The sequence below is a fragment of the Apus apus genome, chromosome Z (assembly GCF_020740795.1).
Source record: "Apus apus isolate bApuApu2 chromosome Z, bApuApu2.pri.cur, whole genome shotgun sequence".
Classification (NCBI taxonomy): domain Eukaryota; kingdom Metazoa; phylum Chordata; class Aves; order Apodiformes; family Apodidae; genus Apus; species Apus apus.
This window is the reverse complement of record NC_067312.1, coordinates 39276690-39513426: the sequence shown is the minus strand read 5'-3', so window position 1 is coordinate 39513426 and position 236737 is coordinate 39276690. Positions and strand designations below refer to the sequence as shown.

General features: G+C 40.2%; 3 protein-coding genes across 6 annotated transcripts; 2 read left to right on the top strand and 1 right to left on the bottom strand.

Annotated features, from left to right (window-relative positions):
- Nucleotides 1-17931: 17931 nt before the first annotated feature.
- Nucleotides 17932-56084, bottom strand: PTAR1 (protein prenyltransferase alpha subunit repeat containing 1). Of its 3 annotated transcripts, none has more exons than XM_051643139.1 (7): nucleotides 55902-56082; nucleotides 49279-49448; nucleotides 39546-39612; nucleotides 34241-34345; nucleotides 31055-31268; nucleotides 25073-25389; nucleotides 17932-24517 (listed from the first exon to the last, which is right to left on the bottom strand). In XM_051643139.1, exons 1-7 carry the CDS (start codon nucleotides 55985-55987, stop codon nucleotides 24172-24174), a joined length of 1305 nt encoding a protein of 434 aa, XP_051499099.1. In that variant the 5' UTR covers nucleotides 55988-56082; the 3' UTR covers nucleotides 17932-24171. The 3 variants fall into 3 exon arrangements, with proteins under 3 accessions (XP_051499099.1, XP_051499100.1, XP_051499101.1); XM_051643140.1 differs by lacking the exon at nucleotides 55902-56082 and adding an exon at nucleotides 55360-55741; XM_051643141.1 differs by lacking the exon at nucleotides 25073-25389 and having other exon boundaries at nucleotides 24338-24517; nucleotides 55902-56084.
- Nucleotides 56085-114621: 58537 nt separating this feature from the next.
- MAMDC2 (MAM domain containing 2) lies at nucleotides 114622-180574 on the top strand. 2 transcript variants are annotated; one of them, XM_051643136.1, is made up of 14 exons: nucleotides 114622-114931; nucleotides 115041-115154; nucleotides 149634-149899; nucleotides 150611-150695; nucleotides 151640-151777; nucleotides 154880-155136; nucleotides 158058-158151; nucleotides 160751-160897; nucleotides 161759-162024; nucleotides 172147-172240; nucleotides 173898-174050; nucleotides 177999-178258; nucleotides 179288-179372; nucleotides 179612-180574. In XM_051643136.1, the coding sequence occupies exons 1-14, from the start codon at nucleotides 114901-114903 to the stop codon at nucleotides 179668-179670; spliced, it is 2049 nt and encodes a 682-aa protein (XP_051499096.1). In that variant the 5' UTR covers nucleotides 114622-114900; the 3' UTR covers nucleotides 179671-180574. The 2 variants fall into 2 exon arrangements, with proteins under 2 accessions (XP_051499096.1, XP_051499095.1); XM_051643135.1 differs by having other exon boundaries at nucleotides 179609-180574.
- Nucleotides 180575-187754: 7180 nt separating this feature from the next.
- SMC5 (structural maintenance of chromosomes 5) lies at nucleotides 187755-235598 on the top strand. Its single transcript, XM_051642742.1, has 24 exons — nucleotides 187755-187891; nucleotides 189216-189357; nucleotides 190494-190546; nucleotides 194410-194572; nucleotides 196064-196198; nucleotides 197290-197430; nucleotides 200646-200807; nucleotides 205080-205151; nucleotides 205552-205807; nucleotides 206971-207125; nucleotides 208702-208815; nucleotides 210165-210259; nucleotides 210475-210607; nucleotides 212573-212746; nucleotides 212881-213050; nucleotides 216242-216365; nucleotides 218828-218950; nucleotides 225163-225288; nucleotides 225942-226037; nucleotides 226445-226549; nucleotides 226756-226875; nucleotides 230610-230789; nucleotides 230878-230973; nucleotides 233866-235598. Exons 1-24 carry the CDS (start codon nucleotides 187770-187772, stop codon nucleotides 234004-234006), a joined length of 3198 nt encoding a protein of 1065 aa, XP_051498702.1. The 5' UTR covers nucleotides 187755-187769; the 3' UTR covers nucleotides 234007-235598.
- Nucleotides 235599-236737: the final 1139 nt, after the last annotated feature.

Genomic DNA, 236737 nt, shown 5'->3' with positions numbered 1-236737 from the left:
CTAAGGTGAAGTCCTCAACAGAAGGAGGACATGAAGCTGTTGGAGAGAGTCCAGAGGAGGGCCATGAGGATGACCAGAGGACTGGAGCCTCAAGGGCACGTTGCTGGCTCATGGTCATCCTCCTGTCCACCAGCACCCCCAGGTCCCTTTCTCCTACACTGCTCTCCAGCAGGTCAGCCCCCAACCTGTACTGGTCCACGGGGTTGTTCTTCCCCAGATGCAAGACTCTACACTTGCCCTTGTTGAATTTCATCAAGTTTCTCCCTGCCCAACTCTCCAGCCTGTCTAGGTCTCTCTGAATGGCAGCACAGCTCTCTGGTGTGTCAGCCACTCCTCCCAGTTTAGTGTCATCAGCAAACTTGTTGAGGGCACACTCTGTTCCCTCATCCAGGTCGTTGATGAAAATATTGAACAGTACTGGTTCCAGTACCGACTCCTGAGGGACTCGACTAGTCACAGACCTCCAACTAGAGTGTGTCCCACTGACCACAACTCTCTGACTTCTTCCTTTCAACCAGTTCATGATCCACCTCACTACCTGACCATCAAGAGCACAATTCCTCAGTTTATCGACAAGGATGCTGTGGGACACAGTGTCAAATGCTTTACTGAAATCACGATAAACCACATCTACCATCCTACCATCATCTATGCACGTAGCTACTTCCTCATAGAAGGCTATAAGGTTGGTCAAACATGACTTTCCCTTGGTAAAACCATGTTGACTGCTCGTAATGACCCCCTCATCCTTGATTATGTCTAGAGATAGTGCCAAGAACAAGTTGTTCCACCACCTTTCCAGGGATGGAGGTGAGGCTGACTGGTCTATATTTACCCGGGTCCTCCTTGCCCTTCTTGTAGACTGGACTGACATTTGCTATCCTCCAGTCCTCAGGCTCCTCTCCTGTTGCCCACGACTTACCAAAGATGATGGAGAGTGGCCTAGCAATGACCTCCGCCAGTTCCCTTGGCACCCATGGGTGTATTCCATCCAGACCCATCGATTTATGGATGTCCAGATTGCTCAACTGATCCCTAACCCAATCCTCATCTACCAAAGCAAACTCCTCTTTCATCCTGACTCCTTCTGGGGCTTTAGGGATCTGGGGCCCCTGGGGAGGGGCAGTACTGTACACATGAAGACTTTGAAAATGAGAATATGATAAAAGTATTGTTGAAAAAGAAGGAAGAAGGTGGCTACCAAGAAATGGCTACGAAGAATATGGAGGCTCCCTTTATAACAAGAACTCACATGGAAAAGACAAAGGGTAATGGGTGCAAGTCACTCCTGGTGAGATTCTAATCGGAGATCAGAAGAAAATTTTTCACTACAAGAACAGCCAGACATTGGAAACATCTTCCCAGGAAAGCAGTGGATTCCCCAACATTGGACACTTTTAAGACTCAGCTTCACAAGGTGCTGGGCCATTGCATCTAAACCATGTTCCTACCTAGAAAAGTTGGACTGATGATCCTTGAGGTCCCTTCCAATTTGGCATTCTATGAAGATAATAAAACTTGAGTGACTTGTTGCTCAGACAACTGCTATACCAAAACCCTCTCCTCTATTTTTAATACAATTGTTTTTCCTACTTTGCTAGTAGTTTTTATTCATTGACATTCTTCTCTCCTTTCCTGAAGACATCTTCCAACCTGATCACTTTTGTAGTGAAAATAACAAAACCTGGAAGAGATCTCTTTTTCCTTCTCTCTATGACCTGGATATATGGCCCTGGTTCTGGCCCCAGGTTACCATAATTTAGGCTGTATAGAATGCATGTGATAAACTTACAAAGCTAATGATTCTTGAGTAGTTACATTAGGTAAGTTACATTAGATCAAATCCCTTCTTTCTGTCCTCCTTGTCAACTAAGCAGTTAGGCTGGAATGTGATCTAAATTTGCCCAGCTTGAAGAGATTTGACCAGATGACCTCTAGAGGTCCCTTCCAACCTACCTTAGTCTGTTACATTCTTAGAATTTCAGAAGCCTAATAATACCAGTCTTGTGACTGCTAAATTATATCCAAGAAAAGATCCATATCCTAAATGCATTTTTCTCCCAGAGTTCCATTTTACCCTCTTTGTTTCACAGCTCATCATGACAGGTCTTCCAGTGCACAAGTTGTCTGTGAACCTGAAGAGGTGCTGCTGCTAACTAACACAACAGTATTAGTGTGCTGCATTAGCATTGACCTTCAAGCTTTTACAAGTTTTCAATCTGATCATCAGTATTTAGTCAATTTTTCCTCTTTCAGTTTGTGCAATTAAAATGCTGGAAATCGCAGTCTGTTTGTTTTTGAGTTAAAGCTTTTATTTATGCAGCAGTTTTGTTCTAGTTCTTTCTGAAAATGTAGAAACAATTTTGAGATGTGTAAAGCCACGTGAAATTGACCTCTTGCACAAATTTAAGCTGCCCTTTCAAAACCGACCATTTCACATTTGAATACAACAAATAAAGCCTGACTGAAAAACTAGTATCAACAGCACCAGGACTAAGCTGTAAAATTTACAGGTGACATAAAGCTGTGGATGAATCTATACAATCTGCTGGACATGGAATTATAACCTTGTGAGGGTGACAGTTTCCTAAGTCATTGTAGTAACCTGTAACAAATGCAAATCAGCCAGCTTCTGGCATATTCAGACACTCTTGCTATGTGAGTAGTGCTATTTACACTGAATCAATTTTTCACTGTATATGGTGTGTGTGTGTTCCTACCCCATATTTCAGTTTAAAGAAGAGCATTTACATCATCATGTGTCAGTGTCTTTTAAGGCTTGGTACCCCCCAGTGACCAAGACATGCCTTAGGGGAAAATGGGTGTAAACAGGCTTTTCTTCCCAGAAGTCCTGCAGTAGCTGAGTCCAGCCTTGCTGCCCCAAGGACAGTTTGTGATTATGTTTGCTGCTTAGAGTGGCTGTGAGGGTAGAAAGGCAGACAAAAATTGTCAGATTTTAGGGAGCCCTCGTTCCCCTCCATTCCTGTGCACGCACAGAACTCCTCTGGGAGTGGTACAGAGTTTCTAGACAGAGTGGTACAGGGTTTCTGAACGTGTTCCACAACACCACACTCTGCCTTTATTCTTGTAATATTTTAGAGTAATTTGGCATAAGTTGTGTGAGTGTTGGCAAAGCCTCTGTCTCTCACAGGGAAGAGCCTGGCCCAGGTTTCATATGGCCATCTCATTAACTGGGCCTGGATATTTCAAAGGGGAAGAAGTTGCCCTGAAGGTTTCTCTTTTCAGGAAAAGAAAACAAAAACACAACAAAAACAAGAAAAACAAAAACAAAAAGAAAAACAAAACAAACTATGCTCTGTGAAGCTGGTTTCAGCATATCTACATTACACCTCTATTTACATGCCCATTAGCCCAGACAAATGCTTGACCATGGCAGTTCAGACACTGCTTACTACATTAGTATACTAATCTAGTCAGCTTGTATGTATTTTCAGGAACTGGACATTGCAATGATCTTAGCTCAGTGACTGGCTACCTTTCAGCCTTGGGCCAAAGGCAAAACAGCTTTCAAAGGCTGAAAAGACCAGTGCAAGCTTGACATAGCTTTAAGGTCAGATAGCTCAAGATCCATGAGGGACAGAAATGAGTGCTTTTTACTGTCTGAAAGCTTGGGTTTACAGCTTTCATATGTCAAAAAGCATTAATGTCTGACTAGCATTGTGTGAGTTATCTGCTGCTAGAAGGGTGCGGACTGTTTCAGAAGTGCTTGCTAGTACTAAAATAGGTGGCTTTCAGAAATGGAAATGTTCTCAAATTCTGATACTGGACCAATGTACTTAAGGAAGGCAGTTTTATGAATAAAATCCCTAATGTTCAACCACCTTATCTTGATTAGCATGGTCTAAAATAACTTAGTCAGGAGTCAGATCTCTGGTTTCAAACCTAGAAGTCATCAGTGTCGTCAACCATTGTGACTTCCCATATAACATACCTGTGTGATTTCAGCATGTGTGTCTGCATTCAATCTGTAACTCAGTAGCGGCACAACAAACACTAATGTTCCACAGGCATTTTCCTTCATAAAGTGTTAGAATAATGTTATAATATAATAAATATAAATATAAATATAAATATAAATATAAATATAAATATAAATATAAATATAAATATAAATATAAATATAAATATAAATATAAATATAAATATAAATATAAATATAATGTTACCTTAAATATCTTCTTCAAGCAATGCTGCACATTACACAAGTTCACAGGGAGGATGCCTGTGATTTTCTTTATCACTGGAGCAGATGTAGTCTTTAAGGTGGTACTGGAAGGTTGCAAAAGCTTTATTCTGTAAATGTTTCTTCTCCCTTTTCATTGATTATGTCTTATGTCACACCAGCAAGAGAGCCTCTGATTAATCAGGAGTCAACACACCTTGAATTCTCCTAGTACTGTGTTAAACAATGGTCATTGATCCCAAAAACTTCAATGCAAATTTATATAAATGTTATTTACTGATGATTCCCATCATCCCATTGTCCAAGCTTTGGAGCAGGCATCCCCTGTATTAGAAAATAAAACTTCACTTCTGTTGGGTTGCAACTATTATGGCCTGACCACTAAAAACAGGTTGTCCCTTTTCTAATGTTACAATGATCTGAGGGAACTAGTTATGCTGTGAAGTATTCACTTTGCCCGAGGGTCCACATACTAAATATTCAATTAATTAACATAATAAAGAATGCAGCCTTATCTAAGAAGAGGCCTTAAATAGACAGCTGGCAAGGAGAAAGCTCTTCAAGGTATGATAAAATAAAAATGCCATGTCCTCCTGAATACTATGCAATAGCCTTAACCACAAAATAAATAAAATCTTAAGGATATAAAAAAACAATCTAAAATGTTGAGATATATTAAAAGGGAACAAATAATCTGTCAGGATCCAGACGCATGGATAATAGCATGATATGTGGTGGTATTTGAGGAATTTAGCAACACCACATTAAAGCAGGAAATTTTGAAAGTCTGGAAATATGCTAGAGGAGTATAAGCTAACCAAAGATCACTCTTGATTTAGTGTTCCCGTTTTTACACACTGTAGAGAATTTTGCTTCACTGTTGCCCTTCACTAGTGAATCAGTCACTTTTTTATACTGTTCTTACAGGGTTTTGAGGCATAAGCATGGATAAGCAATAAAGCTGATACTGGTTCCTTGAATAGAACTGTTGAATAAACCAAAACTCTTTATTTTTCTAAAAGGCTGTAAGAGTTTAAAGACAATTCAAGAACACCTCCTTTATATTATAGATTATAATTTACATTCAGACTATGACAAGAACACCCTAGAATGTTAATGGCCACAAGGAAGGAAAATAAAATGTATTTTCCAGGTAGAGCAGTCAGAAGAAGCATTTGTGTAGTGAATATAAAGCACCTTACTTTATAATCAGATTGAAGAATTTAGGTATGTAAAACACCTGGCTTCATACTGCTTGGCTCTTTTTTTCTCAGAGCGGTCTTGAATAGAACATGAAATTTAGCAAAGCAAATTAATTCAGACAGAGTATCTTGCACTCGGTACAACAAACTGGGATTTTTAGTATTTTTCATGTAGGTTACAGGAGGCAGCATATGTAAACAGTGGGAAACAGCACAGGAGGGATGGAGAAAACTGACTTGATTTACCCGACCTTACACTCCTCATTTACCTTCAAAAGTGGCATTTTGACGGACTGGCCTGTTGGCAGCACCCTGATTGTTTGCATCTGCTGGAACCAGGAGCAGGGGAGATCTGGGACTCTGGTGGCAACCGTAGAGATTGCCACTGTGTGCTTGTGGCTGTGTGCTAGGAAGACAGTTTTCAGGCAAGAGAGAAGAAATAAGATCTGCTGAAAAATACTTCTCTTTCGCCTCATCAAGAATTCCTGTGACATAAGCATTTTCCTTCTGCATATTTGTTGTGTTAAGCTTATTAGCAAGGACATTTCAATGTGACTTGTGTTTCTTTGACTTCCCATTTTCCAGGCCTTTTTTTCAGACCTGAATTATTTTCCCCAGCAATCTCCATCAGCATCTCCCAAGGTGCACCAAATAGCTCCACTGCTGGTTTTAAGCTGTTCATTTACATGCTTATGAGATCTACGCAGTGGATGGGACAATTCAACACTACCTTGCTCTTCCTTATCTAAAACGTAGCAGCAGATGGAGATAAGGTATTGCCAGTCCACCCAAACAACCTTATTTAACAGCAGCTCCTCAGAGTCCTCACCTGCAGTTCAGGTTCATCTACACAGGGGGAAAATGTTGAGAGAGGTGTTCTGGATTGTGTGTCTCGTAGCAGTCTGATTTTGACAATAGCTTCACCTCCAGTCCATCTTTCCCTTAGAGTGCAGTTTCTGAGGTACCTCAAGGAGAGGACTGTGAGCAAGTTTAAAGCCTAATTCAGAGAAGGCAGCACCATCATGTGGTTTGCAAGCCTGAAAGAAGTGTAGGACTTGGCAGAGTTGGTGCCCGTTACATCTGTTAGGGAGACAGACGAAGCCCCAAGCCAAAACACTTGCTGGGAGCAGAGAGAGCTTGCTCTGCAGAACATGAGATATCTCAAATGACTGTATCATTAATCAGGCAACCTTTTTTTTCTCAATGGGGATGTTTTTGTCATTTCAGCAGCAAGACAAATGGTACCCTCACTGGTAGGCTACTTCCTTGAGTCAGGTACCTCTAGCTCTGCATGCAATGCCATAGAAGCCAGTCATGGCATCAGCCCTACTGCCTGGCAAAAACAGGCTAGAATTAGGCTCTGCTCTAGGTTTTAAATCCATAGCCTCCAGCCTGCAATTTCAGGTTTTAAATTAATGACTTGGCATCCATATCCTTTGTTTTGGAAAAAAAACCAAAAACCTTTGGCTTTGCTTTTTAGCAAGTGGGAAGTACTCCAGCTGAGGCACTTCCACTGGTAGCCTGAAGGAGCCAAGAGAGCGAAAGGAGATACTCCCAGTGCAGGATCCCTGGAGGCACAAACTCTCTGCTGCTAACCATCTACTGGATCCATCAGATTACTGGCACACAGGAACTTTTAGAACACACCACAAGTCTTATTTTTTCAAAGTGAAGCTTGCAACAGGTATCAGGTGTCATCAAGAAGTTGTTTGAGCAGCCAGGAATCAGGTTAGGAGACCTAAAGCCCAGGTGGAATAAAATATGGCCATAAGGACATAAAGGGTAACAAGAAAAGCTTCTACAGGTATGTTGGTGACAAAAGGAAAACTAGGGAAAATGCAGGCTCTCTCCAGAAGGAAACAGATTTGTTCACATGAGGTGTGGAAAAGGCTGAGGTAATCAGTGACTTTTTTGCCTCAGTCTTCACCAGCATGTGCTCTGGTCATGCCACCCAAGGTATGGGGTACCTTGCAGAAGGTAAAGGCAGGGACTGGGAGAAGGAAGATCACCCCCACTGTAGGAGGAGAGCAGGTCTGAGACCATCTGAAGAACTTGAAAGGCTGAGGAGACCTTTTAATGGCTTTCCAGTACCTGAAGGGGCCTACAGGAAAGCAGGGGAGGGACTTTTTACAAGGGCTTGTAGTGACAGGACAAGGGGGAATGGCTTTAAACTGGAAGAGGGTAGATTTAGGTTAGACATGAGGAAGAAATTCTTTGCTGTGATGGTGGTGAGACATTGGAACAGGTTGCCCAGGGAAACTGTGGATGCCCCTTACCTGGCAGTGTTCAAGGGCAGGTTGGATGGAGCTTTGAGCAACCTGATCCAGTGAGAGGTGTCCCTGCCCATGCAGGGGGGGTGGAACTAGATTATGTTTAATGTCCTTTCCACCCCAAACTGCTCTGTGATTCTGTAATTGTACCATTACTTCTTTGAAGCACATTAGTGTCACAGTGGTAGCTATCCCATGGAAAAATACTTCATGTGATATCAAACCTGCTGTTTGAGCACTTTGCAAGTCTTTACATCTTAGGCCTCACCATACTGATGAGCAGGACTGGAAGTGCTCATTCAAATGCTGTTTGAAAAAGAAGTACTAGTGAAACTGATATTTTTATTTTTAATTTTAATTTTTTTTTTAATGTGGTCTCTAATTGTGTGTTACACGTTTTCAAGTGTCAGCCTCAGGATAACCTGTGATACCTGGGCCTTCAATGAATACATAAACCCAAAACTAAAAATGCAGCTCTAGCCTAACTTACTCCAAATTATTATGGAAATCATCCAGGTGGGGGGCTGCATTCAGACAACGTGAACAAATATAAAAATAAAAAAGTCAACAGTTTTTACTGAAACATGAAGCAATTGAAATATACAAGATTCAGCAGACTCAACACAAGAGAAGCTGTCATAAAAGAAGTCACAGATATTTGTGAGGTTTTACTGATGAGCAGAGTTGGATAATAAAGCCTTGTGGAAAACAGAAACAGCCTTCATGTTCTCTAAGAACACAGAGGAACAGACTACCTGAAAAACAATGGCCTATCTAGACTTGTACTTATGCTAATACTTGTATTCATTCACCTTTTAAGAGCTATTAATGCATCTGAAGTCTGTTAAACCATATTTTTAAGTTGATGGTGAAGCACAGAGACAGTCAACTTCTAATGTTAAGTGTGTCACATTGTGTGCTGAAAATGGAGCATCCTCCTTGCCAGAGCAAATTAGCCCAGGAGGCCTGCTACTTCAGATCAAGTTTAGTTATGTCTGTTATGTTCAGTGAAGAAAGATCCTTTTAGTGTAAAAGCTTCACTTCATGGGGGACTATGCATAGACACCTGTCACCAAATGGTAAGATGGCAACAACAAATGAGATGTAAAGTCCAGTAGAATTGAAGGATGATACATTTAATTCACAGCTCTTCTCCACTGATGTGGTTTTTTCTCTTGCAAAATTAAGATTGCTGGGTCAGGTTTAAAGATGACTGCCATTTGGACAGGTGAAGAGAGTGGGTGTTACAAGTGAGTGAAAGGGGTCAGTGAATGGCTAGATGAGAAGTGTTCTGGCATCTGAAAGGCAGCCTTGTGGCTGCTGCTAAAGAAATGGGATCTTTGATTATTTTGTTGAGGAAATTTCATCCCTGCTCAAAACATGTAATAAATGATACATAAAGTATGTTCACATATAACCTTTTTTTTTTTTTTTCACCAAGAAGGATGACAGGAGCAAAAGAAGATCCTAGATCTACATTTTGGTCCCTCTTAGGAGAGTTACAGGAGAGACACATGCTTCCAAACCAATACAGACAAATTTAAAGTATTTGCAGCACATTTCCTTTACAAAAACGTTAATCTTGCTGTAAAGATGCAGCCAACTGTGTGACTGTGTTTACGTGCACTCTCTTTATCTTACTTGAGCCAAATTTTAGCTGAAGATAGTCTGATATTTTTCACTTCTTCTGATTTTTTTGTTGGTTTGGCTTTACAGTATGTCACCCTAAGAATAAATTGAAGTATGCTAACAGAGTGGAGAAGGAAGAAAGATTAACTTTTATTAAAATAAAGCCTTATTTATTTATCATATTATTACTTTACATTGAACTACATTGACAATAAGACTTCATAGATAACTAATGTATAGGAAGACCCCACTATTTGTAACCTGTTTGCATTTTAACTGTTACAATGTAGCTAATGACATTAAAAGGGAAATGGAGTTTGAAATCAGAACTTCTGGTAGTAGAGACCTTCCTGACTAGAGGTGGCTGTGAAAACGCTTTGTGCAGAAGTTATTTTCACTAGTTTTTGAAGAAAATTGTGGCAGGTTGAGTTTAAACAACCTATTAAAAGTTTTTTTCTATATGTAATATGTTAACACAAAAATTATCAATATTAAGACTGAACATTGCAGTTCACGTAGTATATCAAAAAAATGCCACGGATTCTTTGCTGCAGTTACAACATTCTGCAGACTTTAGTAAAAAAAAAAAGCCTGCTACTCATTAATCTAAGCACTTTCCATCTTTTCCTTTTTTGAGTAATTTAGAAACTGTAATCACAAAATGTATATATAAAGCATATTCTTTTATTATTGAAAAACATAGGAGTACAAAAATAAATCAAATTCAAATTAAAGTTTTCCTCACAGACTGAATTTATCTCCTTTGAGAGCATGGAGGCTGAGCCAGACCAGAGAGCTGTGGCCCAAACACCTCCTCCACAGGATTCTTATGTGACAGTTCATGAACCAATTTGCATTTTGTTTTGTTAAACATATGCACATTGAGCATTCCTTGCTTTTTTGGGTCCCTAGTAGGAGCTGTGATGTGCTAAGCAATGCAGAGCACTGCCACTGAATAAGAATTTCATGCTGAAGACTAGAGAGGTTATGTGAAACGTGATGTGTAGCATTAAGTGCTTCGTGTACAAAGGCCTTGGGTTTTTTTGTTTCTCAAAGGAGGACCAAAATTTATAGTTATTTTCCTCAGCTTTAGTCTTTACCTTTACTGTCTTTATAACCTATGCATAAAGCATGGGCAGTATTGCTTTACCTCATAGGAAAACTGAGAAAACTACAAAATACGGAATTAAAGCACCAATAACTAGGTTCATTTTCCTTAAAATATCAAATCCTATATATCAAATATCAGTGTAAAAATCCTGTTAATTCCAATATGAAGTAAACTGCTTGTAGACTCTTTGAGGAATAGAGATGCCAGCCATAACATGCTGACAATCAAAACACTGCTGGCACTCTGAGGATCAAACCAGTAAGACTGAAGAGCTTTGTTTCCTTTCTCCCTTTCTAGCACCTTTGGTCATTAATAATCTGCTTTATTGTAACAAACCAGCTCTTCTGTAACATGTGACATGATTTTAACTCTTCAAAACAGAGTCACAGGAGTCAGATGCTAAACAGGAAAGTACAGATAAAATTCTCTCCTTCTCCTACAGACTCACCAAAAGGCAAACAACTGCAATAACAAATCACTCCTGTTTTGTGCCACAGCATACTGCTTAGCACATCTCAACACCACGTGTCACAGTGAAACACCTTATTTGGCTTAGTGGGGACATAACCCTTACTCCTCATACTGAACTTCTGCCAGTACGACAATTCATTTACCGGTCCAGAAAATAACACAGGGAGAGGAAAAGAAGCACAAGACAATATCTTGCAAAGTAGTTGCCACACCATACAGGGAGGTGTAAGGAAGGCCCAGCTTCACTGACATAGTCACGCTCAGAAACACTCAGCATGAAGTAGCTTTTATTTTTCACAAAAGGGACAGATCAGGCTTAAGGTCTTCTGACAAGCAGGTCCCTTGGCCCACTCCCTGCAGCAGTAAAGCAGGTTTCTCAAGCTGTGTGATTACTTTCCCTTGGGGTAGCAAGCCCATCTTACATTCAGTGAGCCAAAAAGACCTAAATAATTCAGTAGGCTTCTCCTCATCCCCTCCTTTGCCCTCCAGGTTTAAGGAGAAATACACCCTTATGGTAAACCTCTGATTAGAGAGGAATGGAGACATGTACCTTCCCTTCTCTCTTCAATGTCCAGAGTCACCAACAGTAGTTCCGCTGCTACTTTCTCATAGCTCCCATAAGGGATCCGACAGTTTCAACCATGTGAACTGTCAGCAGAGATAGCAAAGAATAGACATTTTCCCAGTTAATCTTCCAGTTCTAAACATGACTCAGCAGCCAGTGTTTCTCTACTGTGTACCAATGGGCATTTTAAGTCTGCATCCCTATTTTTAACTGGGTGGCATCCACTTCACTAATGCCAAGTATGTTCTTTTTCTCACACAAGATTTAGGCTGTTGTAATTGAAGACGTACTGCTGACTGAGAAAACCTGAAGTCTTGTAAGACAGAAATGGAATTAATCTATTTATATTTCATGTTGTTCCTTTTATCTCTCCATTCTAGCCCCTAAGAAACCACTTCTCACCTCTGCCACACATCCCTCTCTCCCATTTCTCAGAGCAGTAGTTGCAGTTTTCCCTGTAAGATGGTGCAATCACAGATGGAGGAACTGGAAACATTTTAAGTTTCAAGTCCAGTGCTACTAAACTGATTAGGCTGTGTTTGTTTGGGCTGTAGTAACCAATAAATCCATTCCTTTTGAAGGGTCTTTTAAAGCTTTTGCATTTCCAGTCAAACCCAAAAAGGGTTCAGAAAGTTAAGACTAAAGCTGTCTCAGGTATGATACGCTACACTGAAGCAAGGTTTTAAACTTCACTGAAAACCAGCAAACCTGTTTGTGCAAGGGTACGTAGGAGAGAGCCTCTGCTCCCTCAAGAGCATCTGGTAAATACTTTTCAAAACCAAAGAGGGAAGCCATAAACAAGGACACAGAGGCACAAGCCCAACAAATGAACAGAGGCAAAGGCAAAAAACAGACCTCATGTATCACACTAATTGATAGGTTATTAAGAAACCACAGGCAATTTGGGAAGTTGCAACTGATGAGCATGCAAACCCTAGGGTCTGGGATGTCCAAGGGGACCAGTGGAGCAGTGCAGCCTGATGAAGGAATGTGCAGGATTGGGAATCGGGAGACACCGTGGTGTCGTAAACAGCAGAGGTACAAAATGGACCAGTCAGCTGCAGAATCGGGCTAGACAATATATTGTAAGGACAGCAGCTATGCACAGAGAGAAATGCTCCTTTCCTTTTTCCTCAGAAGAAGCCCTCTTGCCCTTCAGTAGTGATGCCACTCGAACAAGGAGAGAAATTAAGGTCAGGAAATTATCAGTGGCTACTAGATTTTCATGACTTCATTGATCTGTTTGTATCTCTGAGAAATCTTCCTAGCTGAAAATGCAGTAATTTCACACACAGCCAACAATGCACACCCAGATGTGCTAAGCAGAAATGACACCATATAACTGGGGTGCCTCAGTTTTACTTTGCTTCATGTCTGTCCCTATTTAATTAAAGACCTATGCTTTTAGCTTTAAGGTGGGTAATGAAAACTAATGGTTGGACTGATCTTTCTCTTCCTGCCTTCTACTTGACACCACTTGGTAATCACTGATTGCCATAGAAATCACCAAGCAATGCCTTCAGAGACATCACTTTTTCCAGTCTGTTGGAGGTGCCAGGCAGATTAATACTTCTGTTTAAACAAAAAGGCTTACATAAAGGAAGACTGTTGAAATCCCACAGGTGCTACAGCTAAAAATCTTTGTTATCCACCTTGTTTTTTGAGCTGAAAGCCACTAGGTAAGATCACTTCAGCAACAAAAGTTGCTGAAGGGCATTATAGAGCATGTCAGAGTTAAGATACCGTATATGCAAGAGAAACAAAACAGCAGTCCCACCATAAAATACAAAACTCCTCCCCCTGCGAGCATTTCACTTCAAATGTCAAAATGTGCTTGCCCTCAGAGGGCTGTCTTCTTCCCTTAGACACTGCTTTCCTTGCTTGTCAACATGTCTGCATGTCAGATACAACTCACGTAGGTAGTGGTAAGAATTAGCCAAATGACCAAGCTGCTTCTGTCATACCTCTTTTTTTTTTTTTTTTTTTTTCCTTTTCCATGCTGTGCCTCACCAACTTACCCTTCTCTACTGAGTTATTTCTTAATATAACATTTCCATTTCTTTCTATATTTAGTTCTCCATCAGATACTGCAGAAGAGTAGTACACAAAGGTGCTTCAAAGGGGTTTGGTTACAAAGGAAGTGGTGAATCCACAGCTTGCTCTTCAAATGTGTAGTAACCCCAGACTGTAAGGGAACAGCCAGGTGCTCCATACTTCTGAGAAACCAATCCACCACTGCCTTCTGGCACCCAGCAAGGGCATTCTAGAGATCTTCATATGCTTATCAGTATTTGGAGAAAATGTGTACTTACCACAAGAGGAAAACAGTGGAAGATCTGAAGCCCTTTAGATAAAAAAAAAAAATTACAAAGTACAAAAGCAGAAGAGAATGACTACACAGGTGCACCACATTTTAGTTTACTTTCATGTGTCTAAGCTCATTACTACGCACATGTATCTGCTGATCAAGATAGCAGGATGACAAGACAATGCCACAAACATTTAAATAAACTGCAGAAATATTGAACCTATGATTCCAGTCATGCACTGTGAACTATCTAAAATACATAGCTAACTTCATCTGAAGAATCTTTTATATATGCTGTTACACCAAAATATCCTCATGTAGTCTTTGCTTAGATTAAAACAAACAAACAAACAAACAAGCCCAACCACACATTCTGTAAATAATTAAATTTTCTTTTTTAATAATATTTTAAAATGTACTAATTTGTTAAACATTTATTTAAATTACATGAACCTCAGAACTACTTGGAATAAAAGCTCTTTAGACAGCTATTGATTGCTCTGACATACAAGGACTGGAAGCAAATTTACTGTAGTATTATCTCAAGTCTATGAAAGATATCTCAACATTTAAGTCAGTTTTGATAAACAACAATTTTTTATAAATGAAAGCACAAAACTATACATGAAGTAGAATGCTATCTGAGGAGCAACACTGCAGATCAAAACCTGTGGATTCAGATATTAATGTATTTGTGTAATTAGAAAGTTTACAAAACCAGTAAGCATACCTCAAGCATCTTTTAATCCAGTTCAGATTAGGGGTCATCTGAGGACTCTTCTTCAGGTGGTCTCAAAGTTTATACAGCAAAATTTATTTTTTAACACAATCAACTGCGATCAAAGTACTATGCTTCTATATTTTATCTATCTTTAATTTGAATCAAACGACGTATATTTTTTGAAAATAAGAGAGCAGTTACCTGCTCTTAAGATCCATGAAATGTTTTCCCTTCAATTACGACAGCACAGAAATTGTGTGGACTCTGGAAAGACCGGCCTAAGATACTCAGTTTATTACAGATTTTTTTAAAACAGGCAAGCACATCACAGAACACCACCCTGAAACCTAAAGAACTTAAACAAAGTGAGCATCATTCAACTGTCCAAGTCCTGCTACTCTAGACAGCTGTCTGTTGCCAGAAAGAAGTCTCTTGTACAGAAGAGCTGCTGTTCATCTCCATTCTTTCATAAACTGCTCGAACAAAAGATGAACAAAGCATCTGAAAAGTTTTTAACGTGGATGTTTAAACAGACTACAACTCTGTACTGCCACCACCTAAATTCACAAGAGAACATGCATTTCTCATTAAAATAAACTTATTACTGAAAAAGAGATTAGCCATAAATGGGAAGGGTGTCTGTTGGTTAACAATGAAATTGAGTCCAGGGTATACATGTTGTCAGAGAAAACAAAGGAGTTTTTTTTAAGGAGATGAAAACTTTATTTAAAAACTGCCAACATTTAACAAAAACTGTTTTACACTGTTTTCCATTTTCTACAGAAATACAATAACTTACAGCTGTGGTTAGTCCATTTTGCCAGTAATACATATAAAAAACAAGTCTGTGATAAATAAGTGAAAAAACTATTAACCAACCACCACCACTAAAATTGTACGTGTAAATTCTGGAAGACATCTGCATAGAATTTAGGACTTTTGGGGTGCTCAGTTTATTTATTTATTTTTGTTGAATACTTTTTGTACCAATAGGATATGTAAAAAATAAATTATCATGCAAAACAAAATATTTGAGATAAACAAGATAAAACTCTGTGTGCACAACTGAAAAGTAGTGCTAGGATGCCCTCCCATGTTTCTAACCAGACATTAGAAAACTGAACAGTTTATATGGTGCAATTTCAAATTTCCCTTCACAGCAAAGCTAGATTTATAACCATGAAAATAATCTATACCTGCGTAGCATCCACTGAAGATGGAATAAAGGTGTGGAGAAAATTATCTAGTACTAGGTAAGAACAAGTAACTGTAAAACATCTCAAATCAACATTAAGAAGATGCATTTTAAAAAACAAAATAGCTGTTACCTAAGCATTTGTGAGATGACAGGGTGACAAATGTAGTTTATTGTTGCACCATAAGTGTATACACCACGCTTAGAGAAGAGTAAAACATCAGTCATTTACTATATAATAAGCCTTTCTCCCTTCAACATTGCCTGAATTATCACATACCATGTAAAAACTTATCATCAATCTGCAACCTTGTAAAAAACTCTGGCATCAGCCTCTATGCTACTGATAAGCAATACTTTGAAAACTAATGTGTTACCTTAGTTTGCATACAGGTATATTGTATGAAACGTTTTTCCACTGAAAAAAAAAAAAAAAAAGGCGGAGCAAAAAAAAAGAGGAAGAAAAGGAAAGAGAAATAAAAAGAGAAATACAAAGCAGGGGGGGAGAGGAAAAAAGAGAAAGAAAAGAAGACAACAAAGAGGGGGCAAACAAGGAAAAATGAGAGGAAAAAAAAATAGAAGAAAAAATAATGAGACGAAAAAAATAAGGAGAAAATAAAAAGAGAAAACCAAGCTTTCTTAGTTATTGGTACCTTGTAGTACCCATCTTTCTCTCCAGCTGCCCTTTTAAACCTGTAATATTCACAAACATTAACAGCTTCTCCTCAGCCACAGGGCTAATGAATATACACCACCCTAACTGCTTTTTTCCTTGAAGCCATATATATGATCATTGCAATAGACAAAGAAGTCACAATCCACACTAGAAGTGTCAAAACTACCATTCAGAAGCTGATACCCTCCCTGCAGAGTGGCCTGATCCTGTGTCAGTGAAGTCAGTGGGAATTTTGTAACTCATTTTAGCAGATATAAAAATCAAGCACTCAGATCAAAAACAAACTAACGACCAGATCCTGCAAGTTATTTCTGCACAAGGACCCTGGAGGGTTTATTACTTGCTCATACTAAGCTTTCTGATGTAATGAACCCCCCAATTAGGTAAACCAAGATTGTACATACTGACTCAGGGCTTACCTACAATTTTTTTCTCTGTTCTGTCCTAACAGCTGCTAAGGCAAAATGAAAAAAATCCTGTATGAGCAAAACATGTCCTTGCTTTTTAAAATTTATTATTTAAGATTATGAGTAATATTTTCAGTAATCCACTGTGACTTCAGGTGCTCATTTTAGAACATTTGGAATTAATCACATTGTCTGGGAGGAGAGAGGAAAGGTGTAGCTCTTCCCAATAAAATTAAGGCCTTTAGGGAGAGCCCTCAAATCCAGTTATTCAAAATCAAAAGCTACTCAAAATCATAAGTAATTTTGGAAATATTTTTTTTAAAATATTTTTTGTATTGAAAATAAAATACCAAAAAAGGCTGCTTATTCTTTGTACCCAAATACCCATTTCAGTTGGTAGTTTGCGTCTGATGTACTTTTCCCAGTCTTCTCTGGTGCTATGGCGCTTCATCCCAAACACGCCTGTCTCTTTCTTCCCGGAGGACTCCTGAAAGGCATCTCCCAGGTAGGACACTGGTTAAGCACCTCTCAGTTTCCAGCCTGCAAGACCTTACAAACACTTTCACCATCTCAACACTCCTTACAAGCACCTGGAATGAATACCGCCAGTATTAATTCGGTTTGTGTATGCATACATGCAAGTAAGGCAGACTAAGCCAGAGAGGGGAAGCAAGAGGTCCCACTGACTCCAGCAGCAATGACCCTGCTAGGTCCAGACTTAGGACAGGTCTTCTACAGGAGTTCTGTTCACAAGTTATCAGTGTTATACAAAAATAGTCGTATGTGGGAGATTTTGCCTTTTTCATAGGAAAAAGTTCTGCTATCCATCCATCCATGCGTACATGCACACTTTTCGTGGGGGAATAAATACATATAATTTATTCACACATAAACCCTCTGTTGATGACAAAAAAAAGAAAACGATCCCCTTTTGAAAGGAATTAATCCTATCACAAAGTAAAACCAGTGAAAAACAAACGTAATGTTTTACATTCACTATCCTGTAGAATACTGGTAATGTGTGAGATTACTTTCCAGTGTCTTACTGTCCTATCATCATTTTATTCCTTCTGCTACAAAACTTTGCATCTATCTTATTTATCTGCATCGGAAATTTACGTAAAACTGACACAGATCACAAGTGTGTATCTGAGAATTTTTCATACAAAAAATATTGCAAAATATTATATTTAAACCCAACTGCATTTCTCCCAGTGACAGGGAGAGCTGTGACAAATATTTTTTCACATATCTTGACAAAATACACAATTTTCCCTAAAAAGAATAGTACTTTGATGGACAAGACAGTGTCACAATATTAGTGTTTAATTGCTCACTTAAATACTGTCACTACCTTGGATCTTAATGATACTTAAAACCATTTAAGAGATCTACATTTTGTATTACATGAAATTAAAGACTACATTTCATGGCACACTTTTTAACATGACTACCAAGCTTTAAATGTAGCCACTTAAGAAAGGAACACCTGGAACAAAAGGGAATGAACACAGTAAGTATAAATATATTTTGTCTTATGAAAAACAGTTATGGTATCTTCTATCATTTATGTGAATTTTTAATAACAGGGAATACTCTGTTACAAAAAACCCAACAACCCAACATTTATCTACTCATTCTACACAGCCATTCCAGAAATCTTACTGTATTAATGACGTACCAATTTAATAACTTAATGTACAATGAACATACAGAATATTTCATCCAACAAAAGCTCTTTGTTTCACCATAATTATATTCTGTTCAGTAAGTGTCCCATGAAGAAAACATGCCCCTTGCTGTGCATTCTCCTTCTCCAGCTATACAGTAGGTTTAGCAGCACGTTCCATATGGTTCAGATAATGATACTTAATAAACCAGAATTCAGTTAAGAATTCTGCTCTTCAGAATAGCTGTATTGTACATAAGCATCTGCCAGCTATCAACAACTAAAAGCTTCTGCAATTCTTGTATTCAGACTCATAGCCAAAGTTGTTTGGTTTAGTTTGGTGATTTTTTTTAATTTATTTTTTAAAAAATAAATCTAAGATACTTAGTGCATCAACAGATAGTGTAAAAAGCTTCCCCATTGTTACAACATTTGTCTTTGTGAGATACTGTATATCCTAGTGAATAGTACTAAGGAACACAGAGAAGAAACTCAGCAACTGTCAGAAGCTTCCTGCAAAACATCAATTTAAGATATAGAATAACCCTATGATGCAGATGAAATGGCAAGATCTAGTGTAAATCAGTAGTTACAGTATTATCTTAGGGGAAGATATAAAAGACTATGCTAGAAAAAAAAATTTTAAAGCCAGTTATTATATGTTCAGCATTTATGTTTGGTTCTTTAAATCAATAATTATAAACTGTAAAAATGTACCCTAATTCACTATAATAGACTATGCCCTGAGAAGTTATATTACACACTAAGTAAAAGCCCCTAGAAAGTGTCAGGTCTGTAACTCAAAAGCGTAAACTGTTTCGAAGGAATTTCTTGGAAGCACAAATTTCCTCCATTTTATAGCAAGATATTGCTTCTTCAGAGACAAAAGTCTAATGAAAGTTTATGGTAACACTAGTTTTCCCACCTTTAACTACAAGATTATTTTTTTTCTTTTCTCCTTCAAAATCTCCTGGGGAAACTAGATGGCTTCATAGATAAAGCTCTTGCTTTTCACCTCTGTAAGAGGATGTAGGTCTAGCATGAGGTTCCAAAAAACCTGAGCCTGATGAACTCCACTTAAGGACATCTATCAGAGCACTTTTAGGGAGGTAGTCAGAGTTATACAAGCATGCAACGAGGCCACCTCACCAATGTTTTGCTACATTCTTCTTTGCTGGTTGGAAGAACAGAGAAAAGGTTGGAAAGGAAGGACACCTCTGCATACACAGGAAAAAAATAAGGAAAATTATCTTAGACAGGGACACTGAACTTCTTTTGAAACTAACTTGAATGTTAAGTGCATTTAAGAATAGATGAGTTACCTGCTTTCCTTTATATCTGACACTAATAAAACAGTAAGATCTAATTGTAAAGACATCTTATCACCAAACGAATACAGCACAAAACATGCATTTTTAAGTCACATCTACATTTCACTTCACTGCTTCTTTTTCCAAAATTGCTCTAGAAGATAAAGTCCAGGAGTGGTGGGGTTTTATTCCCCATGCTCTTATGTGCAACAGTTCACTTCCTACTAAATTGAAAAAAACCCTAAGGAATGTTCTTCCCTCACAGAAGGCAAAACAAACTAAGCAAACAACATTGTCCAAAAATGCAATCATCAGGTGTCAGGAGACTCACCACTTAAAACTATTATCTAGTAGTCACATTTTGTCTGTTGCACTATATGTTATTCTGAAAAAGTATGCTTGTTGAGTCTGGCTAGGCAGACAAGCCTTTTCAAAACCCTTGGCTTCTGTTCATCAATATTATTCAGTACTGTATTGAAAAATTCACAGATTTTCTATTCAGGAAGAGACTCACCCCTGTCCACAAAGACTAGCTGCATATTCTAATTAAGCAGCACTAAAAGAAAACTGGAAATGCCAGAATTTTTAACAAAAGACAGAATCTAAGGTGTCTTACCACTTTGCACTTTTATCTTAAAAGAAGTTCTATTCAATATAATTAATCAAACAGTATAAATGGACAATTTACTTCCCCCCTCCATTTAAATGACACAAAGATTTGATTGTATAAAGAATATGTAAGAAGTCAAAAAACCCCCACCACATTACCATGCAGACATGAGTAGATTAGCAAATACTAAACACAGCAGCTACAGCAATATGTTCCAATAATAACTTTATACAAGTTTGTTATTGTAGCTATCTTTAATGCTGCATGTGTTGCTCCAGTGACTGTAACACACAAGATAAACCAAATGCCAATGAAATAACAATTAATGTATTTAGCAGCAGATAATCCAACCCTTTAAAAGTGTGATTCCTTCTATTCTAATATCCGCAGTTTCAGATCACATTTGTTCCTCAAAACCCTTGGTTTCTAGCACAAAGAAATTTCTACAAAGCCTAATCCAGTGAACAAAAAGAATTTGCATCGATTCAAATGACACATACTACAGCATAAGATAAAATCAGTACAGATGCTCAACTTCATATGAAGATGTTTACAGATGTACAATGTTTGATTTTATATTTGAAGGAACTTCAGAGAGTGAGAGCCTTGTATAGTGCAACTTCTATTGGACATTGCCTCCACAAGAATATTCACTGACTACACTACAATCCTCTGACTTCTGAAACAACAACTAAACTACATTAAAGTAGCTGTACTCAGTAGCCTCTATGTATGCTAACTACCAATGGCCTGAAGCCACTTTTTTTTTTTTCCAACTGGTGCCCAAATGGGACTCTGCAGTAATACTGAATGGTTAAGCAGGTGTGTTCCAAAGATCATAGTTTCTAGAACATCACACATTTGTGAGCTTAATGCACCTTATTGCAAGCATCTCTTCAGGACATTGACAGCTTGAAGTAATTCAGTTACATATGTTCTTCTTTCATACAATTCATATTATTATAATAAAAAAATTAAAGCTCAATTTTGACATCTTCTTGTTTGCACTTCTTTCAATGGGGAAGGTATTACTTGTTTCAATTTTACTTTTGTTGTTTATTTTTCTGTGTGGCAGAGTCTGGTTTGCAAATATTTCTATTTGTAATTATTCTCACTGGATTTGGGAAAAAAAGGTGGGAGAGCATTTCCATCAGGACTAGGCTTAAAAATCCCACAGTTAAAGAGTCATACTACAACCACCAGTGTTTTGTAAAAGTAATAGAAATATCAGCACCATTTCTAATCAGAGCTCTTAGAACATCTTCCAAGTATGTAAATAAAATGCAACGCCATTCAGTTACATAGGACCAAATCTTGTCTTCCTACAAGTGTTCAGAATTCATGCTGATATGAATAGGAAATACACACATACACATGAGAGCAGCTGCTTGATCCTCTGTGTTTATGATGCAAAGACTGCCAGAGTCAATAGCACAGTACTGACACAATCCAAGAAACCCAACTAGGACTCCAGATTGTAGTCTGGGAGAAATATATAATGGGTTTCAAGCCACATTCTAATATAAACCTCTTCCTTTGAAAACCTCAGTCACTCCAGTGCAAGAGGAAAGCATCTCTTCCCTTCCACAGCTTAAGAAGTATTTCAATCTGCTCCTGCCACTAATATTTTTCTTATGAACAGATAATTTTTGCCAAGGTAAACAAGACACACAACTATGTCACTAACTGTTTAAGTAATCTAGGACCAAGAATGTAACCCTTCATACACTGCCAGCCAAATTCACACTTTCCAGGTTCATACTAGTCATTAGTTATTCATTATACTGATTATTAGTTACTCATTGTTAATGAAGCTGACCCAGCACATGCTTTGATGTATCTTGCTTACTCAAAAGACATCATGGGTTATAGTTCTTGCTCAAGTGTGAAAGTCCAGAATCTGGTTTGTGCCTGAACCTACCCACTTGACAGTGATCACAGAGACAACACTATGTCAAAATGACAAAATTATCCTCTCAAGCCACTCCCACACCTCCTTCACACATCAGTGATGTTCTTCTGCAAATAAAACCATCAAGCAAGACAGCATCCCAGAACACCTCAAAACAAAGGGCCATGTAATACATCCCATCTATACAGAGGCAGGTGTGGAGGCCCATTTAGACATGGCTTTGCCATGGGGATGCTCAAGCCCAGGTTAGTCTTCTCTAAGTACTGTAAACAGAAGAGTATATACAGAAATGTCTCTCTTAGCTACTCTGTGCCTGAAATGAGTTACAAACATACTCTCTAAGACTAAGGGTGTGCTCTGTTTTCATTTTAAAACGCAAGAGTAATCCCCATCTATAAAATTATTTAGAACTTCTGGAATTCCATGTTTTGAGTGCCTTTTTTCTTTCCAAATGACACCTAATAAGCCAGTTACCTGTTTATTTCTCCCTCATTGTTGCTCTCTGCCCAACAGAAACAGCAGCTTCAAACTTATCACAGTCAGGAGGCACTTTGGGCAGAAGAAATATACAGCAATTTTGGCGAAGACTCTAGCTTGAAAATCTAATCCCCTCTGTGAATAGTCTATTTGGAACAGAGGCAATGTTGCTATTGTACAAACTTTTGCAGTTGTACAATGTTTATCCCCTGCGCCTTTGTACCAGTGCAATTCCATTAGTGTAAAAAATCCCTTATATAGACAAGTTCTATGGAAATGACATAATAAATCATTAATGTTTAATTTCACCGGAATAGAAACATGTTTCAAATTCCCTTAAAATTACAGTTATGTAAACAGAGATGTATGGTGGGAGAAGTGCTCTTAAGGAAGAGTCAAAAGAAAAAAAACAACAAATGAAGACTGAAGCTCTGCAAAAGTGAAGAGATAATTCCCTCCTGCTATTTTTTTTTTAAATGTGTAAGCCCTAATGACCAAGTGGAAGAATTACTTTTTACTCCCATCATCTATTGGACTTGCATGGTCTTGGTTGAGTACAAGTTACCATTGTGTGATTTAGCAGGCTGAGATTCTTTAGTGTACACAATACATTCAGAAATGTGTATCAAGTGTCATTAATTCTGGATTGTTGAGATAAAATAAATAAATAAATACCAAGTAGGAAATTAAGGTAAAGGAGTCTGTCCTAAGAAAAGCATTTCCAACTATAGCTCTGACTGTAAGTGTGAGTGTGAATGTGTGTCTTTGAACTATTTTCTGTCACATTTTCCTGCATCTGCTTCTCGGGATTTCAACTTCATACTTTCCTATCAAACTCATGTGACAACTAATATGCCAACAAAAACCCAGTTACAACAGTAAAAGGCATGGCTCCAATACCATTACTGGAGCCTTCAGAAAGAAACACTGCAGTCTGGTGTTCTACCAAAGGTTGCTAATACAAAAGTAATAGCTCTCACTGAATATATACCCTGAATCCAATAAGGTATTAGCAAGATGCCACTTACAGTAAAGAAGCACAACCTCTACACTGGTTTAGCTGATATCGACAGATCCTCCTATTCTTTTTCCAGACACTGTTTTGAAAGCATTTCAGACTTTTTTTTTTTTTGAAAGCCGAACAACTTAAAGTCCACCTTAATGGAGAAGTTAAAAAATAAGAAAACGGCATACTAGGAAGCTGACACAAGGTGATTTCTTAAAAAGATTACAGAACAAACTGCATTTGCTTAATAAAGAGGTACACCAGTTCTTTAATAAATAAAGTGACAGACTTCTACTCTGAATATGAACTTCAGAACTGACCATTAGAAGAGTGAGAAACACATGGTTAGCTAACACTTGCACTAATTAGAGATAAATAAAGAGAATATTGCACTAAAAGAAGAATCCTGAAGGCTTTAAACTCTTCCTTCACTGACTTAAAAAAGTAACTAACCATTTCCTGTAAGCAGTAGCAAACCTAGCTTGGTCTGGATCCCTACAAGTTGATATTACTTTATCAATGAACCGGTATTCCACTTCTGGACCAAGGGAGTCCTGCATAGGAGCACGCTTCAGGCGTTTTGTTTCTTGAGTATAACCTTGTTTGCTGCTGGATTCGTTCAAACCATCAACATCCATAGCTTGTGTCATGTGCCCTGTCGCAGGACTGTGGTGAGAATTCAGAGTTTCATCACTGCTGTCCACAGATGGTATCACCGCACTCAGAAGAGGAAGTTTGTTGCTTAGGTGGTGCTGAAGGTAGAACACACGCCTTCTTCAGAGGAAAAGGAAGGAAGAAAAAAGAAAAAACAAAAAAAAGTCATGAACTGAAACGAATGTGCTGTTGCTGCTAAACTACTTCAGTTCACTTGCCATCCCACCAGATTCCCCTATAGCAGACACAAAATCTGTTGTCACTACTCACACTCTACAAAAAAAGGTTCAGGATCACTTAGACAAATCTGCTGTTACCTAGTCAGGCACATAAACCCAGCTGGCAAAGCAGAGGTCTCCTGCAGCTGATCCATCTTCTGCCTATCTTTTGCTTATCTTTTTTGCCCTTTACACATTCAAAATATGAGAAGGCTCATCAACAGTGTCTGGTGCCTCTTGCACAAACTATAGGGACAAGAGGAGTTAATATCAGTAAGACACTTAAGACCAATGAAATTTTCCATTCAATAGCTCTGATAATGCTCTTAAATGTTTTCTAAAGGCTTAAGATATGGTAGCTTAAAAACCTTTTACTGAATGCTACCTTTTAAAATCAGAACAATAATTTGTCTGGAAACATCAGCCAAAGAACAATCTTTTGACCAAGTCCTCTTACCTATGACACCACAAGGTTTCATGCCCTGGGTAAGTATCAATCAGTTCAGTGCAGAGCTCCAACTCTTCCTCTAAATGGCGGGGGAGATCCACACTCTGCTCCTCTGCACAGGCAGCTTCTGCCCCTGCACTCTCCTCCTCCTTTTGATGGCTAGGGTTTTGCTCATTTATCATTTGATTTTGTACCAATACATTATTGTCAGTCACAGTTCTGCCTATCAAGGACTTGAGTAAGAACTGGCGGTAATGAAATCCACTATGGTCTGAGACATGCATGGATACCCAATATTTAGTGGATGAAAGTTCATCGAGGAGAACCTGAAACAAAAAGCAGCAACAGCTATCAACCAGTATAAAGGAGGAATTTACCACCACAGTTTCTGTATCAAGGTGACCTCTTCCCTGCAGATTTCAGCCACTGTGGTGATGGCTTAAGAACACACACAGAAGAACTAAATAATCTATGAGCCTTCTCTATTGCATGCTGACAAGTTTCTTGGCATGCCTGCACACAAGAAATTGTATTTCTTCCAAACTTTGAAAAGGTAGATAGATGTCCCAGCAACCTTCCCACAGGCTGAGGGAAAAAAAATAACCAAAATCACTTCTGATGAGAAATAAGCAGTGTTTTGACAATCTCAAAATGGTTATGAATGAAGACAATTTAGAGAAGGCAGAGGGTACACCAAACTACACATGTATACTAGTTAGAAGTATTTTAACTTTTGACTAGTGCATTATGGGTGCCAGAGGGTGGGCGAGTTGCTCAGAAAAAGAAAACATTGAAAGTAATTTACATATTGATTCTTTCATTTTCCAAGAAAGAATGTCAACCACTAACATAATGTTCCAAGTCCTAGAGCCTGTGGATAGCAAAACTGTCTGTCCATAATTAACTGTCCATAATTAAATTGCATGGCTTGGTAACTGGAGAACTCCCAGAAAGGCTTTCACTATAACTGTGGTAAACATACTGGTGACTACAACTGTATTTGTAACACTGCTGGTACCTATGAATTTTCCTCTTAATTCTGAATGTTTTTAGAACTTCAAAATTTATTTCTGGGAAGACAGGTGAGTTTGGCTACTGGGCAAAACTTCTTTTACTTTACTTTCTCTATGAGAAATAATGGTTGTGTTTCTTTAAAGACTTTAACCTCCTTCTTCACATTGCTTCTCCTCTCAACTTTGAACTCTCCAGAGAGATCAAAACTACCTTTTTCAATTTCTTCTAAAAACTTTGGATATAACCTTACTGGTATATTCTTAAATCTCTTTTTCTAAGCTACCTACATCACTTAACAGGACTGGCTTATGCTGAACAACTTTTACAGGCGCAAGTCATTCCTTTTTCTCCTCCAGCACTAGAGGCACAGCCTCCCACAAAGAAAGTCCTAGAACTAAGCACAGCTAATTAAACACCTTTTTTTTGTGGTGCACCTGTGGTGTTCTAAAAGTTACTAGAGCCAATACAAATGACAGGAATAGCATCTTCTACCCGAGATACTCAACACACTTTTTTAGGTCTTGATAAGAAATACCAGCTTCATCTTTCTTTAACAGATCAATACACTGAAGGACACTGTTAATTAACAGCCCCAACACAGGATTCTTAAGGGGGCTAAAACTCCCAATATCCAGTTCTGCACTTTAAACCACAAGATCAACTTATCTGTTCTCAGCAGAATTGAGCTTACTATTTTACATTTCTGAATATTAAAATTTAAAAGCCTATTAAAACCAACATAAGGCTAAAGAGCTACATCAGAAAAATCAGGCTAGTCTTTATTCAGTTGAACTGATTATGTCCAGCTTAGAACTCAGAATGATCTGATTCCTTTATTTGACATGTTTATAAGCTACAAAGTTATAGGCGAACATATAGTAACTATGCACAATGCAAACAGAATGATTCCCAGCATCACTTCTTACCTGAACTAGAAAACCTGTTCTAGAAAAACAAGACAGAGATTGCCATTAAACCTCTTGGGATATAAAAAAACCAAAGCCTTTCCTCAAGGAACATCACAGGAACAGCAGAAGAAGCTTCCAAAAACTTGAGATAAAACAAAGAGTCTGCTAACATCTGAATTCCAACAGAGGTTTTTTTTCTTACCAAGCCAGTTTTCTCCTTTCCACACTGAACAGGACAAACCCTTTACTATTATTCTCTGAAGCAAAGAGGAAATTATATGAAAACACCTCTTCCCCCACTCCTGACAGCCTCTCATAAAGGGCTTTCTTCTATCTTTAAGAGTGAGCTGAATACCACGGAACTGGCATCCTGCTCCAGAACAGGACATACGGGCTCAGTGACAGTTGCTTCAACCTCTGGGTCTCCACTGCCTCTTACATCTTCCCTGCCCCCGTGCTTGCTCCTTCAAGGTACTTATCCACCATAAACTGCAGCCCAAAACTTACTTGCTGGTCTGGGACACTGGGGAAATGAAAAAGAATGGTGTCCAGGGAAAAAACTTTTAAGGATAATTCAATAAATATTGTAACATCCACTCACATAAGAGACAGGTACCTTTAGCAGTCCGGTCATCTAAGAAAAACCCAAGGCCTTACTCAGGATGTTTACAGGAAAAATTACTTTATGTCTTATGAACATCCTTCTGTCTTCTGGACATCCCACGAGAGAGGTGCTTCCTCGTGACAATCACCCCATCGCTTGTCTCTTTGCTTGTTTGTGGTTTTTTGTTTTTGTTTTTGTTTTTTGTTGAAAGGCCTGAGTAGTAGCTATATATCCTGTAATTATGACAATGAATATTCCTACCTAAAGAAAACAAAAGTTTGCCCAACCTTGTTGAACTACACTCTATTTTTTTATCTGTACGATTTCTATGAAGCATCATGACATGTATGAATTTTAACTGACTCTGGTTCTCCACCTCACTTGGAGTATTGTGTCCAGATGTGGGCTCCCCAGTTCAAGAGGAACAGAGATCTACTTGAGAGTCCAGTGAGGGGCTAACAGGATGACTAAGGGACTGAAACACCTGACTTATGAGGAAAGGCTGAGAGATCTGGGGCTTTTCAGTCTAGAAAGAAGACTGAGGGGGGATCGAATTTATGTCTATAAATATATGAGGGCTGGACATCAAGAAGGCAGGGACGCCCTATTTTCATCTGTGCCTTGTGAGAGGATACGGGGCAATGGATAAAAGCTCAAGCACAGGAAGCTCTACCTCAACAGCGGAAGAACTTCTTTACTCTGAGGGTTACAGAACACTGGAACAGGCTCCCCAGAGAGGTTGTGGAGTCTCCTCTGTCAAGACCTGTCTAGATGCCTTTCTGAGTGATCTGCCCTAGTTTTGATCCTGCTCTGGCAGGGGGGTTGAACTCAATTATCTCTGGAGGTCCCTTCCAACCCCTAACATTCTGTGATCGTGTCTAGAGACCATGTTTTTCCCACATTAGCTAACTGTCGAGCTTTCTCACCCTTTCCCAAGGCAAGTACTCCAGTACCAGAAAGATTAGACTGGTTTGGAATAATCTATTTTTGACAAATCCTTAACTGATATTAACGAACACTTTTCAAACACTAGGTAAACTCATTCATTTGCTTCAAATACTGCAGGAAAAACAACCTGAGATTTCTATATTCAAATAATACAATGTTTTTTACTGTCTAGTGTAAGAAAGAAGAAACACCTTTTTTCTGTGAGGAAAATTTTCCTGCAGGGCCAAAACTTTCTCCTCTAGTATGCTCCATCTTTGTCCCATAGTCTGAAATGAGATTCAATCTGCAAAAGTACTAGGATTACTGAAGCAAAGAAAAATCCCACTCAAACCCTACCCAACAACCTACCCCTCAATTTCTCCAAAGCAGGCCAACAGTTTAATATATGATAAACCTGTTTTGAGGAGTCTTATTTCAATGGTAAGACACCATATACATAATGTTTCTGGGCCTTTGTGTCCTTGTACTAAACTACCTCAAACTACAGGTAAAGTTTGTATTATAGCAGAAATGTGGCCCTAAAAAATACTGGGCACTCTAATTTGAGGCAACCTTGCAAGAACAAACTGACCATAGAAGCACAGTGACAGTTTTATCTGCTAATTTTTTCAGCACAATTCCAGTCTCACATCTTGATTAAATGTACCATCCTTTTCAGATATTCAAACACACAAAAGGCTGGAGGTACAAAATGAGACACCGAGTAAGAAAACAACCTGTATATTTTTGTGAAAATCTGTAGCATCTGCTTTTCCTTGTCCTCCTGTGTATTTGCTTTCTTCCTCACATCACACAAATAATCACTTTCTAATTCTTCCTTTTGAAGTTATCAATTTTTAATGGAAGAGATATGTTGGTGGTGTCATGAAAAAAAATCTAGAGTAAACACAGAGATTTCCCAATGGGTTAAACACACTGCTCAAGGAACAGCAGCACGACTGAAATTTCACCAGAGGTAATGAAAGAAAGTTGGACAGAACCAGAGAAAACTAACACTTCCTTAGTACTCAGCCTAAACCAAAGAGCAGTAGGGGAACTGGGATGGTGGCCAAGGCAAATGGACTTGGGAGTGACTGAACAAATTTAAAACACTATGTCTGTACGCATGCTTGTGACTTGTCACACAAAACATTGACAACTGCCGATGAGTAAACCCACCGAAAAAATTCCAGCCCCAAGAAGAGTTATTTTTGTCACAATGCCATTCTTAGTGTTTACTTAAATCAGTAAAGAACAGCAAGTGCAGAAAGCAATCAGAGCGTTATCCTGATCTCCAAACTACTTTTAGGGAAAGTACAAAATATCTTCAGTTTTACTTAACAGTACTAATTATTTCCCCCCCCTCTTTATAATAAAGCTGTTAAAGACTTATGTCCAAGTCCCTGTTTCCTATTAATACAGACCTATAATCCTAACTTCTAACCTCCAACCCATCCCAACCCTGTAATTTTTCTGAGTTTTCCATAACTATCATTTCATACAAACTTGCTAGGCAGATGTGTTAAAATTCTGGGATGTCTCCCTCATGAAGTCTAGAACATGCTTGCTATTTACTACCACTTTGATACAGCTACTTCTAAAGTTTCTCATATGACAATTAACAGCAAATGTCAGAAAAACAACATCCACTGCTAACAGCTGGCTCATTATACATAAAACTCATGGCTATACTGACTCAACAACCTTCACTAAATTCCTCCCTCACTCCCCTGTGTATTTACAGGATGGAAAAATGTAGTAGCTGCCTTTAAAAGCAAGTGATGTGCCACTGTATGAACCTAATATTTACAAGGAATTCACGTAACAGCTTAGAAAGCACAGCATTACAAAACTGCCTATATCATTTTAGACCATGTCACTTTAACTAATTAAATTTGATGCAGTTTCAACGTTTTAGATGCTACAATGGGATGGGAAATACACACCGCTGCATAAAATCAGATAATTATGTCCCTCCTGAAGCAAAAATCAGCCCTCATATTAAATGCTGTCAAACAATACTGTTGGAGCTGAAGAAACTAGTTACAAGCACTATTACACTTCCTCTGAAACTCCTGCCTTCTTTACTTAAACCTTCAACATTCTGAAACCACAGTTAAGCTCAATAAGAGTACCAAAAGACAGCACATTACATTATCAAAATAATATCTGTCATGCATTACCTTTTTTTTCACTAGGAATTTCAAGATTAGTACTAGAAGGATTATTTTCATTTCCCCCTTCCTTATTTCAGCCCACACAGTCTCATTTTTCCACCTGCCACAAATTCATTAGAACTTCACACATGGATAAGAGAAATCTGTTTTTTCTGCTGAGCAGAATCTGCCTACACTGGCAAGAGAAATGCAAAACACACTCATTGCAATGTTTTGCCTGTTTTTTAAAAACATTTTTAGCTACCTGTGCTAACTTAATATGACACTCTCCATTCATGTAATAGGATTTGCCTGGCAAACCAGCATTTAATTTATTTTTTAGACAAGGAAATTTAAGATGTTATTCACGATTGTATTATACCTTGACAGTCAGGTTTCCCAAATGCTGTAAAACCCAGATGCGATGGGACCAGGCATTGTAGTTACTCGGATACCTCCCAGCAGCTTCAGAGCAGACATCAATTTCCTCCTGCACTAGTCGGTGAATTCTCTCCACAGGTGCTGCTCCCAAGTTTCCTTTAGTCACAAGACCGGGTAACGACTTTTCCTGAATTAGTTGTTGGAGCACCCATCGTCTGGTTAAACAATGTAAAGTGTTAATGGTGAGAGAGCAATTTTAAGAGAAAAAAAATTGTTTTTTTTTCATTTATACAGATCAATCAAACCTTTCTGATATTTCAGCTGTCTGAACTACACTGTAACTAGATGATGAGTAAGTAGTAAACATAACCATCTGAACTCTTATCATACTGAAAACCATGACTTTACGAACACACTCCAAAATAAGTTATCTCCAGCTGTATTTGTTTGTTTGCTCATTGTAAGTGGTCATGACTATATTTACAGCATATTAAAAGAAAACAGAAGGAAACAGCAAATTTACAAAAAAAAAAAAAAATTTGCAAGAACTGTCTGCTTGAGATTCCTAATGGGCTCCTCTTTCATTTTTCTAAAATGAAGTATCCAAAATGAGCCAAAACCAAACAATTAAATCATTTTTAAAAACAACCTTGTGCCTTGTGAGTACATTTAAACTCTGTCAGTACTGCATGCAGCAATCTAGATTAGTCTCTGTACATCACCAGCAGAAAGAAAGTGCAAAAGACTCAGGTCTCCAGGGTTAAGGTATAACCAAAAAAATGGTTTTATTGCTGAATTATACATATTTGACTTTAAGTGACTGAGATAAGCAGAAATACCTATATGGATTTTTAATTTCGCCTTGGACTGACATTTTGTAGTATTTTAGCAGTATTTTTAGGTAAGTATTTTGAGACATTCTCAATGCTGCAGAAAATGTGCCTGTTAGACCCTACACAAAAAGGGTCCTACAAAAAGGGATCACAGATGTGTAGACTTCCACACTGCAGCACATGTCAAGAAAACCGCAATGGGCCCATGTGGAATGCTTTGGAAAGCTGGACATCCTTCAGTCTGTGACAAAGAGATTTTTCTCTTTTGTACTTGTTCACGTTGGTTTCAAAACTAATTAATTGTTACTTTCAGAAAGGTGTCACTCCTAGTTAAAGGAAATCAAGCAATAAAACAAAAATAATGAACACTTTTTCTTTAAAAATGTAATTATATGATGGAATTCATATATAAAATTGAAAAATATATATATATATATAAAAGAAATACATAAACCAACAACTGTTTAAAGATATTTGGCAATCCATCTGCTTTTTCTCTCATTTAAAAACATTTGTCATATACTTGTTTATTGGTATTTTTTATTTACACTGTCTTTTTATCTTATTTTTTAAAGACAGACTTAAACACTCAAAAGACAATATTAAAGATTATTTATGAGAATGGAATTTTTAAACTTATTGCATTTCTCAGCAGAACTCACAAGCAGTGGATTGAAGCCAGTGTTAACACACTGGCTTCCTATATACAATTTATTTTAACTAATGATATTCAGCCAAAGAAACCATGCTCTTTGACTGCTGTGTCACTTTATTTTGTGAAATGTAGTAATTTTGAGGACTTAAGTTTTTATTTTTCTTTTTAAATATATTTGATTTAAACAACAGCACCTAGTATTTTTTCACTTCAATCAGCAGAGTTGCAAGAAATGGGAAATTCTAAATATGTCCAGGCACAAAAGCTAAATAAATAGACTAATTCCTTTAAGAGAAAAAAAATATTATTTCATTAACATTAGCTTCTAGGTAAAACCATAAAAGACTAATCATTTTGATCCTAAAATTACTTGAGTTTCTTTAAATAATGATTTTTAATAAAATAAGGAATTCAGATAAATGATATATACAGGAACACATGAAAAAATACTACAGTCTTTGGCTGAGAAAAACCAAAACAAACTACAAAATTAAATCTGAGCTTTTTTCTAGACTTTTTGCATGGGAGGAAAGAAAAACAAGCACAACCTTGCAGATATAAAACAAATGTTTGGTGCCTGTTGAATATCATTGTATTATTTTGGAGCTTTTAAAGAGAAAATTTTCTCCAATACATTTCAAGCAAAGACATCCCATTTTTTCTGTCTCTTTATCCATGTTTCTATTACTAGCATAGTTCCTAGAATTACTGCAAAAAACATGCAGGATTATTAAGTAATGACTGTGCAGTCAATAGTTATACTGACTATATATGCACAAGATATATCTGAAACCCCACCAAAATGTACAGCAAAAGGCAATATGGCAAAACATATGACAGATATTTTGATATCTTTAGTAAGTGCATCTGCCGCTTGTAAGAAAAAAAATGTGGAAATACTTTACCAAATTTTATAAATTAGGTATATATATATGGTATATATAGGTTTGTATATAGGTATACACAAGGATGTCTGTAAAAGGGTAAGTTATCCTGTGAAAATCATGTAATGAAAAAACACACATACCAAGAAATTTTCGTTGTTTTTTTTTAAAGAAAATTGAACAATGGATCTATACTTCACCTGGGTGTGCTACAGGCATTCCATCTACCCTCAGTCACAACTGAGAGGGTCAGCTTCATGCATTTGAGAGTTATCTTTTAAAAAAATGTGCTCAGCTATTTTGAGTAGTGGTGACTTAACATTGATTAAGTTAGAAATTATAAAAGTAAATTCAAAAAAACAAAAAGATCAGTATTAGAATGGAAAATAATCCAACTTTGGTTATAAAGATTAGCTTTTACAGATTCTTGTCTTTCTGAAATGCCTGTAGACAAGCAATATAGTAGTAAGTTGGAGGACAAAAAGCAGTAAAAATCCACAATACCCAGGTGCTTACTATTGATGGAATCAGAACCCTCTGGCTGAGCATTTTAGGTTCTACAAGACACAATAAACCTTTAGGAAAATTTAGCCCACCTCCAAAGTTTACTAAAAAAATATGCAACTATTAGGTGCATGATTCTAATTCTAAGTGTAAAATATAGGCAGGTATCTTCAAAAGCCAAAGCACAGTATTTTACAATTACTGACTCAAAGACTCTGCTGTATTGCCAGATGTCCTCCTGAGCACAATCACAGGAGAAAAATACCAAGGAAAATTGTTTGGGGAAGCAATAGAATCCAAGGGAAACAAACCTATGAATCCATGTTTCTGGACTCTTTGGAAACTTTGTTAATGCCAGTTTTCCAAGATGCAAATCTTTAAGCGGATTTAAACTGCCAGACAGTATTAATTCTTTCCTACAAAAGACAAAACAGATTTGTATGAATAAACACAGTAAACTGAAAACACAAGACAAGCCCCAATAACAAATAGGGTGGCATTTCCTTGGTAGCTGTGGGGAACGGTCCATCTTCTCTCCCCCCACATAAAACTAAACAAAACGCCTTTCAAGCCAGCAGAACAAGAGTGATGTCTTTTTGCTGATATAGCCAAGGACAGACTAGAACAGGCCCCTTGCTCTACCAGGTAAGTCCACAGCAAGAAATGAGCATAAGGGTTATGAGAACTGGCAGAAAAAACGGACAATAGGTAAAAGATGCCTCTGACAGAGTATGGTACCAGGCCAGTGCTAACTGGCTAATTTGAACAGTGGTACTTCACTCGAACAGTGATTTCTGGTCTATAAAAGAGGGCAAGTTCTGCAGGCCTGTGGCTCTCTGCCTGCCTGGGAGGAGACCCTGCAGCAGCACCAGAAGCCGCCTGGAACCCCAGCACTGCTGCCTGGAGGAGCCGAGGGGGGCACCTGTACCCGCTCCGCAGGGAGCCGGCCTGCTCCCGAGGGATCGTTGCCCAGCTGGAGCTGCCCGAGCCTAACACCGCAGCCAAGCCGACCGGAACCGCAGCTGCCCGCCGGCAGCAGGTCCATAGGGGGCCGGCTTCCTGGTACCTGCCTGGAGTTTGAAAAGCCTTTGGTGGATCGATTTACTCACTCCACCCTGCTATACATATGATTACACATACACTGTATCTATTCAACCAGGCCAAACAACATAAATACAGGTCAAAGAACTTTACCTTCATCAGAACACATACAACCCTTTGGTTCCCAAAATTACCAAGAAATTACTGAGTCAACTGTACTTCTGTGTGGTTCTCCATCATATTTTCTGTTATTAATCAGAAAGCCAGGGAGTTTGAGCTATACATAATGCCTGTTGACAATAATGTTGCTTCAATCTCCACACTATAAAAGCATCTCAGTAACACTAACAGCTTTTTTTTTCTTTGCCACAAGGGCTGCCAATAGGGTTACATATATAACTAAACATTCCTTGAAATTAAGCTTTTTGATCATTGTGTACTTCTGAAAATACAGTTACTCTTACACACAGCTTCCCTCTACAGCACACATTTACTTTTAGTTTTTAAATATGGCTCAAGATACAGTACCAGGATCCCTATATTTAAAAGGGAGTGGGAAATACTTACGTGTTCAGAATATTTTTCAAACTTGACAAAAACACAGAAATCACTAAATTCACTTACTTATAAAACAACTTTGGTTTAAAAAATAAGAGCATTTGCCCTAACAAATCTTAATTCAATGTAACCATTTCAAAAGTACGTCCAATACAGACAGAGCAAAGTCAAAGTCCCTGCTTATCTTTCTTGCTCTCTTTTCACAGAATTTCTTGCCCCACAACCTATTCTTCTTTCTAGCTTTTATAACTCTTATTGACTGTCCCAAAGATGTTTGTAGACGTCACCCCATCATTGGTTACTCCCAGGACATTAGTCTGCATATCCTTTTCTCCAACCTAGCAGAGAGTGGCTTTGAAGTAAAGATTCCTGTGTGCACTTACTGTCATTTTCTGTCTGTTTTTAAAGTCTTCAATAGGAAACTGACTCCACCTGGTAGCTGGCTTGCTTTGCTTTAACTGAAGCTAATGGCAGAAACACTAGCAGCCAAAAACGTATTATTTCAAATTCAAGAAAAACAGTGAAATGTGTACATACAGACATCAGCCTGCACCCTTTTTTTGCTGCCTTACCAACCGCTGAATAAACCCTTAAGGAAGTTTTGCTCCTGATATCTAGTGGAAGTCATTAGAGAACTGTTTGCAGAGATCAGAATCTGGGACATTAGTTTTTATCTGAATCAAGTTCCAGCATGCTTCAGATGGGATGCTTTTAGCAGGTGCTCAACAGCAAATCCAGGTACACCAGCAAGGAGCAGCAGACTGACCAGACTGTTCAAAGGCAGCACCTTGACTTTTGCAAAGCAACAAGAGAAAGATTCAGGGAATGTCGACGCTGGAGGCAGGTGGAATAACTGCCCTCTTACTGCAATGCAAAAGGTGACATTTTGGGAAGAATAATTTACACCATGGACAATGAAAAAGCAACCTAGATCAGTCTAGCACTCGAAACAAATTCATGCATGTATTTAACAAAGACTAAGATTACCAGACGAGCTACCTCCCAAAACATAAACTCTTGGTGAAGGAATTGTTCTTTCTCTACTAAGGCATTAACTATAAATAAGTAGGCTCACAGATGTAAAGTAGATTTACTCTTTAGTAAAGTTAAGGAACATTACAGACAAGATGAATTTTACTGCTGTGGTAGTAAAGCAGTTTTTAGCTTCACAGACTTTCAAATGAGAGATCTTTCTATTCACAAGTAAGGAATTTCAATCACAAGTGTGACTAAAGTATCACACAGTCCCAAATACAACTCCTTCAAGCTCTTTCAGCAAACAGCCAACTTGGAACATAAAATTTTTAGCTCATTTTTTGCCAGGTGGACCACAAAATTTTTTAGCCCTTAAGATTCTAGCTCCCATAGAAGACGACCTGAAATTATTTTGACTTGCCTTAAGTTTTTGCTGACATCTGTCCTGGTTTGAATTTCCAGAGTGTCTTGTAACCCCAGGTCTTTTGACTTGCCATCAACTGTGTAAGTCAGGCAAGTGTATAAGCAAGAACAAAAACATCTATGACAAGTCCTTTACAAATCTTTCTTTATAAGATTTTGGTCATTTTAACTTGGAAGATTTTTCAACTTCTATAAACACAGGATAACTGAAATTATGGTTAACAACTGTAGATATCTTGTTGCCCATTCAGCACAACAGGGATTTCTCTCTGAGTCCTAAGAAGTGACATGTCCCCTTTTACATGCCTTCCTACACCACACAATTAACTCTTGCTCAGTTCTCATGGTTAGTCCCTGTCCTTCTGTGACTTCCCAATCACTTCTAATTAAAATACTGACAAACACAGGCAAGCATGTTACAGTTGTCTAGAATGGTTCCAAGGTCAAGATAGGCTGTCTCTTCCTAGTAGGTAGTTTTATGTTGTCCCGTTCTTAATTAACCAGATACAACCTTTTGTGATTGTCACCTGTGGAAAGTTCATTAGCCTTCCACATCTGTACTCCAGTATTCTTGCTCTGCCAAGTACCGTCTCCTTTCCAAGGAAGAGACTTAAGAGACTTCCTTTTTCCACTCTCAAACATTGCTCTTCCTGTATCTTCAGTGCTATTGAGTTAACCACTCTCTCTGAAGCTCTCAGCAGAGAATTTGACATAGGAAAAAGAGGGATTATTCCAACCTAAAATGAAAGAGTAATTAAATTCTACAGGAAACCCTCTCTATGTGCAGGACTGTTATTCAGTAAATATCTATTACACTTTTTATTTGTTAGGCTAAGATTCAATGATTTTTTCACTTAAAGTAACATTATGAATTTGTGTGTGGAGACTGTAAAACAAATCTGGTGAGACAAGCATTCTCTGAGCAAGATAAAAACAATCATCCCATGGCAGATCCACTATGTTCTGCAAGAGAGTTTAAGTCCCACACAACTATTTCCCAGGTTATACTAGTTCAAAATAAGGATATGTCTCCAGCATGTGTGCAGGACAAAGTCTGTCCTCTAGGACTGTGTAAGCCACACAGTCTGGCCACCTTGACCTATAATTTACCGAAGCAGGAAATTCACAGAATAGAATAGAAGCTGAAATACTGTTCCAGTTGAGTGTCTACACTTCAAAAGAGCAAACTCCCAATAGCAGCCTAAAGCAATGCAAAGTCAGATTTAGCAATGCAGTCTTAGAGCAGGCTCAGCAGCAACCTCCACGGCTGCTGACTGGTTGGTGTAACAACAGCTTTGACCTGAATGCTAAACAGGACTTCAAAGACAGACTGCAGACCAGACCACAGGCCAAGAACTTGGAGAGCAAGGCCACCTTCTGTAGCAATTTGTGTACTTCGTAAACCAGAAACAATGTAAGAGAAGCAATCCTCATCTGTATTCCTTAACATTTTTATTCCATTTACAACTTTCCATTTACTTCTCTCATGTACGTAAGAACAATTTTTTTCAGCTGTCAGGCAGAAAAAGAAGCCAGACTGAAAAGGGTGGATGCATTTGCATTAAATACAAATGATTCCACAAAGCCTAAGACAAAAATCCAAAATCACTCTTAAGAACCACAAGATTACATTACTGCAGTAGCTCTAGTATTTATACATGCTCCTAATTCCATTCTATCACTTGAAAGCTACTCCAGCCATACATTTTCATGACAGCAAGCCCTTTGGTATCACTTTTATCCACTTTCCTTAGACCTGAGATGCTAGAAAGCTACAGAGCACAGCAGAATCCTTCAGAACTACACCAACAGTGAAAGGAAAAAAAAAACAAACAAGCAAAGCTGAATTGGCCATATCTATGGCAGAGAGCCTTACACAGCCATTGTCTTTCTCTTGTTGATTTTTCTTACTGCAATAATGCCTCTTAACTACAAAAGTCCTATTTATAATGAAAGCTCTTCTAGACACTTTCATAATTTTCTGTCAGCCCTCCAGCCCCTTCTACAACTACTCCTTTAAGGCTGTCTCCAGTCTTACCTAGGCAGCAGAAAGAGAATATTCCCTCACCTTTGAGGTTTACAGAAAAATTATCAGATTACAGGGTTGTAAAGAACTGTTGCTCCTGTGCTCCATTTAGAGTAGGGAGTCAAATTCCTGATCCTCCTCCATAATGACTCCTGGACAGGTCCTTCCTCCCCTTCCTTTGCAATGTATCCATTGAGGGCTCTTCAGCTTTGATGAGATGCACGGATAATGGCAGCTGTTTTCTCAAAAGGACTCAGGTATAATATTCATATATATTATAATATAAGAGAGAAGAGAAGTGGCAGTTCAATGGGATTTATATCCCACCAAAACGTGGGCCAAACACATGCCTTTACATGCAGCAGTGTAATCTTTAGCCTGCATTAAAAAAAAAAAAAAAGGGTGGGGCAAAAAAAAGGCAGTCTGAAGCTATCTGCAAGGCACACCGGACAGAAGAGCTTTTTAACATTCCTTCAGTAGTGTTTAGCTGAAAAGATCTTGCTGTGTCACTAACTGCCACTTAAACAAAGCTTACAGTTGACTTCAACAGAAGGTCCAGGTCTTTCTGATGTCATTTGCTGAATGCAACATACCTCACATTCCAAGCAGTGGTGAAGTCAGGGTTCAGCAGCAGCAGGGTACATGTGATATCTATCAGCTCTAAAATGATTGAACAAAGACACAAAGATTAGTAATGATTTGAACACAGCAGAGTTCTCTCTGCTCTCCTTTATCCCCTGTCCTTCCCCAAAGTTTCTCCTCCTCGGGCTACTGCATCCACAGATGCCTAACTCTGCAGAACACTGCTGTTTCATTTCATAATAAATGCTAGCTTAGTTTAAGAGGGAGGAAAATCTGCCACGTCCTCCCTTTTCATTATTTAAAATAATGGGTTTCTGTCTTGCTAAGCACTCACATCTAAGTTTGGAGCTGGAAATTTCTGACCTCTCCCTGTACTGCTACAATCAAACATACAGTATGCTATTGGCAAGGGATGGCCATTGCATAAAATCCTGGAGCATTCTGTGATTTAAATTACAGACATGCTGTATGTCATAAACAGATAATTCTTCAAAGAAAATCCAACAATTTTAAAATAAGGTAGTACCATTAAAAATATACCATGCTATTCCAGTACACGTCTGAGCTGCAGATGGCTGCCATGTACTATAGTGGTACAAAAAATACACATACTATAAAAAAAACCTCTAGCTAGGAAAATGAAACACCATAGCCATGAATTAAGATCACAAAATAACTGCTACCTAACTGCACAGGAAACACTTCAAAATACATTCTGAAGTGTCAGCTTTGCTTCAGAGTGAGGTTTTAAGGAAAATTCATTAAAAAAAGAACAAACAGAACATTCGTTTCCATCCCTGCATTTAAGGACTGCACAGACTGCAGAGTTACTGCAGAGATTTATACATATTGCACTTATTTTTAATGATGTCGTAAAAACCAGACTGAAGTATATGGTTGCAGAGAACAGAAGAGTAATTTCATTGTAACATAGTCCTTCCCTTTGCACTGCACTGCACCATTTGAGCAGTTTTGAGTCCCATCAGGGTAACAGTGGGGGCATCTCCACTTAAGCTCAATCTACTAAGGACTGTCACTGCATTACTGAGCACCAGTTCAGTCAGCCTCTCCTGCAATCACAATTCTTACATTTACATGCTAATTTTGCAACTGAGAAAGAAGAACCTTGCTTCAAAACTGAACATGGTTATCCAGGTTTTACTGCCAATAAAGTCTGGCTGCGTTCATTTAACATACTAAATAGTTTGTACTCCAGGTGATTTTGGGCAGATAAAAGGCCCTTTGTTGCCTTTTAAGGATAAAAAAGGAAAAGGAGTGTATCTCATGGAACTAGATCTCTAGTTAATACAGTTAATATGATTGTAACATGAAAGTTTTAAAAGTCAGTGATTAAATTCAATAACGGAGTAAACTAATTCAAAATGCAAAGGGGCCATGGCTTCATGTATGTCTTTGAAGAAAAACTGTGAGAGAAGTTAATATTTAAGTTGGTTAAAAAGCTTTGTATTATTACTGTATGACTGCTTGTTCATTGATGTCCAACAAAGTAACTTTGTGTTTCCCATAATTTTCCCATTTAAGAGGAACACGTTATGTCATCATTAAATACAGGGGGAAAAAGAAAATAAAATTATTCAGTGTACTCTGTTGATTTCGCACTAAGCTGTTCCGGTGATATTTTAAACATTACCTCAAGGACCTACCTTAACTTTCTATTTTCATTAGTTTTACTTGAGAATTTTTTTTCCATTATGAAATATTTCCTTTTAAACTCCCCTTCTTTGCCAGGGAATAAATATTTCTCATATGTGCAAAGCTTCTTCCTAATTTGTTTAAATTTGCAAAGCTTTTTCTTTGACATACCTAACCCCTGCAACAATAAACTAACAATTACTTCATCTCTGATAGATGAATTGCCCAATTGAAATATCCAGGATTACTCACATATGTAAAATTATACATCCACTAAGTGTTTGCTGGCTACTACTTCATTGACAACATTTAACAAAACACCAGTTTAAAACTGTTAGCTGCCATTGTTTCATGTTGATTTTAAGTTTCACCTCCTCGAAATATTAGTAGTTACTATGTATTTTTTAAATCTCTCAATTTTACATAGCATGAATATTCATGATGAAAGGCTCTGACTATTCTGTTATTATTATCTTGTGTCATAAACAACCCACACAAATTGCCTTTCAAAATGCAATAGGCCAAGAGCCAACAATAACTCCTTCAAGTTAACATAAATCTTTACATCAAACTCACAGTACCTACTATGTGGTAACTGAGTTTCTTCAAGAAAAAAAAAAAAAAGGCAGCAGGAATTACAAGCTTTGTTGCTCACACAAAGCAAGGCTAAAATCCTTTATTCAGTCAATTGCATTTTTACCCCATCCAGCCAACTTTCTCTCCAACTGGTGATTATTTACAGAAACAAGCAAAAAAGAGAAATCTCCACCAAACACAAACACTTCAACACCAGCTTCTCCCCTGAACAAGACAGTCACACATTTTAAATTTGCTTTAACTTATATTTAATCTAGGCTGTCAGCAAATTGCTAGCTTAGTATAATTTTTGAAACCTATTAAGAAGAGTTCAGTGCACCAAATCGAGGTTGAGTGATGCTTCCCATGGTGAACTTTATTTTCAGCTGCCTGTTACTTCGCCAAGAGCTCAGTGGGCTACATCTGAAGGGTCCAATGCTCAATCATGGGAAATATCAATGCAACATGACTCTGCAACAAAGGACATGTCTGCAGGACTTTTTCATTTGCAACAGGAGGAAAACTTGCTTGCTATAGGACGGAAAGGTAAATGAAACTGCAGCACAAGGTAAGAAAAGCAGGCATAGCAAAATGCTGCAACACAGAACAGGATTAGAGACAATTCTGAATTAAGTAAAAAAAAATCTGAACTTTGGAGTGTCAGATTTTCCAAAAACAATACTGGTTTTAGTAATTTTTAGGTACTACCACTGTATATGCTATGGTTTACAACACACATTAAACAAAAGCTTATCAGAGCTTTTGAATTAGAAATGGTTTTCATGGTCTTCAAGACTCCACTGAGAATAATACAGTTTGTTTATCCTACTAAGTCTATTCTGGTAATGTTTGTCTGAAACAGTACCAAATAGAGTCCAAATTCAACAAGAAGCCTGACTACCATTTTGTCCATTTTCCCACTACAGAGGTTCACTGTACCCTGAACATAATCAAAGGAAAGAAGCCAAGAAAAGGAAAATCTCAAATCCAGTTCTTTATGTCAATGTTATCTGATTCTCTCTGTGTCACAAGTAACAGATACAGATTTCGTGAAGCATGGATTCTGAGCTAGCTAGAGACGTCACATGACACAAATTTAGTAACCTCTAAGCCATTTTTTAATAGAGGGTCTTATGACAGATCTGGCACACAATTAATAGTAGTTGCCAGTTAGTTCTCTTTGTGTTAGTAACAAAACCAAACATATTTTATTTCAAATTTAATCGTATTTTCTGCTGGATACGTTTTAAGCAAACTACAGCATCACAGAAGCTCACAAGGTATGCATCCTTCCGAACATGAAAGTCTGCCCAGCTGCAAAAGGACAAATATAACAATATGTTTTTAACTAATTTTTATTTTTAATATTGCTTTACCAGACTTTTAATTTTTTCTTATGTGTATCACATTAAGATGTACTTTTCAGAAGAGTGTTGTAAAAGTGGGAGCACAGATTTATGGGAAGGATATTCAGGGAGTTTGCACAACAATACTTTGCATAAAAAAAGTATTTTTTAGCAATTTGAGAAAACTGTCTTGCACTAATACAAATAATATACATGCAAAGATTTAAAAAAAATTCAGATAAAGGAAAAAAACATTGTAGAATTATGATTTCTAAACTGGAACAACAGCAAGAAGAGGAGTAGTCAAGATTCTGGATTCGAAGTATCCAAGAGAAACCATAATTAAATGAAACATCTGTCATGGTAAGCTCTCAATTACTTGACCTCCTTCTTCCAGGATCCTGCCAGAAAAATATCAGACATCACATCTGAAAGCAGATGGATCAGCACCCTGTTGTTCTTCTCTGTTCTATTTAAAATGGCTTACAGTAATTCAAACAACACAAAAAAAGTAACGAGACTACATTTGCAGTCATTGTTTATTACAAGCATCAATAGAATATGCAACTGAGTTTTGCAGCAGTAATAAATCTATCCCTCTGCTACACTCAGAAGAAAACTACTACCTTGACAAACTACAAGTATGCACTTCTGTCTGCAAAAAGGAATTTGGAAAAAAACCCTTCAGGATATTTCAAATATACAGAAAGCGTTAACTCTTGATAAGAGTATGCCTACTTATGCCACATTAGAGGTAATTCTGTAAGTCCACAGGGGAAAAGACTTCTACTTTCATTCACTCCACCAGTGAAGTACAATTTATTCTAAAACGTCCTATCAGATGTGAAACTCAATTCTGGTAAAACATGTAAACTCCATAAACTGTATCTTGCTTTACATACAAGTTACTAACATGAAGGTCCTGATTGTGTTCTACAGTAGTGACACAATCTCAACAGACATGAAGATGCTGTAGATGATCTGTTCTTACAAATATTTAACTCACTTTGGTAACTGAAAACACTAAGGAGAATAGAGCTTGGTTTTCAAAAGATAAAAACCAAACCGGTCTCTACAAATAGGTAGTAACCTAACTTCATACCACTTCAGTGTTTACCAACCAGTCTCTACAAATAGGTAGTAACCTAACTTCATATTACTTCAGTATTTACCATTGTGATCTGCAAATGGAAGGAAGGGAAGGAGGGAAGCAGAGAAACTCTTCAAGCAGTGGGTACAGTACACCATCCTGGCAAAATTGGCACATTCCACAATGTGCCTGGAACTGTGTGAATGGAGAAGGGTGCCAGCACATTAGCACCCAGCTGCCCTCTAGCTAACAGCTATCAGTACTCTCCAGCCTCCCACAAATCTCAGTGGTTTGTATTTTGCCCTAAAACAAGTTTTTGTCTGCATGGCAGTTTTTAAGGGAAGACTCTTCTGTAACACTTTAGACTGAAAAGTCTCCCAGCAGAAGTTTGTTTCTGGCTACATGCTACAGTCAATGCTCTTTACATTCCTTATATTAAAGCTATTTTAATTGAATTTTATAATTGTCTGCATTATAAATTTTGAATTTGTAATCAGATCATGATCACTGGTTTCTATCAGAACTGAATGCATCAGCAGTAGCTTGGTGGCAGCTATCAAACAGATCCAGGTCTTCCTAGGTCCAACCATAAACCACAGAGACCAAGTAAGAAATGGAAGTTAGTTATGGTAGAAATGTACACTCCCTAGGAATAAAAGTCTTCTAAAGATGTCTTTAATATTAAAGAATATTCTAGGAAATAAATGATGTAGAAATAAAAAAATAAGGGACAAGGTCAATTTTACAAAGTCCACAGAAACTTCTAGATAATCACATGACGTGACATGAACCCTCTGTGGCAGGGATACATACACACACAAAAAAACCTGTTAGACAACAATAAAATGCAGACAATCAACGGGTTAGTCATACCCAAAACCACATGAACACACTTCAACTTTCTGAAGTTACTCTTTTGAATGGAGAATTAACTGCAAGTATCAAGCCAGTGCTTTGCTACTGTAACATCTCACAAGGTAGGTACACAGCACACTCTGGAAGACTGTACCTTGCCAGTGGAATAGGTTCCTCTTCATCATTATCTAGTTTGCAAAGCGCTAAAGTTACTTTGTGTGGCCTCTCCCCACCCAGTAGAAGGCAAGCACATTCATGCTCTCATCATGAACCTTCTCTGCCTCTACCACTTAATGGTACTCTTGTCAAAATGGTTGTGTTATATATCCATGTGTTTGTAGTAACTCAAGACCTCGCCTTCAGGCAAATAAAAGAATGCAACATTCATTGCCCTAAGAATGCTCTCTTGCCAAGATTCAATAAAGACTTCAACCTTCTTCCTCAATATTGCTCCTGAATGCAAAAGAAGTTCAAGAGCACATTTATAGACTCAATTAACATCATCTGACTGTCCCTATGCTTTAATGAGGATAAGTGCACAGCTAGCTTCATCCACTTAAAGTGAAACAGACTACAGTAATATAAAATTAAAGAAGATAAAGGCAAATGGCACTTGTACCAAGAAACAGATGCTGTTAACCAGACCTCTTTTATTGATCTACCGAGAATACTCTCAAAACACATCTGGTTTGCTGGTTCTGCATGTTAGCTACACAACGATGACCATATGTTAAGAGTCTGCCTCAGCTGTCTGTTAGCAGCCCACTATTTAAAACATGATTATTTAACTCACCAGTTCATCAAGCAACCACGGAGACTGCCTTTGCAATCAACACAACCTACTGGATGGTTGCTGTTGGCTATGTTCCAGGAAGCGAAGATAGTCCAAGGTAGTAATTGTAAAGCACCATGAACAGAGCTTTGTGGATTACGTTAGATTCATGAAAACATAAAAAAAATTAGTCATAGAATCATAGGGGTTGGAAGGCACCACTGAAGATCATCAAGTCCATCCCCCTGCTGCAGAAGGAACACTTAGGACAGATCACACAGGAATGCCTCCAGATGGGTCTTGAAAGTCTCCAGAGGAGACTCCACAACCTCTCTGGGCAGCCTGTTCCAGTGCTCTGTCACCTTCACAGTGACAGTGAAGAAGTTTTTCCTCATGTTGAGGTGGAACTTCCTGTGCTGTAGCTTGGCGCCATTTCCCCTCATCCTATCACCGGGCACTACTGAAAAAGAGACTGGCCCGTTCTTGATATCCACCCTTCAGATATTTGTAGACCTTAATAAGGTCCCTTCTAAGTTTTCTCTTCTCAAGACTAAACAGCCCCAGGTCTCTCAGCCTTTCCTCATATGACAGATGTTTTAGTCCCTTAATCATCCCCAAAGCTCTCCGTTGGACTCTTTCCAGTATATCCTTATCCCTCTTGAACTGGGGAGCCCAGAACTGGAGACACCACTCCAGATGTGGTCTTAAAAGGGCAGAGTAGAGGAGGAAGAAAACCTCCTTTGACCTGCTGGCCACACTATTCTTAATACATCCCAAGATACTATTGGCTCTCTTGGCCACAAGGACACATTGCTGTCCCATGTATAACTTGTTGTCCACCAGGACCCCAAGGTCCTTCTCCATGGGGCTGCCTTCTAGCAGGTCAACCCCTAATCTATATTGGTGCATGGTGTTTTTTCTCCCCAGGTGCAGGACTCCACACTTAGTCTTGTTGAACCTCATGAGGTTCCTCTTTGCCCAGCTCTCCGGTCTGTCTAGATCTTGCTGGATGGCTGCACAGCCTTCAGGTGTATCAGCCAATGCTCCCAGCTACATGTCATCAGCAACCTTGAAGAGGATACACTCTGTCCCCTCACCCAGGTCATTGATGAAGATGTTGAATAAGACTGGGCCCAGTAATGACTCCTGGGGAACACCACTAGTCACAAGTCTTCAACTGGACTCTGCACCATTGGTCACATGGATTTGTAGATGTTCAGTTTCCCTAACTGTCCTTTAACCCAGTCTTCTTCAATCAAGGTGAAGTCTTCCTCACTCCTGACTTCTTCTATGGTCTGGAAGGTTTGGAAATCCTGAGGGTTGGCCTCAAAGACCGAGGCAAGGAAGGCATTAAATAACTCTGCCTTCCCCATGTCCTCCATCACCAGGGCACCTGCTTCATTCAGCAGTGGGCCCACATTTCGTCTGATCTTCCTTTTACCTCCACTGTACTTGAAGAAGCCTTTCTTGGTTGTCCTTGACTTCCCTTGCCAGTTTTAATTCTAAGAAGGCCTTAGCTTTCCTTGTTGCATCCCTACACTCTCTGACCACATTCGTGTATTCTTCCGAAGTGGTCAACCCCTTCTTCTATGATCTATAAAATTCTTTCTTCCACTTATGTTTATTCAGAAGTTCCCTGCTCAACCATGCAGGTCTCCTGGCTCTCTTACTTGATTTCTTACTCTTCTGGACACTTTGATCTTGAGCTTGGATGAGGTGGTGTTTGAATATTAACCAACTCTCTTGGGCCCCCTTTCCTTCCAGTAACCTATCCCATTGGATTTCTCCAAGCAGTTCCTTGAAAAGGCCAAAATTAGCTCTTCTGAAATCTTTTGACCCTATGGTAACAGCCCCAAACCGAAACCCAGGTGCACGTGAAATACTAAAGATCTGAACTCTGAGAGTGGTCACAGGGTGTTCTTCAATAGAAAAAATACCGCTCTTTCTGGGACACAAAAATGTGAAAAATGCCATAGTAGAAAGAAGATACTAGAAAGAAGCCTGAAAAATAATAGGTATAAACACCTGAAATAAGACACTGAGATAAGCCTAGAGTAAGAAAAGTTTTTATGGCAAACTGCTATTTAGAAGAGACCTGAAATGATGAACAAAAAAAATTAGTTTATTAAAATAGTTCACTTTTTTCATTCTTACTGTGAACAGGACACTTTTAAAGCAGTCAGATAACTCCCAAGTCACACCCATTTATAATTCTTTTTATAAACTAAAAATATACAACACACATTAAAGTATTTTCCATGCAGGTAAAACAAATTAAAAACCAAACTAAAACAAGAAGATGAAAATGAAAATAAAACTTTGCAATTACCAAACTAATGATTTCTAGTACCCACACATATGAAAAAACCTGCTGTTTTTTCTTACTTTAGATCCACACATCACCATGGTTTCATTTCTGACTCAGGAAAGCAGGACAAAATTCCTTCTATACAGGTTAGTATCACTTCCCTAAATCACTCACTAAAATAGGTCATCTCCCTCTAACCCTACCAAAAAGGTAAATCAGCTGGATGAGGGGATCAAGTGCACCCTCAATATGTTTGCAGATTACACCAAGTTGGATGGAAGTGTTGATCTGCTCTAGGATAGGAAGGCTCTACAGGACTTGGACAGATTGCAATTGTATGAGGTTCAACAAGGCCAAGTGTCAGGTCAAAACAAGCCCAGGCAACTCTACAGGCCTGCAGAAGAGTGGCTGGAAAGCTGCCCAGAGGAAAAGGACCTGGGGGTGTTGATCAAAAGCTGGCTATATATGAGCCAACAGTCTGCCCAGGTGGCCAAGGCAGCAAACAGCATCCTGGCCTGCATCAGAAATAGCATGGTGAATAGGAGTAGGGAAGCGACTGTCCTCCTGTACTTGGCACTGGTGAGGCCACACCTCAAGTACTGCATTCCGTTCTGGGCCCCTCACTACAAGGACATTAAGGTGCTGGAGCAGAGAAGGGGAACAAAGCTGGCGAAGCACCTGAAGAACAAGTTTTATAATGAGTGGCTAAAGGAATTGGGGTTGTTTGGCCCTGAGAAGAGAAGGCTGAGGGGAGACCTTATTGTTCTCTACAACTGCCTGAAAGGAGGTTGTAGTGAGGTGGGGGTCGGACTTGTCTCCCAAGTAACAAGTAACAGGACAAGAGGAAATGGCCTCAAGTGGTGCCAGGGGAAGTTCAGGCTGGATATTAGAAAAAATTTCTCTACTGAAGGCTTGTCAAGTACTGGAACAGACTGCCCAGTGAAGTGGTTGATCAAATACCATCCCTGAAGGTATTTGAAAGATGTGTAGATGTGGTGTTTAGCAATATAGTTCAGTGGTGGACTTGCTGTGTCAGGTTTATGGTTGGATTCAAGGGTCTTTTCCAACCTAAATGACTCTAAGACAAATAAAAAAAGCACTTTAAGAATCTCATAAGATACTGTTCTCCAAATGCGTAACTTACCATCTTTGTTCAGCCATTGCTTTCTTTGTCTGTAGAGGAGAAGTTTACTGTGAACATATGGCAAAAGAAACTTGACACACCAGCTCTCCACACCAAGCTTGTTTTCTACCAGGACGATAGGGCTCCGGTTATACCTGGCTTCAGGGCAAGGTATTAATCCAATCTCATCTCTTAAAAAACAGAAAGAAATATTATTAACCTTATTTCCAGTAGATGGCAACTATTTTTCCCAATAGAACAGGCCGGCAAAGCTCCCCACCCAGTCGGTCCACCATCTTTTCCCCTGTTATTACCAAAATCCATGCTCATTATCCTCAACTCACTTTCTCGACAGATGGCAGGTAAGACAAAATGCACTTTCAGAAAGCCATCCTCTGCAAAACTCATGCAGTATATTAATTTGGCAAAGAAATTATTTAAACACCTTCTAAGGCATGAATAAAGATTTAAGTTTAGAAAAAAGTAGATGTATTTTTCCTCTGTCAAATTTATTCAGACACAATATAAAAGCCAGTTGTGGTTTTGAGTTAAGAGCCACTACAAAAATTCCCTTGTGCTGAGCAACAGAAAACCAGAAATATTTTAAGACTTGCTGGAGACGCTGGAAGTAATAGTCATGATTAGATGAGCCAAAATGAATTTAAAACTCCTTAAGTTTTTGCCAGGAAAATTTCTTACAGTGATTCTGGCTCTTCCCATCTTGAGATAAAAAGAAAAGTTTAATTACATTTTCCCTGCAGCAGTGTGACAAGGTGCTCTGAAACAAAAGATAGCAAAAAACCCCACAACAAACCACACAGACAGCAATGTGCACACTTCCACATGTATATTTCCACGTCTCATTTTTCCTTTTCCTATGCAAGGCAGACTGCTGAAGAGGGTGAAGATCAGAGACACAGAGGCCAGTCTGATTAAATGGCAACTCTGAATGAAAAGGTTTAATCAAGCCATTAACAGTGATGGCCAAAGAAATTGGTATCAGCAAACAAAGCAAAAGAGACTCAGCTGTTCAAAGGGTAGTATTACATTTTACCTTTTTACTCAGTTTTCTCTAGCATGTAGGAATGCTGGAAGAAGCAGCTTTAGCAGCTTCTTAAAAACAAACACAGGTTGTCAAGCATTCACACTCATCTGGACAGAAAGCTACATTATTTTATACTTTCCATCATGCCTGCTTTCTCCAACAACTCAAATTTAGTGGAAAATTTTGTTGCTAATGAGAGAGACTCTCAGATCTCAGGCAGGAAAAAAAAATATCTCTTGTGATCACAGGTAAAAAGCAAACTCTCCATCTTAAATTTTCCCAACACAAGTTCTACAGATCCATTCCAAGTGTCAACTCGACAACCTCAACTCAGTTATCTTAAACTAATTTTGTTCGTGGACAATCTGAGTGTAGCCATTTAGCTCTGTTTCCTCACTGGATTAATCAAAAGCGACCCTGTGTGCTTGTTTAAGAATATAATTGCTTATTCAGAAAACGGATGTAATTTTCCATACATCACAAGTCATAAAGAGCACAAGTAGCTTGAGTTAAGATACTTGAAAATTACTTGGCTTTGTCTCCAAAGATACACCCAGGTCCCTTATCCATCCCTGGTCATCTGAGAACAGAGGGAAGAAAACCAGTATTTTCCTACCCTTCCAATTGCAAACACTGAGTAGCAAAGCAAGACCCTCATCTCCACTGCTCCACTCAATACAAGTTAAGCTCTTCAGGAAGATAGTCAGATTAGACCTAAAATGACATTCCAACTTGCTTCTTTTAACATAGTACTTTACAGCCTGAAGCTTGTACTTACTGCTGCTTTCTTTCTTTTATGAGTGTTAAACCCAGTCTTTTGGCAAACTTTATCTGGCCTTGCATACAGGGACATACAAATCCCCATCTGCAATGCATTTCCAGTCACCCACAGCTTTGTTAATTAACTCTGTGAATTAGTAACAAAAATACTACCAGCTGTTTTTTATAAACAGTACACCAAGGGTAAACAGCAAGGAGAGGGGGGAAAAAAAAAAATCAAATACATCCATCCACCTTTACTTCTTAAAAAAGCAAGAAATCTGACTGAGGTGAGCTAAGTTTCAAAACACTGGTTTAACCATGCCAAAATGGCAGAGAGGTAGGGCTTGCACAGTGCTGGCAAGTCAGACTGAAACACCTCAACTCCAGAAGATGCTCAGCTAGCCAAAATCACCACAGGACTAGACCACTGCATCATGAAATCCACAAAGATCACCAAAGCAACACAAAACATGTTTTACGTGGTAATAATTCAGTTTTTGCTAAGATGAAAACCAGGGCTTGTAATTTGGTAGAAATGTTGCCTCCCAACACCCTGGTATTGTTTCAGATGATCTGTTGGTTCAGAATGTTGCATTCAGTTCCTGAGAAGCAACAGAACTTATGATGCAAAATGTCAGAAGGGTGAGGTGCTTATCTCACAGCCAGAACTCTTCATTTAAACCACAATCTATTTCTGCTCCTGAAGGCTGCTCTGGAAGCTCCTCAGATCTACAAAAGGAGCAAGCAACAGGGCAGGTTTTTCAGCCCAGGAGCCACTGCTTGAGAACTTCTGCAGCCTCTGTTCAGTTGCATACCTGAAGAAAACTTCTAGCTCAGGACTCTCATGCAGGCTCCACTGAAACAGTGCTTGTAAAATGAAGCAACTGAAGGGTCATCTTACGCTCACTGTGACAGAAGATGTGCCTGTTCATGTGACAGGACTGCCTAAACTCATTGCAGAAAGGAGGATGCCTACATTTAGATCAAGTGACAGGTGCAAGCTGCTCACAATATTAAAGGAAACATCAATTCAGAGCTGCTGTTTGTTGGTATTTTGTACTGTTAGAAGCCACATTTCTTATGGAAGTAAGATTTAATTTATCTCCCTAGATTTCCCAGTTTTCTGACATTGCCTCCTGAATTTTAGGAGATAACTAGTGCTTTTTATTTACTTTTGTCAAAGCAAGCACCACAGTCACATTTGAAAAGATGCATGAATTATCTCTGTATTTACCATTCTAGTTCACATTGCTAAAACACAATGAGGAAACAGCCAGAATTTTGTGGAAGATTTTAGCTGCATTGTCATGAAATCTGCAGCCATTACAGTGCTGCTTCAACCTGAGCTGAGACTGGAGAAGACATGCAAGATGAGACCCAGGAGATCTGGTCTATAGTGCAAACATTAGCCACGGCGGTACAATACCGACAATCTGTTGCAGGATCTGCTTCAAGAGCCCACGTCTGTTGACTCAGCTATTCAATGGCTCTCCCCAGAATAAACCCTAGTCAACTCACTTCCAATTTTTAAAACCATGATGATACAAAAAATTTCCCTCTTTCACAAAACCACAATATCACAGCATTGCTAGGGAAGGAGACATATATTGTGAAGCTACCATGATGGGTCTTCAGCTTTAGGCACCCCATGTGAAGGTATTTATCTGGATTTCTTCTGGAAGATCATCTTAAAAACAACCCAACCTCTCCCCACAGAATTAGACAGAAGATACTAAATAATGGCTGAGAGATCTGAGTGAGGGACAATAAGTGGACATGATGCAACTACAGTTCTACTGACTGTAAAGAGTGGACCTAAGCAGCTGAATGTTTCTGCAGCTATAGAAAGTTCCTAATACTGGAAGACAATCCAGAGCATGAATAATGGAACAGTGCATATTTTTACATTAAAATAAGTCTCATGAAATAACTGCCTGGCTACTGAACTGAAAACATTTCGAACTTAGGGAATCCAAGAGTTGAAATCTTTGTTTTCTTATTCTGCAGTGCAGTATATACACTTGATTCCCCTTTAGAATTCCAACTAATAAATTAATTTGCATGTTATGATTAGTCATTATCTTAGTGGTACAACCAAAATCTTTAATGAATTGCAGAGAAATTTGCAATCACACCAGAAGAAACCTTGACTCAGAGTTTCAAATCTAACAAAATGAAGTGTGGTATTTTTATTACATTAAGAATGTTATTAATTAAGACCGAAAAAACTACCAGAGCTACAGTGACATGATTCTTAACAAGCCATAAATAGTAACCTCAGATTTTGCACTCAAATGCTGGGCTATCATCTAAGAGTTAATCTTTTCAACTACATGCATCAAGTTAAGGTACTGTTTTTACACAGAAGTCTATTTCTGTTTGACTTCACGAGCAAAAGAACTGCAAAGTTAAAAAAGAAACTAATGTGCTCACTGCTAGTGGTCCATTCAGTTCCAGTGGGATAGCTCACATATATGACCTTATCAGCATCTATGCCTGTAACAATAGGTAAAAGTATCTTCCAGAAAATTTCATAACCTTACCAAATAGAAAACTAGTATGCTGACACAGTTATTCAAGAGAAGAAAATGGAACTATCAGAGAGATGAAGCAAGAAATTTTGTGTGTTATACATTTAGTTAGAAGTAAGCTCGGCTTAAAAACATGCAGTCTTGCTGCAAATTTAATTTAAAACAAAAAAAGAGCATCAACAACCCAAAATTCTGTTGAGTTTAAAACTGTATTTTTATATTACTTTTACTGTTGACCAGTGACAACACCATCTTTAAAAACTGAGAAAACCATGAACCTGCCAGTACAAAACATCCATTCTGACAGATGCAAAGAGGGCAAGCAAACAGTCAAAGCCTAGGGACAGTGAGTAGGGGATAACAGCATGAGATGTGAATAGGAACATCATGCATATGCAGACCCCTTATTTTGAGTGGAGCCAGGTGGATGTCACACAAAAGAATCCAAACCTGGATCTGTGAGACGAACGGGCCACTCAATTCAAGAGGATAACATCTGTCAGGGACTGTGGTTGTTACAACTGTCTTGGTCACCAGCAAGAAGACGAGATGTCTCCAAGATCTATGAGAACATCTGGCCAGCATGGCTGCAACATGGTGTTCTAAGGGCAGAGAGGCATTGCAGCAAAGGGCTGCAGTCTACAATGGCCATACAAAGCTCCATTTCAAGTACTGCAGTTCAGAAATCTAGCAGACAGAATTCCCACTTTTTCTCCTTTGGTGGGTAAGCCAGCAAGTAGCTTGTGCTTCCTCACTCAGAGCATGACAAAGTGCATCAATCTGAGAGCACACAACTCTTGCAGCCTACTTTAATCTCTCAGATTGCATCTATGGAAGAAAAAGGCAAAAGCAGCAGATTCTTCAAAAATACAAGCTTGAAATTTGCTACCAATAAACAATTCTGGTGAAGGAGGAGAAACTAAGAACCACCAGAACTTTCATTCACAAATACTGGCTGTTCAGATCACATTATGCCTCACAACCTAAAAACGAAACTTCATGGCAAAATGCAGTTCTTTTTTTAGACAGCATCCATATGCTGTATCTTAAAACCTAGCCACCCACCCAACCGGCTTAATACATTTTTAGAAACATGAGGTATTTGCTTTAGTTCTGTCTTTTAAGCAAAGGGACAAATAAAGAACCCTTAAAATTTTCCTGCATAGTTGCTTAAGCACACCATTTTCTGGAACAGATTAATAGGCCACCACCTCAGAGACTGCAGTGCTTCTGACCGACAAAAATACACCACCCTTACATTGTCAAGTTCTCATCTATCATGGGCTACTTCATTTGCCATAACCAATATGCAGTTTACCTAAATAGACAGAATGATGCTTCCCTAAACAGTCTGTGTCTTAAAACAACAAAGGATAGGGAAGGAAAGAGGAACACAGGAGGTACCTAAACAAGAACCCTGAAATGAGGGTCTCAGAGCTTGTCAGCTGAAAAGAAAATGCAGACCACCTGATCCCCGATTGTTAAGCCTAACCTGATTCTCTCAGGACAGCAGTAACTGCAGGTTGTATTTTCACAGTCGTCTTGTTGGTCTCCTTCAAAACAACACACAAGGAAAACCACTGGCATCTCTATTAACAGACAGAGATTAGAAGGTGGCATTCATCAAGCCGCCCCGTTTGCAGGAGGGTGGAATCAGCAAGCTTCCATCGGAGACGTGCTTCCCCCAGCTCTGCCCCAGAGCCCGCCGGGCCCTGCCCCCCGCGGGGCCCAGCACCCACCGCCCACCCGCGGGCCAAGACCAACCTCGACCCTGCGGCGAGTTTCAACACCGCCAGACCTCCAGGCCAAGTTCGGCTCATTTAAGAACTTGTCTGTAGAAAGAGGTGACTCGCTTCCAGATCCGAGTCCTCGCCGGTGTCCGCAGCCAAGCACATCACGCTGCCGGGGCTGCTTGTGCGGGCGGGCAGGGGGCGGCCGCAGCAGGGCTCCGCGGGGTCCTGCCGCAGCCCGGCCGGACGCACGGGCGCCCGGGAGCCGCTCGAACCCCCGGAGCAGGTATCCAAGGGGAGGCGGGGCAGCAGGAAAGCACGGGAGACCTGCGGCATCGCGGCCTGCCCACGGGCCGCAGGGGCCAGGGAAGCGCTCTGGCGCCGGCCCTGCCGCCGGCAGCCCGGCCGGCACGCCTGGGCCGCACAGCCCGGACGGCGTGACCCCAGGCCGGCAGCCGGCTCTGCGCGGCACCGCGGCGGGCAGGGCCGCCCGCCGGCGAGGGAGCGGGGCCGCCACCGGCGGAGGGGCGAACAGGGGCTGAGGGCGGGCAGCGCTCCCGCCCCGGCCCGACTCACATGTGGGGGTTCCGCTGGAAGGCGTTGCGAATGTCCTTCACCACCCGCTGCACCAGCACCGCCACCTCCTCCGGCGACTCGGCCATCTTCCCCCTCCCCCGCCGGCAGCGCCGCGCCGAGCCGAGCGGCGCCGGCAGAGCTTCCGGGTCAGCGGCCCGCGGGGAGCCGCGGCCCCGGGGGGCGGTCCCGGCCGCCCGCCCGCCTCGGCCCCGCCCGGGGAGCGGTGCGGGGCGGCTGCGGGGCCGGGCCCGGCTGTTGCTGGGGCGGGGGGGGGGGGGGGGGGGGTGTCCCCGCTGCGGCGGCTCCTCCCGGCGGGAGGGCGGGGCGGGACCCGGGGGCCGGCGGGGGCCTGGCGGGGGAGCGCGGCCGAGCCCTCCTGCGGGGGCCTGGCGGGTCCCGGGCGTGCGGGCCGCAGGGGCCGGGCAGCGCCTGGAGGGGCTGCGTCCCGGCTGGGGCCCGCCCGGGGACCCTGCCAGAGCCGAACTGCTCTCGCCTCCCCTCTGCCCGTCTCTTTTTTTGCAGTTAGACAAGCCAAAGCGGCAGCAGCGGTTACTTCGCGTGTGAAATGGGCAGCTTGTAACTTTATTATTTTGATAGTCACGTTAGGTGTTCGGCCAGGTGGCTTTAGAGGGACTTTTTGCGAGGATATGGAGTGATAGGATGCGGGGCGACAGTTTTAAACAGAAAGAGGACAGATTTAGAGTAGGTATTAGGAATATATTCTTGAGTGTGAGGGTGGTGAGACACTGGCACAGGTTGCCCAGGGACGTTGTGGATGCCCCTCCCTGGAAGTGCTCAAGGCCGAACTGGATGAGTCTTGGAGAAACCCTGTCCCGTGGGAGGTGGCCCTGCCCGTGCAGGGCTGGTGGGACCGGAGTATGTCCCTTCCAACCCACACCGGCTGTGCTTTAAAAGATAAAGTATGCATGTGTAGCTGCCCCTGACTTCGAAGGTGCTCTGATGGATAGACTGAATGTGATTATAATTTTGAACCATAACTGCATTATTTGGTTTATCATTTGGAAATGAATACATTATTCCAAACCAAGTTGTTTTGCAAAGCACTAATTACACATGGTCTAGTTGTCTTTCATTTGAAAGCTTCCAATGGCATCATCATCATCTGCTTCGTTGTTACTTTCCCTGCCAACAGACTGGCCCGATGCATTCTTCAGAAAAATAAAAAAAAAAAGAGGAAAAAGAGTGTGGGGGGAAGGTCTGTCAAGGATATGTATCAGATAACAAATAGAAATGCAGATTTTCCTTAGAGAGACACTGAATGTACTCTCTCATGCTGAAGTTGCCAATACTTTGCTGGATTTGTAAGTAAGCTAACCTTAAAGCAGAAATGTGTTTCTTGTTGGATCTTGCCATTTTGGTCGTGTCCTGGCTTCACTGGAACAGGATCATAGGCCAGCCGTGGAGGGCAGACCAGGAGGATCCCCAAGTCAGGTGAGAGTTTAAGTCAGTGCAGCTGATCGAAGCTGAGTGAGAGGTGTATCCCATGCCATTTACCTCCTGATGTTTATAAAGGGAGAGCATTTGCTGAGGATGCAGAGTTCTGTTTCCTGGGACTTCTCCCACTTGGCCTGCTGCTCCCTCTGCTATTCCCTAGGGCTCCCTTACATTGAGCAAAAAATTATGTGCTTTATGTTGCTGTTTGTATTAGTTTAGCTATGTAATTAAATCTCTTTATATTTCAACCCACAGGTCTCTCTTCTTCCTTATTTTCTTTCTTGGCTGAGAAGGGGCCATGGAGTGAGAGCAAACTGCTTCAGTTTTGCCCTTGATACAGGCTAAATGAAGGCAGGTAGTTAAATTTTGTCCTATTTGTTTTGATGTGACAAATATAAACACAAAGGTGAAACAGGGCAGTGCTGGAAGCTCAGTGTTAAACAATGAAGATGTGCCAGAAATCTCTTCAGCAGTGACTGCTGAAAGGTAACTTCCTGCTTTTTTTCACATTACTTTTTATATATTCCTTTAAATATTTTTTTGTGTGTGTTTATTAATGTCTCTTTACCCTTGCTCTTATATTTTTTACTTCATTTTTGTTTCACTTCCTGTGAATTTCAAGGCCAGGTTGGATGGGGCTTTGAGAAACCTGGTCTAGTGAGAGGTGTCCCTGCCCATGCAGGGGTGTTGAAACAAGATCATCTTTAAGGTCCCTTCCAAACTAAACCATTCTATGATTCTGTAATTCTGTGATTCTATGAATGCAAGTTTAGGCTCCTATTCCTCTGATTGGAGTTTACATAGCACATGTACACTGAACTAGAATCCAGGATTTTATGCATTTACCAGTTCCTGTGACTTTCTTTTTTTCGCCATTATAATATTACCTTCTGGACTGTTGACTGGCTACTTAGACATATCTTAAGACTAATTTACATAGGTAGCCTACTCTTGGCCATATGCTTAGCCATACTCTTGGTGCTGTCAGATGGCAAGCCACCATAACTGCAGAATTCTGAACAATGCATTTGTAAGCAAAAGATGCAGCACATGTTGTGTTAGCAGCACCAGTGCAGCATACTTGCCAAAACTTTTTTAGGATTCTGAGAAAGTAGTTTATTACAGTAATTATGTGAACATTGCATTAATAGCGGTTTGTTTTGTTGTGTTGTTTTTTTCCCCATTTCGGTCATTCTTTTATGCTTCAGTGCATGTCTAGAAACAAAACAAAAAAGAGGATGTAATAGCATGAGGTAGGTCTAAAATACCATATTTGAAGTACTGAAGAAATGGTCTGCTCTGTTGTATTTATTTAAAAATGAATGATGCTTTAATTCTGGTTTGGCCTTCAACTCACTGTGTTTGTGCTTTTTGGTATCAATAAGGAGAAGACAGAACCTGCAAAGGCATATGGCACTTGAAATGTGTACTCTTTCACAAATTTGGGCCTCCACAGATTGATTTGAAGTTTAGTGTGTTAAACTCCAAATTGGAAGACTAATTAGATATGGAAGATTTTCGGGGCCTTCTTAATAGCTTGTATATTTAGTGGAAAAAGTTGTATTAGATAATACTGGTTTCAGGAAACTAATTTATATAAGACACCTTATAAACATTATAAGAAAAAAATGCAAATATAGGTATATGTATTACAACTCTTTGTGGGCACTTCTAGCTGAAGAATCAAAATTGTTTTTTCAAAATACCTTTGAGTGTTCAGTGCAGCCCAGAATTTTTAATTGATACCCAGTTTGCCTTGATCAGAAGGAATAAGCTATGTAGTCGACAGCATACCTTTCTGGGCTCACTGCCTTCTCACTTTGTCCCATGCAATTTTTTCAGCATAGAGGTTTGTTTCAAATTTCCTAAAAGCAGCAAATTTACCTCCAGTCAGATATCACAGTGAATGAAATATTTCCGGCTATATATGAAGTTTGAAATCTGTAAAGAGATTTTGGTGAATTAGGCCTTTAAAATGTCAATAATCATATGCAAAGTTCTGTTCTGAAAGTACTTAAAATTGTTACAAAGCTACCTAAATGTACTTGTAAGTTACAAACCCAGTTGTTTAGAATAGTGAATTAACTGACAACACTCTGTGTATGACTCAATGAATGCCTTTTGAGGATGACTGAATATTAAATCATTATTTAAACAGCAGAATAAAATGTATTTGAATTGTATACTTTAGGTACTTACACACATTGTCAAAACTTATAAGGCAGGGATTGGCCTTAATACTGCAGATAATAGTGTACAGGAGCTTTTGGAAGTGATTATTGAGTTGTCAGCCAAGCATACTTACTTGCTGTAATTTTGGGATAATTATAATAAATTATTTCAGAAGATACAATTTTGTTAAATTTCACATAGGAAATAAGAAGGAACTGTAGAAAATACACAATCATTAAATAATCTAATAATTATGTCTCTATTTTCCACATGAAGATTTCCGTGGATAATCTATTCCTATGACATCTGGGAAGGTGTCAAAATGTTGGAAATAGCTTGATTGAGGTGGTTCTTCTGTGATGAGTACAGAAAAATAAGTCCTTGTGGCTATCTAAAGTGATATAATAAGCTTATATTACATTAAGCTTGCTTTAATAAATAACTAGAAGGTCAGAATCTTTCAATTTCAATTGTTTTAATAAGCTTACTAATATATTTTTAATGTTATATTTGTGTAGTATATTTGTATCTACACCGGGTGTGTTACCATTGGATTTTCAGGGCTGAGTTGTTGAAAGTTTGAAACTATCTTATGATGAAAGTGATATGCGTATTCTTTGCATGATGTTATTTTTCTTATGTGTTCTAAGTCAAAGGTATAATCTTGTGTGTATTTAAAAGATGCAGCTAATGAAAAGATTTTTCTGAGGTCTGCGTTAATTTTTTTAATTTTCTGTTTCGTTCTAGGTTTCTGCAATGTACTTTATTAATGTAAGTCTACTATTATTATAAACTTTGGTACAAAAACTTCTATATGTGAAAGGTTTGTGATATTGTAATTATTATAATAAATAATGTAATTATTGTATTATGGTTTAAAGTCAATACCAATAGATTGGTAAATGCCTGTATCTTATAGGCCTGGTGTTGTGATAATAGCACTCATCAGCTTGCAAGTCTATATGTGCATGACTGAATTAAGTGCAGTCCATAGTAGCTCTGAAAGTACATCTCCTGATGAATTTTTAGACTGCATCAGAAATTCTGCATAAGCTTACATTCATTTACAAATCATAAAAGTAAATTTAAAACCTTTTAGTGGAAAAACTATGTGCATTTTCATTTAGTAAAGACTTAGCCTTATCCCTTGGTCTAGCATATAATATTTCCTAAGGTACTTTTTCTGTATTTCACATTAAAGTGAATATGAAGAATGGGTTAACCCTTCATATATTAGCATATATTATGCTGACGTAGCATATAGCATCTTAGTGGTGTTTAATTATAAAGCTAGACTTTTTTTTTTTTTTTTTTTAGGAAAAAAACACTTACTTATATAGACTTCATGACTGACATAATATCTTTTTTGCTGTATTGATAAGGCAAAAGTTGGTATCATTGCTAAGATTGCAGATTCTTCGGTTCTATCCAAACAAACAATTTGGGGAAAAAAGAAGCTAACAAAAGTTAGAAAATGTGTTGGTATGTAATTTGTTATTTTCTCTGTAAATGTTAACTGTTTTTTTTTACTAAAAGCTCTAGAGTTAGAAGACATCAGCATCCATTTGGGGCTTCACTGTAATCACAAAGACGTGTAATTGGGCAGCTGAATTCAGCCATTCGTAAAGGCTGATGATGTGCTGAAACCACATAACAGCTTAAAACTGTCCTCTTGGTGGTTGTAAGTGGGGCAAACTCTATACTAACACAGTTAAAACATTTCCATGTATTTTTAAAGCAGCATTCAGTTCTGAGAAGTGATGATTCAATAATAAATGGTAGCATTTTGCCGTAGAGATCTTATAATGGAGTGTATTTATAGCCTTAGCCTTCCCACATTTTAAGGGGAAGGTAAGTTTTTGGTACTTCTAATGCCAATGGTCACTGCAGTGGGTGGTGTGTGGCATGCTGATAAGTGTAGCCCAGGCAGGAGCCTTCTTGGGTCCTGCAGGAAGAATACCTTGCTGGCAGATTTTTTTTTGCTTTGCTCTTATCCCTCACTTGTTTTACAACTGGAACTGAAAACAGGCTTCCTTAAGCACAGCCTATAATTCAGACTAGAACTGTCCTTTCTCTGGGCTCCTCGTATAAACCCAAGCAGTAGTCTTAACCTTTAAATGCTGCCACTGATCTCAAGTTGTGAGGCAAGCTGACAGCAGTGCTCACAGAATCACAGAATCACCAAGGTTGGAAAAGACCTTTAAGATCATCAAGTCCAGCCTATGACCAACACCACCACATCAGCCAGACTATGGCACTAAGTGCCACATCCATCCTTTCCTTGAACACATCCAGGGACAGTGCCTCCACCACTTCCCTGGGAAGTCCATTCCAATGTCTGATCACCCTTTCCCAGAGGAAGTGCTTCCTAATATCCAACTTAAACCTCCCCTGGAACAGCTTGAGGCCATACCCTCTTGTCTTGTTGCTAGTTGCCTGGAAAAAGAGCTCAGCCCCCACCTGACTACAAACTCCCTTCAGGTAATTAGAGAGAGTGATACGGTCTCCCCTGAGTCTCCTCTTCTCCAGGCTAAACAACTCCAGCTCCCTCAGCCTATCCCTATAAGACTTTCCCTCTAGTCCCTTCACCAGCCTCGTTGCTCTCCTCTGGACCTGCTCCAGCACCTCAGTATCCTTCTTGAAGTCAATAGCCCAGAACTGCACACAGAACTTGAAGTGAGGCCTCACCAGTGCTGTGTACAGGGGGAGAATTACATCCCTGCTCCTGCTGGCCACACTATTCCTGATACAAGCCAGGATGCCATCGGCCTTCTGGGCCACCTGGGCACACTGCTGGCTCATGTTCAGCCTGCTGTCAACCAGTACTCCCAGGTCCCTCTCTGCTGGGCTGCTCTCCAGCCACTCTTCCCCCATCCTGTAGAGCTGCCTGGTGTTGTTGTGGCCAAAGTGCTGGACCCTGCACTTGGTCTTGTTGAATTTCATGCCACTGGCCTGGGCCCATCAACCCAGCCTGTTCAGGTCCTCCTGCAGCTTCTTCCTACCCTCCAGCAGATCGACACTACCCCTACTTGGTGTCATCTGGGAACTTACAGAGGGTGGACTTGATTCCCTCATCCAGGTCATCAATAAAGTGTTTGTAATGTCCTGGTGTTTCAAGTTGGTTGCAACTGTCAGTTTACTTAATCAGCTTTTTACCATTCCTTGTCTTCTTGTGATGATTTTGTCTTAAATCTCTTGATTGAACCATACATTTCATCTCCTCGTGAATGATGGTAACAGCAACAATTGGCTTAGCTGGTCATCTTCTCCTGCATTTGTTCTAAGTATTTTTAGTCTGAATCCCTGCCTTGCTCACAAAGCCTAATGCTAGCCTATCAGTGCTATTGAATGTGTTTTTTTAGTCCAAACTGGTACTAGCAGTCCACCTACTTTCTCAATTTCTCCCTCACCCTAAGTTACTTTTTCCAGTCGCAACCTGTGTAATAATAGCTAGATAGTAGGAAGTAAGCATTCAGAGAACTGGGTTGATAAGGAGTCTCACTCCTACATTTCAAAGGAAACACCTTTTTTTCCTTCCATCTCCCAAACTCATTTATTTTGCCCTGCTTAATCTAACTTTTAAACCTCGTCTCTTAAGTACTTTCTTGGCTCATACTAGTAATTTCTTGCTGTTCTTGTGTTGAGAGAATTCTGTATTCAAAACTTTCTAGATAATGGGAATCGTATTTAGCATCCACTGAATTTTATATGCCTGTGGAGGTAAGCAATGCTTGCTTCTTAGTTAAAAGTATGAGCAATCTCTATTCTCATGAAACACAGTTCAAAGTGCAAATCCAAGGTTAAGTGTGTGCTTGAAGAATGTAAGATTTTGTTTTCTCTAACTCTTCACTAGTAGTGCTTGTAATGGTAGGCTCTAACAAAAAGAAAATACAGGAAATTTGCTGGCAAAACTTCTGTAAATGTATACAAAACCAAACTGCCACTTCCGATATAAATCTTACAGTTTGTTTTGCATGCATGTAAGATGAGGAAAAGGAATATGGTATGTAAAATGTACATTCTGTTGCTAGCTCTGCATATTTCGAAACTTTTCAACCTGAAGAAAATGTGTATCAAGAAAACAGTCTGGTTTCCAGTTCGTTCACACTGTATATGAAGTACTTTCCAAGTTCTCCTTTAGTTGTTAGCACGGAGGATTCCTAGCATGTCATTTTTTTTGTGCAAAGTATAACAACCTTGTTAGCTCATCACTTGCTAAGCAGATAACGGATTAAGCCTGGCTCATCAGGTTAAACTGTGACTCTAAAAATAATGTTATTCAGTTTGGGGTTTTAATTTATTTTTTTTTCAGATGAAAAGCATGTCTGTTTGTACTTCTTTTACCTAGTGTTTAAAACAGTCATGTACTTGGAGTTCAAATTTTCAAGAAGTCAAAGATAGGTATGATTAATTTATTTAGTACACAGTTGAAATGTTGCAGAAACAAAAATAAGTGAAAAGCCCTGGTGTGGTAAGGGCACTTCTGTCAGTTCTCATGTATACAAAAATTATTTGTGTATTGCTCAATGGCCTAGTGTATTATCCTCAAATATTATGGAAGAGAAGTATGAAGTATATAGGATAGCTTTCATCTTGTTGTATATTAGTATTATCAGGCATTGCCTTCTGGCCTTGTATCTTTGTTTGAACAACAGTATGTCATGTCAGAGGCAGTTATCCTGGCAAGGACAAATGTCTGTCTCTAACTATCAGTTGTTAATGCTTTCTTACGACAATTTGGGAAAATAGTAGGTAGCCAACTTCTTTTACTGTCTTATAATTTCATAGTTTCACAGAATGACCAGGAACCTTGCTTGTTAAAACCTTTCTGAAGTATTAGATATTATGAGTGAGGACTTCTTTGCTTTTCTGAACATAATGATCTGCTTCATTGTCTCCCAGTGGTATTCTGTTCCTATCCTTATTTTAATGTCTGAATGGTCTTACAGTGAACTAGGGAGTCCTGCTGCTAACAAGAAGGCAGGTTCTGTGTTTCTTGATTGAAATACTTCTTGTGGATGAGTTCTGTTCAATTAATGTTGACAGAGACCAGAACAGTTTTCTAGAAGCCCTTGCTCATACCCAAGCCCTTATTTTCTGGCTTCAGTAGTGTGAAAACTCTGAAAATATTCCTAGTAATTTGATTGCATATATAAAGAATGGAGATGTGGAAAAGCTGAGAACAGTAACACAAAACTTAATGCAAGATCATGCTTTAGAGATCCAGATTGTGATTAAAGACTAGAGTTGTAAAATAGGATACTCTGAATATACCTGGTCAGTTTCTCTTCCCCCCCCCATGTTGTACTTAAAAAAGAAAGCACACGTGCCACCGCCCTGTCCCTGAAACATGACAAGGTGGTTGCATTGGCTGTGTTCACCAAGGTCATGCTGCTGATTAAGTTGGGATTCTGTAGGTGATTAATGTCTCTGGAGCGTGTGCTGGCAAGCTGTGGTGCTATTTTTATCTTAGAAATACTGTTAATGATCCAGTACCCTCCTCTGCAGCTAAAGTATAGCCATGATGAGATCAACTCTTTTCTGAAATGGTTTAACAGTTCTACCTCTTCCATGGAGCTGGATTTGTTGCTATGGGTAGTAAGCACAAAGCTAAGTTACTTCAGTCTTCTAAAGGGTGAGACAGTCAGGTTTTTGCCTACATAGCTAAAAATTAAGACACAGGAGTAACTCTACCAGTTCAGACCAAGCAACTGGCTTCAAGAGTCTGTCACTGATCAAAGGCCAGAGGTTGTATACCCAGGGAGGACTAAAAGGAGCTTGTGCATGTGATACTCTCCTCTGTCTTCTTTGCAAGTTAGACTATTCTTTTAGCTTCTGACTGTTCCTGAGCTCCAGGGAAGATAAAAGACTGTAGCTCATTTTGTTGGTAACCTTCAGAAGATCTTATTTAAAAACCCTCAAGTCTTGCCTTGAACACTTCCTAAATTCTTTGTCATGTCTGCCTGGATGAGGTGTAGTCTCTCATTTATCTTTTCCAGGAAGTTCAGTAGTTTGGTATTGGATAGGAGAAATGTAGGTCAAGACAATGCCAAGTACAAATACAGGCTGGGTTAAGAATGGATCGAGGGCAGCTCTAGGGAAAAGGATTTGGGGGTGTTGGTTGATGAGAGGCTCAACATGAGCCGGCAATGTTGTGCTTGCAGCCCAGAAAGCCAATCATGCCCTGGGCTGCATCAAAAGAACATGGCCAGCAGGTCAAGGGAGGTGATTCTTCCCCTCTGCTCTGTCTCGTGAGACCCCACCTGGAGTATTGTGTTCAGAGAAGGGCCATGAAAATGATCCCAGGGCTGGAGCACCTCTCTTACGAGGACAGGCTGAGGGAGCTGGGGTTGTTCAGCCTGAAGGAGAGAAGGCTCCAGGGGGACCTCACAGTGGCCTTCCAGTACCTGAAGGGGGCCTACAGGAAAGCTGGGGAGGGACTTTTCACAGGGGCTTGCAGTGAGAGGATGAGAGGTAATGGTTTTAAGCTGATAGAAGAGAGGTTTAGGTTAGAGATCAGGCATAAATTCTTCAGTGTAAGGGTGGTGAGACACTGGAACAGGCTGCCCAGAGATGTTGTGGGGGCTCCATCCCTGGAGATGTTCAAGCGCAGGTTGGATGGGGCTCTGAGCAGCCTGTTCTAGGGGAAGGTGTCCCTGCCCATGCAGGGGAGTCGGAACTCGATGATCTTTAAGGTCCCTTCCAACTCCAAAAATGCTGTGATTCTGTAAATCGGCAGTAGGTGCAACAGCTTTCTAGAGTGTCAGAGTCCACGTTGCACTGGATATGTGTAACATGAACATAAAACAGTCACTGCTACTTTAAAAAAAAAAGCGGTAAGTGGCTGCTTAAAATAAAAGACAATATGAGCTTAAAACCGCTCTTTACTGCTCTAGCAGCTCTATAATTCTTTACTGAAGACTGGAATTATGTTATTAAGTTTATTAATCTGGAATATCTGCTAACACTTACAGTGGTGTTCTTCATGGCAAAACTTCTTATCACACACCTTACTGCTCCTAAGTGCTAGGAAAATATCCTTGAATATATGAGTGGTGGTAAAAGGCAATGGAGGAGTTCTTTTGTTTTATTGTTAATTGAGATGTGGATACAGAAGTTCTGACTTCACTTCTCAGGTAGGGCTAACATAGCCCATTTCACATTGAATCATCTGACTGGTAGAAGCAGCATTTAACACTCATGGCAGGTGGAAAGATTAAAAGTTTCTCAAGTTCAGGGCAAACAGAGATAGCCCTGAGATAAAAATTTCTAATGTGTAACATTTCTAGTACTGTGTGGGGGTCTGAAGCTCCCAGCACAAGAAAGACATGGAGCTGTTGGAGGGAGTCCAGAGAAGGCCATGAAGATGATCAGAGAGCTGGAGTACCTCTCTTACGAATACAGGCTTTTCAGCCTAGAGGAGAGAAGGCTCTGGGGAGACCTTATAGCAGCTTTCCAGTACCTGAAGGGGCTACAGAAAAGCTGGTGGGGGGGACTGTTCACAAGGGCTTGTAGAGATAGGACAAGGGGGAATGACTTTAAACTGAAAGAGGGGAGATTTAGGTTAGATACTAGGAAGAAAATCTTTGCTGGGAGGGTGGTGAGACACTGAAACAGGTTGCCCAGGGATGCTGTGGATGCCCCTTACCTGGCAGTGTTCAAGGCCAGGCTGGATGGGGCTTTGAGTACCCTGATCCAGTGGGAGGTGTCCCTGCCCGTGCAGGGTGTTGCACCTAGGTGGTGCATAAGTTCCTTTCCAACCCCAGCCATTCTATGATTCTATGATTTCCTGCATTCTCTTTTTGTTAAATCCGAGTGGTATGCTGCCATTTCTAAATGTGAAAAAGAAGAAACCAGGTGGCTATGTTCTGCTGAAACAGCAATTCTTACTGCAGTTGTAAATAACTGATTTATGTTAGACCTTAACCTCATTTTTCAAACCTTACTGGATTTGGGCTTAACAGTATTGTGAGACTGTGCCTTTTGGAGTAACTCGTCAGCCCTTATTTTCAGAAGTCACTCAAGGCTTTGACCTTGCAGTGAAAGTAGTAAATGCTATTTTAATGCACTCTGAATTAATGCATTCTGAATAAAAAAGTGAAAAATGAAAAAACTTCTATGGTAAAAAGCATTTTCTCTTCTCATCTTTTATTATAATGTCTGGACTTGGGCTGTGGCTGCTGGAAAATGAAGACAAGAATGATTAGAAGATGATAACTTCTAAGCCTACAGAAGCCTGTCCGTAGGCACTAGGGGGTGCAATAAAACCTCATTGCTGATGCCTTCAGAGGCTTAACCTACTTTGGCTTGAAGGCCTGTAGATAGGTAGATAGATATCCTGTATGTACTTGTGCTGAACGCTATGGTAGAAATACACTCCTTGCAATGTGAATGTTCTCTACAATACTACTTGTTGATTTCTAACACAAAACGTTGTTTGAATCCTAGTCTTAAAACAGACTGGAAAATGCACAATATTTTGCATGTTGTCCAAGGCCTCCCGTGTATTGAAATAATTTATTGCATATTTTACTGCACCAAATAGCTTTAATAGTAGGTTTATTTACTAATGGATAAAGTGGTGATGAAGATGGTATTTCACATACTGCTTTCCCCATGTGTCAAGGAGCTATATGTTTGTTGGAAATACCTGTGTCTGAAACACAGGTGAATTTTGAGTCTACAGTGATGGATTCCATTCTGAGTGGGCCTGCATCTGCAGCTGTTCCCTGCTCATCTTCACTTGAAAAAACAACTGAATTTGGTGCATAATATTGAGCTAAGTCTTCAGGAAGGAGAAGCTCTGTGGGTAAAAAGCCACACATAGTTGTGGTGAAGTGGCCAAGAAACAGTGAGCTCACAGCAGTCACACTAGTGTGAGAAGGGTGCAATGACTGAGAAAGGGATGGGCTATAGCATGTTAAGGGTTGTTGTGGTACTGCTGCACATTCTAGGACCTTCTGCTGGAAAATTTAGTTTGCACCATCGCCAAAAGTAGCATAGTTACCATCACACAAAAGCTAAAATAAAATCCCTGTGATTTCTTGACTACTGTTATGGTTTGAGTGGGCCCAGCTAATTTGTTGGTACCAACAGGATGAACTAGAGAGAGGGGGGTCCTTAGGACCCTGAAGGACCTAGAAGCATCTGAACAGAGAAAGGTCAGTATTCCCTCCCACTTCCTGCTATACTCTATAAAAGCCAGGAGGACTGGAAGCTGAGCCCCTTTTTCCTGCACCCTTTGCACTTGGAGACTCCTGCTTTTATAGGGTCTGGTCCCCAAGACCTCCACATCCTTTTCTGTGAAACTGCTTGCTAGCTTGGCAGCCCCCAGCAGTTATTGGTGTGTGTGCAGGCATTGTACTTCTCCTTGTTGAACTTCATGAGATACCTGTCAGCCTGTTTGCATTGTTTGCAAAGAATGGAGATCTTTTTCTTTTTTTTCTTTTTTTTTTTTTTTTTTTCAGGAAAGGTGATAAAATTACAAAAATAGTTCTAAAGGCAAATAATAAACATTTTCCATAACAACTTCATCAGACTTTGGCTTACTTCACCAGAAGAGAACTGTGTGATTTTTCTTCTGCTTTCTTGCCCACTTGGATCATCACATCAAGGTCATCTTTCTCAGCCCTTTATCATTATGGAATAAAAGGAGGTTGTATTGAAGGGTTCTAGAAGTCCATGCTAAATGATAGAAAACTTCCAGTGTGGTGTTTCTGCTGGCATAATTAGCATTTATCTCTGTATATTTTATAGAACTCTGAACTGGTTCTCTGAAATTGTAATTTGTAGCTTGATGAACTTAAACAGCATCTTCAATCCTATATTTTAAGAACTTCATGTTTAGAATTTCGCCTGATCAGTTTGACCTTTAACCACTGACATAAAGTCATGCTGATGGAGAGAACCTGATATGGATGAGAAAGATATATGGCCTGAAAATATGCAGAGCATTATGTGATACAAATTAAAATCTGTTCTGTGTGTTTTAAGGTGAAAGGTTTATATATATATCAGTTGGGAAGAGGAATTGTTGAAAAACAAAGAACTACTTACATAATAAATGAGATAATGCATGCTGAAGATGATACTTATTAATTTGTTTTGCTGATTTTTGTACCATTTTTAGCTGTGGCACAAGGAGCAACGTTTTGTGACAGATACATACTATTAAGTCTTCCCTAACAACTTTCCCTAAATGCAGGAAATAATGTGCACCTCTAACAAATTCCTGTAAATCTGATTCAGCTCAGTTTTCTATCAGTAGTTGTTTATTATTTAAACATTCTTTCATACCAGATAGAATGCAGTCAGTCTGGAAATTCAAACTAATTGTGATTGATTTTCAGGAAAGTGACAGAGTGTCTTTTAGGCTCTTTTCTCAGGATGTCAACCTGATCACTTTAAAATATTAAAGTATTTATTTTTTATTATTTCAGGTAAGGAATACTACAGATCTGTATGATGGAAGACATCCAGCACAGAAAAAAAGTTTGGAAAGATTTGACACAGTGTAGTTCAGTACTGCTTTTTAATCTGCTCTTGATTGTCAGTGTGTGTAAATTACCACTCCAAGACTGGAAAAAAGCAGTAAAAGGATGTTGACTTAGGCTAGAAAAGCATAGGAGAAATAAAGGCAGTTTAAATGAAAAATTAGATGGTAGAGCACAAGATGTAGCTTGAAGGAAGAGGTCCTGTGGATGTGTTTGACTCATTTGTTTTGTTCTCCTTTGATATTCTGGTGCAGATACAGTTTGAGGATACCCAAACTACATAACGGGGTGTCAGCTACCAAATATTCTAGTGCAACTCTTGCCAGAGATGACTTAGTACCTTATGTTGCATTTTATAAATAGAACTGTTTTTTTATTTTTCTTTGTCTTGAAACCATTACCATTTAGGTAAAGAGCTGTGTGCTATTTACAAATCTACAGGTGGCACAATATATTACTCAAGTGTGACTATATACCCATACTGGCAAAAACTTCTGATAGTCTAAATGTAAAAGACCTGCTACTACATACTGTGACAGTATAAAAATATAGCTATATTAAAAATAAAATATAGCCATACTAAAAATAATGTTACTGTCTGTGAGTCCCAAAGTGCTGTAATGACTTTGAAATAAAGACATGAATGGTGTTGACTGATTAACTCTTGTAGGACATGTAGAATTTCTAATTTATTTGGGGCATTTACACACTGGATCTTTCAAATTTCTAATGGAAGATGTGCATGCGTCTGAACTCCTAGGAAGTAATGTGTTATACTTCAGGATTATTTTTAAACATTTTATTCTATTCCCCAGATCCAGAAATGTCATTCTAAACATTTTACCCTGGTGAGGTATAGCCTACCCTGCAGAGCAGAAGCTTTACCCTCGTAAGACCATTTTTATGAAGGGCTGTAGCTTTGTGGTATCACTGATGAAGGTAATGTAAGCCTCTTTAAGGTACTACTAACCTGTTATTTAAAATATAGAATCATAGAATAGAATCATTCTGGTTGGAAGGGGCCTTGAAGATCATCAAGTCTAATCATAACCTAAATCCCTCTACCTGATTTACCTATTCAGTGCTTAAATCATGTTGCTAAGCACTTATATCTGTATTTCTTTTAAACACTTCCAGGGATGGTGACTCCACCAACTCCCTGGGCAGCCTGTTCTGTGGTGCAACCACTCTTTCGGTAAAGAAATTATTTCTGCTATCCAGTCTACACCTCCCCTGGTGAAGCTTCAGGCCATTTCCTCTCATGCTGTCTTAATTCACCTCAGAGAAGAGGCCAACACCCACCTCCCTACAACATCCTTTCAGGTAGCTGTAGAGAGCAATGAAATCTCCCCTCAGCCTCCTTCTCTTCAAGCTAAACAATCCCAGTTCCCTCAGCCTCTCCTTGTAGGACTTATTCTCCAGACCTTTAACCAGCTTGGTAGCCCTCCTCTGGACACACTACAGCAACTCATCATCCTTCTTGTAGTGAGGGGCCTAGACACAGGACTTGAGGTGTGGCCTCACCAGTGCCAAGTACAGGGGCATGATCAATTCCCTACTCCTGCTGGCCACACTATTCCTGATGCAGACCAGGATGCTGTTGGCCTTCTTGGCTACCTGGGCACACTGCTGGCCCATGTTAAGTCAGCTGTCAACCAGCACCCTCAGCTCCTTCTCCACCATGCAGCTTTCCAACCACTCATCCCCAAGCCTGTAGCTTTGCATGGGGTTGTTGTGACCCAAGTGCAGGACCCAGCACTTGGCCTTGTTGAACCTCATACAATTGGCCTCAGCCTATTGATCCAGCCTGTCCAGGTCTCTCTGCAGAGCCTGCCTACCCTCAAGCAAATTGACACTTCCTCCCAGCTTAGTGTCATCTGCACACTTTCATAGGAAGCACTCAATTCCCTCACCTAGGTCATTAATAAAGAGACTGAACAAGACTTGACACAAAACTGAGCCCTGGGGGACACCACTGGTGACCAGCTGCCAGCTGGATCCAACCCCATTCACTACAACTCTCTGGGCTCAACCAGCCAGCCAGTTTTTTACCCAGCAGAGAGTGCACCTGTCTGTGCCATGTGCCCCCACTTCTCCAGGAGAATGATGTGGTAGATGGCTTCCAAGGCTTTACCAAAGTCTATAGAGACACCATTCTCAGCTATTCCCTCATTCACCAGCTGGGTCACCTGATCATAGAAAGAGATCAGGTTGGTCAAGCAGGACCTGCCTTTCCTGGACCCATGCTGGCTGAGCCTGATCCTGTGTCTGTCCTGCACTTGCCATGTGAGCACACTCAAGATGAGCCTCTCAATTATTTTTATATATGTATCTCACCAGAACGAGTAATTTAGGGGGTTCTCAGTCTGAAACTTATGGGTCAGCTTACTCAATTTTGAATGGATTTTGTCTTGAACCCCTTTTTGCATAGATCAGGTGACTTCACTGAACAATTCTTACCTCCCTCTTTACGGTGGCTAATGCTATATTGGTGACTTTCCTCTAGCACTTTACTTTTTTTCCTTGCTCACTCTTACCTTTCCCACCTCTAGGTCACCTCCAGATCCAGACAAAAAAACATTTAGTTACTAGCATTGCTTAAGTTCATCTTGGCTTTGCATCTGAGTATGATCTCTCTTCCAAAGAATACTACAGTTGGTTTATAATAATGCATGTTACCCTCTGAGAAATCATCCTGCTATTTTGCCTCTCATAAATGAGGATATACAGACAACTCTCTCAAAAACTCAGTATATCATCACCCTAATATAAATGGTGACACAATTAGTTAGAAATAAAGGGGACTTTGGCAAAAACCTCTTTATTAGGTTACTTTGTATTAAAAATGAATATAAGTCCCAAAAGTCTGCAGTTAATTAAACAGACTCATGACCACCTGCTTTCCTACAAGCACAGAAAATTTAGTCAGCTTGATTTTATTGAATAAGTTTTGTGTAGTGATTGGTTTTCAGTTAAGTAGCAGTGGATAATAAATACTCAGCTGAAGACATGATGCAATGAAAAATCTGCAGTCCGTTAGGTCCTTAACTGAGTGTTTGTGGAATATCTTATATAGGCAACCTGTTTCCACAGAGTAAATCAACTGTATTGTCTCTCTGGCTGGAAAAAAGGAATGAAAATCAGCCTTAGAAATTAAAATTATTGTTCAGAGTTTTTTAAAATAATGAAATAGATGCTGTAATAAGTGTGATCACATTGTTTCCTGTGTGTATAAAGACATGAGTGACCAGTGGTTCCCTATGCAATTGAAACCCTGGGGGACAGTTTTCAGGCACCTCTGTAAGTTCACTTAAAATATGTAACATACAGGCTGTTGCGCACCCTTGAAGAAAGCAGTTCCCTCTGATAAAACAGATGGTGGTAAATATGCAATAGTGCCACCAGAAGTAGAGTTTGACACTAATTAAGTGCGTCAGATACTAACCTTGTCCTTAGCAATATCCCAGAGGAAATTTCCATCTAACTACACTTTTTTGTCTGACCCATTGCAGTTACTCAGTTACTGTTTATTACAGTTACAGTTATTAGTTATTTAGATTTTCTCATGTTGTGGTAAGCTCCCTGTCAATTTACAACTGGAAAAGCAAAACTAAATCCATGTGCAGTTATGCTGGGACAAAATCAGGGTTTCTAGAACTCATTAGAGAATGTGCTGGAATGAATCCAGCAAACTACTTTGAGAGCTTTGTCTGATTTTTGTGAGGGAAAGGAGGAAGATTTCCCCTGTGCTGGATTCTTATTTTATACAAACATATACAATATGTTTATCTCTACATGACTGCACTCCAGGTAATGACCTGAGTCTACTAAATAGCTTTTTGGTAACCACTTGAAAGTCTAAGCAGCAGATATTTTGGACTGTCTTGACCTATTTGTTCAAGCGTAGTAATCGTTACTTTAGATTTCAAAGTATAAGTAAAAGCTGTATTTTATCTCTGTGTGCTGCCTTATTAAAAAAAGATGTATACATATTTTCAAAAAGCAGTAATGGAAAGCACAAGTCTCTTTCTGATTGAATTGATACAGGTGGCCTTTAGGGGATTCATAGATGTAAAATAAAGCTTTCTGTCTTGATTGTCAGTAACTGTTAGAATGGCAGAAAGGAAAAGTGTCATGATCTCCGAGGATCATTTTATCATCTGAATTTGAGGTATATTACATTTTATATGATGTCTCCTCTAGAGTCTGTGAGACAAGGGCATTCAGTTTTGAGCCCCCAGCACAACAAAGCTGTTGATGATCCTGAAAATAGCAAGGGCCACCAAGTCAGTCAGAGGCTGGAGGACAGACTCTCAGAGTAGGAGATGATGGAGATGGTCTTGTTCATGTCACTCTGAGGTGAATGGCAGGCTTCCAATGCTGTGGAGGAGGTTACTGAGAAGACAGAGCCACATTCTTTGCTGAGCTGCACAAGCAGGAGATAAGAGTCCCTAAACTAAAATAGAGAAGGTTGTAACAGGATATAAGGGAGAAAAGTCACTACGGAGGGTAATGAAGTAACGGAACAGATTTCCCAGAGTTTCTAGTATCGCCATTTCAGGAAGTTTTAAAAACCTAAATAAATAATGCCCAGAGCAGTCTGACCTGAATTCAGTATTGACTCTGCTCTGAGCAGGAGACTGGACTTCCAACATCCCTTCAACCTTGAGTGATTTTATGTTTTGTGTGGTGAGAGAAGATTTATACAGACAGAAATATGTAACATTCTTATACTCTTCTCCCTGTAAGCAAAATCTGGAATGGTCAAAAAAGGTGTTATGAAAGTTTTAAAAGACTTCAAAAGTTTGATATCTAGGTCCTTTATAACGGATTTGTCAGAAATTGACTTTGATGCCTGCTATATCTGGCATAGCCTTACTTTTTTACTTTTATTAGTACTCTGTGTTTGTTTCCACTACAATGGTAGTAGAAATTAATTTTCAGCCTTTCTTTTAAATGTCCTTTCAGCATTTTGAGGGTAGGAGCTGAACTGAGGAGCTGAATCAGTTCATATCACAGTTAAAGGTTAGACGTTAGGAAGAAATTCTTGGTGTGAGGGTGGTGAGACCCTGGAACAAATTGCCCAGGGAAGTTGTGGAAGCCCCATCCCTGGAAGTGTCATATACCAGGTGCTTCTCACAAAGAAATTACCATCTTAGAGAACCAAAGAATGTTAACTTTCGTGCATTTGCTATGGGCACAACTGGACAAGAAACTCTTACTACAGCGTACTCTTGTATATTCTTTTTTACATTTATTTAGAGTTGGATCCAGAAAGGGGAGAAAACATGAGGAAGCAAAAATTCTGCTGGGCTTGGAAGCAAACCTACATCTGGATTCAGATTTTAGGTTTCTCTGAGTCTGTTCTGAGGCAGGCCTTATGTTACAGGCCTTTCTTATTTTCATAGATGCCTCTTGTTGGGTTACATTTGCGTTAGACTCAGGAGGTTGTACCTTCCTTCTTTATACCCACCCTTCAGATACTTGTATACATTAATAAGATCCCCTCTCAGTCTTCTGTTCTCTAGACTGAAAAGCCCCAGGTAAGGCAGGTGTTCCAGTCCCTTAATCATCCTCTTAGCCCTCTGTTGGACTCTTTCAAATAAATCCCTGTCCCTCCTGAACTGGGGAGCCCAGAACTGGACCCAGTACTCTTAAGTGAGGTCTCACTAGGGGAGGGATGACCTCCCTTGATCTGTTGGGCACACTCCTCCTAAAGCACCCCAGGATACCATTGGTCTTCCTGCCTGCAAGGGCACATTGCTGTCTAGTAGATAACTTCTTGTCCACCAGGACTGCAAGGTCCTTCTCCATGGAGCTGCTTTCTAGCAGATCAGCTCCTGGCCAGTACTGGTGCATGTTGTTATTCCTCCCCAGGTGCAGGACTCTACACTTGTTCTTGTTGAACCTCATTAGGTTCCTCTGTGCCCAGCTCGCCAGTCTGTCCAAATCCTCCCAGCTTCATGTCATCAGAAAACTTGCTGAGAAGACACTCTGTCCCGTCATCAAGGTCGTTGAGGAAGATGTTGAGTAAGACTGGAACCAGCACTGACCACTGGGGGACTCCACTAGTTGCACATCTGAAATCTGTTGCTGAAGGTATTGCAGTTGCATATTTTCTTCCATTTCATAGAATTCCATTCTTCATAGATTTACTTTTTTTTTTTTTCTTCCATGTATTTAGAGCTTAATCACATCAGAATATTCTTACCAGAATATCAATTTATTATCTTTCAGTTGCTGTTTCATTAATAACAATTAAATCATTAATTGTACAAGCTGGTATGATAAATGAGCATGTAATAGGTATAAAAATTAAGCAATTATTACAGTGACTACTATTCAGAGATTCATTGCTACAGAATTTAATGAAATATTTCATATTTTAATCTAGTGCAAACAGTAAATTATTAAATTTCTTAATTCTGTTCTGGTCAACTGTGCTGCTATAAGGGTAATTTACTATTGTCATGAGAATAAATTTATTGCTTGTAGTCACAGTATGTGATACTTGTGATCATACTCAATTTGGTGAATGAGAGTTTTCATTATACCAAAGAAGACAGATAACCCATGTCTCAGTTTCTTTAGTGTTTGATGACCTACAGAAGCCTAGCCTAGAAGGGGCAGAGCCAAAGGGAGACTGAAGAGCAGAGCTCAAAGGGTTGTAGTGAATGGGGTACATCTGGCTGACAGCTAGTTGCCAGCAGTGTTCCTAGGGCTCAATTCTTGGGCCAATTCTATTCAATATACTTATCGGTGATGTGGATGCAGAAGTTGAATGCACCATTAGCAAGTTTGCTGGTGACACCAAACTGGGAGGTGCTGCTGACTCTCTTGAGGGACAAGAGGCCTTGCAGATGGCTCTAGATAGATTTGGAGCATTGGACTATGACTAATGGGATGAAATGCAACAAGTTTAAAATGCTGGCTTCTGCACCGCTGAGTAACACCAGGCACAAGTACAAACTAGAAGATGAATGGCTGGAGAGCAGCCCAGCAGAAAGGGCCCTGGGGGTGCTGGTCACAGCAGGCTCAATGTGAGTCAGGCCTGTGCCCTGGCAGCCACCAGGGCAACCTGCATCCTGGGGTGCATCACACACAGTGTGACCGGCTGGACAGGAGAGGGTTTATCCCGCTGTATCCAGCGCTGGTGCAGCCTCACCTCCAGCACTGCCTGCAGCTCTGCCCACAATCTAAAAAGGAGGTGAAGGTCCTTGAATGCATCCAGAGGAGGGAAACAAATCTGGTAAAAGGGCTGGAAGGAAAGGCCTGTGAGGAACAGCTAAGAACTTTGGGCTGGTCTGGTTTGGCGAACAGGAGGCTGAAGGGCAACCTCATTGCTCTCCATAGCTCGCTGAGGAGGGGACCTGGAGAAGAAGGTGCTGAGCTCTCCTCCCTGGGATCCATAGGATATGTGGGAATGGTTCAAAGCTGCACCAGGGGAGGTTTAAACTGGACATTAGAAAGTGTTTCTTTACCAAGAGGGTCATCAAACCCTGGAACAAGCTTCCTAGATAGAAGTGGCCAGTGCCTCAAGTCTGTCAGTCTTTAAGAGGCATTTGAATAATGCCCTAAATAACATGCTTTAACTTTTGGTCAGCCTTGAAGTGGTCAGGCAGTTGGACCAGATGATCATTGTAGGTCCCTTCCAACTGAAATACTCCTATTCTATTCTGTTCTGTTCTATTCTAAAAGACCATTCAGCTGTCACTGACTTAGCTTAATAGCCACAAAATTATAAAAATTCCTAAGGCAATCAAGACAAATATTTTAGGGAATGCATTGTTTTTCATGGTGCTCTTCAGGACCTTGCCATCTGTTCAGAAAATCTGTGACAGTGTCCTTTGCCCTGCAGGCATCTGAAATAAAGCTTATAGTATCTAAAGGTCTAATGAACTTGAGCAGACAAATGGAAAATGTTACCCTGCCCACCTGGGGTAATCTTGAAAGGTTTGTTTTGCTGGTTAGCACAAAACTCAGCCACCAGGTTGTGTTGTATTTTTAGTTCCTACTTTTTAGGTAGTAATTTTGCTCCTACCTCATTGTATGTCCTAGCTTGTAGTCTGGGATCTCTCACTTCATCCTTTATATGTATTTGCTTCATCAAAGCATCTGTAATGTCAGGCTTTGTTGATACCTTTGCTTGACTCTGAACACAAGGACCTCCAGTTTTCTGTGCCTCAGTTTCAGATCTGAAATTTGAGGGCTGAAGTGTGATATTTTTCATGGAGACAGTAACTGCTATCACTTCAACAAATGTTTGAAACTGCTGTACTTAAACTTGCAGCAATTAAAGACAATCCCAACCTGGAAAATAAATAAATAGAAATAATTGTACTGGTAAATTCCAAGGAACAGGACTTTGTCAGGACAGCAAGAGAATAATATTAGAATAATTTCAACTTCCTGTTCTAATTCTGATCAGTAACCAAGTGACATTGATCTTGTAGTTGCTGGAGAAAGGCTTGTATTCTCCTTGCAGTTTCAGTGGTTTGGGTGTGTTCATTGGCCAACTGGTGGAAGTTATGTTTAGTCCATAATGGTAGTGTCCTGACTCTACCCAACAAATACTAACACAGCTTTAGGAAGAGTATGTAATTCCCAGTCCACATGCTTCTAAAAGTACATCTTAGTGTATCTTTTTTCTAATAGCAGCCTTGGGAGAACATTAATTTCCCCAACTTTAAATTTAAATTCAACTTTATACCATTACTACTTGACAACCACATTAAAACAGTAATCCAGCCTTCTATTAGTTAGGTTTTCCAAAGTTTCCTTTTGTGAGTGACCTAACAGGAGTATCCTCCTGGCATCTACAGGAAGGTGGTTAAAGAGCCAGGCTTTTCACAGCTATCTGTGGTGGGAGGATGAGAGGCAGTAGGCACAAGTTGAAACAAAAAGACTCATGCTGGATATGAGGAGAAACTTATTCCTGGTGAGCACAGTACAGCAGAGGAGCCAGGACACAGGCTGTGCCATCTCCATCACTGAAGGATTTCAAGCCCCAACTGGATAAAACCCTGGGCTGAACTAAGAAGTGGCCTTGCTCTGGGCAGGAGGTTGGACTAGAGACCTCCTGTGGCTACTTCCAAACTGAATTTCCAATGACCTTGTAATGGCTAGGAAATCCCTGTGGTAGCAGAGCATCTTTCTGATATGCCTGAGGCTGCATTCAGTAGCAAAATCTTAGACCATCTGCATCAGGTCCTATTTGAACCCATAGCTACCTTTATCTCTCTACTCCTAGGTGAGAAAATCTCACATTTTAGTTGGGAAGAGGGACAGAATAGGATGGAAAAGAAGACTGAAGGCATGCTAGGCTTCCCATCGTTCCCATTTTGTTGTGATTAGGGGAATTTTAGCTGCAACATTTTCTTTTAAAACTTTGGGATAATTGATTCACTTGTGGCTACATTGCCAAAAAGCCTTAAGCCGGTCTTTCTGCTCCTTCTTTCTTACAGAGAACTTTCATCAAGTAGGTTTACTCAGTGCTGTGAATTCAGGGCTGGCTGAAATGGAATCTTCTGGTCTACAGCACTTTGTCTTGGGGCTTTTTGTGGGTTGTTTTGTTTTGTTTTGTTTTCCCTGTCCTGGAATGGGGATGAAGGCCCAACTTGATCTTTTAACTTTTCTGGAGCCCAAATGGGGGTTTGAGGATTTGTATGAACTATTGCCCCACTATAAGCTGTTCCTCCACTGATTGGATAGAAGGAAGTAATGGAAATACAGACTGGTGCCAGGGAATAGACAATCAGAGGCCTTTTTGTCTTTTCCTCATTTCCTAGGAAAATTTGTGATATTTGGCTCTTACTCTGATCATTACGAAGTCTGATGTTATTTGCAACAGCCACCAATTTTACAGGTAATGCTTTGCTCTAGTTCCAGTCCCAGAGAGCAATATGTGGCATTATAATTTATATTTAAGCTAGGAGAATGCTAAGTGAAAGGCTAAAATGCACAAGTAACACAACGCTTTTGTCCAAACTGGAGTATTACAATCACAAAACCATATTGAAAACATAACTTCACTGACTCTTTTTATTTTTCTCCTCTTTCTTTTTTTTTTTTTTTTTTTCCCACCAGAAAAACTTGCAGAAGTTTAAAAGGAAGAACGTGGGAGAAAGCTTACAGTTGTCTGGAAACTTTCAGTTGCTTCAGAACGAAATTTTTAAAAAAATTGTATTTCAGCTCAGAAAAAGTCAAAAGAGCATAGTTCTTCAAACTGGAGGAGTTGGGAAGCAGAAATTTTAAATGGGGCCAATAAAGTACAAGAAGGAAGTGTATTGCTGAAATTATATGCTTTAGCTAAAATTTAGCTCTTTCTCTTCCTGTACACAAGTGATGACAAGACTTTTAAGTAATTGTTGTTTTATCCAAGCTATTTTCATTTGGAGGACAGGTTTCACATTTGGATAAAGAAGCAATGCCAAATTATAATTTTAAATGTAAATACAATGTATTTTACTATCACTTTTTTAAAGTTAGAAGAGCGGAAAAAATATTGCAAGTAAATACTCATCCTAATTATAGTTTTCACTTAAAAACCAAACCAACAAACAAAAAAACTCACTGAAAATAAGACAGGTTATTTATTTAAAGTGTAGCAACATGGATTTATAATCTGGTTTAACATTTATTTTGTTCTCTTATACTAATAAACATGACCAGTTGGAACAATTCCTGTTAAACTGGGAAATAATAATGTCACTTTAACAACTCAAAACATAGCAAAGAGAACACAAGGCATGTTTCAAACTAGAACTGTTATTGTGTCTACCACTCTGCTCCTTAGTCTTTATAACTAACAGAGAAGGACTTTTATCCCTGAACATCCCTGAGTCCTGGTTACACTTACAACCTGTGCAGTAACATCTCTTCCAGAAAAGGTGTAGGAAGAGAGAAAGTCTCAAAGCCACCTCTGTGTCCATTCTCCCCACTCTATTCCACTGGATTCTTCATATTTCACATGTCATCAGTAATGAAAACTGAGAAACTTGTGGCAATGACATAGAAAACAGGGAACCCACTCAAGTATACAAGGTGTGTCAGCAGCAAAACAAATTTTTTTCTTTTTGAACTGAGTTTGTCCAACCTGAGCATCTTGGGGATAGAAAATCCCAATCCTACTCTTAGTTACTTGTCCTGATTTGAGCCAGGATTAAGCCAATTTTCCTTTTACTAATGTGTTTTTTTTTTCCTTCAGTAAGCTTTCTTTTAACTAGTCGCAGTGGGTTCTGACTAAGACTGATAGCAGTGGAATGTTTTTCTAACTGCTGGGGCTTCAAGGTCACACCTTCGCTCTGCTGGCTCAGACACTACAGGGAGATCTGTGACCCCCCTGTAGGAGGCTGAATTAGACAGACAGCAAAACTGGCCAGAGATATTCCATTCCATGTATCTACATAAGCTCAGAGGAAGGTCAGAGATCACAGAAGACAACTTCCTTCCTGCTTCTTCTTCCCTTCTCTTCCCTCCATGGCCAGTGTCCAGGGAGGACTCCGTCCATCCAGCACCATCGACCCCCAGACTCGAGCTCTCTTGACCCTCATCACTTTGTGCTTTCTCCAGCAGCAGCTCTGGGACTTTTCGGGACTGTTCACAGCTCAGGAGATGCTGTGGGAGTTGCTGGGGTTGGGTGGAGGGGAGAGGCTTTTGCACATACCTGAACATATTTGTATATAATTGTATATATTTTCTTTTATCATCAGTGTTTAATTAAAGCTGTGTAGTTGAGTTTTCAATCCAGCCAATTCTCTCTCTTCTTCTCTCTCTCCTTCCCTACCTGGGTGGGAGGGGGAAGGGATCAAGAGCATTGTTTTCAAACCTGAGTCAAACGGTGGCATTACTTTAACTCTAGAAAGAATTTTACTTTAAAAAGGAAAGCTTTTATCTCAAAGGAATATGTTAGAGTTATTAAACCACATTTGTATTACTCAGTGCAAAACATGCAGACCAAAACAAATTAATAGTGGAAGATTTACCCTCTTTTTTGTGTTTTCCCCATTGCTTTTCCCCCTCACTCAAGGGGAAGTGAAGGAAACTGGTTGTTACTTCAGTAACCTATTTGAAAAATAACTGGAGAATAGATTTAATTTGCTGGGAAAACCATAACAAAGGAGCAAGCCTTAAAAATGTTTCTTGAGCTTGAAGTGTGGTGTGTTTGCAAGGGTCTCTTCATTGTTCAGTGGTTTCCTGGGTCATGCCTGACCTTTACAAGGTCTTGCAGATACATTAGCTGAAGCTTCAAGTACAAATAGAAACCAATAAACACTTATAATTTATCTGTTAATAGGACTCATCTGAAGTCCCAGCCCACAGGAATGTGAACTGAGACTTTTTATATGGGTCACCATAACCTTACCACAGGCATCTCAGATAGCACTAGCATCTCTGTTAATAATTACTTAGACATCTGGCAATAGCGACAAACAAAACTTTCAAAATACTGTTATCTGATATTCTTAACAACTGCATCAATTAGTATGATAGGGCTGGTGATTACCAGGGGTAATTATGGCTGCCATAGTGGCTGACTCAGCAGGGCCCTGATGTTCCTCTTGAGGTGCAGGCTGATGAGACACCTTCTCCTGCTGTTCTGTGCACAAAGAGCTTCACGGGCTCTTGCTTGAGAGCAGGCTTGGCTGCAGTGCAGCAGCACAAGCAGCAGGAAGGCACACTGTGGTTGTACAGTGATTGTCCCATTTGTGGCATGTGAAGCAGAGCAGAGCTATTGAGATCTGCATCTGAACAGGAAAAAGATAAGTGTTGTAGCCTGGCTACCTTTGTTTTGCTAGAGCAATTGTTTCTGTGAGTGAGGTGTTCTTGCAGCCACAGACCATGCAGCATGGACCTGTTCTTCTGGTGCATGTTGATAATTCAGGTTGTGTGGAGGAAACTCAGCAGGAGGAACTCCTCTGTCCGGTGAGCCATGGGCCTGGAGAGCATTTGCCTGCCCAGCTGAGGCTGTAACACTGGCAGCTTCACACTCCCAGGTGCTCAATGGTCACATGGGGCTGTTTGGTAGGGAAGACAGTATGACCCCAGCAAAGTGGCATTCTATTAAGCAGCATCCAGTCAAAGCCTGGAAGGAGCTGAGAGAATTGGTGAAGTCAATGAACGGCTAAAGCAGTGGTGACATAGTCAGGGCTTTGGTTACCTAGGCCAGGGAACTCACTTTGGGAAACCTGTTCTCCTGGGGTTCATTTGTCAGAGAAAAGGGAGAGAGTCTTTGGCCAGAGGCTGACCAATTTAGTTAGGACAGCTGTAAATTAGTGATGCCAGGGGAGGGGGCCCTCAACTCACCCCACACCCACCACTTTGAGGACAGAACCAGTAACAGATGCCCTGGGCCTGCAGGAGGGTCACAGGCCAACAAGAAAGCATCTGAACTGCAAAATGTTATCCCTGCCAGCAAGAATGCTTCAAAGGTATCCCTGCAGATGCACAGAGCATGGGAAATAAGGAAGAGGAATTGCAGATATGCATGTACATGTAGGGCTGTGATGTCATTGGTATCACTGAGATGTGCTGGGATGATTCCTATGAGTGGAGTGTGGAGATGGTTGGATACAAACTCTTGAGGAAGGACAGGCAGGGGAGAAGATGAGGGGGTGTCACCCTATGCATCAGTGACCAAGTGGACTCTGTGGAGCTCCATCCTGAGGATGGAGGAGGAATCGACCAAGACCTTATGGGTCAGGGTTAAAGGAAAGTCAGGGGCAGGAGATGTCACAGTCAGGGTCTGCTACAGGCCACCAGACCAGGAACACTGAGCAGATGAAGCCCTCTCTAGACAGACAGGAGCAGTTTTGCACTCACAAGCCCTGGTCTTCTTGGGGGATTTCAACCACCCTAATATCTGCTGGAAGGACAACACAGCAAAGCACCAGAAATCCAGAAAGTTCCTGGAGTGCATTGATGACAACTTCCTCCTTCAAATGATAGAGGAGCCAACAAGAAAAGGTGCTTTGCTGGACCTTGTTCTCAGCAACAGATGTGGGTTGGTTGATGATGTAAAACTTAGTGGGAGTCTAAGCTGCAGTGACCATGACAAGGTCAGGATCCTTTGCGCAGAGACAAAGGTGCACAGCAAGCTTACTGCCCTCAATTTCAAAAGGGCAGACTTTGTTCTCTTCAAGGATCTGGTTGTTGGGGTGCTGTAGGACAAATCCCTGGAGATGAGTCCAGAAAAGTTGGTCCATATTCAAGGATCACCTCCTTCACGCCCAGAAGAAATGTGTCCCAAAAAAGAGGAAGGCAGGCAGGAGTGCCAGGAGGCCTTCATGGATGAGCAAGGCACTCCTGGACACAGTTAGATGTAAAAACAAAGTTTACAGAGAGTGGAAGCAGGGCCAGGCATCCTGGGGGCAGTACAGACAAGCTGCCAGAGAAGCAAGGGATCAGGTAAGGAAGGACAAGGCACAGATAGAGTTGGACCTGGCCAGGGATGTTAAGAACAAGAAAAGTTTCTACAGGTACATCAGTGGTAAGAGGAAGACTAGGGAAAATGTGGGCCCACTCCAGAAGGAAATTGGAGCCTTGGTCATGCAGGACACAGAGAAGGCTGAGATACTCAATGACTGTTTTGCCTTGGTCTTCACTGGCAAAGCTGCGGTCACACCATCCGAATTACAAAAGGCAAAGGCAGGGACTGGGAGAAGGATGATCCCCCCACTGCAGGAGAAGAGAAGGTTAGAGACCATCTGAAGGACCTGAAGGTGCACAGGTCCAGGGGATCTGAAGGGATTAGTTCATGGCTCCTGAAGGAACTGGCGACGAACTTGCAAAGCCAATGTCCATTGCATTTGAAAAGTCATAGCAGTCTGCTGAAGTTCCCACTGGCTGAAAAAAGGGACATACAAGCCCAATTTTCAAAAAGGGGAAAAAAGGAAAACCTGAGGAACTACAGGCCAGTCAGTCTCACCTCTGTGCCTGACAAGATCATGGAGCAGATAATCCTGAAGGCTCTGCTAAGGTGTGTGTAAAACAAAGGGGTGACTGGCAACAGCCAACATGGCTTCACTAAAGGCAAATCCTTCCTGACTAATTTGGTGGCCTTCTACAATGGGGTCACAGCATTGGTGGACAGAGAAGAGCAACTGACATCATCTTCCTGGACCTGTGCAAAGCTTCTGACACTGTCCTGTATGACATCCTGGTATCCAAACTTGAATGATATGGATTTGATAGGTAAGGAACTGGTTGGATGGTTGTACTCAAAGAGATGTGATCAACAGCTCGATGTCCAAGTGGAAACCAGTGACTAGTGGTATTCCATAAGGGTCGGTACTGAGACTGGTACTGTTGAATGCCTTTGTTGAAGACATGGACAGTGGCATTGAATGCACCCTCAATAAGTTTGCTGATGACACCAAAGTATGTGATGAGGTCAACACACTGGAAGGGAGGGATGCCATCCAGAGGGACCTTGGCAGGCTTGAGAAGTGGGCTCCTGCAAACTCCATGATGTTCAACAAGACCAAATGCAAGGTCCTGCGCCTGGGTCAGGACAATCCCAAGTACAGTCTCTCTTGGTGGAGAATGGATCAGAAGCAGCCCAGAGGTCTTGGAGGTGATGATGAATGAGAAGCTCAACATGAGCTGGCAATATGCACTTGCAGCCCAGAAAGCCAACTATGTCCTGGGGTATATCAAAATAAGTGTGGCCAGTGGGTCAAGGAAGGTGATTCTCCCCCTCTACTCCAGTATCATGAGACCTCACCTGTGTCCGGCTCTGGAGCCCCCAGCATAAGAAGGACATGGAGCTGTTTGAGAGACTCCAGAGGAGAGGTGCCAAGGTGATCAGAGGGCTGGAGCACCTCTGCTGTGAATACCAGCTGAGAGAGTTGGGGTTGTTAACCCTGGAAAAGAGAAGGCTCTGATGAGACCTTATCGTGGCCTTCCAGTATCTGAAGGGGCTACAGAAAAGCTGGAGAGGGACTTTTTTATAAGGGCATGGAGTGATAGGACAAGGGGGAATGGATTAAAACTTGAGAGGGGATTTATGGTAGACATCAGGAGAAAATTCTTCACTATGAGGGTGGTGAGACACTGGCACAGGTTGCCTGGGGAAGTTGTGGATGCCCCATTCCTGGAAGTAGAATCACAGAACTATTCAGGTTGGAAAAGACCCTTGGGATCACTGAGTCCAACCATCATCCCTGCTCTACAAAGTTCTCCCCTAAACCATCTCCACCAACACTACATCCAAACAACCCTTAAACACATCCAGGGATGGTGACTCAACCACCTCCCTGGGCAGCCTATTCCAGTGTCTAACCACTCCTTCTGTGAAATTTTTTTTGCTAATGCCCAGTCTAAACCTACCCTGTTGCAGCTTGAAGCCATTCCCTCTTGTCCTGTTGCTAATTACCTGTGAGAAGAGACCCGCACCAACCTATCTATAATGACCTTTCAGGTAGCTGTAGAGACTGATGAGGTCCCCTCTTAGCCTCCTCTTCCTCAAACTAAACATTCCCTATTCAGGGACAAGTTGGGTGGGGCTCTGAGCAACCTGATCTAGTCGGAGTTGTCACTGCCTATGGCAGGCGGGGCTTGGATCTAGATAATCTTTAAGGTCCTTTCCAACTCAAATCATTCTATGATTCTATGATTGATCTTCTGGGATCCCTGGTTTGGACAGCATGAGCCTGAAGCTCCATGTGCTGCATAGAAAAAACTTTGTGTATGAAAAAGCTATTTTTTTGTTCCCTCTTTCTTCTTTGGTTCATCTATGTACTTCTTTTGTCTGATTTTTTAATGCTATATTCAGATGTTGAAGGTTTCTTATGACCAAGTAATAACTTTCTAATGACACATTTTGCCCACATTGCAGCCAACTATATGTAGGAAGAATTCTTTCCAAGAAATCCTGTCTGCTAAACCTTCTCCTATTTCATTCACAAGTATTTATTTTCTGTCTGGGACACAGGATTCTGAATTGTTTCATGCACTGTCCCAGGAGGCAGAGAAGACCATGAGAAGTGGCTGTTCTTTGTAGGACTAAATCCATAACTGATTCTGATTATAGTAACCGACTGTGGAAGCCACCCAAGAAGAAAGACATGTGGCTTCCAGCCCTGGAGATAACAGCCTAGCGGCCACAAATTCTAGGCTTTGAGTGAAGACTTAAACACAGGAAGAAAAGTAACTCTTGGGGACCTAGCCTGAGAATGAACTAGTGTGGGAAAAACAAAAGCACATACCAACTTTCTGACATCTGCGATGGGACAATGAAAACTCAGGCAGAGATGGCAGTGTATTTCAATCCCAGGATCTTTATAAATGGGTAACACGAATACACGTTGCACTACATGTGGCTTCTCTCAAACATGCAATCCTAGAGGTCAGTGCATGCCTTTATGCCCTGTGCTGGAAGAGGAAAGCCACATCATTAGTGTGACATTTCAGCAATATTGCCGTGGCAGGCTGGGCACTCTGCCTTTTCGTTTTGTTCATAGCTTGCCACCAGAAAATACCAACTGTGACCAGGACCACAAGGACAGCACAGGGCGGGCTCAGAGTGACGGCCATGGAGTGTGGGCACAGCCATGCTGTTCCATAGGCTGCGGGCCACACACAAGCTGGATAAAAGCCAGTCCTCTCCTGGCTGACCTTTGGGGCTGTTGTTCTCTCCCTGCCAACCTCCAGGCTGTGGTTGTCTCCCTGAAGCAGGCGCTAGGGACTGCAGATGCAATTACTGCTGTGGCGGAGGTCTTACTAAGCTTAGACATAGGTGTTGTGTAGCTCTGCCTTGGTCTGACCATGAGTAGATGGATGGGGTAACATCCTTGATCAACCCCTGCCCTCCTGGAGGGAACAACATTGCTATTTTTATAACACAATTACAGGAGACAGTCAGGTCCATAGCTCTTTGTTCTCTCCACCTTTTAGTCAGAGTAGAAAAACAGGTCTTTTGCTACTGTCTCCCAAGGTATACTCTGTGACAAAACAGTTCATCAGCTTCTCTTAACTGTGCAACAGTTGTTTTAGTTACCCTCTGGACTCCTTTGCACAAGAAAAGTTCTTGTATATTTAAACTACAGATAATCCATAACCTCTGATAGAAGATTAATGCCTAAAAATACTCCACATCTGGAAAATTATCAAATAGAAATAACATATATTTCATATGTGTTTTTACTGGACAAAAATCTTTGGAATAGTGTGAGATCTCCAACTATCCCCTGTCATCCTGGAATTATGGGAGATGAAGCTGATGATGGTGAAAAATCAGCTATGAAATACAATGAGATTCAGTATTTCAACAGTTAATTGAAGAAATAATACAAGCTTTCTAACTTGTTTGTTGATATTGCTGTTAAGGAAAAAAAAAATCACCAATCTGGATGCTGTTTCAGTTAATATTAACCATCTGCCTGATTTGGTATACTTGTTTTCTGGCAGGACTTTTACTTTTGTGGGTTTTTTTTCTTTTCTTTTTGATTATGAAGCAATCCCCAGTGGCATGTTAGAAATCACTACTATAAATGCTGACAATTGTTCTGGGATTAGCTTCAAAGGCTTGTAAAACCCACAACCTTAAATCTAAGTCTGAACCTGGCATGGGTGCTGGCTCGGAATCACTAATTTCTGTGCAAATTGCCCTCAATTGTAAGCACTATGCAAATTCTTTCAACACAGGAATACTTGTCAAATTCAAATCAAAACTCAGTCTTTGAGACATCACTCCTAAGGATGGGGGAGTTTGCCAAGGACCCAGTTGACTACAGGGCAGTAGTTGCAGATCCACAATCGCATCTGGTGAAGCTGGAGAAGGGCAGAGATTGTTTTGACAAATAAATGGCTACCCTGAAGATAAACCATGGCAGAAATGGTAAATGGTTGTCACAGCTGTAAAAGAACTGATTGGAAAGCAAAGGAAAAAATGTGCAAGGCTGTTTACTGGATAGATTAGTGCTCCTGCAAAATAAAAGCTCGCTTCTTTTGCTTATTATTCTGCCTGCATTGATTTCATGGGGGTTTGCTATCTGTTATGTCTGATAAGAGGAGCCTAGAATTCGACCCTTTGCCTCTTGTGTGCATCTTTTGAGTCACAAAGAAAACTTAAACAGTGTGTATAGGACGAGAACTGTGTTTCAGTTTTCATCCCAGTGAACTAGCAGCTATTCTGCCTACAGCTGAAGTGATGCTCTGAGTGTGGGTCTATAGGCTTCTGAAAGAGAAAGGAGAACTTGTAATCCATTGCTACAGGGATTTTTAAGGTATGTTAGAAACTTTGAAACTCAAACCTACTTGGGAAAAAATGCATGCTAAACTTAAGAAAAAAGCATATTAATACCATAATTTATTTTAAAAATACCAGTGTAGTTATGAAACTAGAAATCTTTATACTCTGCTGTGATGTTGAGGATGAGCTGAAGATGCCTTTCATAACTGCTATGGATTTGTTCCCTTTTTGTCCTTTGGATCTGGTAACAGTTCTCAGCCATGCTACTCAGAGCATCATTTTCAAGCAAAGGTTGTCTATGTTAGGAGCTCTGTTGCTTTTCACTGGCTTTTCAATATCACTTCCACTGAATGCCATAGAAAATAAATTAATAATCATCTTTATTACTGTGTTTGGATGTTCTAGTGGCTCACTGAAGCTTTTTGGTGCTTTAGAGACCATCTTTCTAATTCAAGTGTCAAATAGCAGTGAACAAAGTAGAATAAAATGTAACATTCACTTTTTCCCCCACTCAGTCTTCAAGGATACCCATCTTCTCAGTTTGCAGCATCTCTAGGTGACTGAAGTCCTTTGCCTGTTTTGATTAATATGAAGACAAAGTCTCTTTCTTCCTTTAGTGGGAGCAGAGCTGAGCCATTAAATGCAGAACAGTTTTTTGAAACTAATATCTGATCCTGTTTGGTTTTGTCTTTTTACTTTTTCCTCCTTAATATCTATTATATAAATTAAATAGGTATAAATATTGTCTTACTCCCTGCCTTTTACACCATTAATTTTCTGTTTACATGATTCAGTGTATTGTTTTGGCACACCTGAACCATCAGTGGAAAGACTTACTTAACAATATTCAGGAAATATTACAAACAAAACCCAGGAAGTAGATCACTATGAAGCAGACTGAAGTAGGCTGACCAGTTAATTCTGCTTGTGCCAACATTTTCAGAAGTATGTTTATTGCAGCACTGATGGTTTTCTCATCTATTTCCATCAAGTGATTTTGAATCTTTGTTGAACTTAGAGAAACATGAATGACTAATTCTTTTTCTTTTAACAGCAGGAGATTGTGTAAAATGTTAGTATTGGACACAATGTGTGACCATAACAAAGTCAAACATTACTGACTCTCTAGTGTTAGACATGGAGTAATAGAGTTTCTGTTATTTGAGCATGTCAAAATTTAGCTTCCGATTCTAACAGACTCATGTAGTTCTAGTTCTGCTTTGAATTAGCAAAAAATCAAAGTTTTCCATTCCACTCTCATTTGGTAGTAACACTGACAATTAAGGAATAAGACACCAGCCACAGACAGAGAAGCAGTTCCTGTCTTAATGAGTTTGTGGTCTGAATTTAACAGGACTGATGATCACCAGCTGTTTTACAGCATTATACTCGTATTTTCTTCTTAAACTGAACTTCATAATGAATTTAGTTCCACAGGCTGGGGGAGGCTTTTTTTCTAGCTTTTTTGAGTATACTGGAGACCAGAATTAAGATCTATATGTGATTTATAGTTTGATTTGGGAGGACTCATTTACTACATGGCTTTCAGTTTTCAGATGCTTTCTGTTATTTTGTCCACAGAAGTCTCCACTTCTAGTGGTTGTTTGAGAACTCCCCTACTTGAAGAAAACTAGCACAGGTAACTCTCGTGCACAAATTATTTCAATGAAGAATTTTGTTACGTTTTCTGCATAATGGCTTTCACACAAAAATGATGTTTTTCTGGTGGGTATGTTTCCCCACATGTCTGCAGAACAAAACAGCTGCTGCTTTCATGCTCATGTTCAGAGAATCTTAGAATCACAGAATGCCAGGTTGGAAGGGACCTCAAGGACCATCTGGTCCAACCTTTCTAGGTAGGACTATAGTTTATATGAGATGGCTCAGTATCCTGTCAAGCTGAGACTTAAAACTGTCCAATGTGTGGGAATCTACCACTTCCCTTGAGAGACTATTCCAATGTTTGATCGTCCTTGTGGTGAAAAATTTACTTCTTGTGTCCAATCAGAATCTTCCTAGGAGCAATTTGTACCCATTACCCCTTGTCTTTTCCATGTGACTCTAGTAAATAGAGTCTCCATTTTCTTGGTAGCCACCCTTTAAATACTGGAACATTGTAATAAGGTTCCCCCTAAGCCTTCTATTCTTAAGGCTGAACAAACCCAGAATGTTTTGTGTTAAGCTGTCTTTGCATATGTGTTTAAGTGTTTAGTAACAAATTTACTTTATTGCTGACACGCCTATGCCAAGTACTAAACTGGACATGATCTTTTCAGGTCAGCTCAGACGTGTCAGCATTTTTCTATGGCATTATACTTTTGAAAAGGGTGCACTTTTATTTTAACTCCTTTGCGATACTGGACACTTTATCTCTGGTTTTACAGATTCTGACCTTACTATGAGCAAAGCCTGCAAGTCTTTACAGTGCCTACTAGAATAGTGAATAAACAGTATATTTTTTTAATATACTTACATGTATCCTAATAGGAAATGGCAATGCGCAATAAGTCCATGACTCATCTTAGGGAAGGAAAATGCAGTGAGTGCCTTCAGAGCTTGATACAAACACAGTGTCACTTTTTTTTTATCCTTGTATTCACAGCAGTGGTGTACTGTCTGATTCTTGTAAGGTTGAGCAGGTAACCTTTAGCAAGGAGATAACAGTATGTGGAAGTACTCTGACTTGTAGGAGCATAAGGAGTTAATCTAAGCCTTTTCTTTTTAAAGGAAATTTGTTCCTTTGGGTTACACTGAAACCATTCTCTCGTGGGTTTTTGTGTTCTCACTTGCACACCTGCCCTGTGCTTTCTGGAAACTTCATATTGAACAGGAACCTATGAGGACTGCTTTTCAATGTCAGCACCTCGTGCCTTCAAGTCCCTGCCACCCTGTGCCATAAGGGCCCCACAACTGGTGTAAGAAAATAGAGTGATTGCTGACTGCTTATCAGTCAGCCTCTGCAGTTCTCACTCAGGTCCTGATCCTTGTCTTTCTATTTCAGTTGGGTGGCTGTTTGGCTGGCTAGTGTAAGCAGGAATATATGAAGTACTGCTGTTTCTTAAAGAAAAATGGCTGGTGGTTTGCCCCAAATCCATGTTGTTTGCATGTAAGTTGGTATCCATGAAGAATTAGGCCCTTCTAAATTTGCAATTATATTTGCTTTCATCAGCACAGATGAAAAGAATTGCCTGTAAACTCTATTTTAAAAGTACTTATTTGAACGTATTAAAGAATTAATTTTGTTTTTTAAAAAATAACTGTGGAACACAAAGAGGTTCTTGATACAATCCTTTAAATGGATACACATAAAGAGGAAGTAAGTATATCACAAGTGCGACACCATTTTCTGTAGCAATAGGTAACTTTACAGTTATAAGATGATAATGCAGAGATAACTGCCTTACAGAGGTGCCAAACACTAAACGGTTCGAAAACAAATTACATTTAGTTGCATGACAAAGTACAGGAGTGTTATGTGTTTTCAGTTTCACATATGTGCTTGCAATAATAGTAAGAATGCTATGCCAGCCTCTGAAAATACTTTGAGATAAGTGATACCTTTACCAGATCACAATAATTTAGTAACTGTATTAAAGGTCCTTTATGTATAAGGAACATCCTCTAAAAAATAGCCACAGCTTGCTCCTCTGAGGTTGAGTTCAGTTCACTACTGAAGAGACGAAAATACCTTTTCTGTGTGAGTTTTTATAAAAAAATTGCAGTGTTAATAAGGTTCAAAGGATTTTCCTTTAACCATCACATTTGTTGTTTGGAGGCTCTCCAAATCTCGAACCCCAGATGAAACTTGCCAATCCATGATAATCAAAGTCAAAGGCAGTATCAGTAGGAATCCCTGAAATGTCAAAGTGCCAAGTTTAGCCCTTGCATGCCCATTCAACAGCTGTAGCCAAAAGATGACCTAGAGAAAAGGAAAGGATGCTGTAGCTGTAGCGGTCTGTGGATACAGGCAGGACAATTCAATTTTAACTTTTTCAACTGTACCAATTGCCTTAGTAAGAGAGAAAAATCTCTACTTGCACATCTTGTACCCACAAAACTGGATGCTATATAGTATTAAAAATGTATGAGATGTGTGTATCTAATGATTCTTTTGGTTTTAACTTCAGTCACAGAAACAAAAGCCACACTTAAAAATAGGCAGCTTTATCTTAGAATTTGCTAGCTATTGACATTATTATATAGATGGAAAACTGCAAATTGCAATACACTTGCTGCAAATTATGATCATACTTATCTAAGCATAGGATTTGCCCTTGGCTGTACATGTAAAAAATAAAGCAGACAAATTAATTATTTAGAACCTAGCTTTCTTACAAGCTTCTGTATTGGGAGCTTTACTGAAGAGGAATTAGCAATTTATTTATTTTTTTAATGGTGTATTTTATGCTGTTTAACCTCATGAAGTTCAGCAAGAAGAAGTACAACACCCTGAACCTGGGGAGGCACAACCCCATGCACCAGTAACTGCTGGGGGCTGCCCAGCTGGAAAGCAGCTTCACAGAAAAGGATGTGGCAGCCTTGGTGGACACCAACTGGTCTGTGAGCCAACAATGTGCCGTTGTGGTGTGGCAAAACAAAACGAACCAAAAAGGCAGCAGCATCCTGGGCTGCATTAGTAGGAAAGCTGCCAGCAGGAAGAGGGAGGGGAGCCTTTCCCTAGACTCCCCATGGGTGAGGTCACACCTGGAGCTTCCATGTCCAGTTCTGGGCTTCCTATTAAAAGAGAGACATGGACTTACTGGAGAGAATCCAGCAACGGGTCACAGAGGTGATGAAAGGACTAGAGCATCTGTCTTCTGAGGAAAGGCTGAGAGAATTAGGACTGTTCAGCCCGGAGAAGAGAAGGCTCAGGGGGGATCTTACTACTGTACATAAATACCTGAAGGGAAGGTGCAAAGAAGATGGAGCCAGGCTCTTTCCAGTGGTGCCCAGTGACAGGACCAGAGACAACAGACACAAGCTGAATGCTGGGAAGTTCCCTCTGACCATCAGGAAACACTTTTCATTAAGAGGGTGACTGAGCGCAGGTTGCCCGTGGAGGTTGTGGAGTCTCAATTGCTAGAAATACTGAAAAGCTGGGCTACTGGCTGTAGGTGCACCTGGTTGATCAGGATGTTGGACTACTTGATCTCCAGAGGTCCCTTCCCACCTCATCCATGCTGAGATTCTGTGATTTTTGTGATTTTTCTCCTTCCTAGTGTCTTCAATGAAACAGAGCTGAAATACTTCACATTTTGTTTAATAGACTGGTTTTTATGCTATAGGGATATCTGTGACTCCCATTTAAAAAGTTCACCTGGTCTCATATTATGAAATATATAAGACAAGTTTACAAGTGAAAAGCATAGAGATAATATATCTAAAATTAACAGTAGCAGAAAATGAAAAAATGCACCACAATATTAAACATACTGTATTGGTAGGTGAGGTTGATTGCAAAAGCTTGCATGGATTAAGTGGTTGTAAACATGAAGTTATTGAGTTACAGCAATAACTAATGTCTGTTGATTTTTAAAACTTGGCATTATAAAATGGCCCCTGTGGTTGTCTAAGATAGTTTAACTTCTGTTCGTTGTATGTAGGAAACATGCTGATCACGATTATTCTCCATCTGCTTTTTGTTCATAGTTGCTACTGTTGTGGCACAAATTTCTTTTGCAAGCTGCATCTTTTCCATCAGGGCAGAAATATCTTAATTTTCATATTTGTTCAAAAGGCAGTTGGTTTCTATGCAAACATCACAATATGCCAATCAAAATAACAAGGCGAAATGAGGCTGCTGTGAGTACAAAGAAGGGCAATGAAGCTGGTGAAGGGCCTAGAGAATAAATCTTATGAATTCAATCCCAGCTTGAAAGAGCTGGGAATGTTTAGTTTGAGGAAGAGGAGGCTCAGGGGAAACCTCATCAGTCTCTACAGCTACCTGAAAGGTCATTGTAGAGAGGTTGGTGCTGGTCTCTTCTCACAGGTAATTAGCAACAGAACAAGAGGGAATGGCTTCAAGCTGCAACAGGGGAGGTTTAGACTGGACATTAGGAAAAAAAAAATCACAGAAGAGTGGTTAGGCACTGGAATAGGCTGCCCAGGGATGTGGTTGAGTCACTATCCCTGTATGTGTTTAAGTGTCGTTTGGATGTGGTGTTAGTGGACATGGTTTAGGGGAGAACTTTATAGAGTAGGGATGATGGTTGGACTCGGTGATCCCAAGGGTCTTTTCCAACCTGAATGATTCTATGATTATATGATTCTGTGTGCTTCTACCTCACGGAAAATAGCTGCAGCACGTCCTTGGATTTCTTCATTCCTGCAGCCAGTCTCATTTTCCCCTTCTGTCCCCCATGCTGTTCTGTACAGGTTAAACCTCCCTGTTCATCCTACTAGTTCCTATTTGTCGCTTAGAAAAAGGTTTTCCTTCAGTCTGGCTTGAAATCGTATGATATCATTGACCTGTGTATGGGGAAATCACACAGGAGTTCAAAATGCCTTGTAAATATGCCTGGTGAACACAGATGTGTGCTGTTTCCTCCAGCTCCCCAGAACATACTCCTTTTCCCAAAGTGATTATCTCACTGCTCCGCTTGGGAGAGGGTCTGGGAAGAGCCATTCCTGCTCTCACTCCCTGTGTTATGATCTGGTGTCATGTCTTTGAGTCACCATCCCTTCAGGGCTCCTCAGCTCACAGTACTGGGATAGGTTCTCAAGGTACTGCAATTCTGCCTGGGCTTACTGCAGTCTCACAAGGAGGGATGGAGTTTTCTTTCTCCCAACCTTTTTCTGACTATCACCAACACAAAAGCCAGGCATGGTGTACTCTTTTAAGATAACTTTAGTGATTCCCTAAAAGGCATTATTAGACAAAACTAAGGAAATAATTGGCTGTAGTGCTCGATTCTTGCATTCTTTGCTGTCTCAAATTCCCAGTGCTTCTACAGATGTCTGTGTACTGGTTACGGTATTTTTATTCCTAAAGGACTGTAAATATGATGGATGAAATAGAGGTTAAAAAGAGATTTATTTTTCCCACTCTCTCTGTTGAAATTAATGATCTAAGCTGCAAGCACCCTTTACCATTTAATTATCCATTGCAGCATGTGAAGCAGACAAGAGGAATAAGAGGTCTGTGTGCAGTTGCAGGGCTACTGTTTCACCACAGTCATAGTCATGTTAGAGCCACAAGGATGATTAAGGGAGTGGAACATCTCCCTTATGAGGAAAGGCTGAGGGAGCTGGGTCTCTTTAGTTTGGAGAAAAGGAGACTGAGGGGGGACCTCATCAATGTTTACAAATATGTAAAGGGTGAGTGTCAAGACGATGGAGTTAAGCTTTTTTCAGTGAAGACCAGTGATAGGACAAGGAGTAATGGATACAAGTTGGAGCATAGGAGGTTTAAGATGAATATCAGGAAAAATTTTTTTACTGTAAGAGTGACAGAGCACTGGAACAGGCTGCCCAGAGAGGTTGTGGAGTCTCCTTCGCTGGAGACATTCAAAACCCGCCTGGATGCCTTCCTGTGTGATGTACTCTAGGTGACCCTGCTCTGGCGGGGGGGTTGGACTAGATGATCTTTCGAGGTCCCTTCCAACCCCTAGGATTCTATGATTCTATGATTCTATGTACTGGCATAGCTCACACGACTGAAGTGCTGTGATGGATGGATACAGGCTCATTTGGAAAGAGAGACTGGGAAAGTGAGGCGAGGGAGTTGCCCTTTGTACAAGAAAGCTGCATGGAGCTCTACCTTGGGATGGCAGATGCAAACAGGTGCTATTGTGGCAGGTGTCTGCTACAGAGCACATGTTCAGGAAAAAGAAGTGGGCAAGGTCTCCTTCAGACAACTAGAAGAAGCTTCACTTTCACGTGCTCTGGCCCTCACATGGACCAGTGAGGTGTTAGCTGCCCTGATACCTGACGGAATGTTAAGGCAGCAGAGCACAAGTAGTTTAGGAATTTTCTGGACTGCACTAGTGACAGTTTCCTGCCACAGGTGACTGAGGAGCCAAAGGGGAGAGAAGTGCTGTTGCTCCTGGTACTTCCACAGGAAAACTGTTTGGGAATATGAGTGCTGGGAACAACCACAGCTGCAGTGACCATGAGAAGGTGAAGTTCAATGTGTACAAATACCTGATGGGGAGAATAAAGGAGATAGAACCAGACTCTTCTAGTGGCACCCAGTGACAGGACAAGAGGCAGCAGGCACAAACTGAAACAATGGAAATTCCACTTAAACAGAAGAAAAAAACTTTTTCTTGTTTGGAATATTGAACACTTGAGCAAGTTTCTTAGGCAGGTGGTGGAATCTTCATTCTTAGAGATATTCAAAGCCCAACTGGACAACAGTCCTGGTAAACTTGCTGTAGCTGACCCTGATTGAGCCCAAGTTTGGACTAGATGATCTCCAGAGGAGCCTGCCAACATTTGTGGTTCTGTGATATGAATCTTTGATCTAGATACATTCCAAAACAGACTTAGCAGCAAGCTTTAGAAAATATTACTCATAGAAAAATTACAAGGAGGAATCCCAGCTGACAAGCCAGTTCTAAAGGGTGCTTTAATTAAGAGCACAGCAGCATCAGCTAAAAGACACCCGTGTTTAATATAGTTCTTCGAGGAAGTGGTTTTTTTCGTAATTATTTGATTAAAAGAAATTCCAGGAAATTCGTGCATTGCTCCATGATACTTCCTGACTAATTTGGCAGGAACTTTAGCACAGCACGATCCAATTAGTTCACTGTTTAATGAAAGGCATTATGTTATACAGTGTAAGTATTTGTTTTGAGCATTAAGCAGGTGCACAGCAGGGTGTGGGAGAAGAGTGGAAGCTGCTTTCCATGCATAGGTGTAGTCCAGGCTCTCACAGATTGCTACCAAAGCTGGAGAGGATGGGAGGAGGGTGATGGCATTTAGTTCCACTACTGTCTTCTGGAAATCAGCAATGAATTTTAGGGATCTTGTGGAGTCTTGCTGTTGCTGGCTGCTACCTAGCAAGGTCTCCAGTCATCAAACCATTTTCCACAGAGCTGGCATGTTTCCATGGGATAACTTTTTAAATTATTCCATCCCCAAAAAAAGCACAAGAAAACTTGTTTTGTGTTTGAGGCAACACCTTTTTTTTTTTTTTTAAATAAAATTGAATTAAATTACTAATCTGATAAAAACTTAATATCTTTGTTTGGGGGTGTTTTTATACACACACAGGAAAAGCAGAAGGCTGGATTAGGAGAACAGAGGAGCAGGAAGTGTCCACACCCTTTCTGTGTGCAGTAACCCAGTGGTTACAGGCTGCAGTTCGAACTCTCATGTTTTTCACCCAATGCAGGCTACTGAACAGAGATCTTCCCTCAGATCACTCTTACAGGTCACTGGAAGTGAGGAGAGACCCCACCACCCAGGGTATAGGGTCCCTTTACTCAGCAGTTGTTCAACCATGTCCAGAGCACCATGTTTAGTTGTAGTAGCCCCAAGTACTGGGTAGACATCAATAAATGGGAGTTACTTCAGCAGAGCTGGAGCTCTTGCTTCTGTGGGGGCTGGTGGTGGTTTAGCCAGGAGAACAGATGGCTTTGGGTGCACCCAAGAGCAGCTCCTGTGCCCAGAAGAAAGTTACTAAGTGAGAAAAAATGGTAATAAATTGAAACGTAACATTCAGGTGGACATAAAAAAAAAATAAATACAACCAAGAGGACAGGCAAGCAGGGCAGCTGGGGTGCAGAGAGGTTGCATCATCTCCATCCTTGGAGGTTTTTATGTACTGACTAGACCAGAGACCTCCTGTAGTCCCTACCAGCCTGAGTGATTCTGATTATTTGCATTTGTCTCCCTCATTCAAAACATCATGTTTTCTCTACATAAAGTGAAAATCCTCCAGGACAGACTGAGAGGTGCTCAGGCACAAAACACCTTATCTGCTAGTGGCAAAAGCTTTTTTCCAGCAGGTGGAAGATCCCAGTTTAAATCAGACAGAAAGAGTGCTGAACTGAGATACTGCATTTCCCAGGACAACACTGTAAACTTAGTTTGGCAGTCATCTGACTAGGAAGATTAGTGGTGTCCACACTGCCTAGTTGGTTTTGCCAGGATACCAAGTGCTTAGCCTGCAAAGTCATATTTATTGAAATAATGGTTTTGACAAAAAAAGAGTCACCTGGTCCTCATAACAAGTATTTTCAGTATAATGACTAACATACTGGGCTATGTTGATTTTCTCTGGTGAGCTTTTCCAGCATATGCTCCTCCCATTCTCTTTGTAAAGCTAGTTAATTGCTGCTGGGACAGTGTGAGAAGCCTGATCTCAAGTGCTCCAGGATGAACAGCTTCTGCCTGTGGCTGATCAGTCATAGCAACAAAAGACAGACATGAAGAAGAAAAGAGAAAGGATTTTATGGGGTAGAGAAAGTCCCATATGTGAGGGATAAAAGGAATGCTGATGGTCAACAAGGTGGTTTTCCTTTCTCTTGTCTGTTACGCACAGTGCAATACAAATAGTGGCTATACATGCTCCTTCCTATTTACTCTCCCATCCAGTATGTAAAATCTAACCCACAGGGAACACTTCTGTGGCCCTTTCAGCCCATAGCTTCACTGCTCTTTACAGGGTGATTTGAGTGACACAATAAGACATCATATAACTTGGACTGATGGGTCTCATCCCTTTGTATTAACAACTAGTTAATTGATGTTGGGGAGGTGATTTCCAGACCCTTATCCAAGTTCACATCAGCATGAAGGAGATCAACAGAAGGGTAATTAGAGATGAAAGTTGCTGTCCTGAAAGAGCCCAGGTCTCCTTTTCATACCACTAGGTCTAGAAAAAGAAGTAAGCGCCCCAGTAATTTGAAAAGCTGAAGCACTAATGGCCAATAAGTGGTTTGTAGTCAGTCCTGAGAAGCTGATGAAACTGTTGCTGTGTCATGGTGACAGCTGTCAAATCTGGGTGGGAGCCCTGCTCTGGAGATCTGCAGAAGATCAGGTCTTGTTGACCCACCTGTAAATTAGTACCTCACCACTTACTCTGGTCTGTCCTCTAGCCGGGTATAGAAACTGGGCATCATAACCACAAATCTGTCTGTAAGCTTTGACCTTGGGGATGATACTGGGCAAACAAAAGAAAAAAGCTGTTGAGGTACTACTGTGCTTGCCAGGTGAGCCAAAAAGTTTAGTGAGACTCACAGCATGTTTCAGAAGGAAATCAAGTAATACTCAATGTGTAGAAACTGATGGATTCAGAGGATCTAGCAGCTTGCTAGTTATTGAACCTGTTTGGTCATGATGCTAGAACTAAAAATGGAATACTCCTAACTAGATGGGAATGCAACTCAAATGCAAACACCCATATTTTGTAAGCCAGTCATAAGACTCAGTTGATGACAGCACATTATTGTGGCAACCTCATACCCAATGTCATTAATCATTAGCTATTTTCCCCCTTGGACCTTGCCATTTACTATAATCCTCACTCACTGCTTTTATCTCTATGTTTTTGCAGGGAAGTCACAGAGCTGTCATTTGTTGGCAACCAAAATTAGTTTGCTTGCCACAAAATGCAACGTTTGGAGAAAAACCTCTGCTTGCCCATCTGATAATTTTGGCCTGGTGTGAGATGCCCTGTGTGCATACACAGATCATTTGCAGACATTGATCAAATCAGCTGACGGTGCAAACTACAGCCACAGGGAGGGATGTAATTTTGGTTTTTCTTTTTTCGTCTAAGTGAAAAATTTAAGAAGAAATAGCCTCATGTGTCTGCTAGCTTTAAAAACAGGAAGGGGAGCCTCTAAAGTCTCCAGATTTTACTCTGTTTTTTGTTTGTTTCTTTTTTTTCCTCCGAAGATGATCAGTATGACTCAGTTATTCCTTCTGACAAACAGGGAGAATTCATATTGTCCAACAGTTGCCCCTAATACCTCTTGGGGAACAAATATTTTAACCTGAGGAATGCATTTTATCCTTGCAGATTTGCAAATTGGCAATGCTTTTTGGTTGGAAAGCAAACCAAGAATGACAAAATGGTGTTGTGTCTTCCATGGAACTTGGCTTTTAAAGACCAGAACATACAGGGATTTTTCTATACTTCCAAGGTTTAAGACACTTATGTCCATTATTTGGATCCTACACTCTCTTACCTTGAGCTACATAATATTTCAGGTTGGGAAGCCTTACATACTCCTCACACCAACTGCAGGGTAAATCAGAAAGGACTAGACTAAAACATAAAACCAGGACATGAAACCCCAGTTGGGCCTTAAATGTTTAAACAATGTTGAAAATATAAACATCTGTGTTCATTGGCATGTTTTTTTCTTGCTGAGGAATGAAATGGATAATCTCAAACAATAAACAACCACTGCTTTCATCCCTTTCCTTTCTTCTTCCACCAGTTTCCTTTCTCATACCATTGCAGTAACTGCTGCCTTAAAGATTTTCAACACTATTTGAGTGCCACAAAATTCACAGATCAGAACAAATCAGTGTAACAGGAAAAACAGAAAGGCCATTTATCCCCTTGAAACTAGGTGAATGTGAAGGACTGATTTGATATGCAAGAACACTGAAGAACTGACATTAAGGCTTTTCATTAGTTAAGTAACAAGTTATGACCTGTATCAAAATAAATAATACATTACAGAGCTCTTCCTTTGATCTATGCAATCTGGTGAAATCCTGGCATTTAACACAAACAGGCTGCAGGGGAACCTTGTGGCAATACTTGCCTGTACATCTTTACATATATATCTTTAGCTTGTGGTCTGTGCATTTATGGTATGTGTCAAACTGAAAAATGAGGAGCAGCTGGAGCTGCCTCATTTGGAGGATCATAAAAATGAAGCTGTACTTTTTGCAGTAATTGGCAATCTCCTGTGAAAGTGAGTATACTGATTTCCTTTGCAGTTGCAGTCAGGCTGTTCTTCACTTTGATAATAATTTGTAAAATTTCAGCCTTAACCTCTTTGATAAAGAGTGCCATACGTTTGTCAGCTCACTTGTTTTTGTGGTGGTTTTTTGTTTGTTTGTTTATTTGTTTGGGTTTTTGTTGTTGTTGTTGTTGTTTTGGTGTTTGTTTTTTGTTTGTTTTGGTTTTTAATCTCATATGCTTACTGTTTGATGTTGCAACCGGAACTGCTGTTGCTGTGAACACGTCCTTCCTTTTCATAAATATAACCTTGCTCTATTCAGCATGTTCCAAAAGAAGACATGCTGCCAATGCTGGCAAAGAGAAAACTCTGACAAAGGCAAGAGGAGATACCCAGCTAAGAGATGGATTACTGATTACTGTGTGACCTCAAGCCTCACAGAATCCTAGAGCAGCGGCCAGGCGCGTGCAGTAACTTCCAGCTGTAGGACTCCAAAGCCCAACAATACAATCCTGTCATGGTATCTGCCAAATCTTTGGTGACTCAGGAGATGGAAAGCTTCTGACAGAGCTGAACTAGTCATGCAGGCCTCTCCTAAACAGGGCAACCCTTCTATGCAGAATTTCTGCACTGCTTTGGGCAGTTATTTTCCCCCTTCTAGGGCAAATTACCCCAGTGTCAATCATATGAAGAAGTTCCTCGAAAACTATTTTACAGCAAGCTATGGAACATACAGATCCACTCTGCACTTCGTGCAGTCCTAAAAAATAGGGACTAATGCTTTTAAACAGAACTGAACAAATCTTCTTTTTCTTCTGTCTCACTTCCTTTTTTTTTTTTTTTTTTTTTTTTTCCATTTTCCATCTCTGCACATCTCATATTTGGCTTTCTCCTCTGTTTTCTTTTGAGTTCTGCAAAAGTACTGTCATCTGAGGGAGAAACTGACCACAGGGCATGTATTTGTACACAAATAATATTTTACCATGGCAACCCTATTTTTTTCATTATGCAGTCCTCTGGACGATGAAGTTACTTTTGAACAGCTGGGCATTCCCCTGCTTCTTCTGCAGCTGGTATCTCAGATCTTAAAAACAGATTGTTACAGGCACAGAACCAATAAGAAAATGGACAACATCCACAGAAAAGGTTTTCTGCAGTTGTCAATAGCTTTTTGGTTTGTTTATGCCTAAAAGTGAAAGTTAATTACTTAAAAATGATTAATTATGTTATTTTGCAGCTAATAGGCTTGTTAATTACTTAAAAATTATTAATTATGTTATTTTGCAGCTAATAGGCCTAATCTTATTTAGTTTTATACCTATACTGTAGTACCTGGTACAAATTAGCAGGGAATACTGTTCTTTCTGGATTGTTACAGAATTAGTTACAATTTTTTTCTTCATTTTATAATGTCATCCAAACATGATAGTGGCATTTGAATATTGTTTAAAGAAAATACTTTTTTATTTTCAAAGCTAAAATGTACAGCAGAATACAAGTAGCCTATATTGGCAAGAACAGGCTACTTTTGTCAGTTATACATTGCTCCAAGGATTTTGGCATTCAGCTAACTAACCTAGTCTTTACCTTTAAAAGCCAGCTTCCTCTGCTGGAGATAAGACCAGTTCCTAATTCCAGATGTGCACTGAGCTACAGCCCTGTCTAGAGCCCAGCTGCCATCTCAGGTCTCTGGGCTGAGCAGGATGTTGCTGGAATTTCAGCTCTGAGGTCTTTGATTTCCCTAGCCCTAAACCCAACCCTAATCCTATCCTTCTGCAGTGTAGATAATAAAGCTCCCCAGTTCAAAATGTGTGATGACCTACCACTGCATCCTGAACCCATCTTTAGCTGCCTCTGTGAGTAGAGAGGGATTTCAATGTTACTGTAACCCTGAGGTTACTTCCGAAGGGCTAACCCAAACACTATGCTCCACTGTTGTTGTTATAAAAATATCAAACCCACCTACTTGGAAATGAGTGGTGAAACCATCAATACACCAGTTCCCCATTCTAAGCCAAGTCCTCATCCTTGCTTTGTGTCCTGAGCAGGACTTTGCTGGAATTTTGTCTTCAAGGCAAAAATGTACCATTTACTAGTTATAGTTACACTGTCAATCATATAAATGCCTGTTCCAGCATGTCTTGTTTCAGTGTACGGTAAATCCCACTTTAAATGGAAAAGGTATTTGTGCTGAAATTTAGACTACATTTTTGCAAGTAGTCCCTATTCTAAATTTGTATAAAATTTAACTCATAGCTTCATGTATGGCAGTAAGGCTTGTTTATTTTGTCCAGATATGACTTAACTTTAAGTAATTGGAAGCTTATAGTAGAGCTTTAACGGAAGCATTTATTATTGCTCTCACCTGAGTAGCTGAAATATTCAGTAAAATATCTGAACCTTAACGTAATTCTGTGGTTTTGTCCAGGATCCAAAAACCTCTTTGAGTACTGAGCCCAAAAGACCAAAAATATGCAATGTTAATATTTCTTTCTTCCTCTCTCCAAGTTAATTTCATAACTACTCATCTTTATCAGAGCATCTTGTGATTCCACCACAGAAAGGCCCTGCTTTGCCTTGTGAAGCCAGGTCATCTCTTGTAATGGCTTCTGTCACTTACTGGCAAAGCAGAGGTGATGAACCTAGGATTTATGTGAGGAAATTCTTTTGCGTGCATGCTTGTGGGAAGGTGACTTCTCAGCAGGATTATCTGCAGTCACCGTGACTGCACTTTGGGCTTTGACTCTCCTGCTTTGCAAGGAATGCTGCTGCTTTGGCTGCTACCTAACCCCTTCCTTTTCTCCACAAGTGGGTAACCAGACCATAGCATGCAGATAAGGAGGAACTCTTGCAGAGAGGCATTCTCTGCCATGGATCAAGCGTGGGTATCCTCTTCAGACCCCTCCACCTGATAATTTATACCAACTTCAAAATCACAGTGGCTGACTCTGTTGACAGAAAAGGTCAGAAATGGCAGCTGAAAGCAATATCCAGTGGCCTTAAGTGGCCACCACCTGGCTAACAGGCCATTAACCAGGCTTGTAGCCAAATGGTTAGATACCATGCAGTCCAATCATCTGCTAACTGTCTGGTTTAAAAAAAAAAAAAAAAAAAAAAACTGATAGCTGTTATAAAACATTAATTAGCTGTAAGACTAAGCTTTTTATGCTAGGTGTTTCCCTGGCACCTGAGTGCTTTTTGCCAAAGAGGAAGTTGGAGTTCACTGATGCCAGCAGAAATTTTACAAAGAAACTTGTATTTAACTTGATCAGTAACTTCCTGTGCAGGTTTCATTCTTGACTTTTTCTTTTACTCCTCTTCATGAAGTCATGGTGATATGCATCTACAGGTCAGTTCTTTCAAGCAGCTGGCTTTCCTTTACAGGGAATTAAATGAGGTCTGAAAAGCTTACTATAAAATAATTTTTAAAAGCAGGCTGATACTTCTAATGTAAGAGAGAGATCTCAGAGTCTTTTTGTTGTCACTCACAAAGAAAGAGCTTTACTGAACTGTGTTTTCATGCCCAGGTTTACCTTTTCTGGGATTAACCTCCTGGTCTTTTCCCTGCTATTAGCATCCTGCACATTGCAGAATTGTTAACAAATATTTTAAAGACTGCTCAGTCCAGCCACTAACTAAATTTTTATCTGAAGTACAGCAGTACTGACTTTTCGTATACACCACAGATGCTGACTCCACATATAAAACAGACTAAACCCCTCCCATCCATTGTGGTGACCCCCCATGACCACCCTCAGAACCAGTAAAAAGCTGCAGTGCAGCTCCCTTTGCTGAGTCCCAACAGATGAATCAGCTATCAGATCAGTCACCAACCCTCAGCAAACCAGAAGTACTGGAGAGTTCCAAGGTGTCCACATGAGATTTTCGGGGGATCAATCATCAGAAACAATGGAAGACTGAATCAAGACACACAATGTGGGGACAACATGACAAACACATGTATTTTGTTAGTACTAAACCATACCAGGCTGCTCAGAGCAAAGCCTTCTGAAATGTTATACAAAACCTGTTCAACTAAATGGGGGAAAAAATCCTCTCTGGGCTATCCTACAAAGCACACAGATCTTTCTGCTATGCTGATATGCACCTGTTGCTCATGCCATAGGCAGCAGGGGTATACCTTTCCACGCTGCTTCAGCTGGCAGTTGTAGTTTGCTGCTAATGGTGCAATGTGACAGCAATCAGAAAAATAAAATAAAACTGTGAAGACCTTTTCCTGCTCATCCCATGGGTGCCCTTCTTCTCTTGGCCCTTCAAAATGGCATGTCACGCATATGGGAGCAGAAATGGCCAGCACAGTCAGTGGCTGCTAGTACCTGTCTTTGGATTTCTCTTAGGAATCAAATCCCTAAAAAAAAAAAAAAAAGTGGATGTATACTCCTTCTACTCTTTCTGCTTGCAGTGTAACAGAGTTAAGCCCATTAGGTCTCACCAGGACTAAGTCCCTGGGAACAACAGATGTATTGTATGCAAGGGCTGCAATAAAGCCAGATAGAAAAACTGAACCAAATACATCTATATAACCGTTAATGTCAGTCTGTGATGTAATGTAGTCATGTCCTTAGAAATGTGGACTTGTACCTTATTCTATGAGAAGCCCAGTGAAAGCCAAAGGAAGTATTCCTGTAGCATGACATAATTCCAGATAATGGAGAAGACAGCAGCTGCAGAAACTGGCTCATAAGCAAGATGGGAATCTGTTGGTATTGTAAAGCACTGGAGACAATGGGAAAAAGATGTAAGAGCTGTGGATATACCAACATAAAGTTAATCTGATTAGATGACCTCAACTCAGATTACTGGTATTTTTCACTGAAGATAAATATAAAATAAAACAGATGCCTAATTCAACTTGTAAAGTGCCACGCATTATTATAGTACCATTAAAGCATATAAGGCATAAAATAATTACAATAACACACATCTATGAGGTGACTAAAATATCAACCCTGAGCTTTGCTTAAAGACATCATTTCCTTCTCCAGCCTTTATGTCCTTTTCCAACTGAGAATGGTACTGGTGTCCAATGTCTAAGAACAAGTGGAAAGTTCGGATGTGCCTGGGCATGCAATGAGAATTTTTCACCAAGTGTATTTTCCAGGATTTCAAAACAAACACTGGAGAGTAGAGCTACTGTAGCTAGGAGTGCAGAGAACTTGGAAAGGCTCCTACTTTAATCATCACTCTTCTGCTTCTCCGTTGTTGCTGTTGATCTGGAAATATGGAAGGAGTCAAATTAATGTAAGGCAAATTGTGGCCTGTAGATCAAATCTTATTCATAAAGTAAGCTCACTTAATAATAGGATTTAACAAGAGATGTAACTGGCCTTCTGCCTATCCTGGATCTCTGGGTTCCCTGCCGTAAAAGACAACAAGCACAAATGTGTCTTACTCATTTCCTGGCTGGTTAGCAACAAACTGGGGAAGTGACTAGGGAATTAAACTCTGCCATTTGTAGAAGGCTTTTGTACCCCTCAAAACTCAGATAAAATTATTGATGACACTTCTGACATCTGTTTTCACTTGTGAGGTAGCCTAGTTAACATCTGTGTGGTTATGTTATTCCCTGACAAGAGGACAACATAAGTACTTTAGCAGCAGGAAGCGACACAGCAAAATTTCAGGAAGCAGGAGTTAATAAGGTGCAAACTGCTTCTACAAATTCATTATTAAAGAAAATGTCTGTCCTCTTCTACATATTTCTTGGAAAAGAGTCTAGTGGGCCACTCGGAGGTTTTACAGCAGTTTCAGGAATTTTTTATGTCATTTTACTATTTACCGTCTCAAGTGCCTTGCCTGGGTTTTGACTAATTTTGTTTTGTCTGTCACAATTTGGCTTTCTTAGGCTTTCAGAAATTCTGTGTCTTTCCTCTCCCATTCCTCTTAAGTAAATCTGTACATCAAAGTTACACTTCAAAAATCACCTGCCTTACTATTGGTCTTGTAATGCCGAATATTTTCTCAAATCTCTCCACAAACTCTTCATCTATTCCCTTTACCTTCCAAATACTAAGCCCCATTTACACTTCTGCTCCCCTTTGCCCTTCATAACATCCCATTCACACACATCTCTGCTGTTACTCACATCTCCTGCTACTTCCCTGGCTCCTGAGAGGTTAGAGCAAGCTGGAATTGCCCGTTTAATAGCCAGCTGAGCACAAGAGCTGTAAACTTTGGTGGCTGAGGAGCTGCTGTGTGTGAAGCTCAGCCATCACTGCTAAGAGTTGCAACGTCTTAAAGACCAGTAGGGAAAACAACTGAATGTGGCAGCCACTTCAGCTGTTCTTAGGGAGTGCTTCTACTGGTGAGTTACAAGCATCAGTTGGCTATTTGGGCCACCACTTCTTCAAAAGTGGTGTATAGTGTAAAATGCACTATACTCGATTTTATGTGTACATATTGTGCAAAAACAGGAATTTTTCAAAGCTGCTAGAGACGTTTAGCTAACCAGCTGCCTTGCTATTGAAACTCATTCACATCAGGTGCTTGTATCTGCTTCAGAAAGTTTGGCTAAAAGACCTGCCAAGAGTTTGCCAGTCTTTGAAACAGGAATAAATAAATTTATTATAAAAGATAAAGTAGAGGTATTAGACAGACAGCTGCCAAAAGTGCTTCACAGCAGATATGTCCTGAAATGACATAATTCAAGTCTCTGAGAATGCTAGCTAGTTTGGAGTGGGAGAGAAATCATAAGTGTGTATGGCTTTGATTAGATAAATTGTAGGTGAAGTCTTCTTCTTGAGAAGGGAACAGAATGCTATTAAAATCAAAGTCTGTAATGCCACAGCACAGACCTGGCAACTATGCTATGTCTACAGCCTGGATAGAAAAATAATGTAGAGTTTCAATATCTGCCATGTAGCAAACAAAGTGTTCCTGATTTCTTTGTTATTTCTTATTGTTTGTGTTACCATAGCAATTAGGAACCAAAGTACCTCTATTAAACTGTACAAAAACAGAAATAAAAGTAATGCTTGCCTCTCCCAAAAGTTTTCTGCTCAAGAAAAGGGACAGTGGATAAAAAGAGCCAGCCAGCCTGTAAATATAATGAAACAATGTGCTAGGTTAGTTATTGGACTTGATGATCTTAAAGGTCTTTTCCAACCAAAACAATTCTATGATCCTAATCCTGCATCGCTTATGTTGGACAGCATTCCAGTTTCCATGTCTCACAGGAAAAAAAAAACACCACACAAAAACCAAAAACCAACCAACCAAAAAAACCCCCAACAACAAACAGTAACCAAAAACAACGCGCCAAAAAAACCCACAACAAAAAACCCACACAAACCAAACAAAAAACCCCCTAAAACCAAAACCCAAACAAACAAAGAAACAACCTTTTAAGGATGAACCTGAAGTAGAATAAGAAAGAAACCATGTGGATGATTATGGAGAGCTTCTTATATGTGAGAGGGTCAAACAGGGTAGAGGTTGATGTCAACGACAAAGAAAAGCCAGTCAGGGAGCTGTAGGTCTTGAAAATCTTTAAAAGTGAGAGCAAATTTATGTTTAACTGGACCAAAGAGGAGAGCAAACAGAGGGGTGGAAAGCAGGGTGTTTAATGGACAAAGCTAGGGAACTGGTCTTCTCCATAGCACTTGGAGTGGGTATGACTAAGAGAAGAAGATTAATTTTGTTTTAACTGATGATTCAGTAGTAAAGGAAACTTGCAGCAACAGCACTGGAATAAAGGCAGAATAAAATAATCAAAACTGAGAAAGCAAAGTATTTCCATTAGATTATCTTCCTTCAAGTTAGAAGTTTCTGTGTACATCGTTCAGAGAGTTATTTTGGATCTTTCACTGCATTATAATAAAAAAAAAACAACATGAAGTGTGTCAGGTTTAGTTTGTTTCTTCTTCAGCAACAGGTATCTGTCCGTTTTCATTATCTGAAGTGAAACATGATAGTTATGCAACTGGCAGCCATACCAAACAGCAAAACTCTAAAAAGACTAAAGAAACATGATGCTTCTGTTGAAAGGAGTAAAATCCTCTAATTGCTGTTTGGATTTGTCTTATTGCTGAGTAAGAAACCATTTTACTGTAGTCCAGCTGACTTGATTCTCCAGAAGATTCTGATGAGAACCTATATAGATCCATCTGGAAAAACTTGTAATGGGTTTTTAATCAATTTTTAAAAAAATCTATCACCTCCTTGACTTGAGGTTTGTTTATCTGTGGGATTAACTGATACTGCAACTGAGATAGGAAGGCAGGGCAGACAAAGGGACAGCTGTAAAAGTTGAGTGAAGTGCTACAGACACCATTTACAGCTTTTGAGGAGGTAACTCACTGCAAAAGGTGGCACCTTCAGGCCTAACTCTATCTGGACTCCCTTTGCAGACAGTCTAATTTACAGAATGCTGAAGTCGTGGGACCATAAGGATTTTTTTTGCATCCTATCAGGATCTTTTGTCTACAATGTTAGGAATAAATTAATGAGTAGAGATGGGACCAGGCAGAACCTACAGGTAAGAGAACACTCCCTGAAAATGAGGATAAGTGTGCTTAACTGTACATGCATGAGAAACAAGGCCTTGCAAAAGATGGGAAGTTGACCTTATTTATGAAGTAGCTGGTTCTGAAGCACTTAATGTGTCTAACAAATTATTATACTCTGCACACTGTAAACAAAAAAAAGATTTTAAAAAATTATTAAAGGAATGCTGTGGTTTTAAACAGATAATGCAAAAGAAGATAAAAACCCCATAGAGTTTATGACCTGACTGTGGCTGAAGAGCCAGTTTTGCATTTTGGGATTAGTCAAATCCCTTAGAAGAGGCCAGCTCATGACTGGTGTCTACTGCAGACCACTCTGCAGGAAACTACCCAAGGTGTCAGTGATGCACAAATACAAAGCTGAAAATACAAAACTTGTAGCAAAAGCAGGGCATAAATTGAGCAAAAAATGTGTCAAGTTCTGGATCTCATCAGGAAAGCACATTCCTTGAAGGAGAAGATGGAATAGGGCATCCTGGCAGTAGAGGAAGCTTTTGAGAACTTTTTTAAGGAGATAGCACAGCTTTTAACATAGTTTAGAGATGAGGGAGCCCTCTCTTCTGGGATGCTTATTCTCCTCCACTTTCCCTGTAGCAGAAACTGGGAAGAATGGCTGGCAGGCTCCTTCTTTGAGAAATCACAGATCAACCTGAAAAAAACCCCACCAAGAGCACAAAATAAGGTTACCTGTGTTGATCAAGACCACTGGTTTTACTAAAAACCCATCTGAATTGAGGAAATTTCTAAGAGGAAAAAGTTTTTTCACCACCCAAGAGGAAACATTTTGGAAGCAGCCTGTGCCAGGTATTTTTTACACCTATTTTCTTTGTCTGATGTGTCCAGGGTTGCCTGGCACATGTCCTTAGAAAAATCAAAGGATATATTTGTGGACATTCAGAAACTGTTTATAGACACACCAGTTCCACAAGCTGCATGTGGCAAGTGAGCCCCTGGAAAAGATAGTAAGTTACTGATTTTATTGTGGATGCTAAGGTCTACATACATGCTGTTTTGATCTGGGATACTTGTAGAGGATTATCATTGAAGGTTTAGAAAGTTTAGGTGAATTTTTGCCTCTGAGGCAAAAGCTAAACAAACAGCTGTAAATTCTGTAGTACAGAGGCATTGTGAATACAGCAGAGTACATGTGAGTGACAGAGCAGAGTTCAGGCCACTGCCAGTATACTAGTGCTACTGAGAAAGGAAAGGGGACAGAATCTTTGGAAGGTGAACTATGCAGCAGATTTTGTGTCATTTAAGTAGCTGAGCAAGAAACCTGAGAACATCAGTGTGCAAACCCGTGAATGAGGGATGCCAATAACACTATGTTTTTGGGCAAACTGCAGGAATTGCACCAATACCCAGCAAATTCAAAATTAAATTGTCAGTGGATATCTCCAAAGTAGGTGTTACTCTCTTCCTCCTACATTGCAGTGGCTGAAACTAAGAACCTGTCCTTCATGCATACAGAACACACACACACAAATAATAAATAACTTTACACCAGTTACAAGACTTCCCAGAAACCATGCACTGTTCTTTTCCACAGCTAGCAAGTGTATCCTCCTCTTGAAAACACAGCCTGTTCTTCCAGGTGCAAGACCAACGCCCTTCAAATTAGACAGATTTTTGAGTGATTATTAAAAAGGTAGATTATATACATCTGACATTATACACCCTGCCCCCAGCCAAAAATACTCACGGACAAAAGGCTGGCTGTTAGCAAAGTTGGCTAGATGCAGTGCTTACATCAATTTGAATCATAGAATCATAGAATCCTAGGGGTTGGAAGGGACCTCGAAAGATCATCTAGTCCAACCCCCCTGCCAGAGCAGGATCACCTAGAGCACATCACACAGGAAGGCGTCCAGGCGGGTCTTGAATATCTCCAGTGAAGAAGACTCCACAACCTCTCTGGGCAGCCTGTTCCAGTGCTCTGTCACTCAATTTGAGGGGATGTTAAGTTCAGTTTAAGTTCTAAATGTTACACAGTATTCAGGAATGGTAATGTGTGAAGTGTACTACAAAGTTTCATGACAGCTACTTAGGCAAATAAAAACTGGGTGAGTGTAAAAGACCTTTTACTGGGTTCAAGTGTCTGCTAGATACATGTTGAGGCTTTTGATGCATGAACAGCAACATTATGAAACATAAAGGTCAAATAACTGAAACAGCCTGTGTAGGTGTCAGGCAAGCCACACATTTTTTCACAACTGAAAAAATAAGTATCTGTAGCTGTTCTGCACTATTCCCAGTGCTTCCCTGACATAGCCTTCTCAAATGACCTAATATTGAAGCCAGTGATGGCACTTAGAAAACCGACTTCCATTAACAGCAAATTTTAATACAGACTGTGAGAAAGTGAAAAATCTGACTCTGTGTTGTAACTGAGAAGGGTAGTTGGCATGAGTTACAGCAGTTTTTGTTGAAACACAGGTGGATTGAAGCTCATTCCTATTTCCTTGTAGGCCATGGATTAGTAGAAAATGGTACTGGAGTAGTCCAGCAAAAAGGTTCTGACATCCAGTATCTTCTTAGTGGCTTCTGTGACTTTGAAGGATGTTTTCAGGCAGTAAGTTGTTTAATTTCCTCACTGTATCTGACTAGCTTAGGTGTTGACCCAAAAGCATGGCTGAAGTGAATTCCCCTGGGGATAGGCAGAGGAACCCTCTTGTCAGCTGAGTTTTCCCAGACATTTCAATGGGGGACTGTGTTGCACAACAATTGCTGAAGCAAGCAACAAGAATGCAAAACAGCTGAACAGGGAGGACAGGGGATTTAGGCTGTGTTAGATGGGCTTAACTGCCAGATTCGGCCCAGACAGGGAAACGGAAGGCAAGTGTGTCAAGTTTTCAGATGACACCAAATGGTGGGGACTGGACGATATGCTGTAGGCAGGACTGCCATTGAAGTGGACCTGAAAAGGGGCTGACAGGGGACCCAGGAAATTCAAGAAGGGTAAATGCTGAGGCCAGCAGCTGGAAGGCAGAGTCCTGCACAGATGCAGACTAGTGGTGGTGGGGAGCAGCTGTGGACCATGGCCCTGCATTCTCATGGGCAGTGAGCTGAGCCAGGGCCACCCATATGCCTAGGCAGCAAAGAGGTCCACTGATGCGTGGGGTGGTGTGAACAGGACATGGCTGAAGAGCCAGAGGAGGGCAGGGACTGTCCCCTGTGTTTGGTGCTTCTCAGACCCTGTCTGGCTACTGCTTCCATTTTGGGTCCGCTACAGGAACAACACTGAAGTGAGGGGAGGCCACCAAGGTGGTGTGGCTAGAGCCTTTGCATTTTGAGGAGAGACTGCAGGACCAAGGCTGGATCAGCTGGGAGGAGCAATGGCTTTGAGGGTACCCAGCACCATCCCCAGCACCAATGGGGGAAATGGAGAAGATCCAGCTGGGCTCCTCATGGTGGTGCACGGCAGGAGGGCAATAGGCAGCACCACAAGCTGAAAAAGGGGAAATTCAGACCATTCATAATGAGAAACGTTTTCCCCACAAGGACAGCACAGCATTGGAGCCAGGGCCCAGCCTTGGAGGTTATCAGGCCCCAAATGGATAAGGTCCTGAGCAGCCTGACCTGACCTCAGAGCTGGCTGTGCTCTGGAGACTTCTTGTAGTCCCCTTCTGAGTTGTTCCATAATCCTATGAACTATAGCCCTTGGAGCACCCCAGCACCTCCTGCACTTTTCTTATGTGAAAGAGTGAGGGTGCCCTGCCATAGCCCCTCGGCATGGCAGGTTTTGTGCTGCAGCAGGGCAGCCGGGCAGGTTGTGGTAGCACAGGAGCCTTGTTTGGGCTAGGGTATCTTCTAGTTGCAGCCAAGCAAACCAGGTGGAGTCAGGTCCATCCAGTGGTACCCAGCGACAGGAACAAGGCAGTGGGCGCAAGCTTGAAAACACAGGACAACCCACTTCAACCTAAGAAAGCACGTATTTATCTGGGGGGAGACGCGAGGGGAGGAGATGAGGGGAGGGGGGCGGTGATGCAGTTCAGCAGGTTGCCCGAGGCGGTGGTGGCTGCTCCACCCTCGAGGCTACTGCGGCCCCTGTCGCCCCTGCCTCCGGCGCCCGGCCGGGGTCGACCCCTCTCCAAGTCGGGGGTGGGCCGGGCCTCCCCCCCAGGGTGCCCACGGGCCCTGCCCGCCCCTGCCCGGCCCTCCCGCCGCCGCGGCTGGCTCCGTGCGCCCCGCCGAGGGGCCGCGCTCAGCCCCGCCGCCGCCGCAGCATCGGGCTCGGCGCGGCCGCCCTCCCAGCCCGCCCCGCCGCCAGCCCCGGCTCCCCCGGCGCGGAAGATGCTGCAGCTCTGCCTCCTCGCCGCGCACGGTAAGCGGCTGCGGGGGACGGGGTGCGGGGTGGGCGCTGCTCCGGCTTCTGCGGCGGCCCCCAGCCCGCGGCAGCCGGGCCGTGACCGGGACTCGCTTTCTCCTTGCAGCTCTGAGCCTCGCCGGGGCCGCCTTGCTCTCCCCCGGGTCGTGCGCCTTTGAGGACAGCGCCTGCGGCTACGAGTGGGACTACGCGCATCTGCCCTGGGCGCTGCACGGGGAAGGTAAGGGCGCTGCTGCTCCCCGGGCTTCACGCTGCCGTCGGGCGTGCAGCCGAGCCCGGGTGTGCAGCCCACCCGCGGGCGCTGCTGTGCCCCCCGCCGAGCCCCCCGCCGTGGCGGCGGGCTGCCCTCCCTCCGAGGTGGCGGCATCCCGGGGAGCCGCTGCTCAGCTTTCCCGGGGAAGCAGCCGCCGTCGGAACCCCCTCGTCTGCATCTCCGGTCTCTGGGTGTCGGTGCCCGCAAGACTGGTCCGCAGGCGCTGCCGGGAGGTGTCCGCTCCCCCAGGCACAGGGTTCTGCAGGATGCCTCACAGACCTCCTTCCTGTTTCTTTCACTTTCTGTTGGGAAAAGGTGTCTTTTATCAATTCTGCTGTTGGTAACTTAGCCTCTCTCTAGAAAAAAACATACTGCCCAGCTCCTATTAAGCCACATTATTGTCTTTTTTAAGACTTTGGGTTCTACAGTAGAAGTGTACCATTTTCAGGGCAGGAGACAGTCTTTGTGAGGAGTGGCTTTACAACATGTTCACTAAGACTTTTCTCTATTTTTTGGTACCTGCAGTTCAACAGGAAAAAGTTAAACATTAGTCTTTAATTAAGTTGTATTAGACTTTTCTGACTGCTGTTGAGAGAAGGAACAAAATCCAGTCCCTGAAGAGAGTTTGCTTGCAGCTGTAACTCCTACTTGATAAGTTTTTAGTGTAGGCTCCCATTTTTAACAGAATCAATATGAGTAAACCAAAGACTAAACAAAATTAAAAACGACATGGTTGTAACTGGGTAATGAAACAGTTTAGTTTTGGGTATGTCTTGGCCACAATGTCATTCCTAAAGTGAAAGTTGTTCTCACACAGTAAAATGGACCATGTATTTTCAAAGTTTTTAAGCTCTAAAATAGGTGCCAACAATAATGAAGAGGTGAGTACAGATGCAAAGAGATAGACAGTCTTCTTACCCCTCATCAGTGCTCCATTCAGAAGTGGCTGGTCCAGTTTTGTCATTCTGCTTGTTACTCAGCTGATAATGAAGTTTGTGGTTTTTTCCTGATTTGTACCTATTTCTCACATATGCAAAGAAAGTCACCTTAGTTGTTAATTTTTAGACTAATCATTAGGGTTTGAGAACATATGAAGAGTGCTAACTCAGAAAAAAGTGTGAGGATGTCATTAAAAATAATTTATTTTTCTCTTCTTCTTTTTCAATTTTAATATACATAGGTTTTCCTGTATTTTTGAAGATACTAGTGGAAATTTAGTAACTGTCTCTGCTTTCCCAGCTATACCTCTTGACACCATGCCCTCTTAAGCTGCCTGTCTTGGAAGCAGCACTTCCTCCTTGTGATTAATGGGAAGCCACAAACGGGGATACAGCTCCAAGGGACTGTGAGATGCTGGGAGTAATACCTGCAGAAATGAATGTGCATTATGTTGTTCGTGTCCATTCTACAGTGCTTCAAGAAACAGGGAAATTTAATTTGAGGCTTGTATCAGCAACAGCCTACTTTTTTTTTTTCTGGCCCACATAAAGCAATTTTGGTTGTTGTAGTTTGATGCTTCTATGTGACCATAAGCATACTGGTGGCTGCACAGCTCCTGTCATTGTAGGTCTTGTTTTCAGATATAACTGAACTGTTAGACTCTGGGAGGGTATGTGGTATACCAGCTCCCTTAACAGGCATAGTTCTGTCAGCATTTCCATTATATATCTTTTTTCTGCAGTCTGTAATTTAATCATGTTCAGTTGTTCCTGGAAACTTTTTGCATACAAGGTGTTAGCCTCTTCAGAAATACATTGACAGAATTGTAACTAAATCTAGTTGGAAATAGTTTATCCAAATTTAGGTAGCAGGTGTGCAAAACCAGTCTTTCCTTAGATGATCTTACACTCTTTTTATCAAGTAAAACCATATTCCTTTGGGCAGCACCAGGCCATGGTATTTGCAGGATAGTGCATGTCCATGTGGTAGTTTACTGGGACAACAGAGGAAGCGAAGGACAGGAGTGGCAGCCTAGCTCTGAATAGTTCTACTTTTTGCATTGCTTCAAAATTATTTTATTACTTTAAAACATAGTTTGTAATATGGCATTGTATACAGGAGATCTCTTACAGGGATTATCTGATGTGCAGTGCAAGTTCTTTCATCTTATAAATCTCTCAGTAGTGTGGTCTTGTGCCAGACTGTCAAGATGATGTAAATATAACTAAGATCCTGCCCAGAAATTTCCACTCCATACTTGAAAGTTTTTTGCCTGGTTGCCAAGGAAGCCAACATCTTCTGAAGGGTCAGGCACGGAACGGAAGTGTGAGGCTTAATTTTGCTTTTGTTTACAGCTGTGCATTCCCACTTAAAGCAGTAGGTTTCTAAGGTTCAGCTGCTTTTTTTTAAGTTTCTGGCTTCTGTTCAATATTCTGGTAGTTCTGGGGTAAGAGATTTTGTTAGTGCTTGATACTAGAATGTTTATAATTGAAAAGATTTTGATTTTTTTTTTTTTTTTAGCTGAATTTTATAGCTGTAATTGACTGTCATTTTAGGGCCCATTTTAGTCAAGTGGAAAAGAAAAATCCAAGCAAAATAGCCAGTGCTAGAACAGATAGCTGTTTCACTCTTTACCACTTCACTCAAGACTGTCAAATCAGGCCCTAATGAAAAGGGTGTTTGTAGGATACCAGCTACACAAGGAATAAACCAAGTGTTTCGCTGTCATCTACCCAGTGGACCTGTGCTCATAAACTTCTGCTTCGCTGAAACCCTCTATTAGCATCAAGCTATCTCACATGGCTCTGAATTCAGGAATAGGACCTGAATGATAATGAATGTTTAGCAGATGGTCACCATGCAAAGAAAAATGTAAAATATAGAAACAGCGAAGGATGTAAGTTTCTTGTAAGCTTACCTATGGCTGAGAAGCACACCTAGCTGAGGTCATGGCCCAGGCTGGGTAAATACAGCATCATGCTTGAGGCAGCACCTTTACTAAGGTCAGTTCTGTTTTCAGTCTAAGCTGGGAAATCCCATGCAAGCATGATGTGCTTCATGAACTGACTGTTTCTAGGATACCAGCTACACAAAAACAGTAATGTTGTTGCTCAGGAAAAGGGCATAATCACATAATCCTGCTTCTGAAATCTGGTGAGCACCAGATGAATTTGTGTACAATGAGTGGAGTAGAGATAAGATTTGGAAGCTTTAAGTGATTTGCTAGTACTTATTAACCAAGGCGTCAGTAGTCCATTTCAAGGTGTAGGCATGCTCCCATAAATAATCCTGCATTCATGATGCCTCCTAACAGATAATTTATTTTAAGAAAACCAAGTACAGAATACAAGACAAAGACCAGACTCCTTGGACTCAGCTAATGGATGAGAAATTTAGAAAACAGATCTACATTCATCACTACTGTGGTATTTAAAGGTAGTTGAGGAGCTCAAATACCATGTTGCTTACCACTAAGATAAATATAGCACAGGTATATTTAGCATGAATTCATGTCCTGTCACGTTAGGGCATAAAGCTTTGCAGGTGCCTAGTGGCTGGTTTTGGCAGGAATTTACTTCTGTGACAGCAGTGTATGTTGCAAGGGAAAGACTCGTTAATTCTCATACACACTGTCAAGCTCTTTATGATAGGATTTCGTCAAAGAATCTTGAGATTTTGTTTAACCAAATTGCACATTAATTTCAGAAGGCATATGTGCTTTTAAAGTGTGAAACAAACTTTAAAACAAAGGGAGATGCTGTATGTAATAAGCAGTACTCCTGAGTAAAGTATACATAAAACCATGTAGCCCCACCTGAAATGGCAGTAACACACACAGCCTGACATCAATTGCAGCCATCCTACACAGTTGGATTTTTGCATTTTTCGCTTTCTTTGCCACCCTATCCAGAACAGAGCCAGCCATAACCTGGCTGTAGGAACATCCTGCTCATAGCATTATCACAGATAACTTCCATGAGAGACAATAACTATAGCACGTCTTTTCTATGCCTCTGGACAATGTTTACATTTTTGCCAAGAGTATCTGTACAGCATTTTGTGTGCCTGTGTCCAATGGGTATGTTTAAATTCTGAATCCCCCTTTATTCTGACAGAGCTACTATTAATGTTCACTTGGGCTGTCAGCTCAAATTTGCACTAACGGAGTTTGCTGTGCTTCATCTGCTTGCCTGTATTTAATCATTAGATAAGAAATTTGTCTCTTACCACTCCAAGCTATAGGGAAGAGAGGTTGTCTATATTAGCAATGGACTCCAAAAAAGCATGAGATCAATGTTAAATGTACCCATGCACTACCAGCTGCATTGGGCTTGGAGCTATTTTAGTAGTAGTGGCAATAGATTTTGTACCGTTATCTCCTTATCATATCTGCTCTTCTCTGGAATGTTGTCAGACAGCTTTCCATTTGGATCTTCTATAATGAGGTATGTGGCACTGAAGTGCTAAAGATACAACTAGTAATTGATACAGCCATGTGCATCTGGCTCTCATATGATCACTGGCAGCTTTAAATTCGTATTTTTGTGTGTTGCTTTCCTCCTAAAATTCTGGAAGTGTGTGTTACTTCAAATCCCTTGTCTCCAAGGTGTATTTAATAGCATGCATTTTCAAGTTTTTTAATAATGTTTTTTCTTTCTGCAGTATTCCAAAGGAGACTCATCCTTAAAAACAATCAGATTTAATTCAGAAGAGCAATGTAATAAATTACAATATATAAATTATCCTGATTTTCTTGACCTTAAAACATGCTTACTTTTTGCTGCATTAGTCCAAGACCCTGTTCTGTGATATGCTCAAAGCAGGTATCCCTCAGATAACAGTTCATGGTAAGCAGGTAAGCAAGCAACATCACTAAGGACAATGTCACAAAACTGAAGTTTGTCTTTTGGGTCATACTTATCATATAGCTACCCTTTAACATTGCTTTAAGATAGAAAATAATTTCAAGAGGCAGGACAACCATTCCAGGTCATCAGATAAGTCAAGCATGAGAGCAGCAGCATAAGGAATCTCAAATCTAAGCATTGCCTGCATACAATTTAAATAGCTTGTATTTACAGCTGTGCTGTATGACTCAAGACTGATCTCTTTTGACCTAAGCGCTCTCATCTTAAATCTGCATCATTTGGCTGTAATATGCAGGGTAATGAAACTGGTGATCCTAGATTTTTTGCACATCAAGTTCATATCGGATATGTGCTGTGTTGTGGAAAATAGATTGGCATGTCTGTAGTCTCAGTTTCTTTCCATCTATCTTCAGTACCTTCTTGATCATGGGAAAGTAAGCAATTTTGAAAGGTAACAAAGGTGTAATGTTGGTGGCTTTGTACAACCCTTGGATGAGACAAGTGATCTCACATATTTGTGATAACTGTGTAATTGGGAGCAAAGCAGGGGGAATTGAGGAAGACTTGCACCAGCTTCTCTCTAGCTGCAGCAGAAGCAGGCTGGCATGCCACAGTGCTCACTTGCTGGGGAGGTTCTCAGTGAATAAATCCACCCTGACATGGGACCTTACTGGTTTGGATTTTCCAAACCTGTAGCCTGATATTCTCTGCACTGTCTTCCTGGCCAGAATAATTGCATTTGAAGTGACAACTCTCCTTCCTAGACACTCCCAAGGGAGAAAAAAAAAAAAAAAAAAAAGATACTTCTGGCACCCTAAGACTCTGACGCTCCTACCTCTCCTTCAGTTCTGGTGCCGTTTATCCTGTTTTCTCCATTTTGACTACTCAGCCATTGTGTTGGAAACTGATTTATTCTTGTTTTTTTCTTGTTCAATCTGGCACCAGAAGCTTAATAGTAACATGTGTGAGCAGCATTCAGCCTTGCTTCAGCCTCGTCCTTGTCTTGCTGATTCCAGTAGGAAAACTAATATTTTGCTTGCCCATGCATAACTTCTTTCCTAGGCATGTGGGTAATAGCATTTTTATTCAACTGTACACAAATTACAGTTATTAGCACACTTTTTGCTCATCTGCAGGGGCAGGTCTTGTACAAAAATTGGCTAAGAGCACTTTATGTTCATGGAGTGCTTCATGAGCAGCTAGCTGTCTGTGTGTGACACTTTTGTTGCAGCAGGAGAACAAATGAATCCTAAATTCTTATCGGTGAGTCACTGCCTGAGAGATGAGTTTCAAAGCATTCCTCTCCTCCACAGGACAGTAACAGTCTCAGAAGGGTATTTTCACATACAGCTGTTAGTGATTCAGTGCTTAGAGAGTCAACAGGCTATTTTAGTGCTTTTTACTCTGAGCTGTGGAGGCTGGCCACAGGAGAGGGAAGATGGCTGTTAGAACATTCATGTTTACTGAACATGCCTGCAACTCCTGACAATAGGCTGGACTTTGTTTTGCATGAAAACAACTGAAAACAGATAATTTACCAATAGAATTTGGAAAAAAAAAAAAAAAGGAAAAAAGAAAAAAAGGTAAAAACTGTAGGAGGACAAAAGAGTGTTCGGGAGTGGTGATAAAGGCCAAATGACCTCAGTCAAACAAACAGCTTGCATGTAACCCCAAAACAGTTTCCCTCCAGGTAACAAGGTTTGTTACTCGTCAGTAGGGTGGAGCAACTTGCGTGATTCTCTGCCACTAACACAGCACTGTAAACCACACTTACTAAAAATTATGTTGCAACTTCACATTTCAAAATGCCATGTTTTCATGAAAAACTTGCTCTGCATCTCTGTAGCTGCCACTCGATAACCTGTGCTAGCTTGAATTTATAATGCAACTGTGTGTGTTGTTTGCACAGCCTACCCAGAGAGTCTACGGTCACACTGCTGCAGCTTGGACATGAATGTAGGGTGACTATACCCTGAAGTTACCTGAAAGGGTGAAGGGTTCTGGGCATGTCTCAGGTGAACTTTGGAGGGTAAGGTTCAGCTTCCCACCTGCTGTGGCTGGCTCTGATGGAGATGGTTATGGCCCAGGATTAGGAAATCAGTCCAGCTTTGTACTGTTATCAATTAATAGGAAGTTAAATAACATGTTTTCAGCTTCTGTTACATAGAGGATGTATAGTGACCTTGCAAATAGTGTTGAAGTTTGCTAAAATAGAATTGCAAACATGCCAAATCACTTGTTGAAAACAGCTAGAAATATTATCAGTTTTCTGAAAAATAAAATAAAAAATTAAATGAATAAAACGAAACTTTCTTTTTAGGAATTTCAGGGTGCATGCATGGCATGAGGTTTTGTATCAACTGCTGGCAAGCAGTACTTTGTGTCATTGCGCTTATTATGCTATATATGCAATCATCTGGAAAATAAAGAGGAAACCAAATAATCTGCAAATGCTTTTTTTTTTTTTTTTTTGTGGGAAGGGAAGATATTTTCAGCACTATCAATTTTCTGTATAGAGTTTGGTCAAGATCTAATACAGGTCAGGGTCTGTAGTGAGGGAAAAGAAGCTTGCATTTGTGCTGAAGGGTGATCACAGACATTTCAGAAGTTTCCACTGGTAAAAAAGACTTGTTCACCTTGCATATAGTACAGACTTTTCAGAGCTGTGACAGAATCAACCTGAAAATGCCCTAATAGTCTTGTTATACAGGATGCTATCAAGTGGAGACCTTTGAAATTTTATTAAAAATAAGTCAAAACGAGTTAAAACTAGTTGTCTTATCCTCTGTTTTTTTGTAGTTCTGAGACTTTTTCATCACCAGCCACTGTGTGCAAAATCAATACAAGCAATTAATCACAAAATCACAGGATTGTTAGAGTTTGAAGGGACCTCCAGAGATCATCTAGTTTGACTCTCCCACTGAATAGGATCACCTAGAGTGCTTTACTGAGGACTGCATCCAGGCAGGTTTTGAGCATCTCCAGAGATGGAGACGCCACACCCTCCCTGGGCAGCCTGTTCCAGTGCCTTGTCACCCTCGTTGTAAATAAGGTTTTTTTCGTATGTTTAAATGGAACTTCCCATGTTCCACCTTGTGCCCGTTGTCCCTCATTCTGACACTGGGAACTACTGAAAGGAGCCTGTCTCCATCTTCCTTGCACCCACCCTTTAGATACTTGTATACATTGATAAGGTCTCCCCTGACCCTACTCATCTCCAGGCTAAAGAGTCCCAGCTCTCTCAGCCTTTCCTCATAAGGGAGATGCTTCAATCCCCAGTCGTCTTTGTTGCTCTCTGCTGGACTCTCTCCAGTAGTTCCCTGTCTGTCTTGAACTGCAGAGCCCAGAATTCCAGATGTGGCCTCACCAGGGCAGAGTGGAGAGGGAGAATGATCTCTCTCGACCTACTAGCCACACTCTTCCTTATGCATCCCTGGATTCCACTGGCCTTCTTGGCAACAAGGGCACACTGCTGGCTCATGGATAATTTACTATCTACCAGGACTCCCAGATCCTTCTCCTCATAACTACTTTCCAGCAAGTCCACCCTTAACCTGTATTGGTGCATGGGGTTCTCCCTCCCCAGGTGCAGGACCCTACACTTGCCCGTGTTGAACCTCATGAGGTTCTTCTCTGCCCAGCTCTCCAGCCTGTCCAGGTCATGCTGGATGGCAGCACAGCCCTCTGGAGTGTCACCACTCCTCCCAGTTTGGTATCATCAGTGAACTTGCTGAGGATACACCCTGTCCCCTCATTCAGGTCATTGATTAATATGTTGAACAAGACTGGATTTAATATTGATTGACCCCTGGAGGACACCACTGGTTACAGGCCTCCAGCTTGACCCTGCTCAGTTAATCAGAACCCTCTGAGTTCTGTCACACAGCCAGCTCTCCACCCACCTCACTGTCCACCCATCTAGCCCACTCTTCCTGAGTTTCCTAAGGAGGATGTTATGGGAGTACAATTAGTTGATAGATGAAACTGAGGAAACAGGGTCAAACCTTCCACTGTCACATCTGAAGAAAATATTATTTAAAGAAAAGTTATTTTCCTTTAATCTTTGCAGTTTTACTGTTCTAATACTACTTCATAACTGTAAAGCAACAGAAGGCCACAAAGAAGGCCAGCATAGTCATCCATGTAACTTCATACAGTGCTTTGATTACTTAGAAGCCTTTATATTGTTCAAACACATTTTATTACTCTCATTTACAAGAGGAAGCAGTTTTTGCTCCATCGTTCTGTGTGGTTCCAATCCTGGTTCCAGTCAAAAATTCCAGTCTGATTGTTACAGTCCTTCTTCATACAATAAATGAGGCGAAGATTCTTACAATTTTACACAACAATATAGTGCCTGGCACTTTAAAAATGGCTCTTTGTTCAGTAGTGTTTCTTCTGTACTATACGGCTGTTCCTCCGACACATTTTCTTTTGGCAAATGTGGCTCAAGATCAGCATATTAGACAGCTCTTGTAGTCTTGGATAATTGTGCTGTTGTACTTTTGACTGTTGTTTTAAATAGATATATACTTGGATAAAGTATGAACTACATGTTAATAACAGTTTGTTCTATTCTAAACCCCTTGCAAGTCCTAGAATGAAAATATCCATGAATCACAGAAATATCAGCCAGAATCTTTTAGGAAACAGTCTTCACAGTTTTCAATTAGCAAACAATCAAAATACTTAAAGAGGCTCTGTGGTGACTTGATGAGTTTCTCAAAACTTGCTGGGCCACGAACTCTATTTCATATAAAAAAAATGGAAGAGCAGATTACAGCTGTTGCATAGAAAACCATTGTGAGATGCAAATTTATGAATGGAAGTCATTATCAGTTTCTCAGATTCTCTTTTTTTGTGTGTGTGTGTTACCTCATAACAACTGACCAATACTGTATGACTGTTGCCCGATCTAGCACTCATGGTTGAACAAAGGTTAGAGCAGGCTTCTGTGTGACAGTGGTAGTCCTGCTCTCAGGAGAATGCACCTGAGTCATTCAGAGTTGAAACCCATGAATTCTGCCTTAGTATTTCTTCCTTATATTATTTTCTCTGACTCTTTATTTCCTGTGTTGGCAGGTCTTGGATGGTGGATGCTTTATTGCAATGACTGGGCATAACAGCATCTCAGCCAGAAAATTTTGGTTAGCATTTGTATTTTTTGAGCTGCCTCTGATACGCTTTCTGTGTTCAGAAATCTCTTGGTTTGCTTAAGTTCCTATATATATTGGGAAGAAAATAAATAAATACAGTCTTGGATATTAAGGACCTCTTCTAGAAAATCTGAACGGAGGAAAACACAATAGGGAAAATATAATAAAAAAGGTTTTCCTTTAATGAAAGGGGCATGTCTCCTCATAGAGGAGGCTAAAACCAATGAGTCTAACCAAAATGTTTTCTATTTAAAATCTTTCTGAGGCAACAGTGATGATGATGATGATGATGATGATGATGATGATTGTTATTACTACTACTATTATTATTGTTTTAGTTACTATTGATACTTACAAGACTATATTCTTTGAGGCGTACTTGCTCTGGGAAGGCAAGGCTACTCATCTTGCTGATGGGGAAGGCAACATGACTTGCAGCCAGGGTGTGGGTGATAGAGAAATCGAGCTGCCCTGTGATGTGGCTGCTCTTTCACTGCATTTGTGATGCAGGTGGACAGTAGAGATGCCTAGAGGCATACTTAAAAACTGTTTTGAAAGGGGAGAAATAATTTGTCTGTTTTACCTCTTTGATATATAAAGGCACCTTAGCTGAGATCAGTTTAGAAATATCAAGTCCAGGCTTCTGCTGCTGGAGAGCTAACTGGAAATTCAGCTGCTGAAGCTGTAGCATTAGAAGCAATGTGAAACTGAAGAACAAGGAAGGAGAGCTTCCAATTTTACTTTGAAACTATGAATACTTGTAGCACATCTTTACATTTCATATAACTGGAATTTCTGTTTGGCTTTTTTTGTCTGTTTGACTTTCTATAACTGTAAGATCCTCATAGAAAAACTGATGAAGGAAGTATGGGCTGGATGAGCAGAGGTGAGGTGAAGACTGAAAATTGGCTGAGATTTTGGGACCAGAGGGTGGTGATCACTAGAGCAAAGTCCAGTTGGAGGCCAGTCACTAGTGGTGTATCCCAGAGTTCCCTATGGGGTCCATTCCTGTTCAGCGTGCTCATTAATGATGCTGAGATAGAATGTACCTTCAGCAAATTTGGTGATGATAAAAAACAGAGGAGTCACTCATGCATGGAAGGGTCATGCTGGCCTCCAGGGTAACCTCAACAGACTGAAGAAATGGGCTGACAGAAACCTCATGAAGTTCAACAAGGAGAAATGAAAAGTTCTACGCCCAAGGAGGAACAGCCCTGTGCCAGAACATATTCTGGTGCTGCCTAGTTAGAAAGCAGCATGGCAGAAAACGTACCTCAGACTGAGGTTCTGAGCAGGCACGCAGCCGTGCAGGTCTCTGGCTGCAGCGAGTGCCTGAGCCTGGCACTGGTGCCAGAGGGAGCCAGGGGCACCGCGTGTGTGCGGTGTGAGCAAATCGATGATCTCCTCAGGCAGGTGGTTAGACTGACAGAGGAGGTTGAAAGACTGAGAATTATCAGAGAATGTGAGAATGAAATAGATTGGTGGAGTCAAACCCTGAGGCAAGGGCAGGAGGAAGAGATGCTAGAACAAGTGATGGATCCCCTCCCCTCCTGTTCTCAGACAGAAGGAGAGAACTTTAGGAACATGGAGGAATGGAGGGAGGTCCGTCCTCGGAGAGGCAAGAAAAAACCCTCCCAACTCCGTCCATCCTCCGAATTGCCCTTGAAGAATAGGTACGAGGTCTTGGAACTTCAGGGAAAGGAAAATGAAGCTGGAGTGACAGATTTGTCTAGTGAACCGCCTATGACTTGTCGCTCAGCTCCACGACTTAGGACTTCTTCAACTAAGAAGGAAAGGAGGGTAGTTGTGGTGGGTGACTCCCTTCTGAGGGGAACAGAGGGGCCCATCTGTAGACCTGACCCATCCCACAGGGAGGTCTGCTGCCTCCCTGGGGCTCGCATTAGAGATGTTAAAAGGAAACTCTCTAGTATGGTAAATCCATCTGATTACTACCCACTGCTGATTTTTCAGGTTGGCAGTGACGAAATTACTACAAGAAATGTAAGGGCAATGAAGAGAGACTTCAGGGCCCTGGGACGGCTAGTTAGGGGGTCTGGAGCACAAGTCGTGTTTGCCTCCATACCTCCTGCAAGAATGGGTGGAGAGATAAGCAGGAAGAGTTTAATGATGAACGAATGGCTAAGAGACTGGTGCCAAAGGCAGGGCTTTGGCTTTTTTGATCATGGACTGCTCTATGAGACACCTGGCCTGATGGTGGCGGGTGGGATGCACCTGTCCCAGAGGGGGAAAAGGCTTTTGGGGCAGGACTTAGCAGGGCTCATTGAGAGAGCTTTAAACTAGATGTGAAGGGGGAAGGGGAGAAAACTGGGTCTGTTAGGGACAAGCCCAAGAGGAACATACCAGGGCCTGTAGGAGGATGGGCTAAGGAGGATTTAGTCCCACCGATGTGCTCTACTTGCTTCCTGAAATGCCTGTACACCAATGCACGCAGCATGGGGAATAAACAGGAAGAGTTAGAGGTCTGTGTGCGGTCTAAGGGTTATGATCTGGTAGCAATAACAGAGACATGGTGGGACAGCTCACACGACTGGAATGTGGCCATGGATGGCTATGTGCTTTTTAGGAAAGATCGGTCGGTGAAGCGAGGTGGTGGAGTTGCTCTTTATGTGAGAGAGCAACTAGAATGTATTGAGTTTTGTACAGGGGCTGATGAGGGGCGAGTTGAAATTCTGTGGGTAAGAATTAAAGGACAGGGTAGTATGGGTGACACAGTTGTGGGGGTCTACTACAGACCTCCTGATCAAGATGAGGAAGTTGATGAGGCTTTCTACAGGCAGCTGAAAGCAGCCTCACAACTGCAGTCCTTGGTCCTCATGGGAGATTTTAACTATCCCGATATCTGCTGGAAGACTTATACAGCCAGCCTTTCACAGTCTAGGAGGTTCCTCCAATGCATTGATGACAACTTCTTAATGCAAATGGTGGATGAGCCGACTAGAAGAGGAGCGCTGCTGGATCTTGTGCTCACCAACAAGGAGGGCCTTATTGAAGCAGTGGTGGTCAATGGCAACCTTGGCTGCAGCGACCATGAGATGGTGGAGTTCAGGATCCTGTGTGGGAGGAACAGAATTTCCAGCAAGACCAGAACCCTGGACTTCTACAGAGCAAACTTCGACCTCCTCAACCAATTGTTAAGGGAAGTCCCATGGGACAGAGTGCTAGAAGGTAAAGGGGCTCAAGATAGCTGGACAATATTCAAGGACCACTTCTTGCAAGCACAGCATCAGTGTGTCCCAATGGGTAGAAAATCTAGTAAGGGAGCTAGGAGACCAGCGTGGTTAAAAAAGGAACTGCTGGGGAAACTCAAGTGGAAGAGGAAAATCTATAGATCATGGAAGGAGGGACTGGTCACCTGGGAGGAATATAGGAATGTTGTCAGGGAATGTAGGGAGGCAACTAGGAAAGCTAAGGCCTCCTTGGAACTTAACCTTGCAAGTCGGGTTAAGGACAGTAGAAAGGGCTTTTTCAAATACATAGCCAACAAAGCTAATACCAGAGGCAATATAGGCCCACTGCTGAATGAGGTGGGTGCCCTGGTGACAGAGGATATGAAGAAGGCAGAGGTGCTGAATGCCTTCTTTGCCTCTGTCTTTACTCCTGCAGGCTTTTCCCATGAGCCCCAGATTCATATAACCCCAGAAGTAGTCAAGATAGGTGAGGACATAGTAGATGAGGATTGGGTTAGGGATCAGTTGCATAATCTGGACATCCATAAATCGATGGGTCCGGATGAAATGCATCCAAGGGTGCTGAGGGAGCTGGCGGAGGTCATTGCTAGTCCACTCTCCATCATCTTCGGTAAGTCATGGGTAACTGGAGAGGTGCCTGAGGACTGGAGGATAGCAAATGTCACTCCAGTCTACAAGAAGGGCAAGAAGGAGGACCCGGGTAACTATAGACCGGTCAGCCTCACCTCCATCCCTGGAAAGGTAATGGAACAACTTGTCCTTGGCACTATCTCTAGACATATCAAGGAGATGGGGGTCATCAAGAGCAGTCAACATGGTTTTACCAAGGGTAAGTCATGTTTGACTAACCTCATAGCCTTTTATGAGGAAATTACTAGGTGGATAGATGATGGTAGAGCGGTAGATGTGGTCTATCTTGATTTCAGTAAAGCATTTGACACCGTCTCCCACAGCATCCTTGTAGATAAGTGATCAAGTATGGGTTTGATGATCAGGAAGTGAGGTGGATCAAGAACTGGTTGAAAGGAAGAAGTCAGAGAGTTGTAGTCAATGGGGCAGAATCTAGTTGGAGGCCTGTGACTAGTGGAGTCCCTCAGGGGTCGGTACTGGGACCGGTGTTGTTCAATATCTTCATCAACGACCTGGATGAGGGCACAGAATGTACCCTCAGCAAGTTTGCTGATGACACCAAGCTGGGAGGAGTGGCTGACACACCAGAAGGCTGTGCTGCCATTCAGAGAGACTTAGACAGGCTGGAGACTTGGGCGGGGAAAAACCTGATGAAGTTTAACACGAGCAAGTGTAGAGTTTTGCATTTGGGGAAGAAAAACGCCATGTACCAGTACAGGTTGGGGGCTGACCTGCTGGAGAGCAGTGTAGGTGAAAGGGACCTGGGGGTCATGGTAGACAGGAGGATGACCATGAGTCAGCAGTGTGCCCTTGTGGCTAAGAAGGCCAATGGCATCCTGGGGTGTATTAGAAAGGGTGTGGTTAGTAGGTCAAGAGAGGTTCTCCTCCCCCTCTATTCTGCATTGGTGAGGCCACATCTGGAATATTGTGTCCAGTTCTGGGCCCCTCAGTTCAAGAAGGACAGGGAAGTGCTTGAAAGAGTCCAGCGCAGAGCCACAAGGATGATTAAGGGAGTGGAACATCTCCCTTATGAGGAAAGGCTGAGGGAGCTGGGTCTCTTTAGTTTGGAGAAAAGGAGACTGAGGGGGGACCTCATCAATGTTTACAAATATGTAAAGGGTGAGTGTCAAGACGATGGAGTTAAGCTTTTTTCAGTGAAGACTAGTGATAGGACAAGGGGTAATGGATACAAGTTGGAGCATAGGAGGTTTAAGATGAATATCAGGAAAAATTTTTTTACTGTAAGAGTGACAGAGCACTGGAACAGGCTGCCCAGAGAGGTTGTGGAGTCTCCTTCGCTGGAGACATTCAAAACCCGCCTGGATGCCTTCCTGTGTGATGTACTCTAGGTGACCCTGCTCTGGCAGGGGGGTTGGACTAGATGATCTTTCGAGGTCCCTTCCAACCCCTAGGATTCTATGATTCTATGAAAAGGTCCTGCAGGCCCTGCTGGATACCAAGTTGACCGTGAGCCTGCAATGTTCCCTTGCAGCAAAGGTGGGTAATGTTATCTTGGGCTGCATTTGGAGGACTGTTGCCAGCAGGTTGGGAAAGATAATCCTTCCCCTTTGTTCAGCACTGGTGAAACCCTATCTGAAGTTCCACATCCAGTTCTGAGCTCCCCAGTAAAAGCGTGGTATGAACATACTGGAGACACCCCAGTGGAGGGATGTGAAGGTGATTAAGAGAGTGGAGCATGTCTCCTGTGAGGAAAGGCTGCAAGAGCTGGGACTGTTCATCCTGCAGAAAAGAAGGCTCAAAGGGGATCCAGCCTCAACCATTCTGTGATTCTGTGCTGTCTTCATCTTTTTGACCAAAAGCTAAGAAAATCACTCCTGCAGTGGTCTTTCAGAGAGATCTCCACTCACGATGAAGAACATGAGAATTTCTGGGACTTCTAAGGTAAGAATGAAACAGAATAGTCACATGTATGTGTACATGTCTGAGTCCATTTATGTGTGTGTATGTATTTAAGAAATCTTGGCACCCTCATTCAAGAGCAGAAGTGAGAGTTTGTTGTGAGATTAGGGATCTTTTAATTGTTGCTAACAGGATATGAAGAGGTTGTCCTTTACTGGTATTTTTGGGGCTTGATTATCACGTAGCTAAGGTTTTCTAATGCTCTTGGCTGCAAGATTTCATGGGAAACAGATGAGCTGAGGCAGAGTCCACTCTGATGCGTTTCGGTGAATGGGTCTTTTCTTCATAATTTCATAGTTTATTAGTAATTTCCATTGGAAGACTTCTTGTCTTTGGTATGTGCTGTTTTACACATGGTTGTTATCCTGAGGAAGATTTAGCAAAATAGTTCCACTCCATCTAATTGCTCTTGGCAGATTATTCTGCAAAGGAACATCCTTGACTGAAAGTACTGTCTCGCAGCTGTTTAGCCAAAGTGAATTGAGTTCATTTGAGGCCATACAACAGAGTTGACAGTAATTGGCATCACCATCTAGTGAGGTCAGCAGGGAGGCAGAGGAAAGAATGGTTGTGGATTCTGAGTTGCTTGCAGGTCATCAATCCTGATTTGTGGCCAGGCAAATGATAAAACAGACATAGATGTCTGTGATGTTTGCCTTGCATCTTGTTTGGGAAACAGAGGCCTTAATTCTCCCAAGCCATATATGCCCCAGATGACCTGCAGTTCATGATCAGTATTTATTACTGTTGTGTGAGATTAGCAAACCCCTTCTTCTCTCCTTCCCCCATGTAGCAGTTGCATAGTGTACAGAGAAGTGTTTTCCCTGCCTTAAATAAGTACACACCCATGGCAAGCAGTCACAAAAATTTACAAGCTCTAAGTAGGGGTTGGAATCAGAAGATCAGAGACTTAGAGACACATTTCCATGTATCATGCCATGCTACAGATTCTTACTGATACTTTTTTCATCCCAGGAAAGTCATATCTGAGTACTCAAGTGTCAGGTGATACCCAGATTTGCCTTGTGTGACTATGGCAGAACAAGAGTGAGAATCTGTAGCAGTGCTGGGATAATACCATTGTTTTTATATCTTGCCTCTACTGTGATTCTTCATTATAGACCCCTACAGTTTGGTGCCATCCTTCAGGGTTCCATAGAAAATTTACTCAATACAGGCATCAAGAAAATGAGGAGCTTTTAGTACTGCTCAGGTTTTGAGCCGTAATTTAAGCAGCACTAGACTGCCATAGCTGTGAACAAATCTGGAGCCTTCCCAGTAGTCAGAAGATCAATTGTTATGTTTTTCCTTACTGTAAACTAATTTTGGATTGTTTAAATTCCCAAGTTCTTGTAAAGGAAAGTAAAGGCTGCCTTGAGTGCTAAAGTACGTGCATATACACAAATGAAAACTGCAAATACAAGCATCCTGGTACCTGGATTTTTAAAGTGTACGCAATACAGCAACAATAAAAATTTTTAAGAAAGCTCTATTTACTTGTTTTTTAGTTTGGTTTTGTTGTTTGTTTTTTCCCTTAGAGATACGCTTTGAGAAATTATAACGTATAGTGCTCAAACAATGATAAAATCTGTCAGTATGTGGAGTAATGTCTGTTTACAAGTCTGTGTCAGTATACTGGTTTGCTTAGCATCTGCAGTTGCATATTCATCTTCACAGTGCTTGTGTTAGTAAACCAGATATTAACGTCATCGCTTATTTCCTTGAAAGTGCTCATGTAGCTGTATGAAAGCTACTTTTTAAGCTGATTCTTCTAGTGTTTCAAGTAGGGTGACCTGTAACGTTTTAAATATGCATAAATACAGCTGTTGCTTTGTATAAGATTAGTTGGAGTTTAGTATCAAGCAGAAGTTCAAGCACATGAACCTTTACTAGTTGCTATATAGTCATCGCTTTGCGTTTTAATTCTTACAAGGCCTTTCGCAGAGGAATTTCTTTCCTGGCCAAGAATATACTTGTGTGCTTAAGTGGAAACATGAGAGGATTTATACCAATACCAGATTGTTCTCTAAATATAGCCACTTCCAGTGCTTATTTTATACTGTCAAACTGGAGAGTTATTAAGGCAGTAACTGTAGTTTGTTTGAAAAAGAAGAGAGAACTTTGCACAGTGAAGTTGTCATATATGGAAATAAAATGAGTGGTATGTGTAGTTTGGATCACCACATGTAGGTAAAAAGCAAATAGCTGTAATCAGTGTTTGTTTTTATAGAAAAAAGCACTCATGAATTTGGAGTAGACTTCACAGCTTGTGTGTGTTGAAGCCAAAAAGAGTTACATGATCAATTACCCTTTACTAGCTGAGGACTCTTCCTGTGCTGTGTCAGTTAGATCTTTTTCTGTTAGTTAGCCTTTCTAGAGTTGCTTAGCTTTTGTGATGTTTCTTTTTGATAGGCCATTTTGTGTTTTCTCTTAGTTATGCATCTGGAAGGGAATTTTACTCCTATGCATTGAGTCAACCTGCAAGTTATTCCACTATTCTTAAAAGAAATAAGCTAGCTGCTTACTGCAAGATTGCATGTGGCACCCACTTGTCAGCTTAGGAATCTCTCTTTGCTACTCAAGAGTGAAAGTGAGAAAGGAAGAGCTCCAAAGTTTCAGCATTAAGTCAGTGGTTTGAAAATATACAAGTTATTCTGTGAAAAGATAATAAAAACTTCAGTCTTTGAAACTTCCTGGAAAATGGAATTGTTGCCTGCTGGACATCTGCAGTAGATGAACCTCCCTTTTGAGGCCTTTTCTAACTTGGTGACTGTACCATCTGAGTTTGCATAGCATGTGTATTACCTTTTGTGTACTGCAGGAAACTCCCTGGGGAGGGCAGGGTGGCAGTCTGAAGGGTCTGCAAAATAACGCATTGCTTTAGCCTGGTGGAGGAAGGCAGCCTGCAGCATCTTCTCGAAAGAGAAGTTTGCATGCTGTACCTGCACAGTGGGTCTGTGCATTTTACTGGTGACTCTGTTGACATGTTGCAGAGGAGGCTGCATGATGTGCATGGGAAATCTGCTGCAGGGTTTCCATTAGTGCTCCTGTGGTGACTGTTATCCCACCGAGCTACCTGAAGGCTACAAGAACTACAGCCCTGCAAGGGCATGGAGGATAGTCTAGAGTGATAAGAGATTGTCTCAAGTTGTGAAGGCATTAGAGGGTTAGACCGTGGTAAATCTGGTGACAAAGGGATGCTGAAGGAGTTCAGGTCAAATAGGAACTGATGTGCAACTTGGAATTTTTATACTTAACCTGAAGTCAAGGCTCTGCTTTTCAACTTCTTTAGCTCTTCCAACATTTTATGGAGGTGAATTGCCAAACAACAAACCTCGCATTTTTCCTAGAAAGCTGAGAGAATTATAAAAATTATGAAATCCAAAGCCCTCTATCCAAGCTGCTTTTGCTGCCCATTCGTTCCTTCTGCCTGTTTTGATACTGGGGGTTGTGCTGAGCTACGTGCAGGACCTTGTACTTGGCCTTGTTGAACTTCATAAGGTTCACATGAGCCTCACATGAGCCTCAAGCCTGTCAAGGTCCCCCTGGATGGCATCCCTTCCCTCAGCCAAATTGATGGTACCACTCAGTTTGGTGTGATCTACATACTTGCTCAGGGTGTACTCAATCCCACTATGTGAGTCTTTGTCAAAGATATTAAACAGTATTGATCCACTGAGGGACATCACTTGTTACATTTTCTATTTGGACTTTGAACTGTTCACTGTAACTCTTTGGATGTGGCCATCCAGACAATCCCTTATCAGTTGAGTAGTCCGTCCATCAAATCCTTATCTCTCTCTATCAAAGATTGTTTTAAATATCTGAGAATTTTCTGAGGTTAAAAAATGGCTGCTAGTTTTGAATATCATAATTAATATTTGTCTTATCTTGACCATGCTCTGAATTTTACTGAACTTCATTTTTATATTCAGCTGTGCTGTCATGTTTCTTTCATAGCTGGCGCAGAAATATACAGGAGGACTGTCTGATGAGTACAGTTTGGTTGCAGTGGAATTTGCTTTCTGTTTGTTTGCATACATCATTATTAGGATTATATCTATATGCATGATCTGTTGCCCAAGTTTCCATATGTTGAAATTCTATGGCAACTACTAATACACGGTATGACCATATACAAAGTAAAAGCAAAGTTTCAGCTCTCCTGGAGCAGAAATACAGTGCTCCTTTTCAATTAATGTTGATTAAAGAGCCACCCTGAGGCTGAATTCTAGCACCCAGCTGTTGTGGAAGGGTGTTCGAAAAAGTGAGGTGTGATTTTCTTTGAAAATTCCATCCATGGTGCTACAATGGGAATCTCCTTCATCATTGCTTCTGAAGATATAAATTATAATGTTAACCAGACGCTGTTGAAGTGTGCCCATTTTGGTTTGGCACACTTGTCTCACACTTGTTTTGCTATAACCAGGAACTCCCACAGGAAGAGTATGGGTCTTCAAAAAGTGGCCCATCATTGCTTTTCCATAAGAAAGACTTTCTAAACTATTTAGTTGTCACATCAAATATCTATGTGCCCTTTTTTCTGATAAGAAAAGATACACATTTCAGAGGGAAAATGTACCCAGAAAGAAACTTGGATGTTGGGTATTTGGTTGTCCTGGAGATTCAGCAAATGAATAAAGAAGGTAATGAGTCTGACTGGAGACACTGCTTTTATGCAGTGTGCAGATCACACCAGCAACAGCAAGTGCGTGCACCATGTTCTGTGGGTCAGTGCCTGATGAGGAGTGTCTTCATCAGTTTTAACCATAAAAATTAGTCAGGAGGGATAAGCACGTCTGCCTCAGATCCTGCCCCAGAGGACTCCTTTCCTGTCCCAATGAGGTTGCCAGCTGCTGCTTGTGACACATTTCCTTCATGCCAAAGAACAAATGTTAAATGCCAAAAGATCTACACAAAGGTGCAGCGGGTTTCAGTAGCTGCCAGCCTCCTGCCTGGCACTAACCTGCCCATCTGCACAACCCTTTGCCATATAGTTATTTCTCATCATCTGGTACACAGCCACAGCTTTTGCTTAATATGAGATAATTTAGCTTGTGCGTATGGTTGCTGTCCAGTGGTCTGTTTGCAGTTCCTCAGGACATGATTAAACAAACTTTTCAGTTGATACAGTTTTCTTTCCGCTTTTGTATCTGATGCAGAATTTAAGCCCTCATATACTACTGAATTATTTATGGAGGGAGATACAAAGACATAACTACACATTTATTCTCTTGTGAAATGGATGAGCAGAGGTTGAACCAACCCAGTTAGATCTGTTTTCAGGAAGGCTCTGTGGGTTTAATTTTCTCCTGACCAGGCTTCATGTGACACAGAGATGTAGAGGAGGAAAGCAGCTATAAAATTCGTTGTATGCTTCCCCTGCTGGAATCAGTCTAAATTCTCCTGAAACAGCTTGGTTCACAGGTCTGAGAACAGCTGTGAAGTGGAGCCATTTTCCTCCCTGGAGGGTTGCAAGGACAACCAGCTGCGGGAATTTCTTGAGGCTAGTTTCCTGACCATTAGTACTCCTATACTTTGCCTCAAGAGTTGGAAGCATTACAAAGAAACAGTGCCTTTATTTGTAAAATGTAAAATATATTGCAGACTTTGATTTCATTCTTAAAGCAGAAAAAAAGCCGTGGAAAGGAAGATAAAATAGAGCACATTTAAAAGCAAGGAATTAAATGTATATTAAGATCCCTGCTTGGTTGCTTTTTTTTTGTTGTTCTCCTTTGCTCTCTAAAGCTCTGCATGCTTTTTTGCTTTTTAAAAATTTACAGAAAATTTAGGTGCCTATTTGCATGATGTATTTTATTGATTCCCCAAACCCCCCTTGCCTAGCATTTTTTTTAAAAAAAAGGAAAAAAAAAAGATTTATATATCAAAGTTCTGGTTTGCAGTGTTCTTATGAATTTACATTTTCCTAAATTGTAAGTGTGAAGACTTTTGGCCTTAGATGGTTGTCACAGGCTAAGTCATCTTGGATCAGCTTCTTACTAGTATTAGAGCCAAGACTTTTGAAGACTGGTGTGTGAGACCTTCGTTTTTTTCTTCCCTCTGAGCATCACAGTTACAGAACTACTGGCTCAGTACTTTGGGTTATTTCAGTATCATGCACTGAAAAGTTGTCTTTCTTTTTTTTCTTTTTTCTTTTTTTTTTTTTTCCCCAAGTTCCCATTGGTCATAAATATTTCCCTTGTTTTCCAAGATAAAACTTGGCAAGCAGCTACTCTTGTGGCCTAGCTTACACTCAGCTTTTGAGGTGTGGAGGAGGAGCTGAAGCTCTGGAAATTTCACCCTCTCCGTGCTGTGGAAATTGGTCTTTCTCCTGCTCCACAATAAAGGCTGGGGACCATGTCAGGAAGGTGCACTGATAATGAGTTCCGTGGAAAGTGTCTGTTGTGTGTGAGTTGTGGAGCAGCTGTCAATGCTATTTGAGTTTATGGCTTGGAGCAGAGCCCAGAAAAGGCAATTGTACACATTCACTTTTAAGAGATGGGTGGTATATGCATGGAATTTGAACCCAAAATAGAGATTGTGGAGTTAGTCTAATAATTTGTTAACATCTAATAAGGAGTTAATTGCCTCTGTAATCCCAGAGATGTCCATTCATACTTCTTGGTGAGTAGAAATGCATGTTTCTTCAGTGAACAATGGGTTTCATTGCAGGCAACACACATTTCTGACTCTGTAGGGTAACAGGCAAAACTGCTGGGATTAACTGCCGGGACAATTTGAGACTTCAAAATCTGATTCTTGACACCAGAAACAGAGCGGTGAGTCCCTGCCAGTGTCCATGGGGCATGCCAGAGCCCCAGCTGTAGAGTGCGGAGCAGAGGAAGGGAGCGTGTAGGTGCCCCCAGTGCGAGCTCCCAGCTCTGATTTCCCCCCAAAGCCTGCTTGTTTGCTGAGAATAGTTTTCCTGCAGAGAATTCACTGTTCCTGGGGAAACTGTAAACATACAGACAATGTGCTGGGAACAGTGCTGAACATGTTTGTTGACACAACATGAACTTTGGTAACACCTTTTAAGTGTTCCAGCATTTGCCTTGTATCAAATAACTTCCGGATTATTATTTATGGCAAATATGACACTAACAGGCTTTCTCAGAAAAACTGGACTAAAGTCTCTTTTTAGAAAGACCACACAAAGTTTGGCAGAAAGAGTGAAGTTCTTTCTGCAGGTTTATTTTCTGCGTAGCTTATTTTTGTTTAGAATAAGCATGAGGCACAGGCTGCTTAGTTGGGCTCATCTGTTGATACAGTTTGTGTCACGGCCTGCTCAGACAGTCCTCCACACTGAAAAATGGCAGCAGGGACCGAGACAGAGGGCATGGTGGGGAATATCTTAACATGCTTGTTTTACACTTAATTCTTCCCTGAGCCTCCGCCTGTGACCACTGTTGGATATTAACAGCCAGCTGGGAAGATGCAGGTTTGGATCTGCTGAGGCCTTTTGAGGTCCCTTAATTACATTCTGAGCAATAAATCAGGGTGTACATTTGCAAGGGAACCTCTTCCTGTGGGTCGGATTAAGTGCCCCGTGAGATTTGGCAGCTCAGGAGCACTGATGTATGTTAAACTAAGTAGTGTTTTATGGATTTACCTAAACTTTACTAACATCTGTATGATCACCCTAGGATATTTAGGATGTAAAGTGAGCAGAATGAGGCCTAAGAGCCTTAATAATGTGTTATGATAATGATGATGATGATGATGATGATGATGATGATGATGATGATGATAATAATAATGTAATGAGAGCCCATAAATGCTTAATACTTAGGAAAGTTTTGACAAGCTTTTACTTACTTTGGCAGTGAAATGGGAGTCAGTGAGGATATTTCCTGAAAGAAACAGTCTCATGAACTGGCAGGGTCAGATTGATAGATTTTTTTCCAATGACCAGTTTGTATCTCCACTGCTATTTCTATCTTGATAAGTGTGTCTTATAGCAGAACCAGGGTATGCTAAATGCCTTTGCAAACAAATGTCTGAGGATAATACTGGATATTCACTGGAATGATATTGCAGTAAGTGCTAGAATTTGCCAAAAGTTTCAGTAGCTTTTAACTTCCAAAGTTATCTAGAAAAAAGAGAAAGGGCAGTATTTGGAGCCTGTGTTCAGCATCAAGTCTGAGCATCTGCAATGACAAGTGTCTCTGGGTAGCTGGGCAGCGTGTGAAAGGGATGCCTGAAGGAATTTGTTTGTTGACCATTGCCTAGCGAGGGGAAGCCGAGAGGCCGCTGTGACATGACAGACGTGTGAAGAGTGGACAGGGCCAGACAGATGGCAGAGCCCTGTGCATATTCTGGGTGAACTCTGATGGCCTGAGACTAATTCAGATGTATGAGGTGGTTCATGAACTTGTGCTTAATCCTGAAGAATAATTTGACTGCGTGCTTTAATTAAAACACAAAGCCCAGGAAAGCTAAAATGTATCAAAACTCTGTTGATTATAGTCAGCAACCAGATACCTTATGGAAATTAAAATACTGGTTCCTAAATCTCTTAAATGCCTACATTTTCATAACATTCATCTACATCCATTTTTTCCTGTTCCCTTAGATTGGAGTTTGCACAAGGAGTTATCTTTTGCTTTTGATACCAAGTGATCCTTACAAATGTAATTCTAAGTAGTTCAAATGTCTTGCTTAGAGATGAAGCTCCACAGTTGAATCTCTTCCCAGTGGTACTAGAGACTGCAACAACTGAGGTAGAGGCAATGGACCCACAGGGCATCAGCCCCTCCCCACAGAGGCCCACATTATCCTGTAAAATACTTTGGGATCTTCTGAATTTTGAGACTAGAGGAAAGTTAATCAATGCACAGTTTTCCATAATCCCTGTAAAAACTGCAAAGTCTTTGTAGGGTTAACAAATACATACGAGTCTCTGGAAAAAGAACAGAGCAAGCTTTTGTTCCTGCCTTTTGATTTGTAGCATTTCTTAGTTTTAAAATCATCCACTCAGCAAAAAGAGATAGAGAGTAATAATTGAAGAAGAAAAACATAACTGAGAATAGCCTCGATAGGTTGAATTCCAGGGCTGTAAAATTCCTGGGCTGTAAAATTACCTCCTGTTTCATTTTGCCAGTTTTAACACTTCATGTTTAAGGGTATTCAGCCAGAAGTCATAGTTAGTGTTTGTCAAAAGGAGTTTGCTTGCAGGAGTAGGGTTATGACCAGAGCCTCTGTACTCAGCTTCCAGTGGATGTACTCTGCCATGGAGCATGGATATGTATTGTTTGAAGTGTACTTTCTGCTTGAGGGGAAGAGCTGGAAGCTGGAATGAAAAGTCCTTTGACAAACATCTCTGGACATAAGGGATTCATTACCTAATGAAAGTGACAGTACAATGGTTTATACTTAAAGATCAAATGGCAAAGGTAGATTTCAGGATTAAATGTACACCTACTTTCCATTACCCTAAAATGTCCATGAGATGCTTTAGAGATTACAGTTATCTCTCCTGGGGCTATTTCGATAAACCCTCGAAAAACCCCATTCTCCAGTTTTGTGGATTTTGGCTCAGTCTATCTGTACATACACACATCCTCAGTTGCTGCCAGCTGCCTGCCAGGCAGGAATGATGTACAGGACTGTAAGCCTAGAAGAATCCCTGGTAAATTGAAGCTGCCAGTGCTCATCTTTGAAGTGGTTAACTGTCAGATGCAGTTTTGCAGACCTCCAGGGAATATCAGGCACGGTCCTGGTGGTTATGATGTTCGACATCAATAGATGTGTTCCTTGGCTGCATGCTGTGTGGTTGCAGATGCTGAGTCTTCACCACTGCATGTTCCTGGTACAGGATGAAGCTTGCTGGTGCAGAGGATGAGTCACTGTGGCTTCTTTCTTGCTTAGAATGGATTTCTTGAGAGTGGCCATTGCATAAACACAGCAGCAACTAAGGGGCTGCCACAGCAGCTGGTGATAAACAAGTTGCAAGACAGTGACCTCCAGCAGCTTTTGGAAAGTGATGGTGTGGCTAGGCTGATTCCTGCAGGTCACCTTCTACCAGGTTACTGCTATCACTAGTACTTAGCTTTTCTGTTTGTATCCAGTGATGCGAGATCACTAATCGGCCCACCATGAGCCTGCCAGTCATCCCAATGATCCTGGTATAAAAAAAGAGTATGAAATCACCAAGCTTAAGGAAAGCAGGAAATTGAACTCTCAGGAGTTCAACTTCTGAAGCCAGTGAAACCAAATAATTATTTCTACTATTTTAAAACTAAATAATATTTCAGTCTACGTAGAACCCAGGACTCAGATGAGTATCAAAGTAAATGTATGTAGGCCAAGCACATTTACAACTTTCCTTGCAGGAACAAGGCATGTGAGCAAAGGTTATATTTTTTTAGTTGATCTGATGTAGTGGGGAGAGACAGACAAGTCTTTAGGCAGGGGAGGTGGTTTTTGGGCAGATGCTGAAGGCCAAGTGATTTGGCAGATGCAGAGAGCCGATCCATGCAGAAGAAAAGTTTTGCTTTTGTACTCTTTCACTGAGCACATCCCTATGCTTTGTAGATGCGCTCCAGAAGGCTACTGGAAGAGGGCTTTTTCTTTCCTCAAGGGCAGTATTGCAGCCTGTCCCAGGAACCCCCTGGATGCTGTGATCCCTCTCCCTCATCCACCTAAGCCAAGTCATCCTGGACAGACTTTTGTTCCTGAGGCTGGTTTGTCTTCTGCTGTGACCAGAGTCTTCCCACTTCCCTATGAGAGTGCAGGTTTGCTTCAGAGTTTTGCTTAGAAGTGAACACCATGGGCTTTTAGTTAAACCTCACTGAAGTGTGCCAATGAAGTTTCTCAACCAAGTTCTCTTTGCTTTTGAAGCACAAAATCAGTCTTCTGGATTAAAGAAAATTCCTGACATGCAGAAACCAAATCAGGGTTTGTTGGGTTTGAGTCTTTTTCATCTCTCAAAATACTACTCCCCATGGCTGTGCTTGTCACTCTGATCCAAGGAGAAGCATGGTCCAAGAAGTCACCTCCTTTAAAACAACTCCCCTATCTCATGATATGGATCTACTCATCTCTGGGCTGCAAATCTAAAGGATTTTTTTTCAAAATGTGCCAAAGCTCTGTGGAATGTGGGTAGGTTTGCCTTGGGCAAGCTGAGACATGCTCAGCACATAATACAAAGCAGAGCTCTTAATACCTTACAGGCACATTCCACCACTTCACACCATTTGCATCTGCACAAATAAATGAAAGGAGTAATGAACAAAGTAAATAGACAACATAATGCAAGGGAATACTTTAAAAGCAAAATTTTGTATTCTTTTGCTGAAGGAAGGCAGCCCTGGGGTGTACTCTGCCAGGACAAGCAGCTGTGCTGGAAGAGCTATCACACTGTCTCCTGCGTGCTTGATCCTGGTGGAAACGTGATGTAGCAAAGGGACAGAGGTAGTGAGGAAAGAGAAGACCACTGCGAACAAGCAGATGCCTGAAGATTTCTACTTTATCTGTTTTTTATCTTTAACATTTCCTGTGCACTGGAGATAATGGAAACTGATTTATGAATAAAGAAAAGGCTTTTCTGAATTATTTCTGGTTCAGAAATTCACAGCAGAGAATCTTGTGTCTCTAAATCGATTAACCTACATCCTCTTCAAGTATACCAGCTAGTAGAAATCACAGAGACGACTTTTTGAAAGAGGTGTTGCAAGGAAAACCAGTGATATCATAGGAGAACCTGGTAGCCTTTGTGTCAGCAGATTAAAAGTTGTAAAAATTATGTCATAAACAGCATGAAAAGGAGAACTGAGTGGTCAGAACAACAGCTCACTGGGACTAATAGTTTGGCTGGAACAAACAGAAACAAAACTTGAAAAGTGTATAAAAATCTGTGAGGTCATTGTGAAAGAAAACAAATCCACATGCTTGTGTTTGGAACAAACAGAGGATCTGGTGTAATTGATACATGATGTAAGGGTCTTGGGAAAGCGAAGACAGGAGCCAGCTGTTGCTAAAACACTCTCGCAAGCTCAAACTCCACCAGTGCAGTGGAGCAGCTCATCTAAATCAGAAACACAAAACAGGAGCACAAGCTGGGACTGCTGCCAGTTTTTCACAGGCATGCTGAGGGATGGAGGCTGGGAGGCGTTGCCAGTGTGGTAGTTGCTGCAACCAGATGCCGCAGTTACAGTGTTTCAGGGCTAATTGTTTTACTTCTATGATTTTGGACAGACTTGCTAACAGACATATTTGTGAACTTCCTAGGGGAGCAACGGACAGGGTAGGAGGTGGGGGCTGGTTGTTAATCCAAGCCCTCCGCTGGGTAAGGAGCCTTTGGAGATTGCCCAGTCTGGTGGCTGTGGAAAGCAAAGGGTTAAGTGATAAATCTCAGTCCCCGAAGGGAAACTCACTTTATAAAGTAAGGTGAGCTGGAGAGAAAACTGCCTGGGGAACTCCGGTTGTCAGGGCTGTCCATGCCCAGGAGGAAGGTGGGTGACTGCCTTGACCAACTGCATTTGTGCTCATTGCCCCAGGCTGTGATGTTCTACAAGATGCTTTTGTTTTCAGTAAATACTGCACAGCTTTGTGGAAGTTGCCTGGACACCCCATTGTTCTCTCTGAAGAAGCAGTGTAGCAAAGGGGCAGATTTCGCAGGGGTCAAGTAGCTTTGATCATGGCACAACCCCAGGTATTTCGGGACTGAGCCTCTGCCATCATTAACATGGGCTAGGCTTTGCTGTTCAGCCCCATGTGCATCATGCATGTGTCAGTCAGAGAGAGAAACTGCTGCTGCAAGTGGTTAAACTCTGAATCTCACTGTTGTTGCCATGCTTACCCATCTGCCAGATCAGGCTAGGGAGGGATGTGGACAGATCTCGTGTCCAGCAGCAATGGCAAGAGGTGTCTGGGATCCGCTGCTGGTACCAAGAGACTTTGCTCACCCAAGAGTTATTGGTGGTTCTTGATGCTCTCCAGGTTTGGTGACATTGTGGCTAAGGCTGCCCAGAGGCAGCAGACCTTTCCCTCCAATTGGAAAGTCACTTACTCATGCAATTTTTTTGCTTACCTACGATGCTGCCTAAAAATATTTGAAAAAAAAACCCACCTCACCCTCCAACTCTTCCACTTCACTCCAAAAAGACTTAACAAAGTGCATGGTGACTGTTTCTGATCAGAGGAATAATTTTCTTCAGAAATTAACTTCTCATAGATAGGACAAATTCAGCATCAATCCACACAATTCTGTTTTACAAGATAAATTCACATCAAAAAGTGTCCAGTTCAGTTGAAAAGTTTGCTTTCTAATGAAAGGAAATTGAATGAGAAGTAAAATGTCAAGTTTAAATCTTTTCTATCCAGTGCCACACTTAGATTCACTTAAAATCTCATATGAAGTAGCTGGTAGAAGCTCTGAGCTCTTAACTCAAACCTGGAACCTTCTCTAAGCCTCTTATGTATCAATGGATGGATTCCATGTGCAAACTTCCATTTGCAAAATGATGTCTCTCTGGCTGCATCATCATTTTTTTAACAAAACATCCTGGTTTGAGCCAGGACAGAACCAATTTTCTTTTTAGCAATTTTACTTTTCAGTTAATTCTCTTCTAAGTAACTGTGCTTGCCAAAATTAGCAGCATGTTTCTCAGTCAATGTCTACTTCTAGAAATGGTAACAGCCAATGTTTATAGTTATAGCTTGAGAACAGTATACAGAACAAAGGCCATGGCTTGGTTCTGCTAAACTTCTTATGTGCAGGAAATGAAAGGGAGGAAAAGGAGGGGAGGAGCAGACCAGACAGGTGACCCAAAACTGACCAAACGAAGTACTTCATCCTGTACACGTCCTACTCGGTATAAATCTGAGGGATCACAAGGACTGAGCTCTCTTCATCTACAGCCTTTATCCTCAGAGGACTCTGTTTTTCTGCCTTTGGTCCTGATCCATACATTACTGAATCCAGTTCCCATGTACTGAGTACAGGACTCCTGGGACTTTCCCAGGGCTGCCCTGCAGTCTTGCTTGTGACCTGAATGTTACAGGGGGGGAGTGATATTGGATTTGTATATATTTAATTATTTTCTTTTTCATCATTACTGTATCATTAAAGCTGTTCAGTTTAATTTCCAACCTGTAAGTCTCTCTCCCTTATTCTCTTTCCTTTTTCTTTCTGGGATGGGAGAGAGGTTAATAGCATTTGTTGTTAGCTTAATTGCTGGCCCAGCATTAAACCTTAGCACTTAACTTTTCCTGGAGCTGTAAGAAGGCTTAATAGGTCCTAAAATATTAACTGCTTTGCTGCCTTTCCCCCACCCTCTCCTTTCCTCAGTGGAATATTTAAAAAACAAACAAACAAACCCTAAAGCCACAGACACTGAGATTCCAGAGAAGGTATCACTAGATCAATTTTTGTCCTAAGAAACCCTGGTAATAATTCTTTCCTGTTTCTGTATGGCAAGTACAGGGAAAATCCAGATATGACCGGCAATTTTAAGGCATTTCCTGCAAATTTGCTGTATAAAAGAATGCCTAATCAAACATAATTTCCCAAACTTACTGTATTTAATATTTCCTTAGTACTGTTTCTTTTGGAACACTCTGCTTGTATGTGGTTTTTCTTGTAAAGCTGCACTGTTGCTGAACTAAGTGAACACCTGTGTCAGATATAAACCTCACAGAGGTTTAACATGTCTGTGGTTACCCTTCCAGATTTTTACAGAGGAAATGTATAACTGAAAAACTAACAGGCAATTTTAGTTATCCCAGTTGGGGTGGGTTTTTTTTGTTTTGGTTTTGTGTTTTTTTTTCATTTTGTCAGTGGAATTTTGTTTCATTTATTAGCCAGTGTCTAGGATTTTGTCTTATTTGTGTAATTTACAGAGAAAGCATTCAGTGTAGTTTCTGCACTGTTTTCAGGAAAAAGTATTGTTGGTCTCAACCCTTCCTTCCCCTAAGCCATTGATAGGGTACTGTTGACTAATGTTCTGATGCCTATTTGGTAAGCAAATAAGTAAGTTAATAAAATAAAGATTTGGAAAACTTGGGTGAATGACTTACAGAGTTAATGTAACACCAGCTGTAATTGAGAACAGCAAGATGGGAGTCATATACACAGAATGATTGTAAAGGTCTTGTCTGGTGAGTCTTACTGCTACAATGCATAGTTGCATTGAGGAGGAACAGCTTTGAAAAACTGGGTCCTAATGCACTGAGGGCTCAGGATTTTGCTTCAGACATGGAGGAATGCAGAAGGAGCACATCCTTGGTGCTGTGCAGTTTGATTCAGCTGTCAAGGAGAAGACAGTGAAGTTACACAGTAGGTTAAAAAAACATTATAGGAATGGGTGTGAAAAGTGAATTACTTGCCATCTTGAGTAGTGAATGAGTGGTGAGGAAAATACATCTAAATGTCCCCTTTCTCTCATCTCTTCTCCTGGCTGTAGGTGTCTGCCTTCACCAGGGAACTGCTACCTGATACCAGTCAAAGGTAGTTATCGGTCCCTGGCTTTCGTCATCTGTGAAAATGCTTCTGTGGTGTCTTCACCATAGTGCCAAAACCCCCTGTCGTTCCCTAAAAATTGAAATAAAGTGCAGGTTTCCTGTATTTGCACAGCCCCTCATACTGCTTAGGTCTGCATCTATCCCCAGAACAAGTCATTGCCAGAAATTGTAAGCTTGCGTCTCTGTGTCATCAGGCTTTTCCTAGCATTTTGTGACTACCTTGCTTTTGCTGTCTGTGATTTTGAAAAGTAGGCCTCTCTTGATAACTCCTGAATGACTGCTATAAATTAAGTGCTATGATCATTTGGAGGAGGAGAACTTTGAGGGGAAAAGTCACATGACATGCGGCAAAATGAAGCTGCATGTTAAATTTTTAATGAGATATTTCAGACTACAGCATTGTGCATTCATCAAATTCCCCATAGACTGCTAAATATCTTTCTGTTACTCCCACAAACAAGTGTGGAAACTTGTCTGCTTCTTCATTCCAAGGAACCCTCTCTTTGCATTTATTTGCTCTCACAATTGCTCAGTCTGTCTCTGAGCTCTGCATTGTGAGACCTTCCTTTCTGCAGAAATGGGACATGTTGCTATTACTGAAATACAGTTTAGTATAAAGGCCATTTAGTCAATGCCAGCATTCATTTGGAAGAAGTTTAACATTAGCATTTTCTCTGCTTCGTACTGCAATGTGCCAGGCTCCCTGATCCTGATTTAAAAAGTATTTAAACTTTTACATAAAACTCTATCACTGCCTTCATTGATTTCAGAGGAGCCAATCACACAGTTTACACTTCCACAAAATGCTCAACTGATTAGCAAGTTGGGAGTGAGAGCACTCCATTTATGGAGCCTTAATGAATAGGTCAAATTAACATCGTGTTTTAAAAAGCAATAAAAAAATCCCACAAAACCTGATTAAAAACAGAGTTTGTGATCTTTGCTTTCATGTCAGTGGGGAATCAGACCAAGTAAGCCCAAGTGCATCGCACACAGAGAATGCAGAGTCAAGTTTACAGTAACAAAATAATCCCAACTGGAAACTCTTAAGAGGTTTTTTTTCTCTTTTAAATCACTATTTTTGTAGAAGGACCTTAGTCTACTTATAATTAAATCCTAAAACCAGGCAGCCGTTTAAACCTTATAGCTGGTTGTTTAAAGTATACATGTAAATGCGTATTTCTATGTTAAGGCTAATTTATTTCTGGGAAAAAAAAAATAATAATGTGTATTATAAGAAGGCTCTGTTTCCTGTGGGCTTTCTCATGAGGTGCAGACAAAATCAGGGCTGAAATCTAAACTGAAATTGCCAGGCATGGATTCTGAATTGTAGGTTTCCTTGTAAACAAGATGATCCAAATTCAGACTAGCCTAAAACCACAGATTCTTTGTCTTAACTGGGTATTGCCACTTAGATCAATTAAAAAGAAATGTATGAGAAGCATTAAACTTCTGATAGAGCCTTGGTATTTTGCTTCTACCCTCCACACATGTGAAGAAACATGCATACCCTGGACTAGCACATGCTGGCAAATAAATGCTTTGCATGCTAACTCATGTGAGCTAACTAGATATCTGTATGCAGATGGATGTTTTATGCACTCACATTTTTCCTAGTGGCAGATTAGGTTTTTGGCATGCATATTAGGTGCCTATTTTAAAATATTTATTCCTGTGTTTATTTTTCTTTCACATGCTGCAGTAACAAGTTACTTGTACTTAAGCAATTATTTTGTATATTCCTTGAAGAGACTAAAACCAGACACTGTAGATATAAAGAGAAATTATGGTAAGAGGCAAAATAAATTCCATTCCATAAAAGGAAAACAAAATACTGCTTTTCTGCATTTGCACAGTCCCTTTTACCGCTTAGGGCTGCATCTACCCCCTAACTAGGTAGCAATCATGTATCTTACATCTGTTAAACAAAAATGTACAGTACAAATGGGTTGCTGTGCACAATGTCTGCAGGTGAGGGGGGAAATGCAGGGATGATGGTGCAACATGTATTGCCCAAGGAGTCAGGTGTTGTCAGAGCTGCTGCCCACTCTTGACATCTTCCCAGGGGTGTATGGGAGAGGACTTTGGGAATCTTGTAGACCAGATCAGTTTGCTCTGGGGAAGGCAGTGATTGTCCATGCGGATTTTTTTTTTCACATTAGAGAGAATACCTTTGAAAAGGCAATAGGGGAGTTCCTAGGAAGGAACCCCAGGGTGCTTGGTAGGGTTGGAGAGCTCAGGAAGGATTTGGAGGGTGTGCCTTGAAGGCAAGCAATGTATTTAACATCAGTCTGACTGCTGAGGTGTCCAAGTTAAGCAAGTGTTTACATTGTATGTGGAAACTGAGACAAACTCTGTGGTCAAGTGAAATGATATTAAAGAAGAGATACATGCTCTGGGTAGTCTAGAAAAGACAGAACTCATGCTGCAGGGACAGCTGGATGAGTCACAACTGACTTGACATCTCAGGACTCTTGGTTACAGATTTGGACATTCTAGCTTGTTTTGTTGTTGTTTTTTTAAAAAAAAAAATTCTTGCCCTCTCTGTTTCACTTGTTTGTGGCATTGCATTCCAGGTTTCTAGGATTTCTATATCCCATTTTATTCTCCTCATCTTGGTTTAGATGTATTCATAAAGTCTCCAAGTCTAAGCCTCTGTTTTGCTGTGATTTATTTACTTTTGCCTCCTTTTTCCACGTGTTGCTTCTTGGGCATTTTTGGTTGGGTTTTTTTGGGTTTTTTTTGTCTTCTTATGCATTTGTAGCTTGTAATCATATCCTTTATTTTGTTTTTATAGAGAAAGTTATATTTTAGGCTCTACAGAGAGTAATTTTGAAATAATCCCACTGAAACTGCTGAAAAGTTTAAGTGTAGCTTTACTTGTAGCACTTTCTTTAATTCAGCAATTTGTACATTAGTTTTACTACTTAAGGATGTCTTTCTAGTTTTCTTCTTTGAAACCAGAAATACTGAAGAAGTTTTTGGCTGCAATGTGTTTTTTATGTATTGTTTTAAAATCTAAATTATAAAAATGAAGTCTAAAAATTGTGATTAAAAATGCTGTGAGTCACATGGAGTGACACTGATGTGGGTCCAGTGGGATATCAAAAGGTTAAATGACTTGCTTAATGAATGAGTGGCAGTCTCAATCTCCAGACCTAGCCCTAGAACAACCAATTTCTTTATAAATATGTACTTTCGTACCGGCTTGCAAAAGCAAAGACTCTGGCATTTATTGTTTTGATGTGTGTGTCTTCCCAGGACATTACATTTCTGTGGATACATCTTATGAGGGTGAGAAAGCCATTCTGTCCAGTCCCGAACTGTACTCAGAGGAGTGGAGCTGCATCAGACTGATTTATCAGATAGCAACGACTTCAGAGGCTTCACCTGATCCCACCAGGCTCAACCTGTACCTGAGGCAGGAAGGAGAGAGCTTTGATCGTTTGCTGTGGTCAGCCAAGGAGCCTTCAGATAGCTGGCTCATAGCTAGCTTAGATTTAACTAACAGCACAAAGAAGTACAAGGTAAGCCCGACTTCAGAAGGTGGCACAGGCTTTCTGGTGCATGTGTTGGTGTGTGTGGACTGCTTTTCAGACATTTCCCCCCTGGGCCCTATTCTTGGCTTTCATGTCTTGGGCTTGCAGTGTCTGAGTCAGTTGACCCCTCTGTCCCTAAAATCAGTGAGGAGAGCTGACTTAAGTCAGGCAGTTTGTGCTTTTCCCAGCAAACTCCGGGAGAGTACAGCCAGCTGAGCTGTGCCACGAGGATGCCTCACCTCCTGTCAGCCTTGCAGGGCTGCTGGCATCCTGTAGCAGGCATGGGACCTCCCAAGTTCTGAGTTGGCATCTGTGCTCACTCCTTCCTGTCCTCCTTGCCCTTCTGGGCAGAGTCAGATCTGAGAGGAGGGTAATTCCTCCCAAAATCCATGACATCACATTGCTCACAGTAGTGTCCTGTATAGCCCCAGTGAAGGAATCTGAAGCTCCAGACCCTTACACGAAGTGTGGGATTTTCTGACTGTCTCACTGTCCTTCAATATGCATGCTGTCCTGGAGGAAGGGCATCAATTCCACCTTTAATGCAATCTGCCAAGCTTTTCCAGCAAAAACAGCTCTCCTGACTCTAAGGGTGATGAGCACCCCACCTATATTTAATTTGTTGTCCTTTTTAAATGTCCAGGGTGATAAAGGAAATACTGAAACCCTAACATTTGCAGTTTCATTTATATTGTGCAGATTCTACTGGAAGGTGAACTGGGACAAGATAAATCTGCTAGTATAGCAGTTTTTGAAATAAAAATAACTCCTGGATATTGTATTGGTAAGTACTGTCTGCTCAGCTCCCATATTCTCTACTTGTTGGCGGTTTTAAAATTGAATTAAAGTTCTGGGTTTAGAAAAAAAGACAGTGACTCTTTTCCTTATGGAAAAGTAGGCTGTGATACTCGATACAGGTATTTTTAAGCCAAGGCTGCACGCCCTAATGTGTGTTTTTATTGACCCATATCTGCCATATGTAGACATTTAACATACAATAATTCATTCTAAAGCTATTTATTGTTGAAGCAGGAACAAGTGTTTTATTTTCACAAAACTAGACTGCTACAAGTATTAGACATAACAGCTGTGACCTTTTTTCTGCTGTCCGCCTGTTCATGCTTCCTGACTTTGCATCTTGCAGGCTGCAGTCAAAACTCTGTTGTTATTTACACTTACTGCTATTTCCTCTTGACATTTGCCAAAAATCACTAACAAAGTTCAAAAATTTCAGTGGCTAGGAGGTTAGTAGACCTTTGCATTTCTGGGAAGCTCTGTTGGATGCTAACTGAATTGCAAGAATTCTTTGGTTCTGTGAAGGAAACAAAGCCATCTCATTATTTTTATACAATACTAGACCTGCTTTGCTTCTATACGTTTGTTATTTACAAACTGAAGTTCTGATCTGACTATTTAATACTATGAAATCTTATCTTTTAAATCTACTTTGTTTGGTTCTAAATTATGGCAGTCTTTTTTTGCCAAATAATGAAAAGATAGATTGGACTGAATGAGATGGAAATGACAATTTTCTAAAAAAATTATGAAAAATGGTGGGTAAGTTTGCTTCCATTTATTGTAAGTTGTTATGTTCTATGTCCAGTTACATATATATAGATGTTATCTGCACTGCTACATGTAAAACAAGGACAGTACTTAGCAATTGCCTCTATTACAGTTTCTGTAATGAAAATGTGTTCACTGAGCTGGTGATGTCTGCAATTGCAGAATGTGACTTTGAAGAAAATCATCTTTGTGGCTTTGTGAACCGCTGGAACCCCAATGTCAACTGGTTTGTTGGTGGAGGGAACATCCGCAATTCTCAGTCTATCCTGCCCAGAGACCACACACTTAACAGTGAACTGGGTAAGCAACAAATGTAAAACAGGAGTATAGTGAAAAACTTGAGTCTGTAATCTGTGTACACCTCTTATACTGCAAATTATTATGTGAATTCTTTCTTTTCTCTGGGCATTGGGTGGGGTAAGAATTACTTTTGTGAAAAAGGGGTTAGAAGATATGCGTAATTTGCAGAAGTTCACACAAAGTTTGCTGTGAGCTTTATAATAATGTTGTTATGCCCTTGTTAGGCTTTAAAATTACTCAAAATAAGGATAAAATTTTGGAGGGAGATGGGCAAAATTAATCTTTCTGTGGATTCTAAAAGGATGGGCCACAATGAATTTTAAAATCTTGTACTGCTGACCTATACAGGGGTTTTCTTTCCAGTGGCTATTGTGAAATTTGAGTGGGAAAGCCAAGGAACTGAAGAGGAACTGAAAATTATTTGGAGAATCTCAGGTTAAATTGCACAGTTTAGGAGGATTTTTTTCTTTCAGTCAAATGTGGTGCTGTTAATACAGCCTGTTGGAGGCAGAATGCTGTAAAGACTTAAAGGATGTTTGGCCCTTTCCCTGCATGAAATACTTGTCCCAGCCATCTTTTTGAGAGGAGAAAATTTTATATAGCCATAGAGAAGGGTTGGGGGGTATCTTTGCCTTGGATGCAGTGTTTCTTGAAGTACCATGGCAGGTGACGGTCGGGAGATCTGGCTGCTGAAGCACATCGTGTGTCTCAGACAACGTGACGCTTGTGACGGTGCATGGCATCACATCGTGAAAAGCAGGGTTGATCCTCTTTCCTTAACTCACACTGCTGTGCCTTTTTATTCATTTCACAATTGTGTGAGTTGAGTGCAGAGTGTCAGTCTGGCCCTGTATCACCCCATAGCATCTAAATGCTGGTAAAAATTTGATGGAAGTTTAACTCACCACGTCTTCAACAGCAGACAGTGGCTCTATCCATTAAATAAAGTACTGTATGTGATAGGAAATGCTGCCAGCTGAAAGGGATCTTTTTATTTCTTTTTCACACCAAATCCACACTGCTGACCACCCACTGACAAGATCCCAAGAAGCCAAAAGTTACAAAAAAACCTTGGTTTTGTGCCTTAATTGTGCTATGAAGGTGCATCAGCCATAATTAAGCTATGAAATGTGGCAAAACTGCAGAGCAAAAACAAAGCCCAGAACTTCCCAGGCAAGTACTGCTGAAGTGTCACCACTCTTCTAGCAGTAGGCAGGCTGGAGGACACCCACAGCCAAGCAAGCCTTTTCCCCTCCTTCCACTGGAGTGAAGTGAGAAGTGACATCTCCAGGGTTGAGAACACTATTACCTAACACATGTGGTGATGTTGATACAAACCCAATGGCACAGTTGGCAGTGTTCACGCTGAAGTACCCAGTCAGTTTGACACTTCATTATTCTCTTAAGTTTTCTACTTGAGAAGAACCATTTTTCCCATCTTCAGCTGATACTGTTTGGTGCTGTGTTTCTGGGAGTGCGGAAGAAGAAAAACTACAGATGCAAAGCATGTCTGTGAGCATGGATGTGTCCTTTTAAAATCAAGATGGTTGTCCCAAATCAAGTCAGAGAATGTACTATCTGAAACTCCTGCAGGTCACGTTGGCTGTTGAGAGTCTGCTCATCTGTAATGCATTTTTTCTGTTTATTAGCAACTTCCAGAAGTCTTTTTCAAGGATTTTACAAAAAAAACCAAACACCCAGTCTATTCAGTAAAGATAAAACATTTAGAAACCAAATCTTATTTAGAATGAACAGAATTATACAAGCCATGAAATGTGCAAAATAAAGGTTATTTGCCAGTTCACAGAATCACAGAATGTTAGGGGCTGGAAGGGACCTCTGAAGATCATAGAGTCCAACCTCCCTGCCAGAGCAGGACCACCTAGGACAGGTCACACAGAAACGCATGCAGACAGGTCTTGAAAGTCTGCAGAACAGGAGACTCCACTACTTCAGGGAACTGGACCCTGTTCCAGTGCTCTGTAATCATTACAGTAAAGAAGTTCTTCCTCATGTTGAGATGGAACTTTCTGTGCTCAAGCTTGCATCCATTGCCCCTCATCCTGTCACACGACACAACTGAAAAGAGATTGGCCTCTCCTTCTTGACACCCACCCTTAACATATTTATATACATTAATAAGATCCCCTCTTGGTCTTCTCTTCTCCAGACTAAAGAGCCCCAGGTCTCTCAGCCTTTCCTCATAAGACTGGTATTCCATTAATCTAATATATTAAATGAATGGCTGAGTAAAACATGAGAAAACACATGGCTTACAGTCTTGTTCATTTACTTGGGAATTAACTCAGTTGTAACACATTTTTTTGCTTATGAATGGCTCCCAAAATTCAGAAAGGTTAGTACTTTCTTTAATAGTAACATCTCTAATAAAGACTTAAGAACCATGACCCATTTAGTGGATGAGGGACAAGCTGTGGATGTCATTTACCTGGACCTCAGTAAAGCCTTCAACAATGTTGTTTAGTCTGGAGAAAAGGAGGCTAAGGGGGAGACCATATTGTTCTCTACAGTTACCCGAAAGGAGGTTGTAACAAGGTGGAGCATGGTCTCTTCTCCCTAGTAACAAACAGAACAAGAGGAAATGGTCTCAAGTTGTGCCATGGTAGGTGTAGATTAGGTTTAGGTTTTAGTTGGAAGAAACTTCTTTGCTGAATGGCTAATTAAACACTGGAACAGGCTGCCCAGGGAGGTGGTTCAATCACCACCACTGGAGTTGCTTCAAAGATGAGTAGATGTGATGCTTAGCAATATGGTTTAGCACTGGAATCAGTACAATTAGGGTAATGGTTGGATCTGATGATCTTGAAGGTCTTTTTTAACCAGAACATTTCTATGATCCTGTGAAGAGCTGTGGCTGACTATTTTGCTCGTTGTATCTTAGTTCAAGCAGCTTTGGTTTGTACCTAGAAGAAAAGGAGGGAGAAAAAAGCTCTCTTAGAGTTACTAACATATCCTAGGAATCAACCCTCACTGTCCACGTCCTTGAGGTAACACGTCTAGTCCCTGCCCGTCTCCTGATACTTCTTCTAGGAGGTGCCCTTTAAAGAGCATCCTTATACCAAGTTTCTTTTCTACTTTTAGGTCACTACATGTATGTGGACTCTGTTTACGTCAAACATTTTCAGGAAGTGGCCCAGCTAATCTCGCCAAAGACCACGGCCCCTATGTCTGGCTGCTTATCTTTTTACTATCAACTTAAGCAAGAGAGTAGCATTGTTTTTACTGTTTACCTGAGAGACACAAGTGGCTTTTATGAAGAGATCTGGAAAACAGACAGTGCACTGAGTGCAGACTGGGCGCTAGCGGAAGTTGACTTCGATGCACCGTACCCCATGGAGGTAAAGCAACCATTCCTGTACAGTCCAGCTCTGACTTCCATGTTGCATCAGATACCAGTGCTGACCCAGGCCAAGCTGGGAACATGGCAGTGACCCTCCAGTAGCTGAAAGATAGTTATAAAGATGGTGGCAATCTGTTCTTTCCTTTGTCCATGGTGTAAGGGTCAAAGAAAATCAGTTTCTATAATGGTGCTGGATTTTCAGCAAAGGCTGGTGAAGTGCTAGAACAGAATACCTTGGCTGATTATAGAGTCCTACTAATGTGCAATCTTTTGGTTCCTACTAAATAATGTCAGTGTTCTCTTAGTCCCATGCTTCTGTGACTTGTTCATCCGTTCTTGAAGATACCAGGTATCATACCATAATGCATGTCTTGCACTACAGAAGGAAAAAAAAAAAATCTTTATTTTCTATCTTATACAATTCTGCAACTCAGTCTTTCTGTGATTTCATGAGATTAAGTCCAGATTTGAATCCTAATAGTACAGTAGTCCTTAGATGTGACTGCCAGCTCTGTACTATAATTAAAGAGTATAAGAAATAAATTGAAATTTTTATTCCCTTGTGTTTACTGAAAAAAAAAAAAAATAAAAAAATCCAAAGCTTAGAAGATTGAAATAAACACTTTATATGTATATACTTTATATATATATATATATATATATATATACACACACACACAGGTTATATATATATATACTTTATATATATAGGTTATATATATATATATACACAGGTTATACATATATATACTTTATATATATATAGGTTATATATATATATAGGTTATATATATACGTACCCAACACACACATATATATATGTATTAAAAAGTGTGTGTATATATGGTATATATACATACACACATTTACTTAAAAGTATACAAATATATGTATTTTCTACATATGTATGTAATTTTAATATGTATATATATATAGTCTCTCCCTATAGATATACTTCTAATACTAGGATTACGGATAAATTTTGTTAAATTCTACTTGCTGTAGCTCCATGTTAGTTATTTGTTAGCTGACTGTAAGTCTACAGATTTTCACACATTATTAGGGGTGTAGCCAGTTTTTGTCAGATTTTATGCAGTCCTTTCATAGTCTGCAAAATCAGTGACCAACTCATCCGTTTGAATTCTCAGACTGCAGATGGCATGGGAAAGGAGATTAGATCTGATAAGGTCTCACAATAATGAATGGTAAGCAAATTACCTATTCAATAAATATAAAGCAATATAGAAAGGCAAAAACAGTCCTAGTGCTAGAGATGGAACTTAATTAATGATCACAGAGCTTGGCATTACTGCAGTTAGTTTTGTGAAAAGATCCTCTCAGTGCTTAGTGGCAGTTATAAAACCAATGCAGGAAACTATCTGTATTGCAACAAACAGCAAAACAGAGGATGTTGTACCACTGGATGATGTGGTTCAGCAAGAGTATACAACTCCAACCTTCTCAGTTAAAAAATAATATCCTAGAGCTACACGAGGGAGGTGGGGATAATAAAAAATATGGAGAAGTTATGTTACTGAAATAACGGTTTCGAGCCTGCAGAAAAATGACTGAAATATAATATAGTAGAGGTCCATAAAAATCACACAGGAAAGATCAACTGTCCCCTTTTTCTCTGAATTTCCATAGCTGTTCCAAATTCTTTATTATCAGGTAACAGTTTTAAAATAAACCAAAGAGGATTTTTTGCTACATCATGTAACTGTCAAACTCAGTTCCACAGTGTACTATGGATGCCACTGTTTTGATTGGTTAAAAAACTCAATAGACAAATTAACAGGAAAGAAAGAATCCATCACAAATGCAATGTGAGGGAAGAAGAGCTGCAAACTTGTTGTTGTATTCAGTTCTTTCTGTAGGTAGCCTCTGTTGGAAAGATAACACTAGGCTAGATGGGTCTTTATTCTCCTCCAGGAATTTTAATGTAATCCAACACAGACATTATTTTATAAATCACTTTATAGAAATAAGATTAAACCTTGCATATAATGTCTTCACTTGTTTTGAGGAGGTCCTCCCCTATGTTTCATCTGACTAAAGGAGAATGCTCAGGATTCTTTCACAGCTCTCCTAGTTTGGCATGTCATCCCTAGGCAAGACATCACAGGCATTGCTTTCACTGAACAGGATCTCGCTCTGGAAGCTTTTGTCCTTACATCCTTGTTTTGTCCCTGGGGTTGCCTTATGATTCAGGCCTTTCTCAAAGTCTTCCTGTAAGTCAGAGCTTTGATACTTAAAATTTCTCTTAAGACACTGCCTCAAGAGTTATGGACTGTCCTCCAACTACCTGAGGAAGTTATGTCCCTCAGGAATGGCTAAGTACAAACTTTGTTTGATTTTGTGGTAAACAAAACAGCGATAACTTTCCTGGTTCTTAACTAAATTGTTTTAAGGAAGTCTTCCTTGCCAGCTGATGCCAAGGCATGGGTTTCAGTGTCCGAGGATGTTTAGAGACAACAGCAAAAATTAACATTGCAACAACAGAGTAATCCAGGCAGTTTGTCTTCAGCTCTTGACCCAGATGGATTCTTAATAACATTAGTAACTAGGGAGCTTTAGATTTGTAGTCAATACAGACTGATGACCCTGAACACTGACTTTGTAGAGTATCATTACTGTAGCTTACTGAATACTTAAAACTGAAGGTTCATAAAGCAACAGAAAAACGATGTTCCCCCTGATTTTTCCTTGACCTTGAGTGGGCAAAGACCTGGTGCTATGTTCAGGTTCTAATTTATATCCCTAGTGATACAATTTAATTTGTCCCAACACCTGAAATTCTGTATTGGGTGCCCTGGAGTCTGTCTGGGACATCTGTTCAGAATTGTGTAATATGAACGTGTGTACCAAAATGATTGTTATGTATATGGCAAATTAATAATAATTTATTATAATTTCCAGGTAATATTTGAAGTTGCTTTCAATAGTGCCAAGGGAGGTTATGTTGCCCTTGATGACATTTCTTTCTCTCCAGTTTACTGCAGCAATCAGACAGGTATGAGTTCTTATTGCTGTTTACCTTCCTTGCTCTCCCTCTTTTCTTTGCCCTTCTGAACTCTGTCAGTACGTGCAATATTTAGTAGTGATGTGCAGATCATGCTGCCTTCTCAGCTGAACAGAACCACTGGGCTTCTATTCCTCCTGGCAACAAAACAGCAGATAAACACTAATGGTATTAATTTGATCCAGAAGCCAGTCCTTAATGCTTTATCTCCAAAGACCTTGCCTCAGGGATCTGCAACTGGAGCTCTGGACTGAATGCTGTATTTGCATCACTCCAGATTTTGAACAAATTACCACTTGCAGGCCTGTCACAGAAAAGAGGGGGATTTCCTCAGGTGTGATGGAATGAGGAAGAAAATGTCCTGGGCATTTTCATTATTGCCAATGTAGGAAACATCTTCCATGGGACCCTGAGGTGCTCTTCAGAGCTGCAATAGGAGCCTTGGCTTTCTGTCTTCACTCTTCCAGCAGGTTTTATTTATCTCAGAGATAAATCTATTAGGGTTTCACAGCAGCAGAAGTCAACTGAATCCACATGACCTCTGCTGTAGAGGCACTTGGGATAAAGAACACTGTAATTTGTAAATCCAGCCTCTTTAAGTAGCAGTATACTGGTTGCTTGGGTTTTACTGTAGCACTAAGCAATAGTAAAAAGTTGATTCATGGTTTTCCACTAAGCCTATCCATTCTTTTGGTCACAAGTTTGAATTTTTTGCTAATGTTTTGAAGTGGTCAAGGAAAAAGATATTTTTGTTTTCCTTTTTAATCTACTTGAAGTCTCTGCTAGCTTTACCTGCACTGCTTAAGTATCAATAGGAGGCAGATTATAGATATGTTATTAATCCATGACTCTTGGCCAAGTAAAATCTAGTTGTTTCATTAATTCCTCAAATGCCTGTTCTAGTTTTTCTTTGTTTTGCAACAAAAATCCTGAGTTATGTTTGTGGTATGCCATGGATTGGAGTTGTGTGCTCATCTGTGTTTTAAATATTCAGATGGCTTGTATCTGTTGAGGTATGGGATAAATTTGATAGTATTTTCTGGCCTAACCCCAATTTAGTCACACTATCACAGCCCAAGTTCAGACCTACTCTGATGAGTAAATTTTATAAGTTTGGCTAGAGCTTTGCTTACTAACTCCAATTTTGAAATTTTGAGGGGATTTTTCTGTTTCAGAAATGAATATAAATAATTTGCTTTATATTTTGTTGAACTCTAACAAGGCGGATTAATCCTTCAGACTTAACTCTTCTTTCCATCTTCTGTTGTTTTGACTAGAGAAGTTAAAAAGCAGAAGATCTTCATTCTCCTTGTAGTTAGCCACAGCAGTATATGTAACAGCATTAGGGTTTTTTTCCCTGCAAGTTTTGATCAACAACGGTCTCAATGTTAGCCAAGTGGAATATTAAATTTGCTGACCAAAGAGTGACTCTTCAATGCTGCATGGATCTGGTAGCTCTCCAACTCTGTTTTCTTTAGGAAAGCAGTGAGGGGAGGCCAGGGCTGCCTTCTTTTTCTCTGTATTCAGAGGATGACACATGGTCATTGCTTAGATCTGACTTACCTGAGGCTGAAAAAAGCACAAACAAGCATCTCCCAATGCCAGTGTTTTTCTTCTCCTGAAGCTGATTGTCTGTGTCCCTGCCCTGGCTGGGAAGACCCTCTTAGGCTCCATGCAGAAGGGTCACATGGGCTGCAATAGTGATGCTGAAAGGGATCCTGATCTGGCCAAAAATTTCATGATGTCTCTGGGTTGTGCCCCTCCTTCCCCCAGCATCTGGTACAAGTGATTGATGAGGCTTTTAGAAAAGTAGAAACGTTTTACTTAAAAGCACCCATTCACCAGGGAGATTTTTTCAGACTAAAGGAAATCCTGTCCCATGAATTCCACACTGCAAGTCAAGAGGGAGCCATCAGCAGGCTTGGGGAGCTTAGCTTAGCTTTTAATCAACTTCACTAAAAGTGGTGCAGGTTTTTTTACTGCAGTGCTAAAACGAGTGAGGTGTAACTCTGGAGGTCAACAGCCATGAGATGGTGCATGAACCAAAAGCTAATTAACTTAGATATTTAACAGTATGCATATCCATACACATGATATATGACTACATAAAGGTATTCTTTAAAGGTGCTCTTTAAAATAATATTATATATTGATGTAGAAATCTATCTCCTTGGAAACTGAAATTACTGAAATGCACACACATGTGCATTTACACTCATTTTGTCCAAATATCTTTTGAGTGAAGGAGGAGGATGAAAACAGATAGTGTGGATTTCTTTGTGCCATATATCCTGAAGTAGGAATCTCCTCTAAGTATCTGTAGCTTATTTGTATTTTATAGGGACTGTGAAGGAGGTTTCATCCCAGCTTCAGCAATAATAGAAGAAAATAACACCCACTTGTGATAGAAAATTGATAGTTTGAAATAATTGTGACTTTGCACTCTATATGTGTAACATCTGTGCACACGCACATCTTCTGTAATGCAAAGAAAGAGGAAGCAGAGTATGTTTGAGCATCCTTATACTTCAGATACCTGTGTTTATTATACTGTGCTCTTCCTAACAGAACATATGCATCTGTCTTTCAGGGACTCCTTTCAATCCTGCCGAGGCAGGCTGCAATTTTGAGGAAGATCTGTGTAATTTTTACCAGGAACACAAAGATGGCCCAGGATGGAGCAGAGTGAAAGTGAAGCGTAACGTGTATAGAGCAGGAGACCACACTACTGGGTTTGGTAAATCAAAGCTCCTTTTCACAAAAAGAGTCAGACGGGATATAAAAGTTAACCTGTTGCATTGTTCAGCCTGTTAAATGATGTCATCAGCACACTGGTTAGATTGCCTCACTGCAACTCCCTGCCATTAAAAATCAGTTTACACTGCTCTTCCTAGCTGAGACTCTGGCTGTTCCTCCTCATATGTAAAGGGGGAAGGTCACCTATGGGATAGTCATGCAGGGCTGTAAATCAGAGGATCTTCACTGGACTGATCTGTAGTTACTGAAGGGATGATTCCACAAAAATATGTGCAAGCAAATATATTAGTAGCTTAATGCATTGCTTTTAATACTGAGGAATGCTGGGCTCTTAGCTCTTCCAGGCTTAGGATAGCTGGAATATCTGAGGGAAAACCAGGACATGTTGTGTACATTTCCTGGCTCATAAGTTCTCATACTTACACAGATCTTTGTGTTGAGTATTCATGGTTTTTAATCAGATGTGCTTAAGTCTCTCCTTTTTATCCTTACTGTAGGGAATAATAGACCCTGTGCTTCATCCTTCACTCTTTGGTCTCAGAGCAGTACCTTTGAAACAGCCAGGTTTCCAGTGAGGCCAGAAGACCAGAGAATTTTTCAGTGCCAATTTGAAAAGTGGTTATTTCTGGTAACTTAGCTATGTGCCAGTGTAGCTTGAAGTAGCTGGTATACTTTTAGAAAAATTCTTATTTCCTTTTGAACAGAGTGTGATAATCTGTTTCCTGGCAGTAAAAACTGTTTTTATAACCAATGGCTGATGCAATAACAGAAGCTGCTTTAGTAGCCAATCAGCTGTGCTAATTGCGTATTAGAAATACTTATTAGTTGCTCTGTCTCACAGGTTATTTCTTGTTGGCAAACACAAAGTTTACATCACAGCCTGGGTACATTGGACGTCTGTATGGCCCAACCCTGCCAGGAAATTTGCAGTTTTGTCTGCGTTTTTATTATGCCTTATATGGATTTTTCAAAATGAGTGGTACACTTGCTGTTTATATCTTTGAGGAGAATCACGTAGTTCAAGAAAAAATCTGGTCTGTCTTGGACTCTCCAAGGGGAGTTTGGACTCAAGCTGAAATCTCCTTCAAAAAGCCTATGCCTTGCAAGGTAAGAGTCAAATATCCACAATTCTGGATGGATATTTTATTTGCCTTCTCCACCCCAGGGGTTCTTTGTTACCCAGGGATTAATCCAAACTGAGCTACACCTGCAAAGTGAAATAAAGTTCCCCAGGCAGTAGAGTGGGGAGTAGAGTATTTCTTCACAGCATGGTTCCCATGGAAGTCCTGATGAAGGGGCTTTGTACCAGGAACAGGGCAGTGTTGCTTTAGTGTCCTCAATCAAGTCGCAGTATGTGTGCAGATTTCACTTGAGGAACTCCATCGAGAGCTGGTTATGTCTTGGTTTCTCAGCAGGCTTCACATTCAGTATTTTTTGGTTTGTTTGTTTCCTATGTGATTCACATTACTGAACTCAATTACAGAGTTTAATTAATCTAAAAAGTCAATACTGGTAAATTCTGGTCAAAACTCAACTACTGCTTTAAAATATGAAACCAAAAGTCAGCGTAATTTAGATGAATGGGCTTGAAATGTTTGCAATGCCTGGTTGAAGAGGCCACTTTGTTATCTCAGCAAATTAATAAAAATAACAATATTTCACATCACTTCCTGATTAAGTCAAGCTGCTGTTTTTCCTCACCTCCACTCTTTTTATGAAGACTGACTTTTACACAAATTTATGCTACTTCTGCTGTTATCCTGATTTCTGTAGTGTAATGGGTTTTCATTGTCTATGAGACATCTAAGGAGGACCAGATGGATTATTGCCTGATGGCACTGACATAAATCCAGGTTTTTTTTCAGTGCGTGATAGTACTATGAACATATGAATGAAAGCTTGTCTTGTAACTTAGATATTTCTAAACTACAGACAGACATTTTAAGCACTTTCCCCCCTACAAAGTAATTTTTGAAATTGCAGTAGTTACTGAGTTTTAGCTTTCCTTGGAAAAAAAAAAATAAAATTACTGCCCAGCAAGTCTATAATAGCAAAGTCTCTCATAGGATCATTGCAAAAGATTTGCACAAAAGTATTTTGCTCCTTTTTTTAAAATAATGAAAAGGTATTGGTTAAAAAAGCAACTCTGTAATTTATTTTTGTAATCTCCTGTTTATGTATTTCTTTATTCTAAAAAGGCTCAGTAGCTTGTGTAGCATAATACGCTGTATGAGTAGTGATGACAGCTGAGCATGACTGTTAAAAATGGTTTATAGCCTTGGAGGTGGCAGTTTTTTTAGTGTCTGACATTTACATGGAAAATCTTTTCTAAGATGAATTTATACAGAACTATTTTTATGTTTTCCTAGAAATTAGTATATCTAAAACACTTGTGAAGACACTTTCCTGGAATGGAAAGCTTTTTTAGTATTGCAGCTTTCATGTCTGTAGTTTCCAGTCTGTCTGTAGGCTATACCAGATGGGGACAGCAGCACAGGGGAGAATGAAGAAGTCAAGGGAATATCCTTGCTGCTTCTGTGCCTGAAGGTCTGCAGCAAGGAAGAAGCTCCAAGCTCTGCAGCAGGAGGGTTTGTTTGCCTCTGGCAATTTTCAGAAAACTTCAGTGAGTTATAGAATCACAGAATCACATAATGCCAGATTGGAAGTACTGGTTGACAACCAATGACATCCTGGCTTGTATCAGGAATAGCGTGGCCAGCAGGAGTAGGGATGCAATTCTCCCCTTGTACACAGCACTGGTGAGGCCTCACCTCGAGTTCTGTGTCCAGTTTTGGGCCCCTCATTTCAAGAAGGATACCCAATTCTGAATTTTCCTTGTAATCTCATGCCCAGCTCTCAAACTGTAATACTTTAAAAAGTCCTTTTATGCTTTATTTTGTTTGCTTCCTCTTTTCCGGGCCAACAGAAGGAAATGAAGGAGCACTATGTGGCACTGTATAAACACGTAGTTTAGTTATCTGTGAAGATGTGTCTGAGTAGGATCTAGTGAAACAGCTGACAAGGAATCCTCATTTCAATGGCCATCTTCAATGTAGGCCAGTGGTGGAGATGTGTCAGAGCATGTTATGCCTGAAAACAAGAAGTGGTGGGAACCAGCAGGTCAGGGATTACACTTCTGGCTCTGGAGGGAGAGATCGTGTAGAGAAAACTGAGGGAAAAAAGTTTACTGAAGTCTGATCTCTCTTGTCCTTTCTCCCCCAACTTGTCTTTGTGTTTCTTGTTTCCTTGCTGATGCGTCTTTTGCTTTTCTGTCCTGCCTCATTGGCAGCAACCCACTTGCATTCCCCATCTTACTCCTGGCTCATCAGCTCTGAACAGTCCAGTGTTTTTCCCTCTCATCCTGTATGTTCTAGTTTGTTTACCCTCTTCTCCCAGTTCTTACAAGTTTTATTTTTTAAAAAAACTAATGACTTGATAGAAAGCACTGTTCTGACACAAAGACCAAACCCTGACATATTTCATGCTCCTATTGCAGAGCCTAGGAGTGCCCAAACTTTTCAAAGAATTTTTGAAATGGGGGCAAAATAAATCCTTTTTTTCCTAGCCTTGTTCTCGGAAATGATGGAACTGTTTTGGCTTTAATCTTGCAAAACAAGCCTGAAGCAAGGACCCAGCGTGGAAAGTCTGAGCTGAAATCATTGTGTCTTGGCAATGTCATAAGCAAGTGAAAAACAGTCTTTTAGTGGAGGGAGGTGGTATCAAAATAAGATAGGGCTACCACCTTTCCTCTAATACAGATGTGGTGGCTGATGTGCATATCATATTGTTTCCTGAGATCTGTCATGTCTAGACTTGGATGATAAGAAATTGTAGTTTAGCTCATCAAGTTCTTGGTTACTGGGTGTTGCTTAAAGATTGGGTCAGGGCCTGTGGAAACAGTAAACAGTCTCCTGGCAGTTCCTTAATGGCCAGAAAAGCCAAGTGAGGCAGTCATTATATTACTTTGGCCAGGGAGTCCTGAAGGTCGTAACATTTTTGCAGCCAGAAAACTATTATTCTAAAATACCTGTAATACCCATGTCCTTATCTTCTGCTGTGAATACTACTCCCAAGGCTTTGAAAACAATATAAAATCCATCTTACATGCTTTCATTTTGGTAATGTATTTGTTCACGTAGGGACAATAAAAAGGTTAAGATTTTCATCCCTTGGTTTGTGTAATGGTTTTTGGGAGTTCTTTCTGAATTAGCTAACCACAGTCTGACACAGATTTCTGGCTTGAGTTCTGTGAGCAGGAAACGTGAAGCTGGCCAACAGACTTTAATGTGACACTTTGAAACTATTACATTGAAAAAGTTAGGTGTGGATGATCCAGCTAAGCAAGTCATAAATATTTATACATATATATACATGTGTGTATATAGGTACATACTGCAAATACGTGTGCTATATTATGCTAGTGAGACAGAAGGAAGTTTAAAATTCTGATTTATTGATTTGTACTTGAGGTGCTCTCTCTTTTAGTTAGTGTAAGTACCTATGATTCTATACATATATAGTATATAGTACTCTGTAGCGCTCAGGGAAAAAATGTCAGAATAAATAAATAGTTTCCTAACATTTATTTAAAAAATCAGACTCTTCATGCTTTGTTGTAAAAGCCTCTTTAAGCCAGTATAAATATCTGAGTCTGAAACATGTAGATTCTTTTGATCTGATTGAATATACTGAAATCATCTTCCAGGCCAATACATTGAAGGAGAGTATCAGAGCTAACTGAAATAAAAATTCACATATGGCATATGTAACCTGAAGATGCTCACATGGAACTCTGAGCAAGACTCTACATTTTCATATTGTGTGTGTGGTTTTATGTGTATTGATTTGTGGAAAACAAACCTCACAAACTCATAAAGGTTATAAAGTGGGTATGTTCATTGTGGCACCAGGTGCAAGGCGGATTGCTTCTCCAAACTTGCCCACCCTGCGTCAGTAAAGCTCTATTTTTAGCTCGGTTACGTGCATATTCATGAGGTCATGATACATATTAATTCTAGTCCCAAAATAGGCGTTGCTTATGCTAATTGTCTCCCCAAAATAATTTACATAAGTCTCCGCATAATTCCACATGCACACTGTCGTCTGGTGGTTGTGGGCCGGGGTCTTCAGGATGAAGGCTCAAGGTCTTCCTCGCAGTGAACTTTTGACTTAAGGCAATTTGGCTGAGCTGGCAACAACAAGTCTGGTTGCAACTGGATTCTGCTTAGCCAAGGGGAACTTTTACACCATAGATAAGAGACTCCTACTCCCCTTAGCTAAGACAAGCAGCACATCATGGCCTTCTGTTGTCTGCTAAAAAGTCTTAACCCTTACTTACTCAGTTCAGTACATGCCACCAGGAAAGGTATTTCTTTTATGCAACTTCACAACAAAGTCCAAATGCCTAGCTTAAAATAAAGATTTGAGTGCAGTTGGATCCACTTACATCAGTTCTGTTAATTTCTGCTAGATTTCGTTCACTGTTCTGAAGCTTGGGCTTTCAGAAGCAAATATTTCATATTGTTTATCCATTCATATAAGTTTTTGCAGTGTTACCTAGTATTGTAGTGCTTGAATATCTTGCACAGAGTTCAAAACCAAATCCTCTGAAAGGCTGCTGGCATCGTAACCGTCCACCATGCTTCTACTGGAGTAGTTGTGGCAGCATTTCTTGGATTTTTTCTTTCAGTCTACTTTTCTTCCTCTCTGATGTGTTTTTTTTTTTTTTTCCCCTCACTCTCTTTCCTTGAGTTCATCTGTTTGCTTTTCCTCAACTACCATAACTAATTTTAGTTGCAGCTATGAAGAAGCAAAATCAAGCCACTGAGTGTTGCACTTCAATATTTACATGTTTTAAAACAAACAGAAGGGAGGACTTCTTTGAGAATTACTAGACACTAAAATCCTTTGCTGCAGGATGATGTGGAAGCCAATAGTATACATGCATTTTAAAAGGGATTAGGCAAATTAATGTAAAAGAAACTTCACAGCGACCATAAATACAGTGGTACAGGTATGACCTCCAGTTCAGCAACTCTCTAGGGACTGAACACCACAGATAACTGTATGGTTGTTTTGTTTCTTGTACTGTTTTCCCTAAACAACCATTATCACCTCTTCACCTTCCTAGGGCTTGATATGAGGGACTTTGGACCTTTGTTCTCACATCATCACTGTGAAGATGCTCAACATTAAATTCTTGTAGCATTTCTCTTTGTTGCTGAGAAATTTGTGTCTCTCACTTGTCCACTGAAGTCATATGTAAATGACTAGAGTGATCTTGGATATATGATGAAGTCCTAGATACTTATGACTGAGTCACTAGTATAAAGGATACAGTTCTCCAGTCAAGTATCAAGTGGAGATGGGCAGTCATCCTAGTCCTCACCTCCTCCTCTGAAAAACCCTTACTTGTATAAAATAAAGGAGCTTTTTGGTAATTTTCTGACACAACTCTTGATCATTCTTCGTTTGATAAGGTATGCAACATCAGGAGGTTGGAATGAGCTGCAGTTTTACAATATAGCTTTTCAGTCCTTCCTTCTCTCACCTCTAAAACAAGACATTTCTTAAAGAGCAATCACTGGAATGCCTATTTAAAATAAGAATATTAGGGTCTGTAAATAGTATGATTCGTGCTTGCAAAATGTATAATCCACTGTCTGCCATGTTTGATAAACAGTCATGGAAAAAACATAGTGTAAACTGTTAAAATTATTCAGGTTAGAAAGTGTTACCAAAGTGTCCTGCATCTTCACAGTAGCTAAGCAAGGAGATATGTTGCATGAAATATTACATACCTCCTTTTGGTACCTGTGATACCTAACTGACATTTCCTTTTTTTGCTCACTTTTTGTTCTGGGTACTTAATATTGTGGTATCATAATGTCACATATTCTGACAAGACTCCGCAGTCTAAAAGCAAGGACCTTTCCCTCTTATAAAAAGAGCCAAGGAAACTGTTTTATTGAAAAGAAAATATAGCTGAAATAGCAGATTTCTGGAAACCTAGGAGGGCCCTGGGGGACAGCTGAGGATATCATGTCCTGTATAGATTTCTGTCCAAGCAATATTCTCTACTGGACGGCGCAATCAAGTGAATATAGATGTAGCATTGACAGCCTGTGGCCCCAGATTGTTCTATCAGCTTTAGGTTTCTCTTTTATTGTTTGTTTCTGCAACTCATTTGCCCTTGGACAGGGAAGATTTTCAAAAATATTTGTTCAAATATCACAATCTTATTGCCAATGTTATCCAATTATTTATGTAGAAGTTTTCATAATCTATTATTTTTCCCACAGAAGATCATTTACATGGCAATAAATAGACCTTGCCAGGGTAGTGCCATTTTAAAGAAATTTATTTAAATTAAAATTTTAATTAAGTTTAAATTAAAAATTTTAGATAAATTTATTTTAAATGGGAGAAGCTTGCAGACATTCTAATTTAGTCTTAATTGCGTACTTGCATTCTTGGTAAATTAGTTGCTGACTGTTTAAGCCAAAGAAAAGCAAGCCATTTAAAATCTAGTTTAATTAAAATAGTTAAAAGTAATTTGGGCTACACTGATAAATTTGTATCAAGCAGCCCTGGGCGGATGGTTCTCTTATTCCCTGTGCCAGTGATGGGGTCCTGGCTTACATGCTTATATGGCTGTGTACTAGTGTAACTGACTGAAAAGTCAAGCCCTCTGTTTTGTGAAGACATCTTGACTGCTTCTTCATATCACGTCACAATTTTATTTCTGCTGCTCAAATTATTTTTTTATTTCATAATACTGAGCTTTGTGTCACTGTATGGAAATTACAACAGCTGCTTCTCACAAAAACCCACCTCCGCCTCCACTATAACTACCTTTCTTCAAGAAATTGAACTTAAATTTGTGTCTAAGTGACAGTCTTGAGTTTTGTGTCTACACTGCCGTAGTTTATGTGTAGTTTAAACCTAAGAATATTCACTTAGATGGAATCAGGTAAATTAATTTGCTGCAGAGGCATAGTTTGGTTTTAAGTCACCAGACTTGGCTGCTGTCACAGTTTTTCTTTTGTTTGATTGGTATTTTCAGCTGTATTTTCAGGGTTAAACAATTAGGAAAGAAAAATAACATTACCTAAAGGTATCCAGGGGCATCTTTTATCCTTCTCTCCTTTTCTCAGTCCAGCTCCCTACAAACCTCCTTTTACAAGCTTCCCCATTAGTCCTTCCTTACACTTCTTGATGGAGATACCCCACTGTGTGTCCTACTCTTTCTTCTCCTCCAAAAGCAGGCAAACTTCAAATGCATACATTTTAACTCACATCTACTTCCAGAGATGCAGAGTGCTAAGCATGAGAAGTACCTTACACCTCACTCAGTGTTTGCAGCACACCCCAACATGTCATGAGAGAAGTGAAACCCTGCTTGCTCTACCAGCTCTTCTCATCTGGTGTTGCTTATATAATCCAGAAGAAAGTGCAAAGACTTGATTATTGATACTTTGAGGCTGCAGGCAAGGGACATTGATTAAGCACTGGAAAATAAACAAACCAGCTTGCAGAAATCCGGCAATTAATTGGAAGGAAACTAATGCCCTGGCTGTGTCCTGCTGCTGGAACAAAAAGAGACATGAGAGGAAAATGCGTTTCATTTTTCAGTAACACAGGCAACAAGGGCCAGCATCTGATAATGGTTTTAATTTAGCATCCAAGATAGCATGCAAGTCCAACAAGATTTGTTACCTAGTGTGAAACAATTAGTATGTTGTTCTTTTGTCATATTTTATGAAAAAACTTAGCTAAGCACAAAGATCTCCCTATTCTCTTCTCCAAGAAGACATAACTTCATAAAAATTTATTTCAGAAGACTTGACATAGGAAATATTTTCATTGAAAAAAAAGAACAAATGTAAAGCATAGTGAGATTAGTCTTATCAAAACTGTATAAAGGATTCAGAGATCTAATTTAGGGTGAAAATGCATAACTGAGTAAATCCAAATGGATACAGTTTTGGTAGGTGAAGTTCAAATACTCAAAAGATGTCCCTTTATGACCAAAAAAAAAAAGTACATTTAGGACATATGAAGAGTCAATAAACTTGATCTGTGAATAAAAAATATGTTCTACCCCATTGCTTTAAATCAATAATATGACAACAAAATAAGCCAAGGGTACAATGAAGATTTGCTATAGCTAGTACTGGAAACTCCACATTCCCAAGTACAGGCTCCCCTACTCCACCCCTGTGGAATTACAAAGTCTGTTCATGGCAGTGTGTCACTCAACACCACAAAAAGTGAGTGGAGAATTAATAATTTTAGAGCTAGAGATGACAAAGCTGAACAAGTTTGCAAGTGTCACCAAAACACATCCATCCTTTGATACAAAGAGTAGTAGTTCAGTGGCCTTTTAGAGCCCAACAGTTATTGTTGCAAGGACTTTGAAATGGAGAGCTTTCTGCAGGATCCAGTGGTAATTACATACCTTCTAAGGAACAAATTATTGCAATTTAAGAATAAATAACTTGATTTTGCTCCCAGTGATGTCAATAGGAAAACATCACTAACAACATGATTCCACAGTGTGGAAATGTTTTTTCACAAATGAGGATTGACCTCACCCTTTCATGTGTGGTTTTCTGAAGATTCTTGTGTTTAGGAATATAATATGTCTTTAGTTTATTACAAATGTTCACCAGAATGCATTTATTAAAAGTCTGGTGAATGACGTCTGCCCAACGTCAGTATTTATTGTATTTTTTTATTCCAAGAGGTGCTACCATTTTAAAATAGATTGTGCCTATTTCTTGAGAATGAACTTACAAGTTAAGAAACAATTTTGTCTGGTTAAACCTTAAGGCTAAGAGAGTGGTTCTGCAGTTAAAAAAAAAATAAAAAAGGGGGCAGTTGACGCCAGTATACACTGAGCAGTTGTGTGTACTGTGCAGGGGCACTCCTCAAGTCCACACCTGTAGCAGTTTACAAAACAGATTATCACTATTTCCAAGATTGGTTGCACTGGATGAAAATTCTTTTAAAAATTGCTCCATCCTGGCCAGCATAACCCAAACATGCTTCAAAGGTTGCCATGTAGTTACATCTCAGGGTATTTCATAAGCAGATGGGTAAATAAATACTACAGAACAAAGCAATCTAGCAAAACATGGTATAATGACCACTGGAAGGTGTTACCAAGCCCGTTATAAGAAGACATGTTAAATAATGCAATAACAGCTTTAAACAGCCTTTTTGTATCTGCATGAAACTGTCATTCAGCATTTGACCTCAGATATGTAATTGAGGTGTTTACAGTTCTTCCAGAATATTAAAATGTTAAAAGTGACACTCATCTGTCTCCAGTCACTAGCTCAGACCTCATCACAAAAGAATTGTTTTGAAAAGCTCCTCCCAAGTTATGGTCACAACCCCAATGGTCAGACAGATGGTTTGCAGTAGTTACGCGAAGAAAACTGCCAGCAGTATTTTCACAGAATAAACCTTACTGTGTTGTCTGTAATTCAAACAGATCTGTCAACTGTGGGAGAAGGGCAGCTGAGAATCTTAAAGTTTCTTTATATTTTATTTTGTCATCTCATGAGTAACTTGTATTTTCCATGGCAGAATTATTGTGTAGTCAAATAAAACGTCTTGGTCACTATTCTTAATGTTCGCAAACCCAGATGTATACTGTGAATGATGCGTAGCATTTCCAGCCTCTTGCTGTATGATGTCCTGGCTTTATGTCATAATCCCATTTTATGCAGTAGTTTCATTTTATCTTTATTGGTCTTTAGTTTTGCCGTGGCCATATATCTTGTCCATCACTCTGCATTACTCCTTCAAATTTATCCTTCTATGGATAACACTTCTTGTTTAGGAATAAGATAGATGAGGACATTTGAGTTTTTCTCCTTGGGATTTTTTTTTGAGGGAAAAAGGGCAACAACTTCAGTGAGTCATATATTCTCTTATAGTAAAAAATACACACTGCCCTAATAAAATGGAAGCTACATATAGAGTTACATCATTTAAAGTGAGAAAACGCTTTCTATTGCATGAAAACATAGACCCAGACCTAACTGAACTTGACATTTCAGTTATTGGCAGTATTAGTAAGTGCCAAAACAAAGTGGATTAATAATTTCTGTTGTCTAGATGTCAAAGTCATTAGCACAATTATAAAAATCTAACATTTCAGACTTTTAACAGCACCAGCTTTTGTTAGGTACCTGAAATTTCCTTCATGTATTGCAGGTTGTCTTTGTCAGCTGGTGTAAAAGCTTCTGGGACTGTGGACTCGTGGCACTGGATGATATATCACTGAGCCTGGGAAGTTGCCAGGCTGCTGGTAAGACCATGTGTATTTGTTGTCCAAGAGCTGCTACCCTCTTTAGTAAGAGCTCATTACATATCTTAATTTTCCAAGCCTATCCTACAGCTGCCTTCATCCCACTGTGGTTTCTTTTATTTTTTCATTTTCCAATAAGTATTGCATAAATCGTGTTTTTACAGTAGCATGCATAGAGGAAGGACCAGTTTTTCTTCACAGAGGTACCAGCTAACTCCTAATTAACTTCACTGACTGCAGTACAGTTTTATATAGGTGAGCGTTCCTTTTGGGGCATCACAGTTTTTTTTTTTAAAAACAACAGTTCAACTGAAAGGAAAGTAGTTTTCAAACAGGTTTTAGGAAACTGGGAATAGACCCAAAAGCAATATTTTCAAAACACAGCATTACTCTTTTTAGTCCAGAAGTACAGCTGTGCAAGGCCAAGACACAGTCCCTTATCTGAACTGCAGTTCTCTAATGAAGGCAGATGAGTTCAACTCTCCTGCCTGTAGTGGGAGGACCTGAATGTTTTGGAGTGAGACTTTACCTTCTGACACGCACAGGCTAATCTCCCTGAACTCACCAAAACTCCCTCTTCTGGGGCTTTTGGAAGTTTGATAGTGCACTGATTGTATCCTAATTTGGAAATGGCTCTCATGAGACAGGCACACTCTTATAATCTCATTCTTTGAAATAGTGATGAGGCTGATCTACCATGCCACTTACATTCCCAGGTAATAAGAAGCTTTTTATTACCTCTTTTGATTGATTTCTTGCACTTAGGTGACCAGCCATTATGGAACAGAGAGAAGTAGCATGTATGAAACAATATGATGTTTTTCTGAAGTATTTCCAACAGTTGTCTGTTTTTCCTCTCTGTGCTTCCTAGGTAATCTGAAAAGGAACCAAAGGTGCAGAACTGATACTTAGGTGTATAGTCATGTGGGGACTTGGCAGTGATGGCAGCAAAAAAATGCCTGAAAAATGCTCTAGATTATGTGAGGTATTAAGGCATTCTCTTTTCCAAAAGGTGAAAGCAGCTCACAGTGTCTACTCCTGAACTACAAATTCACATTATAGCAGAAGAGCTGACAGAAGCTTCTTGGCAAGAGCCTGAATTGTCAACTTTCTCTCTTCTGCATGATCTCATAGACTTGAAATAATGAAAATAGTAATTGCAGCTCTGTGGTCTGTTGTATGTTGTATTAGAATCTGGTGCCAAGGGAACATGAGAGAGCTAAATGTGGTGTTTGATTTCAGATCACAGAAACTCCAGTCTTTGACGAGACTAATTTATTATGCATGTTATACATGCTAGAGTTCATTTAACTGCCTGGGGTGCCTCAGTAGTGAAGACGATTACATTGGAAGAGCCCATTGTGGAGCTCTGAAGAGATATGATGAGATAATAAAGTGCATGAGACATTTTAAAGAAAATAAGTACATGTTAGTGAGCCAGACTACAGCACAGATTTTCCCGAAGCTGTGAAGAAAATTAAATCAAATTTCTTATATCTGCTTGAAGCTACCTTTTACAAGCTTGTGACTACTCTAAGTATTGCTAAGTAGACATAAGTGATTTCAGCAGGTGAGTGTATGAAATACATTGCTTGTGCAATCTCTCACGTATCTGTCTAATATATTTGCAGTTTAAAACCATGTTCTCTCCTTCTAGATTTACTGCTGCCCAGTCCTGGAGAGTGTACTTTTGAAAAAGATGAGTGTGTGTTCACCCAGAAGAAGAGAGGTCGTGGGAGTTGGCACAGGAGAAGGGGTCCAACTCCCACTTCTTACACCGGACCGAGAGGAGACCACACTACTGGGGTAGGTGAGTTAAGCTCCACATTGAACTTCCAGAATGGAGATTGATAGTTAATAAAAAATACTTTGAAGTTATAACACCTAGAACACAGAGTGAGTTTTTACTGTTGTGTTCAGAAAAGTTATAAATTGAATTAAGTAAACATGTTTCTTAGGGACCCACAGATGGTTTTGAGGATGTGATGTTTAATCTGAATATATATGCAGACCAAGTGGACACTTTGGTCTGTTTCCTCAATTAGCCCTTTCCTTTGGGAGAGAAAAGGACAGGATATCTCTCCAGACCCTTCAGAAAAGCCTTCTTCCAAACCCCTAACTTATGTGAATATTCCCTGAAAATAAAAGGCAAACAAGTGCTTAGGGGCTTTTCTGCATCAACACCTTCCTTTTCAAAGTTAGAAGAAAACATGGATAATAAAAGAGGTCTCACAGACCTTTTGTCTTGAAAATCTGGTCCATAACCTCAGTTGTGTAACTTAAAGTATTTAGGCAAGTGGGGCAAGTGAATAGAAAACTGCATCAGCATTGGCCCCACACCAGGGTCTGTACCTGGTGACTTTTGGAAATTACTGTGTCATTGCCTTGGGTGCTCATGTTCCTGAAGAACAGGACCTCAGTATCAACTCCATTGACTTCAGAATCATGGATGAAACAGCCCTGAGGCTTCTGAATGTAAATGCTTACATAGGTTTAAAAAGGCTTTGGGAGCCTTTGGATTTTCCCACCTCCACAGTGGTTGGCATTCGTTGGTGATCTTACCCCTGTACTCAGCCTTGGTGAGGCCACATCTCACTGTGTGCATTTTTGGGCACTGCAGTATAAGAAGGGCATCAAGGTGTTGGAAAGGGTGCAGAGAAGGGCAACAAGGCTGATTAGGGGTCTGGAGAACAGGTCTTAGGAGGAGAGGTTGAGAAAACTATGATAGTTTAATTTGGAGAAGAGGTGGAAAGTAGGTTGTGGTGAGGCAGGTTTTGGCCTCTTCTCCGTAGTGACTAGTGATAGGACAATAGGAAATGGGGTCAAGTTGTGCCAGGTGTGGTTCAGATTGGATATTAGGAAAAAATTATTCACAGAAAGAGTGGTAAGGCATTGGAACAGGCTGCCCAGGGAGGTGGTGGAGGCACCATCCCTGGACGTGTTAAAAAAACAGGTAGACGTGGCAGTTCGGGAGATGCTTTAGTGGTCATGGGGTGTAGGACTGATGGCTAGACTAGATGATCTTGAAGGTTTTTTCCAACCTTAATGATTCCATGATTCTATGATTCTATGAGTTATAAAGTCAGTTGCAGGCAGACTGGCTTATTCACAGTAGCCAACTACCTAGTCTTTAAAAAATTTTAGCTGGACTACAAAAGTTGGCCTGCTCAAAAGGCTCACCAAAAGCCATTATTATTGTGTCAACTGTGATTGAGTGTAAACCTCACTAAGCATTATCAAACATAGTTATTCCAGCTGTGCATATGAAGTCACGTTCTATGGAAGCTTAATTGAAGTTTCTCTGGAACACTCTTTTGCTTCTAGTTAATGCAATACCACATGTTTTGTCTTGATTTTGATCTCCTTATCCAAAAAGATGGATCTATGAACATCCAGCAAAATATCCCTTTTCTGTCTCCTGGTAAAATTTCTGTAACAGCTGCATCATAAGCAGGGTATGAAAGTTGACTAGAGAGATGCAAATTCATTGTGTGGGTGGCTGTGTGGCCAAAATTCTACATGTAGAATTAAGAAAGTAAATGGGATTGTTTCTCTTTGGCTTGAAATGTCAGATCACCAAGAAATTATGCTGTTAATTCTAAACAGTACTGATTCTGAAATAGGAATAGTTTTCAGATATAAGTAAGTTTTAAAGCTTAAAACTTCTCTTCTATGTTATGAAACCAAAATGAGAAACACTGCATAAAAATCTGACCAAATTCTGACCAATTTTATTGGCTACATTATCTGAGTGGAAAATGTAAGCTATCTCCAAATCAAGAAGATTTCCCCAGTAATGATACCTTTATACTGTGGGATGAATTTAAAAATTGAATGTTGAAATTCTTGTACCTTTTCCATTTAAAAATTAGATTACATTAGATTGAATTTGATGACACACTGCCTGTAAGTCTTTGTTACCCATGCTGTCCAGTTCTTCTCCATCAACTAGACATGAGATCACTAGCTTTAAAATGAGTGAGAATTTTTCCTAGATGTTTTTAAAGTTGATTTGGGAATTTTTTATTTTGAAATGTGGGTGAAGAGGCAGCAGTAGCCATGTCTGTATTTTCCGGCAGACCTTTCTTTTTCTATAAAATATGATCCAAAAGGACTACATCACAATTAAGTTGCTGGTTGTTTTGGCAGGTAACCAAACTCAGTTCTGTAAAAGGATTCAACATTCAGGTTTGTCTGATGCTATTTTATTCTTCCTGTTTCAAATACTCTATATCCCAGCTCTTGGGTTTTCAAGGACAATGACCCTCTCCTTACAGCAATAGCAACCCTTAAAGTGTTCTTCCTTCAGAAAAGGAATGGGATATTAATACAATTTTCTTTATTTCTAAGGCAGAAATTGATGTTAAACCTATCTTCAGTTTATGCAGATCACTAAGTATTCTGAGATCTGAGGCTGATAGAGCTTCACTTTAGAACTGGTGAAGTTAAGAGAATCTTTTAATGTTTATTCCTTATGTCACAAATGTTTTGCAGCAAGATGTGCTCAGAAATGTGTGGATTTGAATTCACAAAATGAAGAGCTGATCTCATCTTTCCGAAAAACTTGTAACATTATTCAGGCCTTAGAACTAAAGGCGAGTTATTTTGGTGTAGGTTTAGATTTTTAATTCAAGGAACTTTGAAGTATAGTGAGCATCAACATCCTTGCAATGGTTTGCACTAGGTTTGGTATAAAGAGCTGTGGGAATTCTCCAGCACACTGTACAAAATTATCTTTTCTTTATGGACATACAGCTGTAGATAATCTTCCTTTTCACCCTTTCTGTCTACTGCTGTGCACCACTGAACCTGGGTTAGACAGAATGTTTTCAGCATGGGTTTGTATAGATAACAGGACTCGGAGTAGCATAAGGGCCACCCCAAGTTTCCATCTTCTGCTCGTGCTGCTTTCAGCTTTTCTTCTGCCTCACTGATCCTTAGGAATCTCACCACCAGGACTTGTGGTGGCAGAAGAACAGCTTGTTATCTCCAACATCACACAAAGGGAGCAGTGGGACTGCATGAAGAGCTGCTGCAAAATCTGAGTTCACTGCCTGCTGGTGGAACAACTGCCCTACACAGCAGATGGGACCTGGGGATGCTCCTCAGTCTTCTGACATACTTCAGTTTGCTCCAGTTGGAAGTAACCTGATGATGGACTGGGAGAGGGATTAATTTGCCTGTCACCAATTAATGGTTAATTTTTCTACAGATCAGAGCTTATGAGTCATTCATTCATGGATTTTAGAGAGACAAGTTTTTCTCACCTTGTGTCTTCACATCTTGATCACAGAACGAAAAATATTATTGATTTAATATATTATTTAAAACATATTTCAATTCATTTACTTTCTTAATATCATCAGCTCCAACCAGCCTAAACTATACACTCAGCTACATGTATGTAGCTGTCTCTGAATTCCAGTTAATCAACCACTGTCAAAGCGCATTGCTGGTTTAAGAATAGCTGTGATTTTCTCCTACTTTTTATTTCTTTCTGTTGCTATATATTTAATCAGACATAAACAAAGTTTTAAGTGTTCTGATATTGTCATTCACAAATATTACCATTATTACAAGATACAATTATCACAATATCAAAGACAATACAGTTCACAAATACAACAGTCAACAGCATAAAAATCTTCATTAAAATAGTTTCAATCATAGTTTTTAAAATAATGAGAATGTTGAGCATAATGAACATGTTCAGAGAATATATTTTACTTGCTAATATTTTATTTTTTATCTTTTTAAGGCTACTATATGTATATAGAGGCATCCAACATGGTCTATGGACAGAGAGCATATCTAGTTTCAAGCTTACTAAGAGGAACCTCTGGAAAACAGTGCTTGACATTCTTCTATCACATGTATGGAGCTGGAACTGGATTATTAAGTGTTTATCTAAAAAAGGAAGGTGATGATGAAGAGATTCCTTTGTGGAGGAGGACAGGGGAACAAAGCATCTCGTGGCTAAGGGGACTCATAGAATATGAAAGTGATAGAAACTACCAGGTAAGAATAAACAAATAAAAAGCAGTAAAAATTGAATACTGACATGAACTATATGTTAGAATCTAAGTTTTGGGTCATAGAAAAAAAATTTAAAATGTTAGAATGTAGATAGCATTGAATGGACACCTGAACAAGCTGAAATAACATGTAATTTCTTATAAGTAAAGGGAATTATTAAAGAATTAATTATAGGCTGCAAGTATTAAAATAGTTCATTAATGAAAAATTATTTTTTCAAGTATTTAAATGCTGTTTTCCGTAATTTCTTGTCAGTATTGGCAGTTTTTCTTCAGATCACTTTGGCAATTTCTTCTCCTTCAGCTGTCTAAAGCCCTGTCTAGACTTGACATAACCACTAAGCTGTCATAAAATGGCTGCTTCTTGCAGCACAGTCTTTCTGAGGTGGCACCAAAGGCAAGGTGATGATGCAAAGCCAGAGCTCTCTGCCTTTCGTTTCAACACTGCCAACATTTCAGTATTGCCAGGGACAAAGCCTGCTTCATTTTCTCTGTCAAAGTGGAAGCTGAAATTGCTATTGACTGAGACAGCACTGGGCACAAAACTGCACTGATCACTAACAAAAGATGTTGTGTGGGGTTGGGTTTTTTATCACTTTACCGTAAAAGCCTGGAAATTAATTAGGGCAAAAGAAACATTTCACTGAAAAGCAAGTTTAGCTTCATCAGTAAGACCACAACATAATATTGTAATGCTTTTTTTCCCTCAAGCCGTGGTTGCATAGGGGCAACACACGGCAAGACAATTGGACTGAAAAGCAAGATAGAAACACCATAGCACTGGAAAAAAAATTATCCATGGACTATAATACAGGTCAATTTCTTAACAAATTGTGAGAACAAATTTGCTTCCTTCGGCATAGTATACACCCAAATTCTCTGACCAGGACAATCAGTCTGCTGATGGAGCACAGAAGTTTCTTTCCAAGACGTACACTAGATCTTGGAATAGACTGCATGATTAGTCCTTCCTCTGGTGGGATTAATGAAAAGCTGTGTCTTACCTTGACAGATTATTTTTGAGGCAATCCGCGGTGTGTCCATGAGAAGTGACACTGCTGTTGATGATATTCGGTTCCAGGCAGGACCCTGTTTAGGTAAGTTTAAACATACTTTGTTTCCTTAGGAGACACTTAACAATTCACAGTGCTTTTTGTAATTAGACAAGTGGTGTGTCTTCCCTTGAATTCTCATTGAATGGATCCACTTTTTAGAAACTCTACGGCAGTCTCATTTAAAACCAGCATGGTAATGACATTGTTGTATGCATTCTCCTGTGTGATAAAAATAGAAATAATTACAGTATTTCCCCCTTCTTTCCCCTCTCTTCTAGAAGTGGAAGAAATTCAATTCTCATCAGGCTATCCTGACAGCTTAAACGAAATTGAATATTAAATACAGTTTGCTGAAAGGAATGAAGTGCATAGAAGGTTTGTGTGTGAGAAACTGCACAAGCTACCTGTTTTAAAGTATATTTTAACTAAATACTGGACTGGTTTAAATATGCACCAATGTAGAGGAAAAACTCAGAGCACTCATGTTCCTTGCCTTTGCAATTAAATTACTGACTCAGGGCTTCTTAGACTGTTTTTTAATACATGTCTTCTCTTTTGCATGAGGTATCAGTTATTATAGGAAAACTTCCCATTTTGCACAGATTATTCATTTTATTGCCTTTTTTTTTTTTTTTCTTAACCATTCTGATGTATCTGATATATAGAAAAAAAGGGGAAAGCAAAGGTGCACAATTAAAAGCTAGGATTGTGTTACCTTAAATCTGCATTCAATGAATGTTTTATGTCAGGTACAGAATGGATTTTTGTTAAGGAAACTATGAATATTTTTAAATAATAAAGAAAACAGTATTGGTTACTAGTAATAGCAGGTTAAGTGCAATTATTATTCATTATGACAAATCTCTCCGGGAAACTTTTGACACTCTGCTGAGTATTTTTTTGTGGCTTTGTATTATTTTGCTTTAACAAATATATTTGTTATCCTTGCCAATAACAAACTCACTTTTACTGTTCCAGTATAATTCAGTGTAAGCTGCTGACATTATGAACTATATGAAAGCCTTTGAAACCATATGTTTTCTGTCATACAAGTATTGGGTTTTTTTAGTAAATATTTGTACACACACAGAGAATGTACTTCACTTTATCCAACAACAGATGCCCTGCATTTATATTAATAGGAAACTGAATTCACACAAATTTTTAAGATTTTATGTGTTTGTGTGTAAGGTTTTGTTCTGAAATTCTTATAGATTCCTAATAAAATGTAACTTTGAAAATCATCTTATTGCTGTTCTCTAGACTTTATATTTAATGGTGTAATGAGAAGCAACTGTAACTAATGTGATAGCCTGAATTCAATCTTTTGAATATGAAGAGAACTAAATGTGTGGGTCACATCACCTAAGACAGCTGAAGGAAGCAGTTTACTCTGCTGCAGGAAGTTCCTGTATTGAGCCATAGAAATTATTATTTCATTCACCACATTCCAGGTGTTGCAGTGAGATGTGAGCCCTGAAAAGTGGGAAAAACTTGTTCTTCTTTCAGAATGAAGTGTTCATTTTGCCTAACAGTCTATAAGCATCAACAGCACCTGGGACAATCCAGCCCCTTGCATCTTGTAAGTTTTCGTTTTGTTTGACAAAAACAAATGAAGAGATAGTTTAGTTAAATACACTCAGTACAAACATGTTTATTTGACCACACAGCTGGAAGTATTTTATTATTTCCTAAAGACTAAGGAAGAGTCAAAAGAAACTCTCAACTGCCTGTCATAGGTACCCATAGTCCCCATCGGCTGCTGGCTATGAATACATCAGTCTTGTTACTATTCTGAAAATCAGAGAATCATAGAAAGGTTTGGGTTGAAAGAGAACTTAAATATCATCTAGTTCCAACCCCCTGCATGGGCAGGGACACTTTCCACTAGACCATGTTGCTCCAATCCCCATTGAACCTGGCCTTGAACACTTCCAGAGAGGGGGCATCCACAACTTCCCTGGGCAACCTGTGCCAGTGTCTCACCACCCTCACACTAAAGAATTTCTTCCTAATGTCTAATCTAAATCTTCCCTCACCCAGCTTAAAACCATTACCCCTTCTCCCATCACTACACACCCTAGTAAAAAGTCCCACCCCAGCTTTCCTGTAGGTCCCTCCAGGCTCTGGAAGGCCACTATAAGTTCTCCTCAGAGTATTCTTTTCTCCAGGCTGAACAGCCTCAACTCTTTCAGCCAGTCTTCATAGCAGAGGTGCCCCAGCTCTCTGATTATCTTTGTGGCCCTCCTCTGGATTCACTCCAAGAGCTCTGTGTCCTTCCTGTGTTGAGGGCTCCAGAACCGGCCATAGTACTCCAGGTGGGGTCTCACAAGTATGGAGCAAGAGGAGCAGAATCATCTCCCTTGACCTGCTGGCCACACTTACTTTGATGCAGCCCAGGACATGGCTGGCTTTCTGGGCTGCAAGTGCACATTGCTGGCTTATGTTGACCCTCATCATCCAATACCCCTAAGTCCTTCTCAAGTCTGTTCAATCCATTCTCCACCCAACCTGTATTTGTGCTTGGGATTGCCCCAACTCAGGTGTAGGACCTTGCACTTGGCCTTGTTGAACTTCATGAGGTTGGCATGGGCCCACCTCTCAAGCTTGTGTGACTAACAGCAATTTGTCAGGATAAAACTATGTCACACCTTCTTTATGGGAAGAAATTTTTAAGAGACTGCTGATCTGCACGTCGCTTTCGCCTCTCTCAGAGGAGCGGCAAGCTTCTGCACTGGCTTTTCAGGTGGAAAAGTAGCAGCCCACCCCTCACCACACCCACAAGAACTGCAGTTGACTCCTGATTTTAAAGTTTATTAATTAAACCGGTTTATTAAGGAAGTCTAACAAAATTTAGAGGAAAGAGGTTCAGGAATGGCAAGATCTAAACCAACAATAGCAGTAAATATTTGCAATAATACCTCAACAACAGGACACATTTATTAGACACAACTCACCCACCCAATACTGATATAAGTATGGGGGTTAGTAAGAATAAGGGGAGAGGAGAAGGGTTGCCTGACACCAATTTCCCTTTGGCGGGCTCACATAATGTGTGGAGGTGTATGGGCTAGGATCAATAGGGAGGAGGGTTTAAGGGATAAGATCCCTTACTCTGATCCTGAGATGTTCTGACGTTTTGATAAGCCACACAGGTAACCTGCACTCCCTGCACAACTATGAAATCATGTGCGGTAGCGCCAAGTGTGCTGTGTCTGATGATCGCCTATAGCAGTCTCCATCCACGAGCGTGTGATGATCCTTCAGCTCTTTGGGGCAGCAGGATCCTTAGTAGGGAGAAGGATCCTAGCTGATGGGGAAGGCATTGTCTTCTTATCCACAGCACTTGTCAGGAACCAGCACACAAGGACTATCCTCTTTTCCTCCACAACAGCCTTCTTTTAACACACACCAACTAGCAAGCAGCAATCTTCTCCAACAGACAGAGTGACTGATCCTCAGGCAAAGAAGCAGCACGAGGGGCTGACAGCCCCAGCATTTTATACTTTTGTATCTGTTGGTACAGTTAGAGTCCTGCTGGCTTTCACTCACTTACAGAAACAATTGTCTAATCCCATGGCTGTATCCATGCCAGAGGCCTCTGGGTATTGTCCAGCAGGTGTGCATCAAGACAATGTTTCTCTTTTTCCTGCCTTTCCTGCTGTCCATCATTCTGGAGCTTTGTCTTTGACGACAGCAGGCAGAGGACAGGGAATAGGGAGCAACCATTTTAAGTCCACCTGGTCTGCTATGCAGTTCACTGCCTCCAAAAGCCATCCAGCTCCTTTTGTGGGAAAGCTGTCTGTTTTCCACAGCATGTCAAGCTCCCTCTGGATGGCATCCCTCCAGCATTTTGATCTCACCACACAGCTTGGTGTCATCAGCAGACTTGCTGAGGGTGTACTCAATCCCACTGTCCATGTCGCTGAAGAAATTGTTAAAAAGGAAAGCAACCAGAATCAGTTGACCATTTCCTAAGAGTCAGTCCCATTTTACAGCTGTTCTGTAAAGCCTGTGCTTTGGTATCAACAGTCAGGTTAAATTATCTGAGGAGAAAACAAGTGTAAATGTTGTAGTTCTCCATACTCCTGTTGGGACTTTTCTATAAAAGAAATTAAGCACAAACTACTGGATTTCTGTCACAATTTATGCAGCTCTGCTTAACCCCATCAAAATAATCAGATTTAGGCTGATATGAGTAACAACAGATGCAAAGTATGCTATTCTACTCTCCACTAAACATTCTTCAGGGCACCTCACTGGTACTATGGTTTACTTGGTGTCACCGAGGATGGTAGAAGTTATCCATGTGGTGTGAGGCACTGTCCTGACTGCAAAAGGAAAGCTGAAGTTCTTCCTTCAGCAGGGAACAACAGTACCCTTCCATGGATTCCTGCCACAGGAATTTAAAAATATGGGGAGAATTTGAAAAATGACTTCAAATAACTTTAAAGAACTTCAGTGGCTGCTGAACATCAGTTTGTAGAAAAGAAAATTCATGAACTAGTGGAAGAATGGCTGCAAAGCATCTGAAAACTCAGGAAAATGCATTAAGATTTCTGGAAACTTCAGATTTATGGTGAGATAAAAGAACATTCCATCAGCTCTGTCCAAACAGTAAACTCCCCCCACAACTATATTTCTGCCCTGGATCCATTTTTATTTACTATTTGTTCCTTTCTCACTATTGCAGTAACTGTATAGGGACCACAGCAGAGACTTGCTATACTAGGCCTGTTTACTGTCTGAAAATTTCTTCAAAAGCTACTAGAGAACTTACATGTAATTCCTTTGTGGTACAGTCCATAAAAAAGAAATGAAAAAGAACACCTTCAAAAGCAATTATAACACCCCAAACACTAACAGGCTCTAAATGTAGCTTTGTGCTGGAGTGGAACTGAACTTGGCCTCTTGTTAAATACTGTTCTTATTCTTAAAATATTTTCCATTAGTTTACATTTTGTTTTACCCTTAATCATTTCCAGAAAGAGAGCCATATTCAGTTCTCAGTTATACCAATGGAAAACCAGAATAACAACATAAAATATAATTGTTATTTTAGCTTTACAGCAATGTAAATGAAATTCTATTATGGCTGACTATTATGTCACACCAAAATAAACCTAACATAAATCAACTTTACAGTTATGAAGTTTCACTAACACAGCTTAGGCTGGGCACTGAAAGACTTGCCATTTCATCTACTTGGATCTAAACACAGCTCACAAGTGTGATTGCCCACACTCAAGAGACCCTGAAAGGGCTGAAGCACACACACTTTCCCTGCAGCATGACACACTGAGTCAAAAGGTTCTGCCCCTCACATTTTAAAAAAAAGAAAACATCAGTCTTATCCTATCTCAAACAAAATGCAAATTTACTTTAACTTTTCCTTTGGAAAAGTATTTCAGTTTGTGATTTCAAGTTTCTTAGCTGTTAAAGTGTGAATGAATAAACTTTCAATACTGCTTTACATTGCTTTGATCTATATTAATCTTCTTGCTGTTTTTTCCCCATCCTTCCTCTGTTTTTATCCTTGCCATCTCTTGTGCCTTTCTGTTTTTCCCACCTGCATATGGTTTTTCTCCATTTTGGTCTCAGACAACTGCATGTTCTGCTATATTCCTTTGCTAACTGCTAAGTACTGTATTGCATCTTCCTGCTTTTATATTCTCTCTTCTTTCAATAACTCATCTTGGTCCAAGCACTGCCTACTTAGCATAGTCTCCTTTATCCAGCTCTTACAAGATCCACACTCACCAGATCCTGGAAAATGCTCCCTGACAAATTCTGGGAAAACCAGATCCCTTCAGCAGCCTCTAGTGGGCATATGTTGAAATGGTTCTTCGATCTACTGCCTGATTCTCTTGGCTGATAGTCACTCAGTTAGCCTTTGGGACTGCAGGATGGAGACATAACTGATTTCGAAGAAAATTTTTTATTAAGTAAAACATTATCAACTAATAAATCAACTAATATTATAATTAGCTAAGAGACATACCATTGTTACTGATATACAATTATACAATTTCACACTATTACACAGGTATTACAAAGCTATTCTAACAAATTACACACTTTCAATTTTATTATCCTTTCCCCTCCATACCATATAGTACTAGAGTGCATTTCTGTGCTTCTTTATTCTTCTACGCCGGGTTTTCTGGACATGGACCTGTTGGAGAGTTAAATGGGTTATCCAAAAGTGGCTGTCTGATGTGCTGGTGGGCTGGGATATACAGGTCAGCTTCTTGTTCGTCATTGCTCAGTTTTGGGTCCAGTCTTGATCAATATCTTTATCAATGATCTGGGTGACAGGATTGAGTGCACCCTCAATAAGTTTGCAGATGACATCCAAGTGGACAGGAGTGTTGATCTGCTTGAGGGAAGGGAAGGCTCTACAGAGGGATCTAGACAGGCTGGATTGATGGGCCAAGGCCAACTGTATGAGGTTCAACAAGGCCAAGTGTCGGGTCCTACACTTGGATCACAACAACCCAGGCGAGGCTACAGGCTTGGGGAAGAGTGGCTGGAAAGCTGCCCAGCAGAAAAGGACCTGGGGGTGTTGGTTGACAGCTGGCTTAACATGAGCCAGCAGTGTGCCCAGGTGGCCAAGGCGGCCAACAGCATCCTGGCCTGCATCAGGAATAGTGTGGCCAGCAGTAGGTAAGTGATTGTGCCCCTGTACTCAGCACTGGTGAGGCCGCATCTGGAGTACTGTGTCCAGTTCTGGGCTGCTCACTACAAGGACACCGAGGTGATGGAGTGTGTCCAGAGAAGGGCAACGGAGCTGGTGAAGGGTCTAGGAAACAAGTGCTCTGAGGAGAGGCTGACAGAATGGTGATTGTTTAGTTTGGAGAAGAGGCTCAGGGGACACCTCGCTGCTCTCTACAAGTACCTGAAAGGAGGTTGTAGTGTGGCAGACATTGGCTTCTTCTCCCAAGTGAATAATGACAGGACTAGAGGAAAGGGCAGGAAGTTGTCCTTTGGGGTGGGGAGGGGGGGGGGTAGGGGGGTTAGACTGGATATTATAAAAAATTTCTTTACTGAAAGAATGGTCAGGCACTGGAACAGCCTGCCCACGGAGGTGGTGGAGTCACCATCCCAGGAGGTATTAAAAAACAGTGTAGATGTGGCACTTCAGGACATGCTCTAGCAGGCATGGTGGGTGTTCTTGTTTGGTGGAGTTATTTTGGTTGAGTTTTGGTTTGGTTTTTTTTCCTTGTCTTGGGTGGATGGTTTGACTCAGTGATCTTAGAGGTCTTTTCCAACCATAATGATTCTGTGATTACTATCTGTGGGCATCTGCACTCATACTGTTGGAGAGAAGTCCCCTTAATTCTTGCACAGATCTCAAGTCTTCCTTCTCCTGTTTTCTTTGGATCTGGAACAACTTTTTTACTGCCTTTGTATACCCCTTTATCTACCTGAATTCTGCTCAAAGAAGCAACATGCCTCAAATTACTTTTTCCTCATTGGTACCAATTCTGCTACATCCATACCCAAAGATGCTGTTCTGATGCCTTTAGCATGGCATTCTCCCGTCTCTGCTGGGGATTAGATACATTGCTTACATACAGGTAGGTGGTCTTGCAAGCCTCTATACACCAAGTATCTGGTCCGTGTTAGAAAAATAATGCTTTCCTTGTAAACTTTCTAAGACACATCGCCCTAGTAATGCATTCATTCCTTCACCAAGATCCACTCAAGCAGAAGTGATTTTTATCTCTTTCAGCAGTCACAATCAGCCTGCTGGTCCTTCACAGCAGCTTTGACTAGTTATGAGGCCTTGTGCTCCAGCCAGGGACCTTTGGTCTGAAAAACAAAGCATGTGGGAAACGCAGGGTGGCTGCAGCAGCCTCCGGCGCTGGTGACTGCCCTGCACTCCAGGGGCCGGAACGTCACCCGCACACACATCCCTCTACAGGGTCACTGTTAAAGGACACCTATCCTTCCTACAGAGCTCCTGATCTCCGGAGTAACACATACAAGAAACATTTTCCCGATTTGGGGGGATTTTTGTTTGTTTGTTGTCAAATCAAGAAAAAGCAGCTGACCCGCCCGGGACCCACGCCTGTCCTCATGAAGGCAGAGGGCACCCGGAAGGTGCCCAGAGCCCTGCAGCCCCGCAGCCCAGGGGCTCGGCTGGGCTGCCCCCGGCGGCGAGAGGCCCGAGCGGCACCCAGGCCTGGGCAGCGCCCGCCCACCTCGCTCCGGGGACAGACCTCGGCTCAGGGCAACTCCCGCCGCCGGCCGCCCCGCTTCTGCGGGAGCCCAACCCACAGCAGAGCCCCCAGTCGCGGCTCCCCGGGCCGCCCCGCTCTCCTGCAGCCAATGCGCACGGCCCTGGCGCCCGGCGAGAGCCAACGAGCGCCTGGCCCCGCCGCCTCCCGCCCTTCCCCGCCCGCCTCCCGCCGCGCCGAGCCTGCGGGAGGGAAGATGGCGGTGGCGGCGGCTCGGAAGTCGGGCCAGGGCGCCAGCCAGCGGGCAGGGAGGAGCTCTGAGGCGAGGTCCAGCTTCGTCCAGGGCTCCATCGTCAGGATCTTTGTGGAGAACTTCCTGTGAGTGGCCGGCGGGCGCGGCTGGCTGCGGGGTGGCTGCGGCTCCCTGCTGCGGGCAGCTCGGGCTGCTTGGGCTGACTCCCTCGGGGGCCGGGCTGGGGCGCGGGCGGGTGGGCCGGGGCGGCCACGCGGGCGGGAGCGGGGAGCGGGGCGCGGGGAGCGGGGCGTGGGGAGCGGGAGCGGGGAGCGGGGCGCGGGGAGCGGGGAGCGGGAGCGGGGAGCGGGGAGCGGGGCGCGGGGCGTGGGGAGCGGGAGCGGGGAGCGGGGCGCGGGGAGCGGGGAGCGGGAGCGGGGAGCGGGGAGCGGGGCGCGGGGCGCGGGAGCGGGAGCGGGGAGCGGGGAGCGGGGCGCGGGAGCGGGGAGCGGGGCGCGGGGAGCGGGGAGCGGGAGCGGGGAGCGGGGCGCGGGAGCGGGGCGGAGAGCGGGGAGCGGGACTGGGCGCGGGGAGCGGGGAGCGCGGTCACTCGGCTCCCGCGGGCCTGCGCGGGGCCTTGGGGACTTCCAGTCGAACCGGGAGAGGGGCCTCGCGAAACGTCTGTCTTCCCCGGAAGGTGATGCCTTGCTCGGAGCGGAGCTTGGCGTGTGCGTTGCGGGTCCCGTCGGCTCCTGGTGCAGGGTCTGTCCCGTGAGGCGGTGTTGCCCGGGTGGGGTCATGTCGGCCGCTCTTCCCCCGAGGTGGTGGGGCCGTGTCAGCCTCCCCCAGATCCCAGATCGTGAGGCAGTGGAACAGGGGAAGCTGCAGATGATGCTCTTAAGGCAGTGGCAACAGGCCTTGGGACCCAACAGGATTAAGCATCTCTGGTGCCATCCCCGTTTCTTCTTCAGCTTCTCTGGGAATACCATTCTGTTTGGAGCTAGTGTAGTTACTAGAGCAAGTTTTCAGGCCGCTTTCTTTCAGCGGGGATGCTGATAGCTCCATTCCATCCTTGAAAACAGTTGTGAGTAGCATAGTTTACAGGTCGTGCTACAGCCGCTACAAACATAGTAATTGGAGTCTCAGCATTAAGGGTTCACATACCCTCTCTCCCAGAAGTACATGGATTTTGTTATTGTCTTATCATTTACTGCTTTCTCCTTCTTCGGTGTCAGTAACTCGCTGCGTGTTTGGTACAGTGTGGGAAAAGAACATCAAATAGTGAAGTTCATTATGCGTTTGGGATGTTACTGATCATACCAACACAAAACAGACTTTGAGGATTGGGCCTACATTTTACAAAATTGTCCATAGTACTTAGTATAATCATCAGGTGTTCTTAAACAAGTATGTTTTTTTTTAAAGGTCACATACTGTTTGTAAGGTTCAAAAAATTATTGTGCTTTCCAGAACATACGATATTTGTGAAGTACGTCCAGGACCCAATCTGAACATGATTGTAGGTGCTAATGGAACAGGAAAGTCAAGCATTGTTTGTGCTATCTGCCTGGGATTAGCTGGAAAACCTTCTTTCATAGGGCGGGCTGACAAGGTAAGTATGAACTTCTGTAATTTTCATGTTAGTTTCATTTGAGAAGTCTGTCCAGAGGGGGAGGGGAAGAACACTGTTTTCATTATTTTGCTTTATTTTTATGAAAAGTAAGGTTTCCAAATTGTAGAAAAGCCTGTTCTAGAGGCAAAGGCTTTTGCCAAAGGGATTTTTTCTTCATTACTTTTTGTCTTAGCTTAATGATGGAACTGAAACACCTGAACTGTACTGAACCTGAGTTATCGAGAGGTTACGTTTGAAGATGTCTAAACCTTCACAGTGGGGTAGGAAAATGCCACCTAATGCATAAATAACATTTGATCAGAAATGCCAAATAAAAGAAGAGGAAAATAAATGAAATTTTACATTTCCAAGTATATAGAACCTGTAGAAATAGCATATCCTTAATGCATCTGCCAATTTACCTAAAAGTACGAAGCCACTTATAGTTATTTAAAAGGAAGTTGGGTTGTTTTGGGTTGTTCTGCTGCTGTTTTTGTTTTCTATTCCCAAGAGATTGTGTTGGCATTATAGTAGGAAGTTTGTAATGTTCAGTTTTTAAGTTTTGCTCTTGCTTTGTCAGATATTCGGGTTGGATGGAGTATATTTCATTCTCCCTCTGAAGCACTGAATCTGGGTGCCTAAGTGATTGTACATGTTCTCTGGCTGCAGCCCAGTCTTTAGGAAATGTAAATACGGAAACTGACTGCATGGCAGCGCTATGTGTTGGCATTTCCATTGACTTTCCATGTTTATATGTTTTTGTACTCTTAGGAGTGAAATTTCTATTAGTACAGCTTTTTGGCTTTTATTTCTATTGCTTCTGTTCTCCAAATTAATGAGAGCTTCTTCCTACCTGTGGATCTGTAGATTATAATTCATTCAACTTTGGAGACTGAAATTGGTAAGAAATTGTTAGGCCATGGAGGAATTTCTAATGCTGCTAGTTGATGAGGAAGATATTAGTGTCTTTACTTTTAGTTAATACGCAGCGAAAATAAATTTTAGCTGTTAATTGTAAGTTTTTGATAAAATGTCCCATTACAGTAATTTTATTGTACAAATACATATTTTTGTAAGAAACTGCATTTCAATATACTGTTATTTTGCAATAATAACATCTATAATTAATTTTGTAGGTTGGTCTCTTTGTAAAGCAGGGGTGCTTGAAAGGTGTAGTAGAAATTGAACTGTAAGTAGTAAAAATGTATTTCCTCCTGTGTTGTAATAAGTTATTTCCCCACACAGCCATTCACAAAGTTGAGACAAAAAAATCTAGTGTGTATGGAGATCTGTCTTTAAGCTGGTGCAAGTGCACTTTTCCCAGACTTCAGAATTTTAAGGTTACATAACTATTGCACAAGAAATAAGCCGTGATGGCTGGTCTTGATTTCACTTTCTGAAGCATTTTACCTGTTCTTGATGTAGGAGGAATGTTTGAATAAAGATTGATGTATATGGTGTGTTTAGCTTTCACTTACATTTAAGGTTCAGATGATACAGATACAGTCAGTACTGCCGTCATGACTTAGTGGTTAGAAATTATTTTTAAAGAAGAAAAGAAAATTCAAATTTTAAAACTAAATGTCTGCCTTCACTTTGCTGGTATAAGTGTCTCCTCTACATTCTTAATGAAAGCATCACATACTGAAACAAGAGAAGGAAAAAAAAAAGTAGATGTGACTAATTCTGGTTAATGCAGTCTTCTAGCTAAGCTATTCCAAAACTGCAAATGAAAATTATTTGGACTTATTCTGTAAAATTTTGTTAGGAACCTGTGGTTACAGGGCAATATTACATGCTTCCTGTAATTATTTTTCTTTGTTTTGGTGGCAACTGAATAGAGACTATCCAAATAGAATTCCTAAACGGAGGCTTTTTTGTGAAAGTGTTAACATGAAGCTGTAGTAGCACAGGTCGTTTTGGTAGGCCTTAACCTGGTCTGTTTTCCTAAAGTACATAGAACATAGAGCTAATCAACTGATTCGGAGCCTCAGTTAATTTGTATAACAATTGGCCACCCTGGTCAGATTATGTAAAGAGAAAATTGTGTTAAGGGAAAAAGATAAACTTGTAATTCAGCCCTTGGGTTGTAGCTAAAATCAAGACTTAGAGTAGTAAAAAACCCTTAATTTGATAAAAGAAAGGAGCATGGTTTTGTAGGTAATTTGAAGGAAGTCTGGTATATTAAATAGGTAGTGGATACTTGTGGTGAAATAATTGTATAGTCTTAAAGAAGTTTTCATATGACATGCAGGACCACTTCTTGCAAGCTCAGGATCAGAGCATCCCAATGGGTAGCAAATAAAGTAAGGGAGCCAGGAGACTTGCATGGTTGAACAAGGAACTGCTGGGCAAACTCAAGTGGAAAAAGAGAATCTATGGATCATGGAAGGAGGGGCTGGTCACTTGGGAGGACTATAGAGCTGTTGTCAGAGGATGTAGGGAGGCAATTAGGAAAGCTAAGGCCTCTTTGGAACTTAACCTTGCAGGTGAGATCAAGGACAATAGAAAGGGCTTCTTCAAATACATAGCAGATAGAACTAACACTAGAGGTAATGTAGGCCCACTGCTGAACGAGGTGGGTGCCCTGGTGACAGAGGATATAAAGAAGGCAGAGGTGCTGAATGCCTTCTTTGCCTCTGTCTTTACTGCTGCAGACTCTCCTCAGAGGCCCCAGATCCCTAAAGCCCCAGAAGAAGTCAGGATGAAGGAGTTTGCTTTGGTAGATGAGGATTGGGTTAGGGATCAGTTGAGCAATTTGGACATCCATAAATCGATGAGTCCAGATGGAATACACCTGCAGGTGCTGAGGGAGCTGGTGGAGGTCATTGCTAGGCCACTCTCCACCATCTTTGGTAAGTTGTGGGCAACAGGAGAGGAGACTGAGGACTGGAGGATAGCAAATGTCACTTCAGTCTACAAGAAGGGCAAGAAGGAGGACCTGGGTAACTACAGACCAGTCAGCCTCACCTCCATCCCTGGAAAGGTGGTGGAACAACTTGTCCTTGGTACTATCTCTAGGCATATCAAGGATCAGGGGGTCATTAAGAGCAGTCAACATGGTTTTACCATGTCATGTTTGACAAACCTTATAGCCTTCTGTGAGGAAGTAACTAGGTGGATAGATGATGGTAGGGCAGTAGATGTGCTTTGATTTCAGTAAAGCATTTGACACTTTCTCACACAGCATCCTTATAGATAAACTGAGGAAGTGTGCTCTTGATGATCAAGTAGTGAGGTGGATCATGTGCTGGTTGAGAGGAAGAAGTCAGAAAGTTGTGGTCAATGGGACAGAATCTAGTTGGAGGTCTGTGACTAGTGGAGTCCCTCAGGGGTCGGTACTGGGATTGGTACTATTCAATACTTTCATCCATGACCTGGATGAGGGAACAGAGTGTGCCCTCAGCAAGTTTGCTGATGACACTAAACTGGGAGGAGTGGCTGACACACCAGGAGGCTGTGCTGCAATTCAAGGAGACCTAGACAGGCTGGAGAGTTGGGCAGGGAGAAACTTGATGAGATTCAACAACAGCAAGTGTAGAGTCTTGCATCTGGGGAAGAACAACCCCATGTACCAGTACAGGTTAGGTGCTGACCTGCTGGAGAGCAGTGTAAAAGAAAGGGACCTGGGGATCCTGGTGGACAGGAGGATGACCATGACCCAGCAATGTGCCCTTGTAGCCAAGAAGGCCAATGGCATCCTGGGGTGTATTAGAAGGGGTGTGGTTAGTAGGTCAAGGGAGGTTCTCCTCCCCCTCTATTCTGCATTGGTGAGGCCACATCTGGAGTATTGTGTCCAGTTCTGGGCCCCTCAGTTCAAGAAGGACAGGGAACTGCTTGAAAGAGTCCAGCGCAGAGCCACAAAGATGATGAAGGGAGTGGAACATCTCCCTTATGAGGAAAGGCTGAGGGAGCTGGGTCTCTTTAGCTTAGAGGAGACTGAGGGGCGACCTCATCAGTATTTACAAATGTGCTAAGGGCAAGTGTCAGGAGGATGGAGCCAGACTTTTTCCAGTGATGTCTAGTGATAGGACATAGAGGCAATGGGTGCAAACTGGAGCATAGGAGGTTCCATGTAAACATCAGAAAAAACTTCCTTACTGTGAGAGTGCCAGAGCACTGGAACAGGCTGCCCAGAGAGGTTGTGGAGTTTCCTTCTCTGGAGACATTCAAAACCCGCCTGGATGCCTTCCTGTGTGATGCGCTCTGGGTGATCCTGCTCTGGCAGGGGGGTTGGACTAGATGATCTTTTGAGGTCCCTTCCAACATCTGAGATTCTGTGATTCTCTGATTTATGTTCCAAATACTGGAAGCTGTTGAATTACTCACTTCTACTTTGACCTCAATTCTTAGGCCGCCTAAGGTTCAGAGCCTGTTATGAGCCCTTATCCTCCACCTTTAACAATATACTGACTGAACAGGCACCAGACAATTTCTAAATCAAAACAAAATTTCAATAATTTATCACTATCTCATTGCTCATTTGTTACTGATACATCTTAATGAGATTTAAATTTTTGAAGATAATTGTTGAGATAGAGAACTTAGTGAACTACTGATGCAGCTTTGCCATTCTTTAAAAGCACAAAATGAAAACAAATTAATATTGTTTTTAATGCTGCCTCATGCTATTTTTGTTCCCTGATGGAATGTATATACACAGCTTATTGATGTACTTCTGTACACACTTGTTTTACTTTTAACATCTTAGCACTAGTGTGAACCTTGACTAAAAAACAGTTTTGTCTAAACTATTCACATCTGTAGCGACTTATAAGTGGCTTACACATTCAGCATGATTATGTCATTTATATAACTTCCTCTGAGTTAAGAGTTGCAGACATTCTTAATGTTTTCCATGTGAGATTAATTAATCGCTGAAGTACGGCACGTTTCCTGAAGAGTAAGATGTTAATCTGTTGCTAATGTCCAGTTAATTTATATTAAATATTTAGATATCTAAAGGTTTTAATACCATAACTCTAACATACTTTAACACCTGGTAACCTTTGTATATTCTCAAAGGTGTAAACACTTGTTTTTATCAATCAGGTTCAAGAATCCTGACAACGTCATTATCACACGTGAGATTCAAGTGGTGAACAACACATCAGCATGGTTTATCAACAGAAAACCAACAACCCTGAAAACAGTAGAGGAGCAGGTTGCAGCCTTAAACATCCAAGTGGACAATTTATGCCAGTTTCTTCCACAAGTATGAATGAATTTTGAAAGACAGTGCAAATGGAATTAGGTGTTTTGAGAGGGTTTTGTTGCTTCTTAGCTATGCTACACTTAAGTGATTTAATGGGACAGCACAAAGAATGAGAGGCAATAAGGTGGCCATACCAGTGTGATGATGTAAGGAGGAATCCTGTGACCTTTAATGCTCACTAATTGGATGGTTTTGTACTTGCTGTCAGTTGACAGTGAAAGGAAAGCTGCTGATATTCTGCATGTTGCTGTTTGAATAGCAGCACTAGTACTGGTATCTTCCTGACTTGTCTGCTGTTGTCAGGATATTAAAAAAAAAACAACAACAAATCTGTAGGAAAATCTTTATAAGGTCTTGAGATCTAGCACTCCCTCTGTACCTTTACCTGCCTGTTTTCTGTAGTTCTGCATCTGTGACCTTCCTGGTCGGTCCCCACATGTAGTCTTCTCTGGTTATATCCAGTAAGTTGCTCAGGATTGGGCCCTGTACTTGGTAAGTGATGGGTAAGAGCTGCCAGTATTTCCTTCTCCATAAAACAGAAAGCAGTTCTGCTAAATCACTTAATGGTTGCAGCAGAGTCTGCTGCTAGAGCATTTTTGGTAGCATCTGTGGCTCAGCAGTTTCTTGAGCATAGCATAGGAATTAAAAATATTTAGTATCAAATTATGTAATAGTAAAATTTTCCTAATGGAAAATAATTCCTAAAGGAGAGAGAAAAATAAATAATACTGCAAGCAGTTTCTGTACATGAATCCATGTTTGGGAATGTCACTATTTTTGTGCAGCCATGAAGACATGCTGAAAAATATTTAAAATAAAAATTTAATATTCTATGGGGTTTCATTTACATATTCTCAATATTTGCTTAGAGTAGAACTTTCTGCATGCTCTGCCAACGTAACTTTGGTATTTAAAACAGCTTTTTCTTCTTTAGCACATGAATATCAGTTCAGTGAATATAACTGTGCTGTAAGTTTTGGTTTATTTGCTCTCTGCCACTCTAGCACTAGCAAGCACACTTTCCCTCCAGTCTTGATTTTGAGCGGTTCCTTTGCCTTCGACAGCAGCAGTGATTCCAGCCTTAATATTAATTTCTATATTGTAGTCAATCATAAGAATACGGTGGATTAAAACCTTTTAGTTGTCTCTACTAAACTGTATTGTTCAGAAGAATGATAGCCAATTCAAAAATAATGAGCATATTATCTACTCAAAAGCTGCCAAACAGCCAAGAGCAGCTAGAGTTTTAGCTTAAATCATTCCAGAACAGCTCCAGGAAAATCATTTACGTTTAGTAGGTTTTGGTTGCTACTCTGAGATGGTCATCCGATGCTTAAGTATGCCAGAGCTATCTGGCACAGAACTGTAGATCGGTTGATATTCATGAAAAGTAGGTTGCAGTATTTAAATCCAGTATTGCTATCTATGTTGCACAATTTTTACTAATACTGTCTTTTTATAACTTCTTTTTTTGGTGGGGTTTTTTTGTAGGATAAAGTTGGAGAATTTGCAAAACTGAGTAAGATTGAGTTGCTTGAAGCCACTGAAAAATCCATTGGTCCTCCAGAAATGTACCGGTTTCACTGTGAACTGAAAAACTTCAGAGACAAGGAAAGAGAACTGGAGGTAAATGTGAACATTATAGAGAGCAGTGGCAGTAGGGAAATTACCATAGCAAAATGTAATGCAAGATCTTGCAGAATTGTAAGATAGTATTTATTTACAGAGTCTGCAGTAAATTGATTTGTCAAATAATGCTCATCTTCTTGCAGAATTGGTTCACTCTGACACTCACACTCGTAAACAGGCAGACATCTTCAGACATCAGACGAGGGATTCCTGTTGTCAAGTACACATCACTTCTCTGCTATTCCTGGATTAGCAGCTTTTCTGGACAAATCCTTTATGCCTTTTCAAAGTCATCAGCTGTTATACTGTGATGTTTTGCCTTGTTAACTTCAACTTACATAAATTACGAACAGGCCTGCTACCTGTTGTTCCTGGTTTAGAATATTAACAGACAAAGAGGAAAAGGAAGAGTGTAGCCATTAAGCTTCAACCTGGTTGCTGTCATGGTTTAAGGACAGAGTCTTTCCTTGAGCATTACTTGTACTGAAATCTTACAGAGCACAGGCTTGGTGATCTTTGCAGAAATAATGTGTTCCTTGCTGTTACTGCTGGGAATGGTATCTTGGGAGCAGTGTCTTTTGTTAACCATACAGGCCCTTTATTTTAATCCTTTGGTCTGCTGTTTCATGTGCTTGTGCATGCACATGCATTTCCACTTACACGTATTACATGGACATACCAACCTTCATGTTTCTGTTACAAATCTCTGCAAGATTTTTCACAGGCATTTTTGCTTCTTGTATTTATCAAAGCCAGCTATGGTGCTTTAGAAACATCTAGATTAATGGAGGTTTGAGCTGGAGGGAGTAACTTCCTAAGAAATTTTAAAAATAATAAATTAAAATATTAACGGTAAGGTTGTTGTCTAAACTAGGGTTGTTTTTTTTCATAGGAAGTATGTAATAAATGTGCTTGAAAAAGCCAAACAAGTATTCCTGGTTGGGTTATTGCCCTATAATTACTACAGTAGTAAAATATCCTTTCTAGTGTTATATTTCTGTTCTAAAGCACAAGTGAGGTGTGAACTATTTCTGAAAAGTGTTTTCACAAACTAGAGTATACAAACATGAAAATGCATTTTCTTACAGAACTTGTGCAGAGACAAAACTAACTCTTTGGAGAAAATGAAACAGAGGGTTGAACGATACAAACAAGATGTTGAGAGATACCATGAGCGCAAGCGCCATATGGACCTAATTGAGATGCTTGAGAGAAAAAGGCCTTGGGTGGTAAGTTTTTGTTTTCTTTTCCATTTTTTTCTTAACCCATTTTTCTTAATACTGCAATATTAGAAATAAGCTAAAAGTTCATCTAAAATAAATTTGACTGGAGTAACTTGACGAACATTACAATTGCTTGGTGCAGACAGGCCAGGTCTTGAAATACTGTCCTCAGCCTAACTTTCATCAGAAGTTTGCCAGCGTATGTAGCTGGACTGAAGAAGTAATTTAAGTAGTTGCTGCCCATTTAGTGAAGCCAGCAGTATGGGCCAAGAGCAGTACTCATTTTATTCCTAGCAGATACAACTGGCTTAATTTAAGCTGTGCCTAGCCTGTTCCAATTGCTTCTACCAGCCGTAACTTTTTTTACAAATGTTTTGTTTCTTACAGATTGCCTTCCCCCTTTGCAAATTTGAATTTATTCATTGAGTTTTTGTGTGCATGTCTTAAATCAGGGCAAATACAGGTTTCCAATCTCAAAAGTATTTGCATTTGGAGAGATGGAAATTTTAAACATGTAAAAGAGCCTAGAAACAAGGATAGGTAATTCATACAAAACAAATTAGGTCTTTCCAAACAGCACTTTGATGACTAGTTTTGTTTAACATTGAATGGTCAATGAGATTAAATTATTATAAACAATTTAAGATGGCATGGATTTTATTATATTGAAGCAATGTTGTTTCCTTTGTTTACAAGCTTTTTAAAATTCATTAACAGATACAGAACTTATGAAAAATTACATATCATATTTGTGTACTTTTGGTGGGTGAATTCAGTGAGGAGAAATTTAACTTTTTGGCCACTGAATCCATAGAAAGAGTAGTGTGTTTTGACACCTGTGTAAAGTTCTGATTTGTAGCATAGAACCAGTAGTGGGTACCAGATTACTATAAGTCACTTGCCTGTGGATAATAATCTACAGTTGAAATCAAGGGTGATCAGCATAATTGGTTTACTAGATAGCAAGTATTTGAACTACAGGCTGCAACAAAATTTCACATTTTGATCGTCATTGTACAAGATTGTCACTGTTTTGTGGTTTGTCAAATCCTTCAGACAGATCACAGAATGTTAGGGGTTGGAAGGGACCTTCAAAGATCATAGAGTCAAACTCCTCTGCCAGAGCAGGACCAAAAACTAGGGCAAATCTCTTAGTATTCTCCTATTGCAAAATATTGCTGTGGTGTAGACCTAACTGACAACAAAAAATAACACAGCCGCTGGGCTGACAACAAAGACCCAGGTGGCTTCACTCACCCTTGCCCCATGGTTGAATGAGGATGAGAAAATCCAACTAAATACATAGGCTTTTAAGCATCTGCTTTAAAATGCATAAACTGAGCTGCAGAAGAACAGTGTTAAAGATTTGTTTTGTGTGTTCAGGGGACATTTTATGTTCTCCTGTGTACCTTAAAGGGCTGTCATCAGATGGTCGTGTCATCTACAATCAGTGAGCAGATTTAAGCAACTACAGTGTTTTTTTACATAGATAGTCCTTCTTTTATAGGGAGTCAAAGAAAAGGGTTTTCTTGCCCCTCCATGCTTTATCTTAAGGTAGCATGGTATACCATATGATACAGTGTTTTAAGGTAGTGTAGTAACAGGAGGTGCTGTTCCTTCTGCTGTAGATGTCCTGAAACATGTAATTCTGAAAATGTGTTTTGACCAAACCATGTCACTCTTCTTTTATTCTCCCATTCATAACTGGGAAAAGCTTTGTTTGATTTTTTTATTATTTCTTTTTAGGGCGAAATATCTCTTGGGGGGGCTGAAATTACTTGGAAGTTCTGCACATCTTTAGCAAGTGTGTAATTACAAGCATCAAAGTTATCTGCTTCAAGGCTGTCAAACTACAGGGTTCTAGTGGAAGTCAAGTTTTAAAATGTTAGTTGGATTTGCTGTATAAATACCATATATTGACAGTTTCCAGAGAAACTGGCCTGTCTCTGAAGAAATTAGGTGTAATTGTGTGTGTGTGCATTTGTTTTAACTTTGAAATGTAATAACTTACTTAGAGCAAGAGCTACATTTTAAGCTTTTTCTATCAACTAAGTGGTACAGCTTTATGTCTACAGCTTTGTGATGGTGGCTGCTGATTGTACCAGAGATTATAGAATTACTGCAGCTTTCTTCAAATACTTTTCAGCCTTATTAAAAGGATACTATGAAGAAAGAATTTGGATTTAATAACCTGAGTTGATTTATTTGTAATTAATCATGTGTGTTTACAAGTGGGGTAATTAAATAACTAACTAGCAAAAAGTGGTAGTACATAAAGCAAGTTTAGCTGTTATAGATAGAGCTTGCAGGCTATCTTGTTTTGGTTTTTTTTTTGATGCTCCAAACCTTGGAATAATCCAGGCATATGTTCTAAACCAGGGGCTTTCTTCAGTGCCTGCCGAATCCAACAGCTTTCACTTCCTGTGCACCCCATGTACGTGTGTCTGCTCCTCCTCCCTCTGGCCCTCTGAATATCTTTTTTCTTTCTCACTAACCCTTAATGATCATGAAACGTCATGCTCTTCATTTGGTTTAGGTTTTTGTTATTTTTATTTTCCTCTAGTGCATAACACAAAAAGATGTAATTACTTGTTCAGCCTGAACTAATTTTCCCCCAAAATTTTCACCTTCTTGAAATGAAAGTTCTTGGTCACCACACTCCTTGCAATCTCTTTCTTCCCAGGAACACATCCCCACTTAAACTGCCTAGATTGTGACTTCTCTGGTATTTGTGGTATGTGGTGGAGTTTTTTTGTTTCCTGAAATTCTCTTCTGCTCTTTCTCCTTGATTTACTGACTCTAGTGATCTGTCCAGCTCCTTTTCTTTCTTCTGAAGTTTTCTGTGGTTATTTGCTCCTTAGCTTGACAACTTCTGGCTAAGTAGTGCACAAACTATGGACAGAGAGGGCTAAAGAATTCCACACCAATCACAGATGGATTTATAGGGAAGGTACTTGCAGTCAAATTCATAATTTCTTGTGCCCCTTAAATAGCGTATTATTTAAGAACCATTAAATGTGTGTGCTTGATCACTGGGAACTGAATGATCCTTACATATCCTAATCATAGTGACTAGTAATGTGAGGATTGCTTAAGTGGTTGCCCTAATACTAGTATCTCAATGAGATTTTTCTCCTACAACAAATCTACAATTAAATAAAATGCTAGAGCAATATAAAATACTGAAGTACAAGACAAAAGTATTTAATTATTCCTTCAAGGAATATGAAAATGTTCGTCAGCAGCATGAGGAAGTAAAACAAAGCCGAGACCAAGCCAAGGAAGAACTGAAGAATCTGAAAGAAATGCAGGCCCCAGTGACGAAAAAAATCCAAGAAACTGAAGAATGTTTTAAGAGTCTGGATATGAAACTCAGGGATAAGGTAGGTATTTGAAAACCTCAGCTAATATATGTTATGCTTCAGGTGTTCTGTGTTGAGCTTTAGAAAGTGTAAAGCAATAACCTCTTACTTTCTAGTGTGCCATAATGATGTGTTTCGGAAGAAATTTTTCTGAAGTATTTGTGCCCTGTTTTCTCACTGCCTTCTCCATGCCTCTGTTCCATTGAAAGCAGTAAAACTCAAGGAATACATTTTTAAGTAGAATTTCAGTAGCAACACTGGAAGTCCACTCTCTTGGTTTTATAAGAGTATGCGAATTTTATAATTCTCTTTATAGAACCTTCAAAATCTTGAGGGATATAATCCTACAGTTTTCCTGAGTTAGATACTTGGATTGAATTAGTTGCCTGTTTTCATCTGTTCAGGAGTTTGGGTTTGCGGATGCTCTGTTTATCATCTTAAAATGTAGGCAGTTTGGGTGGTTTAATTTAAGCTAAATGACAACTTTTCTGGCCTACAAGCCTTCCTTTAATAATTAACTTAATTTAGTAAGTAAGGTGGATTTTTTTGTTAGATAGTACTCCTCCATCAGTAGTGAATACTTTTATGCATAAAAGAACTGAATAGAAAACATATCTGTGCCTTATACTTTACTATCTGTTTTTTGAAAACTGCTCTCTCTGGAGATACCAGAAATTACTATTTCTGTATGACAAATTAGAAAGTACTGTAACTCTGTAGTATTTTAACTACATATACTATTCAGACTGCAGAAGTCACTCTGTGCATAGGTGGCACATTTTCTAATGGATAACCAAGATTAGTTGGTAACATGAGAGTTTGCTGCCACAAATTCTGTTTGAAGAGAATTGATCAGATCAAAGGACTTGGTGTGCAGATGCATGTGACATGTGTAGCAAACCTGTCAGGAAGAATCAGGGTCTGAAATTTCAGTGGCATTTACTGCACTTTGAGCTAATACACTGTCCATGTGCTTTCTTAAAAAAAAAAAACAAAACAAGAACCTCTCCCCCACAAACAAAAGAAGCCCAAAAACCAAATAAAAACTGGAAGAAAATAAACAATGAAACAAACCAGAAAGACCAGATAAAAAAACCCCACAGTTTGTTGTTCACACTGCTTCTGGTTTGGTTGTGATATAAACTGTGCCAGGCAATATTACTTACCCAAGTATATTAGGCAGAAATTCTTCACTGTGAGGGTGGTGAGACATTGGAATAGGTAGCTCCAAACCATTCTATCCTTCTCTAATTCTAATTATCAAGAAAGCACTTTCCATTTTGTGCTCCACAATACTGCAAGAGTTCATTATGCTGTGACTCAAAATGCCTAGGTGTTTAAAAATCTTGCAGTTTTATTAAAGTGGGCTTTCATTGAGTTGTTTGGTTTTGGGGGTTTTGTTTAAGTGTACTTCCGTAGAGGAAGTTTAACAGCTGGAAGTTGAAATTAATTTTCATGGTGCAGTAAGTGCCTTTGTGCTTGTGAAATACTGAGCATTGTTTTCATTGTTCCATATTACCCTGCTAAGTTTTACTCATACCTTTGATTTCAGTTATTTATACTATTATATTTTTTTCAAACTGAAAAGAATTCTGCACCATTGCTGCCAGAATTCTTAGAGGTATTGGGCTATATTCATGCAAAGTTTTCCCCTGTTTGTATAAGAAACCTAGAACAAAACAGTGAGCATTTTAGTTTTAACTTGCATATTCAGCATAAGCCATTTGCTACAGAACTGTGATAGAAGACTTGAAGGACTGTACTAGCTGATTGTCCTGGTTTGAGCCAGGACAAAGCCAATTTTCCTTTTACTGATCAACTCATACGCTTGAATCAAGGTCTTTGTCTGCTCAATCTAAACTTGTAGAGTAAGACTTTCACACACTAAATGTCCACAAGGTTAGCAGTATGCTGAAGTGGTGTTCAGTTGGGGTACAGAATGAATTAAGTGCATTTTGTTCTATAGTACTCCAGAAGCCAGAAAGAGGGAAAGATGCTACAGTTGATATAATAACTAACTAACTAACTAAATAAAAAATGCAAGTCTAATTTGAATTATTAGTATTCTGTCTTGAAGAAGCCTCTTTAGAGTCTAAAGTAATGGTAAAAGGCTATATAAAAGGTATTATATACCTGATTATGACAGGAACAATTTCTATGACACCACACAAGATAACAAGACAGTAAAGGTGTATTACTGCTTTTGGAAGTTCTGTGATAGTAGCTTTTTTTTGGGTACTGAAAGCCATTGTCCTCCCACATACCTTCTTAGTTGGGCTGTGAAAGCAGTTATTTTAAAGGAGAATCAGTGCTCCTTGCACTGTCAGGAGATAGTTTTGACCTAAGGCAAAAACTGAAAGCTTTTAAGAACCATGTTTAAAATTGATTAAATTGCTAGTTCTTGATTAGTTCTTTACTTTTTCTTAGATACTGCTTGAATTTATTGTAACTTAAAATTTTCTCTTTCTAGATGTAAGCATTTCAGACAGTTATGTTGTAAACCAGCAGAAGTTAATTAATGAATGATTTTATTATACAATGTAACTCTGTTTTTGTCCCAAAAGTTGTACCTTTTCAAGCCAAATTTCAATTTGTAATAAAGGCAGTTGTCAATTTTTGTTGGCAAAAAGCCTGACACGGTGGTAAAAATTTTGCCTGGGAGGAGCAGGACTGAAAGTGAAGGCAAAGCTAAATTTAGGAAGAAATTAAGGTATCGAGCCATGGTATGACTATTTTGTTCCTCTCTCTTTGTTACAATCCTTTTATGGATTTGGTGGAACTAAGAATCCCTAGCAAAACCATGTGCTTTGAGTGTGTAGAACATGTAGATCCTGCCAAAAGAAACCCCAAATCAGCCTATTTTGTAGGAAGAGGTTGAGAAAATCATGTGAAGAAGCCTAGAATAGTTTCGGCTTCAGGCTCTTTAAAGACATTTAAACAGAATGGACTGTGCAATGCAATATTTTTTAGGAATATTTGACAGCATGAGGTGGTGTGTTATGGTTGTACCATGAAAGCCATAAAGGAAGTTACTTATTAATCTGTTCTGTAAAGCAGATACATAAATATATATGACGACTGAAAAGGTGATAATTGAAAAATTGAATTCCAGTTCCTTACTATCTTGATCTTGAGAGCCTTCAGAATTGTTTTGTGAATATTTTGCATCAGTTTGCTGGCAGAGTGCTTCCTCTTTAGGATGCCTGCTCAAGGTCTTTGCAGAGAGTATGGCATCATTATTGCATTGCAATCTGCTGCTCAACTGAGATGTGTTGTTCCATGTTGCCTTCAGGCTAACAGCTGTTGAGTCAGGGTCTTAATTTTTTGTGCATCTTTCAGGTTATGGGCGGAGAAAGATTCTGCATAGTTTTATTTTCTCCATTTTTGATGCATCTGCGTGTTTTCAGTGTGACTCTGTAGGAAGACGTTTTCATAGTGAGAGTGCCATGTGTATTTGTTTACATGTCTGCACTGGAATTTACTTACAGTCCTTCCACCTTTCTGCAGCGTTCCAGTATTCTGCTTACACTGTTTTCAGCTGTGAGGGTTCAGGGAAGGAGTAATTAAGTTTGTAGAGAAAGGATAGTACATTTCTGTTGTGTTCAGAACTTAGCTGTACAAATGCCTGAGGCAACCTGCCCTAGTAAGACCTGCTGTGAGTAAGAGAGGGGACTGAGTGACACCTAGAAGACCTGTATTATTCTGCAGCTCTACAGAAGTGGAGGACAATGGGGAAAGACCAGAGACATGAGTGCCTAGACATGAGCCAACAAGTTGTTAAGCTAGGCTGAGCAGGATATAGCTTTAGCACAATGCTCTTCAGGGTTAGGATGACTGACAAATTCTGTTTTGGGCATCCTGTTTGTAGGAAGTTAAGCCTTTCTTGCTCTAAGCCTAATCTTTCCTTGGTACAGTTGGTTTTGGGAGAGGCAAGAGCACATTATAAGTGTAAGGGCCTAAATGTATTATTTTCATTGAAACTGAAGATGGACTTACTTTAATTTGAAGTTGGGTTAGTAGACTTCCTCTATTTGTCATGCCTGAATTTGCGAATCTGAAGCTGAAGGGTTGTGAGAGTTGGTATGCTGTTTTTCAATTTTTCGTAAATTGCTGAATATACACGTTTCAGATACAAGCAAGAATAAAAGAAACCAACGAGTCTGACTTTTTCAGTAATAAAATGTGGAATAAATGCTAAGTTACACGTATACAGAATGTTCCTTTAAATATGTCTGCTTTTTACAAATAAAACTAAGTTTATTAATATCTGACGCAAATATCTCGTGTTTGCAGACTGCCGAAATAAAAGAAATTTCTCAAAAATGTAAGCAGAAGCAAGATGCTTTGGAACTGAAAGAAAAAGAAGTAAGAGTCTTGATATTTGTGCCTTTGTTGGTGTTTCTTTGCTAATGCATTAGTTCATTGCTAGCTATAGCATATGCTGTGTTTAGGTGGAATGCTGCTACTTTAGTTCTGCAGTAAAACACAGATGCTGGGTTCATTTTTTTCTGTTCCTCTGGCCATGGAGAGGGAAATTTCTCTGAAGAGGCTGCACATGCTTGCACACTTCACTCTGTCCAGTGCACAGTGTATCTTTAAAATGCCTGTTAGTCAAAAAGGTATTACTAGGGTGTCATACTTGAACTATTTACTGACTCAGTGCATGATTACATCAGCAGTTATACCAGCTGCACAGATATCCTAGTTATTTACCATAGGTTTTGTATACTGAACTTTTCTAATGTTGGAAATGCTCAATTGTTAGATTGAAGAAATTCTACAAGCTTTGAGAATGAAAAAAGATGAAGAAATGGACAGACAGAGAAAAATACACAATACTCACAAGATAATAGAAGACTGGAAGCATGAGCTCAGTACAATGGTAGTCTGTGAGAATCTTCAGCCACAAATCGATGCTGTTAATAATGAGCTGAAAAAATTACAAGAAGAAAGGGCAAATACTGATAGTGACCTAAGTGATCTAACAGCAGAAAAAATGAACCAAGAGAGGGAAAAGAAAAGTAAGTTACTTGGGGTTTTGTTTGCTTTCATTTTTTATTATTTATATTTTATAATGACTGTTTGTATGGAAGCTATACTTGTCCTGCTGTAGTGAAGTAATTTGAAAAGTTTACCTCAAGCCTCATACTTGTATCTTACATGTATAGCAGTCCTCTGGTCTGTTACCAGTGTTACTAAAAGGAATAGAAACCACTTTCAAAACAAAAAGAACAAGAAGATTCAGAAGTCAAAAGGTTTGAGGCTATCCTTCCAAAAAATCAGTTTCCTCTGATCTCTGGGTAAGGAGGCTGCTTTGCCAGTTTCTTTTTTTTCTGTTATTAAATGGGGGTGTCTAGTGTTAGCAGGATCAAAAAAAACCCAAAGCCCAAACCTGAAGCAAAGCATTTTTCTTTGAAGATGCAGTGTTTAAAACTATCTTTTTGACAGTATATTAGCTACTGATGCTGCTTTTGTACTTCCCTGAGCTAACCTTAATTTTAGTAAATTCTTTATACTAGGCTAGGATTTACAATTAGTTCTTTCTAAGGAACAAAATTCAAAAATTACAGCTTTCCTGGTAGGGGTGTTGTATATGTTCGTCTGTGAGTATAGTACATTTGCACCTTCCTGTCTATTTGACACCTACCATAGAATCCAAGAAGAAACTGAGGTACAGAGAGACCAAAGGACCTTGGGAGGGAGACACTGTATGTTTTACATTGAGAGGCACAGAAAGTATTCAATCTCTGTTTCTCCTGAATAGCAAATGCTTTTGCCCACAGTCGGTTGTCACACATGTCATTTCCTGCAAGCACAGAGTAGCACTCAGATTTTATGTTGCTAGTGCCACTACCTCTTTCCTTTTGGGGTCTTTTAAATACAAAGGTAGAAAAAGTTTTAAAGTGAGATACTTTTAGGACTTAATTTCTGTGTTTTAATGTGCTATATCGTATTTCATTATCCTTTGCGTAAGTCTTAATTTTATGTTAGATTTTAAGCTTTAATAGTTCTTAAGATTTCTATAGAATAAGCAGCATCTTGATTGTGGGAATAGAAACTCCTGATTATTAAAAGCTCCTCACAGCTTTATTGGTGGAGTAGCATAGTCAATAAATACTGGAAATTGCTAGTTATAATGTGTACCTGCTGTGGACTCTGTTAAAGAAACTGCCTTAAATTACAGGAATAATTGATCGCCTTGGACAACTTAGTAATATAATGAGTATGAAGGAAGAGATACTTAAAGGGAGATTCCGAGACACACACACTGCTCTTATGTGGCTAAGAAAAAATAGAGACAAGTTTAAAAAAAATGTTTGCGAACCCATGATGCTTGAAGTAAGAAAATTTACTTGTGTATCACTCTAACTAGTTAATGTTTAGTTGATTTATGCCTTGCAAGACTTTGAGAATGACTAAGACTTTCAAGACATCTTGAAACATGCTGCCAGTTACATGCAAGATACATTAGAATGGTGAACTATTTATAATTTTAATTCTGTAGACAATGTAGTAATATTCAACATGGAGTAAGGTGAAGAGGTTTCTTCCCCTTTCCTCCTAAAGGAGCAGTCTTTTGTTAAGGTGCCCATTGGAGATTTCCTTTAAGGTACACCCAGTTATTTAGACTCAAGTGGTTCTTATTTGTTGCTTAAAAAGCAGTGGTAGTTTCAATTGAACACCTCCCTTTATAGCACAGTTTGCCCAGCAAGGGTTACAGCGTGTCATTGTGATCCCCAGGTGTTCTTGTGGTTTGCTTTGCATAGACATGGAAGCACCAAATCTGGTCCTAGTTTTGTTTTGTGTTTTGGTGTGACAAACACTGTGTTAGCTAAGAATAGCAGGGCTAAATTGTCAATTGATTCATTTTTTGTTTGTTTGTTTGTTTTCTGGTGCATTCCTCCACCATTATCTCAGCCTCATGCAATTTATGCTCCATATAATGTAAAGAATACATTCCTCTTCCTTCTCAGAATTGCAGGCTTATTTTGATGGTATGTTGCTACAATTTAAATTAATTGAACATTGAATATTTGTATGCTAGTTCTTACGCTTTACACATTTGCTAGAACTGTTCAGAGTTATTTTTCTTGAGTATAAAATCCTAAGTATTTTGTGTTACTACCAGAACTTCTGATTTTTCCTGCAAGACCACACCAAGTTAATTTTACAAATATTTTAGTAGGATGCCTTTGCTCTTACAGTAAGGCCTCTGTAACATCCACTAATGTCTGAATTTGTTTTCTGTGATGTGATGTAAGTTAATCTCATTTAGTTATAAATTGCATCCTTCAAATTGCTAGTAATTGTACCCCCAGCCTTTGTCTAGCTTAAGGTTATTAAATTGTGTAGCTCTGTGTAATTTTGCCTCTGTGTCATGTATAGTGACTGAATGTGTAATCACTAGTGAGAGTGGCTGATTTTTAATTGTTTTTTAAGAATTCTAATATAATTCATTCAATCTGTGTATCTCTTGTGTTTCTAGGGCATCACAATTCTGTATTTATATTTGGTGATGTTCAATATGTCCAAATCAAAGGGAATTGCATATGAATAACTTGTGGGGTGTGGTGGTCTCTGTTTTATATTCCTTGAGTTGTTTCTAAACAGTGAGATACCTTTGGTAGTACTGGAGAAGAGCCACTAGACAGGACAAGGTGGTGGCTGCAGTTTTAAGTTTAGGATGGAGCAGAAGAAGGGAAGGTAGTATGATGGAGACAATGGTAGCTCCAAGAATGCTGAGAAAGGATATGGATGGGTAAAAAATAAACACAATGATATGTAAGCTACATTTAAACATTGTCTTTGTTTTCATTAAATGTAGGCTTGGCGATGATCTGACTGCTTAAAGTGCTTAAGGAGGATCTTAAGTCCAATTGTATTAAAGTACTTTCTCATTACCTTTCTTTATCAGATCAATGTGAAAGATAATAGACACGCTAAATATGTTGAAAATCACATTCCAGGCAATGATATGAGGGCTTTCGTTTTTGAGAGTCAAGAAGATATGGAAATGTTTCTTGTGGAGGCAAGTAGGCACATCATTATATTAATACTGATATAGAAGCCCAAAATTTTGGAGTCAACCAAGTGAGTGTATTTATTAAGGTTTGTTTGACAGGATCTGCACAGTAGCTAACAAAAAGTATTCAAAGGTTTACTTCTGGATTAAGGTTTTCTTTTCAAGTGAGGTTTTTGTTGTGTTTTTTTTTTTTTAAAGCCTAGAGCAACTGGAGGGATGGACGCAGGAATATTAAGAAAATACGTATTTTCTAAAAATAAGTTTGTCTTCCTTGACAAGGCAGTAATTGTGGAGGAAAAAATACTTTTTACAAGCAAATGAAAAGAGCAAGAAACTACAAATTTAATATCAAGCTTTTTCAATGTCTCCTGACTAAGGAGTCAAGAGGGCGTCTTTTGTGAGAAGACAATGGTACAAGCAGCAAATCAGGCTTATATTTTTTTAATACTGCTGTTTCCTGGTGTGGTGAGGAGATAATTCACTTTTATAGCCAGACAGATGAGGCAGAAGAAAAAAGGCACAAGATATGGCATTAACTGTCATAATGCATACCAACTGCTGTCCATGGGATACTGTGATTAACAACAAACTGTCCTGCAGTTTTTTGAGATATCTGTCCTTCACCGAAGCTACTAATTTTTATATATGTGAACAGCAGTGCTGATATCTGAGGCTGTAGGGCCTTGTCTTGCCTCCATGGTTGTGGATTTCGGTAGCAGCTCTCCAAACTGTCCAGGGGCTGGCCCAGGAGCATCTCTGTGTATTTGTCAGCAGGTGTCTTCCAGAAGAAGAGTCCCATGCGTATTTTGCTCGTCAAGGGATTCACAGAGGCACAAGAGTGGGAATGTAGTTAGGTTGCCTGCTCCCATTTGATGTTTGTTATGCAACATGTGTCTCCTCATCCAATCAAAACATCAGCAGCGTGGCCCTGATTTCCTCCCTTTTAACCAGCTTAACTGATCTTTCATTTGTATACACAGTCTTTTCTGCCCTGTTAGTACCAGGCTTTTCAGAGCCTCTCTAGCCAGTGGTGCACCATTATCTGTGCAGAGTGCCCCTACAGCCTGAAAGATGGAGCCTCCTTCTTGACTACATAGATGGAGCACCTGGCTTGGGATTTCTCTGATTGCTTTTGTTTTTTCTAATGCATGGTATTTTCATGGAGAGACGATGAACTAGGCTTTGCTTTTAGAGAAGTCAGTGATCCCTGAGCCAGATTTGGTTTTTTCTGTGTTCTTCCAGAGGTTGTATATTTAAAGTAGTTCCAGTTTTGTGAATCAAGAATAAATACTTGATTTTTATATAGTGATTTTTCAGCTCTTTTTTGCCGTTTACTTAATGTAATCTATATTTAGATGCGCGATCATCAGAAACTAAGAGTGAATGCTGTATGTGCACCTGCTGAATCATGGGCTGAAAAGTTGCCTTCAAGACCTATTGAAGAGTTACGGTGTGTATCACATTATATCAGTGGGGAATGGCTTTAAATATAAAGCTTTGGTCTTGTTGCTGTAGATTAGCTATGTATTAGAATTTTCTATGCAAATCAAATTTTCAGCAATTCTGTTGTAGGTTGGTGGGACTTCTTTCTGAGTCTTCAGTAACTTCAGCATGCTTACTTGTCAAATTTTGTTCCTGATGCCTGCTTCTTTTTCTCCTTCTCAGCCGATATGGATTTTTCTCATATTTACGAGAGTTATTTGATGCTCCTTATCCCGTGATGAGTTATCTTTGCTTCCAGTACCATGTTCATGATGTCCCTGTGGGAACAGAGAAGACAAGAAACATGATTGAAAGGGTGAGATGTCCTAAATAACACAAACACACTTGTGGTCTAGAGTTTTATTTCAGAAAGTCTTCAACAGGTTAATGGAGAGAAAGCAAAAAATTTATTTAGCTTCTTATTTAGCCTTTAGAAGTGAGAAAATGCTCACATACTGTGACCTCCTGGCAAATGCAGTCAATCTAATGCAGTACCTCACAGAAAGTTAAACACATCTTTCACCTGCACACTGTTCCAAGTCAATTACACAAAGTTGTTTTATTGGAATAACTTCTACTTGAAGTGCATGATGTTCTGGGCAAAATTTAGTCAAACACTTAACACTATATGACAATGCTGAACTCTCATGCTAAATTAGAAGGTCTTTTTTTTTGTCTTTTTTTTTTTTTTTTATTGAGAGAGTCAGTTTCTGGCAAATACAACTATATAGCATCAGTCATAATTTATGTGATAAATAGTGTATAAACCTTTTGGATTCTTAGAAAATAATAAGACCTCCTACTGGGAGTAATTTCCCTACCTTACTCTTTCATAGGTTCTTGCAAGCTCATCATTGGTGCTTTATAATGCGTAACATACATGACAGTTTTCATTTTAAATCCTTATTCACTTCTCTGTCTATGCTCGACGTTTTTTCTGTCTTGTACAAGGAGTGAACTCTTCTTTGAATTCAGAAGACTACTTGCAGCTCTCTGAGAACTGCTTTTTGGAGAAACTCAGGAAACAGGCTTTGTGAAGTCCTGTTTTATAGGGATAGCTGTTGCTCCTTCCAATTTTCTGTGTTTTTGAGGGTCTGAGAGTGGAGAAAAGGAAAGCAGAAGTGGAGGGGGTACTAGATTAAAAGAACTTACCTTCATGTTTTTTTCTAAGCATTTTCATATTTGAACTGCAGTTCCTCTGCTACTTTGTGTTTATCACGTGATGAAGCAGAATACCTATGTTTTGTAAACTAGTCAGAATTACTCCTTGGATACTCCCTCTTTTCCAGAGCCCTGTGAGCAGCAAGTGAGACATTGCTAAGGACAAAGATCAGCCACTCTTCTGAGTATGTTGCATGTGGCATTTTCTCAGTTCCGTTGTGTAAAGTTTTTTCTTTAATTATTTTTGATTGAAAAATGCATAGTTTGCAACATTTTGTTTCAGACAAATCAGAGAAAGCTTTAGTTTGAAAGAAGACCTGATTCATAGAGCTGAGCATGTAGAAAAAAGACTAGGATGGGAATGTTGTCAACCACAGTCTGAGCTATAAAGCAAAGTAAACAGTTTTCAGTGTCCAGAAACCATATCAACAGAATATTGCTGATGTCATGTATATAAACTGAAAGAATCTTGAGTTAAATTTATGATGTCTTGTGGAGAATTTTTGCTGTTCCTGGTTTACTGGACATTTTATATCCTTTTGTGCTGTACTACCTTGCATTATGGTAAACCTTTGATTATTTATACTACCTTTTTGACATGATTAATTTAAAAATAATAACTGATATTTTTATACCTATTCCTTTTTGTCCTACAGATACATTTTGCTTCACTCAAGTTCATGCATTACAGCTCACCTTGTAGTTTAATCTCTTAATACCTTATGTGCTTGTGGTTCTTTGGTACACAAGCTACATTTGCATGTTATACGTCTACAGCAAATACAGTCTTAGGTCATGATACAGTACAAGTATTAACAGGTTTTCCATGTGTCTATCTCTGGTATCAGAATAAGTCAGAACCTGTTTGATTTGATCTGGTAATCTACTGTTAAGATACTGTTTTACAGTATCTTAACAATTCTTTGCTGACCAGTATGAGTTAAAAGTGTAATGATGCATTAAATTTAGCAGCATCTTTTTACAAAGGCTTGGTAGCCAGTCAGAATTTTGCAGATGCTGAAGTTTGTTAGTGTGGATTTTAGCAAGTTCATTCCTTGTTCTGAAAAGCAGTGCCTTAAGTGCTGGTTTTGTCAGATGAATATTTTTATGTGTTTTTTAGGTAATACAAGAAGCCAAACTTAAGCAAATATACACAGCAGAAGAAAAATACATTGTTAAGGTATCTGCTTATACAAACCTAACAGTCTCTACTAACTCATGCCTGAGGCCAGCACAGTTTCTCAATAGTTCAGTGGATACAGAGGAAAGAAGACAGCTGGAACACCTGCAACAGGTAGGAATGTAGTCCTGTGCTGTATATGATGTGAAAACTACACATTTTATCATGCAATAAGGATTGCCTACTTGCATGTGAAAATACAGTAGTTAGTAGTAAGTATGCCAATGGTCTGTGTTGTTTTGTTTCAGGACCTCAATGCCACACTGAAGTCTTTTGATGTGCGTTTGACTGCATTGCTTGAGAGACAGAAACAACTGGAACGCAGAGACAATGAGCTCAGGCAAAAGAAGAAGGAGCTTTTAGAGATAGGAAACAGGAGGAGACAGCTGGAATCCAAAATTCGTGTGAAGTATGATAGGTAGGAAGCAAGACACATTATCTATGAAACATCAACAATTTCAGTAATAAAGGTATTTTGCCTTCCTCTTAAGGAAGTGTGCTTTTATGCTTACAAATTAACCAGTTGCTGAGCATCAGACACAGGTGATAACCAAGACAAAGAAGGTGTTCAGAAATGGAGATAAGGCAGTATTTGAGAAACCATGTAAGTGTTCCAAATGGTTTCCTGTAATAAAATCATAGGATTTCAGTGAGAGATCATTGCACTTACTTAGTCAAATATCACCGTAGTCTTCTGTCTTCATAATACACATCTAAGTAACACCATAATGTACATAAATGTTCCTAAGTAAGCATGCCAGGATCAAGTTGAACCTGATTGTGTGCAGTATTTGTCTTAATGTATTTTCTGGGTTTGTAGGCCTCTGCAATTAGTTCTACTGCTGCTTTGTCATAAGGGATAACTGGTTCACTTCAGCCCACACTCCCAGAAGGCAGTGTGGATGACACTGCCTTGGACTTCATTCCCTCCTTTCTTGTAAGACAGTGCCAGCAGACATTATACCCTCAAATACTGCTATATGTTCTTCTGCCACACTACTTTTATTTTCTGAAAGTTGGTGTTTGTTCTTATGTGCACAGCTTTTGTGTTACTTACTGTCATTAAAATGAAAAAAGTGTGTTGAGAAAAAAGAAAAATAAGACTGCACACATGTTAGAGGGACCAAGATAAACTATTGTATAGTCACAAGTGTCCAGGTTGCTGTGAAAAGGAGCAGCATTAAAAAGTGTGGATGTGAGCTTAGCCTCAAAGGCAAGTATTGCTCTTTGGTTTCTTATTAGGGATACATGTATTGTAATCATGTTTTACAACATTACATACATACATACAGAATATGGTTTAAAGGAGGGAGATGCACCCTTAGCCTAAACAAGTATCAATTAAATCCTAATTTTTGAAAAAAGTAATTACACTCTTTTAATTTTGCATAGGGGTGGGAATCCTGACACAGTTGCAGGTAAGGCTGTTACAAGTTTTCTTGTCTGCTCTGTGCAGGATGGGGTTCCCCTATTGAGACCTCTGCATGTGCCCATGGGCAATGTAGGTGCCATCAGCAGCTGGGTCAAAGCACACTGAGTGTGCATAGTAGCTGCCTCTGGACCTCAGGCTCCCCAGCTGCTGGTACCTGGACATACAAAGCCCTGAGGCTCCAGCCCTGCTCCCTCACTCACCCATGTGGACACACATGGGCTCCCTGGTTTCCCAGTAGCCAACATATTCCACTCAGAGACACACATGCACAGAGCTATCCATGACTCTCCCAGTGACCCCCAGTAGACAATACCCCAGTCATCTTTCCATTTCATATGTAACACATGCCAGCTGGTCTCAACCTTAGAGACAGCAGACCTCAGGGTCAGTGGCATCCAGGCTGGACTCCCCTGGTCCCTCCAGTAGCCATCTCTTCCTGTGGTCTCACCAGTAGTTACACACACACCCCGTTGGATCCCAGGCTACTGCAGCTACTAACCAGCTAGTCTGCCTTGTTTCACTGGGGATCAAACACTTACACACCTGTGCTTGTACCAGATGGCATTATGGACAATAAACACAATGGGCCTCTGACCTGTGGTCCCACTCCAGTGACTGTTGCTTAAGTCTCCTCACTACCATCTTTCCAGCTGCTAGCATCACAGACAAACAGGCCCTCTCTTCTGATTTATGGTCTGACTACAGTTCATTGCCTTTAGACTCCCATGCACACACATTAATGCTGAATAGAGTCTCATCACCTAGGAAGAGAGTGCAGAATGGAATTGAATGAGCAAGTGCTAATTGGGGATGGCTGGACAAGTGTATTGACCAGCCAACTGTTTACATGTAACTGTCCCTTTTAACCCCATATCATTGTATTTTCCCATACTTGTTCCTCACCAAGTTGTCTGGAACCCTCCCTTTTCTTGCGTTTGGTTTCTTCTTTGAATAGGCAATAGTAAGTCCTGTGCAGTCATAGAATCATTGAATGGTTAAGGCTGGAAAGGACCTTAAAGATCATCAAGTTCCAACCTCCCTGCACTGACCAGGGACACAAAATGCTGGTCACTAAATGCTTTTCTGCATCCCGTAATGTCTCCTGTACTGCTAGGAAAGAAGCTGTTTCAGTACAGTCCAGAGGGTGCTGTGATGTTGATTTGTTGGGTTTCACACCTGGATGCTGGTGCTGAGGCTGTCCTGCTTGTCCCTTCCTCTGTGTCCTTAATATGGGTTCCTGCCTGGTAGTGTGTCCCTGTGTTCCTCTGGGGTCATGGACATGGGCATTTAATGGACTGATGACTACTCTGATGGGCCTGGGGTTAGCCAGACTAAAGTATTATTTGGGCTTCATGCATCTGCTGTTGTCTCTCCTTTTTGGGTGTGCACCTGAACTTTTATCAGATAACCTACTAGAAAGCCTTTCTAAAACTGAGGTAAATGGCAACTGCTTGAGCTCCTGCTGTCTGCCCTTTAACAGCTGGGTTCATCAGGTTTGATGTACCTTGGTAAATAACTTGCTGATTCTTTCTGAGCACCCTCTTGTCTAGAACTGTGTTCCGAGGGAATTTGCTCCACAGTTTTCCCAGGCATCAAAGCAAGAATAATTGGTTTGTAGTTTTTCTCTTGGCCTGTTTAGCCATTTTTCAAGATACTCAGATGCTTTGCAGCTCACTAAACCTCATGATTATCTTATATTAAGTTTGTCATCATTATGTGGTTTTGAGGTTTAAAACAAGTGAAAATTCTGATTTTCTGCATTAAGTTGAGGATCCTTTTTTATTTTTTTACTAGTATGTATTACAATAATCAAGGAAACCTCATTAACTCCCCTATGCTCTATAGGTGCAAGGAACTAGCAGTGGAAGAAAAATGTCATCCTTGTGCTAATTTGTTATTTTTTTTTAATCTGAAATATTCAGAAGTAAAGGAGTATTGTTATTGAGTGATGTCCTTTGTAGCCAAAATCGGCGTTTCTTTAATTACGAATTTTTTTTGCTATTGAATTTCTTAGGTTTAAAGTGCTTAGACTGCAAATATCTAATGTGTTTGGAATGCTTGAGTATACTAAGTCCTATTTTTGCTAACTGTTGGTTCATCACCAAGATTAAGAATCGTTGTATTTTTGTACCATTTATTTTTAATCAGGATTAATCGAATACTGATTCCTCCCATAGTTTAAGACAGCTGGAACAAGATGCTATCAACCTAGAGGAGGAATCTCAAAAGGCAGATGTAAAGATCAGAGAAATAAATATCCGAAAAGCAAGACTTGCTACTGAATTAATGCATCTCATAAAGGTAGGTATTTTCAAATTGGTATATGTTCCACTATAGTGAGAAGTCCCGATTTTTGTAGCTTAAATAGGATGTATGCAATGTTTGGATGTGTTACTGTAAATGTTTATGAGCTAGCTTGCTTCAAGATACACATCTTTGGAAGGTTTTATGAACTTAAGTTTGTTCACCTGTCATTGATTTGAATTGTAGATTGTTTGCATTGGTTACACCCCAAGTGACCAAAGCCATCTCAGGCTCTATGTTTTCAGAATGCTGCATAATTCTCTGAACTGTTCATTACACCCTAGTTCATAATACCTTTTTTTTGTTTGTTTTTATTGAAAAAAAAAGAGCAGTCATTAGTTATGTGAAAAAATTACCTGAAACTGTCGGTATCCGTGATTGTGGAAGAGCGCGAGGATGGGAAAAGTATTCAAGTGTCAGACTCCAATGTCATAAGGTTTTCTTCAATTCAAAAAAGAAGAAAACGGTCTGGACTTAATAGTTGCTTTAACTTAGCCTCTAAGCTGTAATGATGGGAGCTGCCACAAAGTTAATTTTCTTAGTTTTTTTTTCAATAATTAAGGAACAGGAAACAATTACTTACAGTTCTATAGGGAAACCAGTTGTGCTTTATACTCAACAGGAAGTGGTACCATTCTTTCAACCACTGTGAGCACATATCCTCTGTCATGCCTTACTAATGTTGAAATGTGTTCCTGCTTACACCTGAAAGGAGTTGTGTTACCTTTGAAGTGAGTCTGAGTTGTATACACTTCAGCTAATCGTATTTATATAGTAAATAAAGAAAAATACATCAATTGGGTGCGCTGTATCTATTTGTTGATAAACATGGACTGCAACAATGGGAGTGTTTCAGAGATCACCTTTGGTTCAGCTAGCCAAGGCAATTCTGAAAATGCCAAAGAATGGCAGAAGATACCTGCCATCTTAAAAGGGTGGCTTAGGCTATAGATTACTTTACAGAGCTTACAGAACTTGTGCAGGTAATAACAATACAGAAGAGTAACTCTTTTCAAAACTTCTGCAAATGCTGTGCATTTAAAACAAGGATTTCTGGGATATGCTTTTGATTTTTATATTTGATGCCCATTTCCCAGTGTGTCAACTGTCCAAGTGTGTAGCTGTTGTAAAGTGCAGCCGAAGTTACTTAGTGAGTGCTGTATGACCTGCTTGAAGGAGAGTCTTAATCTTCACCCAGTATAGGAAAACAGATTTGACACATACCGTGTATTTTTCAGTATACCACAGGTGTAAGGGAGGTTGGACAGTATTTGCCTGAAGTAGTTACTGATTACAAAAGGGGTTTTTTTTTCAGCTGTTCTGTCAGCTTCATTTTCACACTTTGTGTGAGGTAGAAACTATATGCTGGTACATGCTGAAGAGAAGAAAATGGTTTGATACAAGAAAGATGTTTCATTATATGTTTGATCGATATTGTTGAAATCTGTGTTTTTTTACTTGTCCCCGACTCAAACTTAATGAATGCTTCCAAGTTCATGGGAATCTTCATACTTCATTAAGTAGGTTTTGTAGTTATGCTGGGTGTAGGCTATTAAAAGTGATAAAAACGTAGGTAGTCAATGTGTTTCAGGAGTACTTGCATCTGCCACAGAAGGAAATTTAAAATATGTATGGGATTTTGGTGTGTTTGTGTGATGGCAACATGATAGGCGTTTTTAAGAGTTCTGGGACTTCTGTGAAACGGGCAGCTGGAATGACAGGCTGCACATATATTTACACAAATACACAAGGCAGAGAGTGTACCCGACATATACCTAATACATGTTAATATTTCACAGCCAGTTGAGAGAAGCAGCCTTGTTCCACTGTTAAAGGCTCATTTAAATAAGCAACCAGTTCTCAAACCAGGTTCTGAGGATCACTAAAACCTGTTACAGAACTTTCAAAATAGAGCCTCCTTTTGTTGTATGCTGTTCCAGGTAAGATTTAATACACTAGAGTCACTGTAGGCCATCTAGCTTCGTTAGGGAGAGAGGCATATATCTTACGTGTTCATTTTTTGACCTTTTTCCATCTCTGTGTGTGATTTATAAAGTCCACCAAAACCCAGCTACTTCATTCTGTCTCAGAGAATTGAGATGGCTTTGTTTCTTCTCATGTTTTACATGTGAGTGTATGATACATGAGTATAGGGAAACAGGGTGTGCTGCTTTTTTTTTAGTGTTAAATTGTTTTTTTGAAAGTGCAATGTGGATGATTACAGATTAAAGTACATGGGTACTATCCATCTTGAAGAGCTTGGGTTATCAATATGTCTTTTTTAACTCAATTTAATAGACAGCAGTGTGGAAGAACTGAACTAAGTGTGAGGTTCTATGCTATGACTAAAAACTGGATAGTTTCTAAAGCCTAATAGTAATTATGTCAATTTTGAGACTGTTATGAAAGAAAATAAAAGAAAAAAAGGCATTTTCTGCATTTTCTGTTTTCTTGTGCAGAGCTGCGTTTCACTGAACATCGTCAAAGCAGATTTGGCTCTTCAGTGCACTGTGGTGGCTGCTGAGAAGAACAAACTAGAGTCAGAGTATAATGAAGCAAGTGTACGGCTAAGAGCTGCAGAGGTAACCGTATCTTATGAATACTGGGTTATCTACTATGAAAACATCTTCTGAGAAAGCCTTTGTGGTGTAGGAAAGGATGCTGCTATGTCTTTTTTGAGAAATGGGTATTAGTACTGCTAAATATTTAGCCTTGATTTCTGTAGTTCAACATCTTCATTTAAGGCTGAATAGGAGGTTTACCTTCCTGAATTAATACAGCTAAGCTGAAAAAGTAATAATTCCTGGGTCTTTTCATTATAATAAAGCATAATATGCCTAAAAAGACTAATTGTTACTTCAAATTATTATTTTTCCTGAGTGTTTTATACATAAGTAGCCCCAGCCCACATGGAAGATGCAAGGTGAAGATGAACCAGAAAGTACTGGATCAGAGTCAAGCAGAGCTGTTACACCTTTCTTTCATAGCTTGTTTTCTCATACTGTAATTGAATGTGTTTCTTTGAGGGACAGAAAGGAGGATAAATGGTCCTTCTATTGATCGTATTGTGAAGCTATGCTGTGCTCAGGTAAACAGGCAGTCTCCAGGAATTAGTTCCACGAACAAGAGCTCTTTTCTAATAGCAGAGCATGGTATGATCTCGCAGGAATTGGTGCATAGAGGTCAATATTTTGTATTTGTGTACTAGTAGTCTTAGTGTTCTGGGGAAAAAACTGCTGGAGTACAGAATGGTAATTTTTTTTCTTACCTTGTAAGGACTAGGTTAACTGTAGCCTTCACACACAAAAAAAATGCTAGTAAATTGATAAGCAGTTAAAAAAAAGTAGGTGATGGTTATTTTGGATGGATTTGCACTTGCAAAAATAATGAGTTTCTCATGTATTTAGAAAACAACTTGAGGTTGTAGGTATCATCACTTATAGAAAAAATAGGAAGAGGAGAACTTCCTAAGAGGAGCAAAAAGTAACTTGAAGTCAGCACGGAGTCCAGCATGTTACTTGGAAAATCACTGTTGCATCAGTTCTCTCACATGATTCACCTGTTATTGAGGCTTCATCAAAATCCAATGCAAATTGCTCCCTTGCTGGAGCTCAGTAAGAATTAGGAATGTATTACAAAGCTGTGAACCTCATCTGAATAATTGTATTGTCATTGGCATATGTATTTAATGTTTTTTGTTCTTTCTGTCCCCATCTTCCTCATAGTTTAGAAAATAGCTTGGGCTGATGCATAGGTAGATGTTTGGTCAGATCAATAGACAGGACTTGTTAGGTAAAAATTCTGGTAATTCTTGGTAAATGAAAATTGCCTCCTTGACACCATGAAGACGCATCTTGAGTCAGCTGAGGTTCTATTAGTTGTCGTTACTGGGTTGTATTCAACCACATAACTAGAAGAAATCATATCAGAGCTTATATTTTGTGTGGTTAGTTCCAGGAAAATTAAAACAACAAAAAAAGTGCTAAAATCAGTAATCCCAGTGATCAGAATTTCAAAAAGTTTACCTGCTCTGGAGAAACACTCTTCTGAGTACTCAAGTGCTTGCCTCTTAAGTTTTCACATACATGGAAGTCCAAAGCCATGCTTACCCATACACTGCATGTTGAGTCTTTCAATTAAGTCTTTAGACCCTCTTTTTAGAAGTTATTTTCCTGTATTGCTTAGTGAATTACATATGTTGTACATCTGGTTTCTGCCTTAAGAGAGGGGAAAACTCAGGATTCCTTACTTGCATCTCAAATTAAGTGTAATTTGAAATAGTATGTTTTAATTGGCTTTTCCCTTCAACTTCTTAGTGGCTTTGGCAGTGGTAAGTGTGTTGGTTTTTTTCTGCATCAGTACTATGTTAAGGTAGTCTTGCTCCAGAGCTGTGAGGATGCCATTGCAGCCCTTTGAGGAAGTCTCGCAAGCAGTTGCTGCATGTTTTTATTAAATAAATAAATCTGCAAGAAGGAGGAAGCCAAACAGAAGCAGAAATAAGGCTGTTGTACAAAAGCTGTGTAGTGAACTAATTTGGAGCCTAAGTGTTACAATTATGGGACCATTAATTATCTATTTCATAATCAGGTATTTTTGTAGGTCATGTTCTGGTCATGATGCATTCATTGAAACTGGAATGGTAGATCTGCCAAAGAAGCTACAAAGTTTTGTTAATGCTTAGCACTTACACATGGTATTTATCTCCCAAGCCATCTTGAGCCTTTTTTGATACCTGAGTAAATATCTGATAAAGTTTTGAAGCAAACATAAGCCCACTTAATACATTGAAGATTGCATATGTTCCTTTTCTGAGATCTTGGCACTGGGGTACTGTGGAGAGAGCAGCAAGTTTAGTGCTTTCTAGTGGGGTTTTTAACCACTTAGGTGGAAGGGCCAAAAAGATACATATTTTCAAACAAGTTAGCAACAGCAGATTTCTGGAATTTATATTTTATCATTGCAGTTCTAGTGGGAACCTTAGTGTTATTTTAACAAGTACTTCTATTTAATTTATTTAATGAGCCTAAGAAGCAAATCTGCGTTTGTGACCCATACTGAATGTTAGGAAGGATTGTTAGCTCCATCTGCTCATTAGATAGTTGGCACAGTTTCTTGCATGTTTATGATGGTTGCTTGAAAGTCTTTCTAATGGTCTCCCTTTGATAGCTTGTTAATTTTCAGGTTTGTTTGGTGTAAATTTGTTTAATTGGTATTGATACTCAGTATGTATGTAGCAGAATTTGTTCCTTAAGCAAAGTTTTAAGAAAACGCAGATTCTGTTTTCTATGTATAAATTTCCAAACTTAGAATAATTAAATGCATGTATTCAGACACAAATTCATGAGAAAACATTGGTTACTGGTAACTATATTTTCTTGAACCAGCTTCTTATTTTACACAAACCTAGTTGCAGTAGTCATGAACATCTCAGAATACAAATTGCTTGTGCATCCAGAATATAATTGATTTCTGCTGCTTGGTAGATGCCTTTCAGAAAGCTGTAATTGCAGCCCTACAGTAGTACAGAGCTTTCCTGAAACACCTGGATAAAGCTTTTTCCGAGTTAGTTCTGATGCTGTTGGCTGGAACAAATGTAAAGGTCTGTCTCAGCTATGCTTTTTCACTGTAGCATCTCTGTTCAAAATGGTAATTCATTCTATATATAATTAACTTTTTATCTAGGTGGCTCTAAGAGATCTAAGAGATCAGCAGGAACCTTAACATTGCCATGCACTTTGGAATATAAATAAGGGAGAAATAATAAAAATTTATGTATTTTTATTTATATTTATCTAACTTTTATTTTGCATGTGGCCTCGACAATCAACTGGCAGAGCTGAATGAAAATTGAGGGTTACCTTGTTGTTGGAAATGTCAGTGCATTTATTCTAGTATGTGCTTCATAGCCACATCAAATGTCTGCTGCTTCCCAGCCTTCCTGTTGAATGCTGAGATTTTCCTCTGCCCAAACACATATTCTTTTTTACACTCTGAAGGATTTTAGTTGCCTTAGGCTTGGGTCAGGCATATTAAATGTTGAGTCTATTTCATTTTTTCAGAGTCCAGAGATCAGCCTGAAATCTTGTTTCATGCAGCTCTGCAGGGTTTCAAGTGGGAGCTTTAGGAAGCATTGAGAGCTGAGATTCCCCACTTCACATGATTCAGAAACTACTTTGGCATGGTTGAGGGGAGGAAAAACAGGACATTTGAGCTAATAGATGCTGTAGAGAGCATCAGGCCTAATTCTTGAGTGTGTGTAAGAACTCCATTGATGATCATGCATGATCATATCTGTTACACTTTTTCTATTGTATTTAGTAAATAATGATTAATTAAATGAACACTTTGAATTTTTTTTTGCCACCGGAGAGTTCCCATATTTTACTAAACAATACAAATACAACAATAAAAATTGTCAAGATAAGGCTCTCCCAAGTATAGGAACACAACTAACTTTGTAAAATGTCAGGAGAAAGTTCTGAAGCAAAACACTGCATATGATTTTGAGTTAGAATTTTGTGCCTCTGAAAATAAGCTAAAACGGTTTATTCCCATGGTGTAACTGTTAGACAGTTACATGGATTGCATGTGTAAACACTCAGTAAATGTATAGTAAAATGACTTGGATTAAAAGCTCCAGTCTCTTGGTTTGTTCTCCTTTTAACTTCTGAGTGCTCCCAGATATCTGCAGTTGAGTGTTCACCTGAGCTATAAAACAGCAGCAAGCAGTTACCTTGAGACCACATAAACTGTACCTGACCTGCTTTTTATTTATTTTTCAGCACTTGTTTAAAAATGGTATGTGTTTCTGTTTTGTTAGCTGTATTACAGAGGTAGGATATGAAATGACAAAGAAGTACTTATGTTTTCCAGTTATGATGTTTACTCAGTAAAATTTCAGCTGAAATGCCATTGATTCAGTGTGCATCATGTCCACCATGTTTTCCCAGGCAGATAAATACGGCTTAATGGGAGCTAATAACAGATAACATTCAAGCCACTCCCCATGATATTTGAAAAGTCACGGCAGTCAGGTCAAATTTCTTGTGACTGGAAGAAGGGAAACGTTACACCCATTTTTTTTAAAGAGTAGAAAGGAGGACCTGGGAACTACTGAGCTGTTGGTCTCACCTCTGTGCCTGGGAATATCATGGAACACATGCCCCTTGAAGATCTGACAAGGCACATGTTGAACAGGGAGGTGATTAGGGACAACCAGTGTGGCTGTACCAACAACAAATCCTGTCTGACCAACATAATGACTTTTTACGATTGAATTACTGCATCAGTGGATAAGGGAAAAGCAGTGGATTTTAGCTCTCTGCCCTTTGACACATTTCCCCACAACATCCTTCTCTCTAAGTTGGAGAGATACAGATGTGATGGGTGAACTGTTTGGTAGAAAAGGAAGTAGCCAGATGGTCGCATTCAGAAGGTAGTGGTCAATGGCTTGATGTCCAGAGGGAGATGGGTGATGAGTGGTGTCCCTCAGGGGCCTGTGCTGGGACCAGTGCTGTTTAATATCTACATCAATGATACAGACAGTGGGATGGAGGGCACCCTCAGCAGGTTTGCTGATGACACCAAACTAAGTGGCGTGGTCTATATGCCAGAGGGACGAGATGCCATCCAGAGGGACCTGGACAAGCTAGAGAAATGGGCCCAGGTGAAGCAGATGAGGTTCAATAAGGCCAAGGGCAAGGTCCAGCACCTGGATAGGGGCAATCCTCGTTATCAGTACAGGCTGGAGGATGATGTGATAGAGAGCAGCCCTGTGGTAAGGAACTTCTGGATGCTGGTGGGTGAAAAGATGGACACGAGAAAACAATGTGCGCTCGCAGCCCAGACGGTCAGTAGCATCCTGGGCTGCATCCAAAGAAGCATGGTCAGCAGATCAAGGGAGGTGATTCTGCCCCTCTACTCCACTTTTGTGAGATCCCTCCTTGAGTACTTTGTCCAGCTCTGGAGTCCCCAACACAAGACAGACATGGACCTGTTGGAACAAGTCCAGAGAAGGTCCACAAAAATGATCAAAGGGCTGGAGCACCTCTGCTAGGAAGACAGGCTGAGGGAGTTGGGATTGTTCAGCCTGGAGAAGAGAAGGCTCCAGGGAGACCCTAAAGGAGCCTTCCATTATCTGAAAGGGCCTACAGAAAAGCTGGTGAGGGACTGTTTACAAGGGTGTGTAGTGACAGGATGAGGGGCAATGGTCTTAAACTAGAGCAGGATAGATTTAGATTAGGTATCAGGAAGAAGTTATTTATGGTGAGGATGGTGAAGCGCTGGAACAGCTTGCCCAGAGTGGTGGTGGAGGCCCCATCCTTGGAGACATTCATGGTCAGACTTCACGAGGTTCTGAGCAACCTCGTCTCATGAAAAAGGTCCCTGCTGACTGCAGGGGGACTGGACTAGATGATCTTTAAAGACCCCTTCCAACCCCACACATTCTCTGATTCTGTGATAAGGCTCACAGTAATAGGGGATTACCTATAAAATAGTTTGTTTTGAGACACACTGAATCTACATACACACTCATCCAGTTGAGAGGAAATAAATTTAGCTTTATTAGATGAATCTGCTTTTGACCAGTTTGGCTTGGCATCTGTTGACTTCAGGCAGAGAGGCAGAATGGCTTTTATGTATTGAAACAGAGATTCTCAGTCTTCAAGTAGTCTGATTTCATTTACATTCTCTGATTTGGATGTTGTTTGTTGCCACTGTGCTAGTGTCACCTCTGAAGATTTGTGATATTTTCAAAAGTGTATTTTAGTATCTTTAATATCTTTTCTAACAGCAACAGTTTCGTGAGCTGGATGATAGGAAGCGAGTTCTTACGGAGAACTGCAAGGAGCTGCTGAAAAAAGCTCGACAGGTCTGCAAACTGGGTCCAGATGAACATCTTCCAAAAGAATTTCAAACTGTATGTATGAATGAAAATTAATTGTCACATATATCTTAAATTTTGGATTATGCTAGCTTCTCCAGCAGACAATGTTATATATTTTATATTAGAATGCTACTAGTAAAAAGCTATGTGTGCTTCCCTTAGTGTTGACTCATTGTAAAGCACCTTTAAATAGTGCTCTCATGATCACTTTGTTCTGTGCATGGGGGGAAGAAAATGTGATCTGAAATTTCAATTAAAATCCAAAGGTTTATGTTCATAGAAATAATCAGAAATATGAGTAATGGCATCGTTTTCTAGCTTCTTGCTCTAATGAGGCAACATGTGAAGAACTGAGGTCTGGACCTGCCTACTTACCTGGTGGTGTTCCTAGCCCCTAGAAGTATCTGCATGTCTTAGCTAACATAGCCCCTGGCTTATACCAAGCTGGTGAGCATCTGTACCTGCACAGTGTATGCAATTAAGGAACAATTAATTGTGTATCTTTGTTACCTTGTAGCACTTCTAGCCTTCTTTCTCTGTGAGGGAATCTTACCATGTTAAATGTTGAATATATGACATCCTAATTAAAAGTAATAGAGTATTTTATGACTTATGTTCTTTTTTTTTAATAAACTGGAGTCCTTCATTAGCATTGCTGTGTAACACATACATCCTTTCTCTTGTAGGCTTTTCAGGCTCTTCCAAACACACTGGAGGAAATTGATGCTTTTCTGAATGAAGAGAAGACCAGGGCCTCCTGTTTCACAGGCCTGAATGCTTCAGTATGTTCCCTGCATTCCCTCCACCCTCCCCCTCCATCCGCATTATACTTGCTTCCCACTCTGCGCTAAATCTTTTCATATAATAAACTATACAGCAGGAACAATGTACTGTAAATGCCAGATTGTGCATCTATTAGAATTTTAAGTAGGTTCTTCAAAAAGAACAGTGTGTTCTGTACCTTTAAAAAAAAATAAAAAAAAATTAAATTGCAGGAACCTGAAATAAACAAAGCTTTTACAGTTTCCTTGCTTTAAAGCTAGAAACATATCTTGTTGAGTGTGCAGTGCTATAATGCATGTAATTGTGTTTGAGCAGAATCAGTGCAGTGTGGTATTTTTACAGCCCAGATTAGAAATGGTAAACATTTTGTTGATGTTTGTTGTGTTGTTTTTTTTTATTCTGGCAGGTTGTTGAAGAATACAATAAGCAGACACAAGAAATAGAGGCGCTGACAGAATATCTAGCGGAAAAGAAAAACGAATTGGATAAATATAAACAAAACATTGCACAGGTAATCGCTTAAATTATTGCTTCCCTATCAGCATGTATTTATTAGAATTAATTGTATGTACAGAAATAAAAGGTAACATTTCAAGTTGTCTTGAGTGCAAACTGAGATGTTAGCTTCTGTAATTACGATACTTTTTAATTTAAATGCTATCTCTAAAGGAAGTTCAGTTATTAAAAATAGTTTTACATGGATATGTCTACTTCTAGGTCAAAGAAAAGTGGTTAAACCCCTTGAAAAAGCTGATTGAACAAATTAATGAGAAGTTCAGTAACTTCTTTAGTTCTATGCAGTGTGTTGGTGAAGTTGATCTTCATGTGGAAAATGAGGTATGATTAATTTTTCGTATGGAAGAATATTCATATTTTCATGCATGATATTTTGCTTTTATATTGCTGGAGAAAAAATGTAAGTTGTCATTTGGATTATAGGAAAGATTTTCTTAAAAAAAAAAAAAAAAAAGATGTTTTCCTGATTTACCACACTTCTGTGCTAGAACTGGCTTAGCAGTCTGGTTGAAAGAAAATGAGCCTTTGTCCAGGTGCGTAGGACTTCAGCTTTAGGAAACTTCTTTCAACTTACAGAGCCTGGTTAGAAGTATTACGTTTACTTTAGTTGTGACTGAGATTGGTTAAGATAGTGATTTAACTTTACATTTCTGGCTAATGTGTGCTATTCTGTTATCATTTAATGGCTAAATCTGCTATTATTAAGTGTTGTATTGATTTGGTTCTGCATTTAGTTTCTATTCAAGTCTGCTGGTATTTAATCAGTTTTGGCAGTAGCAATCATTTGTTTCAGCCTGTTATGCTGTCTGTAAATTTATGGGCAGGGTTTACCTTTGAAGAGTTTAAAGCATCAGTAGAACTGTGGGGAGAAATAATCAGTGCAGTAAAGAAAAATTGGGTATTTTGTTTTAAATTGATCTCTGTAATGATGATTTTAAGACTCACATATAATGTATAGACTCCACAACACTGAAATTTGACACTTAAACATTTTGTTGTTGTTGTAGAAGTGGTAGTTGTTATTGGGGGCAGAATAGTGATTGACAAGGCACTTTACAGGAACTTCATTAAAATGTTTACATAGTAACTGGTATTATGAAAGAGCAGGACATTAAGCTGTGGACTTTTCAGTTGTTTTTATAATTAGCTACACAGTCCTATACTACACAAATACTAAAATTACCTAAAAGTAGGCTGGGAGAGAGTACACATTAAAACAGTAAAACAGTTTAAAAGCAAAGAGTCTGGACTGTCTTTCTGAATATCTTCTTCGGAAGGTCTTTCTTTTCTCTTGGCAATGATGTCACAAATAGTTTAAGAAGTTAGCTGACGTTACTGAGCCAATGACTAAAACTTTTTCATCAAGGAATCAAAGCCTTACAATACAGAGAGGTGGGTAATCTGTTGTAGAGCTTGGATTCCTTACCTTTCTCTATGGGAGACTCTTTGCCCTGGCTTGTAAATACCAAAAGAGAGATGCTTGAGGCAGAATTATCTTTGTTAGAAATACTCCTGTGGCACTGAAGTTCAAGCTTCTGTTAGCCTGCCCTGCCTAACCTGGAGATCTAATGATGTCCTTGGTGGTAGTAGCTACTGCTCTGACTTTTTGTTAGGAGCACTTGGTAACCAGAATTCAGAGTGCTAGCAGTGATAACCCTCACCTTCAGCAATTCCTACAGGGAGTTTTGAACAATACTCATGACAGGTCCTGGAATATCTGTCAGTTGTATGAACTGGCGTTCCCAGTAGTCTGACAATGAAGGCCTGACTTACTGATACCATTACAACTGTGCCAGAGGACAAATCTTTTTCACTCCGAGCCATGCATCTGAAAGTACAGTGGGCCTAGAGGCCTTAGGTCCTGGTTTTTGTTTCTTCTTACATGGAGTTGTTGTGTTCTTGATGTCCCACAGGCCTGTCCCTTTCCAAAGAATATAGCAAAAGCTCTGCAAGTATCTGTTAGAGAAGAAACACAAGCTAAATTGTGAACTTAAAGATAAAATGCCAACACTATGCTAAGTGTTCCTGGTCATTAGCAAGCCAAACTGTGGGTTGCTTGAGATTGATCCTGACAATCAAGTACCAAATCCTACTAAAATGGAGAAAGTTGATTAAGCTGTGGTGCTGTTATCTTCACTGCATGTCTTATTAGCCCCCTTAACAAAATATCAGTTCCCAAAAGGTCAGCAGCATTTGTTTTGAAAGCATGCCCCATGCTTTTCCTTCTTAGGCTTCTGATTATCGGGCATGGTTATCAAACTGCAATCTGCAAATCCAGGAAGCTTATTACTCTTCTGATAAGGTGCATTAAATGCCAAAGACGAAATTTCTTCCATAGTAGGGGAGAATGAAAAGGTAACCAAAATCAGTTTGCTAGTAGTTCTGTTGCAAATACATGAAAGTAAATCACAGAATCATAGAATCGTCACGGTTGGAAAAGACCTTCAAGATCGTCCAGTCCAACCATCCACCCTACAACCCCTAACCATGAAACCATCCAATGAAACACCATGTCTACCCCTTTTTTGAACATCTCCAGGGACAGAGCCTCCACCATCTCCCTGGGCAGCCTGTTCCAATGCCTCACCACTATTCTGTGAAGAAATTTTTCCTAATATCCAGCCTGAACCTCCCCTGGCGCATCTTGATCTCATATCCTTGTCACCAGGGAGAAGAGGCCAAGACTTTACACTTTCTAGACCTGAGGATGTGTGTCTGCCTGCAAGTGTAGTAAAACACCAGCGACAGCAAAAGATGGCTTTTTCTTCTGATTAGGCAGATTAGCAGATCTGAGATGATTTGATAGATCTCTTTAATGTTAGATGCTATCAGGTATGTACATTACTCATCCCAAAGCAAGACCTGACGGTAGCAAAGAAGCTGAAAATTTTTCCAATAGACTTGAAGTGCCTTAAGGCAGTTTTAAGACTTGAACGATGGTATGGCTTATTTGCTTCATCTTGTCTTTTAGACCTTGTTGTGCATTATAAAACGTGCCCTAAAATGGGGTCTGCCCATTTTATGCTCTGCCAGGTCACCCAGGTTCATACGTCATTGAATGACTGTGGTATGTGACAACCTGAACCAAAGTGGTATATGCCAGCTGCTATGGGCTGGGCTTCTCATTGTCTCTTTGCCACAAGTGTCCTTTCTAAATCTAGAAGTATTCTGAGTAATCATCAGAAATCACCTCCACTCATTTACTCTACTCAGCATTACAATTGTGTTACCAGAAGAATGTGAGTTAATGACTTCCAAGTGCAGGATTCAAACTTCCTCAGGGACTAAGGTAGACCTCTTGGAACTCATAATCCTGAAACTTCTGAATCTTCCCAGGAGCTCTCATTAACTTGATAGGTACATATAAAGATTGTGTCTTATATGGACCAAATGGTAAACAGTCAGCGTGGGCTCTCTGCACTGGGAATTGCATTCCCATTCCTGCACTAAGCTTATCTGAACTTCAGATTATTATTATATTAGCAAGTACCAAAGATTTCTTTTTTTCCTTGAATCGTGAATGTATTTCTTTGCATGTACACTGAGTCTTGTTCTCAGGGTAGATTTTGTAGGGCCTTTGTATCTCAGTCTGCTAGTGGAGGAGAAGTGAAGGATTTCATTAGACTGCTTGCACTTAAAGAGGTTCAGGTGGAATCTTAACCTACACACTTCCCCCCCCCATCACTATGCAGTTCACGCTGATAGCATTATGTACCCTAATGTGGGTTTTTTGGACAACATTTATAGGTGCATTGCTTTCTCCTTTTTCTAGCCAATAATTTTTTTTCCTGTGGATGTTCTTTATGTGTATGAAGTCTTTCTTACCAGGGATTCAGATTCTTGCTACAGGGAGGGAGTGGTATTGAAAATTCTCTGTCTTAAGACTAGATCATAAATAAGGAAAATATATGAAACACTTAATATATTGATATGAACTTGAACCTGAGTAGACCTCTGAAGAACATTTGACATAAATTTCCTTTAATTTGCATGTCATTATCACATAAGCTGTTGTACAGAGAAACTTGAGTTTTAACAGCTACTGCCTTTTATAGGAGGAGTACGACAAGTACGGGATTCGCATTAGAGTAAAATTCCACAGTAGCACTGAACTTCATGAATTGACTCCATATCATCAGAGTGGAGGTGAGAAAAGTGTTTCCACTATGTTGTACCTGATGGCTCTACAGGAACTCAACAGATGTCCTTTCAGGGTTGTAGATGAAATAAATCAGGTGAGGATCAATAGTGCAATATGTAACCTCCTACTGTACAGACACTTATGACATAGTGGAGAGAACAGACTTTTTTTTTTTCTTTTAGGGAATGGATCCAGTGAATGAGAGAAGAGTTTTTGAAATGGTTGTGGAAACTGCTTGTAAAGAAAACACGTCTCAGTACTTCTTTGTTACACCAAAGGTGTGTGGTGGAAAATGAAATTGAAAGTTTAATGTGTAGGAGAATTGAATTTTGTGTGATAATATCCCTGTAAGTTATACAGTGTTTATCTCTGACCTAAAAACTGAATATTATAAGGGTAACTCTGGGAGAATTTGTCTACTTTATGGACAGTCCTGTCAGGAATTCGGACAAATTACACCACTGGTCATCTGGCCTCAGTGGAAAGATCACAAGTTAACCACCAATGGATAGGGGTGCTATGTAACAAAGCTTTCAAATGTAATGCCTCTACTTCTCACAGAATTGAATTGTATCAGAGACCAACTTGCAGGCAGGCCGGGTAATGATATTGGAACAAGCTACTGCTGCTGACATCGGAAAAACTAGAGGAGTCCCACATTAATGGAGTAAAACTATTCAAGTACTAATCTGAGACTTAGAAGCACTGAAAGGGTCAGTGCTGTGTGCCACAGAGAATGGGACTTTTCAGTTAAGAATGATCAGTGCTTAACTGTGCTTTTCTATTAAAAGGAAAAAAAAAAAGAAGATAATTTACTTACTGGGTAGTATGGTGATGGCTTGAAATGACTAGTAAGTAGGGTGGCTATTGACCTGCACTTTTAACCAAGTGTTACGTTCAGCTTGATCCAAGACAGATTGATCCAGTGAAGGTTACTTATATGCCAGGGAAGCAAGAATTCAGTAATGGGCTGTATGCTTTTTATTAACATAACAGTCCTTCTGCATCCCATACTTCACTGTAGAAAACCTGGCTGGTGTGTGCTGCTGTTCTCTGCAACTAGCAGTTGAAGGACCTGAGAAAAGCCACCTGTAGCATTTACTTGACTGAAAGTTGTAGGAAGGTGATGCTTGTTTTATAATTCTGATCCTGCATGATACTGACCTCCTCACCATTCGGTAATTTCCTGTCCACATTATTTCTTTCTTGTTCCGGCTGTTATCTATCCCCATTGCATCTGCTTTTCTGTGGTTTCTCCTACTTTGAGAAATAAAGAGTGGTTTGGATGTTGAAAGGCTAGAGATATCTCCAGTAAATATAAAGCTTCCCACATATAAGGAACTGTTGAGTATGACTGTCTATGTTTCAGACTCTTTTAAAAATTGTGCTCATTGGTAAATTACTAATAGAGAAGGGGGGAAATTGAGTGTGCAGAGCTAAGCAGAGAGGTCAGAACAAAAATAAGGCAGAAGGTAAGAAATTTCAGAGGCTTAAAAAAAAAGTTCATTTAACATTATGGCAAGAGCAAGTTGAAGGAAGGTATTGCACCACTATTCAGGAGAATGAGGTGGCTTTATGAAGCGGCTGAAGGGATTTCTGTCTTTCTCTACACACACACACACACCCCCCCACACACACACACCACACACACACACCACACACACACACACGTCTCTGAACTGCAAGTAGGCAATTCTATGAGTCTGTGATCGCCAGTTAAAATGGTCAAATTGTAATGGCCTACCACAAAGAACATTACTGAGATAGCAGTGAACTGCATCCAAGGGGAGCTAAAAGGCTGCACAGAGTAGGCTGAGGAGAGAGCCAGAATCTGCTCTTCCAGAGGCTTACCTTTAGTTCCTGAGCCTTTGCCTGTATTTCATCACTTACTAGAAAGCAAGTATGTAATCACTGACTAGAAACTACACCAAATTGTCCTACTTAGCTAAATTCTGGGTATATATATCTAGTGGATAGAGGAAAAACTCATACCATATTTTTTTCAGTATGTTGACATTTTACCCAGCTGTATTTTTAAGCAGCTGTATTTTAGCAAGCTACAGAGGGGAAAGGGTATAGGTTAATTTGCAGTAGAGTTGATTAGGGAAATTGTATTCTGGATAGCTGTGATTCACTATCAGAATGAGATTATGAACTGAATGTGATCATTAGAAGTGAGTCCTGGGTTTGAAAATCAGTATTTTTAGTATCAATCTATGCTGAAACAGATTACATTTATTAAACATGCAAATTACCATGTTAGGATTGAATGCTTCTTTGCTGTAGAGCAAAATTAGAATACATAACAATCTTAGATTAGGTAACTTTATTTGAAAACAGGATGCATTCAGCAGACACAAGCATAGGACTTGGTATTTAAGTGGGGAAAAATCAGGAATTGCATCAAGTCTAAGGCATAAATGCCTAGATGGCTGGGAAGAGAGAATGTTACTGTGGATGGCAGGTTGAGAATCTGTTGAGAGTAAATTGCTAAAAAGTCATCCTGAGTAAAGGTACCTGCATGACCTCTGACAGTCTGCTGGGCTTGTGCCTGACTGGGTTTGGACTATAGTAAGTGTCCAAGCTTTGGCTGTTACACTTTAGAAAAGTAGTAAAGAGGCTGGAGTTACTCCAGAAGACAGCAGTGCTACTTTTCCAAAGTTTTGAACGTTTTGAAATGAAAATTGTTTAGCTTGGAGGAGTCTGAGGCTGAGGAGGAACATAATAAATGTGCCCAAGTAACTCCACCTCCTACCCTGGCAAAAAAAGAAAAAACAGTCAATACTCTCAGCCCGTTGTGGATGTGGCCGAAAAAGTAGTTACCTCATTTGCAGAAAGAAAGAAGGCATGGATTAGATATGAAGATTCTTCTAGAATATACTTTTACTTACTATAAATTATGTCTTTATTTAACTATAAGTAACTTCCTCTAGTTATTATCTATAAACTAGATATTCTTCTAGTAAGAATAGTAAAGCATGGAAATTGCCTGAAGAATGAGAGGAGTCTCTGGGGGTTTTCTAGAACCAAATAGACATCTGTCAGAAAGGCTAACATCCTGCTATATTGACCTTCTGAGCTCAAAGGCTTTACGCAGTGCTCCTTCACCTTTTTTAGCTAATGGGAAGCATATCTTCTAGCTATTTTGACCAGTTGTTCTTTCTCACCAGCTCCTGCAGAATCTCACTTACAATGACAAGATGACGGTGTTGTTTGTCTACAATGGACCTTTTATGTTGGAAGCAAACAAATGGGACTTGAAGGCTTTCTGCAGGCGGCGGCGGCGACTCGGAAGAATGGATGAACAGTGATACAGATACATATATCTATACATATTAGATATATAAAATGCAAAGAATGTATTATTAAGAACTTTGATTCTTAAAACTTATGGAAACGTGTAAGATTGCATGTGTTTTTTTCAAATCTTTTGTAATGCCCTCTTTCTTAAAAGAACTTACTTTTTCTCAGTAGTTTTGAATAAAAAAGACATTTCTGGTATTGCTATTTTATCAGCAATGTAACACCAGAAGTACATTAATTTTTCTAGATTATATTAGAATAATTCTATGTCTGGTCATTTTGGTTTTTCCTCCAAAGACTGGAATTTGCTTTTGGTTAATAGTGTTTCTCTAACACAGTTAAGGATGTTCTTTAAACTTTTCCTGGTAAAATGGAAAGTTTTGAAGGAATGAAGATGGTGGTGTATGTAGGAAGAGAATGGTTTGTAGGTAACTGTGCATTGGTTTTTGTTTTGTGAAAATATACCTGAAGTTAATCTAAAGAATATAGTGCTCTTAGGATAATATACTTTATTATTGTTATTTATTATTTGTGAGCTACTGTTGCATTTTGTATTCCTGGAAGGATAAGGTCATTATTTTTCTAGCAAGTCTCTCTCAGCAATGAGACGGACAAAGAGCTGGGTGTTTTTGAAACGAGATAGTTAGCTTGCAGAAGTTAAACTAAGCAATATGTAACTTTTCATTGTCTTTTTTTTTTTTTTAAGTAAAACTTGGTATGATTTTGGTGATGGATGAAGAAAACAGACTGATTGATTTCACATGGGGGTTAAACCAGGAGGCTTTTTACAAGACTTCAGGTTCAATGGAGTCATTGTATACACAATGGCTTTTCAACAGATAGCCATAAAATCCATTAGAGGGGTTTTGGTCATAGCTGTTAAGCCTTTGAAGGTAGGTGTTATAAACAGAATGCTGAATTCCTAAAATAAAGTTCCAGTTGTTACTTCATGTGGGAAGTAACCTTCAATAGAACTTTATTGGTGTTCACTTGATTTTGAGTGGGAGTTTTTCTTAACAGCATCCTGTCAGTGAACTCTTGCCAATGGAACTGATGTCAGGTGCTTTACATTAGAATGTTAGAAATAAAGTAACCCACTGCAAAAATACAAGCTAGGATCTGAAAAGTTCCAGGTATTAGAAGTTAAGTACTGTAATTCTTGTTTTCAATAGGCAAGCCTTTGAGGGAACAAAGAACTTCACATTCTTGTACCATATGCCACTACTGATCAATGGAGCTCTCTATGCCTGTGAAATGAGTTCCTGGAATAAGTTCCATGAGGATTAGTGTCCGTACACAAATACTTAACAGAAGAACTAGAAGAGTGTGGAAACTCAGGCTGTAGTCCAAGGGGCTGAGCAGACCAAAAGAGTATCCTTGACTTAATTGAGGCTATAGGGCCAGTCTGTCCACTGTATTTTGAGATCTGGGTTTTAAGTGTGTTTGTTGATCTTCAAAATACTTGGCTTCCTGTAACCCTAAACTTTTAAGGCTATTTTTTTTTTTAATGGAAAAACATTCATTCTGTTTAGTCTCTGAGGATCACTATATGAAAAGTGTTTGTTTTCAGTGTCTAAATAAATTAAACTACTTGCATGAATATGTGTTAGAACTCAACTCTTCTATATCTAGACAGCAGTGACTATCTATTCTTAATGCTATCATCTTAACATTTCATACGATTTTTTTCTAGAGTTCAGTTCCTTTTTCAGGCTGATCATAGAATGCATTGGGCTGGAAGGGTCCTTTGAAGGTAATTTAATTGAGCCCCCCTGTAGTAAGAAGGCACCTTTTAACAAGATCAAGTTGCTCAGAGCCCCATAAAGCCTGACCTTGAGTGTCTCCAGGGATGGGGCCTCCACCACCACTCTGGGCAAGCTGTTCCAGTGCTTCACCATCCTCATCATAAATAACTTCTTCCTGATACCTAATCTAAATCTATCCTGCTCTAGTTTAAGACCATTGCCCCTCATCCTGTCACTACTCACCCTTGTAAACAGTCCCTCACCAGCTTTTCTGTAGGCCCTTTCAGATAATGGAAGGCTCCTTTAGGGTCTCCCTGGAGCCTTCTCTTCTCCAGGCTGAACAATCCCAACTCCCTCAGCCTGTCTTCCTAGCAGAGGTGCTCCAGCCCTTTGATCATTTTTGTGGACCTTCTCTGGACTTGTTCCAACAGGTCCATGTCTGTCTTGTGTTGGGGACTCCAGAGCTGGACAAAGTACTCAAGGAGGGATCTCACAAAAGTGGAGTAGAGGGGCAGAATCACCTCCCTTGATCTGCTGACCATGCTTCTTTGGATGCAGCCCAGGATGCTACTGACCGTCTGGGCTGCGAGCGCACATTGTTTTCTCGTGTCCATCTTTTCACCCACCAGCATCCAGAAGTTCCTTACCACAGGGCTGCTCTCTATCACATCATCCTCCAGCCTGTACTGATAACGAGGATTGCCCCTATCCAGGTGCTGGACCTTGCCCTTGGCCTTATTGAACCTCATCTGCTTCACCTGGGCCCATTTCTCTAGCTTGTCCAGGTCCCTCTGGATGGCATCTCGTCCCTCTGGCATATAGACCACGCCACTTAGTTTGGTGTCATCAGCAAACCTGCTGAGGGTGCCCTCCATCCCACTGTCTGTATCATTGATGTAGATATTAAACAGCACTGGTCCCAGCACAGGCCCCTGAGGGACACCACTCATCACCCATCTCCCTCTGGACATCAAGCCATTGACCACTACCTTCT

Coding starts and splice junctions, on each gene's coding strand:
- SMC5 (XM_051642742.1), top strand. CDS start 187,770: ATGGCGGTGGCGGCGGCTCGGAAGTCGGGCCAGGGCGCCAGCCAGCGG. Junction 197,431..200,645: donor AGAGAAAAAGGCCTTGGGTG/GTAAGTTTTTGT, acceptor TATTCCTTCAAG/GAATATGAAAATGTTCGTCA. Junction 210,260..210,474: donor AGACCTATTGAAGAGTTACG/GTGTGTATCACA, acceptor TCTCCTTCTCAG/CCGATATGGATTTTTCTCAT.
- PTAR1 (XM_051643139.1), bottom strand. CDS start 55,987: ATGGCCGAGTCGCCGGAGGAGGTGGCGGTGCTGGTGCAGCGGGTGGTG. Junction 39,613..49,278: donor GCAATGGCTGAACAAAGATG/GTAAGTTACGCA, acceptor CAATCATTTTAG/AGCTGATAGATATCACATGT. Junction 31,269..34,240: donor CCAGAAACATGGATTCATAG/GTTTGTTTCCCT, acceptor TTGTTTAACCAG/ACGATGGGTGCTCCAACAAC.
- MAMDC2 (XM_051643135.1), top strand. CDS start 114,901: ATGCTGCAGCTCTGCCTCCTCGCCGCGCACG. Junction 150,696..151,639: donor AACTCCTGGATATTGTATTG/GTAAGTACTGTC, acceptor CTGCAATTGCAG/AATGTGACTTTGAAGAAAAT. Junction 160,898..161,758: donor AGACCACACTACTGGGTTTG/GTAAATCAAAGC, acceptor TCTGTCTCACAG/GTTATTTCTTGTTGGCAAAC.